This window comes from Hyaena hyaena, unplaced genomic scaffold (genome assembly GCF_003009895.1).
Source record: "Hyaena hyaena isolate Hyena2069 unplaced genomic scaffold, ASM300989v1 scaffold_249, whole genome shotgun sequence".
Lineage (NCBI taxonomy): Eukaryota > Metazoa > Chordata > Mammalia > Carnivora > Hyaenidae > Hyaena > Hyaena hyaena.
The window spans coordinates 1,634,165-1,922,522 of NW_024080880.1; the positions used below are offsets into that span (position 1 = coordinate 1,634,165).

General features: G+C 34.3%; 1 long non-coding RNA gene across 1 annotated transcript; it reads right to left on the bottom strand.

Moving 5' to 3' along the window:
* Positions 1-44,675: 44,675 nt before the first annotated feature.
* LOC120240074 lies at positions 44,676-236,201 on the bottom strand. Its single transcript, XR_005530578.1, has 3 exons — positions 236,046-236,201; positions 45,527-45,569; positions 44,676-44,739 (listed from the first exon to the last, which is right to left on the bottom strand). It is a non-coding gene; the product is annotated as an uncharacterized LOC120240074 (long non-coding RNA).
* Positions 236,202-288,358: the final 52,157 nt, after the last annotated feature.

Genomic DNA, 288,358 nt, shown 5'->3' on the forward strand with positions numbered 1-288,358 from the left:
ATGTCGGAGAATATGTAGTTTATGGCCTTTCTTCTGCCACAGTGAGTCAGTTCTCAAAATGTGCTCTTAAAATCACAAATGTATACTAATCAATTCCATAGATACAACAGACTATACTGACAGAAGAATAATTTTGCAGAAGTGTGTAATCTGAAATCTTCCAAGGACTGGGAGTAAAAGTCATCACCTAAAAGATATTTTAATAAATATGGAGTTTGAGACTAAAAGATGTTTTTATGTTTTCTTTGGATACTTAGAAAGTATCATAAACTTTGAATTATTGATGAATGATAATTCCTTTATTGGGAAATTAGTAGATGCTTATTAGTACTTCTCTATGCATATTGAATATATTAGTTCTCACAAAAACATTAAGATACAGGTACTATGATTATTACTATTTTCCAGGTGACAAAAATGAAGGGAAAGATGTTACCTGCATAATATGCCCAGAGCATATTTTAGTGTCCTTATTTTGCTAAGAGAGTAGTGGCACACCAATGGTCACACTGGCAGAAAAGCTCTCCCGACCTCTGCATTGGCTTTACACAGCATCATTGAACCCTAAGCTCATACAATATAGTCTCTGACAAAATAAACCACATTTTCTCCATCCTTTCTCCTTTGTTGTGCTGAATCTCAATCTTGATATTCTCTAGGAAATAAATAACACAGTTTGTAGACAATGGTGACTCATTCACCATTTTCTCTCAAATGGGAATTCTATGTGTCAGATCCAATTTGAAGCATGAATAGCATATGCAGTAGGCAACATCAGTGCGCAGCATTCTTTCTCTCCCATGAAATGAAGCAGACAGATTGTGACTAAGAGCTTCAAGTACTACAAAATAGAATGTTTTTATTTGTAAGTTTATGTATTTATTTTGACAGAGAGAGAGAGAGAGAAAGAGAGGGGAGAGAGAGAGGGAGAGAGAGAGAGAACATCAAGCAGGCTCCTCACTGTCAGTGCAAAGTCCACTGCAGGGCTCGAAGTCACAAATTGAAAGATCATGACCTGAGCTACAATCAAGGTTTGGAAATTGAACCGACTGGCCACCCAGGTGCCCCAAGAATGTTTTTGTTTTGAATTTCTTTGTAAAAGGTAAACCCACCTAAGATTCTCTGAGGTTTGGCTTTAGTTTCACCTACTTACCGTGAATCTTCCTGGTACCTGCATGCCACCCTTCTAATATCCAGCAATAACCTCTGATTATCACCACCATCACAAAACTGAATTATATCCATTTATTTTTGTGCCTACCTTTCTCATTGAATTTATATTTAAAAAATGATATTATGTTAAAACTCTGTTGCCTAAGACAACACTTAATATTTGGTAAATGTACAAGTTTGTTAATAAATTAAATTTGTAAACTTATCTGTTTTGGTAGATTCTTGATTTATCCAGTTGCTTATTTAACATTTACTAAGTAGCTATTACTTTGGAAAGCAAACTGCATGTTTGGAGGTAAAGATGAAGGCGGACTATAAGCTGATTTGGGAAAGATTAATAAAACAACAGAACTGTCCTTGGCGAATGAACTATGGGAATAAACCTATGCAGAACACACTGTTATAAAAGTACGCATTTGAATACATTTTTACATAAAGCCCTCAGTTTTTAAGATGCTAGTACATTTGTAGAAATTTTAGGAAGTAGCTAGATGTTTAAATACATTTTGCCTTTACATAAAAAAACAAACATCTTTTAAGCTTTCTGCATTTCTAGTCCTTTATAACAAGTAAACTGTGTTTATATTTATATGAGCAAATCATAAATAGTTTTGGCAATTGCTTTTATACTTAAATTGCACTATAAATTGATTTATAAGGGTAAGTGGTCTTCAGTGGTCCATTAAGATTGATGACATTCATCAGTGTGTTGCTGGAATGAATAGAGATTTATATTTTTCTTAATAATGAAAAATTACTTAATTTCCAATAGACTTAAAAGATTATGAATTAGGACATGCATGCATATAAAGACACATAATTTGTATAACACTCTTTATGCTTTTCATGTCTCAATATATAAATCCTAACTTCATTCTTTCAGTAACACAAAGGATTCGGGGATGTATAAATTAAGGAAATCATAAAGCCCAAATATTTTACAAAATAGAGTTAATAAACCCAATATTATGTTTTATTGTTAATTTAACTTAAGGTTGATATCTGTTTATTAAATCTCCCAATTTAATTATCTCAATGACGGATCTGAGAAATATTATTTCTCTTTCAGAAATAATTCCTGCTTTCCAACTGTTTGAATAATCTTGCAAATCATTGAAATTCTGCATCTTTAAGTTCTCTAAAATAAATAGAAAATTGCTATTACTTTTTGATCCCCTTACCAATTTCCTTAAAAGCAAGAATTATGAACATTTCCCACCATGTTAATTTTTATGTAAACTGTATTCCTGTCAAAGATTCTCATTCAATCCTTAGAGTATATGCTTGTCAATAAGGGTGAATGTGGAAGCTGAAGGTTGAGGCCTGTTGAAATGAGGGTTTAGAGAAGTCTGACTTAAGTTAATTAAGGAAAGTGTTTTTGTCAAGGGGTGTTCTTCTTGGGGGAAAGAAAGAACAAGGTTTAGTAACTTAGTAGCAAAAGTCCAGCTGGTTTCATGAATAGTTTGGCAAAAACAGTTCTCAGAGTAAGAGGGAATCTTTCCTGGGGTTTAGCAGCCATTGGTTGCGCCGGAAAGGAAGAGTCCTAGTGAAAAATGTTTTTCAGAACGTCTCAAGGGGCACTTCCATTAATATTATAAAGCATATAATCAGATTTTTGATGGTAAACTCTAAAGTGTTTTAAAATTACAGTTATAATTATTTAAAGAGCAAATGATAATTGCAAAGTTTGTAAAATAAAAGAGGTTACATCTTGAATATGGACAGAGAAATTTGCTTTAGGGGAATGGTGTGAAGTAAGAGAGAAAAGATGAACAGCATTATGCAGGGGAAGATATGCACACACTCACACAGACAAGGGAATTCATAAAGAGTTATCTATCCTTGTGGGAGGACAAGCAGGAAAGTTGGGTAAAGTTGGGCTTTTGAAGAAAGAAATGAAAATCTGAGTGTTCAGAATAAATACCTTAAAAATTTCATTTTTATATATGTTAGTTTCAAAGTACATAATGCCATGAATTTACATTGTTCATGAAAGATTTTATGTTTTAATAGTTTTGCTTATCATTTCAAGTCCTCTGTATACACTACTCATGATACTCTAAATCACACAGTGATTTAACACAGTGCAAATAAATATATCTTTAAAACCAACCTGGCTTTAAAAATATTCAATCTTCCTTTTGTGTGTCATAGGGGCACTTGTGTAGACACTGTAGCAATTACTGACGGACAGAAAAAAAAATCATCAAATTCTATTTTTCTATGCATAAAGGTAAATGATTTAGCTATCTGCCGTTTGAAATCAATATTCTGTACTCTTAAAAAAAGGCTATATTATTTTGCATTTAAATGGCAAGATGCAATTCTCTTACATGATAATGATGCAGTAGTAAAGGTCATTTTAAATAGATCTGATATTAATAGTAGATATACTCAAATATAGTACTTGACTAGAAAATAGCTCTTTAAAATTAAAAGTGTTGCTCAAAAATAGTCCAGCATCTATTATCCAATTTACAGTTTGTAAAGTGTCCAAAATTCAGGATAGCAAACTTTTCTGGGGCCCAGGAGTTATATTTTGATGTATTTTATTTCAAAATTATCTAAGATTTACAATCAGTGACAGCTTAGAGAGGTGATTCCAACAAATTATTTAAATATATTCTGAGCAGGAGCTTCACCTCCTCAATCACTGACCTCAGTGACTACACAGAACGTTTTCTATCCACTATAACAACTTACTGTGTCATTTAATTTTGGTTTTAGTTTTCTTAAAAATATTTATGTGGCAATATCCTATTGATAAAATAGCTAAATTAATTAAAGCAAATAATAAGTGATTTCAGGTGCATAATTTGAATACGCCATTATGTATCTTTTTGGAAGTTGTTTCAATTTAAGTAATAAAGAACAAAGAAAAAATATATTTATTTGGCTTACAAAAGTACAAGCCCAGAAGTTACACAAGTGAATGTAAGAACACATTTGTTTGTTTCTTATGATTTATTATTTTGAAACAAGGAACAAAAAGTAAATTCATATTTTAAAAAAACTGCACAGACAAGATGAAAAGACAGAAGTTGAATATGTTCTAACATCACTGCAATCCATGTCCACATACGCCTTTAACTGAGTATCAATTGAATGAGCTAATGTATTTATGGTTCTTAACACTGTTTCTTCTCATATTAGGCTCCTAGTAAATCTCCCTGTAGACATGTTTTTCCCCTCGGCAGGATATAAAGCAAAAGGTAATGTACGCTTAAATAAATTAAATGCAAGTGGTGACAAATAAATGGACTTGAAAAATAGCTTAGATAATTTAGATTAATACCTGCTATTTTCTAAGATGCATTTTTTTATACAGTAATTTTAGGTACTAGGTCCTGCAGGTAGAAGATTAGAACATAGCTGTAAGTAACTAAAGTGATAAGGAGAGACCAGATGGACAACTCATGATGGGTAGACTTAAGTTACAGAATGTAGGGTGAAGCCCCTTACCCACAAATAAAAGAAGTACAAAATCTAAGAGTTCTTTGCATTATAAATTATCTGTAAAAAAACATATATTGTCCTGATCACTTTTTTGTTATACAGATTTACTGAGTGAATTTTTAAATTTTTCCTAAATTACTATCAAATACAAAACAGAATTGGACATAGCTGTTTAAAATCCAGCCTTCAGATCTTAGTCAGATTATTTTATAAAGGCAATAAAGTAATTTCAGTATAATTTAGCCAAAAGGCTAAAGTATGATTTTTTTTCTTAACGGCCATGACTAAATTTTGCCTTTGGTTTTGTGACCTAAGGCAAAGCTTTCATTTCTCATATTCACCATAAGGTTGATGGATGAACAGATGGGTTGAGTACACCACTGGGTGTCCTATCAGCTGTCTGCAGTTCTCTGAATGGTGATGGATAATAAAGTGATGTGAATAAACATGTTTCATGAAAATGGAAATGTTGGAGCTTTGTGCATCCAAGCCAAACAATGCCTTATTCTACATCTTTAGGAGTTCACTTTATGCAGTCCTATTGCAAATTTTTATACTTCAGTATATTAGAAAATATATCATTTGCTTTCTTTTTTATCTAATCAGGTACAGATCAAAGCATCTCAGAATGACTCAAATGTCATATGAATGTATGCCAGCTATTTATTTAAATAGTTTTAAATGTCTGCATAGAAGGTTGACATTGAATGACTTAATTATCTTAATTATTGATTTCAATCTTTAAAACATCACAGCAATCAGCAATAAGAAACTGAGACTACTTATTGCTCTTAATCTATTCACCTGTTATTAAGATGTTGATTAGGCAAAATGAATCATCAACAGAACTAACTTTTAACTTTTGTTATACCCAGAATTAATAGTCCCACATCTCCCTCCATCATTAGTCATATATAATTAATGCCAAGGCCAGTCTTTGCTTTCAGAACTAAAATTGCAGATAAGCAAACTTATAAAACAACTTCCAGGGACTACTTTCATGGTGGAGAACACACAAAATATCACTTTTATGTATTATGTAATAGAGGTCTTAGTCCCCATATCAGGTATTTATTTCCATACTTTCTTCCAACATGTATCAGTTTTTCTTATATATCATCTCATCATTCATATTGAACATATAATACTTATGACAAACACATTGTAAATATATCATCTGGTCACTTTTGTACATAATCTTGTATAGATCACATACTACATGGTAGAATGAATGAACAATAATCATGGTCTTTCAAAATAAGGTTAGAAATTTACAAAGAGTAAGTACTGGGCCTAAAAAGACATGAGTTCCATATTGGTTCTGCTGCTTAATAATTCAAGGACCTTAAGCAAGCCACTAGACACCTATGCACTATATTTCCTCATCAATAGAGATCATTTTATAATTATACAATATTATCAACTTATTTGGGTCATTGAGAAATTTTAAAGAGATGATTCATGCAAAATACTATTCAGTCAATAAATAGACTGCATTTCTTTTCTTTTTTCTTTATTTTTTATGTCTTATTTTAGTTTGAGAGACAAAGACAGAGAGCAAGTGGGAGAGGGGCAGAGAGAAAGGGAGACAGAATCTGAAGTAGGCTCCAGGCTGTGGGCACAGAGCCCAACACGGGGCTCGAACCTACAGACTGTGAGATCATATCCTGAGCTGAAGTTGGACACTTAACCAACTGAGCCACCCAGGTGACCCTGTTTTCTTTTTTAGAGGACAATAAAGGAAGAAATTACTGAGGTTTATGGTTAACAGTCCTCTAATAATATAACATGAGGAAAATTGAATTGTCTTTTAAGTATTGAACCATAAAAATCAGTGTATGTTTTGCCAACAAAGAGATAGCAAAGTTATCTAAAAGAAACAAAAATGTAATGCTATTTAATTGAATGTGTTAGCTCAGTTAAAAGAAGAATCTTGAGGCAAAAGGGATAGACACAGGAGTCTCAGAAGAAGCAACAGTGTCCATTCTAGCTGTCTCTGAGAGGGAACTTTCACATATAGGCTTAATCTTCCTAGCCACTGTCTTTTGGATCTATTATCAAATAATATCAGGAGACTAGGTAGATAAATAGAATTCCCTTAGACAGTTGGTTTGTTTCCAAGTTCATGCTCATCCAGAATTTGCTTCATTGTTATAATCTAGCTTCCTTCCCACTTAATTGTCTTCATAGAATGAATGAACATGTTATTTACACAGGCACTGAGAATCATTATTATTTTTATGAGTTTTTTTTACTATAACTCAATATATTGGTGTAAAAATACTTGCATTGTAAGAAATGGTAGTTTTGTAGTTACAGATATGATATAGACAGAAATAGAGATATGTCAATACAACCTTCTCTGTGGACTTATATTCTACTCATTTATTTGGGATCATAGTGTTTGTAGCTCTGACCTTACCAGGTGCATTATATAAATTTGCCTGGAAACTGCCTGTCCTAACACTATTCTTCATTCACATGTTTGACCAGAAGGCTTAGACACTTTCAGGAATCAGACTGTCAAAAAATAAAATAGTTGCTCAAACAAGTAAATGACTTGTCCTTTTCTATACCCTTCCCATCACTAGGACCAAAGGTGGGTGTATTCATTGCTTGATCTTCCTAATTGGCTAATTCTGCAGAGGGGAGTAGGAAGCACCTATTTTTAAAATGCTTATGTATTATTTTGAGAGAGAGAGTGAGGGATCAGGAGAGGGGCAGAGAAAGAGGGAGACAGAAGCCCAAGCAGGCTCCACACTGTCAGTGTAGAGCCAGACACAGGGCTCCAACACACAAACTGTGAGATCATGAGCTGAGCTGAAACCAAGAGTTGGACACTCAACCAACTGAACCATCCAGGTGTCCTAGATAAGGAAGTACCTATTACCTACTAAGAACTGGCCTTGCTCTATTGTGCCTCATATAGTCCTCTCGGGAAACTTTCATTAACAGACTTCATTCCTCCAAAACAAGGGGACTTGATTATTCATATGACCTGTGGAGTAGTCTTGAATGCGAAATCTGATTTTGTTATCTAGAAATTTTGTTGATGTGAAAAGAAGTTTGCTTCTCTTACCATCATGGAAAGATATTGCCTTTGCTATTTCCATTTTCTAATTTATTCTGGGAGGAACTCTTTGGTTCTTTCTGTTTCTGCAAGGCAGAACAGGGGATCCGGATATGGGTAGGGTAGCCAGCCCTGGAAATACACGTGAGAATCAGAGGTTCAACTGTGTGTGTGTGTGTGTATGTTTGTGTGTGTGTGTGTGTGTGTGTGAGAGAGAGAGAGAAAGAGAGACAGAGAGGCATAGACAGAGAGAGACAAATTCTGACAAATTAGAAAAGTATCTCTGGGAAACGTGAAGGTGAGCTTGTACTAGTAAACAGAGTAAAAATGATGGACTAAGAAGTTTTGATGTTTATCATAAAATCAGAGATAAATCAGAGAAGCACTTTAAGCAGTATATCCCTGATTAGATTAACATCTTCTGTTAACTCTGGTATCAGCAAGGACAATTGATTGGAAAGAGGGATGGGAGGTGTGCAGGCTATGGGGTGATACTATATAAAAAAGTTTTAGAGTAATACCTAGGTGACAGTAAGAAAAATGAGAAAAAATGAAGCTAGGAGCTATTTTTTCTCATTTAAAATTTTTCTGTGGTTCATTTTCATAATGAAAGAAGGAGCAACACACTCTCAACACTCCAAGATGGAGCTTTTCTGTGTGCCAGTGTTTCTAGCTCTGGGTTATGCACCCATTTGATGCTTCCTGATGTTGCCTCTATGCTGTATTAAACTATGATTTTCTTTACTCTTTACTGCACACTATATTTTATACAACAATTCCTTTGTAGAGCAGTTAGAATCTCAGCTTTCAGTTTTCAATTTTAGATGGATAAAGCTAACCTTTTGGTCATGTATTCTGACAGTCCCAAAGGGCTTACTCCATCATCTTCATTTTGATGCCATCTGTAATTAACTGTAGTTGGTGCTAGACCACTCTGACTCTTGTGCACCCAGGTCAACAATACTGAACTCTTACTCAGCTATAACCCATGCGTCTCCTAATAATTCCCACTTCCTACTGACCTCTCCAAATATAATTTTCTCTAAATTCTATCTCTTCTTCTATTTGATCATACTGTCATCAGCTGAACTGTTATCTATACTCCATGTCTCTACTGCATATTGAGTGTGTTTGTGTGTGTGTGTGTGTGTGAGTGCGCGTACATGCACACACACCCCCCCCCAGACATTGACTGGATGGAGAGCCTCGCACAAAGTTCAGAAGGTAAAAAATATTTTTATAATAATATAAAGATATTATTTTTTCTTTACTCACTACTTCATGAATATAAAGTAAAGCCTTCCATAGACTATATGGCATACTCACTTGTGTGAGGCCAGATTTTCTCTATGCATTTCAAACAAAACATTATATTGCAGCACAGGCAAAAATGAAAATTAGCTTTTTTCTTAAGCAAGACACTAAAGGCGGTTCTAAAACTATAAAGCGATGTGACTTAAATATTTTGAAAAAATTGTTATTTCTCATAAAATATTTATGGCAACTTATAGTGGGTTTCTGCAGTAATTTTTAAATGACTCAGTATAGAAGTATTTAAACTACTAACTAGCCTTATTGTGATGATAATTTCATGATATTTACAGATATATAATGATTATGCTGTACATCTGAAACTAATGCTGTTACATGTCAAAACATTAAATCAACCAATTATAAAAATATTTAATTTCTAATACAGTAAATATTAATAGATATAATATACATAATCAAACTCTCTCTAGGTTCCTCAATAATTTTTAAAAGTATTAAAGGTTTGAGAAGGCTGGTTTGAAGATCAGTTAGAACCCTAAGAAGAATTTAATATCCTTGTTACAGACACTGATATCTTCAAAGTACATAATGGAATGTCCCAGGAAAAAGTTATTGTAAAATATGATAGAGCTCAAACTTTCTCCCATCACCTGCTATTGTTTTAACTATGTAACGTATCTTTTCTACAGGATGTCAACAAACTAATCATATCAGAAAACATCATAATAATTGTTAGACAGAAAAGCAGGCCAATATGTGATTCTTATAATTTACACAGCAACTTTGAGATACAGTTTTTTTAAATATTTTATTTATTTCTGAGAGAGAGAGAGAGGAGAGAGAGAGAGAGAGACAGCGCGAGCAGCAGAGGGTCAGAGAGTGAGGGAGACACAGAATCTGAAACAGGCTCCAGGCTCTGAGCTAGCTGTCAGCACAGAGCGCGACACCTGGCTAGAACCCACGAACTGTGAGATCATGACCTGAGCCAAAGTCGGATGCTTGACCAACTGAGCCACCCAGGCATCCCGAGATACAGTTTTTAAGTCTGAAAGATCCTTAAGTGTGGTTTGGGAACACCAGCCAATGGCAATTAGGGATTTCAGACTGAGTTAGTGCAACCTCTGTTTTAACATACATATTTGCTAAGAACAAATAGCAAATAAGCTCTCAAGATAAAGTTATCAAGAAATTATAAAATAGGAAGAAAATAGTCTTTGCATGAGAAAACCCAAACCAAGGTAATTAAAAAAATCTCCATAATGAATACTTAACATGACAAGCACTGAGTAATGTATAAAATTGTTGAATCACCATATCATATATCTAAAGCAAACATAATGCTCTTTGTTAATTACACTGCAATTTTTAAAAAATAAGAAAACTCTTAGTTGCACAGCACAGTTTAATAAACTAACCTAGTCATATTCATAGAACTAAAAAAAAAATCCCTTAACAAAAGGACCCTTTTTTTATACCCTGGCTCCTATAATTATTTTCCTTGATTTCAAAATCCACTTAAATATCAGGGCAAACTGTTTTCTCAGTTCCTTGACCATACCAGCTTCAGACAACATGTGTTCCATCTTCAGGCAAGCATCCTCATTGGCATGCCAGGTTTATGTTACTATCTTCCACACTACTTCCAAAACATAATTTCAACTGTCCTAATAAGTCAATGAATATTACATTAGGAGTCTAATTACAAGAGTAGCTGAATGATTATCTTAAGTCCCCTTGATATTTTCTACACCCTCTAAGTCATATCAAGGTAATGTCTTCTAATTACATAATGTCTTTAGTCTATCAACCTTGTTTCTATAGCAAATATATTTTTTAAAAGCTTTATCAGTCTGTTCATACTCTTGGTCTCTGAAAATTGTATTGAGTTACTACTCAACTGAATGTCACATGTTTTCAAAATCTCTGTCTCTAAAAATGTTGCCTCTTCTTTTTTTCACACTATATGAAGAAAATCCTTCTAAATTCTTAGGAAGCTGAAAGTCATATTCTTAACTATAGAGAACAAACTGATGGTTACCAGCGAGGATGCCAATGGTGGGGGCGGGGGGATGGCTAAAATAGGTGATGAGGATTAAAGCATATGCTTACACAAGGAGCACTCTTGCTCAATAGAATTGTTGAATCACTATATTATAAACCTGAAACTAATACAAGACTGTATGTTAACTCTATTAGAATTAAAATTAAAAAATGTAATTAAAAAAGGCTATGTCTTAATTGTGCTTACTCATCTCACTCTCATTATAGGTTGTTGTTGTTGTTGCTTTTCCTTCTTAAATGGTGTGATTGTCAGAATGGGTTACTTTCAACGATTACCAACATTATGCATTCCTTACATATGTTTTTGCCTTTATTTTTCAGTGCTGTATTTGATCTATGAGTATCCCTGTATTCATATTTTCTCTACGTGTTGTTACCATTGACTTGGCATTCACCCAATACCTGCCCTTCCCGTTTCCTTCACTGTTCTCTCTTCTTTTTGTGCCTTCAATGACAATAAAATTCTCCTCTCTATATGCATTTGTTAGTTGTACTATATCTACATTTAAATCTATAGTCCTCTATCTACCTAACTATATATTTATCCATGTATAATCTGTTTTTTTTAATACAGTCAGTCTGAATTCTCTCTCAACTTCTGATCTCATCAGCAGGTGCTTGAAGATTTCTTTGTGTTTTCCTCATTTCAGCGTATTTTAAGCTCCCTTATTCACTGTCTCCTTATACATCGTATTGGGCCATTTTCCCTTCTATTTCAGAAGTGAAAAGAGGAGGTAAGTAGCACAGTACTACAGTAAGTAGTTGAAACTTCGCTTTACTTCATTTTCAAATATTCCTTTCAACTTTTGTCCCTATTCTCTTTTCATTCTTTACCCAGAGTATGAGGAATCCTTTTTCCATTTATCCTGGTGATATATTATATGTACATTTTTTTCTTTAGACCATCAAAACATACTTATCTTTAGAAGTTTGTAAAAACAAAGGCATTTTAAAAAATAAAATGAAGAGTCATTTTGACCAACCCAGGAATATTGGTATTTACATATTTATCCATTTCTTCTCAGGGCTTACTAAAATACTTGTTTAAATATTACATTTACTCATGTTATATAATTATAATGTTTTAAAGATTTAATTATAAATCTATAAGTTTTTGCCTCCTGTTATTGTCATTTAAGATAACAACCTTATGTTCTAGAGACCATTCACTCTGCCCAGACTTGCTCTAATCATATATACATTTATTCTTATGTTATTTAATCTTCACAAGAACCTTTTGGGTTACTATTATAGATGAGTATCTTGAGGCAGAGAGAGAAAATTACTTGCCTAATGTAACAGAATTACTAAGAATTCCTAAGTAGCTGAGCTAGCGTTCAAATCTTTGTTCTCCATACTAGTTAGTGCTCTTCCTATTGTACTATACACAGCCAAAACCAAAGAAGGAGGTGAAAAAAGAAATAAGAGGCCCATAAACCAGGAAATCATGGGGAGATAAAAGCTCGCTAAAAAGCCGAGCTGGAGAAGCAATGCCTGACACCAATGACACGAAGTATGACACTGGAAACAGAATGAAACATTGACAATTTAATATACCAAAGCTGATTGAGTGAAATAAATTATATTTTTGTAGTACCTTATGGAATTGTGTGTGTCTGTGTGTGTGTGTATTCCATCATGTGGCAAGTGCCACCTGCCAGTCTGAGTCAACAATCAGAAATACATGGTGCTACTTGTGGGGATGAGCACTGGGTGTTATATAGAAACCAACTTGACAATAAACTATTCATAAAAAAAAAGAAAAAAAGAAATACATGGTGCTAGATCAAGTGATTATATATGAAAACAAGTAGCAAAAACTCTGACAGAGAAACAACTTCACTCACCAACCTTTTAATACAATTCCTGGTTCTCTCTCTCTCTCTCTTCCTCCATCCTAATCCTTGTCCTGGAATGTAACACTTTATTTTCTCTCTTTATTGCATGTTTTTGGTATATTTATAACATGTTAACTGTATGTATACATATGTGAAAACTTCATAATTTAAGCTTCAAGATTTCATATAACTTTTGCAAAATTTATTATTGCTAAATCCAAAGCATTCAGACAGAAATTACAGTTTTTATTTTCTAAATCGAGTCCATGGTTTCAGGTAAAAGACAGCCTCAGAACTTGAGCAGATGGTAGTTTGCAATTAATATGAATTTTAAAAGCTGAATGTTGAGTGTATAATAGCATTTGCTTTGCTTATTATTAGATATTGAATTTTACTCATGTACTGCTTTAAAAAATTACCCTACACTCTGCCACTTTGACCTTACAGGAGATTAGGAAATGAGAAGTTATTGAGTGAGGAGATCTAACAAAATTACAATTACAAAAATCTCTGAATGCTGTATGTAATTGAATTTATCCACAAGCCAAAAATCAATGCAGTCATCCAGAAACACACCAAATGTGACTTTTGGCTTTTTCGGCCTTATCAAGCCTAATTGATGTTAGAGGAAATAAATGAGAGAAATAGTTATTCTTATAGTAGGAGTCTCTAAGGATATATCAAATAGCCATTCAGAAGAGTGAAGGATAATTCATATTTCTGAATGCCCATTGAGGACAGCAGCAGTTGAGACTGACTCCTTTCCTATCTAGGCTCCAGTTCCTGCAATCTCTCCTTGCATTCCTATGGGGAGTAGTTAAAAATGAGATATCTACTTAGTGGTCAGGTATTGACATATAATGGCTTTTGAGTCTGCTTTGAGACTAAAAGTCAAAACGTGATAGCTAATTGAATAAAATAAGAGTTTTTATATATTTTTTGAACATTTACATAAATTTTGACATCTGTGTTGGAGTAAAATAACGCTATATTTTTTAAAAATCTGGGAATAATGTCAGACCTCACAACATCTACTTTTGTGTTTTGTTAATTTAATACTTTTGTTCATTTCCCACCCAAATAAACTATCACTACTTACACAGATATCTAAACATGTATACATATTCATACATTTGCACATTGTATCAATACTAATGGACCCTGTACCTTCACTGTGCCGGATGGATGTGGATGTCTCCTACCTACTAACTACATTAGCAATTGTTTCTATACAAGACATATTTCATTTTTATCCACATGACCAGAAATAGTGCTACTCAGAGTGTATTCTATAGCCTGGTGATGGTCTGCAAATTATTAGATGGCAACAAATTAAGAGCATAAATTGAAAGTAAATATTTAGAAAATCTATGACTCTTTGGCAAATATTTATGTCTATCAGTTACATAAAAAATTGGGACCTGCACTTTGCATGCATTTTTTATCTTTAATTTTCTAGTAATTCATTTTAATTGCAGTAAAAATTATTCAATATAGATTTTTTTTTCAAAAAAGATCATCACAAATGGTGTTTTGGAGCACTTGTCTAGAAGAGGAGAGCTCAATAATCTTTTTTATTTTTATTGTCTGATAATCAAAAATTTTAGGGAGATCTCCTGATTTTAATAATAGTTTCCTTAATATCTTAGAATCAAGTTAGGGTAGTCTTCTCGCTTTCTTTACATTCCATAAATATCCATTATTGCAATATATAATACCATATGTATAAAATGTATATGTTGTATCCTATGTTTTTAAAATTTAGAGTATAAAATACCTACCGTCCAGTCATAAAAAGCAGACTCTCAATGTCTGAACTAGAAAATTTTGTTTCTCTTTTAAAAAAGAATTCTAGGGGCGCCCAGGTGGCGTAGTCGGTTAAGCGTCCGACTTTCGCTCGGGTCATGATCTCGCGGTTCGTGGGTTCGAGCCCCGCGTCGGGCTCTGTGCTGACTGCCAGCTCAGAGCCTGGAGCCTGTTTCAGTCTGTGACTCCCTCTCTCTCTGACCCTCCCCTGCTCACGCTGTCTCTCTCTCTCTCCTAGAAATAAATAAAACATTTAAAAAAAAAATTAAAAAAGAATTCTAAATGAGTCTGATTCAGACTATCATCTAAATGTTGCTTCTTTATAGTTACATGTTTGCCACCTTAGATCTCCCACTTGGATTAAGTTCCTAAAGGGAAAGCAAATGTATCTCCTTTATTGTTTATTTATTGTTGTATTACTATATCCTGAATATTTATTTAAAAAATTACTCATCAACCAAAAAGTATATAAAAACTTCATTTTTATCACTGATTATTTAGGTATGGAAATAATGGTTCATCGCTTGAAATGTGAGCTATTTTTTATTTTTATTAAATAAAATTTCATACATCTGTAACTTGAACCATAGTACAGTGATTGACATTATATTTATTGAAACTCATTAATGGTATATTTAATACTTATATTGCAATGTAAAAATTAAGAAGGCAAAATAATAAATAGTGTATAATTATAAGCTTAATATGATTCCTTATAATTATACCTACATGTTTTTATAAACTGGAACTAAAAACTATACAGGCTTTAAATTCAAGATGGTAAGCTACTCACAGAACATGTGAGAATGCAAAGATGAGTATAGCATTGCTGTAGATAATTCCTTTGAGTTACGAAGTAATTTGAAAGAATCATTTGTTTACATAAATTTAAAGGAAGTGCCAACATGTTATTCTTGAAGAAAACAATGGAGTCAGTTAAACCTGAAGAAAGATATTCAGAAAGAGTATGTTTTCTGCTTTGGTAACATAAATGGTATGGCCATTATTTGAGTTGAAGACACCTCTCTAAAAGCTCTAGCACTTCTCTGGTAGAGAAGTTCCAAATAAAATATCTCTGTGTTACTATACCAAGTCATCTATATGGGATGACTTCCACATCGTTATCTCTACCCCAGACAAATACCATCAATTCCAAACTCTTCTATCCTGCTTCATACTTGGTACCCCCTATTGATTGTTTAATAATAGGCCAAACCAAAAATGGGTGAAGTGTAACTAACTGGTTTTATATCAAACCTGTTTTATTCTCAGTCTTTCACACATCAGTAAATAGAACTATAAGTCACCTAGATATTAGGACCAAAAACCCAAGACAAACCTCTGTTTTTCTTTACTGAGTATTAAATACTCAGCAAGACATTTCAATCTCCAAAATATATCTACCTGAAATCTACCTACTTCATATCCATTACCACCACTCTAGACCAAGCAAAATTTCTTTTCTCCTGAATTACAGCTATTGCCTTCCTAACTTTGCTTCCTTCTTTTTTTGCTTCTTGGCAACCCATTCTCTATCCAAATACAAAAATACTATTTTTCAAAATATAAATAGACCTTCTCATGCTTTAACTGAAATATAACAGTGGATACCACTTAAATATATCATAATGTCTGAACTATATTCCATGATCTACAAGTCATTGCATTACTGAGTCTTGAATATTCTCTAACTACTTTCCTTCATGTTTACTACTTATTTCTATGCTTCAGCTCTATCATCTCAGTATCACCTCTATAAATCACTTTATTTTAATTAATAAAACCAATTCTTAGATTATTAATATTAACATGATGGGTACTCTCTCTAATGGCTCCAAGGATCTCCATTTCCTGATAATCAAGTCCTTGTTTAATTCACTTCTTAAATATGGGCTAGACGCAATGGCTCATTTCCATGAACAGAATATGGAAAAAGTGATGTGATCACACTTTCATAATCAGACTACAAAGAGACTGTGGCTTCCAATTTACGCACTTACTCCCACTCTTTCATGTTTCCTCTGAAGGAAACCAGCTATCATGTGGCACAGTTCTAGGGACAAACCCACAGCTAACTTTTCCAGGGAATATCTAGCAATGACTGGATGTCTCTCCACATAGCTAAATCTCAGGACTACAGTATTCCTCTTTCCTGTCCTTTTAGGACTGGTAGAAATGATGATTCTTGTTACTGGTGATTCCAGGGACCCTACTCTATTTCTTTATAGCTCCTTTAAACCCTGCCATAACATCACAAAAATGCTATGTTGAATTTTTGCAAATTATCCAGTTTGAGTGTACTATGTGTTTTCTGTTGGGACATAAATGCTCATAGGGGAGAATAAGCAATTGGCAATTTTGTTAGATAGTCAATGCTCACAGAGAAACATGACCAAAAAAAGAAAAACATGGACATTATCACAGCTAGTAATATAAAATTCAGTGATCAGAATTCTTGATTATATATTTTAATTTCCAAAAGAGATGTGTGTGTTTGTGCAAGCACACACACATGAACACGTGCACACAGTATTGTGTAAGTTGGGAATGATCCCAGCTGCAATTAAAAGAATACCTGGCAAAATGTTGCTTAAACTAAGAATATTTATTAATTTTAGGGGCACCTGGGTTGCTCACTCAATTAAGCATCTGACTTCAGCTCAGGCCATGATTGTGTGGTTCACAAGTTCAAACCTCACATTGGGCTCTGTGCTGATAGCTCAGAGCCTGGAATCTGCTTCAGATTCTGTGTCTCATGTCTCTCTGCCTCTCCCCCACTCATTCATTCATTCATTCTCTCTCTCTCTCAAAAATAAACATTAATTTTTTAAAGAATACTTATTAATTTTACAGGGAAAATGCTGAGATGGGTAATCTTAAGAGTTTTTTGTTTGTTTTGTTTTTTTAGCAACTCAGTGATTTCAGTAAAGCCCCAGGATTTTTACAGCTTTATGAGCAACTATTCTTCAAATGGGTTTTTGTTTTTGGTTTTGCTCTTTTATTGTACCAGTTCCCTGATAGTTATGTTATCTAAAGAAGTTCTGGGCATCACAACTATATTCTAAAATAAAAAGCAAAGAGAGAGTTAAGGAAACAGTGACACGAAGGGGCCTTAATTTGTGTACTTCTTTTTCTGTGTACATTTTTTTGAATGTTTTATTTATTTATTTTGAGAGGGGAAGAGAGAGAGAGAAAGAGAGAGAATCCAAGCAGGCACCACAGTATCAGTGTGGAGCCTGACACAGGACTTGAACTCATGAACTGTCAGATCATGATCTGAGCTGAAATCAAGAGTTGGCTGCCTAACCTACTGAGGCACCCAGGTGCCTCTGTGTATTTCTTTCATATTTTATAAACATAATTTTTTCAGGAATCTTAAATCAAATTCTTTTCTTTCCTTCACTAGAATTTGTCATAAGGTCACCTTGAGCCTCAAAGGAGATCGGGAAGGCAAATAACCAACAAAATACAGAGTGGTTAACATAGTTATTATTCATCCTTAGAGATGGAGGAAGAGTCCATCTGAGGTTTTCAGATGAAAAACTTTCTCTACAATGTGAACAAGTCCCAGAGATTTTAAACAGGGAATAAAATGGAAAAAGCCTATCAGTAGCCAACTAACATTTTCTACAACAAGCACTGTCGTAACATAGTGTGATCACTTATGTACATTTCATTAATTCTACAGGTAAATGATGTATTTCTAGTCCCAATCCCAGACGCTTGTACAGTTTAGTTACTTAGCAAACATTTATTGAGTTAAAGAACAAAGAAATCCTGGCAGACACAGGACAAATGGAATTTATTTGAAATTTCTTGCTAATATCTAATTAGTAGGTCCACTAATTGACTTTTATTTATTTATTTTTTTCACTAATTGACACTTAACTGCTTAATATCAAGAATGAGTGAAATAAATCTAGTACAACCTTATATGCATCTCATCCAGAGAGACAATAATTCACCCTCTACTTAAAAATTCATAATGGGAATGATAATGCCCAATTTCATTTTGAAACAGTGCTAATAATTAGAAAATGCCTATATTAGCATTTGCTGGAACCACAATGAAATCATGCCCACAAACTTTCTTCTGTATCCCTGTTCAAAACTTGGTCTTCTTTATGTTCAAATTATGTACACTTTTTTTTCACTGTATTGTTATTTCAGTTATGTATCATCATTTCAAAGACCTCTTAAGTTCTGGGGCTAAACATTCTGGGGCACTTGGGTAGTTCAGATAGTTAAGCCTCTGACTCTTGATTTCGGCTCAGCTCATGCTCTCACAAGCATGGGATTAAGTACTGCGTCATCTGGCTCCATGCTGCCTGAGCAGTCTGCTTAAGATCGTCTCTCCTTCTTTCCCTCCCACTCTCTCTTTCAAAAAAAAAAAAAAAAATTCTAAACAATATTTCAGATATGGGTTTTTCACCACTAACTACATTGTTCCTTTTGACTGATTAAAAAAAAAAAAGGCTATCTTCATCATATCTTTGCAAGTTGATCTTTTACTTCATACCTATGTTATAATGCCTAAGGTAAAACCATTTGCTTGTGGTGTTATATGTACATATCTGTTTTCCAAGTTGTATTATAGACCCCTTAAGGCCAGGAACCATTTCCTAGTTTATTTTATATCCCCATGGAATCTAAAAGTTCCCTAAGAAATAAGGCAGTGACACTTTTTAGTAAAAGGAAAAGATTTGTTATCTCAAAATAAGTACATTCTATGGAAAATTTTTTTCACTTTAATTTCCCTTACCTTTAAAATGCAACTATTAAGAATCTGATACCAAGACTTGTGTCAAGTAGCACCTGGGTGGCTCTGTCAGTTAAGCCTCTTGGTTATGGCCCAGGTCATGATCTCAGTTTTGTGGGTTTGAGCCCTGCATGGGCCTCTGTGCTCGCTGGTGATGCAGAGTCTGCTTGGAATTCTCTCCATGTCCCTCACTCTCTCCCTCCCCGTCTTGCCCTGTCTCTGTCTCTTTCAAAAATAAACTTAAAAAAAGCACATTTTAAAAATTGTGTTAAAAAAAGCTTTGATGACTTTTATACTTCTAAATTATAAAGATTATGCATATAATAAGAATATTATCATATGCTATAGATGTTTGTCAAATACTTAATTACTTCACTTTAAGTTTCACATTATATATTGATATAGATATTTTTAATCCACAGTACATATAGTTAAGTATTTGGGTTTAATTTCAAAATTCCGTGAAGGTATTATATATTCATTGACACTAACCAAATTGTGAATAAGTTTTATCTTGTTGAAACACGTTGTTTCCATATCTTTTTACGTTAGCTCTAACCCAATCAGCAGTTATTTTATTCCCATTTTACTAATTCCTGACATAGCATAGGTACCGACAAGTTATCATGTTAATTCTTCTCAGAATTTCATGTAATATGATTTTGTATAATAAAATGTAAAGATCATAGTAAACATGTTATAATCATATCTTATACTTGCCAAGTAACTATAATACTGAAAAAAAATTATAAAGCCAGCAGTAAATTTGCTGAGGTGAAAATTAGAGTGGGAAACAATACTTTATATGCTTGTTTTTGATAAATAAAGTTTGCTCCAAAGTAATTTTCTCATTTATTATTATCTAAATCATTTTTATTTGCTTTTATAATTTTCTGAGTTGGAATATGCTAGAAGCCACAAATTTCAAGTTTTCTTTGTATTTTATGGCAGAGCAATGGTTATTCAGATTCAGCTTTAAGCAAGATTGGGTCAGTCAACCCCAAGTTAATATTTAAAAAAATAATTTATTGTAACTAATTCAACTTTTAAATCTACATACTGGTTCTAATTCTGGTCCATAGAAATACACCAAAATAATGCTCAGTTTTTTTCACAGAATGACACAAATACATGCATGTACACAAGCACACACATATGCACACATTTTTAAAATTTTTCTCTGATACTGAGGAGCTCACAAAAAGTGGGTTTCTTTTTCTCTCCCTAGCTTCTATGCAGCAAGCACAAAGGATAACTTGCCCTGTGAAAAGTTCTGCAGATGCCTAGCTTCTTTTCCTGAGACTAATCTATCATAGATAGAGGCTGTAGGAAGTCTATCTAGGGTCCAACAACAGCTTTATTTCAAACCTTTAGTCTTCCAGGTTATAAAGCCATTCAACTAGAAATAATACTCAAAAGGTAGAGTTAATTTTATTTTCTAGCGTTTATTTCTTATATTTTTATTCATTTTGTTCTTTATTAGTATGTATTACTATTATGTCTAGTCAATGTGAAAAGAAAATCTACCAAATAAAATACCAATGCCTATCTTGAAAGAAAAACACAGAATTATGCATCATATGCATGTATGTGTGGACACACATACACACACAGTTTATTTTAAACCCAAATTCTGTGTGCTTTTATTCCTCTGCTTTTAGTTATTGTTATTTTTTTGAAAGAGGTCAAGAAAATTCTAAGTAAGAGAAAGCAGTCTACCTTATTAAAAAACAAACAAACTAAAGCAATAAAAGGAGAATGAAAAATCCCACAGAGGGCCATTTAAAGAAATAATGAAAACTAATTACCAAGAAATTCTCTATCCTAAGAAAAAAGGAAAGCATCCAAAAAGCAACTGAGAGAAATAAAAGCAGAAATTACAAAGTAAAAAGATTTTCATGTGAAAGATTTTGAAATAGACAAAAAGGCTTTATAAAAGAAGATAACAAAACATGATGCTTAAAATAAATGCCAGCAACTAGTAAATGATAATGAGATTTCAAAATCCAGCATTTGAAGTGTGAAAGTATACCATATGTGTAGCGATTCTAGGGATTACTCCTGTAGTCCATATTAAAGGAATAATCCCAGTTAAGAAAGACGCCAGCTTGGGGTGCTTGGATGGCTCAGTTGGTTAGGTGTCTAACTTGATTTTGGCTCAGGTAATGATCTTACAGCTTGTGAGACTGAGCTCTGCATCAGGCTCTGTACTGAAAACATGAAGCCTGGTTGGGATTCTCTCTCTACCTCTCTGTCTGAGCCTCCATCCCCCCACCCATGCTCACTCTCTTGCTTTCAAAATAAGTAAATAGCCATAATAGAAAAAGAAAAAAAAGACATTGGTTTAATTTTTAGATGAGGTGTTCTGGAGAGATTCCTCAGTCTCTCGGAGCATAGATGTAAAAGACATAATCAGATCTCTTTGCAAAGATTGCTTTTTATATCAATTTTATCTTTTATCTCAAAATTTCCCAGAAATTTTAATAACATATAAGATCAACTTTATAGAGAAAATTCATATATATCAATAGAAGTAGACTGAGAGACTTCTTGAGGCAAAAACCTGCTACATTATTATTTATAAATTTTATAATGCATTTGGATGAAGTAAGACTACAAAATTACTAACTTCAGGGATAAAATCCTTGCATATTGATGATATCTATTGTGGTCACAACCCCAAAGATTCTTTCTTGAGATAACCAATATTCCCACAAGTTCTCTCTCTAGGACTTTGGAATATGAAGCTGTAATGTTGAGAAGTGTGCTCTTAAGGAATCTTTAGCTGGAACTGGACAGAAAGATGAACACATTTAAATGATAACTTTCTAGAACATATGGAATGTGAACAGTAGTTCCTAAGACCTACTCTTTCAGCTTTCTAAGATGAATAAGGCTGTAGGAGCACCGATCATCCTACCACTGTTACATGCATACACAGTGTTAGAATTTAGACATACATTATTTTGGAGCTAGAGTTCAGTCCACTACAATGTGGAAATATCAAGCATTCTCACTGTAAAGCGATGGATAACACTGGGTATGCCATTTACTTGTAACCCTATGTTGGTTTATTTAAAAGAAAGAATTATATTGAACAATAAGGTAAAGATTATCTTTATAAAAATAATCACTAAATTTATGTTTATTTAAGATATATATGTTGGTTTTTAAAAAATGGTACCCAGGCAATAAATCCTATTTTTTTATACTTTGAATTGTTTTTAAAATGACTTTACTTTTTAGAGCAGTTTTAGATTCATAGCAAAATTGAGAAGGAAGTACAGAGTTCTCACATACCCACTGGCCCCTCAGATTTTCCATTCTGCTCCACTGATTAATTTGTCTATTCTTTCACCAATATCAAAATTCCTTGGTTACTTCAGCTTGGTAGTATCATTCCTCCAACTGGTTTCTCCTTCAATACTGTATTAGCTATTCTGTTATTCTGGTTTTTTTTTTTTTTTTTTTTTTTTTTTTAATTTTTTTTTTCTTTCACCAATATCAAAATTCCTTGGTTACTTCAGCTTGGTAGTATCATTCCTCCAACTGGTTTCTCCTTCAATACTGTATTAGCTATTCTGTTATTCTTGTTCTTTTTTTTTTTTTTTTTTTTGGTCTTTCCATATATATTTTAATATCAGTTTCTCATATCTATAAAATACATTTTTGGAATTTTTACTGGGAATGCATTGATTCTATAGATCATGTTGGAAAAAATGAACATCTTGACAATGTTTAGTCTTTCTATGTATCATCGAGGAATATTTGTTTACCTTGTTTTTTCATTTCATTAATCAGAATTTTATAGTTTTCTTCATATAGATCTTGTGCATTTATTTTATTAGGTTTATGCCTAAGTATTTCATTTATTTGGGTGCTAATGTAAATAATTTTGTGTCTTTCACTTCAAATTCCATTTCTTCATTGTAGCATATGGGAAAGTAAGTGAATTTTGTATATTAGCTTTGTAGTCAACAAAAATTCGTTCAGAACATTCCACTCCAAACCATCAGAATGCACATTCTTTTCTAGTGCATGAATGTGAGGGTGATCTGTCTGCAACATCTGTCACCCCATTGATCACCAGGGTTGTGTCAGCTGATCTGGCCAGCTAGGCGGGTGTCTCCTTCCTCCCTCACCATTCCATGCGCATGCCTCCTGAATTTGCATGCTTGGTCGAAGAGGACGACCTTCCCCATTAGAGGAGGATGGTTCTTTGGTCAAGGGTATACAAGTGGCTGTGCTCCCCTGGGAGAACCTCCAAACAAGCTCTCAAGTGCACATGGAACATTTTCCAAAATAGATAACATGTTAGCAACAAAACAAGTATCAACAAATTTAATGGGGTGCCTGAGTGGCTCAGTCAGTTAAGCATCTGACTTCAGCTCAGGTCATGATCTCATGGTTCAGAGCCTGGAGCCTGCTTTGGATTCTGTGTCTCCCTCTCTTTCTAACCTTCATGACTCATATTCTATGTCTCCAAAAAATAAACATTAAAAAAATTTTAATGCAAAAAAATTTCAAAGAGACTGAAATCATACTATCCATCTTTTCCAACCTAAATACTATGAAACTAGAAGTCAATCACAAGAAAAAATCTGGAAGGAATGTAATACATGAAATACATGAAAGTCAATTAACATGACTGGATCAACCAAGAAATTAAAGAGGAAATAAAGAAAACACATGGACCTGAATGAAAATTAAGACACAATAGTCAAAAATCTTTGGGATGCAGTAATAACTGTTATAAGAGGTAAGTGCATAGCAATACAGGTCTGCCTCAAAAAGCAAGAATAATCACAAATAAACAAATACACTTTATATCTAAAGGAGCTAGGAAAAGAACAAATAAAACTCCAAACCAGTAGAAGAGGGAAATAATAAAAATTAGAATAGAAATAAATTAAATAGAAACTAAAGGAAATAAACAAATGAAGAAAAACTCAAAGAACAGATCAATAAAACCAGAAGATGGTTCTTTGAAAAGATCCACAAAATTGATAAACCTATAGCAAGACTCATCAACAAAAAGAGATTCAAATATACAAAATCATAAATAAAAGGGAAATAACAACTGACACAACAGAAATACAAGGGATGATTAGAGAATACTATGAAAAAATTATATGCCAACAACTGGGCAACCTAGAAAAAAATGGATAAATTCCTAGAAACATAGAACCTTCCAAATCTGTGTCAGAAAGAAATGGAAAACTTGAACACACTGGTCACCAGCAATGAAGCTGAAACAGTAATAAAAAAAACTCCCAACAAACAAAAGTCCAGGACCAGATGGCTTCACATGTGAATTCTGCCAAACATTTAAAGAAGACTTACACCTATTCTACTCAAACTATTCCAAAAAATAGAAGCAAAACTTGCAAATTCATTCTATGAGGCCAGTATCACCCCAAATCAAAACCAGATAAAGATACTACAAAAAAATAGAAACCTACATGCCAATGTTTCTGATGAGCATAGATGCAAAAATCCTTAACAAAATATTAGCAAACTGAATCCAATAACATATGAAAAATACATCATTCATCATGATCAAGTGCCCTTCAATATTTGCAAATCAATCAATGTGATATATCACATCAATAAAAGAAAGAATAAAAACCACATGATCATATCAATAGATACAGAAGAAGCTATTGACAATGTACAATGTCCATTCATGAAAAAAAAAATTCTAAATAAAGTAGGTTTACAAAGATACAACAATATAATAAAGGCCATATATGAAAAACCCACAGCATCATCATACTCAATGTGGAAAAAATGGGAGCCTTCCCCTAAGGTCAGGAACAAGACAAGGATGTCCACTCTAACCACTTATATTCAACATAGTACTGGAAGTCCTAGTCTCAGCAATCAGACAACAAAAAGAAATAAAAGGCATCCAAATTGGTAAGGAAGAAATAAAACTTTCACTATTTGCAGATGACATCATACTATATATAGGAAAGCCTAAGGTCTCCACCAAAAACTACTAGAACTGATAAATGAATTCAGTAAGACCACAAGATACAAAATCAATATACAGAAACCCACTTCATTTCTATTCACTAATTATGAAATAGCAGAAAGAGAAATTAAGAAAACAGTTCCATTAACAATTGCACCAAAAATAATAAACCTAGGAATAAACTTAGCCAAGAAAGTGAAAGACCTATACTCGATCTATAAAAAACTGATGAAGGAAACTGAATATGACACAAACAAATGGGAAGATATTTCATGTTCATGGAATGGTAGAACAAATATTGTTAAAATGTCCATACTATCGAAAGCAATCTACAGATGTAAAGCAATCACTATCAAAACACCATCAGCATTTTTCACAAAACCAGAACAAATAACCCAAAAGTTTGTTTGGAACCACAAAAGACCCCTAATAGCCAAAGCAATCGTGAAACAGAAAAAAAAAAAAAGAAAAAGAAAAAAGAAAAAAAGAAAAAAACCCTGAAGGTATCACAATCCCAGATTTCAAGATATACGACAAAGCTATTGTAATCAAAACAGTATTGTATTGGCACAAAAATAGACACATAGATCAATGGAACAGGACAGAAAAGCCAGAAAAAAACCCCACAATTATATAGTTAACTAACCTTTGACAAAGCAGGCAAAAATACCCAATGGGAAAAAAACAGTCTCGGGCACCTGGATGGTTCAGTCAGTTGAGCATCTGACTCCTAATCTCAGCTTGGATCTTGGTCTCAGGGGTCATGGGTTCAGGCCCCACAGTGGGCTCCAAACTGGGTGTGAAGCCTAAGAAAGAGGAGAGGAGATGGGAGGAAAAGAGAGGAGAGGAGGGGGGAGGGGGGAGAGGAGAAGAGGGGGAGGGGAGGNAAAGAAAGAAAGAAAGAAAGAAAGAAAGAAAGAAAGAAAGAAAGAAAGAAAGAAAGAAAGAGAGAGAGAGAGAAAGAGAGAGAGAAAGAGAGAGAGAGAGGAAGGAAGGAAGGAAGGAAGGACGGAAGGAAGGAAGGAAGGTAGGAAGGAAGGAAGGAAGGTAGGAAGGAAGGAAGGAAGGAAGGGACAGTCTCTTCAACAAATGATGTTAGGAAAATTGGACAACTATATGCAAAATAAAAAGAAAATGGACCACTTTCTTAAACCATACACAAAAATAAACTCAAAATGGATGAAGGACCTAAATGTGAAACCTGAAACCATAAAAATCCTTCTAGAGAGCACACACTGTAACATTTTTGACATTAGCTGTAGCAACGTTTTTCTAAATATGTCTTCTGAAGCAAGGGAAACAGAAACAAAAGTAAACCTTTGGGACTACATCAAAATAAAAATCTTCTGCACAACAAAGGAAACTAACAAAATTAAAACAAAATTAAAAGACAACCTACTGAATAGGGCAAGATATTTGCAAATGACATATCTGATAAAGGGCTAGTATCAAAAATATATAAACAACTTATACAACTCAAGAACAAAACTACTGCAAATAATACAATTGAAAAATGGGCAGAAGATATGAACAGACTTTTTTCCAGAGAAGACATATGGATGGCCAAAAGACACATGTTAAGGTGCTCAACATCACTCATCAGGGAAATCCAAATCAAAACAATGAGATATCACTTCCCACCTGCCAGAAGTTTCTTCATATGATCCAATAATTCCACTACTGGGTATTTATTCAAAGAATATAGAGAATGCACCTCAAGTGTCCATCAATAGGTGAATGGAAAATATTCACATTTTCACACACACACACACACAAACACACACACACACACACACACTGCAATAATACTCAGCCATTAAAAAGAAGGAATTCTTGCCATTTGCAACAATATGGATGGATCTAGAGAGTATTATGCTAAGTGAAATAAGTCAATCAGAGAAAGATAAATATCATATTATTTCACTCAGATGTGGAAATTAAGAAACAAAACAAATCAACAACAACAACAAAAAAAGACAAGCCAGAGAATAGACTCTTAACTTGAGAGAACAAACTGATAGTTACTAGAGGGGAGGTGAGTGGGAAATGGATAAAAAAAAGTGAAGGAGATTAAGATTACACTAAGAATCCTGGAAAAAAAATAAATGATAAATAAAATAAATAGAGACTGAAAGTGAGGAAGTCTTGAAAGGCCCACTCTCCAGGTGAGTGTGTTGCTCAAAAATTAAAGGTTAGTGACTCCAGAAATAGACCACTCATATATGGTTGAATGATATTTGACCAAGGTGCCAAGTCAGTCCAATGGGGAAAGAAAAGTGTTTTTAACAAATGATTACTGAAAAGCAGATATGCATATTGAAAAAATGAACCTCAACTTCCACCTCACCCTACAAATACAAATAAAAATTTGTGTTGAATTATAGACCTAGATATAATATCCAAAACCATATGCTTCTGGAGGAAAATAAAGGACTCTGTCTTTAAGAAATTGTGATAGGCAAAGATTCCTCGTGTAGATCCCAATAACCACTAATCATTACAGCCAAAATAGATAACTTAAGACACTATAAAATTAAAAATTTCTGCTCAATAACACTGCCAAAAAAAAAAAAAAAAAAGATGAGCCTGTTCAGGATGGGAAAAAAAATGTGTAGCACAAATAACTGACAATGAACTTGAACCCAGAATATACAAAGTACTTACAAATCAACAGTAAAGAGATGAACATCCCAGTTTTAAAATGAGCAAAAACTTGAACAGAAGCTTTCCAAAGGAAGATATACTAATGGCCATCAAGACAGATTCAAGAACAAGTCACATTTCCTTCTGTCTGAGAGAACAGATTGCTGGTGTGAACTTGCTGATAGAACAGAGAAGTCAAAAGTATAGGTCTTTGAATCCTCATTATGTTTGGGATGGGGAGAAGCATGAAGTCACACATTCCATTGGCACATACTCCTCTGTACCACAGCTATCTTTAGATAGGCTGAATATCTTTAGATGTGGGTATTCTCCACACCATTCCAATCTTCCACATCAGTCAGGATACACAGAGAGGAGAGAATGCAGCCAGTAGCCTCCTTCCTCCTCTGAGTCAGGGTCCTCGCTGGCCTTACAGCTTCCCCCACATTTTTGATAGTGAGCTGATACATGTGTGGTCCCATGTTCCTCCCAACCAAAGAAAGCTGTCTCCAAGGAATATCTGGTGATTGCCACCATGCTAAGCTCTGCAGTGAGTATCAGAGGTATAAGAGTTTGCAGTCATTTGCATCTTCTTTGCCCTTCTCCCCATCTTCAGACAATGAGCCCTAACCTATGCAAGGTAATCTCCCAGGGAGTAAACCTCAATAAGTAAGCTCCCTCCTGGGCTGTCCTCAAAGAGTTTGCTGTTTACTGAGGGACAAAGAGCAAGGTAACACAACCATTTAGTAGAAACAACTTATATGGGGTGGATGTCACTGGGTTGCTGAAGCTCTGACCTGGTTTTCAAAGAAAGATAATGAATAGTGCATATGGGACAGAGGAAATCAGTTGGGACAGAAGAAGAACCCATGTGTGGGCTGAGAGGCAGAGAGAGAGAGAGAGAGAGAGAAAGGCAGAGAGAGAATGAATGTACAAAGCAATGTGGGGTGAGCAAGGCACCAAGGACCTTGCCAAAAATGCCTTATTTGCCCAGAATACCAGTTCTCTTGAATGTTAAGTATGAGTGTTAACATAAAATATATATATTTGTACATTTAAAAAATAAGTTGGACATCCTTAAAGAACAGATAAAGATAAGACACTTAAGTACTGATGATGTCAAAAAGTAGGTGAATAGCATGGAAATTGTGCTACTGGGGCCATGTGAAAATGGAAGTGTCCATCAGCCCAGATCTGAGGTATGGAGGAACCCAGATCCTGCAAGGAAAGCAGAAAGAAATACACTGATTTCTTTCTCTTCCTCCTCTTTAATCTCCGTGTGCTGCCTTCCAGTGGCTAAACCCCACCGGTATCCTCCTCACAACAGATGGTTCAGGTGATTCATCTCAAAGGGGCAGAAATCAGAACAGGGAAAGGCTGGTAATGGATCTGCAGTGGGGGTAGAGGATAATTGGCACAATTATTCTGCTACTGGAGAGATTCAATCTATAAAAGTGTATGAGTGTCTGAAAAGTGATCCATGAACTGAAAAAGCACTTAGGAATTAAGTGGAAACACAAAATGTAACTGAGAATGATGTCACAGCATTGCAAACTGAAAAAATAAAAACAATAACAAAAAAACAAAAAACAAAAAACCCAAAAAAACTCCAATCCTAGATGGTACTGACACAAAGTAGCATGAAACCATAAGAGTTTTCATTTATTTTCTAAAAATAATACTGATTTCTCAGAGTAACCAATGGAGTCCTTATACAACTTCAAAGTAATGCTTTAAACTATGAAGTAGATAAGTTTTGTAGATCAAGATTGAGAAGAGAACAAAAATATAAATGCTTCTTTCAACACTAATGGGGCCTTCACAGTATAAACAGGAAATCACAATTTTATATAAAATTATGAAATCACTGTGAATTTAGTGGTGATCATATTGTAAGGTATTTTACCTATACTTCCATCTGGAAAGACCATTCCACATGTATATCACTGCTCCATAAAACATTAGAGCCATTATGATCATAATAATTGACATCCCTTGCTGTACATTTTAGGAAGTGTTTAATGTACCACATTGAAACAATGCTCATTGCATGCACTAAATACATTTATGTGAGAGAAGAGCAAGACTATTTCTTATCTTCACTAATAATTTATACAACAGCAAAATTTATGTTTTTATTTAGTTAATGATTATGCTATAGGTCATGATATAAACTGGGAAATGCACTAGTATCAGTTTTGATGATGCTTTGACTTGTGTGTGCTACAAGGAAAGTCATTGGAATACAATGAAATAAGATTTTATGTGCATTCCAATAATACCTTGTCTTATTTTCAGAGAAAAATAAATCATAGTGCATCCTCCTTCTTCATAAGTCTTGGGGAATAAAAACCAATGCTGTAAATGGATTTAATTCTTGGTCACTGAGTATACATTTTTTCAGCCTTCTGAGCAAAAATATGGTCTATGGGTATATTTTTTGCTACTAACTGCTTTTTTTCCAGTAATTTTCTTAGAAATTCAATGAGATTTGAATTTGAAGAATGAGATAGAGCAATCTCTTCATGACATGGATAGTGTCACTAAAACTCATTTCTATGAGTTTAAATGTTGCTTGAGTGGCAAAATCTCAATGATACTTTCATATATCCTCATTTGCCTGAACTCTCAGGCCTGAAATGTCACAATTTCTTAATGTTGAAGATAGCAAGATAATATCTTTAAAAGATGGAATTGAGTTCTAAATAGGTTGATAGCCAACTATTTTCTTCTTTTCCAACATATTTTCTCTTATTGGCAAAAAGACACTGATAAATTATTGAGTATATTTTAAAATCACTCCTAATTCTGCAGCAGACCATGAAGAAATATTCTGTAGAAGTCTGAGCAAATGGAATGGACTGGAAACAATAATTGTGTCTGCCAAGTTAAAAATTTTAAATTCTACCTTTTATATGAAATTCATCACTTTTGAGTCTGTTGGAAACAAATAATAGTATTTAAAAAGAAAACATAATTTTTTTATCGTGTTATTTGAATATATCTAAATATCTGACACATTCACCCAAATCCTGGACGCTATTTTCAATGACCTCTAACTGTAGTGACATTTAGCAGTGAGACACCTTTAGGAGAAGAAACAGATGGCAGAATCTGACCACACCTCATGGTCTTTAGAAACCACTCTGAATTCCTAACTTTGTTAAAGTTATAAAATACAAATTTACTTACGTGATATAATTACTATATATAAAATATTAATTTAATATTCTTAGATAAGATTAGTGATAACATTATTTTCAAACACTTGGTAATGTAAAAAGTAGTCAAAAGATGAAATATTTGAGTAAGTTTCCTATAAAGAACATAACCTGAAATTTTTAAATGACACCAAAAAATATAGGTGGAAATTTGAGGAAATTATTATTGCATGGATTATTAGTTTGATTACTTGATCTATAAAGCATGTAAGTGTATGAAATCTAGATCTGTATATTTTAAAATGTGCTCCAGAGAACTCTAGATCACTTGTTTGGTATATCACTGATTTCCTTCTAAAGTAGTTTAAAAGTATATGATTTAAAACAAAGTAGACTACATAAGTCAGTCTTTCAGACACCATGGCAATAATTATTAGTTCATTAAATACTAGCATTTATTTGTCAATCTATGCACCTTCTTAATTCAATTTGCTTAGTAAAGAAGTTGGCTTAATAAAACTAAACTATTCATTAGAACGTAACTATTCACCATGTTTGTCTTTTAACATTTAAAATACCGTCCTTTACCTTCCCTGTCATTGCTTCCTGAAGTGCAATCACATTTCATCCTCTAGGCTTCTAGTAATGCTTTCATAAGGGTAGAAAACATCCTTATTAAAAATATCATGCAAGTTGAAAAGAAAAATTTATTTCACCTTAATTATTTCCCCTCCCTATAATTAGCAGCTAATCTTATCCACACATAGCTGCAGGCTCAGAACCAGTAAATGCCTGACTGTTGGAATGATTGGGGAACTTTACTTTCTGATAATTACAAGATATAATTACTTTGAAGCTTTCAAAGACCTTTCAGTGATTAGGGAAGCTTTTTTAATTCAGTCATAACATTTGTATTACTAATAAACTAAGAAGTCCTACACTTTAATAGCTGACAAATTTGAAAGAAACACCAATTCTAAAAATGGTATTGCAGGCTTCAGGGGAAATCATTTAAGTACTGAGAAGCATTACATTTTTCAGAATCCAACTTCATACTTTTTCTTTTATAAATATGTAATAAATTTGGATGTTTTAAGTCAATGTAATGGGCATCTTTTTGGGACACTATATCTAGGAGTAAAGAATAATTAATAGGAAAACATTTAAAATTTTAGAAAAAAATGTTTCCTTTTTCAGCTGCACTCAGTATGCTGAACAAACCAAAAGAGAGGAGTGTTAGGAAACTGATTGCCAGGATTACTCACACAAGAGGCTGTCACTAAGGATTTGAATACTTTAAGAAGGTAGGAACAATTTTAATTTTCTGTATGACAGTGAATATGACAAGAAAATTGTTGTTGAATTATAATCTAAATATAGGAAAAACCAGAAGTGGAAAACTCAGGCTTCAAAGTTGAGGAAAAGTAAGTAATTTGCTGAAATTTTAATTCTGGTCTTACTTTATGATAAAGAAAAGTTTTTGTTTGTTTCTTTAAGTTTTTGCTGTCACTCTGACTAAACTGTAGCGTATCAATGACAGTGAGATGGGGTATGCTACAGTAAAGACAGACATGTGGGAGAACAATTTACTTTAATAAGCTGAAATACATGTTAGTGTCCTTTCTTATAGAGGCATGAGATAAAAATTGCCATGTATGTTTACATGTACAATATGCTTATAAGAACCTCAGCTAAATTATATTGAAGAATTTTCCTAGAGAGGCACTGAGAAACTTGAAATAAAAAGTAGGATTTATACAAAGATGTAAAGAACTTCTCATGATATCCTCAGATGAGAAGTCCTTTAACTATATTACTGGATATTGTATGGTCCTTAATTTCTGTGATTAATACTGTTTTTGGATTAATTCGAACATACGTGTCTAAATCTGTTTTCAATGGCTATTGTAAAAGGAGAAATTAGTTTGAGAATTAAATATCTCCAAAAATACTTAGTGAAACAATCTTTGGGCCTCAATTCTAAATCCTTCAGGTTTTACCCACCTTTTACTCAGTTAGGAGTTACATGACCTTATTATCTAAATATACTAACTGTACATAAAGTACGATTCTCTACCCTTCATAAGAATTGTCGTTCTAGATGTTATCCTCATTTTATAAATAGTGAAGTCGAGGTTAAAGAAGTTTAAATAATTGCCCAGGCTCACACCGCTAGTAAACAGCAGGAACAGGGCTCAAATATATATTTAACCCGTTCCAAAGGTTGACTCTTTAAAATGAAATCAATCCTTGAGCTTCAGATGTATTAATTGCATTGTTTAAATTAAGTTGGTTGCATTTCATAGTTAAATTTTTAATCTCTCTCATTTCTAAAATTAAATTTCTTAATCCCTCTGAATTTTTATTTCTTTAATTCAAAAAGGAGGTAAACCACATTCATTATCTAGTTGTTGGATTAATTAAAAAGAATAAAAGGTGAATATATTTTGTAAGTCAAGTTGTTAAACAGACATCTTATTTTTCTCCTTCCAATCTTATGTATTTTAACCAGAAATAATATTTGGATTTCATCAGTTTCCAAAAAAAATAACACTGGGAGTGTGTAATAGTAGTTTTATTGCCTAAAAGAAAACTTTGTAAAAATTAGTATATTGTAAATTTGAACTGAAACAAGTGTTATTTATTATTTAATTATAAAATACAAGATGACATTCTTAAAGATTACCAATTTTGAATTTAACTACATTCAAAAATATTCCTAAAAATATTATTTGACGTAAACCAATACTACCCTGAAAATGTTCATTTTTTAACAAAAGTCATTTCAATGGAAATCCTTGACTATATTCATAATGATAAAATTCCATATTCTCACATCACTAGGCATAGTCAATCCTGTGTCCTCAATACAAATAAGTGAAGCAATAGCATAAAATAGCATCTAATTCTTTCTTACACTTCGATGTTGTAAAATTGACATTTATATTCCTGTTTTAATAGTTCTATAAACTTTAAGTTATAAAAAATCTAAAATGTAATACAAAGAAAATACAGAAGCTAAAGCAACTATTACTGAAATTTCTGTTTGAAGCAAAAATTGAAATAAAGAGCAATGTTTAATAGAAGTTCAGTACAATGAGCCACTCTTTGCACTTCTGAAATATGAGCTGTAATGTCCCATTACTTACAGAGAGAGCAAGGGCATGAGCCTGGCAATCACAGATAGGATTTCAATCCTGCCTTTGTCATTTATTAGCTGGGAAATCTTAATTCTGAATAAATTTAGTACTTAACTCCTAGGTTTACTGTGAAGGAAATGAGTTTATTTAGAAGGAGTCTTGAACAACGTTTCAGAAAGATATTAAGTACTAATAATGTATAAAATTTCGAGTCACTTAGAAAATCTAAATACAACTTATATTCATGGGAATACATTTTTTCTAAATTGCAAATTGTGACTTATTATGTGACTATGAGCTTGTTTTATACTTTCACAAGATATTGGAAAATCTATAAAATGTATCTTATTGATATGCTAATCATATAAGTATTGATAGAATATGCCCTCTTCATTTTTACATAAAATGACCAAATATAGCACCAAGAGTATTAAACTTCTGGATATTGTTTTAATACAGCTTTTGAAATACTGTTCCACAGGCTAACCCTAAAAAGAATTGGGGTCAATTGACTCACCTACCTAAGTCACTTTCAGGAAATTTCCTGAATCTTCTATTAAATGTACAAATCTCTTTCAGAAGATATATACATTTGTTCAATTTCATCAAATATGGATTAATACTCTGACTTTGGATTTCATTCTAAGTAGACTAGGAAGCTATTAGGATAAAGCACTGCACTATATTGTTTATGGTATAACAGGTCTAATCTGGCTGCCAAAATGGAGAAGGATTTGAGAGAGGCAAAAGTGGAAGTATAAGAAATAGATCAGGGGCAATTGTGGTAACAGAGGCAAGAAACTTAAATGGTGGTATAGACTTTTTTTTTTTTTTTTTTGGTAGTGTGGATATTTACAGGTAAGCAGTAATATAAGTAGTTTACTTTAGTAGTATAGGTAGTTACAGGTAGTCAGATTTATATGTAGTGAAAAATGTGTAACCAAAAAAGTGCAGCCTGAATGTTCCCTGCAAGAAATAAGCATTGTCCTCACCCACTAACTCAGAACACAACAGTAAGAAATTACAAAATTCAAATACCATCACTGCCTGATTAAAACTTTACGGTGACTGACAATAACGCCTTAGCATGACTGTAGACATGCTGTGGTGCTCCACCTAAATTTTCCTTCAGGAATGAAGGATTTATTTAGCCAGCTGCTTAGAGATCTGACAGAAGACAACTTAGCTGTCCATTCTCTGCTAAAGAAAATTATCATGTGCAAGATCACAATGCCCTCCAGGGTAGCCTGCATCTAATAACGGATCAATATAGGGAATATAAAGGCATCGTCCCCTCTCCTTAACTCACATTTTTTTTCTTTTTTTAAAAGTTTATTTGATGCTTATTTATTTTTGACAGAGATATAGAGACAGACAGACAGACAGACAGACTGCAAATGGGGGAGGGCAGAGAGAGAGGGAGACACAGAATCTGAAGCAGGCTCCAGTCTCTGAGCTGCAGTACAGAGCCAGACAATGGGCCCTCAGGAACCCAAGCAAGGTCATGTACTGAGCCCAATTCTACGTATGCCTAACTGACTGAGCAACCCAAGCACCCCAACTCACAATCGTTTTGAAGGGCTATCTTAAATCTGAAAGTCCCTGTGATGTTGACTGAGGCATTCATTGAGAATGCACTATAGCTCAACCACCAAATCTTGCTTCTTTCTCTTCCCTTCCACAAGTGCTAATCCCAAGAGCACTTTTTAACATGTTCTGAACATTAAATGGCTTTGGTTTAGTTTCCCAGCCTCACCTCTGACTTGCTTCATACATAATCTGTCATGCTTATTTGTTCTTTTCAGGACTTCTAATGTTTTTTATAATTTTGAAGAATTTAAGGACTCTGATGCTTCTGTTTAGAAAATCCTTATCACTATTGTTCATTCAGTGTTTGTTGACTCACATTTTGGCTCAATTCTGGGTCATTTCTCAGAGATTTTGCACAAACCCTTCACCCTAAATTAAAAGCTTTGGTTTGATCTCTCCTAGTACTGCTTAGACATTAGCCCTGTTACTACTTTATGTCACAGAAAGAGTATTACTTTTCTTATTTATCATTCAGTGGAGAATAAAACCTTTGAGGGAAGAGAATCTCAATTTTCTTCTGGTTTCTACAATGTGCTGCACACTGCTGAAAAAAATTGGTTTTTAATAGATACCTGCCAATTGAATAAACTGAGGAAGAAGCTTATGAAAGCATGAAATAATAAAGCTGAGAGAAAGCGATTCAAAGCCACTGGAGCTTTATATCAGAACATTTTCTGTCATTTTTTGTGCAGTTTATCAAATGTTAATTCTAATAGTAATAATAATGATAATAATAAATGGAGCCAATAGGAATATTATTAATATCTAACACTAATTAAGCCCTAACCATCATGAGTTAATGCTAAGTGAGTTAAATGGTTTATAGCATTTTATTCCAATACTACTGCTGTGTTACCACTATCATCCTCAACTTCATTTTATAGTCAAGAAAGATAAGGAGGTTAAGAAATTTGTCCTGGGTTTCAAAGAAAAAGAAAGAGAAGCTAAATTTATCTACCTTTAAGTGCATACAGCTAAAAGAAGGCGTTTCCAGTATACAGTTCATTACTGCATTTAATTTATTATATTTACAAAAGAAAAAATAGAGGAAAAAATCAGGGACTAAGAATCAGATTTTAGAGTAACTGGATAAATGTCTGCACAAATAGTAAAACTTCTCAGATTCTCATTTTCCAGATCTACAAAAATTCAAAACCACTAAACTAAGAGAGGGCGGCACAATTAAATGAGACACTTCAGGTATACATAGTAAATAGCCTCTTCCCTATTGTCCTGATCTTGTCCCGTCCTTTCACTCCATTATGACATTTATCCTCATCATAAGATATTAATTTGGAACCATATTTTAGCTTTGAGGCTAAAGCAATAGACAGATGACTAGTTGTATCCTTCTTTGATTTAAATCGTCATGCTCGGCCCCTGATAAATATTAATTAAAATTAAAAGTTAAAGATAACTTTAAACTTCATCTAAATTTGTCTTTTAGAATATTTTTAAATATTTTTGTAAGCAATTCAAAAGCAAACCTCAAATCTAAACAGAACCATGAAGATTCAAAAAAAAAAAAAAAAGAGAGTGAAAGTAAAAACAAAATTAGAGTTGACACACAGAACAAATTCTTCTGTGTAATGAGCCTAGAAGATCAAAGAGTCTTCTATTTTTTTCTTTACTGCCAAAAATAAGGAAAATTCACAGGGAAAGTTCAGTTGAAATTGTTCAGGTCATGGGTCACAAGTAACTTTTGAGAAAGGTTTCATATTGACCCATTAGGAAGAAACATCAAGGAGGCCATAAAAAAGCATTCTAAAAGTTGCTCTGGGACATATCTTCAAACCGTTCATTATCACATTACCTTCAAATGTCACCACTGATAAATAGCTTTTGTGATAGAACTTCTTAGGCCAATATCCTCACCACAACTGTTCCAAAGTTTACTTTTAAGCAGATGGCTATTCTCTTGGCCAACAATATTTTAGGATCTGGACCATTCCTGGTATTACCATTCTGATACTCGATACACCTGTTGTATGGGGAGTGAGCAGAGATGGACTGTGAATACACATTCTGACTTAAAATTCCATATTATATCACTGGTCTGTTAGGAAAGTAAGAGAAACTATATGAAATCAGTTCCACGTCTATGGCCATACCACCCTGAACGCTCCCAATCTCGTCTAAAATCAGTTCCACAAAAATGAGAATTTTATAGATGTAATATAGATTTTAAAATAATGAAAAATAATATAATTCCACAACCATAACCTTGGACTAAGTACAGTTAATGATTATTATAGCTAACTTCATGAAGAGAGATATTATTTCTAAACTCTGGAATGATAATATGGTGATCATAACACTCAATAAGAAAAGCTCAAAACATCGGCTCTATATTAGAAAATAAAATTTTGCAGAACCTTTCATAACTTTGCTTTATAATTTCACATAATATTAAATGTTTAGGTTTCAGTGTTTGAGAAAAGAGATAATTTTTAAGACTTTAAAACTGTTATTTCATCAAGGTATATAGGTAACAATATTTTTTTCTATTTAACTTCATATTTTTAATAATCAGAAGGCGATGCTGACAGGTATTGGTTTAATTTATGTATGTATATGTACGTGTGTGCTGCAAAACCAATGCCAATATTACATAATTTTTTCCTAAAGAAAATATATTTTTTTAATTTTTTATTTATTTCTGAGAGAGAGAGAGACAGCATGAGCAGGGGAGGGTCTGAGAGAGAGGGAGATACAGAATCTGAAGCAGGCTCCAGGCTCTGAGCTAGCTGTCTGCACAGAGCCTGACTCCGGGCTCGAACCCATGAACTGTGAGATCATGACCTGAGCTGAAGTCAGATGCTTAACTGACTGAGCTACCCAGGCACCCCAGAAAATATATTTTTCATTGTGGTAAGAATATTGAACATGAGGGCACCTGGGTGGCTCAGTCAGTTAAGCATCTGACTTTGCTCAGGTCATGATCTTGCAGTTCATGAATTCCGGCCCTACATCAGGCTCCATGCTGATCACTCAGAGCCTGGAGCCAGCCTCAGATTCTGGGTCTCTGTCTTTTTCTGCCCCTCTCCGGTTTGCATTCTGCCTCTCTCTGTCTCTCAAAAAATGAATAAATGTTAAAATTTATTTACTCTTTATTGATATTATAACTCACATGTGTTAATATAACAACTGTAGTCAATGTTAGAAATAATTCATTACTTTTTTAAAATGCAAAACGTTTTTACATTTTAAATTGAGGCAGAACCTGTACAAAATTTAATACATAGCAACTCATTATAAACAACTTAAATTCTAAAATATTTTAACCTTTGTACCTGAAGTAGAACTTGATTGTCTATTAATATGCAATACTGTGTTTGACGAATGTAAATTGGTAAAAGAACACTCTAAGACAGAAAAAGTTTCCCATGTACTTCAATATTTTTACAAAAGAATAGGTAATTATACTGCAGATAAGAAAAATACCTATTATACTTAGTTCTTAAGAATTAAGTATAGAAAATAGAAATCCAGAAGACCAAGAAAGGAATATCTACCAAAATATATAGCCACCATGTTGAAAATGATGATGTTAGCTGTGTATATTTGCATAAAATATTTGCTATGAAATAAATGTAGGTAAATAAGGATTATTATCTTGTCTTTGATTCTTTGCTTCATCTTAGCTCTACAAGAAACAGATCATTATAGTGTTCTTTATTTTTCTTCCTATTTAGAATGGCTTTATTTGGCAAACTTTTCAGTAAGTTTTATGTATGAGAAAATTGAGTGACTGAAATTTACAAAGGTTGTGAAAAGCTATGTATCAACTAAGCAGAATTTTTGTAAATATATTTTAAAGCAAATATTATCAACCAAATGTCAGAATTATTCCACTGATATTCATACTACTGCCACATGCTTACTCTAGAAATGAGTAAGCTGTTCACCAGAGATTCAAACTAGAAGCAGAAGTAGAAAAACTTATTTGTACTATGTATTTCCTGATAAACAAAGCAATTGCCAGGAATTCTCTTTTCAAAGAGAATGATACACATTTGATAATAATACTGTTAGAGAAAGACATATACCATATGATTCACTCATATGCAGAATTTATGAAACAAAACAGATGAATATGTTGGAGGGGATAAAAAAAAATAGGAAGGGCAAATCAGAAAGCAAAGTCTTAACTATAGAGAACAAACTGAGGGTTGTTGGAGGGGAGGTGGGCAGGGGAAGGTCTGAAATAGGTGATGGGTGTTAAGAAAGGCACTTGAGTGTTATATGTAAGTGACGAAGCACTAAGTTCTACACCTGAAACTAATATTACACTGTATGTTAACTAAGTGGAATTTAAATAAAAATGAAAAATAATAGTATTGTTAGAATATGAAATGCCTCTAATATAGTCACTTCTCAAAGAAAGAAACACATTAATTGGAAATTTCCATAAATAAATTTCCTTCTTCTCTGACTCTTTCCCGATGCTGCTTTTATCTTTTGTTGTATAGATTTGTAATGCAATTTTCCGAAGACACAATGTGAGGTTTATGAGAACAAGAGAGGGTTGAAGTATTTAGGTGTCTAAAATCATCCACAAATCAAAATAATAGGACCCTGCAGCAGATCTACTCGGTGATAAAACAACAGTAGACTCATTATTTGCATGGCGGGCTTTGAATACATGTTGATGATTTGTAGCTAAGTAGTAGATAGGAAATAATTTCATGTCAAAGAAGGAATGGCAAAATTTATTATTTTTTTATCTTAAGTTATATAAGTAATGACACAGGAAGCCTCTAATGACAGGTTAGGATTTTAGGTTTTTTCATTTAATGTCTGGTAATTATGGTAAAGGAGTTTTAATAAAATTCTGAAATGTAATCCAAATCAAAAAACATTAATTTCAGATATAAATTTATTCTTAAGAATGATTTTTAAACCACTCAAAATGAACATAATAGTTTTGAATATTTCATTAAGTTTAATGTAACAAAAGTCTTTGTGACAATTACAAAAGAGTAACCCATCCAGGCAAATGAGTAACAAAATAATTTTTATTTTATACATGCTTTAGTTCTATTCACATTTATTTATATGACTGGTATATCTGATCATAATTGTGTCCTTATATTTTGTGTTTTTTTGTTATACATTCTATGTTTCTTTCTCTAGAGCATATGGTTATAGTTACATACTAGATATAGTTTCCCTAATGAATTATTACCTGTGACATAGCAGGTAAAACTCTAATACTGTCTTACTCGTTAATATAAAATTTCCATATACTTCTTCAGGACACTGATATAACCACTCATTAATGCAAAAAATAGCATTTAAGATAATGTAAATTATGTACATACAGATAATTGTTAACAGTACCATCTGTCTCTGTATACAATGTCTATGTATATAGACACTGAGCATAAAATATATCTATGGATTGAAAAAATTGTTGTAAAAATATATATTGTTTTTAGAAATGGGTCTATATTTTACTTTCATATTTGCTTACTAGTAACAAATCTTAAATTTTTCATGTTATATTTTTTCTCAGTTATTTTAATTTTCTAAACTCAAGTAACCATATAATACAAAGAACTATTTGTTTTAAATGAAAATTAAAGACACAAGGACTTAAAAATAGATTTTTTTAGTGTATATTCGATTTATTCTAAACCTCTGATTTTAAAAAAATTATACATGCCAAGGGATATTATCAGAATCTATAAAAAAAAAGTCAGAATATAGTAGGTAAAATTTTATCCTAATACATGATTATGAATAGCTTTAATCAGGTCTAAAAAAATTGCATGAAGTCAGTATTACTTCTTCATTAATTTCCTCATATTTAGAACTCTTTAAAAGGCAACTGAAATTGCTCTAAATTACTAAACTTGTTTATTAGACTGGAAAAAATGTCTCTTTCATTTCATAACTTTTGTCCCAAAGCAAATGACAAAATAATTTAATACTTTCATATGATCTTTCATAAAATTAAAGAACATTTGCAGTTAAGCCAAGTCTTTCATATTAAGTTTAATTAGTTATTAAATTGAAATGATCAGCTTTGCTATAACTTCTTTTAAGATGATATATATCACTAAGCTTATTAGCTAATTGAAATATAAAATAATTCTAAATTGCATGTGGCATACATTCCATGATTAAATCCTAAACTTACCATCTACTTTAATGAAATATGTTAGAAATCCCAAAATAATATTTTTTTCCAATTCATATTATAGAAAAAACTACAATCATAATTTATGATTATATATATCTTTCAATGTAACATTGCATTTTGTTCTTTCATGAAAAGTAAATGAATCAGAACCAGATGGCACCATATTATCACTTAATTACTCAATATCCAGCATTACTCCTCAAACAGGGCAATCTCTTTGATCTTAACTTCTAGAATTTTATTTGTAAATTTTTATCAAAGGATAGGAGGCAAAATTTTATAGATTCCTAAATATACTCAACTTATTAAGAGTTACTACTTTCAATCCTTGCTTAAGCTATTATATATTCCATATTATATAGCCTGAGCAGTTTATTCAGAGATGAAATTATAAATTGTGAAATGAAAGCATATATCTTACACCCTTATTTGAAAAATCACTCAAAACAAGAAAACAATCTAGAATCAATAACCAGTTTAGAAGAATTATGCTCACTTGTATGTTAACCTGACAGTGATAATTTCCAAGTTTCTATTTTAATCCACAATGCCATAAGGTAAAAAGAAAAATAACATGGTGTCACTAATTTGAGAAGCAAAAATTGAAGACAGGATTAGAAGAAATATTTCTAGGAACATCTAAAATAAATGAAATAATTGACATTTTTGTTTTAAGAGCTACCTTGAAAGCCAATAAATTCAACACTCTAACCCTACTAATGAAACTGAGGTCCCAAAAAACAATGATTTATCAAAAATCAAAGCTGAAACCAAATCTTGGATAATCACTTACGTAATCTTTCAAATACTATTAATCAAATTCAAAAATGTATTCAAATTTTTACTTCAACAATAGTTAGTAAGCCCTTTATGTACATAAAGTACTCTCCCAGCAGCTGGCCATGTAGAAGTAAGAACATTAAAATGCTCCTATAAACATGCAACTTACTTTTTATAAAATAATTAATCTATTTTCTCATTTAAATGGTGACCAGTTTAGTAAAAAAAAATAATAAATTAAATAATAATGAGTTGCATATTACATCAATAACACCCCATATTAACTCCTCAACAATACTTAACCCCTCAACAGTAGTACCCTCAGATTTTCATAGATTTTAAGCACTGAAGCTAGTAAAGCTTTTGACAGGTACAATGATCATAAAGATAAACAAAACATTAATTCATTATGAAGCCTGATAAATGATACTTCACACTTATATTGTTTATTTATTTATTTTTGTTTTTTTTTAATGTTTTATTTATTTCTAGGAGAGAGAGAGAGAGACAGCGTGAGCAGGGAAGGGTCAGAGAGAGAGGGAGTCACAGACTGAAACAGGCTCCAGGCTCTGAGCTGGCAGTCAGCACAGAGCCTGACGCGGGGCTCAAACCCACGAACCGTGAGATCATGACCTAAGCGAAAGCTGGACGCTTAACCGACTAAGCCACCCAGGAGCCCCACACTTATATTGTTTAGATGACCCAAAAGAAGACCAGATGCACTTCATTTACCAAAATTTTGAGCGTGTGAAAAATGATAAATGCCTATAATGACGTTCTATCACTGTTCAAACGAATTTGGAGGCAATGAATTCTGCTTCCTCTCTGACAGTACATCATAGCATTGGGTAAAATATTCCAAAGACTAATAGCTTGTCAGGGAAAGCTCAAACTGATAAGAATTATCTATAATATTATATATCCCTATGTTTGAAATTATTTCATGCAAAAATGTGAAGAACTGCAGAGGGTGCATATAATATTCTAAATGAATATGGGAAATGTCAATATTTCATTTAAAGCTTTCATGAAGAATGACGGTGGAAAGTTAAAATAGAACTCAAACTCAAGTAACATTTTAAAGATTGCAAGCCAAGTGTAGCAGTTTGGAATCACCACCTGACAAACTGGCATGAAGAATCAAAGGAGATCTTACATAAAGTATGACAACCTCGTAGATAAGTTAAATTAAAATCTATCAATATGTTAAAATGAAGGGAGGAGAAAGATTTTTCTTGACTCTAATGGACACAGCCTGCTGGTGGATTTAGGGAATCAGAAATGTTGAGATAAGCAGAAAAGTCTCAGAAACTGCTATAGAACATTGACCCAAATTGCACAGAATTTGAGAAATTTACCCAGACATTAGAATATTTCATAAGAACGTGAAACATAATAATACTAACTTTATCCACTCCAACTTTACGGAAACAGAAAGACTTTCTGAATATCATTCCTGTCTCATTCTTATAATCTCTTATTGGAAGAAATTTGTGTACATGGAAATACAAACATAAGTGCTGGACTAACAAAGGAATTCAAGAATCTCTAAATTCACAAGCTGTAAAAGAGTGTATGAGATAACCCTAAGTCAAAGAGAACAATCTTCTTACTTAATTATCCTCCAAAGTGGCCTCATAAATGTTTTTCCCCCTTCACTTTGTCAACACCATGATTGCTGCAAGCCCAAAGTTGATACAGAGCAAATAATAATCCAAAATACAATACCAATTGTCTTAGTTTGGGCCACTATAAGAAAATAATATAAGCTATGGGCTGAAATAGTAAAAATGTGTTACTCACAGTTTTGGAGCCTGGGAAGTCCAAGTAAAAGGTGCCAGTAGATCCAGTGTCTGGTGAGCACACTTTTCATGGTTTTCGAAGAAGCATGAGAGAGACAGAGAGACAGAGAGAGAAAGGGAGAAACAGCTCTTTCCTATCTCTTCCTATAAGGGCATTAGTCCCATGATAAAGTCTCCAACCTCATGACCTAATTTTCCCCCAAAGGCCCCATCTCCAAACACCATTGTCTTGGATATTAGAATTTCAGTATATGAATTGGGGGGGGGTTACATAGACATTCAGTCTATAGCACTGATAAATTCATACAAGGTACACCCTCAGTTTTATGCTTTCCATGAAACTGTCTTCTAAGAAAACATGCTTATCTGACCCTCAGAATGAAGTTATAAGAATTATTGAGGGGTGCTTGGAGGGCTCAGTTGTTTAAGTGACCAGCTTTGGCTCAGGTCATGATCTCACAGCTTGTGAGTTCGAGCCCCACATTAGGCTCTTGTGCAGACAGTTCAGAGCCTGGAGCCTGCTTCAGATTCTCTCTAGGTCTCTCTCTGCCCCTTTCCCCATTGCACACTCCCTCTCTTTCTCTCTCTCAAATATAAATAAACATTAAAAAATTTTTTTAAGAATTATTGAAATTGGATTCATATTAAAGCAACATTACAAGAGTCACACATTAACCTATTTGTTGCATAAATAATAAAACCAGCATTTTGGAGCAGCAGCTAGAGTTTATTTGCAAAACAAAATAAGGTATGTATATTTATATATATATATATATATAGAGAGAGAGAGAGAGAGAGAGAGAGACGAAACAGATAGAGTCAGAAATAACATACATAAAGAGGCAAACACCTTCACGTTACCCCAAAGCTTTTATGAGGAATCACGGTTAAGCCTGCAAATGAGACAAAGGTGAAGAAATGTTTTTAAATTGATGACATCACCTGAAAACTGAAGAAACAAATTATTGTGAATGTTGAAAGAGTCTACAACAAATCACATAAGTGAGGGAAAAGGTTACATGATTTCCTGTTCAGGCTATCAAGGAGCAACTTATAGTAAACCACTCACCAAAAATAAATCTTAGGAAGCCAGATAAATTTTTTAAAAAGCCTTACTGGATATCACATTTCTACTTAAAGGTGCAAAGACCTAGAAAGAGTGTCACAATCTTACAACAACAACAAAGAGCCAGGAAAACAACAAGTTCACAATTTTACTTGAAACTATCAAAAAGTTGAGTTGGAAAGACTACTAATCAGTCTTTGAGATATGGAGAGGCAGGCATCTGAAGGGATACACAGAGATTTGAACATTACTTGCAACAGACAGAGCTATGCTGGACTATGAAGATGTCAGATAAGATAACCTGCTGGAGGTTTGGAGTGGATCTTCCATTAGTATTGTCCTAGTATGGATGACTATGGAGATAACGGAGCCCTTCTAGAGGTATCCATAGTTCCTTTTTACCCAATATTGCTACCCAGATGGTGGGGACAAGGAATATCGGTCTGATTAAACCTGTCTTATGCAGGCAATGTATCTCTTAGTCTCAAAGGATTAGGTGTTCTGGCCCTGTTCTTTCTACTTCTCATATCTGGTTCTGGGCTCAGCACTTATCCATACCCTTTCCTTATTAATAGTGGTCTTTTGTTCTTGTATCCTCAGCTTTAATGGCTTTCCACTAGTGTCCTCAGAATTTTTATGAGAAAATGTGGAGCCTTTAGAATGTTACACACATAAGGAGAGTTTGCAAAGTCTTGATGACTTTTTCACAATATAATTCACTAGATACAGAGTATTGGCCAGAGTCCTGAGAAAGTGTCCATCATAGTACACACCTTGAAGTGGAGAATAGCATAGGCTACATGAGGGGCACAAAATTGGCCAGCACCCTTCTGCTTTAGCTCCCCTAGGAAACAAGTCTATATCTTTGGGAAAGGGCAACAAAACCATATTCTGATGGTACAGGTGTAAGTTCAATGCTGCTGGAGAAAGAGAACAGAAAAATATCCTCTACTACATGGGAAGCAATAGGATAATTTCTGGGCCTAGTACTAGAGAGAAGAAAAAGTTCAGCTCCTTGGGAAGTCCAAAATTCTGAGATGCTGGGACACAATGCCTGCCTGTGGTTTAATCAGAATGATCTTAAGCATCAGGGTAGCAAGTATCAGGTAAAAAGTTACAGTATTTCCCTGGGGAGTGTTCCCTTGTTTTTGTAGATAATCCCCATAGAAATGTAACGTAAAAGGAAGACCTAAAGCTGGTAGTGGAGTAGATGGGGAGAAAACTCTTATGCTCCCAACTTAATCACAAATTATGCCTCAAGACATGTGTTGGCTGACATATGTTGAGGTTAATTATAGTGCCCGCCACCACTACCACACACCAGAAAAACATCTGTATAGATTAATCAAAACTACCACACCAAAGGCCTAGAAGAAGAAAAGACAGATACATTTGTATAGAATCAATTTATCTGTCTCTGCTGTCCTAAAAAAGATACCTAGTTTCATAAAAATACTATGAGACATATGCAAAAATAAAATAACAACACACAGCCAAAAGACAAAAAAGAAAAGAAAAAAAAGCAGAATTTTATTTAGATAGAAGACTCAGTTCAACTCAGACATGTGAAGAACTTAAAAGTCGTCTCTTCTACCCTTACTGGAGGAGTGTGGTGAACACTCTAAGAGTTAAAAATTCCAGGGGCCCCAGTCTAGAGGGACCCCCACAATATTGTGAGATTTACCTTGAGCTGATCAACCAGGTTCCCATAGTAAGTCTCACAGGAAAATACCCCTGGGTTTCCAGCAGTTGGAGGAGAAAGGGACCATTTAAGATAGACCAGAGAATGCTATTCTTAACAAGGCATGCTTTCAGGTGAAACTGTTTAGAGCCTAATGTGCTGGGGTGTTATTAGAATCGGACTCACTTGGGGAAGGGAAACCTGACTTCAACTAGCTTTAGCTTTCCATGTAGGGAAGGAAAATACCCAACACTCCAGCCTACACACTCTAGCCATAATGTCCCATGGCTAAGCAGGGAGAATAAAAATAAGAAACATTTGTGAAATCAGCTCAAAGGCCTACAATTACTAAAAGCCTGAGACCTGATCAAAGGGCCATTTCAGATTGCTTACACTCTTCCCACACCTCACCACATAACTAACGGTCTATTTACTGCTGTTCCTTTTTACTTGATACATTATCTCTGACTATCAAGAAAAGAATCACAAGGCATAACAAAAGGCAAAAATCATATTTTTAAAATACAAAGCAAGCATCAAACCAGATGTGGCAGGAATATTAGAATTATTAGACTAAGAATTTAAAATAATGATTAAAATGTTAAGGAGGACTGTAATGGACTCTAATGGATAAGCAGATAGCATATAAGAACAGATGGGCACTATAAACAGAAAGATGGAAATCGTAAGAAAGATCCAAATGTTACAGATAAAAATGCCCACCCAGTGTTACAGATAAAAAACACTAGGGGCTCCTCAGTGGCTGAGTCAGTTAAGCATCTGACTCTTTATTTCGGTTCAGGTCATGATCTCAAGGTTTGTGAAATCAAGCCCCATTTTGGGCCCCGCACTGACAGCACAGAGCCTGATTAGGATCCTCTCTTCTTCTCTCTTTGCCCCTCCCCTGCTTACATAAGCATGTACTCTCTCTCTGAAAAATAAATAAACATTAAGAAAACCCCACTATAACAGGAATGAAAAATGCTGTTGGATAGAATTAATAGTAGACTGGACATGAATCAGAAAAGAATTTCTGAGCTACAGAACATATCAATAAAATCTTTAAAAACTGCAAGGCAGAGAAAACAAGGACAAAAAAAAACAACAGAAAACCAACAAAAAACAAATATACCAGAATATCTAAGGACTGTGGGACAACATCCATGTAATGGATTACCAGAAGACGAAAGGGAGAAAAGTACAGAAGAAATATTTGGAATTATTATGACCCTATTAATTTTGGACACAAAATGACAGATCCAGAAAGCTCATAGAAAGTCAAATATGATAAATGACAAAAAAAAACCCAAAAACAAAATCTATATGCTGGCATACCATTTACTAGTTACAGAAAATAAAAGGCAAAAAAAAAAAAAAGAAAGAAAAAAGAAAAAGAAAATCCTGAAAGAAATGGGACAAAAACCTTAACACATAGAGGAACAAAGATAATAAGCATTACAACTAACTTCTCAAAAACCATGCAAGCCAGAAGGGAGCAGAATGAAATATTTAAAACAATGAGGGGGAAAAATACACCCCTGTACAGAGATCCTGTACCCTACAAGATTATCCACCAAAAGCGAAGGAGAAATAAAGACTTTTTCAGACAAGCAAAAATTGAGGCAATTTGTCGGCAGCAGACCTGCTGCAAGAAATGTTAAAAGTCCTTTAGAAAGAAGGAAAATTATCAGGAGAAACTTGGATCCTCATAAAGAAAGAGCATTAGTGAAGAACATTAAGAGAAGTACTTTAAAAAAAGAGAGAGAGAAGGTGAAATAAAAACTTTTTAAAATTCTTTTCTTTCAAGTGTATTTATTTTAAGAGACAGCGAGAGCGAGCGAGCACATGGGGCAGGGGGCAAAGAGAGAGAGAGGAAGAAAATGCCAAGCAGGCTTCCTGTTGTCAGTACAGAGCTGGACATGGGGCTCGATCTCACCAACTTTGAGTTCAGGACCTGAGACAAAACCAAGAGTCAGAGGCTTGACCAAGTGAGTCACCCAGATGCTCCTATTTTTTTTTTATTCTTAACTGAACTAACAGATAATTGTTCAAATAAAAATAGCAACAATGTATTCAGTTATGTTTGGCTTATGTACATTTATTTATAAATAAGACAATAAATTTAAAAATTTTATCAGTCAGAAAGAATTCTATTCAAAGAGTTATGCTGAAATTTAAAATAATCTAGTCTTAAAAAATGATATAATAAGAGTTAATTCATAAATTACAAAAGTTAAATAATTAATTTCATGCATAAAAAATTGTAACATGGTGCCCTCACAATAAATGCATCCTCCTTTGAAAATAAATAGAATCATATTTATGTATGAAAAACCAATTATTATATGATAAGATCTATTCCATTGATATTATAGCTAAAGAAATGATTTCGTGGTGCACCTGGGTGGATCAGTCGGTTGAGAGTCAAACTTGGACTCAAGTCATGATCTCCCAGTTGGTGGGTTTGAGCCTTGCATCAGGCTCTGTGCTGACAGCTCAGAGCCTGGAGCATGCTTCGAATTCTGTGTCTCCCTCTCTCTCTGCCCCTCCCCTGTGCATGTTCTGTCTCTCTAAAAATTAATAAACTTTAAATAAATTTAAAAATATGACTTTGTGTGTTCACTTATTCTACAAATATTCATATTACCTTTTTTAGACATTTCCCTAAATTTTTATTCATACCCATAGACTGTTAAAAAAAAAAAGGAACATAATTCAAACCAACTTAACAAATATTCTTACCAAAATAGCTTACATTTTACTGTCCCACCAGAAAAAATTACATAATTCCCTAATAAAAAATTAAGTAATTTTATTAGTGTGTGGAAAGTGTAAGGGCAATTCTTTTCATCTTAACTTCTATAAGTGGGATAACATATACACTCATTAAAAACTTATATTTTGGAATCAATTTTCAAACTCGTATGTCCCACTGTGGATATCAGATGTGAAAGGAGAGAAGTGTTTTATTCACATGGCCATTCCATTTAATCTCCTCTCTGTGGCTATATTTGCCTATGATATGCTGTCCTTTATTTTTATTTTTTATTTTTCTTTGGTCATGGAGGGTTTATATAGTATTTTTTCCTGTTAAAGGCATTTTATCTAAAAATATAATAGCCACAAAATAAATGGAAGACAAGTATGCAATATTGCAGTGAATTGGGAAACCGCTCATCTTTCCCTGTAGAAAGAATTTAATACCTGTCAAAATTTCTATTTCCCTAGATATCCTACCCTAAAAATATTAGCAAATAAACTCCATGTACTGTTACATCTTTTTTTTTTAATTCCCATATGCACTTTTCAAAATTATCTAGGATCACCTTCATCTTTAAACATTTTGTTTTGTGCTTTTCACATATCTTTTATTTGAAGAGAGCGAAAAACAGATGGTTAGAAACTAAGGTTTCTTTAAAATAAGAAAACATACTGTAGGCAGCTAGGTGGCTCAGTGGTAAGTGTCTGACTTTTTTTAAAAATTTTTTTAAATGTTTTTATTTATTTCTGAGAGAGAGAGAGACAGAGAGACAGAGAGAGAGGAAGAGAGAGAGAGAGAGACAGCGTGCACAAGGGAGGGTCAGAGAGAGAGCAAGATACAGAACGTGAAGCAGGCTCCAGGCTCTGAGCTAGCTGTCAACACAGAGACCAACGAGGGGCTCGAAACCACGAACCGTGAGATCATGAGCTGGAGATCATGAGCTGAGCCGAGGTAGGACGCTTCACCGACTGAGCCACCCAGCCGCCCCAAAGCGTCTGACTCTTAATCTTGGCTCAGATCAAGATTTCATGGTCCTGAGGCAGAGTCCTGCTTCAGGCTCAGGGCAGAGTGCAAAGTCTGCTGGGGATTCTCTCTCTCTCCCCCTATCTCTGTCCCTCCTCCCCCATGCTTTATAAACAAACAAACTCAAAAAAAAAGAAAGAAAGAAAGAAAGAAAGAAAGAAAGAAAGAAAGAAAGAAAGAAAGAAAGAAAGAAAACATACTAATTTAAGTAGCTCAGATTTTTATGCCCTGTGGACATAAAAATGAAAAAGTAATTTTTTAAATGTGATACCCCAGGTATAAATATCTGGCTCTATTGTTTTTGTTTTTTGCATTATTGGCTCAAAGTAAAAATTATCAGAGTCTTCCACTGCCTTTATACCTCCCACACACTAATGAAATGACTTAATGTTTTATTAGGGAATTATATAATTCCTTTTATAAGTGTATTCTTAACACATTTCTATATATAATCATTTTCATGGAATAATTCTAGATTGCCATATCCATCTTTCTCACCTCTCCTTACACAGACATGACCCCATCCCTGCAGCTGGTATACTTCTGAATATATGAAATACAGGCCATGTACTTTGTCCCTTAACTATGAAAATTAATTCAGTGAATAATAAACACAATTAAAGGGGCACCTGGGTGGCTCAGTTAGTTAAGTGTTCAAGTTTGGCTCATGATTTCATGGTTCATGATTCAAGTTCTCCATCAGGCTCTGTACTGACAGCTCAGAGCCTGGATCCTGCTTTGGATTCTGTGTCTCCCTCTCTCTCTGCCCCTCCCCTGCCCACGCACTGTCTTTCTCTGTCTCAAAAATAAGTAAAATATTAAAACAAACAAACACAATTAAATCTGTAGTTAGTTTATGAAGCTTATAAGAAGCCTCAATTTCTCCCTGGCATGAAAGGTTGAACTTTTGAGTGTATTTCAGTAGCATATGGGGCTTACCATTGTGGACTTTTTCATGCTGTGAAAGGATTCTTTGTCAAACTTTGATCCCAAGTTTGGCCCACATTCTCTCTCTGAGATGCTGGCTACTTCAAATGCTTGCTCCCTGTGTCATTTATTGTAAAATCCCCACTGTCACACCACCCAATAATGTCCCAGTGAGGGAGGGAATGAAATAACTTCCTTTTGCTGGTAGTTGACACCTTATCCTTTTCTGAATTTTAAAGGTATCTACTATGTCCAGGCTCCCTGCATTTTCAGAGAGAGCCTTTAGAGCTTGAACACAGAGCAGCCGCTTTCACCAAAGGCACCCATAAGCAGGCATGGTATGGGTTTTGTTTACTCAATCAAATGAGTACTACGTTTACAAATTAAAACATACTTATGATTTTCTCAAATTTCCACTCATTATCACATTGTCACAGTGTTGTATAAACTAACTGATGTTTTTTTCTCCCAAATTTTTACCATCTTAACCAAATAAACACTACTGTTATAATTTCAGCAAGATTATTACATTTCTACCCTATCCTATTTATATAGCGGTGTAGCGTTAATGTTTATGTCCAGTTTTTCTTGGTACATGTTTATTATTATATTAGTATGATATATGAGAGATTTAAATTCCAATTTTAAAAAACCTTGTTTTTAAAAACCTAAATATATTTTAAAATTCAACAATGTTCAGATTTTGGGAATACAATGCAAGTAGTACAATGCAAGGATACAGTATAATCTTCTTAATATATAACATCCAGGGATGTTTGGGTCAGCACCACAGCCAAGCATATTAAAATCTCTATATTAGTATCTTCTGAATATTTAGTAGAGTGAATAAAAATTATAAAAGAATATGTTAAGACTCTTAACTTCAGAGAATAAACTGATAGTATCAGAAGGGAGGTGGGGGGGGATAGGTTAAATAGGTGATGAGGATTAAAGAATACATTTGTTGTGATGAGCACTGGATATTATATGGAAGTGTTGAATCACTATATTGCATACCTGAAACTAATATCACACTGTATGTTAACTAACTGGAATTTAAATAAAAGCTTAAAAAATGTTGATTAAGGTGGGATTTTGGTTTTTGCCAAACAAAATAAATACAGCTTTTTTAAATTTCTGAATTGTAAAATGAAACACTTTATATTAAACCATACATCATGTTTTGTCAAGCATACCATACTGTTTTGTATTTTATTTTTTTGCAAATATTTCCCCTCTGTCTAAAAATCTGTGCTCTCAGATGTACAGTTATCCCAAAACAAAACACGTTTTCCTCCAAGAGTTTAAAATTCAGTTCAAGAAATCACTTTCCAAGTCTCTAGAAAAATTAATTATATACGCAACAAATGATGCAATCAACAATGCCCATATATTGTACTTTATTAAGAAAACATATTATCTCTCCCCAAGATTCTAACATTTTAAAAGTGATCCACTTCTGCAAAGCATTTAAGTTTAAATATGTTAATATTTAACATAGTAAATTATAGTTGTTGAATATTTACATAGAGAAAGAATCAATATATTTCACTAAAGATTCTAAATAAGGATTTAGAATTTTCCAAACACTTAAAAAAATATAATCTTTTTAAAGTTTATTTATTTATTTTGAGAGGGAGAGAGGGAGAAAGAGAATGAGTGGGAGAGGGGCAGAGAGAGAGGGAGAGAGAGAAGCCCAAGCAGGGTCTGTGCTGTCTGCCCGGAGCCCAGTTCGGGGCTCGATCCCGTGAACTGTGAGATCATGACCTGGGCTAAAACTGAGAGTAGGACATTTAACCAACTGAGCTACCCAGGTGCCTTGAGAAAATACTAACTAATATGTTTGATATCACATGAGTAAAAATAGCAGATAGATATTAGATAGATTTAGATTTATAATGCAATCTTCCAATTAAACAGACCATTACAATTCAATTAGTAACATTTCTACATAATTGCACAGACCTTTCTGAAGAAGAAAATAGTAGTATATATGTACATTTTTTAAAAGTCTATTTATTTATTTTGAAAGAGAGTATGAGAAAGCACATGTAGGGGAAGGACAGAGAGAGAGGGAGAAAGAATCCCAAAGTGGCTCTGTGCCATTAGCATGGAGAACAAAGCAGGGCTTGATCTCACAAACCACAACATCACGACCTGAGCTGAAATCAAGAGTGAGACGTTAACTGACTGAGCCACCCAGGTGTCCCGATGTACATTTTTTATTGAACACTTTATGTTATTTGACAAAGTAACATTTTTAATTTTTTCTTAGAAGTTTGAAATATAAGTAACATCCACAAGCCCTTAATTCCTTTTATATTAAATATGCAGAAATATATTAATAGCATGGAAATTATAGCATGGAATGAAATATGAGATACTGTGTTAAAATATATTTAAAGTATTATTTTCTTTTTTAATAAAAAAGAAAGTATTGTTTTCTTTATAAATAATCTAAGTAGCTTCGAAACATTTCCCAAGCATAAATCTCACTTTTTAAAAAAAGCTAAACCTAGAAGTTTGAGGAGATAGATGTCTCAAAATACGAATAAGGCTATTTTAAAATTCACACAAGTTTTAATATGAGAAAAATGTAACTTTGATCAGTTGTAAACCCACATTTTTAAAAAATGTTTTTAATGTTTTATTTATTTCTAGGAGAGAGAGAGAGACAGCGTGAGCAGGGGAGGGTCAGAGAGAGAGGGAGTCACAGACAAAAAAAGAAACAAGCTCTGAGCTGGCAGTCAGCACAGAGCCCGACGCAGGGCTCGAACCCACCAACCGCGAGATCATGACCTAAGAGAAAGTTGGACGCTTAACTGACTAAGCCACCCAGGCGCCCCGTAAACCCACATTCTTTTTATAGTGTTATTTGGAGACTGCATTTAACACTGTCTTAAACAATGCTTCTTTACTTCACTTGGTGAAGACTATAATGAAAATTTAGAAGATTTGTTTTTAAAACCTGGTCCAAAAAATATTTATATTTCAATTCATATACATATGATTCCCATTTAAAAGTTACCTAAAGATAAACACACACACACACACATTTCAAATGATAAAGGTAACCAAATTCAATTCAAATCAATGTAATATCAAGTTATTCTTCTAATATAAATATATTAGAATTAAAATACAAAGAAAGATTAATAAATGGAAGTGTTTGTCTTAGATCATTCATATGCTTTCTTTTTTCGTTGAAAATAAATTAATGTTAATTTTGTGTGACTCTAATTATAAAACCAACATGCATTTGGAAGAATTTTGTGAATAACACAATCAGACAATGCAAATAAAGAACAGTTTTATGCACAAAGATATTAGGTATAATATTGAAAATAATAAGTTTCAAATGACAGAAAGATATTCATATTTGAATTAAAAGGTACAAAGAATATTTTGTTATTTATAGCCATAGAGTAATAATCAAAGATATATTAGTGGAAGTCACCCCTAATGGAGAGACTATATAAAAGAAAGCTTGAAAGTACTAACAGTCTCCAAATTTTGCTCAGCTGATGACTAGATAGTAACTAGAGAGGAGTAGTTTGCATGGTCCAAAATGGAAATGATGTAAAGTTAAGAAAAAGGGAATATAACTCTACTATTCCTTCAAAAAGAATAACACACCTAAGAATAAATTTAACCAAGGAGGTGAAAAACCTGTGTATTGAAAACTGAAGACATTAATAAAATAAATTGAAGATGATATAAATAAATGACAAGATATAACATGCTCATTGATTAGAAAAATGAATAATTTTGTTAAAACGCCTATACTACCCAAAGCAATTTACATATTCAATGCAATTACTATAAAAAATCCAATATCATTTTTAACAGAATAGAACAAATAATCTTAAAATTTGCATAGAACCCCAAAAGATCCTAAATAGCCAAAGCAATCTTGAGAAAGAAGAACAAAGTTTATGACATCTTTCTCCCTGATTTCAAGCTATATTACAAAGCTATAGTTATTAAAACAATGATGACATTGGCCTAAAAACAGACAAACAGATCAATGGAACAGAATAGATCACCCAGAAATAAGCCCACACATATTTGGTCAATTAATTTACAACAAAGGAGACAAGAATATAAAATAGAGAAAGGACAGTGGTGGGAAAACTGGGTAGCCACATGCAAAAGAATCACAATTGCTTATACCATATACAAAAGTAACTGCTGAAAAGAACTGTTATTCTGATTTGTTCTGTAGTTCGTTATAAGCATCGATACTTAGAAAACAATATACAACATTTATCCAGCAGTTCACAATAAAAGATTGCCAGCTAAGCTTTACAAAATTTATGTCAATTTATCATACATATTTAAGTCTACATGGGGCTGTTGTTGTATTGACATTCTTAACTTTTATAAAAAAAAAAAAAAGTCTCACTTTATTTTGGACTGAGCCCACAAATTCTGTTAGCTGGGTCCTGGATTAATAAATCATACCTCCTAACTCTAATGATAAAATTAATAAAAATAAAAAATATCAGGTCACCTGGGTGGCCCAGTTGGTGAAGCATCAGACTTCAGCTCAGGGCATTATCTCACAGTCTGTGAAGTTGAGCCCACAGTGGGCTCTGTGCTGACAGCTCAGAACCTGAAGCCTGCTTCCAATTCTGTGTCTCCCTCCTTCTCTGCCCCTCCTCTACTCAAGCTCTCTCTCTCGCTCACTTGCTTGCTCACTCTCGCTCTCACTCTAGCTCTCAAAAAATAAACATTTCTTTAATTTTAAAAAGAAAATACCAACATAATGAAAAAGGTGGTATCATTATATATGTGTGCCCACTTGTCTTCTGAAGCCTGGCATTCCTAAGGATACATGAAAAGAGATTTTTGCAAAATCCAATTCAAGCTGGAAAGAAACAGACATCAATTAAAATAGAATCATACAATCTCTAAAATTTCTCTCACATTTTAATATCAACAATAGTCTTTATATAATCTTAGGAAAGTATTCAGGAATAAATCTGGAAACAGATGAAGCCTCAGTTTTTCTCCTTATTTTTAGTGAAAGACCTTAAGCCCGACATAGGGGATTTAATATAAAAGCAAAAACCATTAATGGGAAACAGCCCCATGTCCCTGTTGCCAACTCCTAAATGAACAATATAAAACAGACTTAGAACAAAAGCAGAAAAGGGGCGCCTGGGTGGCTTAGTCGGTTAAGCGTCCGACTTTCGCTTAGGTCATGATCTCGCGGTTCGTGGGTTCGAGCCCCGCGTCGGGCTCTGTGCTGACTGCCAANCGCTGTAACCTATTTTAGAAACAACAGCCTTAGAAACAATAAGAGTTTGGATATCTGCCCATGAACATTCCTAAAATAAAGCCATACTTAAAAGACATTGTAAATTCAAGGTTTTTTTTTATTTAAAAAAAAAATAATACTCTGTTAGCTAGTTATAAGAAACACAGGGGCGCATGGGTGGCTTAGTCGGTTAAGCATCCGACTTTCGCTTAGGTCATGATCTCGCGGTTCGTGGGTTCGAGCCCCGCGTCGGGCTCTGTGCTGACTGCCAACTCAGAGCCTGGAGCCTGTTTCAGTCTGTGACTCCCTCTCTCTCTGACCCTCCCCTGCTCACGCTGTCTCTCTCTCCTAGAAATAAAAAACAAAAACAAAAAACAAACAAAAAAAAACATTAAAAAAAAAATAGAAAAAGCCTTACAGATAAAACAGGTGGATGTTCCTACACCCGAGTCTCTTGAAAATGGCACTTGCAGACCAAATGTAGTAAAAACATGTAAACATTTTGCCTTTACATTTGATGAATGAGTCTGCATCAATTGAATAACTAACGAAAACAAAGGAGGATGGGCAATAAAAGTACTTCCAGTAGAAAAGAAGCACTCACATTCAAACTCCCAAGGAGAAATTTCTCAATATAAAAAGGTTTGACATTTTTGATCAATAAGTCCTACAATATCTGCTTTAAACTCTGCCACATATGAAACTGATCCCATAGAGTCAATGTACAACTCAGGCAGAATTAATATTCTATCCTCCAGTGTGGATTAATAAATGACCAAAATTAGTGTTCCAGATTGAGACCAGCTAAGTGTGATGCACATGTTAGGGACTAAGACCATTTGTGTCAACTTGACAATGAATTGGTTTAGAATTTTAGTTTAGTTTAGTTTTGGCAGGAAGAGAGGCCTATGGAGCAAAACAACCACAACTACCACAACGGCAACTGTATTATATCCTTAGGAAATATTATCAAACCAATGCAGTTTTTGTATCAAAATATGAGCTTGCTCACTTAAGCAAAAGCTCATTTTTCAAATTAAATTTTGTTTTCCAACATTCACTTCGAATTATTTTGCCAAATGATATCTACAAAACCTAAATTATTATTTCACAAACTGGAGCCTGCCCCATGTCTGTGTTGGCTCTTTTTGGAATAATTTATTTTGATTGCAGATTCTCAAAATCATTTTAAGGGCGTGTTAAAGCAAAAATTGTTGTTCTTGGTCCTCAAATATCTGAGTTACTATGTCCATGGTGGGACTAGAAAATCTGCATCTTTACAAGTTCCTTAGTGATGCTAATGCTGCTGTTCTGGGGACCATATTTTGGGAACTATTGCTTTATTATAAAGCCAGTTTGAATCAAGGCTTGTCTATTCTTGCATCCAAAAATCTCCTAAATGATCACATTTGGAAATTCCACTGTTGTGAAAGAAAGATTTTATTGAAGCAGAATTGAAGTTTTTGAGGCAGTATAAATCCCAGTTGAGACTGATGTTTCCATAATGGTTATAGATGATACGTAATGTAAAAAATAGAAAGTTTCATTTCAATTCATTCTCCTAAACCAATAGCTACTACAAATTTAAACAGGTACTTGTGATTCACAGCTTCCCCAGGGAGGCAGAAATTGATATATTAGAAGACACAGAATGAATAGTTTAAACATATAATAAAATAACTAAAAAAGAATACAATTAACCATTTAGTCTAATACCATAGCTTTAAACAGCTAGCTACCAAAATTCCAAGGTTTCATTTGTAACACAAATCACTCTAAAATTTTTCCAGGAGTAATAAAAAAAGAGTTAGGGTAGAGAAAATATAATGATTATTAGAAAAATACTTAGATGATACAAATTAGTTTTATTGAAAATGTGATCATTTGATAACCTAAATCAATGAACAGCTAGATGCATGCTGGATCCATTCCATTACTGGCAGGGAACTAAGAATTTACGTTGCTTAAGTCCAATCCATCAATATCTGCCCCAAGGCATACAAATATTTGACTCTTCTGACTACTTGTTTTTGATAAAACAAACAATGGGAACGACACAGCTCATATTTTGCCATGGCTTAGTCTTTGAATATGAAATAACAGAGTGAATAGTGAATCATGGATTGGAGAATTTCAGCTAATAATAATTCCATAATTCTGAATAAAGTTTGAAAGGAATCCTTTTTTTTTAAAATTATTTAACACTTATTTATTTTTGAGAGAGAGACAGAGTATGAGCAGGGGAGGTGCAGAGACAGAAAGAGACACAGAATCAGAAGCAGGCTCCAGGCTCTGAGCTGTCAGCACAGAGCCTGATGTGGGGCTCATACTTAGGAACTGAGAGATCATGATCTGAGCCAAAGATTGACGCTCAACCAACTGAGCCACCCAGGCGCCTCTAGGAATCCTTGACTAGGGCACCTGGGTGGCTCAGTCGGTTAAGCCTCAGGTCTTTGGCTCAGGTCATGATCTCATGGTTGATGAGTTTGAGCCCCGTGTAGGGCTCTGTGCTGACAGCACGGAGCCTGGAGCCTGCTTCAGATTCTCTCTCCCTCTCTCTCTGACCCTCCCCTGCTCACACGCTCTGTCCTTCAAAATTAAATAAAAATAAATTAAAAAAGGAGTTGAACTTTTTAGAACAAACCTATGGGATTATTTTAAATACATTTATAGTTTTATAACTATTGTACTTCAAATTTTATCTTTGATGTCCTCTTAAAATTAAGCACTGAACTACCTTTTGTAAGTATAGTTTTGTGTTTTCTGGAATTTCCTACAAAAGAACTTATACCAAATATAGCCTTTAGTATCTAAATTTATTTAATTTAATATACTGTTTTTGAGATTCATTTACATTGTTGGGATTTATTATTCCTTTGCACTGATAGATGGTTTTCTATTTAATGTATATACCACAGATGTGTTTATCCAATATTTGGAAGTCTGCAGCTATTTTCATAAAGCTATAGTGGGTATTCATGTATAGGTCTCTACATGTTTCTTTTCTCTTAGATAAATGTCTATGAGTTGGCTTGCTCATTCATACGCTTGTCATTTTGATTTCAGCAAAAATGAAAAGCTGATCTCTTAAGACTACTATACTGGATGGAACTTCTGCAGCAGTAGGTAAAGTTTTCATGTCATCATCAATACTTAGTATTGTCAATCTTTTTATAAAACTAGTGAGTGTATGCTAGATTTTGTATTTTGGTTTTAGTGAGCATTTTTATGATGATTCATGATTTTGAACATTTTATATGTGCTTTTTTGAAATGTGTATTAATTCTTTGTTAAAGTGTCCATTCAAGTTTTCTTCTCATTTTTCCCCCAAATTGTTTATCTTCTTAATACTGAGTTTAGTTTTTTAAATGTTTATTTATTTATGTCGAGAGAAACAGTGTGTGAGTGATCAGGGGAGGGGCAGAGTGAGAATTCTAAGCTGACAGTGCAGAGGCTGATGTGGGGCTTGAACTTACAAACTGTGAGGTCATGACCTGAGCCAAAATCAAAAGCCAGACATTTAACTGACTGAGCCACCCAGGCACTGAGATTAAAGAGGTTTATATATACATTATGAATACAAGTCCTTTTCATGCATGTATTATAAATACTGACTACCAGTCTAACATTTGCCTTTCCATTTTCAGAAAAAATATCTAAATAAATAATCATGTAAGTTCCATTTAAAAAATGAATATCTACTAAAGGCCAGTGATAAAGTTGGAAATGTAAAGATAAATGTTTGCCACTGTCAGTATTTATAGTCTAGGGAGTCAATATCATATATCCTAAAGAAATGTTTTAATGTAATGCAAACAAGTGTTATTTTAGAGCTATGTTCTTAGAGTACTGAGGAAGGAGGTATAATTTAAGGTGAGCTGACCCCAAACAAACAAACAAAAAAGGATTGAGAAAACTTAGTACAGATAAAGAAGAACAGAAAGGGCATGCTAAGGAAAATTAAGAGTATGAGTAAACACATATATGGTTTAAGAGGTGAGTGAATTTTAAGTCAGATCTTCATAATTGTGGGTCTTGAGTGCCATTCACTTGAACAGGACTATACAAAGAGCACTGGGTAGACACTGACGAAATTTAAACATATGAGTTCTGTAGCCAGATTTTTCTGAGATGGCTCATATTGAAAGTATGAGTATGATATGAATTAGGGACAAGACTGAAATCAGAGAAAACACATAAAATCAGAGACAGCACAGAGATGTCCACTGAAGAGACTGATGAGTACATATGTGCTCAGTAAGTACTCAGTGAGGTTAGAAAGAAATATCTGAATCAAGACATACATAGGGATTAATATCTATCAGATTTTATGATAGATTGAGTGATAATACTGATATAGAGAAGGAGGCAAAAAAAAAAAAAAAAAGAAAGAGGTAATTCTAGGAAAATCCAGGGTTCTAATTTCTGTTTTGGATAATATGTGGTATATCTCCTTCTACACGCATAGTAGGAGGACACTATGAGATATAATCTCAATCTGACTTTCAGTGTTTTGGGAGGTTATCTTTTACCTTTTTCTCCTTTCCACTTACTTTTTAAAACTCTCTAGGGGAGGTGGGGTGACTGGATGGCTCAGTTGCTTAAGCAACCAACTTTGGCTCAGGTCAGGATCTCGTGGTTTATGGTTCCATCTCCAAGATGGACTCTGTGCTGATAGCTCAGAGCCTGGAGCCTGCTTCAGATTCTGTGTGTGTGTCTCTCTCTCTGCCCCTCCACTGCTCATACTCTGTCTGTCTCTTGTAAAAAATAAACATTTCAAAAAAATTTTTAAATCACTAGTGGGAATCTACACCCTGGACAATGATGTATTCTCCCTGTTCATAACCTCATGTTTTGACCGTCCATTTGATTGCCAACCATATTTTCACTCTCTTCAATATTGTCTTCTTTTATACCATTACTCTACAGCTCTCTGTGGGTCTGCTCACACTTTTCCCATCCAGCCCAGGAACTCAAACTTCAAACTCTGGGTTAATTGAGAAAGAGATTTATACATGAAGTAAAAGTGATTTTATGTCCATAAATACATAAATGGATAAATAGATAAATGGATATCTATCTATCTATCTATCTATCATCTGTCTATCTATACATTGTGAGAGATAGAGGTGCCTGGGTGGCTCAGTCCATTAAGCATCCGACTTTGGCTCAGGTCACAATCTCACAGTTTGTGGGTTCGAGCCACACGTCAGGCTCTGTGCTGACAGCTCGGAGCTTGGAGCCTACTTTGGATTCTGTGTCTCCCTCTCTCTCTGCTCCTCCCCTGCTCACAGTCTGTCTCTCTGTCTCTCAAAAATAAACAAATAATAAAAAATATAAAAAACATAAGTTGTGAGAGATAGGTATATATATACTCAGCCATAAAAAAGAATGAAATCTTGCCATCATGACAACATGGATGGATGGACCCTATGGACTCTTACAATAATTGAAATAAATAAAAAAGAAATACCATATTATTTCACTCATATTTAAAAACTAAACAAACAAAATAAAAAATTCATAAGTACAGAGAACAAACACGATTGTCAGAAGGGAGGCAGGTTGGGGGTAGGCAAAATAGATCAAGAGGATTAAGAGGTACACTCTCCCAGTCATAAGAATATCATAAGTATCCTTACATTCATAAATATGAAAAATACAGCATAGGGAATGTAGTCAATGATATTTCAATAACTTTATGAGGACAGATAGTAGCTACTTATAGTGAACATTTCATAATGTATGCAAATGTCAAATCACTATTGTAATCCTGAAACTAATATAATATTTCATATCAACTATACTTCAATTAAAAAGAAAAAAAAGAGGGGCGCCTGGGTGGCTCAGTTGGTTGGGCGGCTGACTTCAGCTCAGGTCATTATCTCACAGTGCATGGGTTCGAGCCCCATGTCAGGGTCTGTGCTGACAGCCAGCTCAGAGCCTGGTGCCTGCTTCAGATTCTGTGTCTCCCTCTCTCTCTGCCCCTCTCTTGCATGTGCTCTGTCTCTCTGTCTCTCAAAAATAAACAAATGTTAAAAAAATAAAATATAATAAAATATGTGCCATTATTATGACTTTTAAATGAACATCATATCCAGTTAATTAATCTGTCATAACTTGCTAGAATATGCTCCCCAAAATGCCATTTTAATCCTAATATATGTATTAGGAAAAAATATATATCAATTAAATGATCATAAGAAAAGCCAGTTTAGTGAAATGACTGATGGCCAAAAAGATATATCCATCTCCTAATCTCTGAAATGTATGAAAATTATCTTATTGGATAAAAGAGTATTGACAGATTTAATCCAGTTTACGATTTTGAGAGGGGAGATCATCCTGGATTATCTGGTGGGCCCTAAATTCAATGTCAAATGTCTCGTAAGAAATGTCAAGTGTCCTATAAGAGACACAGAGCAGAGATACAAGGAGAAGAGAGGGAAGCAATGTGACTACAAAGTCAGAGATTGGAGTGATTCAGCGTAAGCTCAGGAACGCTGACAGCCCCCAGAACCTGGGAAAGGCAGGGAATAATGTCTCTCTGAGTTAGGGAGACTGCCGGCCGCCTTGTCAATACCTGCATTTCACACTTTTTGCCTACAGAACTGAGAGAATGAATGTGTGATTTTTTCAGCCACACAGTTTGAAGTCATATGTTACAGCAGCCATAAGAAACAAATAATACAACAGTCATTAGATTTATAAAGAATACGAATGATAAATGATTAAGAACTTTAAAGAGGTCTTTTATTTTTTTTAATTTTTTAATGTTTTATTTATTTCTGAGAGAGAGAGTGAGAGAGACAGCGTGGGGGAGGGGGAGGGTCAGAGAGAGAGGGAGACACAGAATCTGAAACAGGCTCCAGGGTCTAAGCTAGCTGTCAGCACAGAGCCTGATGCAGGGCTCGAACCCACCAACCGGGAGATCATGACCTAGGCCGAAGTTGGATGCTTAACGACTGAGCCACCCAGATGCCCCAAGAGTTCTTTTAAATACACAGATTATGATAAAGTTCTCCTTAACAAATCAGAAAAAAATTGCGTATGTTCTATACTACCAAGAAGTTGAAGTAAAGCAGTAGTCATATCGATGTTATTTTGTAATGACTAAACACTAGGTAAGTCAATAAATAAAATAAAAAATAAATTAAAATAAAATAAACCTCTAATATCTAAGATTTTAATTCTCATACAAAATACTGTGTTTCTCTTAGAAATATTTAAGCAAGTAATAGTGAGAATTATATTTGGAATTTATAGAATAAGAGAAATGGATATGAACAGTCATATAATGAGATCCTTATTTGATATTGATGTGTTTTCATTTCCTCTTACATGTTGCAAGTGTTAATACAGGCACCCTTTTCTGCTTTCAACACCACTACTACATCAGCTTGTCACCTAAATAACTGTAATTAAGCATTCTCTCTAGTTGCTGATTACAGTATGCTGATGAACATTCCCACTGGAGTTAACAGCCTCTTTTATAACATCTACAGTAATCATCGCATATTATAATGTCTTTTTTGCTGAAGACTTCTTAAATAATCTAAAATTTAAATTGAACAAGTCTTTGATTATTGCAATCTAAAGTTCAACAGGTGCTTAATCAGAAAGGTATAAGTATCATATCATTGACATCTAGTAAGCAATAGGATAATATATATCCTGGGAAATAAATACTTAAACTTGTTGGTCATTGATTCATGTCACTTTAAAAATTAACATCAGTATATAACCCATATACAATTTTCCTAAACAGTAGCAAGCTACCAAGTTGTGATATTTTTGAACTTAGCATTTACAACATCCAAATGATTCATTTCAGAGGACTTTACATGCATATAGTTAATGTGCAGAACACTAAAATTTGAATCAACTACTAATTCAATAACTCCATAATAAAGTTATTATTTAATTAGGTCATTATTATTCATAGATACAAAAACAGCATATTTCAAACCCAGATTTCCAAGATATGTGTAGATATTTTCAAGACTGTCTTTGGACCTAGGCAAGGGGACCTGCTCCATGAGCCCCTTCCATGATTTGTAAGGTTGTTATAATCACATACACATACACATGCAAACCCACAGCGCACCAAAAAATGGATATGCACCTCTGCCACTTGAGATCCAGAGTAGAGACAGCTAGCATGATCCTAAATTCAAAAATCACTTCTTATGACTCACACCTGTCTTCACAGAAATGCCCTATGGACCTGAATCAAAAGGCAGCTGAGTTCTCATGCTATAATGGGTTGGAGTTTTCCACTGCCCATAGAAAACACAAATATATATCGGTCAGGTGAAAACAAGAAAGTTAGCTAAATAAATATATGCCAATATGTGAATTATGCATCTCATTATTTTATTTACTAAATCCATATTTCTGGCTCATCATTTCTTTGAGCTACTCCATAAGAACATGGTTCAATACACATGACAAACTATATCAAGCAAACTTAGAGTAGGTTGTTGGATCAATTTAAAATTTCTGTAAATATAAAATTTGTACATTTTTTATGTTAGGTGAAATCTACTATTCTCTTAAAAAATAATTGTATTTTAGCATATATATGAAAGGCTATATAGATATATAGATATCTATATATTACTATATAGATGGTAATATTACTATAAAGGCTATATTACTATATAGATAGTGATCTATTTGATTGAGAAGTATATGGATTAGATAACAGCCTTTACTTAATTAGCAAAATATGATATTTCTTACTTTCATATACTTGGCAACATACTATCTATTTTTCATAGATATACAATATGAAAGTGCATAGAAGTAAGCACGTTTAACATAGTATTCTACATTTTGCTCTCATTGATAATAAGTATTATATACTTTGGAAATTTTTCCCTTTAAGGACTATTACAATTAGTTTATATTTACTAGCTGCAAATCATTTCTTTCTATTGATGTAACATTTATTTAAACAGTTCTATATAAATGAAATTGAATATTGTTTCTGCTAATCAAAATATATTCAAATGAACATCTCAAGACATATATATGACAACATACTTTGCAAGTACATACAAATGTTATATTTCTAGTAATTAAAATTCTGTATTAAAGAACATATATATTCTTCAGTTTGATTGAGAGATATTACTAAATTTACTTTCATAAAAAAGCTGTAACAATTTAGACTTTCACCAAAAATTAATTGAATTTTGGGGTGCCTGAGTGGCTAAGTTGGTTAACCTTCTGACTTTGGCTCAGGTCATGATCTCACAGTTTGGGAGTTTGAGCCCTGCATCAGGCTCTGTGCTGACAGCTCAGAGCCTGGAGCCTGCTTCAGATTCTGTGTCTCCCTAGCTCTCTGCACCTCCCCTGCTCATGCTGTTTCTTTCTCTGTCTCTCAAAAATGAATAAATGTAAATTTTTTCAATTAACTGAATTTTAATGACACTTGAGGTAGTATAAATCCATTATTCTCCATCTTATCTATGTTAAATTTTCCTTGCATTGGTTAAATGTTGGAGTTATTACTGAGGATGACAAGATGATACACATTGCTTAGATAGCTAAAACATAATGGAGATTTCTGGTGTGCTGCATGTGGTTAAGCTTGGGAGGGACATGGGTCTCTTGGAATGCTGGAGGCCTGCCCTTAACTGCCCTGACTGCAGAATGCTGGCCCTCCCAGGCATTTCAGCAGTCCTTGGGGAACTCCATTATCTATATGTTGTACACAGTAAGTCAACTGAGATTTGTGATTATCCTGACACTGCAATAAATGAGAGTACGAGTGAGGCGAATGGAGCCTTCATCTGAGAACATTGACCCCCAAGCCTTCTCCTCTCTTTCTTAGCAAAGTGTGGAGTACTCTTTCACCCATTGGCGCAGGGTTTGCTGGTCATTCCTGGCAATTAAATACACTACCTCTTTTATGTTGGATTTTCCTTATTATATACAAATATTTGATCAAAAGCTTACAAATAATAGAATACAGGGGACATTTAGAATCATTCTATGTAGCCAGTATTACCCTGATACCAAAGCAGCATAAAAATAATACAAGAACAAAAACAACAAAAAAAGTCTAGTTTGTCCAGTATAAGTATTGCTCCTCTGGCTTTCTTTTGGCATTCATTTGCATGATAAATGTTTCTCCATCCCCTCACTTTCAATCTGAAGAGATGTTGCAGGATTTTTTTATGACAATACCTCAGATTTGTTGTCTTGGCACTTCAAAGAATGAAGAGGTGGACACAAAATGAGCAACAGGCAAAAGTTTATTAGTGTATAAGATTAGAAAGAAAGAGGGGCTCCTGAGTGGCTCAGTCGGTTGAGCGTCAGACTTCAGCTCAGTTCATGATCTCGCGGTTTGTGGGTTTGAGCCCCACATCGTGCTCTGTGTTGACAGCTCAGAGCCTGAAGCCCGCTTCAGATTCTGTGTCTCCTTCTTTCTCTGCCCCTCCCCCGTTCATGCTCTGTCTCTCTCCGCCTCTCAATAATAAATAAATGTAAAAAAAAAATTTTTTTAAAGAAAGAAAAAATAGTAGGAAAGCTCTCTTTACAGAGAGGGGATATTTGAAAGTGAATGTCCGAGGACTATAGGCAAAGGTCTCACTAATGTCTTCTCATCTCAAGCCTTGTGAGTATCTATATGATTGTTGCTTCAAATCTTCCATCAGACACGTCACTCCTATCTGTTTTGCTTACATCTCTGGCCATGGCCTTATCTTTTTCTTTTATTTGGGATAAATTCTTCCATCTTGGCATTTTGTTATTATTTTTTTTAAATATTTAGTACAATTCTCCAATGAAATCATATAGTCTTGGGCTATGTTGGGAGATTTTTATTCCTAATTCAACTTTCATTTTGTTATTGAGCTAAGAAAATTTCCTATTTCTTGGGTTCAAGATTCATGATTCGATCTTGATAGTATACATTTTTAGGAATTATCTGGGTTTTTTTCTTTTAAGTTATCTTATTTGTTAGTATATCATTGTTTATAGGAATCTGTTCCACATTTTGTATTTCTGTGGCATTTGTTGTATTGTCTTTTCTTCCATTTCTCATTTTGGTTTTGAATCTTCTCTCTCTCTCCCTCCTTGGTTAATGTAGTTAAAGCATTGCTATTTTTGTTTTTTCTGAAAAACCAGGCATTAGTTTCAAGGTTATGTTATTGTTTATTCTACTCTCTATTTTATTTATTTCTGATTTTCTTTGTTATTTCCTTCCTCTACTAAATTTCAGCTAAGTTTTTTCACTTTCTAGTCCCTTGTGGTGTAATGTTGTTTATTTGAACTTTTTTTCTTGATTCAAGAAATTATAGCATAAATTTCCTCTAATATCTGCTTTTGCTGTATCCCATAAGTTTTGGAAAACTCGGTTTTCTTTTTACTTTGTTTTGAGACTAATTTTGATTTGCCATTTGATTTCTTATGTGGCCCATTGCTTGTACTGTAGTGTGTTGTCTAATATTTACATATTTAACAACATTGGGTGAGGAGTTAAGATGAGGGGTAGTAGGCCCCTATGTTTGCCTTGTCACTCAAACACATCTATGTAATTATCAAATCATTCTGCAAACCGATTTGAGGACTGAGAGAACAAACTGCACAACTAGAAGAAAAACACTGTGAGAGGTAGGAGGTGCAGAGACATGCTTTGGGGAGAAAAAAATTATGGGTTCTATGTAAGAGAGGGAACTCTGATCATGGAGAGAGGAGACAGAGAGAGATAAAGCAGCATGCAGAGTATTGCACAAGAAAAGCACTTCCCCAAAACCATTGACTGGGAAAATGAGAGAGGTTAATTACTGCAACTTTTTACAAGTAGCAGAATGTGAAGCTTTAGGAGTCCACACCATCGCTGGGGTCATGCTGATTGTCATTGTGCTCCTGTGGAGAAGGAGGTCAAAAGCCCAGGAGCAGACAACATGCTCTTAGGATCCCTGGGGTCACACTGGGAGAGTCATTTCCCTTTCTTAGATTGCATTTGGGTGAGGCAGCACTGCCTCTCAGAGGACAAAAGAGTCTGTAGGCACCATTGCACTGGCTCATTCATTGGGATATGAGCCTGGTTAGGGGGATATAAATTTTATTTCTTTCAAAAACACCAGCTCTTAGATTGATTGATCTGTTGTACTGGGTTTTTTGTCTGTTTTTTTTTCTATATAATTTATTTCTTTTCTAATATTTATTTAATTTCCCATTTTCTGCTGGCTTTAGACTTTATTTGCTCTTCCTTTTCTAGCTCCTAGTAAGCTAAACTAGTAAGATTAGTTTGTGTATTTGAGAATTTTTTTATTTCTTGATGTAGACTCGTATTGCTATATACGAAAATTTGAACAGATCCATTATAGCAGCGAAATGGAATCAATTTTCAAAAATCTCCCAACAAACAAAAGTCCAGAGCCAGATGACTGACTGGCTTCCAAGGGAAATTCTACAAGACATTAAAAGAAGATTTAATACCTATTCTTCTCAAACTGTTCCAAAAAATAGAAATGGAAGGAAAACTTCCAAGCTCATTCTATGAGGCCAGCATTACCTTAATTGCAAAACCAAAGACCCCACTAAGAAAGGAGAATTATAGGCCAATATCTCTGATATACATAGATGCAAAAGTTCTCAACAGGATGCCAGCAAATCAAATTCAACAGTACATTAAAAAAATCATTCACCATGCTCAAGTGGGATTTATTCTTGAGGTCCAGACGTTGTTCAACATCCAACAATCAACCAATGTGATACACCATAGTAATTTAAAAAAAGGATAGTAACCAAAAGATCCTTTCAATGTATGCAGAAAATGGACTTGACAAAATAAAGCATCCATTCTTGTCAAAAACCCTAAACAAAGTAGGGATAGAGGGAATATACCTCAACACTATAAAGTGCATATCTGATAGGCCACCCTCAAATATCATCCTCACTGGGGAAAAACTGAGAGCTTTTTCTCTAGAGTCAGGAACCAGACAGGGATGTCCATTCTCACCATTGTTATTTAACATAGTTCTGGAAGTCCTAGAACCAGCAATCAGACAACAAAAATACATAAAAGGCATCCAAATCAGCTAGGAAGGAGTCAAACTTTCATTATTGGCAGGTAACATGATACTCTGTAGAAAACCCAAAAGATGGGCACCTAGATTGCTCAGTGATTAAGCATATGACTATTGATTTCAGCTCTGGTTATGATCTCATAGTTTCATGAGTTTGAGCACCATGTCAGATTCTATGCATTGACTGCATGGAGACTTTCTCCTCTCTGCCTCTCCCCTGTGCATGCTCTCCATGTTTCTCTCAAGATAAATAAACTTTAAAAGAAAACTTATTTTAAAAAAAGAAAACCCAAAATATTACATCAAAAAATTGCTAGAGCTGATACACAAATTCAGCAAAGTCACAAGATATAAAATCAACATGCATAATCTGTTGCATTTCTACATACCAGTAATGAAGCAGCAGAAAAACAGGAATCAATCCTATTTACAATTGCACCAAAACCCACAAGATACTTTGGAATAAACCTAACCAAAGAGGTAAAATATCTGTACTCCAAAAACTATGGAATACTAATGAAAGAAATTGAAGATGAAACACACACAAAAGAATAGAAAAACATTTCATGGTTATTAAGTGGAAGAAGAAATATCTATATTTCCCAAAGTAGTCTACACAATTAATGTAATCGCTATGACATGCTATCAGCATTTTTCACATAACTAGAACAAATAGTCCTAAAATGTGTATGGAACCACAAAAGACCCTGAATAGCCAAAGCAATCTTGAAAAAGCAAAGCAAAGCTGAAGGCATCACAATTATGGACTTGAAGCAATATCACAAAGCTTTAGTCATCAAGACAGAATGGTACTGGCACAAAAACAGACACATAGGTTACAGGAACCAAACAGAAAACCAAGAAACGTACCCACAAATATATGGTCAACTCATCTTCAACAAAGCAAGAAAGAATATCGAACGGAAGAAAGACAGTCTGCAACAAACGGTGCTGGGAAAACTGAACAGTGACATGCAGAAGATTGAATCTGGACCACTTTCTTACACCATACACAAAAATAAATTCAAAATTTATGAATGATCTAAATGTGAGATAGAGAACTATCAAAATCCTACAAGAGAACATAGGTGGCAACCTGTTTGACTTCGGCCACAGCACCTTCTTACTAGACACATCTCTAGAGGCAGGAGATACAAAGCAAAAATGACCTACTGGGATTTCATCAAGAAGAAAGCAATCAACAAAACTAAAAGGCAGCCTATGGAATGGGAGAAGATATTTGCAAATGACGTATCTGATAAAAGGTTAGTATTCAAAATCTATAAATAATATATTAAACTTGACACCTAAAAAAACCCCTAATAATTCAGTTAAGAAATGGGCAGAAAATATGAATGGATGCCTTTCCAAAGGAGACATCTGGATGGCTAATAGACACATGGAGAGACGCTAAACATCAGTCATCATCAGGGAAATACAAATCAAAACAATGATGAGATACCACCTCACATCTGTCAGAATTGCTAAAATTAACAGCATAGGAAAATAACAGATGTTGACAAGGATGCGGACAAAAGGAAACACTCTTACACTATTGGTAGGAATGCAAACTTGTATAGCCACTCTAGAAAACACTATGGAGGTTCCTCAAAAAGCCAAAAAAATACTATCCTATGACCCAGCAACTGTACTATGAAGTATTTACCCAAAGGATACAAAAATACTGATTCAAAGGGATACATGCACCAAATATTTATACCAGCATTACCAATAATAATCAAATTATGAAAAAAGTCCAAGAATTCCAAACATTCCATAAAGTGATGAATGACTAAAGAAGATGTGATATGTGTGTATACACACACACACACACACACACACACACACACACACACTATGGAATATTATTCAGCCATCAAAAAGAAAGAAATCTTGCCATTTGCAATGACATGGATAGAGATAGACTGCATTCCACTAAACCACTAAATGAAATAAGTCACTTAGAGAAAGACCAATACCATGATTTCACTCATATGTGGAATTTAAGAAAGAAAATAGATGAACATAGGGGAAGGGGGGGAAAGAGAGGGAAGCAAACTGTAAGAGAGTCTTAAGTATAGAAAACAAACTGAGGGTTGACGGAGGTAGGTGAACAGGGGATGGGCTAAATGGGTGATGGGTATTAAGGAGGGCACTTGTGTTGAGCACTGGGTGCTATATGTAAGTGATGAAATACTAAATTCTACTCCTGAAACCAATTACACTATATGTTAACTGACTAGAATTTAAATAAAAATTAGAGAAAAAATGTTTTACTTACATGAAAAAAAATTATCAGTACTTGTAGAACAAGAATCATGAGAACAAAAATAATTTTTCATTATCTGAAAAACAAGGATCCAGCCCAGATGAAAACAGAGGCTATTCTCTTAATAACCTTGCAGATTCTGAACCCTACTGCAGACTTTCATATAAGCTAAAGAGATGATGTGTAAAAATATACAGCTTAACAATATATTTAATCAACTTGAATATTTCCAAGGAAATCATATATGGCCTTAAATCATTAAATTGAAATAAACTCCTAATTATAATAAGAAAATTAACTATGATGTGTCAGTATCCAAATACTGGTTAAAACTCAGAATGAAGTGGCTCTTTGTAACTGGGCTACTCATGTATCTGTTGGGAGGGGTGAAGAGAGTGTTGGGTGGGATGGTATAATGCAATGTCTCTTCCATAGCTGGCATTCAATAAATGTTATCTATAGAAAAATATTTGCATATGATGGGGCGCCTGGGTGGCTTAGTCGGTTAAGCGTCCGACTTTTGCTTAGGTCATGATCTCACGGTTTGTGGGTTCCAGCCCCGCGTCGGGCTCTGTGCTGACTGCCAGCTCAGAGTCTGGAGCCTGTTTCACAGTCTGTGTCTCCCTCTCTCTCTGACCCTCCCCTGTTCACGCTGTCTCTCTCTCTCTCCTAGAAATAAATAAAAATATTTAATAAAAAAATATTTGCATATGAAATATTTAATATTTGGATGGTATATTTTCCAGTTTTGTTTTATTGTTGATCTTTAGTTTTGTACAATTGTGGTTAGAATATATATTTGGTATGATTTCAGTCTTCTTAAATTGATAATATCCATTATATCTCTTTAACTTAAGTAGGGGGTTCTTCTGTCTATTCTTCTGGAGGAAAATGTGTATTCTATATTTCTTGGTTGGAAGGTTTTATGTGTATATATATATATACATATATATATACTCATATATGTATATATGAAGTATGCTTCAGGTAAAAAGTTGTTCTTGTTGATTTTGGATCTGGATAATGAAATTTGTTGAGATTTTTTAAAATATTAAAAATAAAATAAAAAGTCTAAAAAATAAAAAAGGATATTTTAATATACAAAGTATACATAATATACATATACAATATACATTAAATATATAAATATAATTTAATAAAATATTTTAATACATATTTTAATATATGACTGGACTATTGTGCAGCCCTAAAAAGGGATGAGACCTAGCCATTTACAAAAACAATAGACCTAGAAAGTATTATACTAAGTAAAATAAAACACAGAGAAGAAGACAAATACTGTATAATATCATTCATACATGGACTCTAAAAAAACAAAACAAATAAATACACAAACAAAAAGCTTAATAAGACCTATAAATACAGAGAAAAATCTGTCACCAGAAAGAAGGGTAGTAGGAGAATTAGCAAAATGGATAAAGGGGAGTGGTAGAAACAGGCACCCACTCATGAAATAAATGAGTCACTGGAATAAAAGGTACATCATAGAGAAGATAGTCAATGACCCTGTAATATCATTGTATGGTGACAGATAGCAGCTACATTTCTGGTGAGTATAGTATGATGTATAGACATGTTGAATCACTAAGTTTTACCCCGGAAAGTAATGTACTGTTATATGTCATACATGCAAATAAAGATATACTAAATATATTTAATCCCCTGATTTCCTTTAAGATTTTCATACTCTACAGTGATGATGGGTAGATTTTGATTTTAATTTTGGATGCATCTTACCCAGCGAGAGTCTGGGAGTAGGTTCATGATATCTCACGCAACAAAGAAAATCCATTTTGATTTTGAAATCATTTTTAAAAAGTATTCATGAGGGTTGCTTGGGTGGCTCAGTTGGTTGAGCATCCAGCTTCGGCTCAGGTCATGATCTCACGGTTCGTGGGTTCAAGCCCTGCCTCAGGCTCTGACAGCTCAGAGCCTGGAGCCTGCTCCAGATTCTGTGTCTCCCTCTCTCTCTGTCCTTCCCTTATTCATGCTCTGTCTCTCTCTGTCTCAAAAATAAATAAACTATAAAAAAAATTAAAAAAATAAAAAAAGTATTCATGAAACACCTGTCTTCTACACAGACTTTAAAATTTTGATAATTCCTTCAACTTAAACTGATGTGCTATTTCTAAACTTTCTACTGACCTTTAAGACCCAGAGATAACATAGGTTTTACCTTTTGTCGGTCTGACCACATGAGTGACTATGGGGTTGTAAAGGACTCAGTTCATTTCAGCCCTTTAATTTCCCATAATACAACAGAAAAGAGCAATGGCAGAAGAAATCAATCCCAACTTATCCCTTGTCGAATATCAGCAAACACAATGTCACAAAACCAATGTGAAGAAATGAAGTATAGATTTTCTGCTGACATTTGTAAAGTGTTTGTGTCAAAGTATTTTTCTAATACAGAAAAGGTTAGAGTTTAACAAATTAGAGCATGTGTTTCTTTTAAACTATTATTTTGTTCATTTGGCTTAATTTTAATAGCTTTTTTCTTATAAAAATGTTTAACTCCATGTGATCAGATGCTCTCCTTTAATTGCTCATCACTTACATACACATTACTTTATCATAAGCACATAGAAATTTTGTAAGAACCTATTTTTCAGATTTTAGATTTACCTATTGTAATTAAAAATAGAATCATGTCTCAAAAATTTAGTTTCTGTCAACTATGTTTGGCTAGTTTTCCTTCTTTATTAATAATGATATACTTCATCTTCTCCTCACAGCTGTTATAGGTATTTCCACATTTAATATATACTTTAAATAATAATTATAAATGATTTCATTTATATATGAGATTATATCAATTTAAAACATAAATGATAATATATTAATAATATAAACATTTTATTTATATGAACCAAACTTTACCCCCAAATAATTGCTTTCCAACACTTTTAGTTCTACTAGTATTTATTGAGGACTTATAATCTATGACACTGAAGTAGCAAAGACCACACATAGCTACAGGATCTAGAAATTCTTGGAAAAAAGTGACTGGTTGCAGAGCTGGGGCAAGTATAATTAAGGCAGTGACTCTGGAATACCTTGTGCAGAAAGTAAGAAAATGCTCCAAGAATGTTGGGACACGTCAAACAGAGATAGGAACTGACTGAAAATGGGAAATTTTGAGCATCAAAGAAATAATACTGAGTGAAGAATCATCTATCACTAAATAAAATGAGGAATTTAGGAGTCCAAACTGACCAAAAAAAGGCAGAAACAAAGAAACAAATATTCTACATGCCAGTAGAATGTCAACTAATAAAATAGAGAAACGACTTAATTAGAAAAGTACCATCAGATAATCACCACGGTAATACTGGATTCATGTAAGAATCAGAATAAATTTTTTGATGTAAAATTATCCCTAAAGTTATTTGACATATATTTTGTGAAAACAGAACATTTATATATGCTCGAACTATCACCCTACAAAAATATTCATAACTAACTTTCAGGTGTGAGGTATTTTATAGACAACACATTAACCAAATAATGAAAATTAATACCATGAGTCATGTGGGACATCCCCATTGAATGCTTCTTGATACATTATATGACAGAGAAGCAGATTGCATCAGTTCTATGGTAGTACTGCTCAAATCCATATCTAGTCTAATCATGGAACACAATATGAGAAATATTCTACAAAGTAACTAGCCTATACTCTTTCAAAGCATCCAAGACAAATACAAGAAAAAACAGGGGAAGATTGAGGAACATTACCGGATTGAAGAAGTTAACTAAAGAGGCATGACACTTAAATGCAACATGTAACTTTGGATTTACTCTTGAACCAGAAATGGATGGAGTATCTTCAGATGGTAGTATACTGTCAGTGTTAATCTTCTGATTTTGGTAGGTGTTATGTAAGGACTTGGTTGATTTTAATGGTTATGAAAGGAGTATCCTTGTTTTCAGGAACCAAATGGGAAGTATTTTAAGGATTATCATGGACTGTGTCTGATTTTTTATATACTTCAGAAAAATGTTAATATGTATAGAGAGAAAGTAAGAGAGAAGTTAAAAGAGAAAGCAACTTCAGTAAAATAATGAAAATCAGGAAGTCTTATAAAGGGCATATGGGAATTTTGTATACTTTCTTGGAACTTTTCTATAAGTATAACGTGATTTCCAAAGTCAAAGTGTGATAAGGAACAATAAAATCACATGGAGGATTTTCATATGCCACTGCAGAACTCCTGAGTCAGAATGTACATTTTTAATAAGTTGTTCTGGTGCGTTTTATATACATTAGTATTTGAGAAACACTGCCTTAAACATGACTTGGCTGGGGAAATAGGGCAAAAAATCAATTATAATTGTGAGTTTTAGATTTTATAATGATATTAATGGAAACATTTGAAAAAGAGGTTTTATTTTCAAGAGATTTTACCAAAATATTTACTCATAAAATGACATAGTGTCTGAAATTTACTTTGAAATATTCTGTAGCAGAGATGAAGTTGATGAGGGCATAGATTAGATTCTGCCTGTGGTGATAATTGTTGCAGCAGGATGATGGGTACATTGAGCTCACGAGACTACTCTTTTTTTTTTTTATATGGTTGAACTCTTGCAAAATAAAAAGTATATACAAAACAAGCAAACATATCTTAATAATAAAGGACACTAGAAAAAAATAAGAGGGAATGATTAATTTCCCTAGAAGGACATCTGAAAACAATGTCCAGGGAAGATGAATTTATTTTTATTTAAATTTGTGTATTTCCTTCTGTAATTTCATATTTTCTTTTTTTAATTAGAAACATTATTGTAATCATAAATTAGCTTCTTGCAATATGCAAGACCAATCAGACTAACAAAAAATTTTAATCCTGCTTCATTTTAAAGTAATAAATTGTTCTATAACAAATGTTCCAATCTATGTTTCATTAGTAAGATGACCATAAGTACTATCATAGAAAGAGAGATAAAATGTTAGAGGCAAATGTATTCTTTAAAAGGTAATTTCACTAGGTTAGGTGAAAGATAATAAGGGCTTGAAAATCTGTCATTACCCTCCATTTTGGCCATATTGGATTTTTATTTCTGGTAATTACATTTATAAAAAGTACATAAATACGGTATCCAACCACTGTTAAGCTGGCTAAAGTCTTTTCGTCATCTAGATTTTGTCTCCTCATGTGTGAAGGATCAACAACAATAATAATAATGTACGTATTTATTTGAGGTTAAAGAAAATAACTGACATGAGAAAGTAAATTTGCAAATTTGCAAATGATATGTAAATAAATAACCTCATGATTTGGTAATTGTTTTTTTCATATTTGATTTGTATACTTTGCAGCATTTTTGAATGATTTCTTCAATCACTACATGGTTTGTACATTGTTTTCTCAGAGTTGTAAGTAAAAAGGAAAATATATATCAGGTACCTATTATCTGTTTTTACTTTATGTTTAAAATTGCATTAACTGATACAAATGTTTCCTGTTGTAAAAAAAAAAATGACCAAATTATCAGTGGTATAAGGAAACTAGTTTATTCCTGTGTCAAGTAACACTCCAAACAAAGGGACAAATGTAATATGACGATTATATGGCTGGAGGCCCAGATTTCTCTTTTGTGCACCTACTCTCTAACTAGAGATTCTATAATAATCTAAGATGATCAACTTCTGCTCTCAATATTTCAATAGAGTGTATCGAAAACACAATTGCTCTCTTTAATGCAATACTCAAAATGGCATACATCTTTTTTTTAAATAATACTGATGACAAATTAGTCATATGACCATATCTAGCTACAAGAAGAGCTAGAAAATATAGTTTTTATTCTGGACGGTCATAGCTAAATTTCGGACAATTTTTTACCAAATCAAATTTAAAAATAATTATTTTAACTGAATAATTCTGTGGGAGTTTTAGAATCTCTATCCTAAAGATTTCAATTAGAAAAAAAGAAAGAAAGAAACCCACCTCTTTGGGAATTTAGCTATATACTGATTGAAACACAAGATTTAAAATATACAGGGGAATTTACTGAATATGTAACCATATATTTTTATCTATAAAGAAAGCATGACTGGAATACTCATATAAATTACACAGAGGAACAGGGTAGTTTTTGGAAAAGCCAAGATAAAAGAAAGTTTTTTAGGTGGCTCAATCGGTTGGGCATCCGACTTCAGCTGAGGTCATGACCTCACGGTTTGTGGGTTCGAGCTCTACATTGAGCTCTGTGCTGACAGCTAGCTCAGAGCCTGGAGCTTGATTTTGGATTCTGTATCTCCCTCTCTCTCTGATCCTCCCCTGCTCACGCTGTCTCTATCTCTCTCTCAGAAATATAAATAAATAAATAAATAAATAAATAAATAAATAAATAAATGTTAAAAAAAGAAAGTTTTTTAGTTTTTAGTCTGTTTTCCAATAAGCCAATTCATATATATTGGAATATATATGAATACATTGTCATATGTTTATATCTAATAAAATCTTAAGACAAACATTGCTAAAATAGATTTGAGGAACTTCAGGAGTAAGTACAAGCCTCATTTGAACTATATGCTTATTCCCTAGGAAATAGGTTTGGTTGGATGAACAAAAGACTAATAAAGAAATAATTGTTTCTTTTACCATTATGTACTGTCTTATGTACTGTCTTAAGCACACTAGATTCATGGAATTTAAATTATACAGGCATTACATAGGGAAATTACATGTAAAATCAAATAGTCTAAGAAATTGGGATGATATCACATAGAATAAAGTATTTTTTGTATTTCTTATTGGAAAATGGTAGTTATTATTTGATTGGATCCAATTAGTAGGCAGCCATACTATATATATTATGACCAGAATCAAAGTTCTACTAGAACATATGAAGCATGGTACTATCATAAACAAAAGGAAAAACTAAGGAAATTCTGTTCCCTATGAAAACAACTAAAAGAGGCTAGATAAAAATACAATTAAAATATAAATGTTCTCTATACATGCACTACTTAGTTGGCTAAAAAGAAAATCAGGGAAAAATAAAAATAATAACAAAAATCTTGGGAGTGAAGCAAGAATGTAATGGATAGTATCTGTGAAAACTTTATAACCCTTAGCCACTATTTCTGGAGTTGTACTGGGCAGAGGGAGAAAGAGGTAAGGCAAAGAATCCATCTGATTTGGAAAGTACTTAAGGATGGAACTCCAAATGCCATCATACTCCCTGTAAGCATGCCTGAGAAATAGCTGTGCTGTGCTAATGAAACAATAAAAAAAAATCTACCTGGCCTTGACATCAAGTACTAGAGAGAAAACAACAGCAACAATCATCTCCCCTAAAAGATGTAATTGCAAACCAGTCAATATATGGTTTGAGATTGATTCATACTCCCCTATAGTATCAAAATTTTAAACAGAGACTTTATTTTGAAGTGATTGTATATTTGTAATGCTCCAGTCACCCAAAGGAGCATAATTTCAACCCAGCTCTCTCAACTACTGAATTGAGCCTCAGTGTTTGTCTCACTAGGGACATAGACAGTTTAGTGTCTGTGCACATTAGTGTCCTCATCTGTGAAGTGAAAATAATAAGAGCTTCTGTCTTACACAGGCTTTACAGAGTTTAAAGAATTTAAACCTTAAAAAAATAAAAGAAGTCAGAAATAGATAAGTCACTCAATAAATATTATGATAATTATTATTATCATTATTAATATAAAATAAGTATTTTAAAAAATATAGACTATATCCAAACTTCCTAGTTCAAAATCTGGTTTGTGGCACAAATATTTTCACTCCTAAAAATTTCATAGGTAGTTCTGGTATTCCTCATATTTTGAAAAATCTTTTCATCTTCAATGCCTCAAATAATATTTAAGCACCTCCATCTTGTTTAATCACTAAAATTGATGTTTCCTTTACTAGAATAGGAAGATAAGGAATAATAAGGAAGCTTCCTTTCATTCCATAATTAACATATTTTACACAAAGAAGATATTTGTTTTTATCAAATGACATTTAAGATGTCAAAATTATGTGATTTTTCTCCTTTGCATAAATGGATGCATTAATAATTTTCTTGAGGTTTGACTGCCTTGTTGACCTAAAATACATCTAACCTGATTTTATTGTGTTCAAACGTTAATACACAATTTGATGTGATTTGTTAGTAAGTTCATTTTTCTTTAGTCTCAGTATATAAAGTTGTTTTTAATAAGTTTTGAAGACATTAGTTCAATAAAGTGTTAATAGGTGTTCTCTAAAAAATTGATTATGTGATTAAACATATTTTGAAAATTCTAGATGAAATTAAAGAACTCTTCTTGATACTGAAATTTGCAGTTAATTCATTAATCTGGATTAGAAATATTCAAATAATAGTTATTGTAGAGAATGTTTCTAAAAAATCTTTAATGTAGAACAGTGTAATACCTTGACTTTCCAGAGTTCTTGCACTTTTTAAAAGCTTAGTATTGCTGGGATCATTTAATTTATTTTGACAGGAAAAAAAAGAAAAACTAGGGCTGGAATCATTAACTCAGAATTGAATCATGTTTTTGAAAAGTAACTAGAACCCTAACAAAAACCTCAATATTAAGGAAGTGCAATCACATCCAATAATATTATTTGATATATTTTAGATGTATTGGTGCTTCTGAATTAAAATTATCTGAAAGATATGCAAGTTTTTACATCTTTTATAAGCAAAAGTAATAAGCATTCCCAAATAGTTATTAATTTTCTAATTCTTACTAACCATTAAAAATTAGTCTTTTCATTGTTGTTGAAAATGTTTTCATGAATACATGTAATTATATACATACACATATATATATGCTTTTAGACAACTAACTGTATTTCATAATTCTAACAGTAAAAGTTTACATTCCATTTCTCAGTAGTCTAAGAATTATGCATTTCAATCTATATGTTCCAATAAGGTTTGGCATACAAATTCTTGTAAGATAACAAAGAACCTAAATATTTTAGAATTTGCCTGATTAGTGCTGCAAAGTCAATAACAGCTATATATATGCCAGTTTTTAGAAGTCAGTGACTAAAGGTAATGAAATAATCTAGATTTAATTTGCATTTAATATAAAAAAGAATTGGCTATCAGCCAGTATTCAGATTTATTAAGAGTCAAAAATGCTGTCACAGCTCATGTGTATATGGAACATTAGTCATTCATTTTGTTAATCTAACATAATATGGAGTATAATTTATCAGGACATCAAAATAATAGCTTTTACTCCATTTCCTCACTTCTATAAGGACATGCACAATAGACTCCACAGCTCTACATGCACTCTATTAGGGCTAATTGAAAATAGATGGTACAATTAACCTGCTTCTTAGTAAAAAGCATTAACACTTAATGTAAAAGTCCAATCACAATAAAAAGAGGCTCACATTGGAAGGAAATGTGAATAATTCAAAATCATCTGATTTTCTCTTACAAAGTAAATTAAAGAAAGAAAAAGTTAATATAACAACACCCAAAGCAACAATTAGATCATTTGCATTTCTAATCTTTGCTTTCTTTCTCAGATATATCTCATTTCAGAAGACTCTATAGATGATTTAACACAATGGTTCAAGGTATTTAGGTGCAACATAGCAGAACTGAGCAGCTGGTCATGGAACAAATAAGCTGTAAAGGCAATCTATTACAATAGAAGGTATGAAAATTAACATGCAAACTTACGTAGTAGGAAAAGTGGTCATGATTACTTTATCTTAACAAATTCTATTAAACACAGATTCTTTTCATAATATCCTGTAATTAAAACCCAATAAGCTCTCTAAAAATATCAAAAATATTTTTATTTTTTCTCTTTTAAAAAGGAGTCATCTACAAATGATGATCATTTCAAAATCTACAACTTTTAGTTGTCTCATAAGATTTTCAAATGCATTTGAACTTCTTTTAATATGTCTCATAATGTAAAATAAAGTTTTTAAATACAATTTAAAGCATATACTAAGAATATTTACTACCTCTTTTATGTTCTATATTTATGGCATATGGCATATGGCTTTAGACTATTTCTTGCTAAGTCTAGTCTTAACTTTAAAATTCTTTATTATAAGAGTTTTGAGGATGCCACTCTTGATTCTTAGGAATTACAGTAATAAAAAGTAATCATCTGACAAGCCCAAAAGAGAGTTTAGGGCTCTCTTTGCTTAGGGCTGAAATAAATTAATAAACATTAATATTTTAATAAAATTCTATTACATCAAATTAAGTATACCAAAATTCACTTCAAAAGAAGATGCATGTTAAATTATGGTAGGGGAATTATTTTGCCGTGACAGAGAAAAATAATATCACTTATTTCAAACTTTTAGGAAATTTTTTCTAAGAGAAGTGAAATTCCAAATGTTATTAGAATTGATGCTGAAAATAAATGCTCTACTAAGATAATAGTAGGGACAGTTTCTATTTTTGGAAAGAATATCGTAAGTTCTGATGACATGACTAGGTTTTTCTCAGAAGACATGATGAAATAGAAGTGAAGGTTAAGTTTGGACAGAATACTAAATGTCTTAAAGGATCCTGAGAATATTGGCATAACCCATCATATGTCATGAAGACACAATAAGGTCTAAAACCATTGGGTGTAATAGATTAACTTATAAGGGAATCAAAGAAAAAAAGCTCTTCAGATATAGAATCTTTATTTCCCTAATTTCCTCCCTCCTCAATGACAGATGAAACTTTTAATCTTAACTAGAAATCCATGTAAATATATGGTAGGATTTACTGGCTGGAATATAAATAAACATACTCTTGGTATAGCTATGTACTGATTTCTTTTCTAAGGAACACTATTAAGTGGATATACCTATGGTGGGTTTTTTGTTTGTTTCTATGTTGTAAATAGACCTATTATATATTTATGAACCTCAAATGTGCTGAAGTATGCACGCTTTTTAGTGATAGCTAATGAAATAGCCCCCCAAAACTATGTAAGTAGATTGACCTGAATCCATCTTTTGCTCTTAACACACTGAACCTAAAACATGTCCTGATGAAAAAAAGCAGGGAGGTTAGGCAGCTGCATGTGATAGATGTGGGACAACCCAGATGTAGAGATGAACATTGAGTATATGGTTACTGCTTCGATCTTGGAGTCTTGGCTAATCACTAGTAAAGCCTTATCCAGGTAAGATTTCTACAATGTGTATATCTATGTTACCATTCAGGTTTTTGAGTCTGCTCGGGATAACATTAATAATTTATTGAGGTTCGCTTTATAAAGGCTGAATCACAGGAGTGGACTTTGCAACTGTTACAGATATTCAAAATGCAGTTTTATTTTGAACACCTATAAAATACTATATGTTTTGGGTACCTGGGTGGCTTAGTCAGTTAAGTGTCTGACTCTTGATTTCAAGATTGTGAGCTCAAGCTCCGTGTTGGGCTTCATGCTCGTCATGGAGCCTACTTTAAAAAATAAAATAAAATACTATATTTTTGAATACCCTGTAGATTTGCAATGGATATTGGTATGTTAGTATCTCAAAGAATCACTGTGTGGATATCAGAGGGAGGGAGATTATAATTTCTCTTAAAACGTGCAGTTCAAACTTAGTTGACAAGAAAATTCATTGGTGCAAATATGAAAAGAATTTTGAAATAAGGAAGAAAAATCATGATGGTCTCAATAAATTGAGAAAAAGTGATAAAACTCAATATATATACCTGAAAAAATTTTAGTCAATTATAGAAATCCCTTAATGTAATAAAATATATTGAGAAAATACTACAACAAAAATCATACTTAATGGTGAAATGTTAAAATTTTTCCTTCTAAAACACACACACACACACACACACACAAATGCCCAATATCCCCAGCCTGAACATTAATGTAATAAAAGTAACAGCAAAAAGTATAAGTACTGGAGAAAAATGAAAAGGCATTATTATCCACAAATTTCATGAATACACGTTGTAGAAAAAATTTTAATTGCACAATAGTATTGGAAATAATCAGAGGAAAATAGTCATTTTGTTGGGTACAAGGTCAATATAGAAAGTCAATTGTGGATCTATATACCAGCAGCAAACAGAAGAAAAAATTTTAACACAAATTCCACTTGAAACAGCCAATACATGTGACACCAAGTTATAAGAAACTTAGAAAATGGCTTTCCATAGAAAATAATAAAACTGGATTAAGAAAATATAAAGACAACCTAAATAAACAGAGGGGTTTATGGTAATCAGTATTTGGAAAACCCAGTACTGTAATGACCCTACATTTCTCCCAATGTTTCTATGCATTCGATGCAGCCTGTAATCAAAATCCCAATGGGAATTTTATGGAAATGCATGAATTAATTCTAAAAACTTTCTGTAAATGCAAGGAACCAAGAATATTTAGGAGAACTTGAAAAGAAAAGCAGAATAGATTTATTCTATTACTATTTATTCTATACTATTAGATAGTATGTCCAATATTAGCGCAAGAATATTCATGGACAGATGGAATAGAATAGAGAGTTCAGAACCAGATATAAGCATTATGATCACAATAACAAACAGGTTGGTTAGTTTACAATCAGGATGCAACCAGCTATTTCTACAGATGAAGTACCAAGCATCAGCAAGAATATATAGAAGTGGGAATTTTTATCTAGTACTTTTGGAATTGTAACTTGGCAGAACCACTTTGGAAAATAGTGTGGCAATATCTACCAAGTTTAACATGCTCATACATAATGGCCCAGTAATTCTATTCCAAGGTATACACCCATCAGAAATGCATTTTGCGTGTGCATGCACAAGAATGTCCTTGTCAACACTATTCATAATAACTCCAACTGGAAAACACCCAAAATGTCCATCTACATGAATGGATAAATCATTTGTAGTACTGTCATGCAATTAAACATTATAAAGTAATTTAAATGAACAAACTACAGCTACATACAAGCACAAATAAGGGCACATATGTGGCTTAGTTGGTTAAGAGTCCAACTTTGGCTTAGGTCATAATCTTGGGGTTCGTGGTGTTGAGCCCAGCATCAGGCTCTGTGTTGACACCTCAGAGCCCAGAGCTTGCTTCAGGTTCTGTCTCTATCTCTCTTTGCCTTTCCCCCACTCATGCTCTGTCTGTCTCTCTCTCAAAAATAAAAACATAAACACACACACATTTTCCATGCATATGTTGACTAAAAGAATCCAGACAAAAAGAAAAGATCATACCATCTGATTTCTTTAAAACAGACACAGTAGCTACAAGTCATACAAGTTATGATGACATTTACTTTTAGAGACAAGTATTGACTGGAAGATACATGGGATGGGGCCCTAAGCTACTGTTAAGGCCCTACTTCTTGTCTTCACTGATGATTAAATGGTTGGGTTTACTTTCTAGGAAACCATCACCTTATATTTGTATGCCTTATATACTTTTATACATATAGTATTTCAATTATAAAATCTACACTTAACAATTCTGTCCAAACACATCATGCCAACAAATGGTCTATCTTTCAATCCTTTCCTTAAAAAAAATTCTCAAGTAGTGCAAACTCTGTGTAGTTTTGAAAGTTTAAAAGCACTGTTAACAGGTCTTCCACGGTGACGCCACACTTCATGGTATAATTTATAATCAGAAATATCTAATTAAATGTGCTATAGTCAATTAAAGAGCTCTCTGTCCCATTTACCTCTCAGAAATAACATGCAAATGATAAGGGAAACAGTTTTTTTTAAATACAGACTTAAAGTAAAAACATGATGGAATATTGCACCTTTTACAATACTTAAAGGTGGACACCAGATGGAGGAGGTATTAACTGCTTTGGCAGAGCAGCAGCAGTATAAACATAACAGGCTACAGATGAAGGGACCTAAGAAAGGCAATCCATTCCATTCTTCAGAAACGTGCCTTTGTTCCAGTGTCGGAGAGCTGGGTATCCTAAGCAGCAGCCTAAGGCCCAATTCTAAAGCAGGAAAGCTTTTCGAAACTCAGGCCCGCATTTTCACCCTTGCAGGAGTGATGGATTTATTCTCTGGGTTGGGTGACACCAGATATAGCTGAAAATAGGATAAAGCACTGGTCTGAAAAAGTAGGATCTGTTAGAAATACTCATTCAGAATTAACACCTTCCTGCACCAATGAAAACCAACAAACTCTTAGAGTATTATGATAGCCAGAAATCTTAAGGAACTATTTCTTTTTTAATTTTTAATGTTTTATTTATTTCTAGGAGAGAGAGAGACAGCGTGAGCAGGGGAGGGTCAGAGAGAGAGAGAGTCACAGACTGAAGCAGGCTCCAGGCTCCGAGCTGGCAGTCAGCACAGAGCCCGACGCGGGACCCGAACCCACGAACCGCGAGATCATGACCTGAGCGAAAGTCAGACGCTCAGCCAACTAAGCCACCCAGGCGCCCCAAGGAACTATTTTTTTTAATATTTATTTTTGAGAGAAAGACAGATTGTGAGCAGGGGAGGGGCAGAGAAAGAGGGAGACAAAGCATCTGAAGCAGGCTCCAGGCTCTGAGCTGTCAGCACAGAGCCCGATGTGGGGCTTGAACCCATGAACCGTGAGATCATGACCTGAGCGAAAGTCGGACACTCAACTGACTGAGCCGCCCAGGTGCTCCTATGAGAGGCAGAAATCTTAAGATGATCCCCAGTGACAGACACCCAGGAACCTCCTTGAGTAGGAACAGACCTGTGAATATGCTATCACTCCCATGATTACATTACAAAGGTGAGAGGAATTTTGCAGATGTAAATAAGGTCCCTAATAGTTGATTTGGGATTATTCACAGGGAGATTATCCAGGATAGGCCTGAGTTTATTAGATGAATTTTATAGAAGAAGGATTAGTCATTCTCTGAAGTTCTGAGATGTGCTTTTGGCTTTAAAGTAAACAGTCCTGGAAAAAGGCAGTCCTGAGAGCTGAGGGCCTCATCAGATCTTCAACTGCAAGGAAGTAAATTCTGCCGGCAATTTGAGTGAACCTGGATGAGAACTTTAATCTCCACATGAGAACTCAGTCTGACCAATATCTTGAAGGTAGTCCTGGAGACTATGAACAGAGGATCCAGAATCTCTCTCCCTAGATTCCTGAGGCACAGAAAATGTGAGATGATAATATGTTTTGTTTAAATCACCACATTTGTGATAATTTTTTATGAAGAAATAGAAAAAAAATGAATCTCTTAGAGGGATGAGGAATTGTTCTCTAGGTGAAGAAAAGTGCTCTAGAGAAATAGAGGTGATACTAAACTTTGAAAATCCACAATGACACAATGGCCTCACTGAATAATTGACTTATGGTAATGTCCATCAGTTGGCATCCCATCTATGTGCACAAAGCATCCAGTTGTCTAAAGCTTCATTCCATAACATACACAGACAGGCATTGAACACAATCAAGCTATACCTACCCTGGAGTATCCAGTCTCACAAACTAGGTTTTAAAGAAAAAAGAAATACCCATTAATTTGCAAACAATCAAAGTTGAAAAATACAAGAGTGTTTGGGAAGATTTAAAATAGTTTAAGAAAGTAATAACAATTAAGTATATTTGAAAGCAAATTTCAGAGAATGATAAAACTACCGGGATACTAGTTACCTAAACAAATTACAGGGTAGGAGAATTGTAATTTTTGTACACTAATTGGCTCTGCTTTGAACCATAACTATATTAGTGTAATAATAGAACATGAGTATTGATCAATAAAAATTTGCTTTATAAGAATATACTGAGGCAACAAAGAGAATAAAGGTGTACAAACACCAGACACTTATTTACTCTAATACAATTTGTTATATGTCAAAACTCAATAAATCAAGAGCTCTCAGAAGTATACCATTTAAAATAATAAAGTAAGTAATAAAAGAAACGTTAAACATCCTGAGGATGCATTGTAGAGTGAGGAAGGGAAAGTGCAAGGCATTGTTGCTACCATTAACATCTTTTCAGCACTATTTAGGTTTGGAAAAGATGTGCAAATATCACCTTGATGAAAATAAAAATTAGATTTACAATATCTAATAGTATGGGTATGACCTCCCTGTCTAAAGTAAATTGTGTGTTTTCCTCAGTGTTACTACTCATTACAGCACACTAAATGGTCCCTGAGGGTTGAAAGAGTTAATGTACCCCTCTTAAGTATCTGAAAACAAGGAAAGGCTGAGTCACTAGGGAGCCACTGGCCCATTAGACAGAAGGAAAGATTACCAAGTAAATACCTAAAAATCAGAAAGATTTTAAAAGAGGAAGGGAGTTTAGATATTCTCAGTGAAATTCATAAATTATATGATGGACCAAACAGGTAACTATACCTTTTGTTATTAAAAATACTGTTTAGAAATTCTGATTTCTACCACAAAGACAGAGATATGCATGATGTCTAGCCTAAACACCATTCTGATTTTCCTGACCTTTTGAATAATCTTTTATTTTCTCTGTTGAAACTTGTAAACAGTTATAAGATTTGTAAATGGGCCAAAATTAGAATAAAAAACAAAGAAAATCCAAGACAATTATAGATAAGAAATGTCCAATTATTGTTTGTTTTATATGATAACCATTATTAAATGTTAAACTTAAAATTTACAAGCAAACTCATTAATTTATATAACAATACTGGGAACTATGCTTAAAATCAATGGGGTTTCAAAAAGAATAAGCACACACACATATGTACATATATATACATATATATATTTATTATTTAACAGTAATATATAGAACAGAAAACATACAATTATGGGACAAATCTGACCTTCTGTTTCCTTGAAATATCAGAAGACAAACCAATAAATTTTAAATACTTCATTTTCTGAAAATAAGAGATATCCTACACAGACTAGGTTTTTATTTTGTCTATCTAACTTGTTTTCAGACCTTAAAAGTAATATAATCTTCTTTCTCATTCAAAATATTCATCTGTTAAGCAAATAGGAGAGAGAAAAACTAGTTTTGACAATGAAATATTAGCACTGAAGGAATTCTTAGATGGGATGTGGTAAGCATGGAGTGGGTAATGGCACTGCTCATTTAGGGTAGGTAGGTCTGCACCTCCCAACCTGACTCTACATTGAAACCAGAGATTGCCAGATAAAAAAGTACATATGACACAAGCCTAATGGGTTAGATTTTTAGGTAACAGCTGATATCTTGGTAAAATGTTCAGGGTAATATAGAAAGTCCTGTCAAGCTCTAACTGATCTCTCTTCTCTGTAAAATGTCATGAAGTTAAACTAAAAGTGATCTTTTCTTTTTGTCTAATGTGCCATTTTATTTGTTTGCATAAAATATTGAAGCTACTAAAAAAGTACAATTAAAAACATTCACTTGGCATTAAATTAATATTATTAATTAATATAAGTAACAATAGCAACAGAAATGGTGGATCACAGATGCAAGTCACAGTATGTGCTATGGACTGTATAGATGTTTGTAGCTTCCCCACACCACCCAATTTATATATTGAATATCTAATCCCCAATGTGATGGATTTGGAGGTGAGGCCTTTGGCAGATATTTAGAGTTAGATTAGGTCAGAAGGGTAGGGCCCACATGATGGGATTAATGTCCTTATAAAAAGAAAAAGAGACACAAGACCTCTGTTTCATACAAGGAAAGGCCTTGTGAGTACACAGTAAGAAAGCAGCCATTTACAAGCCAGGAAAGGGGTTTTTACGAGACCTGAATCAGCTGGTACCTTATTCTTGGACTTTCTAGCCTCCAGAGCTCTAAGAATTTCTGTTTTTCAAGCCACTTGGTCTGTAGTATTTTATTATAGCATCTGAAAGTAAGAGAGTATCCTACATGATTATTTAAGGTCCAAATCTGGCTTCAAATTTTCTAGCACACAGCAAAAGATTCAGTAGCATAAATTGTATTTTCTGTTGCCAAAGAAAAACTGCACCAGATACAGTCAAACAGGAAGGAAGACTTCAGTCAGATTTATTGCAATAGAGAAATTGAACTCAACTCTGCTGAAAAAAAGAGGAAGGATTTTTAGGTATTGGGTTGAGACAGTGGACACATACTGGAGGAAGTCAGTGAGGAGGCCAATGTGATCAGACCATCTATATTTGCTAATTGGCATTAAATGAGATTACATTCCTATACTTCTACAGAGATTGAGAGATAAGGGCACTGTATTTCTTAATGGTTTCAAACATTTGGCATTTCAAAGAGATGGCTCCCAGATTTTTGAGAAAGACATTCTGGGGCTGTAAAACTGACAAGAAACACCATGTATATCAAAGGGCAGAGAAACAATTTGTAACTATTAAGTTTCCTAAAGTAAATGCTATAAGAAAAGGGAGGTCAGGAGCCTATAATCAGGAAAAGTTCTGTCTATAAAGTTTAGTCAAGCTGAGCGGAATTTAAACTTATCTTGGTCACTGCAAACAAAATTAGCATAATTATCCTTAATGGTAAGAGAAAGTTTATAGCAGTATCCATTTCTAAAAAAGTTCCTCATGTAGATTTCAAGGAATCATTGTCACCCACAAAAAGGATATATTTATCTTTATGTCAGAATGGCAAGCGAATAAGAAAATCAATTATAAATATAAACTTTATCCTACAATATTAAACTTACACAGTCTTTAGAGGGAGAACTATGACCTTCCAAAAAAAGATTAACAACTACCAGAATTAGTAAGAGATAAATAGAAAGAATATACTTTTGGTTTGGTGATTCAGTCATTGAAATTGAATAACTGAGAATAACGAATGACACTGCATCATTTCATTGTAGCTCAGTCTCCCTGTCTAAGCCATGTTAATATAAGGAAAGATCTATCCAGTTCCAAAGCCTCTGGTCTCCTATTTATCATCTGTAATTAAAGTCAATTATAATGTATCTAGAAATGTCTTAAAACTATTGATATGTGGCCTTTCATGCTATTTAAAAGTAAATATCCTGGTCTGTTACCATTACTTTACATCGGTAGAACACAGATACTATCCTAATCAATTTTGTGTACACTATTAATATTTTCATCTTCATAGTAACATTTAAAGTGAACAGGGCATGTATCACCATATCCATTTTACTGTCACACATGTAGGATTCAGAGAGATACAAGATCACTTTCAGTGATGTACTGACATTGAAGAGGCAGGATAAGAAAAATTGAAACGAGAGTCCCTAAAACAAAGTTAGGAAGAAAGGTGACGAATATAAAAGTCTCTTTAAGCTCATTAATTCGTTCCTCAGTTGAATTTAATTTATCCATGAGTAAGCCCACCAAAACTATTATTTTTCTCTAGTACTGATTAGTCATTTGTGGTGTTTCCATTTCATTCTTTTCTATAGTTTCCATCTCTCTGATGAAATTACTCACATGACCTTTTCATACTGTTCATCATTTTTTAGTCTTTAATATTTTAAACATTTAAGTTTTCTATCAGCTACTTCCAATGGATGTGTCATTTCTGACTCTAGTTCTGATAACTGTTTTGTCTCTTGGAAACATGTTGTTTTTCTCATCTTTTGTGTGCCTCATGATTTTGTTGTTGCTGTTGAAAACTAGATATATTGAGTGGAACAGTCAATGTTTGATATTCAGTTTTTAGGCTGGAAAAGTGAACATGTTTCCTTCTGTTATGTCTTTAAGTATGTGGATTTGACTTAATTTAATTAGGAGTTAAACTGGGTTGGAGGTTTGTTTAATATGGTAATGCTCGGTGCACCACAGATTTCTAATGCTTCTAGCAATACATTGTGTCAAGATAGGGACTGGTATTGTAATAGGTTTTTGTTTGTTTTTGTTGTTTTCATCCCTTTGATGTTCTACCCTTGGCTTTAGGTCTTTACTTTGCATTGCTCCTCAGAGAGAGTTTCTTTGCATTCTCTTACCCTTTCTCTGTACTTCCCTCCATACTATTTTGCTGTTATTTGTTACTTAAACTTGTTAGTCTAAAGGATAAGGGTAAAGCATTACAGATATCTTCTCTGTTGTATTATTTATTGAGGCTCAATCTTTGGAAGGCACCATGTTCCTGTGTCTCCTTGTGTGGCTTCCTCAGCTTGCCTGCCCCTCTCCCTCCTGTATCTCTAGGTCTAGCACATGTTCCTCCCGCTACCTCAGGTACAGCGTTATTTTCTGTTCTCTTTCACATGTGCAGGTAGGTGTTTACCAGAAAGGGTGACGGTTTCATTTAGTCATTCCCCTATAGATAAAGACTTCTTCCATAAGTGAGACAGGAGGGAAGTATTCTTGTGGAGTTTCATGGCTCTCCCCCATGCCCACTTTCCTACTTCCATAAATCCACACCACACATAAACATTTACTCAAAATTTTCACTACTGTTCCCCAGAGAGCACAGGCTCTGATTTCTGCAACACCCTGGGCTGCACAATCTTTTGTAATGCACAACTGACCTACACAAATTCATCAAGCATTCTTTCTGAATTCTTCTACTGGCCTCTGATTGCATTTGATCTAGGGATCCCATGTAAAGATATGCCTGTTTCTCTTCTATGTGGGCGTAAGTTTCTATTTAGGTTTTAGGCTAGTTGGTTACCCTACCACTTCTGCTTCTGAGTCTAGAAACTTCTTGAACTTATAAGTTATCTAGTGTCCCTTATTCCTTGTAAGAGGCAGAGAAACACAATTCACTAGCACAGAGGACTGAAGATAGTAAAGCATAAATAATCAAGGCAGAGCTCTAGTCCCAAAAGATTATAGAGAGGAATTAATTTTAGCATACTTAAAAAACATATATGATAAAGATGACATTTTTTGTTGCTGTTAAACAATGTTTAAATAAATATATTCAGGAAATTGATCATTATAATAGTTATAATTAAAGGCTGAATTACAATAGTTGTAATTAATGAGTGCCTTTTAGTTGGACTAAATGATAATTTAATATATGTATCTCATTCTTTGTGTTTAAGGATTTTTGACATGTGCTTTATGGTATATTAAATGACTTCTTTATTTGCAATAACTGTCTATATTGCCACAATTTAAGATTTCCGGAAATATTTGAGAAATTAAAACCAAATCAATACTAGTGAAATAAAAAGGAAATATTCTAGTTCCAACAGAAAATAACCTGTTTCTGTTTACATTAATTGCACCTAATTCATTAGTAGAAATATTTTGATTATTAAAAAAATATAAAATACTTAAATCTGCTTTACCTTCAAGCATTACATAAGCCTATCTATAGTAGATATGTCACCTTACATTTTCTCCTCAAATTTCAACAGGAAGATATTTAGTAAAGAAAAATCTCAGGATTTTAATCCCACCACAGTCACATAGTTCTACATGATTAGTAATCTTTGTACTCAATCTATAATCTTATAAATGCTAGTCATAGATAAATGCAAATGTCATTATTTACAACGAAGTCTCTGAGACTACACAGTATCTTTTTTTTTAATTATTTTTAGTTAGAGAGAGAGAGAGACTTAAGAAGACTCCAAGGTCAGCACAGAGCTTGATGCAGGGCTGAGTCTCAGGACCCTGGGATCATGACCTAAGCTGAAATCAAGAGTTGGATGCTTAACTGACTGATCCACCCAGTTACCCTGGGATTGTGTAGTTTCTAATGCATATAAGGATGAAATAACTTTTGGAGTGCCTGGCTGACTCAGTTGGAAGAGCATGCAACTCTTGATCTCAGTGTCCTGAGTTCAAGCCCCGTGTTCGGTCTAGAGATTACTTAAAAATAAAATCTTTAGGAGCATCTGGGTGGCTCAATCAGTTAAGTGTCCAACTTTGGCTCAGCTCATGATCTCATGGTTCGTGGGTTCAAGTCCCACATCTGACTCTGTCCTGACAGCTCAGAGCCTGGAGCCTGCCTCGGATTCTGTGTCTCCTTCTCTCTCTTTCTCTTCCCTGATTGCACTCTGTCTGTCTCTCTCACAGAAACAAAAATAAAATAAACATTACAAAAAAATAACAAAATAAAATAATAAAATCTTTTTAAAGAGATGAAAAAATGAAACTTTTACATACATATGAGTAGGCTTTCATTTCTGATGATTACCTATAAACCAAGATTTTAATTAAATTGTCTGGCTATATACCAATTGTTTTATTAATGAAATAATAAAATTTAAAAAATAAACTATAATCGAATAAAAATATATAGGTGACATGGAAAGACAGTATTGCCTTTCTTAATTTTATAGTAGATAAATTAAGAACATGTTTTGAATGGCTTCTGTTTAATATATGGAACATTTTTGGGTTTTAGAACTTCAATTCATAGGATTCACAAACTCTAACACCCGGTTAGCATTTAAACATGACATAAATACATCCTAAAGAGAACATAAATTAACACTTATTAATTGCATTTCAAAATATACATGATTTCAGCCTATTTGCATTTATATAACTTTGAAGTTAATTTTAAATTATTTTAATACTTTTTCTCAGGAGTTCAGTTTATACAAATAAGATATTGATATTACATAATCTTTTCTATAGACATTTTAGATTATATATCCTAAAAAGAAGGACATTATTTAAATGATTAGTGTGTTAAGAGTATTTATCATCACATGATACAAAATTTTTTAAAAATCACTGTCCAGCACATCCTGAAGTGATCTTTCTATATGTTAACATATTTGATAATATAAACATGCTCATATTCCTAGATTTATCCCAGGAAAGATTTTTTTTCCTTTGATACATTAAAAGCATGTTGTATTCTTTTTAGTGGTGATATTTTAGCATTTTAGGAATTTCAAATAATGCTTTAAAGGGGTGGACAATGCTTCATTTACTCTGAGGAAGTTGGAATCAAAAATATTTTTTTCAAGTTGATTAAAAAATAGTTCATGCTAATTAAAGAAATGCTTTCATTTGGATCTTTTTAAGTCCATGCAACAGAGTTAAATAAAGAAACAATCCATGATTCTGTAGAATATTAATTACTGCAAATGGCAAAACATATAAAAGAAACTGATACTCAAACACACACACATAAATATACTTACATTCATGGAAAAAATAACATTTATGTTGTTACGAAACACTATATGTACTGTATTTTCAAATAAATATTTATTGATCATAATATTATTTGATCAATATTACAAAAGTCCTTTAAGAGGCTATTTCTTTCCTAGTGTGAACTGAAACACTATAAAATTATCAACTATTTTCTATTAATAAATGAATATTCACATGCACGTTTCAATATCACATAGTATGACAAATTTATATCTTTTTTTGGTATCATTTTTCATAGTGCCAGTTACTATAAATACACATACATACATGCACTTTGAGAAAGTCTTACCCAAAGTATTAAAAAGCTATGCGTCAGTGGAGATGCCCCAGAATAAGGGGTAGTGATATATTTAAAATTCATTGGAAACTTTTCAGTTTAAATAACTGAAGACAATGTAACCAAGTTAAGAGCATACTTAGCACTTATGTTCTATATTCAGTAATCTCCCTGCTTTTGACTGTATAAACAATAAAATTTTACATGAACAATCTAATTAGTTAATAATGAATATCAAATTTTCAAGAGTCCCATTTATCAATTTTGAGAATTTTCATAAGTCCAATTTAATAATGTCACATAAAGTTTATAATGCAATTTTCAATTAGATTCTTAGGCAAAAGAGGATCAAATTATGATCTATGTGTAGGATTGTCTTATTTCTTATATTCAGTAATTGCATCTTAATTCTTCTATTCCATTTCTAATTCCCAGTGATTTGGGTCTTATTTGGAAATAATCTTCTACAAATCACTTTTCTTTCTTCCTGCATTTTTAGGCTCCTTCTCCCCCACTCCTAAGCAATTTATTTTGCTCTTAGTAATCCAGGCCCCCTGCAGTGCCATTTGTTCCCCAGCAGTGCCATTTGTTCCAAATGATTTTTAAATTATGAATTTTAACATATTAACTATACGTTCAGGTCATCTTTTCCATGAATAATTTTCTCAATAATGTTGTTTCTCAAAATATATTTCACATATTTTAGTAGAGTCAAGATAGTTGTACTTAAGACTAATTCCAAAAAAAAAAAAAAGTTATCTTCTCAGTTTGAAACTATATTAAGTAAAAAGTGAACCAAGAGAGGGGAAATATAAGCACAAAATTCATTCATTCATTCAGAGTAAAGCATCCCTGAAGGTATCAAGGTATAAGTTAGGAAAGGAAGGGAGACTTACCTGAAGGTAAATCGTTTGTGTGTAGAGATGAAAGGGACCACAAGGTTTGGTGACAGGAGCCCTTGTGTAAATAATCCCTTTCAGCTCAGCAGAGTTAAATACAGACAGAAGCCATTGCAATGCAGAGCAATATGACTCTACTAAGGCAATACAGTTCACCACGGAGTAGGGAACCACGAAGCTAGCTGAATGTATGTATCCTTCATCCACAGGAGATCTCTGCAAACAGCAGAGAATCCAATTGATTCAATGAGCAGTAATAAACATGAATCTGACTCAGCATACGTAAAATGATAGACAGAGAAGTTGATAAAACTATTGATCTATTTCTCTGTGTAAAGAAAAATACAAATGAGGAATATAATAAATAAGATATAATATGACAAAATCAAGGGAAGAAATATGAGCTATTGAAGCTCAAAAAATATTAGAAAAAAGATGAATTATAAATTAACACAAAATAATATACCATTGAGTAAAATACATACGACACAGATATATGAATGAGAAAAACTAACAAAAACAAAGGGAATTGAAGAAATTTTAAATAAAGTTTTGTAAGAGTGGGCAAAATAGTTTCTACACATAAATCATGGATTTCCCAAATAAAGAATAGATAACAATGGAAAAAATATATATATAAGACTTAACTGATGAAGGTTTTTTCTGAAATAAAGAAGGAAAACATGTATTTTGAAAGAACACAGCATGTATTAGAGGAAAATGTAGTTCAGATTGAAATTTATCCCCATGAAGTTACCACACTATAACAGTACTAAAAATATGGGACACTTAGGTGGCCCAGATGGTTGAGCGGCCGACTTCGGCTAAGGTCATGATCACACCCTTAATGAGATTGAGCCTTGCATGGGATGGGGCTCTGTGCTGACAGCTTGGAGCCTGGAGCCTGCTTTGGATTCTGTGTCTCCCTCTCTCTCTTCCCCTCCCCCGCTCCTGCTGTCTCTCTCACTCTCTCTCAAAAATAAATAAATTTAAAAATTTAAATATAATTCTATTATACATAAATATATACTAAATTGATGCTACTTTTATTCAAATAACCTGATTTTGTACAAATAAAGGCCATGGGAATTCAAGGAATTGGATAGCTATAAAATAATGTTATCAGTTTCCTATAGTGATTCTGCTTTAAAATACTGGGTTTCTCAGGAACTGGCCCTGGGAACTCTTCTCTCGCACCACATTCTCTCATTAAGCAATATCATGACTTCTCAGATATTTAAATACTATTTTTACGTAAATGATTTCCAAATTCATATTCTCAGCTAAAACTTCTCTGAGCTCAAAACTTGAATATCCAAATGACTACTTGCTATCTCCAATCAGATGTGTCCCCCAAATCATAATAGAGGTATCACAAGCATAACAAATATAAAACAATAATCTTGATTTTTTTCCCTCCAACCTTTTTCCGTTTTTCCAGCTTCATGTATCACCGATCAAGTTAAATATTATCACTGTCCATTCAAGCAAGAAACCCAACTATTACCCACAAGTCTTAACATTGTCTCACCACATATTCATCAGAATTAAGAGTAATGTTTTGTGTCATGGAGTTTAAATGTATCACAGAGTTTTGTGTCTGACAGTGGAGTGAGGTGAGAAATTAAGGCTTATTTTACGTGTCTCCAGAAGAAAGAATTAAAGATTGGAAGTGATAGTGGATTACTGGCTAATTGAGATTAAAATCTACATAAATCAGCAATGTCAAAAATAGTGTTCTTGTCCTGATTCTATTTTAAAGTATATTTAAGTTCTACCTACTTTTCCTCTTCCCTTTTACTGCCTATTTCATGCAAGACTTTCATCCTGGATCATTACACAAAAAAACCTCTCTCCCAACTTCCACATTTGCTCCCCACTGGTCCAGTATTAGACAGGAATAAATGAACCTTCTCAAATCTCAATCAAGTTACATCACTCTCTATTAGTTCAAAAAAATTTAGTGCCTTCTCATTGCACTTTTACTTAAAGTCAAATAGTATTTCTTATGGCTCATTATAGGGACTTACCACTGCATATTTTCACAAACTTCATTTTGTCCACTCTCAACCTCTCTTACTTCTTAGAAATCATGTTGAACTTCATTAAATATTTTGGACACAGGAAGAATTATGCCAGGAATATGTTCTGTACCCTTTTTATGTAATTAGCTTCTTCTTTTTCTTCAGCGGCAGCTTAAATGTCATTTTCTTGAGATTTCCCTTGACCAACCAATAATATTTTCTCAGCCTCTTTTTTTTTATCTTGGCACTGGTTATAGCTTGCAACTATTTCAGTTGTATGATATATGTTCTATGTTCTTACTTCTACCACTGGAAGATGAGCTTTTTAGTAGAGAACTAATGATATCATGTTCACTTTTGTATCCCTAGCATTTTTGTGGCTGAATAAATCCATGAAGAAGGTTTAAATAGCCATAGATATATATACTGTATTAAAAAAAGGAAAACATCATGTCAGCTAACTTATCACATCTGTAATCAAGATAATTCACTAGTGTTATGTAAGTGGATCATATATGTATATGTAGGATCATTTATGCATATATAAGTGGATAAGGTCATATTAAAACTCTTATTTTAGGTCCACTAAATTAATTTCCTTACTTGTTTCTTGGAAACATTAACTCACTCAATTCTGATTTTCCAGAAATCCCTAATACAGGTAATTGTCTTAAGCATAATCAGAATAGTTGTTACATAGAGGAAATTCATCTACCCTTTGCTCCAGGTGCCTCAGGTCATCAACAATTTCTCTATGCCACTGTCATCAGATCTTTCTTCACCATGCACACCTATTGACTTTCCTTCTCACGTATGAAAATATTTTGGTTTCTAAAGACTGGTTTCTGAAAATGAAAAACAATCCCTTTAGCAATGGTACATTTAGTAATCCTTTTCTCAATTTTTTTAAACAGCCCTCTCCATTGCAAGCATGTAGATAACTTGAGGTTAAAGTAGAAAAAAAAAATTGGACACGGTGGATATAAGAACAATTAATTAGTTACACAGACCAAATGAAACCTGATAAATTCCTTATTCATTTACAGTAAACATTTTTCCTTCTTATCAGCTCCTTTGTCCCACCTTACAAGAGCTGCCATAAAAGGACAGAGGAAGTCCTGTTGGGAGCCATTCTGAGCCCACTAGTGGAGAAAACTCCTGGTGAGGTTAAAGCAAGTTTGCACGGTCTCTTGCCAATCAGATGACGACAGATATCCACCACCACTCAATTATTTCTGCTTGAGCACTGACCCCTAAGGTACCTTGTTGATCAATATCAGGAGTGACTTGTCCCCTTATTCCGGCCCTGGTATGATGATTGCACCTTGTGAAGGAACTTATTGTGGGAACTTCTTCTTTTGATTATGGGAACAGACATCGTGTCTCCAGAAGGTCCTGTTTCCCTCCATACTTTCCTTTGAGCTATGAATAGACTAATGACCCTTACTCGTAAAAGATTGAACTTTACATGTACAATTCTGTTTCTACCGTTGCATTAGTCCAAGATGTTCATACAGCTCAACATGTAAGTCAGCTAACCAAAAATGTCTTTCATGCCCTAGCTACTCAAGAAATCATAAAAGCAGACACATTTCCGAAGAAGCTATTCTATGTATTGGAAATAAGCTAAACTCTTTAAAGATATGGTTGGCTCTCTGGTGCCATAAAGCATATAACTGGAAAATCAAGTCTTGCCTGGAGACAAAGAGCCTAACTTAGAGAGAAGGGCAGAAGATAAGTTAGTACATACACCTTTGCTAACTGATGGTGTATAGCAGCCCCTTCCCCAAGGCCCACATTCCACAAATACCTTCCCTTACCCTGGCAGCTGTGATGAGGATGGATAAGAGTATCTACAAACCTATAACTTAATCTTAGCGTTATTAAAATGTGAACACCTTGTCATTTTCTTAGTTACTCAACCTCACTATAATTGGAGCAGTTCTGCAAGAAGACTTCTGTAAAACCTGTTTCTGTACATTTTCCGAAAACATCTTATCACAAAGAGCTATCCATTGTAAACATTCCATTTCCTGATGCCATATTAACATTTGACCTCTAAATAAAGACACCAAAACCGACAGGACAGAGATGCCTGCCTGGTGATCAGAAAGGATCTCGGGGCTCTCTCACTCTCTTTCACTGACACCGTCCATCCTTCAGGGACCCCTGGACCTGCCCGAGCCGGCCTCCGACAGTCCTGGGACTTGTGACCAGAGTTGTGAGTGGTTTTGAAGGTGGCACTCATAGGATGATTGAAACTGAGAGACAGTAGGAGAAATTGGAGGTTAGCAAAGACATTCTAATGTGCGTGTGTGTGTAGAGAGAGATGAAGAGACATACCTATGTATAGAATTATTTTTATTACACATGCATACACAACACTTGAACAAAAGTTGAAATTAAAACACAACTAGGGGGACACCTGGGTGGCTCAGTCAGTTAAGCATCTGACTCTTAATTTCAGCTCAGGTCATGATCTCACAGTTTGTGAGTTCAGGCTTCACATCAGGTTCTGCACTGACAGTGCAGATCCTTCTTGAAATTCTCTCTCTCTCTCTCTCTCTCTCCCTCCCTCTCTGCCCCTCCCTTTCTCATGTTTGCTTTCTCTTGAAATAAATAAACAAACTTTTTAAAAACACAACTAGGATAGTAAATGATAAACTACAAAACACAACATAGAAGAGAGAGAGAAAGAAAGGGGGACAAAAAGTACTTCAGAAAATATTGGATGATAAATTAAACAACCAAGCACAAAACACATGCATATGGAAAGGGAAACGTAGTTGAACGTGGCCAAAAATATTCATCAGAATAAAACATATTTTCCCTGTACTATGAAATTTAAAAAGAGTTTCATCTTATTTTGTGTGTCTCCAAACAATAGGATCGATGATTGGAAGTTACAGAGAGGCAGGTTTTAGCTCATTTGGATGAAGCCTAGCATAACTCAGCACTGTCCAAAAAAAGGATGAGTGGATGGATACACTAAGCACAGGGTTTATCTTAACTAGAAAAATTCAGTCCTGAAAAGGACACTGCCTTCTTAGCATGAAGAAGGAATTCCTACATTGGGAGAGATATTAGAAATATTAGAATAAATGATGCTTTCCATGTTTTATTGCTCTGTTTCTTAGCTTACCATTTAGCTTTCTTAGTAAATACTATTCCTTCCCTTCAGAAAATAGAGTCAATATCAATAAATTCCTGTCTTTTTTAAATAGAATTAAAAATACAAATAGATATTATATAGAGAAATAAAGCACAAAATCCTGCATGCTATTAACCTAGAAACACTAGAGATATCCATGGTGAATGACAAAATAGTCTTGATTGCCCTTTTCAACACAGGTTGTATGATTTCACAGTCAAGTAATCAAAAAGTGAATTCACTTAATGCCATTGTAGGCAAAAGAAAACCTCATGAAAAGGAAAGATTTTAAATGTTTACAACGGGCAGTAATTTGGATACTTAGTTAAGATAGGAAATACCTTATTTTTGAAATATATCTCTTTTCATTATATTTTTAAATAGAGTTTTAATACTTTATAAACTTTCACTGAGATAGTTTTCACCTAGTACTTATATGTGACATTCAGGAGTACTTTTATTTTGTGTTTCAGGGGAAAGAATATAAGCACATGCCTAATCATGTATTAAAAATCAAAACCTATGACTGTTTTTAAAAAATAAAATATCTGCTTTTATTAAGTAACAAAAATAATCTTAAATAATTGAATGCAATTAAAGAAATCATAGCATAGGTAAGATAGGTTGAGTTAAAGAAAGCATTTAGTCTAGCTCTTTGTCCCTAAGAGGAACTAAAGCAGTTTTATTAATTATAATTTTCTAATTGATCCTGAAAAATTTCTAAGGGACATATTTAAATTATCATATCTGGTTAGCCTGTTCTACTACTATCTGTTATTGGTAAGCTTTGAGGTGTGTACTCAACCTTCAGGACTGCTAAGAAATTTTTAACAGAATTTGGGATCCAAACATGATCACATCACTGCAGAAGCCTCCTGGGTCAAATTATTTTTAGGTAAAGACGTTTAATATGTCCCTCTTGTCATTTCTGCCTAGGCTGTAGCTACATTGGGCATTTTTCAGATCATAGAAATGCCAAGATACTGATATCTCTGAATTTTGGAGCAAATTTCACATTGTGACCAGAAAGAGCTACCATATTCCTCACTCACAGGGCAAACAATGATTTACCTAACAAGATTTAGGTCAAGTCACTTTTTTGATAAAACATATCCTGACATCTGGCTCAACAGAAATTCCCTTCTCTGTTAGCTACAAGTTTTTTAAGAGTTTTTAAGAGTTAAGAGGGACTGATGCAAAACACCAAAAAACACATGCAACGCCAAGAGACATACAGAGTTTCTTTAATGAAGGTAAAAGTTTTTATTCATTTACCCACAGGCACCCACACAGAGTGGGAAGCACAGTTATTTATCTGATTAGGATGCAATCTTCCAGTGCCTACAAATCCCTATTGAGAGGTTAAAATAGAAATTGTCTCACTTCAGGCAGGAATCATGGTGGGGTCTTCAAAAATCTTCCCCTGCCACTCTCAGAGGTATGTTTATCTTCCTGATTCATTTGAAATGTTTAGAAAACTCTGGCCACGTGCCTGCCCTCTCAGCTGGCTGCATGCTGTTATAACCCAAGATATGTAGTGAGACTTGTTGAGCTGATGGGCAATTTCCCAGGAATAACATCCCTTTAACAGACTCTTGTTTCAGTCTTTTCTGAGTTCTATTTCTGAAGTATCTTCCTGCATGACTCACAAAGATTTACTGTCTTACTTATGTAATTTATTGGATTTGTTTATTCATATATTTTTCTCTCCTATTAAATGTCCATTCCCCCAAAGATAAGATAAGATCTTTTTTTTTTGTAACACCAGTATCCATCAAAGTGATTAGCACATAAATAACATTATATTTGTTGCAATAAGCCACAAAAACACATCATTTACTTCTACTTGCATTATTGTAAGACTTGTATGTGTTTGAAGATATGTGATAATTTGCCATCATGTATTTTTACCTTGAATCCACCAGCAAAATAAATCAAAGTGCCCTTTACATATTTTTTGACTCTAGTAATCACTCATCTTTTCTTACAACTCTTTATTCTCTTATTTTCAAAGAATTTGTAATTCCCTTGTTTTCCAATTTTCTATAGCTTTCCCTTAGCTTATCATTCTATAAATATACTTTTCTCTCTTCTTTCTGCATGCACTCTCTCAGCAAAAATTAAAGAAACTACTCTTTGGCTTCTAAAATTACTCTGACAGATGATTTTCAGATTTCAGATTCTAATTTTCAGATTCAGTATCTATTTCCTTTTCATACTTTTGTCCTAAACGTAAGAGCTAGCAAGTATTAACCTCTAGAGTTCCTTACACCATCTAAAATTCAATTACCTAAAATAATACTCTCAAACACCAATTTCTCTATTTCTATTAATAAAATTATAATTCTCAGTCAACCACAACAATTTTACTTTATTCATTGTAACTACATACTAGCAGTTGTTTCTCATATTGTTAAAAAAATCCCTTTCTCTTCCTACTATATGTGTATTTGTGTGTGTGTGTAACGTTTTTTTTTTTTTTTTTTTTGAGAGCGATTGAGAGAGAGTGAGCACACTCATGGGGGAGGGGAAGAGAGAGGGAGGCAAAGCGTCCAAAGCAGGCTCTGCACTGACAGCATAAAGCCTGATGTGGGGCTCAAACTCACGAGCCTTGACCTAAGACTAAGTTAGATATTTAACTGACTGAGCCACCCAGGCACCCTCTACTACTCTATTTTAAGCTCCTAACTTTTGTGGTAAACTGTTAAATGGTGACTCTAATTTGTTATTCCCATAGAATTCATGGTAAAAGAGCCTAGTAAGAGAACATCTTGTATCTGTGGGTCTGTGCCCAAGATAATTCCACTTTTTTTTTTTTATTGATAGCTTATTTCCAAAGGAAAACATGCCTGCAAACAAGGTGAAAACTACATCACTTTTACAACCTAGCCTCAAATATAGCAACATTCATTCTCTTGGTTACAAATAAGTAGCAAGGCTATTCAAGATGTAACAGGACAGGACATAAACTACAGATTGATAGGAAAACTATAAAGGTCACTTAAAAAAAAAAAAAACATGCGGCATGGCAGAATTTGCTTTTACTATCAACGAAAAATACATTTTGCCGTAGTCTGCTTGTTGGCCACAATTCATATCATTTCTTAATTCAAAGTACACCCAGTCTGTCCTCTAAAACCATAAAAATCTCAACTCTTTACATTAGCTCTGAAACTATGTGCCCAAAGTTCAGATACTTCATGATCTCTACCAGGTGGAAAGGTGGAAGAGACTTGTCAAGTGCAGCTCCTTTGGTAAGGCAAAAAGACAGGATATCTACCAGTCTTACAGCCAACAGGTAATGGTGTGACAAGCATAGGATAGCAATCACGGACATTCTGTATTAGACTGCTAGGGCTGCTGTAACACAATGCCACTGACTGGGGTGGCTTAAATAGCAAAAATTTACTCTTTCACAATATGGGAAGCTGGAAGTCCAATATCAAGGGACCAGCAGGGCTGGTTTCTAGTGAGACCTCTCTTGCTGGCTTACAAAATGGCCACCTTCTCTCTGTGTCTTCACATGGCCTTTTTTTCTCTGCATGTACACCTTTGCTGTCTCTTCTTCATCTCATAAGAACATCACCTCTATGGTATTAGGGTCTCATCTTTATGACCTTATGTAACCTTAATTACCTCCTTAAATACCCCATCTCCTAATAGAGTCAGATAAGGGATTAAGGCTTCAAGATACGAATTTTAAAGGGTTACAATTCACTCCATAACACACTCATATTCATAATTCATTTGTCACTAATCCATGGTAATTCTAAAATTTCAGCCAGACTCATGCTCCCCCTTCATTGATTGGGGCTTTTCTGTGCTTTAGCAGAGTTCTCCATGTCTTCTGACTCTGCCTTTTGGGTTCTTGCTTCCACTTTCTGTATAATCCCTTTTTATCTACATAAAGTATCCCAGTCTGAAACAGAGTTAACTTTCTAAGTTGTTTCCTATCTAAAAGACTTCTTTTCATTGCATATTCATTAACACTTTCAGTTCAAAAATGATATAAATTCTTTACAATGTTATGGGCTTGCTATGAATCAAATGACAATCTACTCTGTTAAAAAAAAAAAAAAAAAAGCACACAAGCAAACAAACAAAATCACCCTGATACCTGGTAGCCATTGTGTCAACTTGGAAAAATAAAATATATTCCTCAAATCCAATTTTCTCTACAACCACATGACTTGACCTGACCAGAATGCAGTATAAAAGACTGTGCATGTTCAACCAAACTAAGAGAAATCAATCTACAGGATGACAGAATCCAAATTGATTATTTCAAATACATGTGAATTATGAGAAAAGTTGCATATGCTAGATGCTAGGTCCAAAAGACCGCCCCAGAGTATGGCATGTTAAACCAAAGGCATACACAAGTCAAATTAGTGGTAAGTAGGTATCTCAAGCAATGCATTTAATATGTGAGAAATCCTTTTTTTCTTTGTTTTATTTTATTCTAATATCTGAGTAATTCTATTGCAAAAAGGAGAATATAGAACAGGCTGGAAAGGCAAAGAGAATAAATATATAAATCCAGCACAGATATCTAAATTTTCTAATTTCCATGATCTTGGGCTATTCCACTGCATCTGTATTCCATGATTTTTTTCATATAGACATCATTAACTATCCTTCTATTCTTCACTTTGAGTAATTTTCTATCGCCTTTATAATCTCCAGATAATCTCTAGTGAGAAAAATTTCCCAAACAGGATTAGCAAAAATATTTCAGCATGGCTGGTCATAATGACAAGTTTTAAACTGAATTAAAAAGACTACCAAACACATTATAGGAGTGAAATTCTGAATAAAAATAGCCTTTTAAACTTACATTTAAAGGACTATACTTAAAGGACTTATGATAAATTTATAATGTGGCTCAATCTTGTTTTAATCTACACTCTGTTTATATATTTTGAAATATTTTATTAAAAAATATGAAAAATATGAAACCCTTAAATTTCAAAAATATAATTGGTATATTATTCCAAAACAAAATATTTGGATAGAAAGTTAATTCAGATTTTTCCAAGGTGTTTAGGAGTTATCTAAAATTCCTGATGTATTCAGTTGAAACCCAAAAGCAGATATTAATAATAATTAATAATAATAATTTCATCATTCTTATTCAAATAATCAGATACAAAGACTTTTCTTTTTTCACATAACAAGGATAAGCTAACCAACTATGGATAAGGATGTTAACACTCATCTAATTGGAATACCAAGTAATCATTTCCCCAGGGTACCTTAACTACAGACCTTAAGAATCAAAGTGTTAAGAAAGGAAAGAAAGTTAAGAAACTAAAACTAATTATATTCAAATGTAAAACTAGGTGACAATACTTAAAATTATAACAAACTTGCCAATTCTAAATCTGGGTATGTTCTTTCAACATGCAACATAGCATCCAGAAAGCCTAGGAGTAAACAAAACAATGATTTTCTAGAAAAATAAATCAATTTAGTGTTTCAAAACTGACATAGCACATTTTCAGAACTCTTAAACTCATATTCTTAAAGTAAATAAGTAAAACCTAAATCCATAAATGTACAAGAGATCTCTGCTTTCAAAAATATCATTATTTCTAATTCTGCCAGCTCAATCAACTTTGCTGAAGTGCAAGTAGATTTTAATTAGTCTCTCATCACTATCAGCAATAAAGATACTGAGTCCTGCCTGACTCATAGCATTCTTTGTTTTTCTTTTTCTTTCCTTTCTTCCAGCTTAAATGAGATATAATTGACATATAACATTGTGTAAGTTTAGAGTATACAATCTGTTGATTTGCTACACTTGCATATTGCAAAAGTATTATCACCTCATTTTTTAAAAAAAAAGGAACACAAAAGGAGAGAAAGGGACAAAGGAGAGAAAGAGAATATGCTGGAGGCCGGCTCCATCAGGTCCAGGGGTCCCTGAAGGAAGGACGGTGTCGGTGAGGGAGGGAGGAGAGAGGCCACAAGAATCTTTCTGGTGACCAGGCAGGTATCTCCGCTCTGACTGGGACTCAACTTTATTTTATAATTAAGTGTTTGGGGGATGGCACAGAAGTGGCATTTGCCTTAGACAATGATTTCTGATGACAAACTTCTTTGATATGTAAGAATTTACCAGAACATAGATATGTAGAAGGCTCATGCATAAACTCTATCAATAGTGACTGAGGTAGGGGATTTAGATGCTTATCCTATGGGGAAGGAAGGTATCTTTAGCATATAAGACAATGTTTTTAGCATAAAAAGGGTGAAGTTACTTCTCTGTGAGCAGGGGTCAATAGCTTGTTTGTTTAAGAGGAAGTATTAAGAAAAACAGATCTTTCAGGAAACACAGTGTTTGCTCCCATAATCACAAAATAAGTTCCTCAATAGGTTCCTTCACAGGGTTCAATCAGCATATTCAAGGCCAGAATAAGTCACTCCGAATACTGATCAACAAAGATGCGTTGGGCGTCTGTGCTTCAAGCAGAAACAATTGGGTGGGGGTGGATACAGGTTGCCATCTGACCTGTCAGAGTCCATGCAACTTACCTTAACCTCAAAGGGAGTTCTTTCTCAGCCTATGAGCTCAGAAACGGCTTCCAGCTAGAATCTTAAGCAGGCACCACACTTAGCACAGAGCCCAAAGTAGGGCGGGGTTGGATCCCCTGACCCTGGGATCATGACCTAAGCCAAATTCAAGAGTTGGATGCTCAACTGACTAAGCCACCCATGTGCCCCTATCACCACAGCTTTAACTAATACCTCCATCATCATCTTACATAATTACCATTACTCTTTTGTAGTGAGAACATTTAAGCCTTTTTCTTCCTCTGACTTGGTGATCCTGTCTCTAGAATGTACCTAGATAACATTTTTTTAATTCATATAATAATACAGGAAAGCCACCTGATTCTTATAGGTATGATATGCCCGGCTGTCTGTATATCATGTTAAATCCTGTCTAATTTAAATCATGAGACCAAGTGTAATATATGCTGCAATCAGATATGCTGACATATATTATTATTACTCTAGTAACAAAAGAAATAATCTGGACTTTTAAAATATTTTCTTTAAACTGTATTGAAGAGGTATCCTTGAAGTAACTACTTTAATTGAACTGATAGAAATGAATAATATGAAATAATATGAATAATATGAAAATGAAATTAGAATGTGGCTAACACTCAGTTTATAAAAATATATCATATAAACATAGCCTTGTTTTTATACATGTTTATTATATATTTATGTGAAGCATAGCTATATATCAGAAACTACTTAATTAAATAAAATTAAATATATATCTTTTCAGATTATACTTATATTTTAAAGGAAATTGAGAATATTTTGTTGAGTATGGCTGAAGATAATTCTTTAAACAATGAAGTACATACTCTGCCAAAATGAGAAAGGTACTGTACTTTTAGATAACATAGGTAAATTGATGCATTATAGAAATTCTGCACATCATTTATACATGTCCAAATGTAATAGCATAAAATGCATCATCATAAATATTTCCCTTTCATTATTTAAAGTATAGGAAGGTCACCTCCAAAGTTAAGACAATATTAGCCATTTTATTCATTATGGGATGGAAAATAAAACAAGCAATCTCTTTTAGGACTGCAAGTACATTTTCTTTTTGAATTTTGTTTCTTCTCCCTCTCTTTTATGATATTTGATGTTCGTTTTACCAGAGAAACAAAGCCCATGATAATGTGAAACATAAATTTCCTGAGCTAAATGGAGTCCATTAAGTGAAACATTGAATGAGAAGCTGTTAGATAAGGAATGGCAGGTTACCATAAATTAAGCAATAGCTGTTCAGGAGAGTATGACAGTGGAATTTTAAAAATCTCAGTAACTCATTTATCAACAACTAAGGATATAACCTGTTTACAAAGATAAAATGTTAAATAAAGGATGTTCAACAAAAAAACCTTCAGAAAATCCTTTTATCCGTTGTTGACAATACTGTAACCAGATAGCTGTTGAGTCCATACTGCCTGCTCACAGTATGATTGTACATGGGCCAGGAAATATACATTTTTAAAATTTGTATTACATGAATTGACTCTATTTAAGAATAATTTTGAAGGGCTTGGACTATTGTTAGAAGTCAAGGAGAAAGTTTTTGTGTGCTAATATTAGAAATGAGTGTTTAATTCTCTCATATTGATGATTTAAAAAAGATAGAGATGATAAATAGGCAGAGAGATGGTAACCAGTTCACTCTCTTTTATACAAATATGGCATTTGTACCCCAAAATGTATGTGCATTTGGAACATGAAGGGAGTGACAACATAGATTTAAAAATCTTCATGAGTTACTGTGGAAGGAAAAGTCATACACTCTTAATGTTGATATTAATATTTGGTGATGAATTTCCCCACAAGATTTGTTTGCTTCTCCAAACAAAAGTGAACCCCAAAAAGAAAGGGAATATAGGAACCGAAAACTGGCTGAATAAAGACTATATGGAATTTTCTTTTGAAATTCCTATTAAATCATCATTAGAACTCCTTCCTATTTGAAGAATTAGAAGTTCCTCAATAGCTATAGCTGTTGTTTCCATTATTTGACAGTTACAGTTGAAAGCACTTAACCAGTACCCTAATATATTGCTCAGTGGTTTTAGCACTTGACATCTATTTAATGAGCATAAGCAGATAGGTGAAATAAATATTTTAGGTAACTTTATAAAGAAAGAGTTACCACAATTTTTATATCACAAAAATAGAACATGAAATAACTAAAAATTAGTAGTTATAATTGTTTCATATAACTGGCATGATAAACTGACTATACACTCACCAATGGACCTCTGGTTAGGTGACAAATAGCTTGGACTATACTTCAATTTCATATGGATCAGAATCTTTTCTTACTGTTTACTTCCACCAAATTAGAAAGTATCAACAGCTATAAATCACTAGGATTTAAATTTCATAATTTTGTCAGAGAATTTTAGATATTTCAGAAACAATGAACTCGATATGTTAAAGAGAATTCTCCCTGAAATATCAATTGCTTGGAAAACTGATGTACATATCACACCAAAATTTTGAATGTCAACTGTTTTAACTTAGGAGAAAATGTCATGGAACTGTGTCATAGATTGTAAAATAATCATTACTGCTATGCATTATGTTAATTGATTCCCCCAAATAGCAGACCCGGAGAGAGGATTGAGCACAGGTCATCAGAATGGGATGCAGGAAACAATGGAAGGAGAGAGGGGATGTGATAAAGAAAGTGCAGGTCAATAAGGGGAGTATTATACCAGCTATTGTTGTGGGTAACTGAAGCTTAAACTGTTAGAGGAAATCTTAGAAATGGTATAAAATTATATAGGGGCAAGGGACCTGGAATAGATCCATCAGCAATTGATTGGTTAAGAGTGACACGTAAGCAGATCTCACAGTACATTGGAGAAACACTGAGAGTGTTTGCTGCATTTCTCTTTACCAGAAGAATTCACATTCCATGTCAACACACAATATGTTCATTACAAGCATTTAAAAAGTTATTTTTAGCCACAAATTTTTATTCCTTTTTAATTAACTTATCTTTCAATCATTCACTTTGAAGATACTAATCAACTTCTGTGATTTAGAGATAAATTTTGCAAAGTAATGTTACACACAAGGAAAATCCAAGGAAATGACATGAAAATACATTAACAAAATATATTTCATTTTATTAACTGATTTTTATTTTACATTTTAGTATGTTGACAGAGTATCTAATTTCTTGTGCTACTGGTGAAAGGTACATGAGACTTATTAATTTTACAACTTCTTTGAAAGTTTAAATTTAAATAGTTAATTTTTTTCTTTTTAATGTAGAAGAAAACTGTGTTTTGACAAATGGGATAATAAAAGTAATAAATATGTAATATTATTACCTAATTATTGATCATAATCATATTTAATATATATCACAAAGATATATCATTGTTCAACTCCATTTTAATCTCAACTGACACTTGAAAGACTTTCAGGAAAGGTTCAACTTGAAAAACACAAGGCAGGCTGTGATGCATATTTAAGGTGAAATTGTAGCAGAAGAATGAGATGCTCTGTATTTGCTACTTTCCAGAACTTAAAAAAAAATAAAACTTGATGAACCAAAGATCAGATATAGACTGTTTATAACTGCTATTATTAATTACTTTTTTCCCTAATGACTGAAAAAGATGTGATAATTAAATGACAGAAATGTCATAATTCATGCAGAAGGAATAATATTCTCATAGAACTACTTGTTAGCGAGTGAAAATGAATCTATTGTTCAGAGGACACTATGAAATCTTATTTTATAGACCCTGTTAGCCTAGAAGAACCTCTATTGGCTGGAGTTAGAGTACTGTTGTCTCTAAATCTGATTCTTTGTTGATTACGGGATACCATGGCCCAACTTCTTAACCATCTGACTCCCATGGGGTATTCAAGGGAATGGACTGAAGTATTCTGAGTTCTTACCAAATACAGGGCCTATAAGTGTCTCAACCAAAAATCTCTTTCTTGTGCATCCGTGTATATATAAGAATGACTAAAGCTTTTAATGAGATATCTGAGAAAAAAAAAAAAAAAAGAAAAATGAACTAAAATAACAACACTGCTTATTTTCTCTTGTGAATCACCATAGAAAGAAGAGATGTCATAAAGAAATGCATGAGAATGAAATCTTATGGTAGGTGACCTGTAATTTATATATTGATTGAAAACTTAAGGACACACAGGATTAAATCTATTTACATAATTTACAATATAAAAAATAAAAAGAAACTCCCTAACATTTCCTTATTTAATATAGACATGTCAGTGTGTTTATATGCTGAATTATATGATCAAGCTCATGCAAGCTATAAATCAGTCTTTGACTAGTGCTCTTATTTTTACTGTCACAATACATTTTCTAAATAAGGCATTATGTTTATAGTAGTTGAATATATGAGCCAATAAATAGCTCTTGAAGAAGATGGAATGTCAAAACAAAGCAGAGATGTTTGATACCCACTAAACCATCTGTTTGTAGTACACATCAACATGACGGATGGACAACATGATGGACATCATTATCACAAGTCTAAATTTTCGCACAACAAAAGATCAACAATTCAATGTAGTTTCTGCCAAAGTTCTACTCTTTTCAATCAGTTTGATATTTTGTCAGTGAATAAAATAAGTAAAGCATATTACAGCCAAACTCAGTATAAAACTATTTTCTACTACAAATCTAGATTAGGGAATCAATTCTTTATGTAATATTTAACATTAAAAATTTTCTTGATTTCAGTAAGTGTACCTGTTACATTATTTGCTCTTATTTGAGAACACAGCCTTTCCTTTTGATTTTTTTGTTTTGTTTTGTTTCAAAATTTCATCTGTGAACATTGAGTGACAATTCATCTTTTAAAAACAGGTTAGTATTTTTGTTGTAGTAAATCATCAAATGTGCAAAAATCACTACACAGTAGAAACTGAGGGAAAAAAATGAGTTAGTCTACTGAGGGATCTGGATAACAAGCATGAATTATATAAGAAATAAGCCATCTGAAGCATTTATACAGACATTAAAGGGCAGCTTCATCTATTAGATTCTTAAACTCTCACTGAAAATCACTGTTCAATTTCAACTTTTTCTTTTAAAGAACTAATCTGCCAGTTTAAGAAATATATTTTGTGGGGCGCCTGGGTGGCTTAGTCGGTTAAGCGTCCGACTTTCGCTTAGGTCATGATCTCGCGGTTCGTGGGTTCGAGCCCCGCGTCGGGCTCTGTGCTGACTGCCAGCTTGGAGCCTGGAGCCTGTTTCAGTCTGTGACTCCCTCTCTCTCTGACCCTCCCCTGCTCACGCTGTCTCTCTCTCTCTCTCCTAGAAATAAATAAAACATTTAAAAAAAAAAAGAACTATATTTTGTATGTTTTAACTCTTCCTTTCATGGAACTATTTCTAAAGAAAATTGTGTTTAAAGCTAAGGAAAATGAAAAGATTGAGTAGTATTTTCTCAGGTTAATACTACTAAGTGGTAGTAAATAAGAATGTTTTTAACTATTTTGTAATATCGCTCTCCTTTGTTATGTGTGGAATATAAAATATGTTTCTCATAAATGACTAATGTTATAGGGAAAATGAAAACATGTAAATAATTATGCCACTTACTAATCATGTTCAAGTAAGTCTTTTTAGTTATATGAATCTCTGTATGTTTATCTGAAAAATAGAGATGTTAGTATCTATTCCGTCTCCATTACAGGAGTATTTTAAACTTCAAGTAAAAGCATGACTATTGAAAAACTTTGTAAAATTTAAACCAGCTTATATGTGTAAGAAATACACTTAGTAATTAAAATTTTATTATGTAAAAGAAATTTTATAAGGCCCTTCTTATCATTTACTACGGGCTTGGTGCTCACTCTGTTGTGTAAAGTACCAAGTACCACATCCTGTTTCAGAGTATAGACTTTGGAATCAGATCATTATAGGTTCAGTCTACCATGACCAGCCTTGTCATCTTCCCCATTTACATAGTATCGTAAAGCCATGATTTCCTTATTTACAGAATGAAGATGAAGTTATCTACCTTTTATAAGTTAAAGTAATCATTGCTGTTGTTTATCTGTAGTAGGTCTATGTCTTACAACCTTGAAATTTGAAATCATAAGCCTTTTCTTATGGTTAAGCAATAGGTCAAAAAATATTTTGGCTATGGTTGGAAAATGGGAGATATAAAATGGGCTGGGAAGTGAGAGATATAAAACTAAAGGAGGTGTGTCTGACATCAAAATCTCTGTGCAATTCATAAGATTTGGCCATGGAAACTTTCTGTGAACAAAAATTACAGAGAAGCTAAATGTATCTGGAACGTATTTTATGATGGAACAGCTCTGGATGAAGGTGGTGCTTCTGGGGTTTATAGAAAAGGTGCTCACATAGCTCTACTCACACTATCTATGGCCCTTCCCTGCCAAAATAGCAGTTAACAGAGCAATGCATAACCTCATGAGCCCAGCGGACAGCCTAACATCCATTATATTTTTTTCATTTTTAAAAAAATTATTACTAGAGAAAGAGAGCAAACCAGCAAGTATGAGTCAGGGAGAGGGGCAAAGGGAGAGAGGGAGGGAGAGAATCTCTCCACTGAGCATGGACCCTGATGCGGTACTCCATCCCATGACCCTGGGATCATGACCTGAGCCAAAATCAAGAGTTGAATGCTCAGTTGGGGTGACTGGGTGGCTCAGTGGATTAAGCATCTGACTTCAGCTCAAGTCATGATCTTGTAGTTCGTGGGTTTGAGCCCTGCATCAGGCTCTGTGCTGACAGCTAGCTCAGAGCCTGGAGCCTGTTTTGGATTCTGTGTCTCCCTCTCTCTCTGACCCTCCCCTGCTCTCTCTCTCTCTCTCTTTCTCTCTCTTTCAGAAATAAATAAAAACATTAAATTTTTTTTTTTAAAAAAGAGTTGGACTCTCAAATGACTGAGCCACCCAGGCACTCCTTATAGTCACTATATTTTATTGCAGTGTCCTATAATGACATGCAATGAAATAAGCCAAAGGGAACACACTACAGAAAATTTCTCTAATGTATACAATTTTGAAAATTATTCCAATAATCTGGAAAAATTATCAGTTTACTAAAGCAGCATCAGAAACCCCAAGAACCACATTTGATTGAAGCAAGAACATTATGCCATTTGTGGGTACCCCTGAGCTTCTACATAGTGAAAGGAGAGGCTGGAGAATATAGCACCCTGAACTTCAGCTCTGTAGCCTCTCTTTTTTATCAAAAAGGAATTTGAATACTTCTGAAGAGACTGATAGATGTAGATATTATATAGACATATAGATTCTATGATGCTTATCACAAGTTAGTCACCATCATAAATATTGTTTCATTCAATAAGCTCATTTACCAAAGTAGATTTAGTGAATAAAAAAGTAAAAGCCCAAATGATAAGAAACAAGATGCAGATAAGTCCTTCAAAAATGAAGATAATGAACACGAGCTTTCATTGCTGAGTCTGGCTATAACAGAAAGGAACAAGAAGTTGAAGGAGAAATAGTTTGGGTTCTTTTTGTCTCTCTCTTTTTAAAGTTTAGTTATTTAATCTGAGAAAGTGAGGGAGAGAGTGTGAGCTTGCAAGCACAAGCCGGAGGGGGCAGAGAAAGGAACAGAGACTTCCACACTGGCAATGGAGAGTACAATGTGGGGCTCAAACTCATGAACTTTGAGATAACCACTGGAGCTAAAACTGAGTCAGATGCTTACCTTAACTGACAAGGCTGAACCACCCAGGCGCCCCTTTTTGTCTTAATTGTAACATATTGGAGTCTGCTTATTTTGAGACGAAGAAGCCAATATGAGTGATTAAGTAGCTCTCCAGAAGACACAGGAAAGGCCAGAATGAAATAAAACCAGGTGGATGGCTTAGATTTCAATAGTGGAGGAGCAAATAATCCTCCATCTCAGGGAAAACAGGAAATATCCATGAGATCAAGTGTCCATGAATTTGAAATGGCAGAATGTCAGGGAATTCAGGAAGTTCACATCTAATTGTTTTTATATTAGCTTTTTAAGTAAGAACAAGATTACCTCTGGAAAATGAAGGAGAAAGGGTGGTAAAGGAGACTTCAGGAACACAGTGAAGATTTTTAATAGCCACCAAAGGGAATAATGAAGGTGCTGACTAGTGACCTATAATAGAATTGCCAAAAAGTATTGAACTGGTAGCTGATACTGGGAACCATGAATTTCTAATGACTCCAGCAATTTTCGTTTGCGGTATTTCTTCCGCAACACTCAGAAGTGTGGGTATAGAAACAGAGAATGTCAGATGGTAACTAGACTTATTGTGGTGATTGTTTCACAAGATATACAAATATTGAATCAATATGTTATATACCTGAAACCAATATAATGTTATATGTTAAATATACCTCAAAAAATAAAATAAATTCAGACAAACTGTACAAACTTATTCTTCCAGTGATTTTGCAAAATGGCAAAAAAATGAAACAAGATTTTTTTTAAAGATTAGTAATATAAAAGTGTTTCTAACAAGCTTCTTGCACTCAGGGTTCAGCACAGTGTGGCTTCAGTAAATAGAAGGACTATCCATTTCATAGTGCTTGTAATTAAGTGTTGAAATGACTTGTAATAGAGATGTTTGAAGGGCACCTGGGTGGCTCAGTTGGTTAAGCATCTGACTTGATTTCGACTGAAGTCATGATCTCATGGTCATGAAACTGAGGCCCACAACAGGCTCTGTGCTGAGTATGGAACCTGCTCAAGATTTGCTCTCTCTCCTCCCTATGACCCTCTTCTACTTTTGTTCTCTCTCTCTCTCTCTCTGAAAAAATAAAAATAAAAAGTAATGATATTTGTAACAAGCTATTTGCAGACTGCATTCAACAGTTTTCTTTCAGTGAATGGAATTGATATACACTTTATAATGCATGTAGTAAAGCATTTAACAAGACTTGTAGTAAAGATATTTTTTACAGGCTAGAAAAAAGAAATAGAGAATGTGAATTTGGGATTAATTTATTATTGGCATGTTGCTGCATGGCTCCAGGAAAAGATAAAGTTAACAGAGCAGTTGAACATACAAGGAAGAATATAAACACTGAAGACTTTTAGTTAAGGGAGGAAGGAGAAGAAATGAGGAAATGACTAATTTAGAAAATATATAAAATAATAGAACAATAATGAAGATATGAATAGTATAATTAATGTGAATAGCTAAGAATTACTTTGTAATCATTGTGTGCCAGTAACTGTTCTATTGTTCTTATTTAATTGTAAAGTTGATGATATTATGAACTCATTTTACAGATGAAGTAACTCAAGCACAAAGGATCAAGCAAACAGTTTAAGAACACACAAATTAGCAAGTGGTTAAAACAACCTTAAGAGACTGAATGTCTAAATTTCTTTGAAAATATGGTGAATTAGGAATCCATTATCTATCTATATACATATATATGTGAGATATCTATATCTATATCTATATCTATATCTATATCTATATCTATCTATATCCATATCTATATATCACATATACCCAAGCAATTGTGTTGGTAAAATGGAAAGTATTAATTTATAAGAGGCAAAAATAACTATCCTGAATCCTAAAATTACAAAAACTTTGCAGCATCTGCTAGGAAAAAGATTGTTTTTTAAAAATCTATTTCTTTTCCCTTATCTCTCAGTTCAAACCAGATATTTGAGAGCTTTTTTCCTCCACTTGTTTGGCTTTATAATGGAGCTCTTTATGAGGAGAACATTACCTTCATTTATCCTCACTGTAAGGAAGGGGTGGGGAGAACTCTTATTTAGGTCTAATACAATCGTGAAGTTAACACTATGAATGTCAAGAAATGATGAGTGACAGGTGGAAGAAGGTATGTTTGTTCATATGAGCTAAAGCTTTTTGGAATTTATGTGTGAAAAGAAGATAAGCCACATATTAAAGTCTTCAAATGCAACTTAATGATCAGGGGTCGGATGTCAGTAATCAAGTAGTAAACTGAATGGTAAATAATAAGATAAAGGGATGGAAGCAGCAATGAGGTACTCTGAGAACACTACCTGCATCCAAGAATTTACTACACGCTCCAGCACGCCAAGCAGCCCCAGGGATGCATGGTCCACACAGAAGAACTAGAATTCGGTCAAGGCAAAGAGTAGTAAAAATATTCACCCAAAATGTGAGCATGTGAAGTAATATTGTTTAATGAGTGGATATAGTGTCTTCATAGTACCCAGGGAAAATGAAGGTGGCATTGATAAATATGAAATAGAGTGGACTAAAAACACATAATTGGAGCATCTCAACCAATATAAACATAATGATCTGTGTATTTATGCGATTGTTTTCCAGAAAAGTTTCTTGTCCAATGGGAGTGAGAAAGAAGTCAGATAGGAAAAAAAGAAAAAGAAAAAGAAGAAAGATTTCATTCTTTGGAGCTGACTAAGCATGACAGGAATGAAATATATAAAATTAACCATTACAATGCTTATATTTTAATGATACAATGTTCTTTTGATTGGAATCACTGAAGCCTCTGAGTACTGATGGGGTCACATCTGATTGTTTCAAACACCCACATGCTGTAGGAACGCTGAAAATGGAGTCAGGACATCAGTTTCTAGGAGCTACTAACTACTGCTCTAGTGTAGTAACTAAAGATTTGAAAGATACCAAACACTGGTACAAAGGGGACTAATCTGTGCACAAGAGCATTTTCCATGTATTTTTAAAAATGTCATGTATACTGTGATTAATCATGACAGTAATGATCAAATCAGTACTACACAATTGTTAGGAAGAATTTAGTGAATTAGCCAGACTCAATGAGTGATAGAAAATTTTAGCCTGTCATATGTATACATGACAAACTACAAATCATTTTGTTAAACATAAATCAACAACAGTGTCATTACTATTATGGGCTTAACACCTGAGTTGCACAGACACAGGTTTCTTTTTCTTTTTCTTTTAATTTTTTTTAATGTTTTATTTATTTCTGGGAGAGAGGGAGGGAGAGAGAGAGAGAGAGCATGACCAGGGGAGGGTCAGAAAGACAGGGATATACAGAATCCAAAACAGGCTCCAGGCTCTGAGCTGGCAGTCAGCACAGAGCCCGATCAGGGGCTCAAAACCATGAACCATGAGATCATGACCTGAGCTGAGGTTGGACGCTTAACCAACTGAAACCACCCAGGCACCCCAGGTTTCTTTTTCATTAATGTTTCCTTTCATTAAACAAGATTTATCATGCTACTGATATTTTGAAGGGTCACAATTAAGGATCTGATATGGTTCTACAATAAATGAACCTTTGGATGCCTAGATCTCATCCTGGCTGTAAATAGTTGGCATTGTTTATAGAGCACAGAGTAACTCCTGAGTTTTAATGATATTTATATTACTTGTTAGTTATTTGATCATAGGCTCCTAAACTTCCCTAAGTTATACAGATAATATTAATATGTATTTCATAAATGTAAGATGTCTAACATGGTGTCTGGCACATTGTAAGATAACAAAAAATATTTGATATCATCATTAATGCTACTATTCTTATTTACTATAAGTACGGCTACCAAAGCACGAGAACAACGTTAGCCATGTGACAAGACTCCTGGTGAACTCCATTTGATTTTAGATATTGTTAGATGGACATGAAGGCCCTAGGTGAAAAGTGCTGATTGAAAAAATTCACCAAGGCCAGAAAAAAGTAAGAAGGCCAGTATTTCAGAATATATTGAAAGAAAATTCCAGAAGCTGTTAGAATGCAATATCATATTCGTTCAAAGCAGATTTTTTTCTCTTTTAAAAATTATGTGTAGAGATCTTTGTTTATCTAATTTGGAAAAGTGGAAAGGTTTTATCATTGTTACTAAAAAATATAACGAATATTGATCTTCTGCTTCTTCTAATATATAATACAATACAATAGTGAAGGGTTAGAGTAAATTTCAATGAAGGCAAAATTAGGCCTAGAGAAAAGATTTTTCATGGTTGGTAATAGAATCATCCTTATCAGAGGTTATAAAGTCAAATAATATGATACGGATTCAAAAGCAGCTGCTTAATTAATTACTCTACACAAGCCACATAATTGTGACCTAAGGCAATTTCATAAAGGGTGTAATTGTTAAAAGTAAAATTAATTGCACTAAAATATTACTATATAAGAAATTTTACCTAAATTGCAGAAGTTGCATAATAATGAGAGATATGTGAAAATATTTATGTAAAGTATTATATCTATTTATTCTTGTTTGATACTTAAAGGATAAAAGAAATACTCTGGGGAAAGAGCTATTCACTGTTTCTTTTATTAGGGTTTCCTAGAGTTTTCTTCCTTATTACTGCATTAAGCAGAACAGAATGACTCTTGAAGCTATTACCAAATAAGTGTGTAAAAAAGAGCAATAGAGATTTGAAGGAGAGGTTGGCAGAGAAAGTAAAGTGGGAGAATGCAGCCTTTCTAGATCCAGAACATCAGTTTTAGGTAATTATCTTTCACAGAGCCCTTCAAAAATACATATATTTTAAATTTTATTCCTATGTGCCAATGTTTTTCTAGTTACGGGTGATAAAGTAATAAACAAGACAGAGTTCTTGCCCTCATGAAGCTTCCTTTCTAGTGTGCAAAACTAAAAATAAATCAAACAAAATCAATGAATAAAAATATACCCAAAAGATGATTTTAGTATCTGATAATTCCCAGTCTTACCTAGAGAGTTGAGATAGAGCTACATAGACATGTAAATATAACTTTCATTTGAAGACAATATTCTTCAAACATTACACTTATGGTTCAGAAACTCATACAACACATATCAGATGATAGGCACTTTAGATTCATGTCATTTGCTATTTTATGATCAGGCATTCAATTTGCATAAGAACTTTCCACAAATTAAGAGTAGTTTCTCAAAGGAAAAAAAAAAGTTATCTACTAATATATAAATGTGTGTCTTAAAACATATATGTCCGTCCTGTGGTTGTTCTATGAAAACATGCTATGAGATCCAGACAGCTTCCCAACCTGATTGGATATTCTTGGTTAAAAGAGTCAAAGACAGGAATTACACTGCAGTCTGAACAGCAGGTAAAGCCTTCTTTAATAAGGGCCTAACTGGAAACGGGCAGATTTTGAGGTCATTTAGTAAAGCAGTCCTAGAAATACACTGAAACATGTTATATTTTGCATTAAAATTCCATAAGAAATCTACCAACATCCACCAAAAGGCCTGCATCTCTCTGACTGCTAGTAGATACAAGAAATATTGACTTGTTTTTCACATGATTTTAATCACAGCATTTAAGGAGACTGGGATTTGCTCTTCAGAGCCTGACAACATATCTCTAAAGTCTCCCAGATTTTAATCTCATGTCATATCTATCAACATATCTGATTGGCATTTTACTTTCAGTAGAACAAAATAATCATCCTATCATCTGCAGACTAAATGCAAGCATGAAATCAGAGAATTTGGTAAACTTCTAACATGAAAAAGAGAAAGTATATTTCTATCCTGCCCAAGGCAGGCAAGTATCTGATTATGATATTCTGTGTCTTTTTAAATAAAGAAACAAACATCTTCCTGATAAATTTTCTTCTCCCCTTTTCCCTTTGACTGGAAAGGAAAACTCATTTCTGCTCTTCTGGAAAACTCTTTATATCTCTCAATTCTGAATGATAATGCTGCTGAGTAGATATTCTTGGTTAGAGGATTTTGTTTGTTTCTTTGTTTTTCTTTCAGCATTTTGAATGTATCATGCTACTCTCTTTTGGAATACAAAGTTTCTGCTAAGACATCTGCTCATAGTCTTAATGAGAAGTTTCTTCTAAATAACAAGTTGTTTTCTCTTGCTGCTTTGAAGGTTCTCTCCTTCTCTTCAAATTTTGATATTTTAATTATAATGTGTCTTGCTGTGAAGATCTTTAGGTTCATCATATTTGGACCTCTCCCGACTTCCTGGAATTGGATACTTTTGTTTCTTACCTAGGTTAGGGGTTTTCAACCATTGTTTCATTGAATAGATTTATCCCCCTTTCTCTCTTCTCTGAGATCCCTATAATGTGAATGTTGGCCTGTCTGATGTTGTTCCTGAAGTCTTTTAAGCTATCTTCACTTCTTTCCTTTTTCATTCTTTTTTCTTTTTGCTGCTCTGATTGGGGGATTCCATTGCCTCATCGTAGAGCTAACCAATCCTTTCTTCTTTATCTAATCTGTTACTGAACTACTCAAATGCATTTTTCAGTCCAGTTATTGTATTCTCTACTCTGTGATTTGTACTGGGTACTTTCTTATATTTTCCATTTCTTCTTTGAAGTTCATCCATTCTTCTCCCAGTTCAGGAAGCATACTTATGACTATTACTTTGAACTCTTTATCACATAAATTACTTATTTCTATTAACTAAGCTTCCCTCCTCTCCCTCCTTCCCACCGCCCAAAGTTTTATCTTGCTTTTATATGGAACAGATTCTTGAGTTTCTTCATTTTGCTTAATTCTCTCTGCTGGTTTCTTTACAGTAGATGAAGAAACCACCTCTCCCAGTCTTGAGAAAGTTGCTTCTTTTAGGAGATAAACATTGTTTAACTTTGCTCCAGCTCTTTGTTGTCTCTCAAAACATTGTGCTTCTTCAACCAGTCTATTATATTTTTAATAGCTCCCAATAGTTGAGGATGTGCCAAGACCTGTTAGTGTCCCTAAGGAGAGTATCTCATCATTTAGGTTCAGGCTGATTGGAAGCTAGACCCTTAGGCAGGAACTTTCAAAAGTATGCCAAATATAGAATCCTGTGGGGACCTCAAGCATAACTCTGCTGGCCACCAGAGCCAGGAGATCTGGCAATGTCTTCTATTGAGAGTTGCTAATTAGATGTCTAGACAAGTATCTCTGGGAGATTCTGACAAGCTGAAGCCAAGCAAAGAGATCACTAAGATGCCATCTACAGCCTATGTTTCTCAAGAGTAATTCCACAGGCCACTGCATATACATCAAACCTGAAGCCTGCCTTTTAGGCCAAAGTTCTAGGAAAAGCAAAGAGGCCTCCTTTACCCATAAGGGGGTGCCTCTGTCTGCTGTCTGTGCAGTGCCATCGGGGTGGTAGCCTGTCAACAGCTGTCTCTCTGATTGCCACAGTCCTGAGGAACCCAGTGCCACAAGATCAAAGGCATTCCTGGGGAGCAGCTTGCAAAAACCTAGAGCACCAGACACATGTAGAGTTCCCCTCTAGGAGATACTAGTGCTCTGGAGTGCAACAGAAGAGACTGTGAAGATAGCACCTGCGTTCTGAGGCCTCTGGAAAGGATTACAGTCAGCCTTTAAATGTGTGTTTAATTATTAGCAACTTGTTCTTCAGGCTGCAGCCATGATGATTACCAGATAGGCTCCCTTCTTAGAAAGCTCTGGGTCAGCTGCCTATTGCTGTGCCCTCAGAGTAGTATCTGTTTAAGAAATCCTTCTCTATTGGTTACAGTCCTATGGGACACAAAAACATAAGCCCCACTGGACATCAAAGCCAGGCAATGTAGAGGTTTCTCTGGCAGCAGCTGCAAAAATCAGGGTGCCAGACAGGGGTGTGAGATCCTTTCTGAGGGATACCAATTATTGCAATCAAGTGGGACCATGAACACAAGCTCCTCCAGCCTCCCACACCAAGGGGACAAGAGATGTCTCCTGGATAGCAGCCACAAAATCTGGGGCACCAGATTAAAATATCCCTTCCATTTACCCAAGGGATACAGGAGAGCTGATGCATAGGGGCACATGTACCCCAATGTTCATAGCAGCACTCTCAACAATAGCCAAATCATGGAAAGAGCCTAAGTGTCCATCAACGGATGAATGGCAAGAAGATGTGGTTTATCTATACAATGGAATACTACATGGCAATGAGAAAGAATGAAATCTGGCCATTTGTATGGATAGAACTTGAGGGTGTTATGTTGAGCGAAATGTCAGGCAGAAAAGGCCAGATACCATATGTTTGCACATATAGGTGGATTAGGAGGAACTTAACGGAGGACCATGAGGGAGAAGAAGGGAAAAATAGTTGAGGAGAGGGAGGGAGGCAAACCATGAAAGATTCTTGAATGCTGAGAACAAACGGTGGACTGATGGGAGTGGGGGAAAGGAAAAGGGGGGTGATGGGCATGGAGGAGGGCACTTGTGGGGGTTAGCACTGGGTGTTATATGGAAACCAACTTGACAATAAACTATTTAAGAAAAAATAAATAAATAAAAGATCCCTTCCATGAGATACTGGTGCTCTGATCACAACAAAGGAAAAGCACAAAGATGTCAACTATCAGAAAGAGAATTTGAGAAAACAATCCCATTTATAACTGCATCAAAAAGAATAAAATGCTGAGGTGCCTGGGTGGTTCAGTTGGTTAAACATCCAACTCTTGGTTTTGGCTCAGGTCATGAACTCACCGTTCATAGGTTCAAGACCAGCATCAGGCTCTGTGCTGTCAGCACAAAACATGCTTGGGATTCTATCTCTCTCACCCTCTCTCTCTCTGTTCTTCTTGCCTCTCAAAATAAACAATAAAATAAAACTTAAAAAAAAGAATAACATACTTAGGAATTAATTTAACCGAAGAGGTAAAAGCCTTGGACTCTGAAAGATATAAGGTAGTGATGAAAGAAATTTAAAATGACACAGATAAAGGGAAAGATATTCTGTACTCGGAAGAATCAATATTATTAAAATATCATACCACCCAAAGCAACGTACGTATCCATTGCAATCCCTAAAAAACCCAACAGATTTCACAGAAATAAAACAAATAATCCCTAATTTGTATAGAACCACAAAAACCCTGAATAGTCAAAGTGATCATAAGAAGAAAGAACAAAGCTGGAGGCATCATGCTCCCTGATTTCAAACAACACTACAAAGATACAGTAATTAAAACAATATCATATTGGCATGAAAAAAGACCTATAGATTAATAGAACAAATAAACAGACCAGAAATAAACCCACATACATGTGGTCAATTAATTTATGACAATAGTCTCTTCAATAAGTGGTGTTGGCAAAACTGGACATCCATATGCAAAAGAATGAAACGTAATCATAATCTTATACCGTACACAAAAATCCACTCAGAATGGGGGCGCTTGGGTGGCTCAGTCGGTTAGCATCCGACTTTCGCTTAGGTCATGATCTCACGGTTCGTGGGTTCGGGCCCCGCGTCGGGCTCTGTGCTGGCTGCCAGCTCAGAGCCTGGAGCCTGTTTCAGTCTGTGACTCCCTCTCTCTCTGACCCTCCCCTGCTCACACTGTCTCTCTCTTTCTCTCTCCTAGAAATAATAAATTAAAAAAATTAAAAAAAAATCCACTCAGAATGGATTAAAAACTTGAATGTAAGACCTGAAGCCATAAAACTTCTAGAAGAAAACATAAGTAGTAAGCTCTTTGATACAGGTCTTGGTGACTAGTGTTTTAAATCTGACACCAAAGCGAAAGCAACAAAAGTGAAAATAAACAAGTGAGACTACATCAAACTAAAAAGCTTCTGCACAACAACAACAAAAACAACTGTAAACAAATTGAAAGACAATCTACTGAATGGAAATGGAATGTATTTGCAAATCATATATCCAATAAGAAGCTAATCTCTAAAATATATAATGAACTCATACAACTTAATAGCAAAAAACTAATCCAGTTTAAGAAATTGGCAGATCTGAGTAGACATTTTTCTAAAGACAACATACAGATGGCCAACAGGTACATGAAAAGATACTCAACATCATTAATCATCAAAGAAATGCAGATCAAAACCACAATGAGATATCATCTCACACCTGTTAGAATGACTATTATCAAAAAGACAAAAAATAACAAGTTGGCAAGGATGTCAAGAGAACCACTGTGCACTATTGGTGGGAATGTAAATTGGTGTAGCCACTATGGAAAACAGTACAGAGGTTCCTCAAAATATTAAAAATAGAACTACCATATGATTCAGCAAATTCACTTCTGAATATTTATTAAAGAAAACAAAAACAGTAATTCAAAAAGGTATATGTATGCACCCTCATGTTCACTGCAGCATTACAACAGCCAAGATATGGAAACAACCGAAGTGTTCATTAATGGATGAATGGATAAAGATACTGTGGTATACATCCATATAATGGAATATTATTCAGGTATAAAAAATAAGGAAATCATGTTCCTCAAAAGCATTACACTACATGAAATAAGTCAGAGAAAGACAAATACCATGTGATCGCTGTCTTTTATACATGGAACCTAAAAAATTTTAAAACTAACATAAACAACAAGAAGCTCATAGACACAGAAAACAAATTAGTAGTTATCAGAGGTGGAGACTGGTGGCCAGATAAGATGGGTAAAGGAAATCAAAAGGCAATTAAATATATATATATATATAAATAAATAGCTGTACACCTGGTGACTGTGTTGTTAATTAGCTATAAAGAGATCTCATCAGAACAGCATTAAAATTTTAATCACTAATTAAACAACATGAAGCCTCTAGTAGGAATGACTAGCTTCCCCTAGAACTTCTACCTCCAATATCTGGTTGAGCACCAGGATTAAGATACCCCTTTCTTAGACACCTCTGCCTCCATTATCAAATGTTTGTGAAGAGCAATACAAGTCATCTATGTGCAACACCTCAAGCCTTGCCACCATAATCTGCCCTGAATCCATTTAAATAGGCCCTTTAATCTGTTTATGTTAGTATCAGAGAAAGGCCCAGAGTTCTTAGTCATTTCTCATCTTCTGCTCACTAATGTCCATATGGCACTTTATATTCCTATTGGGTCTCTCATCTACAATTCCTGAAATCCCTCCATCTCTCCTTAATTTCTTAAACACTTCAAGTAGAACCACATTAAGCCTCATTATTTCATTCTTTTATGACTTCTAAAACATTGAAAATTAATAACACATCATCATCTTCATCTTCATCATCACCATCATCATCATCATCATCATCAAACTCTTTTCCAAATAGTTCCTATGCTTTCTTGCTCTAAAGGAAACCTAATTCTTCCCTGAGGACTCTGATTTCTCTGCAGGAATAAGTGTATTTCTCTCACAGCTCTCAGGCCTTCACACATCAGCAGTATGGCTGGCGTTCTCCTTAATTCTCATTGCTTCTTCCACACAATTCTCCCTCCTTCATCCCTAAATTCCCAGTTTTGAATCTCATGTCTTCAAATTGGATCATCAACCTACTGCTTCATAACTGCTCTCATATATATATGCCTCTAACATGTTGGTCCTTATTTCTCAATGATTTTATCTCTTGCTCATATATTCTATATGATTTCTGTTTACATTCTTTGTTATTTCAAAACACATCTACATGGTCTTTTTTTTAAATTTTTTTAAATGTTTTTATTTATTTCTGAGAGAGAGAGAGGGAGGGACAGCATGAACAGGGGAGGGTCAGAGAGAGAGGGAGATATAGAATCCGAACGAAGCAGGCTCCAGGCTCTGAGCTAGCTGTCAGCACAGAGCCCAACGTGGGGCTCGAACCCACAAACTGTGAGATCATGACCTGAGCCAAAGTCGGACGCCCAACTGACTGAGCCACCCAGGCGCCCCTCTACATGGTCTTTCCAATGACCTTGGCCTCTCAGACCTTCGAACTTCTTTCCCACGCCGATCTGGTATTTCTCTGTGTCTCAGCTGCTCATTTCCATAGAAGTACCTTAGACTGTGGCATTGTCAAAAACTGTAGACACTCCGTAATATTATTTCCAAGTATTCAAACTCCAAGTTTTACATCAAGATGACCTCCAATTCATAGATCCTATTAATTTTTCAGTCTCTCTTCCATTTGATGGCCTTTCTTCTGTTTTTATTAATCTTTAATTATATGGTTCTATGAGCTGACTTGTGTCCTCATGAAAATCTATATGCTGAAGCTCAAACCCCCAGAACCCCTAAAATGTGGTTTTGAAGATTGGGCCTTTAAAGAGGTAATTAAGATTAAATGAGACCATATGTGTAGGCCTGCTTCAGGTTCTGTTTCCCTCTCTCTCTGCCCTTCCCTACCTCTCATAACAAACAAACAAACAAACAAATAAAAACGGTGAGGAAATCTGGACACACATACAGACACCAGGAGTCATACAGACACATATGGTCATTCTTGTGACCATATGGGGACAGAGCAAAAGAGTGACCATCTATAAGGCAAGGAGAGAGGTATCAGAGGAAATGAAAGTTGTCAACACCTCGATCTTGGACTTCTAGTCCCCAGAACGATGAGAAAATAAATTTATATTGTTTAAGCCACCTGGTCTGTGGTATTTTTGTTATGGCAGCTCTAGAAAACTAATACATATTTTGGCACACAGAAGTCAATTGTTGCTTTAACAGATTGACTAAAGTATGGAAGTGGCTCTGGAATGGGTACAAGCTGGATGGATTCAAGTTGCATGTCAGAAAAAAACGAGATGACCCTGAAGAAACTTTTGGCAGGTATATGGACATTAGAGGTAATTCTGGTGAACCCTAAGATAGAAATACAAAACATGTTACTGGAAACTGGAGGAAGGGCAAGCGTTGTTATAAGGTAGCAAAGAAGTTAAATAACTCAGCTGAACTGTAAAAGGGGCCTCAGGAGAACCCAAACCTGACAAACCCTTGGTCTTGGACTTCTGGCTTCTCGAACTGTAGGAAAAAGACATTTCTATAGTTTAAGCCACCCAGTCTGTGGTATTTTGTAATGGCATACCTCGCAAACTAATACATCTGGTAATGCATTAAAATTACTCTCTCTCACACATTTCCTTCCCTATACCCCTCACATTTTATCATATTTGCTTTGCAAAACCACAACTCCAGCTACGTCCAATGTCTGTCTATTCTACACATGTAATATACATCTGAGTAAGTCTGGAGGAAAAAAATACTTCATATTAAAACACATTGATTGGTCTTGCTTTAAAATTAAAACCACAGCTGTCAACTAGGCCTTTAATTGCACTGCAATTATCCTAGGCTTTCCTAACACATTGATTTTTCTACTCTCTTAAGAGATTATTTCAAATATTCTCTTCTTCTCTCAAAATTCTAATACTTAAATATCTTCACTACAAAATTAGAACTTTTCTTCTTTTACTAAGAATTTGAAAAAATTGAACATAATCTCTACCATCTCCCTCCCCTATATTTCCTCACCTACCGTCGTATACACCTCAATATACTAATTTCCCACCTGTTACCAAAGATCTCTGCTTTTATCAGAAGATAAGCCCTCCATTTACTTTTGATAGCTTTATCATTGTGTTTACTTTTTCATCCTGGAATAGTAATTTTTACATCAGTTTTAAGTTTCCAGAAAAAATATGGAGTTACAGATTTTATATATACTCTCACCACCTCCCCACATTTTCTCCTGTTATTAACATCTTGCATTAGTGGGTACATTTGTTACAATTGACAAAGCACTATTAACACATTATAATTAACTAAAGTTCGTAGTGGACAATAGCATTCACTCTTTGTATTGTATAGTTCTATGGGTTTTGTCAAATGTATATAATCTTGTGTGCAGTATTATATATAACATTTTGTTTTCTTCTAAGTTTTGGCAAATATGAATAAAGCTCCTGTAAATGTTCTTTGCAGGTTTTTGTGTGTATATGAATTTACACTTCATTTGGATAAAAATCTAGGAGTGCGATTGCGGATCTTATGGTAAACGTCTGCTTAGCTTTATAGAAACTGCTGGCATGTCTTCCACTTGGTATTTCCACCAGCAAAGAGTGAGAATTGTTGTTATTCAATATCCTCACAATTTGGTTTGCTAGTGTTTTAGTTTTTTGTCATTAGAGTAGGTGTGCAGTAGTATCTCTTTGTTGATTTAATTTTCAATTCCCTATGACATATGATGTTGAGCATCTTTTCACATGCTTATTTGTCAACTGTGTATCTTCTTTGGTGAGATGTCTGTTCTGATTTTAATCTTTCACTTTTAAATTAGATCTTATTTGGTTTTGCCAACTCTACAACATGATCCCATTACATCTTAGAATTCTTTAATTTCTCTCTACATAATTACTTCCTCACCAAAAAAGGAAGTAATATTACTTTTTCTATCTTAAAAAACAGCTTAAGTTATCCTACATAGGCCCTCATTTTGCCAAGCTTACAACAATCAAGATTTCGTCCTATCATTTCACTAAAACTACTATTTAGAATTCCGTGTATGATATCAAATCATTCATATCGAATTCTTGTCTTCATCTATCCATATCATTTTGAACAACTGTTTCCTCCCTGCTAATGATTTTTTACTTGCTTCCAATAAATATGATAAATACAGATTTACCACATTAATTGCTCCTTTTTTAAAAAAATGTTTTTATTTACTTGTGAGAGAGAGAGAGAGACAACATTAGCAGGGGAGGGTTAGAGAGAGAGGGAGATACAGAATCTGAAGCAGGCTCCAAGCTCTGAGCTAGCTGTCAGCACAGAGCCCGATGCAGGACTAGAACCCATGAACCATGAGATCATGACCTGAGCCGAAGTGGGACACTTAACCGACTGAGCCACCCAGGCACGCCATTAATTGCTCCTTTTCTCTCTCCTTTGTCATTTTTCCAATCTCCTCTTCTATGTTGGAATGCATTATGCCTCTGTTCTTAGCTGTCGTTTTTTTTTTTTTTCCATCTACATTACATTCTTTGGTGAATGCATGATTCTCGTTATATTGGATACCATCTATTTGCAAATGACTATCAACTTTACATATATGATAAGATATCCTCTCTGAAATTCTATACTCATAAATGTAACTGCCATTTTAATATCATTTCATGGATTTAATACACATTTCAAAATGAGCATTCCCTTCACTGATTACCTAATTTTTCATCTCAAATTGCCCACCACAAAACAATAATAACAGCACCAATAACAACAACGAAAACCTGCCCACCACAGTCTTTACCTAATTATTCAAAGATAAATTCATCTTCCCAACTGTTCAAGGTAAAGACTTTGTGTTGTCAGCCAAACAGAACTTTTGGGATTAAAATTTGCACTACAAATATTAAATCATATATTTAAAAGTATTTCTGACGAACATTATTTATATTGGTGAATGTGTACAATAATTATATCACAGATGTATTTTTTAATGAAAATGACATGAATCTAAAAACATGACAGGGGATATCATAATGGAAAAGTATATTATATATGTATATGTAATATATAATGGACAGTGTGATTACTTTCCTAGTTTGAATGTACAGTGCCATATAAATGCTCTTCTAGTTTGAATCTATAATACCATATCTTGATTCTGTGCCACCATTAAGTGTGTGGGGAAGACAACTTGTATTTGTAATTGAGACATTGCTAAATATGATAAGAAGCACATGCATCTGATGTTTGTCTTCTCTATTAGTATCTTGTCTTCTCTAACAGAGAACCTCAGCTTTACCTGGATACCCAGTGACTGGATAGGACTCAACATTCTCTTCCATTATATGGAGATGAGTGTGTTTAAATGTGAGAGAAGAATACACTGTATCTTTAGAAATCAAAAGAATCAGTAATTAGCTCGCCTGTGTTCCCCCTCCTTCTCAGAATGCAGCTTCCAGTCTCTAAGCACTTAGATATAATCACATGACTGAGTTCTGCTCAATGTAATATATATGGAAATAATGTATATCACTTGCAGGTCTGGCTTCTAAAAATCCCCCAAGATATATTCCAGAGGACCATGGTGTCTTTGAAGCCACACATTGAAAATGGTAGGGCTACAACTTAGAAAGATCTTGGATCTCACTTGGATCTCTCTTTCTATCTATTACAGATAGAAAGAGCCAACCGCTAGCCATAAATAGATATTTGGGATTACAATTCAGTGTGATATAAGCTTCCAAATTTGTACAGAAAATACTAATCTATAAAGCTACAAGTTAGCATAGTGCTTCTCTTTACAGGGGAGTTAGTGATTGGGAAAGACCCAAGTGGGGCTTCTGTGGTGTGGGCAGTGTTTTGCTTCTTGATATATACACTAGTTATCTTCAATTGCCTAAATTTACTATGCTATTGTTTTTATGATTTGTGCATTTAAATATATATATATATTTAACAATATTTGTTTTAAAATATTAGGAGCATTAGTATGAATTCATAACATATTTTATCATTAAAAATCATTTCTACCTCTGTCCATGAAGAAGATTTTTAAAAAAATATGTCAACCAAGAAGCGATGGCAATACCTAGATCCCACTAAATAGAATCAGAGCTCCTTGGAGAAATGGCTTACTTCACATCTGGGCATCATATGTACCAAATAAACTTTGGAAAATGTTTTCATATCAGATGGCAAGGAATTCAAAAAACAAAAAACAAAGACCAAAACAAAGTACCATAGTCACATTAAAAGACTAAGAAGTCAAATTGAAGAGGTTCCCACTGGCCAAAGACAGTACTGTTTGAGCATCAAGAAGAATAATACCTAGTAGACTGAAACACATTAAGTAGATTTGACATTTTTAGTCCATCATAATTCTAAAAACAATGGCCACCAACTGAGTACTGTTGGAGGATTCAGAGAAAATAGCTAATTGTTTTTAAAACTATGAAACAAAAAAATCAAGCATTTAAGAATCTGTTCTTTTAAAAACTGTACAACTAAGTAGCAAAATAGGAGATGGGAAAAATTATCAGTATAGAAATACTTCACCTGATAAATAAAAAAAGAAATGATTGAATTAGAAGAATACAAAATTATGAGCCTAATAAAATAATACATCCAGGCATTTATATCAACAACAGCAAATGACACAAAACATCATGTGCTTCCTGACAAGAGAACACAAAACCTCCCTTGAAGTCCTCTTGTCCCCCAAATTGACCCAATCCATCAAATCTTTAAAATTGAATGTTTAATGAAAATAGCAGCATTGAATAATATATTAAACTACATAATGCTGATTCAACAACAACAGCAAAAACCTGTGCAAGACTCTTACCTATCAAATATTACTATTTCTTACAAATTAATAGTGGAGACCTCTCCTCTTTAATAAAGTAAAAAAGAACAAAGCTACAGTGGGGCCCATTAGATTTTTAAATGATTTAACAGACAATATCAACCAATTGATGTATTATTGTACTGTGAAACACTGAGTATTTTGGTATTGAAGTTTCAAATTAATTATATAAAAAATTATGACATTTGCGATACAATTGGCGAGCTACTCTTAATTTCTAAAATAACAGGGAAATACTGTTCATGCATTTCTAGACCCAGTAACAGTACCAGGTTTGTGGTTTTAAGAAAATAGAGAAACTCTTGTCTTTCAAATGTGCATGCTGAAATATTATAAATAAAATAGTATAATGTCTGGCATACACTACAAAATTATATGAGAAGAGGGGAGGTGAGTGAATGGGTAACAATGAAATAATGTTAGGCTATTAAGCTTCTGTATGCTACCTGATCTATTTTGTGGATGTTCAAAATTCTCCAAAATTAAGTGATGAGAAAAGTGTCATGATAATAGATATAATCTGATGCCATCTATGTTTAAAAAAAAAAAAAGTAAGCCATATACATCAGTAAGTTAAGGCTCTGACTCTTTATTTCAACTCTTGTCATGATCTCATGGTTTGTGAGTTCAAGCCCTACTTCTGGCTCTGTGTGAATATATATATGCCATACAGATACTTGCCATACAGATATATGCTTGAATATGCACAGGAAATTATGGAAGAATATATAAGAAATTGATAACAATGTTCACCTCTGGAGAGGGACCATTGGGGATATCAGAGGAGATTTTATATGAAATATTTGGTTATTACATTATGATAACTTAGTTTGTTTTGTAAGAAAATAACCCATGGTAAAAAAAAAATTCACACTGCTCAAAGTCCAACAAGATATATTTGCAGAGGATTAGTAAAAGTAAACTACACATCATATCTTCTAATACAAAACAAACAAAAAATCAGAGAAAAAAAAGAGAGAAAACAGGAAGTTTATCTTTGGATATCTAAATATGTAGTGATTTTATTTTTATATCCCCATTTTCTATGCATTCTAAACATTCTATGAGGATTTTATATCAATCTTAAATTTTGAAAAATATCTTTTAAATACCACTACATAATATATCCACTCTTTAAAAAAAATCACACACTGGGGCGCCTGGGTGGCTTAGACGGTTAAGCGTCCGACTTTCGCTTAGGTCATGATCTCGCGGTTCGTGGGTTCGAGCCCCGCGTCGGGCTCTGTGCTGACTGCCAGCTCGGAGCCTGGAGCCTGTTTCAGTCTGTGACTCCCTCTCTCTCTGACCCTCCCCTGCTCACGCTGTCTCTCTCTCTCTCCTAGAAATAAATAAAACATTAAAAAAAAAATTTAAAAAAAAAAACACACACCAATCAATCTTTCCCTCAACTCCCCACAGCTGACTCTCCTAATTTTTATTATCTCACCTATTTCTCATTTTTCCACAGCACTTGCTACCTTCTTACATACAAGTTCCTCATTTTTATAACATGGCTTCTTGTCTTTCTTTGCTGTTTCTCTTTATATATCTTAGAAAACTATGACTTGTACCTATATGCCTAATTTATATTGTTGAATTAATAAAAATGTGTTGTCACTCTCCAGAAACTGTTTTCCAAATAAAAAAATTAAAATTAATAAAATGATATACTAAGTGAGACTATGATTGGATCACCAGTGCTGGATTCCTTAAGTTCTTGCTGATTTGCATTATTTCTGGTCTTTTCTCAGAAACATATTATTACACTGGGTTAACCGAGTTGGAAGCCAAGGGAAGCCCAAGGACTCTCAATCCACCCTAACTTAATATCCCTTCTTAGAAAGGTAAGGGAGCCTGGAGACCTGAAAAACAGCTGACACTGTCTTGTTTTGTTTCTTTATTTTATTTTGTGTTTAATTACTGTTTCTGCTCCTCATTTTGATTAATCTGCTCTGAATTCCAGTTACTTTCTTGGGGCCCTGATACCATGCTAGCTTTTAAGAGGCATTTCTCCTAGCAATCTCAACTACATTCCCTGAATTCCACAATTCTAAACCTGCAGTTTTCCTAAAACCAGCCTACACACAATGCCTCACTTTTTATATATTTTTTATTTTTTTAATAAGTTTTGTTTATTTTTGAAACAGAGAGAGACAGAGCATGAGCAGGGGAGGGGCAAAGACAGAGAGAAGGAGGCACAGAATCTGAAACAGGCTCCAGGCTCTGAGCTGCCTGCACAGAACCCGATGTGGAGCTCGAACCCATGAAACGTGAGATCATGACCTGAGCCGAAGCCTAGAGGCTTAACCAACTAAGCCACCCGAGTGCCCCTATGCCTCACTTTTTAAATGATGAGGTAATTCATGAAACCTTAAGGCCATGTCAGAGCTCTTATACCTCTCCTGTATCAGTATCTGCAGATTATCCCTTTGGGGCTTTTTCACTAGCTGTTTCCCATCAGCATGATAGGTACAGTCTAGTCAGCTTCCTCATACTCAATTCAAACCAAACCTTCCCTCCCCTTCCTCCCTAAAAATCAATGTTTTTTTGACATGCTTCACGTTGAAATAAAACCTCTAGTCTCTGTTTAAACCCACTGTAGCTAAAATAAAATAAAAAAATAAAATAAAATACAAAAAAACAAAAACACAGCAAAACAACCATTGCAACCAACTACAAATTATGTTTGTTCACACTTGGAAATAAACTTTCTTTTTTTTTTTTTTAATGTTTTATTTATTTCTAGGAGAGAGAGAGAGAGACAGCGTGAGCAGGAGAGGGTCAGAGAGAGATGGAGTCACAGACTGAAACAGGCTCTAGGCTCTGAGCTGGCAGTCAGCACAGAGCCCGACGCGGGGCCCGAACCCACGCAACTCGAGATCATGACCTAAGTGAAAGTAAGACGCTCAACCGACTAAGCCACCCAGGTGCCCCGGAAATAACTTTTTCAACTAGTGGGGTTTGAAGGTAGGACATTGTTTTTCAGATGCTTATAACTGTCTCTTCCTTGACTATAACTATACAAAGTACTGGTATACTCTTTCTGACTCTTGAATGAGGTTATCTAGATGGTATGTGATAAGTGAACAGGACCTATAGTTAATCTCTGCCATGAGCATGTTACCTGGAGTTGCAGATCTCCTAGATCCAAGAAGTTTCTGTTTTTTGTACAATTGACTCAGGTTGCAGAGTTCACAAAAAGAGCTAAACATAAAGAGAATTACTGATGAAATATTTTGTACAAGTCCCAAGAGAAGTCATTATTTTTAGGCAAGACTTTTCAACATTTGTACTATAACTTATCAATATAAATGATTTTACAGACAAGGTAATACATATTACATGTCTCATATATATAGTAAATAGCATAAATATATTGTAGGATTGGTTTTTCACTTGTGCATACTATTTAAGTTCCAGAAATACTAAACAATAAATAGTTGTAGATAAACCCCTTTTGGTCTCCAGATATTGCATATAGAAGTCTAACTGATTTTAACATATTTAAATGTACTAGTATTGATTTAAAAGCCATTTGGAACCAGGGCATGTTACAGGTACAAAACTTCCATGATATAAACATATGTGGTTTAAAATCATGTCAAATACTTAGTATCATTAGAGTACACATAATCCAGATGTACTCCTATGGTCAGGTTTGCCTCAGGAAAGAATAATTTTTCCTTTTTTTTCTTTTTTTAAAATTTATTTTTAATGTTTATTTATTTTTGAGAAATTTATTTTTTAATGTGTATTTATTTTTGAGAGACAGTGTGAGTGGAAAAGGGGAGAGAGAGGGTGAAACACAGAATCAAAAACAGGATCCAGGTTCTGAGCTGTTAGCACAGATCCTAATGCAGGGGTCGAACTCACAAATGTTGAGATCATGACCTGAGCCGAAGTCTCACACTTAATTGACTGAGCCACCCAGGCCCCCCATGTTTTTTCCTTTTTTGAGATTACTGCTGTTTTGTTTAGACTTATTTTCAGTCAGTATAGAATATATTTACTAGAAGTATTAATACTAGATCAGAATACTGTAGTGCCATGACTTTTCAATAGCATGTTCTCCTTAATGGAGCCTAGTTTTATTTATCAGATAGCTTCATATTTTGTAGCTTTCCAATAGGAATTAATATGATTTTTACCAACAGAATTCGATAACTGATGAGAGATTTTAATAGACAAATTTTAAAATGTAGATAAGAGTCAGCTCCATTTATTAAATGCCTCTGAAGATACTCGATGGGTACAAAAAGCAACATGTAGCCTGTCTTCTATTACATGGAAAGACAAAACATATACACTTAAGAAAGGTTGGCAAACAGATATAGCAGCATAAAATATACAACGTATTATCATGTAACCTGAGTAGAAGCAATGGTTAAAGAGAGTCAGGGTAAAGGATTTAAGCACTCTTTGATCCTGTTAATATAGGCTTTATCCTACAAATCTATTTTGATCAGCAAAAGAAAACCTCTCCTAGTGGCAGAACCACTGATGCATAAATATTTGGTAGTTATCCTGTTGATTCCTAAGCTGGCCCAGTACACAAAGGCAAATGGAAGCAGAAGAAAGAGGCAGATCACTGTAGATTGGTAGGTGGATGGTTTAATAAGCAAGAGAATTTACTTATAAGGCTTATCTTGAGAGACCATAAGATGAGTAGATCTCCAAACCTGCCCACCAGAATCTTAAAAGTTTATATGGAAGTCTTAATTGTATTCATCAATGTGTTCAGTCCAGATGGTCCCAACAACATATTCCTGCAACATATTGCTGTCAAGGCTGTGTACTTGAAAATGGTTCCCACTGTGTACTTGAAAATGGGGTAAGAAGTCTCCTATGGCCAAATCTTGCCTCCAACCGTTGATTATGACCTCACAATGACCTCCTCCAACAATCCTCTATAGGTCCATTCAGATGTTATTTCAGAATATTCATATGTCAAAACTAAGAAGATAAAAAGGGTAAGAAGATTTTTATAGCACCACAAGTAAAAGAAAGTAGTTAATATAGAAAAAAAATATGGGTTAGTGATTTATCTTTCTGATGACTTAGGGTAGGAAAAAGGATTTGAAATGGTTATACATGCAGAATGTATACAATATATTCACATTGTAACACATATCTGGGCAAAAATAAAAGAAATTGTATGTAATAAGACTTGTGCTAAAACTCATTCAAAATGAAAGAAATTCAAGAAGAAGAAAAAGAATTTAGAGATTAAAGGTAAGAGTAGACTTGAACCAGACAGATCTTGTGCAAGATACAGAGAAGAGAATAAAGTATATTTGAAAAGATTTATACCAAAACTCATTCATTATTATACACATTTTTCTCTTCAAATACAAATTCCGAATGAGCATCAAAAGCAGAGCTCTAGACCCTGGCTCTAAGTGCACAGTAGTCCTTCCTCTCTGCAGCTTAAAAGCAAATAATTGACCTTCTGAGGAAATTATCCTCCTCCTGACATATCATGAGAAGCTCAAGAATAGCTAATGCTACATCACAATGCCTGAGTCACTCACCTCCCTCTTTCTCATTCCATAACCATTATGTCACAGCATCACAAGAGGGGTGAGTACAGTACAATAAGATATTTGGAGACAGGAATCATATTCACATTATAATATACTGTTACAACTATTCTATTTTATTATTGTTGTCATGAATTGCTTACTGTGTCTCCTTTATAGATTAAACTTTAGCATAGGTATGTGTATATAGAAAACACACAGTATATATGTTTCAATACTATCCAGTTTGAGGCATTCCCTGGGGCTCTTGGAACATATCCCCTGTAGATAAGGGGTGACAAGTGTATTTCTTTTTTCTTTTTTCTTTTTCTATTTTATTTCTGAGAGAGAGAGAGAGAGAGACAGCGTGAGCAGGGGAGAGTCAGAGAGAGAGGGAAGCAGAATCCGAAACAGCCTCCAGGCTCTCAGCTGGCTGTCAGCACAGAGCCCGACGCGGGCTGGAACCCACGAACCGTGAGATCATGACCTGAGCCGAAGTTGGCCGCCCAACCGACTGAACCATCCAGGGGCCCCTAGTATATTTCTTTTAAACAAAACAAATAATTAATTTTTCAGCTTAGCAAAGCAAGCTATGGATTTAATATAACAAGGATGTTGCCATTCTAATAGGATAGGCGACAAGTGCATTTATTCTGAATTCTTTCTGTTTTAAATGTTTTTAAATTTATTTCTGAGAGAGAGAGAGAGAGAGAGAGAAGAGAGAGAGACCAAGCAGAGGAGGGTCAGAGAGAGAGGGAGACACGGAATCTGAAGCAGGCTCCAGGCTCTGAGCTAGCTGTTAGCACAGCCCCCGATGCGGGGCTCGAACCCATGAATCATAAGATCATGACCTGAGCCCAAGTCTGAGGCTCAACCTACTGAGCCACCCAGGCGCCCCTATTCTGCATTCTTTAAGCTTCTACTTCAGAAGACTAACGTGTGCTATAAAAGTTTCTGATCCAATTTTAGAAATATTTCAAATCCACTGAGATTCTCCATTCTCCACATCTCTGGAACATGATTATTTGAGAACATCTGTACTTTCATATAACTGCCTGCTTCTGTGTTGAGACATAAAAACAGAAGAAAATTGAGCAAGCCAGTTCATGTGGTTCACGTCAAGAAGATAAACAAGGGAAAAAATAATTTTAGAGTGCTAGCTACTCAGTTGAAAGATACAAATTGTCAAAGATGTTAAAATTTTGCTGAAAGCTTATATTTAGCAGTCTCAACTAGATTTCTCATTACACGTCACACAATTTTGGTTTTAAATAAAATCTGAAATGTTAGGGATTATACTCTTAAAACAATGTATTAATTTTAAGTATAAAATATACATATCGTTATTATAAGTATTTTCTCTAATAGAAGACTTAATAAAGGAGAGAGAAATGCTCTTGATCATCTCAAATAATTATATTTTGATGTATTAAACAACAATTTACAGCCTTAAAAACCTTTGTAAAGAGGTGCTATAAAATATCTACACTGTTTCCTCAGAATAATTTAATTGAAATATAAATTATGATCTTTCAGTTTTTGAGATATTCCCCTTTGTTTTCTCTTCTTTCTCATACTTTATATAAATTCTATAAGAAATGACTACTTTGATTTTAAAGGAGATAATTTACTTCACTCATGATAATTTTAGAGCACAGACAGGAATTTATGATTTCATTGGATTTGGTTTAAATAGTACCCAAGAGTCAGATAGCAAAGTCAACCAAGCAAGGTCTAAAAACTTCATAATGAATGTAAGGAAAGCAAAATTAATATGTTTGACAAAATGAAAAATGCTTTAACAATCCTTTTGCACTTCACTTACTATGAAAAGGTCTGGGCTGGTTCTGAGTTGTTCCTGAATTTGTCTCAATTCAAGTATGTGTCACTGGTTCTCTATTTTTAAATTTCTAAGTTTTAGTTTTTCCTTGTTTAGAAAATCAAGAGGGAGGCTAAGGGGACAGAATGTTAATAGGAAGGTGGCATGCCGAGGAAGCAACAGAGATGCAAGGGGAAAGAGTGGGAAGAAACAAAAAGCCAAAATTTTCTCTGGAAAGTGACCTTACTTATCAATTCACCTCACCTCAGTATTTTCTAGAGTTGTAAACTGTGCAATAGTTAATATTCCTCTTGAAGCTATTTAATTACAACATGGACATAAGTAAGTTATTTTGGGAAAGCGTCCATTCTGGTTCACAGGTACAAACTCTGTGTGTGTGTGTGTGTGTGTGTGTGTGTGTGTGTGTGTGTATACCCACATGACTGTGTCTACATGTTTATGGATGTTTTGTGTACATATAGGTATCTATACACACACATATATAAGTATATATACATACACACTTCTAAGTATTTACAGTGTCACTATAGGATTTCTACATCACACCAACATTAAATCCTCAGTCACTTCTCAGATTATTTCCATTGTTTTTCAATGAATGACTTCTCTGATCTTTACTTCTTCTAGGCTTCTTAATAGGTGCACTATTTTTTCTACCAAAATTCATATATATATAGATATAGATATAGATATATATACACATATATATACACTATAGTATGTATATTTATATATATATATAACTACCAAAACTTTTTTAAAAGAAACGTACTACCGCTTAAATGATGGAGCAAAATTAAAGTGTTAGGAAATCTATGTTTGCAGATACTCACATATTTGAGCTGAAGTAAAATAAACATATATTACCAGGATGTTTGATCAGATGTTTCAGTATGCAAGTACACATAGTTTTAAGTTTGATATTTCCAACTCTGAGTGAGTGCTGCTTCTAATCTCAGTTACAGTGTCTCTGTGGACATGCAAAAGTATAAATCAGTTATCAATTTCTATTTTTAAGATGTAATACTGATTTAGCTAACAATATCAGTGCAATGTTTGGACTCCTGAATATATATTTTGAATTTGACTATTCAATTTGGAAGTTTGAAGTCAGATTTTTCAAGTCTACTAGAGATGCTATCTGATAATATTAGAAACTTAGGTTCAATATTTCAGTATGCAGATATTAACTATGAATGACCATTCCTCCTTAATAAATGCTAAATATATTTTTCCTTTCACTGGTGTTTTAATTATACAAATAATACAAAGAAATGTTCTCACTGGGAAGTTTAATCAGTACAGAAATATGTAAAGTGAAAATCTTTTTTTAATAAGGCCCATGTTTACTTCCTTATCTCAGAGTTAGTTTGTCAATAGTTTGTGGTACCTTTCTGGTTCTATTTCTCTACATTGGCATATATATATATATATACATGCATATTTAAATTGATGAATTCATATTGAAGATATTATTCTACAAATCAGAGGATTTTTTTCACCTACTAAAATTTCAGAATTTTGTCCAAGACATTCTTAGAAATATATAATATTCCATTAACAAAAATATATTTTGAAGATGTGCCTTACCTTAGAAAGATTTTTACTCCTTTTAATTTCCAAAACAAATTTCTGATACAAAGCTTTTAGAAAAGTTTAAGTTCCATTAATAGGGAATATAATTCCATTTCAGAAGGGATTCAAACACTACTCATTTAGGTTTTTTTGTTTGTTTGTTTCTATTGTAAGTAAATTTCAAACCATCTGAAGAATCCAGATTTTATTATGTTTTCTAATGACCAGACTAAAAATATATGTAAACAACATTTAAAGAGTTCTCTTTACATTACAAAATATTTTTCTTAAAATTATAAATAATCTATGAATTTGCTATTATTTCTGTGTTACAGGTATGGAAATTGAGGTTTTCAAAATCATATAAAAGTAAATGGCAGAATTTGAAATTAAAGATGCAGATATTGAGACTCAAACAGAGAATGAAAATTTGACTTTTTTCTCTTCAATTTTACTCTGGATTTTTTTCCACATTTGTTTTTTGAATAATAAACATTAAGTGCTTTCTTTGTATTCTAGCATTAGTATTCTAATATTTATACTTCCAAAACCATTAAAAGTAGAATTTACCAAGCATCCTGAATGAAATGTATTGTATTTGGTATTTTAATAAATGTATTTATTTTTCATTTAAGATGAGAAGATTTAAGCTTATGCTATATACACTTTTATTTTTTTTAATGGTTTATTTATTTCTAGGAGAGAGAGAGAGAGAGACAGTGTGAGCAGGGGAGGGTCAGAGAGAGAGGGAGTCACAGACTGAAACAGGCTCCAGGCTCTGAGCTGGCAGTCAGCACAGAGCCCTATACGGGGCTCGAACCCACAAACCACGAGATCATGACCTAAGCGAAAGTCGGACGCTAACCGACTAAGCCACCCAGGCGCCCCACTATATACACTTTTAAAGTATTTGTGGGACACATGAGTGGCTCAGTCAGCTAAGTGTCAGACTCTTGATCTCGACTCAGATCATGATCTCATGGTTTGGTGAGATCAAGCCCCACATGGGGCTCTGGGCTGACAGTGTGGAGTCTACTTGGGATTTTCTCTCTCCCTCACTCTCTGTCCCTCCCCCAATAATGCTCTCATGTGTTCTCTCTCTCAAAATAAATAAAATTAAACTTTTGAAAAAATAACAACCATTTGAAAAAAGATGACAGTGTTTCTGTTTTGTTTCACTTGAAAAAATATTACAATACATACTGAGCACTTACTATATGCAGACATTATATTAATATTTCCATAATTACAGTATTTATACTAAAGCATTCCTGTGATGGATTATTTATATTTTATATTGTACAAGTAAACTATATAATTAAATTAAAAAATCCAGGCAAGATAATATAACTAGTAAATAATAAATCCACAATTCAAGCCACTACTGTCTAATTTTTTTAAATGTGTTCTTAACCTCAAAACTACTATACTGCATGTTTATGTTCACATTAGTGAGTTATCCCAGTGTTTAAACAGAAAAAAAATGTGTATCTTCAAGTCATTTTGAAGAGATCTAGATAATATCCAACCTCATTGAGTTTATTCTCTACAGAGATATTCATCACTTTGCTGAAAGAAATGTTGCTTTTACCTTTATTTTCTTAGCTATAGAGATTTTGGCATTCAGGTCCATGTTAGGGCTTAGAATATAAATTGTATGCCTGTAAAAATTTCCATTTTGTTAATGTCTTTTATGTGGCAAATTCCTCTTGTTCCTTATTATGGTCTATGAGTATAATGAGTGGGTAATGATATCCAATATTCTGAATCATTTTATGTATATACACCATATGCATGCAAATTTGATTTGCTTAATACTCTGATCTTTAATTTGCATTTTCATAGAACTAGTTGAGTATTATGAGGTAAAATTATATTGACTGGTTTCAATATCTTAGAATGTTAAATCATCATTATATGGGAAATGTTCAAAGGCATTAATTATAAATGAATCATGAAAAATATTCTCAAGGCACACATCTTGAGTTATAATGTGATAATAGCTACATGTCCTAAAGATTTATTTTAGAGTTATGGTATATACCCAATGCTTTGATTAAAAAATTAAACTGAGTGATTTCAAAAGGAACATATTTATTTTTTCTCACTTGAAATACCAATGTGAATATGTTTATGTAATTCTAAGCTGGTACAAATTAGATACAAATGGCATGGGTATATAATGGCATAAAAAATCCAGAGATGCCAAGTGCATACTGATATAAATATACTAGATTTTTATTCAATAAAAGTATATTGTAATATTACTGCCAAAAACTTTGTAAAAATACTAATATAGTCTCCTAATCTGAAACATTAGAAACCATGCATGTCCTAGCATGAGACTTTTGCCCTTTATCAGTTTTTAACTGACAGTATTTTCAAACCAAAACGCTCTATCAGGTAATGGAGTTGAAGATAGCCAGAAGTATTAAACCAAAGTCTTGCTAAATTTGCCCAGGTTTCTGATTTTGAGGAATCCAGGCAAAAGAAACATGATGAACACGTATCCTGACACATAAAAGAGCATGGTGAAGGTGGAAGTATATGTGCATTTGGTTTTATTTTACCTGTCTTTCTCATTCCTACCTGGGCATCAACACCAGAATTTAAAATCATAAATCTTCTTAAATATACATACTAACTAAGTTGATATACTTAGTTATATATAAGTTATATCTAATATAACTTATTAGATATACTAATAAGTTAGTATATTTACTAACTTAAATATACAATAACTAAGTTGAACATCAGTGTTACTGAACCAAAATCCTCAGAAATATCAAGAATTTATATTTTTCAAAAGGTTTCAAACATGATTCCTTGATTAAGGCCCAATTCTACCAAAAAAAAAAAATGAATAAGGCAGTAAATAAAGGAACAGGTGAAATATACTTAGGGGAGAGCTCTGAGTCAGACATGTGTACCAAGAAAATTAAGAAAAAATATAGTTTCACAAAGAGAAGAATTTTTATAGAGGGAAATATTAAGTAAAAGAAGAACTAAATAGTTTCATTCTAATTTGGTAACTAGCAAATAAGTGCTGTTTTCAAAAAAAAAAAAAGCAGTTATAGTAATAGAGTTGCACATTGCAGAATGTATTGAAGGATACAACAAGAATTCTACATGAGGTGAATCAAAGATGAGTTGAGGAAAAAAGGAGAAAAAGAAAGAGAGAGCATGACAAGTATGAGTCTGCATTTTGGATATTTGGATAAGCTGAGTGGAATAAAATATTACATTTAAACATATTTGACCTGTTTATTTTCACATGTCTGAGTGTGTCTACTAGAAAACTTCTCATTATATATGTAACTGTCATTCTATTGGACAATACTGTCCTAGAGCTTATCTACATCCTGAGTAAGGTCTTGGGTTTTCTTGAGCACAAACATCGGGAAAGGCTCAAGCCCAGTTCAGTGTTTAATACCACTCCCCTACCATAAGCTCTAAGTTCAAACACCCTTGCTACTTATTTTGATGGAGACAGAGAGCCAAATTAGAGAATTAAAAGCTTTAATTTGATTACTACTTTTTGTCCAACATCCTGTAATAAATGAGATTGGACTTAACTATCTGAGCACTTAGTGCATTAGTGTGAGGGGGCTATTTTTGAAATAATACTCTCCATTTTTTCTTTCCTTCTGTACCTCACTCCCCTCCCTACTCTGCATTTTCCAGGTATGGTTGTCTGAATTTATTGGCTCTGGTGAGACAGTGACAATTAAGTAGAGACACAAAAGCAGGAAACGCCTAAGGACCTGTGACCTTACACAGAGAAAAAGAACTTGTTTAGAAGGTACAGAGTGAGTTTTTAAAAGGTTGTTGGACCATCAAGAAAAAAAATCATGCACCCTGCTCTCTGAACTAAGCCTGGGGAGTAGAAAATAATAATAATAATAATTAACAAACATACTCAAAACAATACAAATAAAAATAAAGTTTTCAGCTTTGAATAGAGGTGACTCCAATAGGTCTCAAATGGATGTCTGCTTTGTTGGAAAGGTCAAGAACCAGAATCTAGTTTTCTTCTTCCAACACACTAACTGAGTGACTATGTTGAATAAATTTATGTATCCCTTTAGGGAGACAAATTAATTGAGAATAAGTGCCTACCATCATTGTAGAAATACTTTAAATTAAGAATTACTTTCCAAACACACATATAAAATATTAGAACCAATTATCGAATTCAGCAAAGTTTCAGGATACAAAATCAAAATACAAAAATCAGTTTGTTTCTATATATTCACAATAAACCCCAAAAAGGAAATTAAGAAAGAAATTCCATTTATAATAGTATCAAAGACAACAAAATCCTTAGGAATAAAAACCAAAAGGAAAGGTTTGAAAACGATAAAATGTTGCTGAAAACAATTGAAGATACTAATAAGTGGAAATATATTCAATATGCATGGATTGAAAGGCGGCATTGTTAAGATGTTGACATAACCCAAAACATTTTATAGAATTAATGTAATCCCTATCAAAACCCCAATGTTTTATTTTTGCCAAAATAGAAAATTCTATTAAAAATTCATGTGGTATTTCAAAGGCTCCAAATAGTGAAAGCAATCTTGAAAAGAACAAAGATGGAAGTCTTACACTTTCTGATTTCTGAACTTACTACAAAGGTACAGAAATCAAACAGCATAGGGACGCTTGGATGGTTCAGCCGGTTAAGCGTCCGACTTTGGCTCAGGTCATGATCGCACGGTTCATGGGTTCGAGCCCCAGAGTCGGGCTCTGTGCTGATGGCTAGCCTGGAGGCTGTTTCAGATTCTGTATCTTCCTCTCTCTCTGACCCTTCCCTGCTCGTGTGCTCTCGTGCTCTCTCTCTCTCTCTCTCTCTCTCAGAAATAAATAAAAAACATTTTAAAAAATCAAACAGCATAATACCAGCATAAAAATAGACTTGTAAACCAATGAAATGCAATATAGAGCCCAGAAATAAACCTTTGCATATATAGTCACATATTTTTGGCAATGCTGCCAGAATCATTCAGTTAGAAGGACAGCTTTTTCAACAAATATTGCTGGAAACACTGGATATCCACAAGCAGAAAGACAGAAAGAAAGTAAGATAGAGGGAAGGAGGGAAGGAAGGAAGGAGGAGAGGGAAAGGGGAGGGAGGAAGCAGGGAAGGAAGGAATGAAGGAAGGAAGGAAGGAAGGAAGGAAGGAAGGAAGGAAGGAAGGAAGGAAGGAAGGAAGGATGAGAGAGACAGAAGGAGGAAGAAAGGAAGGCAGGCAGGCAAAGGAATGTTTCTAAACGTAAGAGGTAAAACTATAAAGCTATTGAAAGAAAACATGGGGGAAAAGTTCAATTAATTTAGCAATGATTTCTTAGATATGTCAACAAAATCACTGTCAACAAAGAAAAATAGATAAATTGGACTACATTAGAATTTTTTTTAAGTCAAAAGACACTATAAACAGAGTGAAAAGCAGCCCATGAAATGGAAGAAAATATTTCTAAATTATACATCTGGTGAGTTTGATATTCAGAATGTACAAAGAACTCATAAAACTCAATAGAACAACAAAAACTCTGATTAAAAATGGGAAGAGGACTTGAATAGACATTTCTCAAAAAAGATAAACACATGGTGAGAAAACATATGAAAAGATGCTCAATAGCACTAATCATTAGAAAAATGCAAATCAAAATCACAATGAGATACCACTTTCATACTCACCAGGATGACTATTATCAACAATGGCAAAAACAGAAAATAAAAAGAGTTGGTATATGTGTAAAAATAATTGGAACATTTTTGTTTTTCTAGTGGGAATGTAAACATGTTAAATGGTGCAGCCACTGCGGAAAATGGTAAGACAGTTACTAAAAATTAAACATAGAATTGCTATATGACTGAGCAATTCCATTTAAGGCTAGATAATCAAAAGAATTGAAAGTAGGCATTCAAAGTAATCTGTACATCCATGTTCACAGCACCGCTATTCACAATAGCAGAAGATGAGAAGCAGGTCAAGCATCTATAAACAGATGAATAAACACAATATGATATATACATACAATGATATATTATTGAGCTTTAAACAGGATGAAAATTCTGCACATGCTCCATGAGTGAGCCTTGAAGACATTATACTTAGTGAAATAGGCCAGTGACAAAAAGACCAATACTATATTCTATCCATTATATGAGGTACCTAGAATAGTGAAATTCATAGAGAAAGTATGTAAAATGGTAATCACCAGGGGCTGAGGGGAGGGAAAAATCATAAATCCTTGTTGAATGGTATAGAGTTTCAGTTTCTAAAGATGAAGACATTCTGGAGACTGATGTTGGTGATGGTTGCATAACAATGTGAAAGTTCTTAATGTCATTGAACTGTCAACTTAATAACTGTTATAATGGTAAGTTTTATTTATGCATATCTTACCACGATTAATAAAAATAGAAAAACAAAAACAGTTTTATTTGCTGTGAAATAATACAATGACATTAAATACCACTAAAACTTTTAATGAGATTGAATACTCAAAATTTTGGGATCGAGTTATAAACTAGTTTCCTTCGGAATGTGTCTGAGAACTAGGATATCTTACAGAGACCCAAAAGTTTCAGCCCTGCATTCAACAATGGCAAATGACTAGAAGTGCCCTTGGCTTTCAGAAATTATTGCTTCTGTTATATAAAGTTCTGTATCTAATCATACTCTATAGTTGAAGCTCGAATAGGATATTAACACCTGCAATTTTTAGTCATTTTTGCCATTATCCTCAGGGGCATACACTATTGTTTTGCAGGTATTTGTTTTCTCTACCTCACATACTCAAAATTAATGACTAAAAAGGGTAGTGTCTGTTTAAGTTTGTGATAATTATAATAATCATGATATAGAAGTCTGAATGGTAATGAAAACTACTCCATTCTTCCATGGAAAATTGCATAAGAATAGAGCCCTATCATTGGCTACCACCCTCTGGGTGTAGCTAAGGGACTTAGCAGTTGGCATTACTGCCCAGAAGTTTGGTTTCACAGTTGTATTTCCTTGTAGCTCCAAATGTTCAAGGATAGCAAGGGCAAATACACTGCATACCTCTTATGATAGGCAGAATTCTAAATCTATCCTACCAACATTCCTCTCCTCTGGTTATTTAATTACACATTAATCTGTATACTTCTGTGAAAGGATTTTTTTTTTATTAAGTCCTTCTCACTCTGTCACTTTAACTACAGATATAACTATATATATACCTGGAGGAGAGGAACCAGTTATATCACTTAATTGGTTCCTCACTGGTTCCTCTTCTCCAGGTGTTAGAAGACCAATTCAAGGTCTGCTAGACCTGTGTTACTTTCTGAAAGCTCAGAGGATGAATCTCCTTCTAGTTCATTCAGTTGGTTAGCCAAATTCAGTAGTTTGGGACTTTAGGAATGAGTTCCCACTTCCTTACTGATTGGTGGTAGTAGGTTGTCCTCAGATCCCAGCGGCAGTCTTCATGCCCTAGTCTGTGGCTTCTTTCATCCCCTTCACCAGCAAGGGAGAGCTGAGTCCTTCTCACTCTGTGACCTTAACTATATCTATCTATATCTATATCTATATCTATATCTATATCTACTATATCTATATCTATCTACAAAATTGTGTGAGACTATATGTTTTATTAATTGATGTGGGGAAATACATAGTACAATGTTAGAATTTTGGTCTTGTTTTAGTCACTGCTCAATTCACAGCATCTAGAATAGTGCCTGTCACTTAAAAAATGCCCAATATATTATTTGTAATGAATTGCCAACTCATCATTTCTAAACAGGTACTAAAATCCATATTGTCCAAATGCCAATTTGTGTGTCTGGGTGATGGAATTTCTTTGAGGATAAGAAAGGGAGTGTTGCTTATCCAATCTTTATCCCCATAGTAAAAATTTATTTATTAGACTAATTTATAAACTATTAATTAGAAGTTATGACATCTTAATACACGTATAACAGTAACTTATTGCTCCCTAGAAATGAGCCACTGAACACTGAGAGTTTACTGTCATGTCACACTCCCTCACTGCAAAACATTTCCAAAAGAAAATATCACACATGATCTTATCTATGATTACCTCTCCTTCTTCATCACCTATTCCTGCTCATGAGGCACCAATATCACTGTTTTTAAGGACTTTCACATGGCATTTACTCTCCCTAGAGCCCTGTTTGTACAGGTCTTCACATGGCTAATTCTTCACTCTTTAGGTCTCAGCTTAAATGGCAGTGCGTTAGGTATATTCCTTCTACATGTCCTATCTTGATATTAGCATCCTTTACATTGACTTTATAAACACTTATCAGAATCTGGAATTCATCCTATTAATTCATTTATTTATATCATCTTTCTTTTAAAATGTAAGGTTTTTAAGGGTAATGGCCTTTGTGCAATGTAGTACCCTTAGTACTTAGCACACGAGTTCCCATGGAGAAGGCACATGGCAAAGTATAAATTACTTAATTGCTGGTAAACATTCAAAATCACACTAATAGGAAGATAAATTTCGTTAAAATTGAGGTTTTATTTACCCCAGCAGGTACCACATGTTGTAAGGGTTTGTATTTGAATCTTAGTTTGAGAAGCAGGAAAATCATAGAATGGACTGCATAATTTCAAAATTCCCTTTGAATACTGTATATATTGTCTTTTTAGCTATTAAAAAAAGAAAACTTCTGGATTTAAAAAACATGAAAGTGGTGGAAAGACTACATTTCCCTTCTATTTGAATTCAAATATAAAATGTAGGCTTAGTGGCTTGTGAAGGATACTTGTAAATTATTGGCCTATTTTTATCATACAAGTACCAAAATTGAATTGTTATGTAGAAATTATTTCCTTACATTTGGTATCTATATTAGAACTGTATTTTCCTTCTCTACTAAAAATGGCTCATAATGAGCACATTCCATTTGCACTGTGGATGCAGTCAGTGATACTTGCTCTTTTTTCTTTTAAAAGCAATATCAATTCTCTCAGAATAAATTCTAGAGTAGTACTTAATACTGGAAAACCCCAGTAAGACTAAGTTCTTGTTCCATTTGCTATTGTTAAAATCAGGGAAGAAAATTATTTTAAAATATGAATTCATCATTTAAAATGACATTCAGAAATGGAGGTCACATATTTTTGACTAACATTTGACAACCCTTAACAGCTAAAAAATATAATCTAAGATTCTTCCTTTTGAAAGTATAATAGTTGGTCAAGATAATTTTTTAAAGATAGTGAAAAGAGAACTTAAAATAGCTTTGGAAGTAGTTTAAGTACAATGGTTCTCATGTTAGTATTTTCTTGACATGGAACTGAATTTTTCAAAATCTATATGCACATTCTTTTTTGAATCCTTACATTGAAAGGCATGATAATTGGGCTCCTAAACAGAATGAAGCATGTACTGTTACTTTATGCATGTCTTTGCTAAAACCAGTATTTTATGAAAGAATAAGTATTATGATTATAGTTTTATAAACGAGTTGCAGTTCAGAATATAACTTCCTGCCTATTCTGTCTTCAAAACTATAATTTTCAAGTAGAATATTTTGTTTTCCTTTACGTGTCCCAAGCCACATAAAATTAAATGGGACGTATTTTACCTGAGTTTTTCAGTGGAGTTGTACTAGTCAACAGAGATAAAGTAACCAGTACAATAGCCCAGTAAATAAACAGCCCAGGGTGGTGTCCTTAATTGAGATTTGCAAACATCTTTCTTTTCATATTATAAATTGTCACTGTTCCAAATAATGAAACAGGGTTTTTCCTTCTTTTTTTAAAATGTTTGTTTTAATTGTATAATATGTCCTTCCTGTTAAAGGCCAGATTGAAACATAAAAGAAGTATATAAAATAGAAAATATATGATCGATTATTTTCCTTCACTGTCCCCCTACCAAACAACATCCAGTTCAGGGCATTCTAACTCAGACATTTGTGTTAAGCCTAACTTTATCTAAAAAGAACTAAACTGCTTATATATTTAGCAGCTACTTTCATTAACACTTTTGAATCTTTTATTGTAATATAAAACACAAAGAAGCAAAAAGTTCATATACAAACTAATAAACTATTATAAATGGAATGATCTTAAATCCATGACCTTGGAACTTTAGGAGCCCCCCCAGCCACCCAGTAGCCTCTGTATTTTCCCATATTAACCATGGCTCTTCTCCCTTCAAAAGCACCTGCTATCTTGACTTTTATAATAACTTCCTCACTTTTTATTATGATTTTATCACCCAAAAGTATATGCCCCCTTTATAAAACTTTATAATACTTTTAAGACTCTTTTACCCCACAGGTTTCTCTCTCCTTTCTTTTCTTTTTATTATGGTAAATCTCTTGAAGAACCTGGGGAACTGAACCTAGAGAGTTTTTCACAACTCACTATATTTATCTGTCATCTACATTTCCTACAAAATGGCAAGTAGATCCAGATGCTTGATCAGACTTAGGTTTAATATCCTTGCCAAGATGATAGTGGTGGTATCTTCTTTCATCAAGAAGTATATAATAAATCTCTGCTTTACACTATGTTTGTTTAATTTACTCATTTATGGTGTTAGTATCCACTGATGCACACCACCTAGATCCATTAAATCATCAGGGGTTCTAAAATGTTAATATTCAAATTCTCTCATTTTGTTTTCACTAAGTAGCTGGAATAAATTTGAATGGAGATGATTTCTCCAGTCTAGTATTTGGTTTCTAATGGTATGATTAATAGAGAAGTCAGGAGAAATGCTTGACTGTTTAATTTAACTAGTTGTTGATATAATGAATTTATTACCTATCAGCCTGAGAAAGTTACCAATGATTAATCTTTTTGCAGTTTCTTATGAACTCATGGATTTAAGTACATTTGATGGGCTTAGGTTCACTACCATTTCTACTTTTACTGTAGCCTCCTTTGATATAACCCTGTTAAGTTTCAGATAGACCTTCCTGTCTGGCATGCCAAACTATTCCTGCCTCAGTTCTATAATCAGCCACTTTTTAGGAAGCTCTGGATTTTCATTGAGGAGTTATTATTTCAAGTCCACAATATTGGTACCAGAGACATTTTTTTGGGAATTGTTTCTAGAATTCTTCAATGGACTAAATTAAATACCTTGTAAGATCATACTAAAACTTCTAAATTCAAGACTAAAGGGTTTCAACACAACCTCTTATATATTACAATTGTATTTTCTTTCTTCCACACAGTGAATTCTTATTCTTAAGAGTGGGCAGCAATATTGAAATATTTAATAACTAGTTTATTTGCTATACAACAGTCTCAGAATAACAAAATTAATATTACCCCAACCAATTATGATTACTAGAAATAGATTTAAATTCATTGGGGGTACCTGGGTGGCTCAATCAGTTAAGCGTCTGACTTCAGCTCAGATCATGATCTCAGGTTTGTGGGTTCGAGCCCCACATCACGCTCTGTGCTGACAGCTAGCTCAGAGCCTGGAGCCTATCTTCGGATTCTGTATATCCCCCTCTCTCTGACTCTCCCTGCTTACACTGCCTCTTTCTCTCTCAAAAATAAATAAAACATTAAATATTTTTAAGAAAATAAATTTATTTCTTCATGAGTTATGCCCACTTTCTTCCCATTGTCAGATCGTATAGTCATTATCTGCTATAATCTTTCCTTTTCAAAGTTCATTTTGTCTTGGTTCTAAAATTATATATTTATTCCTCTCCAGCCCTAATTACATTGTCATTTTCATTATCCGACTCTTGTTTCTAGTAAATTTGATACAAAGGGTTCGTGAGAAAAATATTCGTCAAGATTTTGTGTATTAATAAGTTTGTATATGCCTTTTCACTTGAATGTCAACTTTTTCAGATATAAAATCATTGCTTCACATTTTCTTTTCTCAAGTATTTTCAATATTTTATTTCATATTTTGGGGGTATATGGTGCTGCTACCAAAGGGTTTGATGATCTAATTTTATTTCCTTTGTAAGTCATATACCCTTGGGTCAGATGCTCAGATTTGGGGGTGGGGGCTTGAGTTGGGCTTTGGTTTTTTTTTGTTGTTGTTGTTGTTTTGATTGTTGTGTTTGGTTCTTATATTTTTGTGTTGGTTGTTCTGGGTAGATACTCTCAAATGTAATCTGTATTCATTCAATATGTATTTACAATCTTTTTTTATTTAAAAAAAATTTTAATGTTTATTTATCTTTTTGAGAGGAGAGAGACAGAGAACATGAGTGGGGGAAGGGCAGAAAGAAAAGGAGACACAGAATCCAAAGTAGGCTCCAGACTCTGAGCTGTCAGCACAGAGCCTGACCCGGGGCTCAAATCCACAAACTGTGAGAACATGACCGGAGCTGAAGTAAAACGCTTAGCCGACTGAGCCACCCAAGCACCTCCAAATCTCTTTGTATAAGTGTTAATTTTAAAATGTTTTTCCTTCCTACCTTTTTCTGTTAAAGCTTTATTAGTTGTGTTGAGTTGCTCTTTTGGTTCTTCTCATTTAGTCTTCATGTGTAAAATGATTTGCTCTTTTATTTCAAATTATTTTATATCACATCATTCCTGATTGTTTTCCTACTTCTGATATATTTTGTTCATTTATGTCTTATATCATTTTCTTAATATCTTTCAGTTTGTTTTGAAATATGTGTGGAAATATTAGAGTTTTGATTTACTTCAGAAGATTAGGCTCGCTGTGATGTCATTATGCTTTGCAATCTTTTTTCCTATGGAATATTGTATGAGATTTGACACTAATACTTTGTCACTCATTTTAAAAGGATGCTTGGCTCAGAGAGCTCCTACTACCTCAGAAAAACCCACTTTTTTATTGTTTTTGTGTAGTATTTTAAAATATGGCATCTTGCTGGGGTGCTTGGGTGACTCAGTTGAGGGACTGACTTTTGATTTCATCTTAAGTCATAATCTCACAGTTTTATGGGTTCCAGCCTGTCTATAGTGCAGAGCCTGCTTGACATTATCTTCCCCTCACTTTTCCCCTCCCCCACTCATGCTTATTTTGTCTCTCTCAAAATAAATAAATATTAAAATAAATTTAAATATGGCATCTTGCTTTCTGAGTTCTCCTTGTTCTATTCTTTTTTTTATTTTTTAAGTGTTTTATTTATATCTGAGAGAGAGAGAGAGACAGCATGAACAGGAGAGGGTCAGAGAGAGACACAGAATCTGAAGCAGGTTCCAGGCTCTGAGCTGTCAGCACAAAGCCTGACACAGGGCTCGAACCCACGAACCATGAGATCATGACCTGAGCTGAAGTCGAACGCTTAACCGACTGAGCCACCCAGGCGCCCCTGTTCTAGTACTCTTCTATTTCCTTCCAGTAGTTTCTCCTTAGTGTAGAGGACTTTGTTTAGAAAAGACCACTGGTAAATCAATTTTGAATATTCATTGAAGCTAGATTACTTCAGCCCTTTTGGTTCTTACCATAGGCCTTTGCTCTCCTCCACTGTCAGAATGAGCAACTCTCCATATAGATGTAGCCAGTATTCTCAAATTGTCTCATGAATAACTTTGATGAATAACTTTTGACTATTTTGGTGATCTCCTTTCTCAATGTCTACCATTTATCCCTTTGTTTCTCTCTGTCTTCTATTGTCCCTATACTGATGTATTTGTTGCTATAGCTGCTGGTATTGTGAAGTTCATAGGGATATCTAGTCATTGATGTTTATATGAATGTTGTCCATTAGGATTTTGTTGTTTTGGTTTTTTGTTTTGTTTGCTATCTCACTGCTTTGTATGGTTTTATGTAAGGATTTGGGAAGAACCAAAAACTATGCTGCCACTGTTAACACTAACACCCCAGAATCTTTGCATTAAGTTTTTAAGTAGATGATTTTCAGTTTAATTTATTGATATAAAATGGTTCTCCTTGGTGCACCTGGGTGGCTTTGTTGGTTAAGCATCTGACTCTTAACTTGGCTCAGTTCATGATCTTGCCATTGGAGAGTTAGAACCCTGCATCTATCAGACTGTATGCTGACGATGCAGAGCCTGGTTGGATTTCTGTCACCTCTCTCTACTTCTCCTGCACTGGCTTTCTATCGCTCTTTCTCAAAACAAATAAAAATAAAAATAAACTTTTAAAAAGACTCTCCTTAAATATGTATTTAATCTACTTTTTCACTCATTTTAAATAGCCATAATTTTCTTTAGGCTAATAGAAGCTTCTCAGCTTAAATCTATGTAAAATATTCAGATTTGAGCACACACATAAAATACATAAGAAGAATATCAGGCACAAGGTTCAGGAAGAAGCATGAAATCACACTTTTCCTATTTTGATCTTAGTGAGCTTATAAAAGCAGCAATGCCTTTGCAACCAATAGTTTTTCTTCCAGAGGAGACCTATGGTAAAAAAATCATAACCGTTGAGTCTCTGCTTCTCTTATTGCTCCAGGAAATGACAATCTGGCTCTTACCCTGAGTGCTTGGCAAACTGAACTTGAATAGTAGACATAAACCTTTCCAATCCAAAGAACAAAGGGGAAAAGTGGTTTGCAAATATCTCCCCACTATTCCTATTCCTAATTATCCTCAAGGATAAAGGATTGAACTCTGGTGCAACAGACAGTATTGTGTAAAAATGACCCTGGAAAATAAATCACTTTTTGCTGAGCAAAAAGCTCTCTGAGGTGGATGAATGTCCTCCCTTCTTGGCACTGGAGGGATTCTACACTAATTGGGCATTTGGCATGTTCAAAGATCCTTACGTCTGGGCATTCGCTTTTCACAAAAGTCTTTATTAAAACCATCACAAGCAAATCTGGACAACCTGTACCAAGCAGATTATTTATTCTCCTGTTGTAAGGTTGCTTTCATGTTTGCCTTAGAAAAATAAAGAAACATAGAGATAAGATCTTTCCCCCTAACATATATAGGTAAGGCATATCCAGCAAAAATACACTAAACCTAGCACATGGATCTCCGCTTCTGCATATAAATTTTAGAACCAATTTGTTAATATCAACCAAATAATTTGGTTGAATTTTAAATGGAATGTCACTGAGTCTACAGAGTATCTAGAATAAAAAATGATATCTTAACAATATTAAGACTTCCTATCCATAAACATAGAGTGTTTCTCCATTTATTTAGTTCCTATTTATATTTTTATTAGAGTTTTGTCATTTTCCTCATATAGATATTCCATGTGTTTTGTTTGATTTATATACAAGTATTTCAGTTTGGGAAATGGTAATGTAAATGGTGTTTTTTTTATTTCAAATTTTACTTGTTTATTGGTGGAGTATCTGTATTCTACAAATTTGTTATAATTTGCTATAACCGTTCCAGGAGATTTTTGTTGTTTATGATGTTTATTCTTTTGGATTTCTATGTAAATATTCGTGTCATCTGTCAACACAGAGTTTTATGTCCTCCTCTCCAGTCTCTTTACCTTGTCTCTCCTTTTCTTGTCTTACTGCATTAGACAGGATTTCTAGTACACGTTTAAAAGGAGTAGTGAGAGCAGACATCCTTGCTTTGCTCCTGATCTTAGCAGGAAAGCTTCTAGTTTTGTTACCAGTATTGGCTAGAGGTTTTTTTGTATGTATTCTTTATCAAGTTGACGAAGTTTCCTTCTATTCCAAGTTTGCTGAGAGTTTCTAATCATGAGGGAGTGTTGGATTTTGTCAGATGCTCTTTCTGAACATACTGATATAATCGTGTGATTTGTCCTCTTTAGTCTGTTGATATAGAAGATTAAATTGATTTTTAAATACTGAACCAGATTACATCCTTGGAATAAATCCCATTTGATCTAGTATAAAAACCTTAAATACTGTTTGATTTTATATGCTAGTATTTTGTTGACAATTTTTGCATCTATGTTCATAAGCAACATCAATCTGTAGTTATTTCAAGTAATGCCTTTGGTTTGAGAATTAGGGCATTTCTGCCCCCCTAGATTGAGTTAGGAAGTAGTCTCACTGCCTCTTTCCTCTGGAGGAGATTTTGGAAAAATGATATACTTTTTTCTTTAAATATTAGGTAGAATTCATCATTGAGTGCATGTGGTCTTCCCACCCTTTTTTTGGGAAAGTTAGTAATTATTGACTCTGTTTCTTTCAGTGTCTATTTCTTGAGTAAATTTTGATAGATTGTATCTTTCAATGAATTGGCTTATTTCATTTAGGTTTTCAAAGTTTTGGGCATAGAATTGTCCATGGTATGTACTTATTATTCTTCTAATGTCCATGAGGTCTGTCATAATGTCCTCTCATTTATGGTATTAGTGATTTGTGTTTTCTCTCTTTTTTTTTCTTAGCTAGCTTCTTATTTTAAAAAACATAATCCAACATCCTTGATGGTAATATCTCATTACCCCCTTCCTTCTCACCTACAACAGAGAAGGAATTTTCCTTTCGTATTAAGGGACTTGCCTAAAAATATGATCTACAATTACAAAGCACATACTTGAATCTATTTTTTTTTTATGCTGAATCAAAATGTCATTTTATAACAATACAACTTCCTTTCATGACTTAGGATGTTAGGTATTTTTACCTAAGCATTTAAAAAAGGTTTTCTATGAACATATGAACTTAGACAGTGGCTCATCCATTCATTCACTTAGTCATAAATAACTGAGCAACTTGAGGCAGACATTCTGCTGATTTCTGTAATATAATAATCAAGACACCATTCCCAACCAACCTATATAACAGTGAAGAAATAGAGAGTTAAATATACTATATCATTTCACCACAGGCAACTTCAGTATTATAAAAAACACAGATGTTGTCCACTTTGCTGATGGAGGCATCAGAGCTAAAACTTAAGTAAAAAATTCGGCAAAATGGAATGATGTATCCTTTGATCAGATTTTATCTTCTGTCACGAGATTTTATATTGTCTTGTCTTGTGTTCCTTTTCTCTCACTGTGGCTCTTCATAGCTGGCATTAATTTTGTTCCTCAGATATACCACATCATTTCCACTTCAGACTCTGTTCTCTCTGTCAAGAACTCTATTTTTCATGATATTTTTTTTAAATGTTTTATTTATTTCTAGGAGAGAGAGAGACAGCGTGAGCAGGGGAGGGTCAGAGAGAGAGGGAGTCACAGACTGAAACAGGCTCCAGGCTCTGAGCTGGCAGTCAGCACAGAGCCCGACGCGGGGCTCGAACCCACAAACCGCGAGATCATGACCTAAGCGAAAGTCGGACGCTCAACCGACTAAGCCACCCAGGTGCCCCTATTTTTCATGATATTTTATTGACCATTTGGTTTCAAGTCAAAAACTGTCCTCTCTAAGAATTCTTTCTTGAAACCCTTGCCAAAAGCACTCTCTGCTCTAGTCCCTAAGTCACTCTCTATCCCAGTGTTAAACTTTTACACTTTTTCATATGTCAAATTTCTATTTATTTAATATTTTTACCTGTTTATCATCAAGTGTTCCCAACATCGTGAAAGCTCCATGAAGGCAAATGTCAAATCTCTTCACCACTATAACTGGCACTAAAGCTGTTTCTAGCTCACAAAGTTCAATATATATTTCTTGCATAACTAAACTGCAGCGAGGAGGAAAAAATCACACAGCGTAGAACAATTTTGATATATTGTCTTATTAATTTATATGTAATTTCTGATTAAGAAGGTTGCATCTCTCTTTTACAAGCCTATTATTTCTCTAATTAGGGTTCTATTCTATTCTATTCTACTCTATTCTATTCTATTCTATTCTATTCTATTCTATTCTATTCTATTCTATCCTTGTCTGTCTTTCTAGTCTTATTCTCACCAGCCATCAACTCAAAGTTTTATATTAATTTATTTCTAGTCTAAACACATTTATATTCCTGCAATTTTTATGTTGAACCTGTTACTCAAAAGTTGATAGTTTCTGAAAGTATATAATAATGGGTCACTCATATTAGCACTATTTAATAATCTTTGTCATCCTGAAAAAGGCAAACCACTGATATTTGTGTATTGTAAGTAGGAAAATAATCCATGTAGATAGATCTTATTTTTCCATAGTCAGAAAGACATTTTAAGTAATCAATATGGTCAATTATCTCCCTTGGAATTTCACAAGTTTGGCCGAAGGAATAACTCAGTACAGTTTGCAAATAGCTATTAGTCTCAGTCCTCATCTGCAGCCCCTCAACCATACAATCTTGATTCTGTAGGTGATTATTTTGAAATAAATACATATTGACTTAGAACTTAGATACTTAGGTACTATTATTATATATAATGTAAATAAATTAACTGAAGTTCAATTTGGTTAAGAAACCTCTTCCTTCCCACCTCAGAGTGGTGCTCTCAAAGGCTAATGAAATTACATTAATGAATCATTTACTTTAACCTCCCATATCTTCCCATTTAATTTATCATTAAATCTAAGCTCCAAAAACCTAAAAGCCACTGCAGGCTGAACCAAGCTAGAAAGAGCCAGAAACACAAATCCATACTTTTCCTAAGCCCCCAAAGCATTTCAAAAAAAAAAAAAAAAAAAAATGAAACCAAAAAAAAAAAAAAAAAAAAAAAGTAAAAACAAGGCTAAGTTTGGGAATTTATTTCAAACCTTGGCTTTGGCTAGGAATGTTTTGAAATTACTGGTATAATGAAATGAACAGTAGGATGTGAGTCAATATATTTTAATTCTAGTCCTGAAGAGGGTCTAATTTATTATCTCTATGACATTAGGCAAGTTACTTTATTTTGCTGGGGCCAAATTTGTTCATGTGTAAAATGAAAGTTTGTCTCTGGAGTAATTTCTAGCATTGCAATAGCTAAAAATGTATTATCATGGAAAATGATCTTTTAGAACTAAACTTTTACAGTAGGAAAGCCTTAGGGTATCTATGAGCTATGATGCCGTAGCAGCTGAAAAGAGGTTAGTAACAGCATTAAATTTAAGAACTGCCCATAAGCTGCAAACATATTAGGGAAAGAATAACACCATGTGAAAAATTTTCAACAATGCCCTCTCTTTATGAGCCAATGAAATTAGTTGCCTTGAACAAAACAAATTTCTTCACCTTCCAGAAGAAGGCAGACTGATGATATTATTTGTATAGAAAAATAGAAATTTCTGATTTTTAACATATATGAGATAAAATTTTTCCAAAGTTCCCATAAATGCATAGGTGATCTATGCCAATGATCCTTATACCTATCATATACTTTGGTGGAATTCAAAATGTAGAAAAATGAAAATATCATATGGAATACGAAAACTGCAAAATTACACTTATGCTTTTGGGTTGAAAATATGAAGTAGTCTCTATGATCATGTAACCTGATTTTTTAAGAATATGTTTTATCTTCCCATTCAAAAAATAAATGATTCAGATTAATTAAGAAGAATTGAGTTTGAGAGAGATGGATTTTTTTATCATCCAGTGAGAATTACACTACTGAGATGTCATTACTGAGGAGGATCATAATTCTCAAGAAGAGTAATTTTTTATATAGTATTATTAGATTATAAAAGAAATTTCTATTTATTGAAGGAATTGGAAGTCACCTTTCAATGTTAAACAATTATTATTTGATTTGGGAAAATAAGGTTTGCTATCAGATAAAATAATTTCACATGTTAAAAAGTGGATTGAAGGAAAGACGTGTATATAAGAATATTTTTGAATAATAAAGGATTACAATAGATGGTTAAAAACAGTAGGACATGGTTTATAATGGAATAGAGAAACATAATTATTCCTTCTAAGATGTTCACCAGAATATGACAAAGAAACAGAATCTGAAATTGATTTGCAACATGAAACTGAACCCTAAGTGGGAGCTCATATCCCCAAAACATGTTCATCATGCTTTAGCCATTGAAACAAAATCATCTGCTTCCCCTTTGTGCTCTTCCCTTAAAATGCCTTGTTCGGAAGTGTGGGTTTGAAAACAAAAGATAAAAAAAGTTTATTTACTACTCTCTTCTGTTATGTTGAAGTTTTCCAAGGTCAACATTACCTTGCCTTCTTTGGATCAATGATGGTAATTGTGAAACTATGCACATAAACAATGCCCAATAAATAGCTGATGATGATAATTTTCACTTGTTCTCTTACAACCTAGATTCATTTTCTTCTCTTTCTGTGAGAAGATAAAAATGAGTTCAATATCTCATGTTAGAGACCACATTATATTTCAACTATTCTTTCTACATTCTGTATTTTACTACATAGCTTATTTGTAAAATAGGTTACTCTTCTACACTATTTTATTAACCTGATACATTTCTCAGTTTTGCTGTCTTCTTTTAAGTTCATTGTTTTTCACTAGTCATTGAATTTTACTTGTCTTTGTAGGAAGCATATAACGATAGGATTAACATTCCAATTATTTGAATAGAAGGGGGTTTAGTGTGTGTGTGTGTGTGTGTGTGTGTGTGTGTGAATGTTTTTTTGCATACTCTAAAATAGATACATCCCCGTCTTCTACATAATTTGAAATAATTATTGAAAGGAAATCAAATGCAAGATAACTGCCTAATTGGATCAGAAAGTCAAAGAAAAAAATGATTAGAGTATTTTCAGAGGTTATTTACTACTAGCAAAGAGCAATCTTGATTTGCTCTTCTCAGAGGTAGCAAAAAGGAAGAAAGAACACTGCCTTACATCCATTATTACAGTAGGAATTTTTAGTTTAAGAACTACCTAGTGGAAACAAGAAGAATGGGAAGGCTACAGAGTATAAATATTTCTCATAAACAATTTATGCTGATTGTATACAACTGTACTTTAGAGAGGTTCTGTAGAGATAAACTTACACTTTCAATTATCTAGTATGTTTACAGAATTCTACCATTGTTTAGTGGATTGCCATTCTTAAGTTTTTATATGTGAATCCTTTGCTAAGTATCTTGCTAGCTCTATAACTTACCACCTTTAATGCATCAATAAGAACAATAGTATACTGGGTATGAACCGTAATATTTTGGTAAAAGTTTGCATTCCTTTATCATACATTCTTATGCCCAGCTAATATAAAACATGTCAGTGTGAAAGGTATTTGGAAGTTGTTAAAACTCTGTTAACATGTTCATTAAAAAATGAGCAAATTATTATTCCATTTACCCTCAAATGATGATTCAAGTCCCATACATACTGGGATTTCTTTTAACATTGTATAACTTGTATACTTGACAGATTCTAGGAAATTAACTATAGTATGCTAACACTTTAGCCAACAATGCAAAATTTATTTTATATACAATAATCTTGATCATTTTATATATTTTATATATATGAGAGTTTGGAATTTTAAGAATCCCTTCAGTTATTCTGTAGTATGTCAAGAATAAGTGGCTTAATTTCATTGCCTATTTGTGTGTGTGTATGCATATTTTGTATATTTTTTTGTCAGCTTGGTTTCTATTATTGAGTTTCTATGGAGATTTATATTAAAGTTAACACAATTTTTTTCTTCCTCTTTTTTTTCCTGTTCTAGTGTCACTCAAACACAGCCCTACTCAATCAAGATGAAATAGCTGGTAGAATAAGTTCATTCAGTTAACACAGGCAAGCAAGTAAATATTATTTCCACTCCAAAGTCGGATATACTACACATTTAAAAGGACAGCTTAAAGGAACACATTAAAAAATAATTTGTTCTTGGGATATGTCTGCTGAAAGGGCATTTTGTTTTCAAGGTAATTTTTAAATATTTGTATTATTAAAGCAAAACGTGTTTCTTACAGAGATATCGAAGAAGATAGGCAAGCAGAAGAAGAAGTAACAAACAGAAGTCTACATTTTTTTACCACACGTCACTGAAAACCATATATGTATTGAAATTTTATGTGTGAATTATATCATAGAACACTTTTATCATTTTTATTTTAAAGATATACTTGAGAACATCTCCATGCCAACAGATAAACTTCTGTAACAGAACTTCTAATGGTTTTATAGCAGTTCATTGTTTAACAGCTCAGATATTTTAGTAAGTTTCTATTTGATATAATTCTGAACTTAGAGAAGAATTGCAGGAATAGTGTAAGGAATCCTCTTATGCCCTTTACCCATATTAGCAATTGTTCAAATTTCTCTCTATTTCTCTCTCTCCTCCTTCCTCCTTCTATCTGTTCCTGTCACCTTTCCTCTTCCCTACTACAAATTAGTGTGTGTACATATATATATATATATACACTTACTGAGAATAAGTTGAATAAACTATACCCCTTTGTTTCTAAAAGTACTTAGTGTAAGGGTGACTGGGTGGCTCAGTCAGTTAAGCATCTGACTTCGGGTCAGGTCATGATCTTGATACTCATGAGTTTGAGCCACATGTCAGGCAGGCTCTGTGCTGACAGCCCAGAGCCTGGAGCCTGCTTCAGATTTTTGTCTTCCTCTCTCTCTGTTCCTCCCTCACCCTCAAAAATAAGCACTGAAAAAATATTAATATTTATTGTATTTCTTAAGAATAAACATATTATTTTATAAACAAAATGCAGCTTTAAAAATCAAACAAATTTCAATAATACATAATCATTGTCTAAATCATATTCCATATTTAATGTTATGGATAATAACATTATCCATAAGGTTCCAATAATTTATTTTATGGCTATCTTTTCCTGAACCAGGATCAAATTCAGAACCAACTTTCAATTTAGTTCTCACATAGCTTTTTAGTTTCCTCTATTCTGGAACATGTTCTCAGCATTTTCATGTTGTATTTCATTGGTACTTTTGAGGAACAATTTGTTTATAGAATATCCCTCAACTTCGATTTGCCTCGTTGCTTGTGATTAAATTTAGACTTTATATTGTTGGTAGGAATAATGCAGAAATTACATGTATTTCTATGTGCATTTGTAAAACAGTACTTGATGTTATTTTGTTCTGACATTCATGTTTTATTTGATGGCTTTTTTTCAGCAGTGTCCTCCAGGTTTCTACACTATAAAGGACTATTTTCTATCTGTAATTAATAAGTAATTTAGGAAGAGATCATATAAGTAGCTAGTTCCTTAGAAAAATTTCATCCATGTGTTTTAGCATCCATATTTCCTATATTTATTAGATGGCATTCTACTGTAAAAAGAAACTTTTCCTATACTTCCATTTTATATGAAACATACATTCCATGCTAGATATTCTCTAAATAACCCTAGTATTTGTGATTTCATAAATGCCTTATGTAAGTTCACAAATGTTCAAATTGAAGTATTGTTGAAAATGGTATTAGAAAAAGACATCTATGCTTCAACATAAAATATACCATGAGACTAAAAAAAAAATCTCAGGTATAGCCTAAGTGAAAGTATCATTAAATTTAGCAATGATATTCCCTTAATCCTTTCTTGTGTCAATATGGAATATAGCCATATTTTTCCTTTTTTTATATTTCATCTCAATTCTTTCCATTTCATTATTTCCAGTACAGTTAACATACAGTGTTATATTAGTTTCAGGTATACAATATAGTCATTGGTAGCCATCAGTTGGTTCTCAGTATTTAAGAATCTGTTTCTTGGCCTGTCTTTCTCTCTCTCTTTTTTTCTCTTGTCCATTTGTTTTGTTTCTTCAATTCCACATGTGAGTGAAGTCACATGGTATTTGTCTTCCTCTGACCAACTTATTTCACGTGACAATATATTTTCCAGCTCCATGTACCTCTTTTCAAGAAATGGTCATATTTTTTTATGAGATTTGATTATTATTGTAATTATTTTTGATTCTGATATTGTCCTCAATTTGGTCAGTGGGGATCCCTTAAAGATGTTTCCTGTGTCTTTTTGAAATGCTCTCATGATGTTTTAATTCATATTTTCAATGAGATCATTGTTGAATCACATGTAGTTATGAAATAACATGGAAAGATTCCATGCACACTTTACCAGGTTTTACCAGTGCTAGCATCTTGCAAAACTATGGGATAGTATCACAACCAGGATACTAACATTAACATAATCAATTTTGTATGGATTTCCCAGTTTTATTTGTGTTCATCCGTATGAGTATTTAGGTCTGTACCATTTTGTCACATGTATATGTTTGTGTACCACAAACACCACAGTAAAGACAAAAAAAGTCCCATTAGCACAACGACTCCTTGAGTTTACCTTTCATAAGTACCTCTACCTCTCTCCATTTTACCCTGTCCCTAAACCTGGCTAACACTAATCTCCTTTCCATTTCTAAAATTTTGTCCCTTCAAAACTGTTACAGAAATAGAACCCTATATTATGTAAACTTGAAGGATTGGGGTTTTTTTCACTTAGCATATTTCCTTGGGAATTCATTCAAATTGCTTCATATCTCAATAGTGTGTTCCTTTTTATTACCAATTCATATTCCATGATGTGTATGTAACAGTTTGTTCAACCATTCATTTGTTTAAAAGTATATGGACTATTTCTAGTTGTTAGCTATTACAAATAAAGCTACAGTGAACATTCATATACAGATTTTTATATGAACACAAGTTTCATTTCTCTGGGATAAATATGTGAGGTTGTAAATGGTAGATTGTATGGGAACTGCTTGTTTAGTTTTATAAGAAACTGCCAAACAGTTTTCCAGAGTGTCTGTACCATTTTACATTTCTGCTGCAACATATGATTGAGTCACTTTCTACACATCATTGTTATGATTTGGTTTCATTACTATTTTTCTTTATTTTAGCTATTCTAATAAGTAAAGAGCAATGTCTCATTTTGGTTTTAACTCACATTTTTCTGATGGTTAGTAATTTTAAACATCTCTTCAAGTGTTCTTTTTGCCCTCCATATATATGTTGTGTTGAAATATCTGTTCATGTCTTTTGCCCATTTTCTTTTCCTTGTTTTTTAAATGTTTATTTATTTTTGAGAGAGACAGAGTGTGAGTGGAGGAGGGGCAGAGAGAGAGGGAGACAGAGGATCCCAAGTGGGCTCTGCACTGTCAATGACCAATGTGGGGCTTGAACTCACCAACTGTGAGATCATGAATGGAGCTGAAGACAGAAGCTAACCAGTTAAGCCACCCAGGCACCCCTTTTGCCCATTTTCTAATTGGATTGGTTGATTTTTTTTTTTTTTTTATTGTTGAGTTTTAAAAGTTCCTTTTGTATTCTGGACACTGGTATTTGGTCAAATATGTGGTTTGCAAATGTTTTCTCCCTGTCTGTAGCTTTACACGCCTTTCACATTGGCTTTAAAAGAGTAGTAATTTTCTATTTTTGCTGGGTTCAATTTGTCAGTGCTTACGTTCATGAATAATACTTGGGCATCAAGTCAAAGGCTCTTTACCCAGTCCTAGATACTGAATACTTTCTCATGGCTTTTTCTAGAAGTTTTATATTTTATATATATGATACATTTTGAGTTACATTTTGTGTTAATACAAGGTTTAGGACCATTTTATTTATTTATTTTTTTGATGCCCAGCTACTCCAGTATCATTTATTGAAAAGGTTAAACTTTTTCCATTGAGCTGCTTTTATATCTTTGTAAAAGCACTGGTTGAGGATATTTGTATGGGTCAAATTTTGGGCTCTCTATTTTGTTCCATTCATGTATATGTCTATGCTTCCATAAATATCACACTACAATGTCTTGATTAGCTATACAGTAATCTGAATTATTGAGTAGAGTAATTTTTTCCATTTTATTCTTTTTTTGTAAAGACTGATGTATCTCTTCAATAGCCTGTGCAAATTCATTTAAATTTTACAATAACTGCATCTATGTTTACACAGAATCTTGTTAAGCTTCTGGTAGAAAACACATTAAAACTATAGGTCAGTTTGAGGAGACTTGGCATATTTATTATATTGATTCTTCCAATCCATAAATACATATCTCTCCATTTATTTAAGTCTTTTCTTTCATAAATAATTTTTAATTTTCAGTATACAGATTCTATGTTTTGATACATGAATACCTAAATATTTAATTTTCTTGAAGAAATTGCAAATGGTAATGTAGTGTTTTGCAATGTTTATTTTGAGAGAGAAAGTGCACACAAGGAAACAAGCCAGACAGACCAGAGGTAGAGAGAGAATCTCAAGTAGGCTCTGGGGCCCAAAGTGGGGCTTGATCTCAAGAACCATGAGATCATGACCTGAGCCAAAATCAAGACTTGGGTGCTCAACCAACTGAGCCACCCAGGCACCCATTATTATGTTTTTAATTTCATTTCCTTCATATTCATTGTCAGTATAAATAAATTTGAATAATTTTTGTTTATTGATCTTTATTCTGCAAACTTGCTGAACTCATGTATTAGTTGTAAGGGGCATTTTTGTTTTGTTTTGTTTTGTTTTGTTTTTGGTTTTTGTTTTATTTTGTTTAGTTTTAAGAGTATTTTTGTAGATACTTTGGGATTTCCATTTGGCAATCATACCATCTATAACAGAGGACTTTTTATTTCCTCCTTTCCAAATGGCATGCCCTTTATTTTATCTATTGCTGCCTATTAGAATAACTTGAGATTCCAGTGTTATGTTGACTAAGAGTGGTATGTGTAGGCATTCTTGCTTTGTTCCTTATCTTAGAGTCTGTCCAGGTTGCAGAATTAAACACTGGGTCGACTGATATGTTGTGTCATAAATTAAACTTGTTTTAGAAATTTTGATAGTTATTCTAAATTAAAGTTTGTGTCAAATTATACTCTTACTAATAGGGCATGAAAGTGTGCATTTCCATATAGCTTTATCATTAAGTGTTGTTAAGTTTTGAAATCTCTACTAAGTTGTACAAGTAAAAATGGTATTTAACATATTTAATTTGCATATATGCAATTATTACTATGGTTGAATAATTTACATATTTTATTAGTGTTATATACTTATTATTTTATAAGTTCCTATGCATTGGCATTTTTCTATGTAAGTGTCCATCATTTTCTTATTGATTTGTAAGAGCTCTTCATATATTTAAACTTTAGGGGAGCCTGGGTGGCTCAGCTGGTTGAGTGTCGGACTTCGGCTCAGGTCATGATCTCACAGTTTGTGGGTTTGAGCCCTGCATTGGGCTCTGTGGTGACAGCTCAGAGCCTAGAGCCTGCTTCAGATTCTGTGACTCCCTCTCTTTCTCTGCTTCTCCTCTGCTCATGCTCTCTCTCTCTCAAAAATGAATAAACATTTAAAAAAATAAAATAAAAAACCCAAACCTTTATCATGCATTAAATTCCTATTTGTTTTTCATCTGTTTCAGACTTTTCTATTGTGTTTGTCAATACCTATGCCAGTAAATATCTACTTTAATTTCTAAAATTGTGTATTTTGACATGTGGATTAAAAGTCTTTTATTCATCGTTGAACCAAATAATAATAAAAGTGCATAAGCAAAATATGCTACATTCTTAAGAGCTTCTGAGACTCAACATACACAAATTAAAGCCTTCATTTTTTTATGATTCACTTAAAGCTAAATCATTCCATCATAATGGCATAATCCACCTTCCACATAAAATAGGCAGATAATCCAACTGCCTACTGAATGTACTATTTAGGTGTAGCATCTAATATCGCAACATTAGAAATATTAAAGATCACATAGTGTTACCTAAAATTTTCTTACCCTGGGTGAGTTTTGGTTCTAGAATCCATTCTGGTTTGGGACCACATTTTGTTTCCAGGTAAAGCCAGTTATGGGGAGAATATAATCACAGAGGATGAGAATAATCTCAGTGGATTTTATCTGAATCATCAAAAACATGAAACAAAATACATGCAGAATGATCATCTCTATTACTATTATTCACTGTTATTTACCCCGAGAGTTCATCTTTAGTAGGAATTAGAATATGTAACTACAAGCAAATTGTAACTCAATACCTGAACATAAGTCCTTTGTCAAACATCTGGGTAGAGGTAGATGAAGTTGTAACAATCAACTGGGAAGATACTCTCGAATGACAACAGCAGAATGTTTATAAACTTCACATTTAGAACATCTGATACTCTATTTCCCAAATATTCTTGGATTGAAATAAAGAAAACAGTAACTCTTCTATGACCATTGTAACTGCTAAATTGAAATTATCTAGCTCAAATGTACCAACACACAGTGTCTTGGAAATAAATCCCAGAATCCTCCCATTTGCTTATCATAATGTTTCTTTGTTCTTGCTGTTCAACAGATGTTAGTTATTCTAGCAAAAGTTATTGTTTAATCTTAGTAATTCTAACTTGTTTTCCTTTTTACATTCTGTTCATGCAGAAAAACTAATATGGAGCTCAAATTTCATTTTTGGCACTTACTTTGGAAAGAGTTTATTTTCTCTGTGCTTCAAATTTGTTATAAGAAAAATACAAATATATAAATTTGTTGTGAAGATTAAATGAAGTAACACATGGCAGGTGCCTAGAATAGTGGTTGGCATATGCTGAGTGCACCCAAATGTTGGCATCTGGTGCAGTTCACATTTTATAGATATTATTTTGTATAGAGACAAAGCCAATTCCACCCCCCAAAAAATTATTGATCCATTCCAAACCCATTCCCTGAAACCAAACTGAGCTCAAAGAACTTGGAGCTCCTAAAGAGGTTTCCAGAGCCATTCAGTATATAGTAAATTGCCTCCATTTTTTATTCTCTTGGGCTACAATGATTGAAAAAAAAGTGACAGAAAATACTAAGTCAAAAGTTATTTATTTAGTTCTATTGATATTTTAAGTGATTGTTAATTATTACATTTCATTACAAGTAACAAAAACTATACAATGGAGGAGAACCAGGAGCTGCTAGACAGCATATTCAGAAAAATAGAGAACCCATTTCCACCCAAATGTCAGCTTTGTTTAAAATATAGCTTGAGGGGTGCTTGGGTGGTTCAGTCAGTTGAGCGTCTGACTTCGGCTCAGATCATGATCTCACCACTCGTAGGTTCGAGCCCCGAATTGGGCTCTTTGCTGATGGCTCAGAGCCTGGAGCCTGCTTGGGATCCTGTGTCTCCCCTGCTCTCTGCCCCTCCCATGCTCATGCTCTGGCTCTGTCTCTCTCTCTCTCTGTTTCTCAATAATAAATAAGTGTTAAATTTTTTTAAATAAAATAAAATATAGCTTGAACAAGAAACAGAGGATAGAAAAAGGGGCAGGGATAGAAATATTTACACACCTTATTGTCAACTAAAGACACATCATAAGGGGTAAAATTTATATGCTTTAGAAATTCTAAGCGTCCCACCAGAATGAACATAGGGTCCTCAACATGCAAGGTAGCTCAATCTTATTACCTCCAGCATCTTACCGTCAGCTATTATTGGAGTTACCCAGGTGTGGACAAGGATTACTGAACTGTTGATACAGCTCTGCTATTTAATTACTGTTTGCCCTCCACTTGTCTTTTTGGGAGCTGATAGCTAGACCAAGCAGTTGCTATCCATGGCCCATTAGAGCTCAAAATGCCCTAATTGTTGATTTAGCTCAGTCACAGTTTGTGGGAATTAGATAGGCTCTGACTGGGGATCTACTTATTGATTGCTCTTATGGGGCTTTAAATTTTCATTTTTATTTAGACAATTAAAAGAGATAAAAGATATTGGGTTAATATTTTTGAGTGAGACTGTCTCCCTGTCTAGTTGGTGAGGATATGATCCAAAGCAAAAACAGATATGGTCCTGACAGTGAGATGTTTACAGTTTTGTTGAGGAGAAATATGAGAATAAAAAATTGAAAAAAGAAACTCCAGCCCGGATATGTCCTTGAAAATAGCAGCACTTGATGTTATAAAACTTCATAATAAAGATTTTTCCCTTGTCACAGAGTAGGTTTCCCTGAGGAACACTTACTTGAGTTGGAATCTGAAGGATAAACACAAGTTCAGTAGGTGAGGAAGGGATAAAGGGGGAAGGTGTTACATGCAGAGAGAGGACATGTGAAAGGGCTCTCATATGGAAGGGAGCTTAGCACTTTATGATGTTCTATGATGTACTAAGAGGACAGGCTAGGAGTGGGGGTGAGTTAAGATGTGAGAAGAGAGGTAATTGGGCCAGGGTGTCATTCAGTCATCCATGCATTTTCTCATTCCTTAAGTGAGTACACACTGAGCACTAACTGGGTTCATTTTAAACACTGGGACTACAGCAGTGAACAAAACTGAAAACTTATCTGAGCAAGGCAATGTCGGGTGATACAAACGACTTTTCAGAGAATTAAATCAGGCTGAAATGATGGATACAACAAGTTGCTTTTTTTTTTTCCTAGTAAAATAGAATGCTCAAGGGGAAAAAAAAACTTTCCTGAAGAAGGTGATAGTTAATGGGGGGAAAAAAGTAAGAAAGAGCTATTCATAGTGAGAACAAGGGGAAGAGCATTTCATGCAGGGAAACAGCTTGTGAATGACCTTAGGAAAGTAACAAGCTTCAGTTACAAAGAACAGAGGAAAGACCAATGTGATTAAAGCATAATGAGCATGAGAGAAAGTGAACTGATGTGACACTGTAGAAAGAGGCAGGAGCTAGATCACACAGGGATGTATAGGCTGGGTTAAAGAACTTAGTTCTATTCTCAAAGTGATAGAAAGCCTTTGAAGAGTGTGTGTTGATGGTAGGAGTGGGGGTAGGAACAGGGAATAGACAGGTAGATCACCTATTTTTATTTTTAGAACATCAGCCTGACTTCTGGATATAAAACGAATCTTGTAGGGGCAAGATCAGAAGATTAGATACCAGGATGGTAAAGCAGTGTAGCTGGGAAATGAAGATTGTTTAGACTATAGTTTAGATGAACACAAGAAGATTGATCTCAGGTTGATAGGTATTCAGGGAGATGTGCTCATACACCCAGCTAAAATTAAAAAAAATAAATAAGGATGATCCCAAGCATGATGTTAGTGCTTTTGGCTGATGTGTAAAAATAAAAGAGAAACATTGAAGAAAACAGTTGAAGTTCAAGATTTCTATTTTGGACAATTACGTTTGGAATGTCCCTTAGACATTCAAGCAAAGATGTCACGTATGTAGCTTGATAAATCTAAAGTTCCAGGAAAAGGTCAGGGCTAAACCTATAATCTTGAGGGTCATAAGCTATAAATGGTACAAGATGAAAGTCTCTGGTGTGAAATGGAGATATTTAAGGTAAGAGAACTCAGTATTAAGCCCTGGGTCAGGCCTAGGTCAAATTTAAGCTTCACACACTTGAAATAAGATTACGCTTCCCCTAAACCTTTCACTTGAATTGTTTAAGGTTAAGCAGGGTATCCACATGTAGCTTTCCTCATGCTAACTTGAGTGAACATAGACATCTACAATTCCCACTCGTCAACAATCGGTCTGAGTACCCTTCTCAGCCTTGAATCCACCAGGGAAAAAATATTATTATGCCTTTTTTTTCCATTATACATTCACCACAAGAAGCTCCAGTCATCCAGATAACCTGCTTCTCCCATACACACTAAACTACATAAAGCTCTGAACATCTCCTGTTCTACATCCTTATCACATCTCTCATGTCCAGAATTCTTCAATTATATCCTATTCAATTATATCCTATGGAATTCAAAGACCATCAGCAGCAAAACATTCTATTTTTTAATCTCTTGTCTGAACATTTCTATTATTTTATCATTCCAAGAAAATACCTGGCTTCTCCCTAAAGACTGTGTTCCTGGCGGTCTTCCCAGGGAGTTAGAAGGTCATGTTGCCACCATTGGGCTGGGCAGCATGGTAGTGGTCCTTTTGTTCCTCTTTGCTGTCTTTATAAAACCCTACAATCTCCCTAAAATACTCAATTTTAATCTCACATCTGTGGATTATGTCACCTACTATTCTTCATATATTTCTGTCATTTTCAGATCCCAGTTTTTCAGCCTGGCTTCCAGAGAGGTCTGTTCCTGGCTCGCTATCCGCTATTTCCACATTACTCCAGTCATAATTCTTGGTGATTTCAGTATAAATGTACTTCATCCTGACAATTCCCAGGCTCCTTGTTTATGTAATTTACCTCATCTTGCCCTCAGCTAGACCTTAGCCACCCACTCACATGATCTTATCCTGGGACTCATTATTATCAATAAAGGCAACATCCATAATAACAATTATACACATTTCATTCTTTGATCATCACTTTTTTTTTTTTTTTTTAGTGTAGTTGACACGCAAATGCTACATTACTTTCAGGTGTACAACCCAGTGATTTGACAAGTCTCCACATTATGCTATGTTCACCAGAAATGCAGTTACCATCTGTCTTGTTACATCACTATTAAAATACCATTGACTGTATCCCTTTTTCTTTTAATTTTTTAACTGTTTGTTTATTTTTGACAGAGAAAGAGAGAAAGAAAGAGCATGAGTGAGGGAGAGGCAGAGAGAGAGCGAGACAGAATCCAAAGCAGAATCCAGGCTCTGAGCTGTCAGCACGGAGCCCATTGCAAGGCTAGAATTCACAGACCATGAAATAATGAGCTGAGCTAAAGTCTGATGCTTAACCAACTGAGTCACCCAGGTGCCCCTTATTGACTGTATACCTTATGCTGTGCCTTTTATTCCTGTGATTTATTCATTCCATAACTTGAAATCTGTGTCTCCTTTCTCCTTCACTGACTTTGCCCAACCACCCCACCCTCTCCCCTCTGGCAGCCTTCACTTTGTTTTCTGTATTTATAGTTCTGATTCTGCTCTTTGTTGGTTTGTTTATTTATTTCTTTTCTTTTTCATTTAGATTCCACTAATGAGTGGAATCATATGGTGTTTTTTCTTTCTCAGTCCAGTTTATTTCACTTAACATAACACCCTCTAGGTCCATCTATGTTGTCTTAAATGACTTAATCTGGTCCTTATTTATGGCTGTGTAATATTCCTGTGTGTGTGTGTGTGTGTGTGTGTGTGTGTGTGTGTGTGTAGGGCTTCCTCATCCATTTGTCTACTGAAGGACATTTAGGTTGCTTCCATATCTTAGCTATTCTAAATAATGCTGCAGTAAACATATGGATGCATATATGGTTTTGAGGTTGTGTTTTTGTTTTGTTTGGGTAAAGAATCAAAGTGGAATTATTGGATCATATGTTTTTCTTCTATTTTTAATATTTTAACAAACCTACATACTAGTTTCCACCGTGGCTATAAACAATTCACATTTCCACTTGATCTTTTCAATGCACTTTCTCTGTCACTTCACTAGTTGAATCTTTAACTCTACTAATTTTCCCTTGTCATTCAGACTTTTGGTATTTTCTCCCTGCTCTTAAACTAGCTCAAATGCCACTGTCAATTACAATCCTTTTTGCATACATACCTTACTTCCTGGTCTGTCTCTAATTTTGTTATACTCACCTAGTAAAATCATACACCTGTTTAATTCAACTTTTTAAAATCCAACTTTCTGCCTTCCCTACACCTGAAATTGGTACAACATGAATAAAAATGAAGAATATTCAACTACATGGACTGCTTCACTATAAATTTATAATGATAACCCTAAGATAACATTAATGCTTCCTGGTAGTCACATTATACTTCCATACATGTGTCTGTTTTCCTGCCATCCAAAACACAATTTCATAGTTTCTAATCTCTCCCAACTTTTAGTACCATGTGTTCCATCATCATTCTTAACAGATGACCTTCATTTCTACTTCCTGAGAAAAAGTGGAAGTAACCTGAGAACCTCCACACATTCCTAACCACACATCTACTTAGCTATCCTCATCCAAACTCAGATAGTCTGCCTTCCATATTCATATGTAAAGCCATTCTTCTTCTTGTTTAGTGACCGTACAAAAGCACTTAACTAACTGTTCTATGACAGCTATTTTCCTCATTCCTATATCATAATTTAACCTGTCTACTAAATTGTTCTCAGTAAATATTCATATGTCATCCATATTTTTAAAATTGTTGATTTTACTGTCCTAACAAAATACCATGTCATTTCTTTGTTTTTCTTTGCAATAAAACTTCTCTCTTTACAATCCCTTTTCTCCCATCCTGAACAAACCCACACGAATCAGGCCGTTATCCACAGTATTCCACCAGTACTGCTCTTATCAGTGCCATCAATAATGGCTACACAACTAAGCATGAATTTAAGTTTTCAGTCTTAACTTCACTTACCATACGAGCAGCATTTGACATAGATGTTGATGGTCAATCTGTGTATACTAATCCATGTATACACACATCATAAATATTTTATCTGTATTTATATTAATCTAATCCTGAGTTCATAGCGATATTTCCAAGTCTAATATCCATTAACAAATGGATCATTCTAGGTTCTTTTCCACGCATATTTGTAAGCTCCCATTCTAACAAAGAAAAACCTGGCTCCCATCACCTACCATAGATTTACTCAATTTTTCAATTGCCATTTACATTTCTAGCAATATTCATAATATTAATAACCCATCTGAAATAATCAGCTGGAGTACAGTAATACACAGTTTCCTTATTCTTATAGAATTGTTATAGATTCTGCTCAGCTCCAAAGTTATTTAGGTCATCATCATTTTCTCCTACATTGTAAGTGAGGTAATTTCATATATTTTTAATACAGTTAGATCATTTTATCACACTTTGCATTCCATCCTAGCTAGGATCCCTTGACCTCCAAATTGATTCTTTAAAATTTTCATACATTAAGGTTAAATCTTTCTTCTATGCAGTTCTGTGGATTTTCACAATGAATACTATCATATACCCACCATTACATCATCATACGAAATATTTTCAACACTTTATCCACTGTGCTTCATATGTCCAATTCTCACCTTCTCCTAAAACCCCTGACATCCACTGTATTTCATATAATTAGAATTATACAATTTATAGCCCTTCCATATTGGCTTATTTTATTTAGGAATATGCATTTATGTTTCATTCATGTCTTTCGATAGTCATTTGTTTTAATCACTGAATAATATTCCAGTGTATGGAGGTACTACAATTTATGTATCCATTCACCTACTGAAGGTCATCTTGGATGCTTCTAGTTTTTTACGATGGTAAATAAAAGCACTACAAACTTTCATATATAAGTTTTTGTGTGGACAGAATTTTCAAATCAATTGGATAAATATGTAGAACAATTGCTACATTGTATGGTAAAATCATGTTTAAAGGTGCAACACAATCTTTCAAAAATTTTGTACCATTTTGGATTCTCAGAAGCAATAGATAGGAATTCCTCCTCCTCCACACCCTCATCAATGGATTTTTTTCACTTTACCAATCCTACTATGTGGGTAGTGGTATCTCATTGTTGTTTTAATTTGCAATTCTCTACAAAGAAAGTAGGTTGAACAACTTTTTATATTTTATTTATATAATTTTATTTTATATAACATTTATGACTCTTAACACACTATGAAATTTGTAATTTTGATTATTTTTCTCATGAAGCTTGTGTGCTATAATGTAAGCCCCAGATGATTTTCAACTATTTTTTTCACTGAAATATAAGCTCAAACTTGACATAAATTTCTTAAATGACTACAGAATGAACAAATTCTGAAGTTCATTTAAGGAAAAGAATAATGTGTACTAATGAAGAACTGCATCCAGTGACATAGAAGAAAAATAAGGAATGTCTATGCTATTATAGAAGCAAGAGAAAAAGTCAACAATTATTTAGCAGCAGAAGAGGTCAATAAGATAAAGACAATGATTAGCCCATTAGATCTGAAAGTTGGGATGCCATTAGTGGTTGTAGTAAGTTTCTCACTGGAAATATGGGTATGAAATTATTGTTTAAAGTAGAAAAAAGTAGGAAAGTGAGGGGTTTGAGATGGAACAAAAACAGCTCATTCAAAGATTTTGTGTCTATGCTGAAAAGAGAAATAGAGCAGTAATTGGGAACAATAAAGGCTCAAGAAAAGATATTTATCACACATTACAAACACTATGCATGCTTCTCAGATGATAGGAGTAACCAGGAAATAGAAATTGGTGGTATAGGAAAGGAAAAATTATAGGTGCAAGTATGTAGGAAAGTAAAAATACAGAACAAAAGTGGAAAGATTTTGCTTTCACAAGTGTAAGGATTCTTTATCTGTTTAAAAAAAAAAAAAAAAGGACAAATAAAAAAAAAGGGTCCAGACAGATGTAGATAGAGTGGAAGATTTGCTGTTGGGACATCAATGAAACTCATTTCTACATTTATTAATTATTTTATACAAAGGACATCAACGTATAGTGAGCAATGAAGATGACAGCAGCATAGAGATATGTAGACGACTGGAGAGAGGGAACAAAAGTGGTAACTAATTGTTTCATAGAATGGAAAGGTGAACATATGGGACACAGACAGTAATATTGTCAGTAATATTAAGTTTCCATGTGGAATAAAGGATTGTGAATATGAAGAATTAAAAGTCAGTACAATTGTGACATTATCAATCTATAAGAACTGAGGCAGACAGGAATAAAGCAATCAAAGTTATAATTTTAAGAAATTAGAATGATGATGATTGGTATGCAATTTTTATGAAAAATATTGTACTAGGATATAACAAGGAATCTAATGTGTATAAGAGATAATGACAATATAAGGAAGATGATAACTAGTGATAACATTGGATTCGATAGATGTCTCCATTTAGTTGTATAATTTCTCTGCTGGAATTTACTAGAGAAAATTGACAAGTGGAACAGGAGTTTACGATCATAAATTTTGGAAGGAAAGAAATTATTAGTGTTTCAATCATGGTTATAGATGGCTGAGGAGTGGTAGAATAAAAGATCATTATAGTTCCGGTGTAAGAACTAAGTGACGAAACTGTTGGTATTTCAATTATCAGTAATGGTGACAGGTTTCAAGCAAAAATAAAAAGAGTAAGACAAGTACAAAAATGATTAAGTAATCAATGAAGAGGTATGACTAGTTAGGTGGTTGGCAGCGACAGAGATGAAAAAGTGTAACTGTATGAACTCCAAAGGAGACCGGGCATTTAAAGGAGGAGGAAGGAGAATAGTTTGGAAATAATACTAGGAAACAATGAGAATATATACAATTAAAGAAATAATAGGTTCTATTCTAGCTTCCTAAACTGTTCAGGGTATGACCACTCTTCGGTGTCCAGGAGGACCAGGAGCTTGGATCTTGTCTACGTGTAGTAAGATGATGTGTCCCTTGATGAGGTATGTCACCTGGAGTAGCAGGCTTAGTGCTGATTCTCTGACTTACAGCTTGGTGACCTTAGGAAGCAGATGAGGAGAAAGATATAAAATAATCCTTATCTTCTCTAGAAAAGATAGGTGAAATTTACAGATCCATTTAGAGAGTTTATCTTTACCAAAAAACAGCAAGCAACAGTTGAATAATTTTTTTAAATGTTTATTTATTTATTTTGAGAATGTAAGTGGAGGAGGGGTAGAAGAGAGGGAGAGATAGAATCCCGAGCAGGCTCGTTGCTGTCAGCACAAAGCCTGACATGGGGCTCAAACCCATGAACCGTGATATCATGACTTGAGCTGAAATCAAGAGTTGGACACTTGACTGAGCCATCCAGGCACCCCTCAGTTGAATAATTTGAAACAGAATGGGACGTAAAAAGAATTAAATTAAAAATACCACAAATCTTAAAATCACCCTAGTTAATATGTTGGTTATTTATGGAAAAACAGTTAGAGTTACTGCAAGAAAATTAATTAGAAGGCTCCTACTAAACTTTGAGGGGAGATGGCAGTCAACTAGATCAGTGTGGTGCTTTTGGAGAAAAGAGGCAGACCGCTACCAGCCATAGATTTAGAGGAATTGAGCCATATATTTTTAAATTTCAAATATTGCAGGAGCCTTCCCAGAGAATTAAAGAAAATTAGATAAAGTTATACATCTTTGTGTGTATAACTATATATACAATCACAAATGTGTTGCGGACGAAATGACACAAAGGACAAGACACACACAAAAGACAGACACAGACACAACTCTGGCAAGAGGAACAATTCTCTGCAAGCCCCTCTTGCGGTTTTTTTTATACCCCGGTAACTGGATACAAACTGAAATCTACAAGATGCATTCCTTTACCAATTAAGGGCAAGTAGCCAAACACATTTCAAGGACGGGGGGGTGGGGAGCAAAGGGAGGAAGCGACCACAACATGTTTACTAAGAGGCCTGCTCACAATTCCAGCCTTCTCCTTACTTCTAAGGAGGGCATGTTCCCTCATTTGCAAGCGGACCATTAAACTTGGATACTGTGTGCAGGCCTCCTGGCAGAGCATCCTGTTTGCAGGCATGCTTTGCCCAGGCAGGGAGCCCCGTGTGCAGGCACATCCCTGCGTCCCTAACCACGCTTTCTTGAGGTCACTGTCGGGCTCCCACACAAATGCAATCTTAGATATGTATAACATTTTTAATATATCAAAATATTATAGATGAGCAAATTTTATTGTTAATAAGATACTCAGTCTACTTGCCTTTCTTGTTTAATTTTTGTGTTAATTAATCTTATTTCATAATATTATATGTAAGTAGCCATTTAAACCACTAATTAAACCAGACTAGACTAATTTGAAATGTATAAAGGGAGTTCAATTGTAAATGAAGAAAATATTGATAATTCAATTTAAGTTCTCAGCAATTTCTATCCGAACAAAATACATGGTATAAGACCCTATTATCATAGGAAAGTTATAATTCCTGTAAAATATGGAAATAGATTATTGTCAAGATGGTTGTGACTTTGTGTCCTAAAATAAAAGAACACAACCAGCATTAGAAGTTATTTTCCTCAGAGCTGAGAATTTTTAGTGAATATATTTCTTTCCCAGAAGTACAAGGGCAAATATGAGGACACTCTTGATTAGCAATGGCAAAAAGCCCATCAGACAAAAGGAGCAACTGAAATTGCCAAAGCAACAAAGAAATGGAAAATAAAACAGTGTTTGTTTGAAGATATTACTTAAATCAGTTGAGGCATGCCCGGTCTATACTACAAAGACACAACATGCACAATATTTCGATGGAGCAGTTTTGTTATGAAATGCTATATAGGCTTTAAATTTGGTTGTAAAAGATATAAATATTTTGATATAAATTGATAAGTGAGAAACAGCAAATTTCAGGAAAGGCTATGTAGTATAACATTTTTTAAAAAATGAAGACAAGGTCACATACAATTTACTATATGTCAGTATATAATTTATTACCTCTCCATTCCAGAGACACTCATTATTGACCTCATTGTCACAATGGAGCTGGATGTTTAAATATCTTTCCATTGCCAATAGAGGTGCTGAGGGACCCTGCAGGATAACAGGCATCCTCATGCTAATTCTAGTGCATTTCTTCTGTTTTCTCCCATGAGACTCAGTAGCCAGAAGCTCACAGGACCTTCAGTGGTGCTCACCTTCCAGTAGTGTACAACTCTCATGGTCGACCATCTGGGGACCAGCTCAATTCCAGGATAACTGACCAACATTTCTTCACCGTTGAGTAGACTGCAGCCTTACCTTCTCCAATGGAGTTTGAATCCCTCCTTAGAAAGGGTGGCATGGGAGGGGGCCAGGCACTTTCAAGTTTATGCCTTCCTTGGTTACATTCCATCAGCTCTAGTCTCTTCTTTAGAGTTATCTTTTATTCCCTCTTTGAAGCTAATCTCCTATAAATATTTAATATTTATCGTAGGCCTTCCCTGTTCAGGTTGGCGTGTGGTTTCTCTCTTCTAACTGGATCATTGTTCATACACACACACACACACACACACACGATTACAAAATTATATTTAAAACTATTAGCAGTGATTATGGATGCTTGGCTTTGGATGCCCTTTATTCTCTTCTGGATATTTTATGTATTGTATAAATTCTCTACAGCAAATACACATTACTTTTGAAATATGAAAGTATACCACACATTTAAGAAAGCATTAGTAAACTCACTTAAGCTAAAGAAATAAAAATATATCCAGTATATTTAAATATTGGGAATCTAAACTAAGAAAGAAAAAGAAACTTCAGTTGGGAGATTTTTTTAAATCATCCCAGTTTTATACTGTATTCTCTAAAAGGCTTAAAATGAAGTTAGAAAGGAGATACACAATGAAATGAATTCAACGAAAAATGTCAGACACTTATTATATCACAACTGTTATTATAAACTAATTGCTATTGCAGACAAGAAAAAAAGGTGGAATTACTTTTGCAAACTTGTCCTAGATAAAAATTGCTCTATTCAGTGCCCTTTAAATGGGAAGTGACAGAGTATAAACCGACCAGACAGTACAGTGGATGCATTATCAGCGTGCTGACGTGGCCTCCTTTGCCTGTTCTCTCTGATTTAATGTCATCAGACACAAGGTGATTTAGAACATTCTTAGTAATAATGGAGAGGCTGAAAGCAGATGTGTAGATACTTTTAATGCCTTTTTCCTCCCCTAAGGTTTGTTCTCTAGTTAGGGTTATACTGTGGAGACAATCAGTATGTTGCACAATGTAATGAAAATGAATATCAAGAGCAGGTTGCATTGACGGAGAACAAAATCTTTATTCTTTCAAAAATGGATTATCACTCCTCAATAAAAGTAAAAACAGTATGTGTGTATGTGTATGCTTTTTCTATCAGAATTTTTAAAAACTGACAACTTCTAATGTGCCACTGAAATTAAAAAAAAATAATGACTGAGTTATCAGAGAACCAGGCAACTCATATTTCAGTTTCTAATAAGATGTTTAAAAAATGGTGCTTAGGAAAACTATGGAAATTATTAATTCATAACTTTCTTTAATGGTATGCCAAGCAAAAATTAAAATGTTCTAAATACTAGAGATTATTATAAGATTCAGTTAAGTAACATTAGGTCATCTGTTTAAGTCCATGTCCTCAAGGGTCTTCACATATAAAACAAAGTTGACATTTTTCTCAATGGCCATGATCAGATTTTAAAACTCGACCTAAAATTTCTTAAGGCTTGTATGGACGACAAGCTAACACAGCTAAAGATTTATTTAAATTTACTTTTAAAACAGCATATATGATTGTACCTCTTTATCAATCTGTGATAGCTTAACCTTTCCCTTCTTATCTGAGCAAATTCAGAGTATCACTAAACACTGAATCACACCTGGTCACCCATAGGTTTACAAATGAGACATGTGATTGTGAAACAAAATTGCCTCTTTGAGGGAATGATGATATACTACTTGTGTATCTATGTTTCCCAAGGATTTCTGTCAGAGGAGTTTGCCTTTAGCTGTATCACAGCCCCCTCACTTACATGGCTCCTTGAGTTGCACCCTAGTAAGTGCACCAACTTGAAACACACATGAATTTCTATTTTGGATTATCCTTGAATAGCCAGGCAAGGCACAACCCCAGGAGGGACTGAAGGAGTCCTAGACAACACAGGAAGGACATTAAAAAACAAAACAAAACAAAACAAAACAAAACAAAAGAAAACAAAACACAGTCCTGTTGCTTCTTTCTGGTGTGGTCTCCAATTAATCTTTCACTCTTAGCATGATAACCTAAATTCCTGAAGCCAGAGCAAGCCTACCTCTTGAATTCCTCATCCTCTTGGGAAGTTTGCTTTTTAAATTCTTTATCTTATTGCATACCAGTGGCTGGACCTGTTAACTTATCAGAAAGAGTAAGATTGGGATCGAATTCTTCCTTCAGCTTCAATGATTTAAGCTCCACTTAACCCCCTCCAACATTCTAAATCACCCATCTTCCAAAGGGGGAGAGGTGCCTACAGCTATCTTAAATAGATTTTTCATTTTACAACTTATAGTCTGCTTTATTATTTGCAGATAATCATTATCAAAGACTTTTTCATACTCTGACACTTCAGTCTTTTACTGCATAACTTTCTAGATTTCCTTTTTCCCTTTTCAGAGAAGTCTAAATCTACAGGGTCTGAATAACCTTTTACATCCATGGTTTTGAACTTGCTTACATATGCTTATTAAATCCAATTTATTTTTAGTTCTTTTACTTGAAAACCTTGAAATATCCATTATTATACATCTTCTATCAATTATCTCTAAATCATTACTTCTGCTTCAATCATTTACCTTTTATGATTCACCATTTATGGCTCATTTATTCATGATGAAGTCTAAAACTTTCTTCTTTGGAAACTTTTCTTACCTCTGAAAGTTCTGTGATGTTCCCTGATGCATACTTAATCACATGTGTAGTAAACACTGTTAAATTCTCGACATAATGCTAAGGCAGGGTTTCTCAAACTTGGCTATGCATTAGAAACAGTTGTAAATGGAACACAATTTTTGTGCCTGAGACACATATCAAGAGATTTTCATTTAACTAATTGGGGTGGAGTCCAGGTGTAGGTGATTTTAATACTGCACCCCCCCATCCTTCTCCCCCAAATATGATTCTAATGTAAAGTCAGGGAGGAGAATTACTTGGCTAGATCATGTCAGATAGAGATAAAATGTGAGAAGTATAGCTTCTTCTTAGTGACCGTATAACATAAAGAGACACGACTAACAAACACAAGACAATTAGAGCACAATTAAATGTAAGTTGTTCTGAACTTTACGTAAAAATCTAGAGGGTAGAAAAAATTAAAATAACAATTATTATCAGAAAAAAAAACCCTGCGTAAATAAGAGTACCCAGCAAAGGCTTCATAGAATATACACAACTTAAGTTGAATGGTGTGAATTTGGGTAAATTTAGAAAAGGGTAAAGGAGATATTAAAAATTAAGGGGATAGTAATGACAAAAGTACTGAATCATACTTAGCTTATTGTTACAGGAAAGAAGTAGATCTGTTTGATTAGAGTATGTGTGTTTGGAAATTATGAGAAAAAGAGTAAATAAAGTGGAAAAACCAGAGAGGAATCTATGTGCCTTCTTGTCTATTCCCCCATACCACCACCCTCACTTTGACAATTCCTAACAAAACAAACATCAGAGAGTCAATGGATTAAAATAGTAATATGAAAACTGATGTCTTACTCTGCCATTGAGAGATACCCATGAAATGATCACATAAGCATACAAATAGGGACATATTTTCATGAACATAGGAAATGAATATTCCCATCTGTATGACTAAAACATTAATTATTTTGGGTTAGAATACATAGAGGGTCATATTAGAAGAGGCATAAGATAAACTCTCAATTTTTTTCACTACAGTGAAAGAATGCCTGTAAAATAAAGGATGGGCACCTTGATAAAATCATAATCTGAACCCTTATTTGGAACTGTGACCACAGACCCTTGGTGCACAGGATAAGAAGCAGCAACCAGCAAGTGGTGTCGGGAAGGTTTCTTTCAATAAGTAACCATACTAAACAGAAAGCCTGCAGGGCAAGGTTCCTCTGAGAGTAGATGACTAAAAAACAAACAACTAAGTCATAGAAAGCCACCCCAACCTCCACCCCTGCTCACCCTATAGTCAGGCCTCACACCCTACAGGCAAACTATTAGACCACCTATTTCAGAGCACGCAATGAGGCAATTTGAGATTCAAGTACAAACTTTGTTTACAAAGACAGTAACTTAGGCAGTTTAACTTAACTTTTAAACTCAGTTTTCTTAGCTGTACATTGGAATCACTAGAAAAGTATGTACCTGATGTGTATGTTGTATAGAACAAGCAAACAGCAAAAAGCAGTTAAAGCAATTAGCTCTTTTTTTTTTTTTTTATCCTGGAAAGTACAGTTACAGTCACCAGAAACATGGATGTAGTAGAAGAGCTTCCTTACAGAGTTATGACATCCATAAGATAGAAAGTCAAGGGTGCATGTCTTATTCCCAGAGGAGGAGACAACTAAGACTGGAAAGGCCTCGTGGCAAGTAATCTGTACCTCTGAGATTCATGTGACAATCAGAACCTGCAATAAGTACATTCCAGCTCAGGAAATAGTCTCCTGCAGTGGGTCCCCAAGAAGGGGGCTACCTAAAAGAATCTCAGTAACTCCCATTCTAAAAAATATACATTTACTACAAACTAAAGATATTTTAGAACACCATTCAATAAAGGTGTTGTGTTGATGGACTACTAAAACTTGAGAAGTGGAAGGAAATTCACTTAGAACTCAAAAGGGACATAAAAGCTTTTAAGAACAAGTAGAAAATATGATGGGCAAGGTTTTATAGTCAAGCTGTAAATCTATTTAAGAAAGGACTCCCTAAAAGAGATACTATAGGAGACACTGTAACTGAATTAATAAACAGAAGTAATAATAAATGGAAGAAGTTACAGTGAGAATAGAAATAATTGTATAAAATAAAAAATATTTAGCAAATACATATTTGAGTAGATTAGACACACATGTATTTCAAAACTGGAAAGTAAATTCCAAACTCAGCAACAAGTTATTACCTTTTGGGATAGGACTGAACACAGAAAGGGATACTAGTGGTTTTTATTATAAAATATTTAGGACTATTTAACTTTTCAAACTATTTGTATAAAATACTGTGGAAAGTAACAAAATTAATTTAGAATGTAATTACCCAACAAAATAAAACTATGGAATCTATGTGAAAATTCTGAATAAATTAAAAGGCAATGATGCAACTGGAGGAGAACAAAGAAATCACTTGGGAGACCGTGTATTCAAGGGAGAGAAGGGTAAAAAGAGGAGAAGTTTTGGAAAATCTAATATAGACTATACAAGAGTCCTTTCAAGAGACTGGGGAGGGGAGAAGGATCATTCACTCAGAGAAATGAAGATAATGATACCTGAAATAATTGATGAGAAAACTAAAATAGCAGTATTTAATGGATATCAGAAGCAGATAGTGCATTACAGTAAATAGAGACATTGAGCTGCATAACAGTTGTGCCAAACTTACACAAAATTCAGAGAGAAAAGACAAACAGGATGAGAATGAAAAATGATATCAACTACTGTCAGGAAGAAGTTAAAGCTTCTGGTCTGGGATTCAGTCACTTCTTTTATAAGTGATGCCCTCAGGGGAGAAAATAAGCAGATAACCTGGTGTAATCATTTTGTCAACTGGACCTCTGGGAAAATAAACTAATGCTATTTTCTAGGAGGAAAAAACTTTTATCTCTGAATTGCCCTTAACAAGATCTTCCAAAGAATTCCCTATAATAAATAGTGCTGAGAATCTGTAAGGCATGTTTCCCTGGGGAGCTGCACAACTCTGAGGTTAAAAATGGAGATAATTCAAAATGGAAATGCTCCCACTGTGGGACATGAAACTATAAGCCTTACCTGTGGATCCTGTCTGTTACTCTGGAACAAAGGTGCATGTCCGATACAGGAATACAGCCTCTGAGAAGCTACCCTTGATGTCCCAGAACTCTGCTTTGAGCCTTTTGATTTCTCCTATCCTTGACAGTAGTTATTAAAGCTTAATGTTGGGTGAGATCTCTGATCCATGTGAGCCTGATTTTATAATAATATCTATGTGTTAGCTCAGCTATGAATGACCTAAAATAGAGAAAAGTAGTTGAATTTCAAGGTAGTCATACTTCAAGATGATAACTGAACATATGGCAGAAAATAAATTTATATTTCATGACACTTCTGAAAATAAAGCTAGAATCTACAAAGAAAAAAGCTCCATTGTGTTCCACTACATATGTTTATATATATTATCCCATTTCTGTGTCTACGCACATGTACACACACAAACACACTCAAACCCACAAACCCTATCAGGTATATAGAGATGATAAAGATACAGATATTGATATAGAGTTGTAGATATATGGAGCATCTTACATGTTGAGATGACACGAAGAGAAAACGAAACTCAAATGTTCAGGTTACTTGAACTACATTTGCCTCATTTGAACTGAAAAAGTAATCTGAGCTTCCAGTTTAAAGATTCAGGTGTAGAAGATTCAGACTTACAAGATTCAGTTTAGAAGATTCAGTTACGACATACTCTAGTTTTCACTTTCCATTGGTTGACTTAAAGGATCTAAATAGTTTGGGGTTTTGAGTAATCATTTATTAATTCTGGACATAGAGAATAAAATAAATGAAGATCTAAACCACTCTTGATTCTTAAGTTTTTAAAGAATAAATTAAAAAATAATGTTTATTTATTTTTGAGAGAGAAAGGCAGAGTACGAGTGCAGAAGGGCAGAGAGGGAGACACAGAATTGGAAGAAGGTTCTGAGCTGTCAGCACAGAGCCCGACATGGGGCTCGAATTCATGAACTGCAAGATCATGACCTGAGCTGAAGTTAGAAACTTAACCAACTGAGCCACCCAGGATCCCAAGTTTTTAAAAAGTAAATTAAAAATATAATAAACTATCAAAGGTTTTTTGTTTTTTGGGTTTTAAGGATGATACTGTAAAAGAACACTTCCCAGGACAAAGGGAATTAATGCAGGTAAACATATCACCCCTAATGCTTCTTCACAGTCAGTCATAGAATATGGATGATTATGGTTTTGTGTTAGAGGTAGAGTAAAGTTAGAAAGAGATAGGGCACATTTTGGCTTATAGATATGAGAAATAGTTTTTAGTTCTGCTATTGCTGGCACTAAGCAAATCCCTAGACTATGCAAAATATCTTATAACTAATGAAATATAAAATTCTGTCCTTATAATGTTTTCTTTATTACTTTAGGACTCCAAAACCACTACAATCATTTGGAGAATGGGACCTAACAGCCCTGACAGCTAAATTGTCAAAAACCATAAAATTATTAATTACAGGAGCCATCATATATATTATCAGTTTCATTATAAATAAAAGAGAAATGAAGCTAACAGGAATTAAATAATTGCTATGATATATAGAAATGAAGATATTATTTCAACCAGAAATACTTGATTCAAAAGTCATTATTGTACATATCTTCCCACATCCCTCCCCACAATACATACTCCTTGATTTAGTAAGTTACATTTTGAGAGGTCTTGGGGTAAAAAATAAGCACAATACTATGCTAATCAGGGCAGTGTCTGCAACTTCACAATTGTCATCGTTACTTTCATGGGTACATGCAAGTTTCAGTCTGAGAGCTTAATTCCCAATACAGAATATTTTGTACAAGCTAATCATTTGTTAACATAGATATGCTAAGTGATTTGCTAGATTTTAAATCAACTAAGCTAAATATTCTATTCTATTAACAAGTCCTTACTGGGAACTTTCTTTCATATGATAGCTACTCAGATAAGTTTCTTAAATTCTACTCTCTAAACTCTAGAAACCATATGAATCTTGAAACGATTTCATGGGACTTATGATTACTGGGCTGTTACTTATTTTGTATGTTTACCATTTCCATAAATAGTAGAGAATTGATCCTATTACACATATTAAAATATAACAAACTAGAGATGAATTATATTTAATTCTGTAGTTATTTTATGTGGCTCTGCAAAAAGTTCAAAAACACACTGATTTTCCTGGATGGAATATATCACCTACTTTGCGTGGCCAACTCTTACTAATTTTTCAAGTCTTAGCCTAAATGTCAATTCCTCCATGATGTTTATCATTGTAAATATCACTTCTTATTCTATATCAAAACCTCTTGTTATTCAATCTCTGTGTGTTCCTTTACAACATTTATCACACTGTAATTATATATTTTTTGTGTGTTTATGAGTTCATTTTCTATTTTTTTCCAATTGACATATCATCCATGGGAGCAGGGACTTTACTTCTCCTGTTAACTATTTTCTGAGACATCTCTTAGCTTAGGACAAAATACCCATTCTGTTATATGTGGTGAAGAATTGAATAATTTGCAATCTTTCTGAAGCACAATCTTGAATTTTATATACTGAGAGGCTAGTAAGTGGGTTGTCTCTAGTTGTCTCTTCAGGGTTCAGATTTTAATTTGGCTTCGCCACTTAAATTTCATGTATGATTAAATTGAATCCAATTTAATGAATCAAACAAGCCTATAAGGGAAATATCACTTTTTTAGAATTGAGCATACTAAAGAATATATATCCTATAGTTGTATGCATAAAGTTCAGATTTCACCAAGGTTATTCAAGAGCTCCCTTAGAATGTAAAGGATGTATTTGTACTTCAAAAATGTGTCCTCTGTTGAGTATATCTGTTATTGTTCAGTAAAATGATCTAAATTGTTAGACCTTTGATGTTCTTGACTAGAGAGGTTTTCTCTTTCCACATGAGCATGTGCAAACACATACACAAACACACATGTGCATACACATATTTCTTACATAGAGTTGTCATTATCTTTTGAATGCTTATTTCTCTTCTGAATTTTCCAGAAAGAACATTTCATTTCCTATAAATCTCAGACAAAAAGCCATTTTTATTAGCTTACACTAGTTTAAGTTAGTTCAACTAACATATTTCCATAACAAAAATGAAACACTTATTTTTTTCAATTTTGTTTGTTTGTTTTATTTCTGAGAGAGAGAGACAGACAGACAGTATGAACAGGGCAGGGTCAGAGAGAGAGGGAGACACGAAATCTGAAATAGGCACCAGGATCTGAGCTAGCTGTCAGCACAGAGCCCGAGGTGGGGGCTCAAACCCACAAACTGTCAGATCATGACCTGAGCCGAAGTCAGACGCTTAACCAACTGAGCCACCAAGGCGCTCAAAAATGAAACACTTTTTGATCCTGATGAAATACACAATTTATTTTCTGTTTACCCCAAATTAACAACTTCCACTCAGGCAGACTATGACAAATGTTCTGATTTAGGTACAACAATTTATGTATTTTGTTTACCAAATTGTGTTCATATGCTGAAATTTAGCATGGGAACAATAGGCAGTTTCTTTTTGTTTTGTTCCCCTTCCTCCCTTTTTCCTTCCTTCCTTCCTTCTTTTTTTTTTTTTCCAGTTAAGAAGAGGTAAAAAAAGATTAGACTGTGATGATCTGTGACAGTCATATTATAAAAAAGTTACAAATAGCATTGTGGAGTTTAAATATTACTAAAGTTTATCAAATATTTCCTAAACACCATGTACTAAACACTATTCTGTACAATGATAAGTAGTTTTTGTCCATGTCTTCTTAGAGCATGTCATCAAATGTAGTAGTAAATAGATGAATAAATCATGCTTTAACTGATAAATATATATTTAAGGAGCAGTAATCCAGGATATGAAATAGTAAATTTTGTCAAGAGGAGAGGAGGTTAGAAGGTAAGAGAAGGCTTTACAAAGTGATTGACCCCCTAATATTGATTTAAGTTATTAACCAAGGTTTGCCACCAGAATGAGAGTTCCCAGAAAAAAAAAAAAAACAAAAAAACATAATAATAAGAGATGAGTTGAGATTAACTGTCATTGTCTTGGCTAACAAGTAATGTGGAAATAGAGGTTTCTTCTTGTGGTTTTAAGAAACTTACTGAAGTACAAAATGAACTTGGCTAGGATGTTTCTGACTCTAGTGACTAAAAGGTAGTACTTGAATTCTTATGAGAAAAAAGGATATAATGATATAACTCACATTTCAAAATGTCTGCTATAATTTATGCAGCATTTGAAATATTTCACACTTATTAACTCATTCAATTCTCACAACAACTTTGCTGACACCTCCCTTACTGATTAGGAGACTAAAGCCCAGAGACATAAGCAATGTGCACGGTATCATACAACGAGGCATTGGAGAATGAGTAATACAGTCCCAGGTACTATGGCTCTGGGCTTGTGCTCTAATATATGGAGGCCAGGCCTTAGGAAAGGTAAATTTTAAAAGTAAAATAAGGAGTTACATTTTGAATATGTTGATTTTGAGATACCATTAGGGTAAACACATGTGGAACTGTTACTTCTTTGGGATTTTGTGTTTGTAAAGATTAAGATATTTAAGGCCTAGAAATATAGATTTTGAAGTCATCAAATGAGAACGATAGCTGGTATACTCTAAAGAATTCATACAGTCTAAGATAAATTCAAAATGTTAGAATGCTGAGAAATACTTTCTTTTAAGGAGACATGAGTGAAGGAGAGATAATTAAAAAGGGTCACAAAGCTAGAAAAATAGGCAGTGTACACTGTCATGAGTAAGAAGGTAAGTGTTAAAAAGAGTACAGTTTGTCATGGTTTAATTAAAACCTTTAAAACTTTTTATACATGGACTATATATAATAGATTCTTAAACATTTAAATAAAATTTTATCGTGTTTTTTGACTATACACTAATAGATGTTACAAATGAAATGCTGACCTTCATCTCTATAAGTAATAATAATGGGTGGGTTTGTAACCATGTTTAATAGCTCTTACCTCAATGTTTCATTTGTCCTTTTATTTAATATTATTAAACTTTATGAACTCTCGCAAAAATGAAGTAATTAATCTTTATAACATCCTCTGCAGGTAGTTAGATAGCTTCATTATGATAAAAGGAAGAGAGAACATAACATATATTGGTTAAATGAATATTGCAGTATCAGCATCTTAGCATTTCTGATAATCTTTTCAACCCACAAGGATAATTATGCTTTTCTTTTTATAGTCTCCTTTAAATATCTGAATGATCCATATATTCTTACTTTTATTTATTCTCTTTTTAGTATTCTGAATGTTGTTAGAAGAATCTACAAGTATAAAAGACATTTATTTTTTATCTCTTTTAAAATAATTTAAATTAGATTTAATAACTTTATAACTTAATTCTTCATTTAAAATATTTCTATTTCCTCATAACTTACATCTTATCTTTAAATATAATATAGAACATTATAAAATATGCATACCCAAAAAAATTGTAAAAAATATTTTTATTGGACTTTAAAATCATCTATGGGTGGCTCTTATTTTTTTTTCATTTTTTTAAAATTTTTTTATACAAATAGTTTATTGTCAAATTAATTTCCACATAACACCCAGTGCTCATCCCCACAAGTGCCCTCCTCCATGCCCATCCCCCCACCCCCCCACATCCATCAGTACTCAGTTTTTGTCAGCATTCAAGAGTCTCTCATGGTTTGCCTCTCTCCCTTTCCCTTATAATTTTCCCCCTCCTTCTCCCCCATGGTCCTCCGTTAAGTTTCTCCTAATCCTCCTATACGTGCAGACATATGGTATTTGTCCTTCTCTGCCTGACTTATTTCACTCAGCATAACACCCTCAAGGTCCATCCATGTTGTTACACATGGCCAGATTTCATTGTTTCTCATTGCCATGTAGTATTCCATCGTATAGATAAACCACATCTTCTTGATCCATTCATCCGTTGATGGACACTTAGGCTCTTTCCATGTTTTAGCTATTGTGGAGAGTGCTGCTATGACCATTGGGGTACATGTGTGCCTATGCATCAGCATTTCTGAATCCCTTGGGTAAATTCCTAGCAGTGCTATTGCTGGGTCATAGGGGAGTTCTGTTGTTAGTTTCTCTTATTTTCATTTTATGTGTTGCAACATCTACATTATTAACTTTAGAACTTTAGGCAAAAGTTAAAGTAAAATGAGCTATAGTGTTGCCTTATTAATTTGCAATTTTGTTCTTGATTGCTGTTTTCTAATATAAGGGAAATTATTAAATATCTTCTAGTTGTGAGGGCTTATTGTTTAAAATTGTTTAAAAAATAATTTCTCATTCATTTCATCAAATTCAATTCATTGAACTTTTGTATAGTCACAAATCCACGTATTTGTACTTCAATTCCAAAATAACACCATTAGTCATTCTCTCCAGATAATTAGAGATTGATATGCACAATATGCCAGCCGCCTTTGAATATATAGAAACTCTAAATTATCATTCCTCATTTTATCTCCAAGAATATTGTGTATGCCTTTGGCAAATGGCTTAGTAAAATATAGATACAAATTGCTTGTACTACTTTCCACATCTGTAAGTGTGGTAACCTTATCAGAAAAGCAGATGAGTTTAGACTGACTGGGTTTCTTCTTGAGTGTCCATGTTAACTTCCAACATCCAGCTCCAACCCAAGATTACCTTTATGGGTGCTTTATGATCTTTCTATTTATAAATCTTCCTTTGGATTTCTTTTTATTTAATTTTTTAAAATTTTATTTTTTTAAATAGTTTATTGTCAAGTTGGTTTCCATATAACACCCAGTGCTCATCCCCACAAGTGCCTTCTTCCTCCATGCCCATCACCCCCTTTCCCCTCCCCCATCCCCTCAGTTTGTTCTCGGAATTCAAGAGTCTCTCATGGTTTGCCTCCCTCCATCTCCTCCACTATTTTTCCCCTTCTTCTCCCTCACGGTCCTTCATTAAGTTCCTCCTAATCCTCCTGTATGTGCAAACATATGGTATTTGTCCTTCTCTGCCTGACTTATTTCGCTCAGCATAACATCCTCAAGTTCCATCCATGTTGCTACACATGGCCAGATCTCATTCCATTTGGATTTCTTAAAATTCATAGTATGCTTACAATATTTTACAATAAAACATTTTAGCTTATGGTTAAAGAATGGATGTTTCCTCTAAAAATATGCACAATTATTAATATTTCCCTTCTCTCCTGTCAACATAGGAGACAACTGCTTTCTTTGACAAGTCTAGTAGAATGAATTCCAAAAGGGCCATGTAGGGAGCTTATTATATGTTCCCCAGAATCTGAAGCTGCAATTGACTGAAGTCTGACCCAAGCCTGGGAGTCAGTGACCATTTGACTGAGACAGTTGATCCAAGAGAAGGAGATATCTGAGAGCACACTACTCTGATGACAAGCAAGGACACCCACTGAAAGTCATCTCATAAAAGATCTTGCCCAAGAGGCCTACTTAGGGGCCTCTGGGGTTCCAATAGAGAAAGCCTATGTTAGCAGACCTCACACAGTCAAGTACAAACAAGAATAGTTATGTTCTACCTCACAATTTGTAGCTCTCAATATCAGAGGGCCAGCATTATGAGCCACCCAGGATATACCACAAGAATGGCTCATGAATATTTCCTGGGGAAGTCTTTAAGAAAATGTAAAAAGTGTTCTACAACACATTGAACTTTAACCATCTTCCAAGCACTGGCACCTAAACATGACAGCAGTGATAAAATAAATGGGCATATGTCTTTTTCTTAATCTTCTCACCTAGCATGAACCCTAGACAGGTCAGACACCAAAGGAAACTAGAGGAGAAGAAATACTAAAGCATGATGGAGAAATAGAGCCAAAGTCTCCCATGATCCCTTAGGGCAAGCATCACAGTCTTCCCAGAGTAAATCAGGAAGAGGGAAAGAAAAAACATATGACTTGTAACAAACATGTTTTGCATGTTGATAATTAAACTGGGCAGTAAGAGCATTCTTAGATAGAAAGAATGCTCTTTTTTTTATTATCCAAGAATGATGAGAAAAGCTATGGTACGTGCCTAACATTTTATTCAAGAGGAAAGAAAAGAGTTCTTCACAGAGCAGTTTTAAAGAGACAGTGGGAAGAAATAATAGCAACTTTTTTGTTTGAACTTTTGTTTGTATACCATTTTGAGTATAGCTCAGACCATTAAAATGGTTAATTTTTTTAAAAAATATTTTCCCTTTTATTATTTAAAGTGGGCCAAATAATGAGTAGAGTAGTAAGTGAGAGTCATCTGGATAAAGATTTACAAGAAGTCCAATTCATGTTTGGAGGTTATGTCTCCAAGTTCCTAGGGGTCAGAAGCCTATATCATCACAATTTAAGAATCTACAAGGCAGAGAAAAAGTAAAGTCACTGATCAAGTACACCCTGTTATCCCTGTTATTGTTCAGAATTAATCTGCAGAACATATCTGAGCCCTGATGGAAACTTACAGACAAGGTATTCTGACTCAGGTAATTGTCAGTTCCATCCTGAGTGTCCCAGAAGTCAGGATTTAGCACTAACAACCACCAAGCTAACATGCTAACATGAGCATATGGAGCAAGTGACAGTGGCACAGGGCAAGGGCACTCCTACCCAAGAAAAGAGATCTGAACTTTGAAGGCTTCTCTTATCCAACAGGGGAAAAAACCCAACGCTTTTCTTAGTAACATGAACTTATTTTCTGGAGTCAAAGTATTTCTCTCACACACATGTACATACATGCAAACACACACACACACACACACACACACACACACACACACACACACAGCTAAAGCATCACATTACCTAAACTAGAAGTCAAAGAAATCCATTGTGATTATCATGTAAAAATCATGTTGCAAGAGGTTGACAATTTTTTTTCACATCATAATTGCATTTGAGCTCGGCAAGCAACGATCTGCATCTTATATACTTTTACTGCATTTGACTCCTCATCTGAGTACCTGCGTGTGACAAGGGCTCACCATAAGATATTGTTTTGTAAATGAGAAATGTTGCAGAGTTTAAGAGGAGGGTGTAGCACCTGTGTTTCTCTGTTCCCATTGTATAAGAACATGTTTATACAAACAACAGAAATATTCTTTTATTTTCAATCAACTCTTAAGAAAAATAGCAGACATACTAAAGCTTTTCAGGTTATTGAAGGTTTAAGTAATATGTAAAAACCATTTAGATAGATCATTTTAAATTAAAATAAATAAGATTCTAATTCAGGGGTTCTCATGTGAGTGTTATGGTTCTTTTCTCTACCAATGTATTTTATAATATTCCTCCTTTCTGCCTGCTCCAGAGAAAAAAAACACACCTATCTTCTTAACCTTCCTTTCTAGAGTTTTCATGGTCAGTTTCCTCTCTGTGCCTCCAAAGAAAATTACATCAGCTCCCTTGTAAAGCCATCCTTGATTATCCAACAAATTCCTAGGTAGAATTTGTGTCCTATGCTATAGGTTCTGTCCTAAGCGTTTCCTGCTTTGTCCAAGGGTCTGAAGGGGTTTTGGCTGAATATAAAGACTGAAAGAGGACATGTTTCTCTTGTGAAATACTCCTTACATGCAGCATATCATTATTATACAAATCATAAACTATACAACCATTTTTTTAAAAATCAAAGTATAGAATATATGCCAGTATAATATGATCTAATGCATGGGCCTCAAGAACGTAACTCTGTATATTCTGGAGATAAATAGTACATCAGATTTCATTTAAGCTGGTTGAACACTTGTTACTGAGAAGCTAGTTGTTCAATCCTAACATGATATATATGCTCTTCTGGACCAGATCTATTGCATCCATGAAGCTTTTATTTGAAGATCAACAACTTGGGAATAAATTATTGATATCTTGAAATTATTTTAATTTCTGGTTTCTCTAATTCAGACTTTCTCAGAAATCAACAATGGATCTCCTGCTTCCCTTCAAAGGTCACAGAAAAGTGAGCCTTGTTGCAGCTCACCAGTTTCTAAAAGTAAGATTCCAGCATCTAAATTATTTCTGGCAAGAAATTTAAAGGTTCCTTTCTGTGTCTTATGCAAACTCACAGGCAAACTAGTGCATAATTATAAACTCCCAATAGAAGAGGATTGGTTAATTTTATCCTCAAGCTATAATCTAAAAGAAAATTCTATTCTGTAGCAGCTGGAAGGACTTTTGAAAGTATACGAAGTCATCCTTAGTCTCCGTGCAGCTGCAATGGGTTCAGGCGCTGCCCTCAGCCTTGCAGACCCCAAACTCACCCAGAGGTGGTCAGGAAAAGACTCCGTATCTTTTTGAGAATTCTGCATAAGGGGCTAATTCAAAACAAAAATCCATATATACTTACGAATATGTAAAATAAACTTAATATATTCTACTCAAATTTTACTTGATATTTTACGGCTTTGTATATGAAACAGAGTTTATAATTGACACTAATATGGCATCCAGTGACCAGGATTCCCCCTAGATTCCATTTTATGTTTTCAGCTCCATCTCCAGCTCAACATTTCAGCCAAGAGTCAGCTCAGTCTGTGACAGAGGCTGCATAAATAACAACTATCAACAAAATCAGTTCCTCTGCTATACCTTGAAGGCTTTTTATAATAATTTATTAATGCAGGGTTTTTCAAACTCTTGATGGTGAAGATAGAAGATTTTTTTGTTTGTTTAATGTAATTTCTTTTTAATTTTTTAAGTGTTTGTTAGTTTTGAGAGAAAGAGAGAGAGTGTGTGTGAGTGGGGGAGGGACAGAGAGAGGTAGACAGAATCCGAAGCAGGCTCCAGTCTATGAGCTGTCAGCACAGAGCCTGACGTGGGGCTGGAACTCACGAGCTGCAAGATCATAACCTGAGCTGAAGCCAGATGCTTAACCGACTGAGCTACCCAGGTGCCCCTATTCATCTTAATTTCTAATCTACAGCAAACAATAAATGAACTATTAGAAAAAAGCAAAAGGACAAAGAAACATAAGGTCACTTTTTTCACCTAAAATCACTCCATCAAATTGTATTCAAATTTTACATGCTCACTCTCAATTTCTATACTCGTTAGAGACCAACAGCAGGTTTTAAATGAATATCCTTCCTCAGACCACCCTATGAATAGTGCTATAACTATTACTTATAGAAGCAAATTAAGTAAATTAATGTTACTATGCATAACATTGAGGAACTCTAATGTCACATATTCACAGTAACATAAAAAAAAAGGCATGTAATACTTACTTTTGCTAGACAGTCTTATCTCATTTCCCTGGATCCACTGAAACTTATTTTATATGGGAAATGGAGATCATTTTATATGGAAACTATTTCCTACTTTTGGAATTAAAGAAATTAAAAGCAAGCTTATTATATGAGATTTTACTTACTCATAAAATGCTATGTTATGTATGCCTTTGCTTCACCTACTCTTGCTGCCTGGAATTCCTTTTCTTCAATTCACACTGCAAATTTAAAACTGTAAAACCCTATAAAATCTAATTCAATACTAATGTCTTCATGAAACTGTCCCAGATTCCAGGAGCCGGAAATGGTCTTTCTCTGCTTCCAAAGCTCTCTCCCCAGTCTTCTTTCATGGTACACACTCAGTCATGTCATGTATGTGGTATTTTCCCTTCTGAAAACATGTCTTCCATTCAGGGGAAATCTCTACCTTATCCAGGCACCTATTTATTATGCTTTTCTTTTCCTCACAATTCCTTATTCTTTTGATTCTCTACACTCACATATTTACTAATTTAATGTTTGGATTATTATTATGTTCTTATCTGTGTGCTCTAATAAAGAATAAACTTTGTGACATCAAGAATCTTACCTAACTTCTTTAGCACTCCATTTCTAGCAAACTTAACAATAATAATGCTACTTATATTAGGAATTATTCTAGGTCATTTAGTCCAACATTGCAATGAGGAAGTATTATTATTATCCCCATTTACTGAGGGGGAAACTAAAGCACCCCTTTTAAAGAATTTACCCAAGGAAAAATGGTACTTTACTAATTAAGAGGCTAGGAGTGATTGACACTTTAGTAGTATATTTTCAGAAAGTATAATATTTATTAACCCTGTATCTTATATACTTCTTTTTTTAAATTTGTTAATGTTTATTTATTTTTGAGAAAGAGAGAAAGAGAGAGACAGAGTGTGAGTACGGGAGGGGTTGAGAGAGGGAGACAGAATGTGAAGTAGGCTCCAGGCTCTGAGCTGTCAGTACAGAGCTGGACATGGGGCTCAAACTCACCAACCATGAGATCATGACCTGAGCCAAAGTTGAAAGCTTAACCAACTGAGTCACCCAGGCACCCCTAATGACTGGCCTACAATAGGTGATCAATACATATTTATGAATAAATGAATCATTTCCAAGAAAGTAATTGTTACCTTCTAATTAAGAAACTTGTAATTCCAGGGGCACCTGGGTAGCTCAGTAGGTTGAGCATCTGACCTTGGCTCAGGTCATGATCCTGTGGTACTGGTTTGAACCCTGCGTCGGACTCTGTGCTGACAGCCTTGAGCCTGCTTCAGATTCTGTGTCTCCCTCTCTCTCTGCCCCTCCCCTGTTTGTGTTCACTGGCTCTCTCTCTCTCTCTCTCTCTCTCTCTCTCTCAGAAATAAAAACATTAAAAATTTTGAAAAAAGAAACTTGTAATTCCAAAGACAAGGACTTTTTCTCAGGACACAAATTACAATATAGTATTTTGTTTAAAAAAATTAATATTATTGCATTTTCAGAAAAACAAATCAGCTATTGCTAATATATACTTTTAATATATTTAACAAGCAACATTTTGTGGTTTATAAAGAACTAAAAGGTTAAAAAAGCTGCTTATCAATTTGTAGTGAAGTAGTAACAATATAATAAGATTTTATAAATGGATCTTGTTGGTTATTTAATTGAATAGATCAGTTAAATTGACATTGTAAGGAAAACTTCTGAAAAATAGCAACAATCAGTGAACAAAGTATAGTTTAAGAACCTCTGACATTGTATAATAATTAATGTCATAGAAGGGTAATTTAATAAGGTGTTTATGAGCAAAATAGCACTTAACAAAGGCTTTAAAAACAAGACATGAACTATCTAAATATACTTTAATGTTGTACATCATTCAGTATATTTGAAATAGAACTTAATTTTTTATTAATAAATGAGAGCCAATTGCTATCAATTCCTTAAGCAAAAAAAAAAAAAAAAAATGACATTTTTCTCCAATAGCAATTACCCAATAGTAATAGAAAGTTTGCTCAGATGTCTTTCAAAAAAATGTAGACAGTGTTTCCAGAAAGAACAATGAACTTGAAATCCAGAGATGTTCATTGCCATTTCAGGTTCAGATTGAAGGTTTATACTCTAGGGTCCTTTATATGTTTCCAGAGAGAAAGGCAGGAGAGTCAAGAACAATTGAAATAGATGTGATATTATCATTACTATGAGCGAGATTAATGTTGAAAAGATCGTCAGCAGTTTCTTCCGCTGTTCAGAATGGTGCAGATTGGATTTTCAAGAGAGTGAAGGGCAAAGAGGACAAAAATAATGGTTATTTAGGAGAAAAAAAGGGAGGCAATAGATCAAGCCTTCCAATATAAGTGTAATCTCACATGATACAAAATGTGACTGAGTAAATTGTGAAGATAATATTTGTAAAAGCTTATAGCTTTGTCCTAGGGTTATCAAGAAAACACACACACACACACACACAAGGCAGTCGGGATGCTATTCTGTTTTCTTCTCTTTAGTTTCTCTTTAGAATATTTATCTAAAAGTAGAAAACATAATAATTGGGAAACTAAACAATAAAACCTAATTTTGTAAATTAAGTAATTATTGTTTCATTTTTATTGACTGTGGCCTTAAGGAAATGAAAAAGAATTGTAAAGGAATTGATATTATGTATATACTTCTGAAAACATCACTTTTAATAAAATTATATAATCTTCATTTTTATTAACATATTACAACAAATTCCTCTGTGATCAGGGAATTTATAATGGGTACTTCCACTTTACCCAGGACTTATTCCCCTACTGATGGAGTTAGTAAGCAATAAATAACAATGGACTTTGGAGTAAAGGCCAAGTCACAAATACTATAATAATATAAATAAAACATAAACATCAATATAAATTAACTCATAACAGTAAAGTTTACTATCTATATGACATTAAATACTATACTGATTATATAAAACCTAGAGTGCTTGTTAATTTATAAATCAATGTTCTTTAAATAAAAGATATATAAACTTGGATTTAAATCAGGACTTTCAAAGGAGTAGATGGGTAGGACTTTTAAGCAAGCCACCTTATAGGTCTTCAAGTTACAAATGTATTCCTTTCTAAAACTGATCTCCAGCAAATGATGTTGGGAAACCTGGACAGCAACATGCAGAAGAATGAACCTGGACCACTTTCTTACACCATACACAAAAATAAACTGAAAATAGATGAAAGACCTAAATGTAAGACAGGAAACCATCAAAATCCTAGAGGACAAGACAGTCAACAACCTCTTTGACCTCAGCCACAGCATCTTCTTACTAGACGTGTCTCCAGAGGCAAGGGAAACAAAAGCAAAAGTGAACTATTAGGACCTCATCAAGGTAAAAATCTTCTGCACAGTGAAGGAAAACATCAATAAAACTAAAAGGCAAGTGACAGAATGAGAGAAGATTTGCAAGTTACATGTCTGATGAAAGTTTAGTATCCAAAATCTATAAAGAACTTATCAAACTCAACACCCAAAAAACAAATAATCCAAATAATCCAGTGGAGAAATGGGCAGAAGACATGAACAGACACTTTTCCATAGAAGACATCTAGATGGATAATAGACACATGAAAAAATGCTTAACATCACGCATCATCAGGGAAATACAAAATTAAAACCATGATGAGATAACACCTCACTTCTGTCAGAATGGCTAAAATTAAAAACTCAGGAAACAACAAATACTGGCGAGGATGCAGAGAAAAAGGAACACTTTTTGCGCTGTTGGTGTAAATACAAACTGGTGTAGCCACTCTGGAAAACAGTATGGAGGTTCCTCAAAAAATTAAAAATAGAACTACCCTTCAACTCAGCAAGTGAACTACCTGGTATTTATCCAAAGGACATAAGAATGCTGATTCAAAGGGGCACATGCACCCCAATGTTTACAGCAACACTATCTGCAATAGGTAAATTACAGAAATAGCCCAAATGTCCATCAATGGATGAATGGATAAAGAAGATGTGGAATATATATACGATGGGATACTATTCAGTGATCAAAAAGAATGAAATCTTGCCATTTGCAACAATGTGGATAGAACCAGAGTATATCTTGCTAAATGAAATAAGTCGGAGAAAGATAAATATATGATTTCACTCATATGTGAAATTTAAGAAACAAAAAAGATGAACATAGGGCCAGGGAAGGAAAAATAACATAAAAAGAGAGAGGCAGCCATAAAAGACTCCTAAACACAGAGACCAAACTGAGGGTTGCTGGAGGAGTGTTAGGTGGGGGGTATGGGCTAAAGGGGTGATGGGCATTAAGGAGGGCACTTGTTGGGATGAGAACTTGGTGTTTTGTATGTAAGTGATGACTCACTAAATTCTATTCCTGAAATCATTATTACATTATCTGTTAACTAACTTGGACATACATTCAAAAAAATAAATAATAAATAAATAAATAGATAAATAAAAAGAAAACAAAAAGGGAAACACGATAAAGATTTTGAAAAAATAAATTATATATAGTAAGTTATATACATATATTTTAAATTATATGTAGACTTATATCATTTCTTTAAATCTTACAATTCAATAAGAGCACAACTAAGTTTAAATACACAAATGTTTTGAACCGATACTTGATAAAAAATATGTTTTAGCTAATATATTTATGAAAAAACTCAATATTTTAGTCGTAGGCAAATGCAGATTAAATTTGTCAAAGAATGAATGACATCTAAGGATAAGTCATTTGAAATAAAACCAAACAAAACATTCTAAGACACAGTAAAGATACAGGGGTCTCCATGCTTCATCTTTTTACCTCAGCATTCAGAGGTTAGATGTGGGGGTATATGACTGAAATGCATATTAACATGCTACATAGAATTGACAAACAAAGTCAGATTTTTATTTCTAATGGAATGACTTGGCTGATACATTTGATAATAAGGACTGGTTTTCTCTGGTCATTTCCATGAACTAAATGTTCTAAATTTCCAGCTTCAACGTTATGACAAAAATATATTAAAGTAGGTATTATAATGAACACTGTTTTAAAATACTGCATTAGTCATGCTCTATTATAATTAGCAATATTTTCATTTCTTCAATCTTTTCTATGAATATTGGATATGACAAGGCACTTCTAAATAAGAGACCGGAAACATAATTAACATTCATTTTATTAAAGAGTACAAAGACTGTGCATATATGTGTGTATAAACATATATTTTTTGCTTCAGAAAAACATAAAAAGAAACAGTAGATTTTTGTTCTATGAAAAATGTAATATAGCCCATTGTTATATTTTTTTCTGAAAAGAATAAATATACCTAAAGAACATTGAGAGGATAAGGGAAATAAATTCAGGAAGGTGGCAGATTGTGATTACTTTTTAAATATATAGGATTGTAACACTCCTTATTCTTTTTTATTTAAAACCTTCTTTTTAAACCATTTTTATTTATTTTTGAGAGACAGAGCAGGAATGGAGGAGGGGCAGAGAGAAAGACACAGAATCCAAAACAGGCTCCAGGATCTGAGCTGTCAGCACAGAGCCTGAGGCAGGGCTCGAACTCACAAACCGTGAGATCATGACCTGAGCCGCAGTTGGACGCTTAACTGACTGAGCCACTCAGGCGCCCCTACATTTGCTTATTTTATATTCCTTGGTTTGGCATAGAGGTTTTTACATTGAGTTTTTGCATTTAGAAAGCTGTTTCAGGTATTACTATGTTTAAAAAAAAAAAAAAAAAAAACCCAAAAACAACAACGAAAAAACTACCCATAAACTTAAAGCCTTAAAATAACAGCCATTCTAAATTATCTCCCAGATTCTGTAGGTCATGAATTTGGGCTGACCTCAGTTGAGCAATTCTGTTCCTTATGGCAGGGACTGAGACTACTCATTGGTATTCAGTAGGCTGATGGGCTGGTCTAAACAATCCAAGAGGACTTCACTCACATGTCTAGAGACAGATAGAAGGCTGTGCTTGTCTGGTTTGCTGACTAGCATGCTGTCTTAGGATAAAAGGGCTTTGTACATGGCAGCTGACTTTCCCTAAGGTGAGAGCCCTGAGTAAATTGGCTGGGAGCTGTATGGCCTTTTATTTTTATTTTTTAATTTTTTCTATAGCCTTTTTTGATCTAACCTCAGAAGTTTTATAGCATTAAACCTGCCATACTCTATTAGCTAAAGCATTCACAAACTCCCCTAGTTTTGAAGAGAAATAGACCTTATAAATCAATGGGGAGAATCCAGAATGCCTTTTAAAAACCAGTATTGTTCTAGTAAAAAATTATATGCATATCAATAATCTTTCTCAATTCAGTTTATTTTTCCTTTTCAAACTGAATACAAATAAAACTGATAGTTTATATTCTTTAGAAACCTTTAATTACTGTATATTATTGCCATAATTGTATAAAAATATTTTATCCAAATATCTGTACTTCAATTGGCCTATGAACATTGAGAAATGTCTAGAATTTATCCAAACAAGAAGAAATACTGCCTCTGATAAGCCTAATCCTCTGAAATAAAAATAATATTCATCAATATCCTCTTTGTCTACCTATTAGGTACACTGTGGGAGGTGCTCTAGGCTATATAAAGGCAGAAAAGTAATCTTTTTTTTCTATAAACTTACTTTCAGATGAGAGGTGTACCCTAGCCTAAACTTCAATCTAAAAGCAATTGACTGTAAATCTGGGTTTATGGAGAAGGAATAACAGGTAAGCTCTACCTTAGGATTTTAAGATCACTTAAAAATGTGGGCTTTTTTGTGTTAGTCTGTTTTAGGCAACAGAAGCTTTTACCCAAAAATCAGTAAAAAAGTTAAAACGGTGAATACTGAAAGAGAAAAATAATTGTTCTATAATAATGCTCACTCCTCCTGCACCATTTTGGGGAAAGATTTTGAAGTATCTGAGGCACAGTTTGCCTACAGAGAAAGAAAAATATACAGAAAGGAGAATAGGATCTCAGACAGCTTTTGGGAACTCATAATTTTGCCTGGAGCTTTGAACAAGAAAGCATGTAATGAGGTGATAATTTTATGTTTCAGGCAAAAGTTACAAAAGGAACTTTTGAAGGGAAATCAGTGTGAATCAAATCATCAGGGAAAAATTAGTTCTTTTACATAAACATCTCCCAGCATTGCCTCAAAAATTAGTAGACAGGTCAAGAGGAACAAAATTGTTTGATTTCTGTAAAAAAAAATTCTCTAGAAAATATGTATCTCAAAACTAAGGATAAGAACAATAAATTTTTTTCATGTTTGCCCTATTATAGGATATGCATCAAAATGAAAAACCTTTCATGCTTATATTTTAATAATTTGTGTCTTACAATTAAGAAAAAGCTGAGATGATCAGTTATGACTACATTTGACAGATTCTCAGATAAATATCTAAGCAGTGTATATTTTCATATTTTGATTAATAAGCCAAAGTATTATTCATTATTCAACCCATGTCATTTATTCCTACAGATAAAAAGTAGCCAATGCAAATTGAAGAGAAAGCCACATTCCCTATAAAAATCATATAATACTTTTAAAGGTTACTTAATAAATTATTAATTTTAACCTCTTAGGCCAATTTCTTATCTTAAATATATACATATACATATATTACTGAAAAAGAGAATCCCAACTATAACCCAGCTCTTTATTTTGTGGAACACATTAAATTACATGCAGGCATAATTTCAGATGTCAGAATTTAATCAAAATTTGGCTCTATAATGTATGTAACTCTACACAAAGATGTGTGCATACATTTTTCTCAAATATGTATATTATGTCATAAAATATATATGAATGATTCTATATGTTTTATTATCTGGTAGAGAAATTATAAAGCAGAGTCACAGCGTCAATTGTCATTAACTTCCCTGTTATCTAATACTCACTTTTTAAAAAGAGATTAGTATTGTGCTTAATTATCTTTGCATTTAGAAAAGAAATTGTGACTTTAAAATATTCATATCCTCTGATCCATCCTGTTTTTTTATTGGATTTATTCTAAAACACAAATTCATTTAAAAGATTTTCAATCATGCATTATATCTAATAGTGTGAAGCTTAACTCCAATAATCACTGAATTGTTAAATTAGTGTTATATCCACAAAATGCTTAAAGAATATTTTAAAACATGACAAATATCTCTAGAACATAGTGAGAAATTTAAAAATAATACAAATATATAAAAATGATGCCCTTTTATATAAATTTAAGTCATTTTCCCCCCACAAATATGTCCTGAGCACTTTATATTGTTGTGATTCTATGAGATACCTCTATAAACCAAAGATCTCTGCCTTTGTGGAACTTATATTTTGGTGGGTAGAAAAACATAAATAATAGAATTATATGAACTCTGTATTACATTAAAAAGTCCTAATACTGTGGGGTACAAAGAAAAAGTAGATGGAAAAGGCTACCGATTTAAGAAGTTATCACTGGGGGCACCTGGGTGGATTAGTCCGTTAAGCATCCGACTTTCACTTAGGTCATGATGTTGCAGTTCGTGGGTTCGAGCCCTACATCGAGCTCTGTGCTGACTGCCAGCTCAGAGCCAGGAGACTGTTTCAGAGTCTGTGACTCCCTCTCTCTCTGACCCTCCGCTGCTCATGCTCTCTCTCTCTCTCTCTCTCTCTCTCCTAGAAATAAATAAAACATTAAAAAAAAAAAAGTTATCATTGAAGCCCACAATGAGAAGTGAGATTAAAGCAAAGCTTTGATCAAGTGAAGATGTTAACTGGTTTACTGGGGAAAGTTTTAGGGGATGAGACAATAGCTACAGTAAAGATTTGCTTGTCTGGCCTGTTTGAGGAGTAATCAATGAAGCCCATGAGGCAAGATGTCAGTACAAAAAGATGATATGGAGAAATACCAGCGCACCAGATATTATCAGTCTTTGATCCTGAGTAACATGGCTTCAACTCTGAGTAAGATGAGAACATTTGCATAGGTTAGAACTGAGGAGTGATGTGATCTTATCTTTTGAACTTGGGTAGGCTAAAAAGGGTGATTCTTTTATTGATCCTAAATGGCTCCACTCATGAGGGTACAGTCAGCTCCTAGCCCAGCTAGAGTGGTGAAGGTGGTGATACACTGCTCAGCTGAAGTGGCATATTTGTGTTCCTCATGTTCTATAATTCATATTGTTCATGTGTCATCCTATGGTCCAATGAAGCAGCAAGAGGAAGGTCCAAGGCCTCTTAAGGCATAGGTTCAGAACTCACACAACTTAATTTTCTACCATGTTCTGTTAATCAAATCACACTAGTCACAATGCCAATACAAATTCAAAGGGTGACTCCACCTTTTGTTGAGCTGGGATGCAAACTGTGACAATGTTTGTAATCTAACATTATGATCTCAGACCACACAATTTACAATCTCCTCAGAAAAAAAATAACCTCACTCTTATTTCAAGACCCTGGAAATCTCGTTCAATAATGGCGTCAGACTTGACATGCAGGATCTTGTGATCTAAATTGGATACAGATGCAGCTTTATCCCCTCTTTACCCAGAAACAGAAATACACACACACAAACACACACACACACTTATATATATATTCACAACACACACACACCCCACACACATCTAAATACAATGCTAATACAAGAAAGGGTAACTGCAATAAATATTCTACTAATTTTTACCAGATTTAAATTGAAAGTTCAGTTGTAAAGAATGAATCTAAGTTGGAAATCTATATATACTTATATAGGTGAATTTTGAGCCAGATGTGGAAAGTACCAGAGGTGAGAATTTAATGTGCTAGAATCATGTAAGGGGAAAATGGCAAGAAATGTAAGAAAGTACTAGATTACTGAATAAAAACTTAAAAAGAAGTTGCATAGAGAGTTGCTATAAGGTGTAGATCATAAAAATGACATGAACTGAGTTGTGTTTAAGAAGATAACTATGATGGGGCACTTGGGAGGCTCAGTCAGTTAAGTGTCTGACTCTTGATTTTGGCTCAGGTCATGATCTCATGGTTCGTGAGTTTGAGCCCCACGTCAAATCCCCCCCGTCAGGCTCTACACTGACAGTGTGGAGCCAGCTAGAGATTCTCTCTCTCTCTCTCTCTCTCTCTCTCTCTGACACTGTGGAGCCAGCTAGAGATTCTCTCTCTCTCTCTCTCTCTCTCTCTCCTCCTCCTCCTCCTCCTCCTCCTCTCCTGCTTGTGCTCTCTCTCTCTCTCTCTGTCTCTCTCTCTCTGTCTCTCTCTCTCTCAAAAACACACAAAAACACACACACACACACACAAGAAAGAAAGAAATAAAAAGGAGTTAATTATGATTACAGAGCAAAAATCCATGAAGATTTGCAAGAGGCAGTAAAATCATTAAGGTGTTTATAATGTTAACCTGAATAAAGGTTTAGATGATTAGCCTCAACTAACAAAGTGTTGATAAGAATGGAGTACGAGTAGATATAATCGACTCAAAGACATGTTAGGTGGAAGACTGATATAAATGGGTGATTGATTAAATATTGTGGATAAGATTGAATATGGAGAATTTTCTCTTTCAGATTTTTAACTTGAATCAAATTAGAAGTACTGTTCATTGATGTAGGAATACATGACAAAGAATCTTCTGGGAGAACAGTGACAAATTTAATATTGGATATGTTGAGCTTTAAGATGCCTGGAAGAGACATAGGGAGATGTGTCTAGGATATAATCAGATACTTAATTGAGTAAAGACACTGGGGCTATACCCAGGCTATGGCCATATCTCTAGTTTAGAGACACACCTGGAGCCAGGAAATCATGTGAATGTAATGGGCAGAATGTGGGTAAAGTGAAAAAATATTAACAAACTTTGAAGACTCCTGATATTTAAAGGGTTGGGAAAGGCAAAAAGGAATAATAATTATGGCTATAAACAAGCAACTATAACTGATGAAGTTAAACCACAAACATGTGGATCTTGCCATTATCTCACTCCTAGAAAATAGAAGCCTGTCTGTCTCAAAGGCCCATGCTCTTTCCAAACCATCACATGGATTTTCACAAGTTGTGTCCTTTATAGAATAAGAAAATTTAAGAAAACCTTACTACCATTTGTAGCACCCCAGAGAACTCATGCTTTTTTTCTTTACTCTCAACCATTTAAAATACTGGAGAAAACAGTATAGATCACTAATCTTGCCCAATGTCATATAAAAATAATTCAACTGCTAAGAATCATTTATATATAAAATATTTCTATTGTTAATTATCTGACAACCTAAAAATTTCTAAAATTTTTGCTTAGTATTAAATATTAATACAAGTTTCCACTGTACCCTGTCCACCACTCCCCTGGCTTCTTGTTGAATTCTAACTCAAAGAACTTGGGTATGTATAAAGCTCCAGTATCTGAAAAAGGATTTGCTAGAGATAAAATGACTACAAATAAGTGTGCATTTTTTAGTACAGTGAACTTATTTTCAGAAGCGTCACTCATATATACTATGGTCAGCTTTTATATTTGAATAAGCTCTTTAATTTTCTTAATGTGATTATGTTAAAATGATCTTTTCTTTATACCAAAAGTAAGAACTACTGATTTTCCCACCTAGAGAAGTGATCAAGATGATATAGTGGCCACTGATGTGCGTCTTTAGACTAAACTTTAAGAGCTTTGATTGGAATTTTCTCCTAAAATAGAACATTATCTCACAGATTATATTTCTCCCAATTGAGTCAACAAACCCAGGGCTTAATGTGGTCATCTGAAGTCTGATGAGGGCGACTAACTCTTATCAAAGAAATTTCTATAACTGAGGAATTTAAAATACCCTTGCCATGGACTTTTCCCTAGAAATTTGGATTACTTGTTCTATGGTTGTTTTATTTTCTTCAGTATTTTTTCAAAAACACTCCGAGTGATCTTAAGTTGTAACCACATTTGACTACCACCATCTTAACTGATCCACAGTAAGTTTTAGACGATGTTACTTACTGTTTTTATTTTTTAAAAGGAAATGTTTGCTAGTAAGTTATATAAAACACTTATTGTATGCTGCCCTATAAATTTATTCACAAAATAATTTTATTTCTTTAGATAAGGCCTTTGAAAAAGCTCTTGAGCAACTGTAAAATAGCAAAATTATTTCAATCAAGGGTACTTTGAAAAAATTAATCCTTCAAAGAGATTTTCAGCTATTTTAAATAATGCCTAATTTTACTTTTAAAACTGATCAGAAACTCACTGGAATGAAACTCAGGAATGACACCCCAGGCTATCATTCCTTTTGTGAGATACAAAGACCTGAACATTTGCTGCCAGCAGTAGTGAGAAGTGACATCTTCAATAATCATTAAAATTCACCAAACATCCTAGGTGATATTTGGTGAAGCAGAATGTTCATTACGGTGTTTGTCATCATTTTTCTTTTTTTATTTCAATATACATAGAACAAAAGATTTTTAGTATATACATGTCAGAAACCGGATAGTGGACATAAAACCCACCAGTTGGCCTGTCTAAAAAGATTCTAAAGCAAAGTCCTCTGAAGTTAAAACTGTCAATTTGCTCACCACATTTTTAATAAGGAAACAGTTCCCTGTAAGTTTCCATATCTTTTAGGAAATCTTTAAAGATTCACAAGGAACAGATCTCAGACAAGAGACAAATGGACTTTCTGAACACTAAGTTTAATTGTGTAAAATACATCTGTTCTATTTTCATAACATATACTATAAAAAGTTAGAGAAGCAAAACTTGTCTAAGAAACCCTTACTCTGGTTGGATTTGTATAGAGTTCTCTAGATTTTTCATAGCATTTTGTCTATATGACACTATCACAGCAATAGAACATAAGAACCTTGAGGTGAGGGATGATCTTTTATATTAATTTCTGTCTCACCAGGACTTGGTCTGTCACAAATGCTAAATATCTATTTACTTACCCAGTGGGTAAACAGAATAATGTTTCTTGGCTTCCACTACATTAATAATAGAAGTGACGAATTAACACTTTTTAAAAGTAACATTTGAGGCTATTTTAAATGTGGGTGGATCAGAAATATTATAAATAAAATTAGTTGACTTACTCTAAGAGAGTATAATGACAAATGACAACAATCATGCAGGAATTCAACATCAACAACAAATAATTAAACATTGAATGAACCTGACAGAAGACCTTTAAAATGTTGCCAAACTCTATTTGGATAAACTGAATGTTTACAACAAGCCTAATGATTTCATCAGTCTTAATTATAATTGTGGTTTAGTAAAAGACTCACATCCACTAAAAGCAATGAAGAATGTGTCAAATGTGTGAAGATAAACAATTAACCACTGCCCACATGGTTATTGTTTTGAAAATAATCAGAAACTGGGGAAAATGATGGTAATTGCAAGAGAAAGTCTATTGTCTGTGAGACACCACAGTGATTCTCTTACACAGCAGTTCAGTGTGATGAATTCTTAGGATTTATACCCTGCTTCCACTTCTTTCCATGAAACTGTATGCAATTAAAAATTGTTTCTTAATATTTCAAAATAACAAATTTGAAAAAGGGAATTGTTATTTAAATATTCACGTCCTTTTGTTTAAAATATTTTGTAACAAAATTTGAAAATTTGTTTTAAAAAAGTTTGTTTCTGTATACACACTTCTTATATTAAAACTAGTAGAAAATAATACCCAGTTTTACTATTAGGAAACTATGTAAACTGATGGACCTTTTGAATACTCACAATGGATTTATTTATTTTTAAAATTTAATTCAAACATTATAATTTACATATATATTAATTTACACATATATAAATGACTTAACATCATTGGGTCTATAATACTTAGTGTTTTGTATTAATTAGCATTTCATATAAACATTTCCATATTTTGAGATGAGATAAACAATTAACATTTTAAACATACACAGCATTCCATTATATTAATCTTGTATACTTTGCATAGAAATAATATTTTTGTTGGATATTTAGGTCATTTCCAACTTTCATAAAAGTGATATGGAGGCCATAAATGTTTTGCTTAATTTACCTTAAAATTTCTTCTGGAGGAATACTTTTCTGGGAGCATATTCCTAAAGGGAAAATATAATTTTAAAGTATACAGAGAGTTCTGTTGGTTCCATTTTTTTAACTGTGAAATTTAACTCTAGAAAGAAGATCATACTAAATTTTAAGTATCATAAGAAACATATAAATTGCATAAACTCAACAAGTCGATATGTGGTGTTTACTTTCATTTTGCCAGCTTCATAGGAATATAAATGTATCCAAAATTGTTTTAATTTGCATCTATTTGCTACTAAAAATATATTTTTCTATAAAGTGCTAAGCTGCCGTTATTCTTTATGTAATAAATGTCATAAATTTTAGGTACTAAATACAGATTTTGATTGTTACATAGATTTGGTACTAATTTTATTACTTGATATTTATATTTTATGGGTATTTATTGATTCTATCAGTTAATAAATCTGTCGAAGACTTTCATTTCAAGATAGTTATATGAGTCTGAGCATCTATCTCAATTACCTACAAAATTTGCATTGCAAGTAAGATATAAAAATGAGCTTTTACACAAGTAATAATGCTAGAAAACAAGGTAGGATACCTTAAACCAGGCAGAAATCTTTGAGCAATGTTGATATATATGGTGTACATAGGATTAAAAAACTATTAATTTCTCCTGTCTCAATTTAAGTAAATAATCATTTACAACAAATGGTATTTCCCAGTACCTAACTCTAAATACAAAGCAATAGACCAGGGAATAGACTCATCAAAACATAAGAGGCAGGGAATAAAACTACTGGCTTAAAAATTGTACCCATTATCTCATAATTATCAGGCGAACTATATTCAACACAATGCCATCCCGTCATCATAGGTGATTGAAAAATAAAAATAACTAGACCTAGAGAAACACATATGTAATAGTTCTTTTCAAAGAACCTATAACGGGCAGCAGAAAACTGTGTTCTTTGAGAGGAGAAACAAATGAGCTAAGCCCTATAATTTTGCCCGCATGTGGCCTAAAGAAACGTATTGGACTGTGGTGAGAGAAGGAGCACCCCGGCAGAGCATGGCAGTCTCACTGAGTGGACCTAGTTGAGACGGGAGCTCAAGGAGCTCAGGTACATGCAATCTGCATGGCAGAGAACAGGAGAGAAGGGCACTGGACAGAAAAAGAACTGGAGAAATGTGCAGGGGGTGTCCACCGATTCAGTTAATGATGAGTAACTGCCACATACACAGAGTGCAACTGCATGCTGCTGGGCACAGGGCAGTTGAAGAACTGGAGGATCAACAATTAGAAGAGTTCACCCAGACATGGAGCATTTTCAGTTTCTTTCTTTCTTTTTTTAAATTTTTTAAATGTTTCATTTATTTTTGAGAGAGAGAGAGACTGAGTGAGCAGGGGAGGGTCAGAGAGAGGAGACACAGAATCCGAAGACAGGCTCCAGGCTCTGAGCTGGCAGTCAGCACAGAGCCCGACGCGGGGCTCGAACCCACGAACCATGAGATCGTGACCCGAGCCGAAGTCAGACGTTTAACCGACTGAGCCACCCAGGCGCCCCTTTCAGTTTCTTTCAACAACAGTATCAAATAATTCCAGACAATTAGGACAGCCAATGGAGACCCCAATATGAGCTCACCACAATACTGTGGGCTAATCATAACTAGACCTGCTCCAACAGAACTTAACCAAACAGAAGGATCTGGCTACTCAACAACAGCCTGAAAGAAAAAAAGTTAAACATTCTTTGAAGAAGGAAAGCAAAATCCAGCACTTAATAATGTAAAACTCATAATGCCCAGATGTCAAATTACTAGACATGCAAAGAAGCAGGGGACGTTTAATTTGTAATTAGAAAGAAAATCAGTAAAGAGAAAAAGACCATGAAATTAAATAAATCATGGAATTAGCAAATAAGGTCTGTTTATGTGTTAAATAAAACAAATTTTAAAGAAAATCAAGGAAATGAAGAGAATATAAATGAAATATGAAAAAAGAGAAAATATAACATCTAAAGCCATAAAACACAGTATCAACCATTTTTTTGAAAGACTGAAAAAAATAAACAGAACATTGGACTATATTGTCCAAACTGGACATATAATGAAATTTTTGTTAAAGGGATACAAAGGGGTTAATTTATATATATATATATATATATATATGTGCAACATATTACATATTATATATATAATATTTTTTGAAAGTTAAAGTTAAAAGAACTCCACAGACAAGAAAGTAAATAAAATCCTAATAGGATAAACAAATATGACTGGATATTTCAACATTTATCTGTCAGTAATTGAAAAATCAGGAACACAGAAAATTAGTAAGGTTATAAAATACTTAAACAACACTGTCAAACAAATTGACTTAATTGATTTACAGAATACTCCCACCACCAACAGCAGAATACATTTTCTTTTCAAGTATACGTGGAATAATCACAAAGACAGATCATATACTGGGCCATTAAATATGTCTCAATACATATAAAAGTTTGAAATCTAAAATCAATGATCTAAGTTCAATATAAATTTCGTATCTGAGTATGGTTCTTTTCATTATTTTGTGTTTTACATTTTGTTGTTTTTCATTTTGCTTCTTTTTCTGTCATGTGATTGTGTGTTTCTTGTTGTTTTTGCTGTTCCTGTTGAAAGCCAGGCATAAGGTTTAGGAAAGAAGACAGACTGAAGTAATAGCATTCATGCCTGGAAATCAGTGGAATTTTTCTTTTACTAGCCCTTTAGCAAGGGAAGACTGATTTACCACAGATATGAATATACCAGGGTTTGGCTTTCACAATTGTTATGGTTGCTCCTAGAGAATGCACAGGCCTCAAAATCCACATGTATTACTGCGTAGTTAGGATGGGACCATAATGCGGTGAGAGGAGAAGGAGGTTCCATTTTCTCATCAACCTGTACAGTATCTGCCATCTCTCTCTGGTAAGCAAATGTTAACATCCCATATTACTGCCTTCTCTGTTTCCTGTGATTTCAGGTTATTCATTGCCCTAAACACTAAGCTTTTTGATAAGTTCAAGGAAATTTGTAATTTTGTAGTTTATTTAGCTATGTTGATGATTTTGTAAGTGTGGGAGAAACAACCATTACGGCTTTCTGCATTCTTAGCAGAACATTCACTGTTGTTTTATTTGCATTGTTCTGGTAATTAGAGATATTGAACATCTTTGCATGTGCTTATCTGTCTTATACATATCTTCCTTGTGAGGTGTCTATTCAAATATTTGTTTATTATTGTGTACAGGTGTTCATTATGTGTTTTGGATACACGTGCTTTGTCAGATTTATTTTGCAACATTTTTCTTCCACTATGGTTTGACCTTTTGCTTACTGAATTATGTCTTATGACAAGGAATTGTGTTTATTCTTAGTGTTGATCTGGTATCCCTGTAGCTGCAAATTTCTATTTTTCATTAAATTTAGGAAATTTGGAGGCACTATTCCTTCAAATATTTTTTCCGACTCATTTTCTTTTTTCTCCTTCTTCTAATTAAGTACACATATACTAGCCCACTTTATATCAACTAACACATGCTTGAGTCTTAGCACCTATGCGCTGCCTGAAGAGTAGGAGCACATAAGGGAAGAGAGTGGCTAATAAATTGTATCCCTGGATATCTAGGCTTTGTTTTGTCTCCTGAGATATTTATTTAAGAATTTATACTGGGATATACTCCATCCAGAGAAGGTATTTCTCATTCATACCATTTGGCTTTAACTCTTTCCTCAAATTTAGTGCAGTTTCCTGTAATGTGACAAACTTTAATGGCCTTTTTTATCTCTCCTCAGGCTTTCTAAAGGTATTTAGTTTGTTTCTGTTTTTGAAATGTTTCTCTTAACTTCTGTTTGCCTTCCTACCCATTAACATTGGAGAGAATTCTGATTCTGTTGAAATAACTCAGTTCCCTAGACAATTTTGAGAAGGATAACAAAAGGCTGAGATTTCTAGTCCTGATACTGATCTCAGATGGGTTTCCTGTTTTCAAAGTTATGACACGAAATTAAAGTTCTTTTTAATTTTTTTAAATTGTTTGCAGTCTTTAGAAATATTTTCTACCATTTCTATATTCCATTTAGGGGCATTTTTCCAACTTTTTTTTTTCTTTATATTGCATTAGGGGTGGAAGTCCCTGAGATTCAGGTATATTCTGTCAAATTTTCCATGAAATCTAGACTACTGATATTACTTTAAACACTTTAATATTAATAGAATATTTCTGGTGAACTTATGTCACTTTTATAATTCAGAATCTTAACTACAAAGGAAAATCGGTTTATACTTGTAAGTTTTTGCCCATATAAGAAAAATAAAAACTGTCTAGTGAACAGTGGAATTTTAAAAAACTAAACAGAAAAATCATTCCAAAAAAATGGACAATTATATATGGAAATAGGTTCACCATCATTTGTTATCAAATATAAAATATAAATATTTAATAAATATATTAAAATGAGATGTTAAGTTTTACCTCCTAGATTCATAAAAATTTCTAAAAATGTAATGTAAAATCAAAGATATAAAAATCACCATATACTAGTTGATACCCTTTTCTTATAGGAATTGGCTACGTACACTAAATACCTCAAAAATATGTCTAATTTTAAAATGTGTCCTAAAATTAATTAGAAAAATGCTATGTACAGGGAGAGTACACATATGTATATGAGCAAGAATGTGTAAACAAACAAACAAACAAGAAACATGTGGTATAGTATCATTTATAACAACATCCAACTTGCCTAAATGCACAAAGGCAAGTTAGTAAATGACTATGAAAATCCTATTAAAATGGAATAATATATAGGCATTTAAAATCTTATTTGAGAAATATTTTATGTACATAAAAATAATTATGTTGATATAGGAAAAGCAAGTTATATATAATATTTTTTTTCATTAAAGAGACCACATACATTACAATAAATCATAAACTTGCAATTACCCTAACCTTAACTGTGTATAGAGATTATTGGTATTGGAAGAAACTAGAAGTAATTTTAGATTGTGTTTTGTGGATGTGTATGTCTGCATTTCTTTAATTTTCAAGAACTCTGCATTAAGCATGTATTATTTTTTATAAGTCATGTATTATTTTTATAAGTAGAAAATTATTTAAAATATTTTTATATTAAAAAAAAACTAAGAATAACTACTGTGTTTGGAATGTGGGAAGAAGTGCATAACCAGAAGGGAAAACACAGCTAAAACTCTTGAGAAGTTATAGACACATTGCAGGAACATTACTATTGTGAAGAATGCAAAATCAGAGAAGAAAATACGAAGTTTCAAATGAGACTAACAGTAAACAGTGACAAAGTAAGCAGACAAGTTAAGAAAACAGAGCATTTAATACCTCTATCCATTTCTTAAACTGTCTTCTTAAATGCTAAAAGCAGGTTTAATTACCCTGGTGGTACTATTAGAGGCTTTAGTTCTGTCAGAGAATGTATTTCCTGTTTCTTTTAAATTATTATTTATTCATAGCCGTATGACTTAAAACACCTCCAGTGGGAGGTATCATGCAGAACTTGGCCATAGAATTTACTCCACCAGCTCTCTTGCTCTTTCCCTTTCCTAAGAAAATAGGATGTCCTTCAAGCTAGTTGCTGTCTACCTTAAGAAGCTAAAAGGGAAGAAAAAATTAGATTTGAGACAAATAAAAAGATGTATTAGTGACAAAAATAAAAATCAATGAAACAAAATATGGACAAACAAAAAAGAAAATCAGTAGGATCGAAATCTCCTACTTTGAGAAATTCAATATAAGTTATAAATCTTTGGAAAATGAATTAGGAAAAAAATAATTTTGGGGGGCCTAGGTGGCTCACTTGGTTCAGTTTCTGACTCTCTATTTTGGCCTAGGTCATGATCTCACAGTTCAAGGGATTGAGCCCTGCATGGGGTTGTACACTAACAGAATGGGACCTGCCTGGGATTCTCTCTCTCTCTCTCTCTCTCTCTCAAAATAAATAAATATATAAACATTGGGGAAAAAATAAATAACTTAGCAAAATCAGGAATGAGGAAGGAAACTTTGGTATGGAGCTTATACAGATGTATATATTTTTTAATTTTCTATTTCTTCTTGGTCAATTTTCTAATTTCTGTTATTCAAGGAATTTATCTATTTCACCAAAATTGCAAAATTTGTTGGCATAAAATTAGAGGTTACCCTTATTATCTATTTAGTGTGAGTGAAATTTTTAAGTATGTCTTCACTTTTGTTCTCAACATCATTATTTCTTTTCATTTTCTGCTTCTCTTTATTCTTGGTAAATCTAGTTACAGATACACGAATTTAATCTTCCCCAAGAACCAATTTCCAAATTCATAAATTTTTTTCTATTGTTTATCTTTGTCCTGTTTCATTGATAACTGCTCACATCTTTAACATCTCCCTGCTCGTGTTTCTGTGATGGATAGTCTCTAAAATAGCCCCAATTATCTTTGTACCTGTTATCCACATCCTTGTGTAATCTTATCCTCTGGATTATGTACTGTAGCTAATGACATACACCTAATAGAATAGACAAAAATAATAGGATATTACTTCAGAGATTAGAATAATAAGAGACTAACTTGGGGCTTGCTACCATGTGTGTATTCTCTCTCCCTCTCTATCTCCCTCTCTTAATTCTTGACCCCATTCTCTGCTAGTAAGAAATGAAGGATGTAAATCCGATAACCTATAAGGAACCAAATCCTGCCAACAACCTCTCGAAGAACTCATTAAACTTTCAGATGAGATCGCAGCCTAAGTTGACACCTTATTTGCAATTTTATTCAAGACTTTAAGACAGAAGCACACAACTAAGCCATATTCAGACTCTTGCCTTACTGAAATTGTGAGATAATGTTTATTGTTGTAAGCTACTAAATTTGAGAGAAACGTGCTATGTAGCTGGAAGGATACCTAAAATATGTTGGATGAAATTCAGCTTCCAGTTTCCATTCAGACTACAGAGAGCTGTAAAAAGCGTCACTCCTGCCTTTACAATTAGAAAAACATCATATAAGCTTGTGGTGGTTAACTTTGTGTGTCACCTGGACTGGGCTAAATTGATAGCTGGCAAAACATTATTTATGAGTGTCTATGAGGATATTAGCATTTGAATTAGCAGACTGAGTGAAGAAAATAGCCTTCACTAATATAGGTGGGAATCATCCAATTCACTGAGACTCTGGATAGAACAAAAGGCAAAAGAAGGGTGAATTTGCTATTTGCCTGAGTGGAACATCAACATTCTCCTGTCCACAATATCAGTGCTCCTTGTTCTCAGGCCTTCAGACTGGCACTGAAGAACAGCTTTCCTCTTCTCCAGCTTGTAGACAGCAAATCATAGAATTTCTTGGCCTCCATAAACTCATGAGTGAATTCCTATAATACATCTTCTCACATACGTATGTATCTATGTATATGTATATATATATATACATATATATATATATATATATATATCTTTATCCTGTTGATTATGTTTCTCTGAAACCCTAATACAAACTGCAAATTAACAGCTTTCATCAAACTTATAAAAGAGCTGAGGTCCCAAGTAAATAATTTACCAGAAATCTGAATACAGATGGGTACCCACAGGAAGAATCAGGACTGGAGCATTTGCTCACTGGGGACAGATGTTGCTATATATCATATATTTCAATAAGAAGAGTCAACTAGTAATTAACAACTGATCCCTAAAGGCCAATTATGGGCTAATATGAGAATGCTAAGTCCCTGTAGGTGGCAGACAAATGAATTTACACATTTTCTCTACAGGAATGCCACTAGGCTTTCACAGGGAAGATATGTGAAAATAAAAAAAAGCTTCATAGTAATGTTGGCTGTAGGAAAGAAAAATAGCAGGCACTACTAAAACTCCATCTAGAATCATCTCCCCTGTCACTAGTATCCTTTTTCTGTAAGGTGAAGGGCAACAAAAGCTGTAGCCTGTGATTACTGGTGGAACTCCACTGCATCTGGGGAGGTGGCACCCCACATGTACTGAAATTCCATCAAGAGTCACCTTCCCATATTTCCCAAGGCAAAGGCCTTGAAATACAGGAATAAATGCAGGGAAACCTAAGCACCTGAGGGAAAAGGGGGAAATCCACTGGAGATGGGAAAGAAATACAGGGAGAAAAAATCTACACTAGGGCTGAGGCAGGAAAAAAATTGATAGAGCCAGTATTATATCTAGATGAAGATAAGAGAGAACTGTGAAGCCTATGATCCCAAGACTCAGCTTCAAAGTACCTGCTTACAACTGAGAGTTTACCAGAACAACAAAGAATGACCCCAGTCACTTACTGCCACCATGCTAATAAGAATCAAGGAAAAATTAACAGTGAGATACAAGTGGAAAGCTGCTTTCTGGGAAACAGCACCAATGAAAAACCCAAAGTCGAGCATGGAACCAACATTAAGAAAACACTCTGGAAATTTTATCCCCACTATAAATAAGAGGTATGATGAGAAAGACTTGAAGCCTGACATACTTAACATGATCACAGCCAACACACTTCAAGCCTAGCTCAACTTTTAATAAGATCAACATAAACTGCCAGAATAAAGATCTAGCAGAGGGGCACCTGGTGGCTCAGTTGGTTGGCATCTGACTCTTGATTTCTGCTCAGGTCATGATCTCATGGTTTGTGGGATCCAGCCCCAGTGAGGCTCTGTGTCAGGCTCTGAACTGACAGCATGGAGCCAACTTGGGATTCTCTTCTCCCTCTCTCTCTCTGCCTCTCCCCCACTCATGCACATGTACCTGTGCACACACATTCTTTCTCTCTCAAAATAAATAAATATTAAAAAAAATAAAGACCTAGGAGAAAGAAAGGTATGCCACCTATAAGTATTGACATTATTTATCTCAGTTTCTGCTGTACTATACAAATCCAGCTTTTAGGGGGAAAAAAAACGTTTTTTTCTTCTCTCCAATGGCTTTCAAGATTTCTCTTTATGACTGTTTTTCACCAATATAATTATATATACTATATGTTGGTAAGGTTTTTATCATATGCACTCTTTTTGGGTCTCACTAACCTTTCTAGATCAATGACTTACAGTTTCCTTCAAAATTTGGAAATATTTTCAACTCATATCTTCAAATATTTTTTACTGTACCCCCTCATTTCTTGTAATTCTATAATATCTATGCCATAGAGCTTGGTATATTCCAACAGGTCTCTGAATCTCTTTTATTTTTCAGTCTTTCTTTTTCTCTTCATGTTTTAATTTGGATATTATTATTATTATTATTTTGAGTTTGAGAAAGAGAGTGTGAGTGGGGGAGAGGGAAGGTGAAGAAAGAGAATCTCAAGCAGGCTCCACACTCAGAACACAGCCTGATGTGGGCTCAATCCCATAACCCTGGGACCATGACCTGAACCAAAACTAAGAGTCAGACATGTAACCCACTAAGCCACCCAGGTGCCCCTTAGTTTGGATAATTTATATTGCAATGTCTTCATTGTCTTTTTTAATGCATCTTCTATCTTTTTAAACCCATACAACGAATTTTTCATCTCAGATTGTGTTTTTTAGCTCTGTCATTACCATTTGATTCTCTATATTTTCCATTCTTCCTATTTTCATTGTCTTTTAACTATTGAGCACATTTTCAATAACTCTTTTGAAGTTATTTTATACTAATTTTGTCATCTGTCTTTCCCTACGATTTGATGTTCTTATCTATGTCACATCTTCCTTCTTCTTTGTATGTCTGCCACTATTTGATTTGATACTGAACATAGAGTATATTAAATTTATTAAATTACTGACTGTATTTTGTTGTCATCATTTAAAGACTGAATTGTATGTTTTTTAAGGCATGTAAGTGGCTTTCAGATCAATTTGATCCAATAGAGGCATATTTTTTTACCTTTGTTAGAGCTGACATTACTCTCAAGCACTTTTGAGGTTTCTCCTGAATTAATAATGTAGTGAGCAATGTTTCTCCCTTCCAAGTTAAAACTCATGAATCTCTTAGCCCTGCATGAGCCCTGGAACTTTTCAGCTGATAGCCCCCCATAGCTGTCGATCCTTACTATATGTCTCTTTTGGGGGGGGGAGGCTGGCTTTGTACATTTCACCACATGCACTATCAGATTTTTGTTTACCCAATCATTCAAGCTAACTCCTTTGTGGATTTACAGAGCTCTCCATCTGTGTAACTTCCTCCTGTCTGATATTCTTTTCCACAAAATTCAGCAACCTCGGCCATGCAGATCTACAGTCTCAGTCTCTTTTTGTTAGTACTACAGTATTGTTTTTCTGCTTGTGTCACCCTCTTTGACACCTAGTCTGAAAAATGCCTGCAGGAAAAATATGAGGATAATTCATGCCAATTAATTCCTTCTCTTAGGAAAGTCAGGCTTGTGCTATTTTAAGATTAGTATCTGGAAATAATTTTGTCCAGTTCTGTAGTTATTATTTTCAGAAGGCATGTCTAGTACCAACTATCATTGGAAGTAGAAGTTTCTCCATGGAATTTTTAATGTCTATATTACTTTCTGTTTCTAAACATTCAGTTATGTTCAGACTATTATTATATTTTGTTCCCTTTTCTCCATAGAAATTTTCAAAGTTGACTTTTTTTTTCAAATGCACTGATCTATGTTGGTTTATAATTTGTGATAATATCCATGACATTTTTATGAATTAATAAATTACGAGTTGATAATTATGAATTGATAAAGTATGCTTTCTTCATGTTTATGATGACTTATAACCTTACAGAATTAGTGACTTCTGGCTGTGTCCTGCTCATTTTACTTAGAGCATAATTTCTGGATATTTCTGTACCCTAGAATATACGTGCAATTTTCCGGAAAGGATTTGTGCTTGTGGCTAATAGGGATGGAAGGAACTATTGGCTCAAGATCACTCTAAATTAAATTTAAAGCGTGAGGTTTTATTATCCAACAGCTGATGTGAATTATGTACACAAGATGAGAGGACCATCTTAGAAGTATAACTCGCTGGGAACTTTTTTAACGCTTGCATAACTCAACATCAAGGCAATTTCTTTGTATAATATTGGATGTGTGTAGGAAAACTCAGATTTATTTCTGGACCACCTTACGTCCCAAATTGGATCTTGTTTTTGTTCTTTCTTCCTGGTCGCTTGAGATCACATAAAAGTTAGTTCAAGTTTCACAGACTTTGCAAATATGTTCAGGGTTAAAACTACCTCAACTCTGATTTCTTCTGTGTTCCTTGCTTTCCTGGACATTTTTAATGGGAATTAGGTTACCAACTGGTATTGAGAGCCTTTTAAAATATTTAAAATATTAAATATTAATCTTAATTAATATTAAATTAATTTCACCATTAACATTAAATATTTTTAAAACTTAGCTTTTTCTCTGAGAAGGGTTAGTCCAATTTCCTAGATCCTTATCCAATATAATAAACTGAAGTCCCACCTCATTCTCTAAAGATATATTCAGAAAATATAGGGGCGCCTGGCTGGCTTAGTTAAGTGTCCGACTTTCGCTTAGGTCATGATCTCGCGGTTCGTGGGTTCCAGCCCCGTGTCGGGCTCTGTGCTGACTGCCAGCTCAGAGCCTGGAGCCTGTTTCAGTCTGTGACTCCCTTTCTCTCTGACCCTCCCCTGCTCACGCTGTCTCCCTCTCTCTCTCAGAAATAAATAAAGCATTTTAAAAAATAGCTGTATATGTACACACACACATGCACACGCACACACACCAAACATTAAAAGTGATCATCTTGTAACTTGGTTAAAATTGCTATGTGTTAATTTATTTCATTTTAAAAATTATTATGCAAGGGAATATAATTGAATTTATTACTTCTATAAGCTTTTTTTCAATTTGCTTATTACAGCTATTATTCAGGAAATTTGAGTTAAGACATAGATGAATAAATGTGTACATATATGCATGCACATGTATGCCCAGAGGTTACTGTTTGGTAAGCGAGAAAGGTTTTTTTAATTTTTTTAAATTTTATTTCTGAGAGAGAGAGAGAGAGCAGGGGAGGATCAGAGAGAAAGGGAGACACAGAATCTAAAGCAGGCTCCAGGCTCTGAGCTCGCTGTCAGCACAGAGCCTCACATGGGGGGCCCGAACCCATGAACTGTGAAATCATGACCTGAGCTGAAGTCAGACGCTCAACCAACTGAGCCACCCATGTGCTCTGGTAAGCGAGAAATGTTGAGTGGAATGAAATTTGAAAATCCATTTGGTTTAAGTATAGGCTGAACCTACTTCCTGTTCCAGGAGTGTAAGTGAACTGACCCAATCAATAGTGTTTAAATCTTTTACAACAAAAACGTATTTCTCACAGAAGCAAATGGATACTTCTCAGAAATTCTGTCTATTCTACCCTTGGAATATTATCCTTCGTTGGCTTTCCTGATAACACTCTCATCCTTTTCTAATCTTTTCACTCCTATTTTAAAATCTGTGGTGCCCTCAGGGTTCTGTTGTCATGGGTCTTTTCACATTGCATAAGAAATTACCTTTAGTTCCTTGAATTCAACTGCCAATACATGCTTATATATTCCAGTCATCAACCTCTAGTCTCAGCACCCACTTTATTGCTTCCATTTATTATTTGCTAAGATACTGAATTCCATGTATGAAATTGACATCATGATCTCACCTCTGAGCATTTTCTGTGCTCTTCTTATTATCTTAATGAAGTACATCCCAATCCGCTCTACTGCAAGTCAAAACTACATGGGAGAACCCACATTTAATCAATCATCAGATTCTTTGGGTTTGATTCTATCCCTTCTAGATCTCTTTATTCCAGTTTATTATTTATTATTTATTTTTGGTGCAACAGTTTATAGTATATCATTTCTAGTAAACTGAAGTACTAAATTCCTAAACTGGTTTCCATGGTTTCTAATAAAAAAAATCAAATGTTAATATTTTTGAGGATCTCCTGTATATGATGAGTCATTTCTCTCTTGCTGCTTTGAGGATTTTCTTGGTCTCTGGCTTTCAACAGTTTTATTATAATGTGTTTCAGTGTGATGTCTTTGGGTTAATCTGAACTGGGAATTCTCAAATATGTAGATTCATATGTAGTTCATCAAATGATAAAGTTTTTATCATAATTTCTTCAAATATTTCTTATACTTCTTTACTTCCCTCCTCTCCTCTGGGTTCTCTTATTATCCATGCCTGGGTATACTTGAAGGTGTCTCACAGGTTTCTTAGGCTTTGTTTATTTTTCATAATTATATTTTCTTCTTTTTTTTTTTATTTTTGAGAGAGAGATAGAGAGAATGAATCTTAAGCAGGCTCCAGTAAGACACAGGGCTTATCTCACAACTGTGAGATCATGACCTGAGCCAAAATCAAGAGTCAAACACTTAACCAACTGAGCCACCCATACACCCCCTCAGCTTTTTATACTGTGTAATTTTGTTTACTAATGTTCTCTATTTAGTGTGACATGGTTCTCATTGTTTCATTTAGTTCTTTGCACATCATGATTTCCTTTAGGTCTCTGAGCATATATAAAATAGTTGGTTTAAAATATTTTTATACTAAATCCAAGGCCTAGAATTTCTCAGCTTAGTTTCTATTCATATATTTTTGTTTTCTGACAGTTTTTGCCATTTTGTTCATTGCTTTTCTGGAAGGATGCCTTGGATCCTATTCCACCATTTCTACTGATGTATCCCCTATATTTTACTTTAAAATAACTTATTTTTTCCTAGTTTCTATTCATCCTCCTTTTTATAAATGTAAAAACTTACTTTGATTTTCCTCTTCTGGTCATCCTGTGGTACTCATTAACTTTCTTTGCCAAATACCTCTCACCCTAAGTATACGGTAGGTTTTGCATTTTCTCTCCCTTCTTACAGTTATATGTTACAGCTAAATTTAGTCATTTGACATGACAGAAACGGTTTTAATTTGGGGTCAAGCACTGTAATACCTGATGAGACTTTATATATCTCTATCTTTCTCCCCTTCTCCCCACCCCCAGTCTATCAGAGAACAGTAATTGAGATGGTGGTTATTCCATAACATGGACTTCTTATTGACTGCAATAATCTGCTTGCCTATAGATACCAAAGAATGTAAGTGAGAAATGCATATTCATTGTGTTAAGCCACCAAGATTTTGGAAACTGTTACTATATCATTGGTTCTCAAATTTTAGGGTCATAGGAACCTATCATACTCTTTGGGTGTTACTGATGACCCCAAGAGGTTTGTGTATGTGGATCATATCTGTTATGATATTAGAAATTAAAATAGAGAAGACTTTAAAATATTAATTGAAATAGCAGTTATAAACCTTTTTCTTTTTTACATTATAAAATAAATAACATTATGCTATATTTTTAAAAATCACTTTTATGTTTGACTTCATAGAAAATTACTGCGTTCAACATAGTATGATACAACATGTTATTAAAACATATAACTCTATGTACCTTTGAAAAAGAATCAGAGTGAAAGAGACAACACTTTACTATTATTATAATTTTTTTTTACCTTATAAACCCAGGGAAAATTTCTGGGGGATGCGCAGAGGTAACCTACAGCATGTTTTGAGTTAGTCCAACAAACAATCTCAATTGTCAACTCACTGACATTGGTTCAAGAATGAGCATTTGTACCCATCAAACTAAATCAGAACTACAATGTGAAAGAATGTAAGATTTGCAGTTACTATCACTTTACATTTACCATATAGAGCCCAAGAAAGAAAGAAATACAACAAAAACCTAAACTGTGAGATCAAAGCCTACTGAGCAAAAGATTTTAACCTTGAACCCAATCATGACTAGTATTATACATGCCTAGATTTCAGTCATGTTATACAATGATGTATCTTTTTTACTTTTAAATATTTGGGCTAAAATTTCTCTGAAACTGGTAATCAAGAATTACAACTAAGGTGCACCTGAATTATAACTGAGGGGCACCTGAGCTGGTTGATTTCAGCTAACTCTTGATTTCAGCTCAGGCCATGATACCAGGGTCGTGGATGGGATCAAGCCTTCCATCAGGCTCCACACTGAGTGGGGACCCAGCTTAAGGTTCTCTTTCTCTCTCTCTCTCTCTTTCTCTGACCCCCCAAGCCCTCTCCCTCACTCATGTGCTTTCTCTCTCTCTCACTCAAATAAAAATAAAAATAATAACAAAAAGAATTATAACTGATACATATACTCTTTCACAACAATAGATAAACCAAACTACAGAATTACCCATGGGTTCTCACTAATCTCAAGATAAAGTCCAAATGTATAAAGCCTCTTAATATTTGTCCCCTGTTTACTTTTTCAGCCCCATCTATTTCTTCACCATTCCTTTTCTATGACAGAATCATGAATTAATTTTAGTAACTGAGAGTGCCATTGTCATTTTCAACCTTGCTGACTTGCACTTGTCTCTGTAATCATCTCCCCAATTCCCTAGCAAATTAATCATCCTTTAACCCTCAGCTTAAAATTCACTTCCTCAGGTAATATTTCTCTGATGCTTCAAAATTATTTTTGGATTACTTTACCTATTCTTTTCACAAAACTAATCATACTATATTGCAATTATCTGTTTGCTGGACAATTAACTCCTGAACATTGAGATAAGTCATGGATTTACTTCTTTACTCATTTATTATACAAATGTTTGTTAATTACCTATCATGCTCGATTATAGGCAAATATTGGAGGGCAGGACAGACATAGCTTTTGTCCTTAGGAAAAATATTTGTATATTTGGTATTTGGTATTTTCTTTAGGAGATTTCTCCAAAAAAATAAATAAGGAGTAGTTCTATTTCTCCAAATTCTGCATCTAGCGTGGCATGTCAAACCTACATCACCACTGGGTAGTGGAAAATCTTAATGAGAGTACAATTCTCTTCTATAGATTTTCACCATTTTCAATCATTAGAACAGTCTGATTTTTGTTTTGAGACCCAACTGTGTTCATTATTCAAATACAAACTAATTTCCTGCTCAAGTGTCTTTTTCTCCATGATTATCACCCTCTTCAAGGTGAACCTTCTGTATTGCATAGAAGCTTGAAGGGGAGGCAAGAGTATTTTTCAAATATCTCCCCCTCTAGAGGAGTTGAAGAAAGAGAACTTTGTCTCTTTATTTGAATGAGCGTAACTTTTGTTCCAGCATGGTGTCTGAGGACTAGAAGTGTCTGAGGCCTAGAAGTGGACACACATCGCTCCCATCATGCCCCCACAGATGAGGTCACCCTTATAAGGTGACTTCTTTGGCATGTGTGTTTGCCTAATGAACTTTGACTTCATGTTTTGGTACAGCTCCAAGGGGCTTAATATGTTATTTCTCTGTTGAACACTCTTCCCCACTATGATGAGGCAATGTTTTTTTTCCCAATAATTTAAAATTCTCCTATTTTTATACAGGCTTTTTGATACATAGGGCTCCATTTAAAATGCCTACAGGGGGGCAAGTACTGGGAGTGGTTGGCAGTCTGTGCTCCTGCTCTATCAGCCTCCCACCATACTTTCTCTCCCAATTATTTTGTTCCTGTTCTGGCAGCACAGGGGCATGTTACTAAATGTGCTAACTAACTTTATATCTAACCAGAGAATCCTAGACTTCCATTCTTGCACTGAGTATTTGTAAATTATTTCCTTTGGTTCCCACTCTTACATTTTTAACTTAGTTTTAAGTTTTATTAATGAAATTTTCAATCAAAAAAATAAAGACAATAGAATAATGAATTTTCATGTATATTTTAACAGTGACTTAAATAATTATTAACTTAGAGCCAGTCTTGAAGACCTTGCCCTCAACTTTACAACTAGGAGGTGCCCCTCTCTCCTTTCCATGTCCCATAGACTCTCACTACAAACTCTGAATTTCTGAAGTACCTTCCTCAGCTCTCTCCCTAATTATTTTTTTATATTGACTGGGAAGTAAGCTGTAGGGATTGGGTGTTAGGAAGAGTTTTCTGAACTTGTATCTCACCCTAAAGCTTGTGGGTAATGGTTGACCCAAACAGCGAAGACTCTTCTGAACTTAGAAATAGAGAATATGGAGTTCTTTTTCGTATGAGTCACATGCTTAAAACCATTATATAGTTTCTATTACACATATTTTTCAATAAAGCATGATAGGCATTAGGGAGTGTCAAGTTAGGGTGCTATGTAAACACATGTCACGACTTCTAATATTTGCTAAAAAAAAAAAAAAAGACCTCTTGAACTGGCATTTAGGTCTAGAAAGATGTATATGTTTTTTTCTCTGTATATGTGATCAAAGGTGTAGGAATTGCATTACCATAGAATGGAAACCAAGGACTAGTAAAAGAGATCATGGCTTTTGAGGGACTAAAGGGAGTTCAGAATGTTTGAAATATGAAGTGTTGGGCAATGACACCATCCTATAAACCAAAATTGCTAGCTGTAAAAATGTTTTAAACCAAGCAGAGGTACAATATTTAGGATAAAACTGAGCTCACTCAGTTTACAATTAAGCTATATGAGATAAACTTCAGTAATAAAAAGGAGGGTAACCACAAATGTACTGAAACAGCAAAGTTAAAAACAAAAAGGGCAGAAAATCCAGTTAATGTACATGAAAATAAAAGGATAGGTGGGAATATTAATATTAGATAAGTGTAATATAGAGCCAAAAATTTAAATGAAACATTTAATTCATAGAAGACATGATTTAAAGTAAATACTATAATCCTTTTAAAAATGTGAGGAACAAATAAAGGTAAGAGGAGAGTTTAGTTACAGCCTTGTCAAAATGTCTGCCGAGTGATCAAGTTAGAGTCCAGGACACATACTTACAGAAAGTGAGAAGAAGTATTTAATAACTTTTATAATAATTTGACATTATTGTAAAAATTTTATTTTATCTTATAAACATATTGATCTTCAATGATTGGAATTTTTTAGTTATTGAGAGAGATAAAGACAGCATGAGTGGGGAATGGGCGCAGAGAGAGACAGAGAGAAATAGACAGAGAGAATCCTAAGAAGGCTCCATGCTGCCAGTGCAGAGCTTGACCCAAGGTTTAAACTCACAAAATTGCAGAGAGCATGACCTGAGCTGAAACCGAGAGGTGGACATTTAACTGACTGAGCCACCCAGGTGCCCCCTGGAATTTGTTAATAGTCTTTTGATAGAAGTACTTTGTGAAATACTAGTTTAGAATAAAATTACAATCACACTTCCTACCACTGACTACAGAGGGATGCAGTATGATTTGAGGCTTTTTGGCAACTCTAATTATCCATTCAAATCTTTTCAATTCCACCTGGAATTACTAATGTTGTCATGGTGCATAGGATAAGAACAGCTTTCTTTCAAGGCTGTGCCCCTTCTAATTTATAGAAGTTATTAGACATAGCTCCTGCAGGAATCGAATATATACTGGGCAAAAAATAAAATAAAAATAAAAATAAAAATAAATAAAATAAAATAAAATAAAATAAAATAAAATAAAATAAAATAAAATAAAAAAGACAGGAGTGTGGATCCAAAGACCAGATGGGGCAAGCCTGACTGGGCACTAAGCTGAAGTGTTACAGGAACTAAGAGACATTTGTCTGAGAACTGAAAGAATGAAAGTAGGAGTGACTGTGACTTTTGTGACTTGCTGTGACAGAAGAACAATGTGCAAAGAAAAGAAAGAAAGAAGGAAGCTGAGCTGATACATGTCTTTGCTTTGTTTGGGGCTGTCACAAATCTCTAACCCGAGATCTAGACTCAAAGTTAGATTCTTAGCTATCCTTGGATCACCATTATCAAACTCTATCCAGCTACTAATGAACAAAAAGAAAACCTCAGTGAACTTTGCTGAAATGTTCAGCCAAGAAAAGTCTTCAGTGAAAAGAAAAAAATATTCTCTGATTTTTATTCTATTTGAGTCTAGCTTAATTCATACTCTTATTTGTGGGAGGAAAAAAAAAAGAGCTGATATTTCTGTTCTTGTAGTTAACAGTGATCTGGTGCAAGTACTGACTACAAACATGACAATACAGCCCCTAGTGGAAATTGGGGTAGACAAAAATAAGTGGCTAGCAAGTGATGCATCAATTTTGCCACTGTTACATTTCCATGGAAGCAGCTATTATTACATGATTACTTACATGAGCTAGCGCCTTCTACTCTGAATGGATGAGGCTTTCTTCTAAGAGGAAAATTTGGAAAACTTACAGAGATCCAGTTTCCTTAACTTCATAGTTCTAAATGAGCACCATGAAATATTCTAGAAGAATGAGGAAATCAAATATGGTTAACAACAACATTAGCAAGTTTGTTTTGTTATGTAATTTCAGTACTTGAGTAACATCATGGTTCAGGACCCTGTTTACCTGAAAGAGCCAAGTCTTTATTAAAGAGGTATGAAAATCACATGTATTTCTGCTGAATAAGGATTTCAGAAAACAGACCTTTAAAATTACTACATATAACTTCCTAGTAATTAAATTACCAAATATCAATGTTGTCAAAACTTTTACATTTAAAAAATTTTTCTAGATATGCCAAAAAGTGTATTCAATTGAAAGAAATGAAAAACTATATAATTTATAAAATTATGACATGAAGTTTTGAAGAACAATATATATGTCTATTGGTATTAATCAATTTCTTTGGACTACAAATGTTGTTACTGGAAGTCAAGTTTTTATTCTTATTCGTCATTAAAAAAAAATTTAGGGACTCCTGGGTGGTTTAGTCAGTTGAGCATACAACTCTTGAGTTTGCCTCAGGTCATGATCCCGCAGTTCATGGGTTCGAACCCCATGTCAGGCTCTGTGCTGACAGTGTGGAACCTGCTTGTGATTCTCTTTCCCTCTGTCTCTGCCCTTCCCCACTCTCCCTTTCTCTCTCTGTCTGTCTCTGTCTCTTTTTCTCAAAGTAAATAAACAAAATTTTTAAAAGCATATTTAACATAAAAGTGCATTCATTTTTATGTAAAATACAATAGAAGAGCCTCTTCTGTGGTTATAAATATAACCATAACTAGTTGGAGGTGGCAAAATGTCCAAAGACTCTATTTCCCAAAAAAGTAAGAAATGGCCATATGATGATAAATCCTAGCCCTGGCCATTAACACTAATGGGGATTATAGGAATGGATTTTAGGGAATACCCTAAAATTACTTGAACCAGTTCACAAATAATTTTGTACCTCTTTCTCCTCTTCTTCCCACCTAGAAACCATTCATTATGATTAGAACTGCTTGGAACATTTCAAAGCAGGATGCAAAACTAAGAACATGAATCAGGATTAAAAAATGGTAAGAGATGAAAATTAGGACCCTGAGGCAATGGTTATGTTATGAAGCCACCACAGTAGCCCTGAACTGATAAAATATGAACTTCTTTTATGAGAAAGGAAGATAAAACTATATGTTGCTTAAGCCATTTCTGAGAAGGCAAGTGTATCTCTATAACTTATAGCCAAATAAAATCCTGATATACTATTAAGTTTGAAAATAAATATTTTTCAATTAAAAATTAACTCTACATAAATATTTATTTCAATTTATTTCTTACTCACTAACATTTATTGAGCACATATTAAATGCCAAGATTATTCTAGATATCAGGGATTCAATAGTGAAAAAAACCCACAAAATCCCCTGCTTTATTAGTACATTTATTCTAATGAATATAGACTAAAATTAAGCCAAAATACATGTAAAATTTAGGTGTTAATAAGTGCCGTGGTGGAAAAAAATAATGATAGGAGGAAGGAAATGATGGCATAGAGATGTCCTTCTACTTTAAGTTATTCTGGATGTTTTTTAAATAAGGTGACAACTGAGCAAAGTCTTAAAGTAGAAGACATAGTAAGCTATATAGATACATAAAAAATGTTCTAGATGTGCAAACAGTGACAACAAAGGATCTGGGCCCAGTGCATATTTGCAGAATTAGAGAAACAAGTCTAAATGAAGGAGAGAGTGAGTCAAGTGACATTGTAGTTATATTCTTAGATCAGCTCTTCTCTACATTTAATATACATACCAACCAGAATTCTGAATTTCCAATAAACCCTTCAGGGAGATCCACCAAAAAACAACAAGGTCTTAAGTGAATTATTGACCCCATTCTTCTTTCCTTCTTGTGTTCATAGTCTTTGCAATGTAATTTTGTGGTTCCTTTCACTAAAGAGATAGAGTATATTTCTCTGCCCCTTCATTTGGATACAGATATATGAACTTAATTTGGATAATAAATCAGGTAGAGGTGATTGTGTGCCCATATTGAGGCTAGACCTTAAGAGTCTTGATGTGCTTTGGGGCACCTGGGTGGCCCAGTCAGTTAAGTAGGGACTTTTGCTTAGGTCATGACCTCATGGTTCAAAGCCCCACATCAGGCTTTGTGCTGACAGCTCAGAGCCTGGAACTTGCTTCCAATTCTATGTCTCCCTCTCTCTGCCCTCTCCCTCTCTCTGCCCTCCCTCAAAAAAAACATTTAAAGAAAAGTCTTGATGTGTTTTTGCTTCCCCCTTAACTATGTCATTGTTCTGTGAAGAGAGTCATAGGGAACCCAGCCTAGCCCAGCCAGCCTACATCACTGATCTCTGACAAAATCACAGATGTGTGAGAAATCCAATCTCAAATTATCAGAGCTGCCCAGCCCAATACATCACTCAGTCTACCAGTAACAGATCCACAGTCACATGAACCTTAATTAGTCATCTAGAATTAAATCACTGAGTTTTATCTGTACAATACATACATTTAAAGGAATTACCATAGGGAAATTTAAACACTGAACCACTATTTATTTTGGAAGGATACTCATTATTTAATGTATGTTTATAGTCTACTTAGAAGTGTGAAATACAGTCAACCAAGTATGATCCAATCACAAGTTCTATTGGGGTTGTTCATCTTTAGAATCATACTTATTAAACAGGATTAAGCAGGCTATAATTTCTATCATATTTGTAAAATATAAAGTACTTGCTTCTTTTGAGCAAGAAAGATACGGATGTGTTTTTTGGGTTTGTTTGTTTTTTTTTTTTTTGATAGAAAATAATAGTTGAATAAGCTGTACTCTTTTTGTTGCTGTTGTTTATTTGAGAGAGAGTGGGACAGAGCCAGGGAAGGGCAGAGAGAGAAAGGGAAAGAGAGGATCCCAAGGAAGCTTCATACTGTCAGTGCAGAGCCTGACGCAGGGGGTGATCTCATGAACAAGGAGATCCTGACCTGAGCCAAAACCAAGAACCGGCTTCTTAATCAATTGAGCCCCCCAGGTACTTCTTCAATAAAGTATACTCCTATAAGCTATGATCATCTTAAAATGTAAAAGCAAAAAATCATGCTACTTTAAGATTACACATTTATAGCAATTAATCAACTCAGATTTCTATCTTGATCTTTGCACAGTTTCTTACTATTATTTAGCCAAAGTATAAAACACAACAATCTAGGAGATTAAGTATGGTGTTGAATGAGAATATAGGTATTTGTGTAAATACAGGAATATATATGTGTTCATATATTTATATTTATCTGTTTATACCTTTTTTGCATGTTCTCTGAAAGGCCCTAGAAATATATGCACCCAAGTACCAGCGAACACAATTAATCTGAGATACTCTCCACCTGAAGGAATAAAGCATCCTTGGAAAATGGCTAAGACATTACAAAAGTATGAGAGAAACATAACAAAAGGACACAGGATCCAGCTTCAAGGGCCTCCCATTGGCCAAACCTGCAAAATTTGAACATCAAACTAAGGAAGAGAGCAACAGGATATTCACTGAATAAAATAGGACTATTTGATTGCTTATTTAAATTCAATGCCTTCCAGCATTGTCTAATACGTAATTCCTATGCCCCTTTGAATTAGTAAGTAATTTGAAGGGAGCATAATATTCATTCATTTATTTATCTTTGTCCCTAAAATTAATTACAAAAGGGTCAATAGAAAGTGTGCAGCATTTTATTCCATGAATATTATTTTACTCTCTTAATTATTTTAATGTACAAAATTTCTCAGATTTGGTCAGTGAAAACCCATTCAGAGTTATTTTGATGTGTAATTTATGCAGGAAATTGGCTTATGCAATTGCACAGCTCTGGCTGGCTAAATGATCTCTTTAAGGTCATGTTTCAGAACTAAAGGCTGGTGTTTGAAACCGGTAGGGCATGAGACAAGAAGAGAAGATCATGAGCAGGAAAGAATCCCAAGAATACAAGCTCGAACTTCATGAGGATGAACTAAACCCATGTCCATTCTAATGGTCTTTGTCCTTGGTGATAGGGCATTCTGTAAATTCTAGTGTCTTTTGATCATGGAGCTAAGCACACATACCTGTCTCAGGAGTCAGAGTCACTGAAGAGGTATTCAGGAAAAGGTGGAATGACTGCAGACCAAAATATGTTCCATGCCAACAAGGTAAGTCAGGAGATTGGTAGCTGTAGCTGTGTCAGATACAAGAAGTCATCTTTCTTCCCAAAACCATCCACATCTCACAAGAATCTCCCTTCTGGCCCATCCTAAACAAAAATGTATAAGGAAAAGAAATTTAGCAGAAGTTTTTGAAACAGCCTTAGATTTGGAGACAGAATAGATCATAGCAAAGACTGTATTGTGAGAGTTCACATTAATAGTCAGAAGGGAACCACTGAGCTCTGAATCCTGAAGTTCTGCCCCTTACATAGGAATCTAGAGGTCCAAGGCACCCATCTAACTACCATAAGTAACAAGAAAAGAGTATGAACTAACCTCTGCAAACATGACATAAAAACCAAAATTAGCCAACAAAAAAGGCAGGCCAGAAAAATGTGGCCATGATGGAGATAAAAATTGTAACCCTCTATCTCAAAATAGTTAAAAGAAACCAATTGAAATACAAACTTTCAAAGAATGATATAAATACAATGCAGCCCATCTCAGAAAAGAGATGGTGGGAAAAGCAGAGAAGGTAAAAAGAGAATTAAAAAACAAAACAAAAAAAAAACAAAAACAGGAGCACTGGGCAACCAGTTGAGCATCTAACTCTTGATTTCAGCTCAGGTCATGATCGCAGGGGATCAAGTTTCAGGTTTAAAACTTCAGCAAAGAAGTTATAACAGAAAATGTGTGTGTGTGTGTGTGTGTGTGTGTGTGTGTTTATATAAAATAAAGGATAAAAATTATAATAATGAGGGAAAGAAGAAAAGTGAGGAATAAGAGAATTTGAACATTAATGTAAATAATTATATTTTAGACTAATATTCATAGAATAACATAAATATAATAAGTCTATACTAAAATATAGGATCACCTGAATAAATGGTTGGGGTGGAAGGGACAGAAATATTTCATTTTTAAAATGTTGAGAGAGAAAAAAATGGAAAGCAGGCCAGCCCCATGGTATTATGTGTAGTAAGCTACATCCAAGGATGAGTGCTACAATAGATTGAATGTGTGTGTCCCCTATAAAATTCATATGGGGAAATGTTAATGCCCAATGTGATGGTATTAGGGGATGAAGACTTTGGGAGGTGCTTAGACATAAGAGTGGAAGCTTCATGGGTGGAATTAGTGCTCTTATAAAGGAGACCCAACAGAGCACCCCGATTCCCTCACAGTGTGAGGATGCAGTGAGAAGTGGGCATTCTGCAACGCAGAAATGAGCCTTCACCAGAATGTAACCATGCTGGCACTTTGATCTTGGACTTGCAGCCTTTAAAACCATGAGAAATAAAGTTCAGTTGTTTGTAAGCCACCATTCTGTGGTATTTCTGTTATAGCACCTAAAAGAAAGGTGCTAATATTAATAAGTGGATGTTTGAGGAGGGGGATCATATTTCCATGGCTTCAAAGTATCTCCCCCAATTATTAATTCCAAAGAGAAAATAGTAACTTCATCGGTGAGAAACTTGGCTGACACTATCTTAAATAACCTGATAAAAATTAACATCAGTAAGAAGACTATCAACATCAATTCCTTTCAGATACAATACACAGAGAAGGGTACATTTCAGTGGTATTTTTGCCAAAACACACACCCTCAATATAATCATCAGTAAGAATACATAAGGGAAAGGAAGGGAAAGAAAAATCAAATCAAAACAAAGAGGGAGGCAAACCATAACAGACTCATAACTCATAACTATGGAGGACAAACTGAGGATTGCTGGAGGGATGGGTGGAGGGATGGGCCATATGGGTGATGGGCATTAAGGAGAGCACTTGTTGGGATGAGCACAGGGTGTTATATGTAAGTAATGAATCACTAAATTCTATTTCTGAAACCAATATTACACTATATGTTAACTAACTTGAATTTAAATAAAACCTTGGAGGAAAAAAATATAAAAAGATAATCCATAAGAAAATAAATGCACATGGAATGTTAACCTATTGCAAAATGCTTATTCTTACTCATAATATTGGAAATGTAAATAAAACTATATTTAGACCACCAATGACAGACTAAGAAATTAAGACTGACCTTCAAACTGTGAGTTAACAGAAATAATTAAAAGACAGTGCAGAACTAAGGGGCTAATACTCAGGGAAGGAAGAAAATTCAGGCAGGTATGCCTGGCTCAAAGGCTTCTGCCAATTCTTTAAAAGAAAAAAAATGTATTCAGGATCTGATAAGAAGGGGCAAATTCATAAATAACTATGTTCTGAGCAAGAACCATAAAAGGTTATATTATCAGAAAAAATATGAATTGTAAATGAACCTGAACATACAGGGTGGGAAGTCTAGTGGTACATGATCCAAATCCCCAGCGCGATTTTGTTAAATGTTTATTTGAGAGAGAGAGAGCACACGCACAAGCAGGGTAGGGGCAGGGAGAGAAGCAGGCAGAGGGTCCAAGGACAGAGGATCTGTGCTGACAGCGGAGAGCCCAGTGCAGGACTTGAACTCATGCACCATGAGATCATGGCCTGAACCAAACAAAGTCAGATGCCATCCATGTGCCCCAAAATCCCCAGTAAGATTAAGCTGTTCTAGATCTATTACTTTCTCTGTCTCCTCGAGAGAACTAATTTAATATATTTTTGAATAAGATATCATCATCCTAAGCCTCAAGTCCCTTCTAACTTATAAATATATACTGTTTGGAACCCATCAAAAAAGAATGGGTTCTACAATAAGACAAGATGACACAACGAACAAAAATCAAGAGAAATAGACTGAAGAGTCACCACTTATGAATTTAACACTAACTGTGTTGTATTCAAAGAAATAGTTAGAAGACTGATAATTTTTAAGAGCACAGGAACAAATGGGCATCCTAGAATAATGATAATAATAAGTGATATTGTTCTAACAATATCTTATTTTTAGGTGTTTGGCGGTTACTCTAAATTTTAGCTCCACTCTCAGCTTTAGGTTTTCCCTTTTTGCACTGCACCTCAGAGTCTGTGTCCTGCCCATCCCACAGCTGTATTCCATTGTAACTTTTCCCCAGAACTTGTTATCCTGGTGAGGGGATGGGAAGGCCAAAGCAGGTGTGCATTTTCTTTCAGTGGGTCTTGGCGGTATGGCCTTTACAGGCGTCCACACCTGTAGTTCTGTGCCTGGCAGGTATTACTCTCTCTCCCTCAGGGTTAGATTTTACTTTTAAAACTCCCATTGCCCCTGCTGCAATGGGTTTTCATCAGTCATAATTGGAGACATTAACATATCCCTCTCAATTTCTGATAGAACACCCAGGAAAAAAAAGAAATAAGTAAAGATGAAGACCTGAACAACCCAATAAGGAAACTTGACCTAACTGGAATAGACAGAACACTTCCAACAACAACATAATACTTTTTTTTTTTTCAAGTACGCATGGAGCATTTACCAATATAAAACCTGATGTGGGTCATAAGAAAGACAACCAATTTCAAAGGATTGGAATCATGTGAAGAACTAGGTAAATTGCAAATAAATTTAAAAAGTATATTTAGTTAGAGGACCTTAGGTGGATTAGTCGGTAAGCATCCAGGTCATGATCTCGTGTTCCATGAGTTCGAGTCCCACTTTGGGCTCTGCTGACAGCTCCGAGTCTAGAGCTGCTTTGGATTCTGTCATTGCCCCTCCCCTGAGTGCGCTCACTCTCTCTCACTCTCTCACTCTCTCTCTCTCTCTCTCTCTCTCTCTCTCTCTCAAAAATAAATACACATTAAAAATTTTTTTCTAAGGGTATTTAGTTAAAAAGACTCATAATTTGGAAGATGTTACTTACAAGGTTTTTATATGAAAAAACTAAAATCTAGTAAGTATCCAAATACATGAAAGATCATCCTCTACCTATATGATAACATGGTTTACATACCGTAATGCAAAAGAGTTATCTCTGTTTTTGTTCTACCATCTAAAACAAATCTTGATACACTGTCTTCACTATGAACTATTGCACATTTTAATAGAACAAAAGGAAAAACCAAAGTTGGCCACACCGTGAAACTGGTCAATCTTTTCTATTTAGCAGTCATACCTTCCTCAATTGTTGGTCCACTATCCCACACCATAATATTGCATTAGGAAATCAGTCAAAAGGCTATTACTTATGGCAAAATAGGCATATTACATCAAAATTATTATTGAGAATGTCATTTCATTATACAAGAGAAAAAATATTCTAGATCAAGCAAGAAGACAATTGTTTTCACTCTGAAGGAGAACTCCCTATTTTAAATGAAAAAAAAAAGATCATTAACTCTAGCCCTTTCCTAATTATAAGATTGAAGTGGGGGGGGAGGGGCAAGATGGCGGAGAAGTAGGGAGCTCCGTACCTGCACTCGCGCCCAGGAATCACACGGAAAAGATCTGAAGCCATCAGAAACCGTACCACACCCAAGAGATTGGGAAAGAAAGGACACAGACTCCACTGAGAAAGCCTTCTAACGTGAGTGCGAACTGGGGAAGTAAAAATCAGGCCTGGATTGGAGACTGGAGAGACGGGCCACCCCCTCTGTGGGGACTGAGAGGGGAAAAAGAGAGTCTGAAACAGAAAAACCTCCGCTTGGGGCGTAGAAAATCTTTGCGCACAAAATACCTGCTCGTCAGGCCCCTCCACGCTCCAAGTCGCCCAGGAGGGGCTGCGCTCCGATTTGCTTCTTTGTGCTGGCCCCTGGTTGGCTGGGAGAGGCTGCGCGCCTGCAGCCATTACCCTGAAGGTGGGCCTGGAGCCCTGAGGAGGCGCACAGGCACCGACGTCCATGCTCCTAGCTGGCTGGAACTCTAGAGGGAAGGCAAGGCGCTAAAAACTGGCAGATGTGACCTCGAGTTCGTGTTTTGGGTGATCGAGACACAGAGGGAACTTAATTTCCTCACTCCAGCGGGCTCAGCGTGCCGGCAGACAAAGCCCCCCGCCCCGCCCAGGCCCCCCAGCCCCACCCGGAGGACAAAGGAGCAGAGGCTTCTGGCTCCACCCCCAGAGCTAGCCTGGAAGATTGGAATCGCCCTGAGGCGAAAGCCAGGGGATCTCCTGTGGCAATTTCAGCGGGGTGCTTGGCCTAGGATTTAGAGTCTGGGATTGGCCTGGGTTGAAAAGATCAACAAACTTTGAGCCCCTGGCTCAGGAAGTTTACACGCCTATAAAAGCGAGGTGGAGCGCAGCCACTCTCCTCCCTACAGCCTCCAGGCAGAACTGCCGCCTGACTCATTGGATCACACCACGCCCATCCCTGCTTGAGAGCTGCCCTCCTCCCTTCCCCCCCCTTTTTTTGTGTGTGTTGTTTGTTTTTTTGTTTTTGTTTTTGTTTTTGTTTTCTTTTTTTCCGCAGAACACTGACCTGATTACCTCTGGTCACCAGCATACTTAATCAAATTTAGTCCATTCTGTAGATGTAAATTCTACACCTCCCGACCTTTTCATCTCTTTCTCTCAGGAGTAATTAGACTATATAGTTTCTCTGGATAATAGCATTCTTCTCTCACCTATCCAACCATATTCTACCCTTTACCTCTTTGAAAAAAGCTTCGTATCCCTTCTGCCTGTTCATTCTATTTCCAATTGTACCTCATCCCACCCGATCTTCTCTCTCCTTCTCTATGCTCTTCAACCAGCACTGCATACACACGGCTATTTAACTGTAGCTAGAAAATCCGGTTATATGCTTTAAACCGTTCTTTGTCCATCAGTTTTCTTCTTTTTTCCTTTTCTATTCTCTTTTTTGACCCTTTTATGTATTTTATACTCCCTATTATTCGCCTTCCCTTCTCCGTCTTTTCTCTTAACTTTTTCGTTTTCCCTCTCACTTTGCATGTTAGTTGAATTAGCCTGTGCGTTTGTGTGCTCCTGCTCCCTGTGTGTTTGTCTGTTTTCTTTTCCAGGGCTACCTCAAGAAACAAGCCAGAGTACACAGGCTGGAGAGTCCCAAATATCACTACGAATAGGAAAATAAAATAACCAAGGTCCCAACAAGAGATACCATTCAAAAAACACTCACTGAAAGGATAGGCTCTGGACAGTCAAAGAGTCTTCTTGGATATAGCAGCACTCATAGATACAGAGAGATAACAGGTCTTTAAAACCGACAAGAGCCGGAAAGCTAACTAAAATGATGAAATGAAAGAGCTCTCCTCAAAAGCAACTCCAAGAAGAAATGACAGCTAATGAACTGCTCAAAACAGATATCAGCAGCATAACTGAACAAGATTTTAGAATAATAATGGTAAAATTAATAGCTGGGCTTGAAAAAAACATAGGCGACATCAAAGAAACTATGGCTACAGACAGAATGGAAAATAAAAATAGGCATGAAGAATTAAAAAATGCGATAAATGAGATACATAATAAATTAGAGGCCTCCAATGCACGGATTGAAGAGGCAGAAAGGAGAATAAGTGATTTAGAAGACACCATTATAGAAAAACAAGAAGCTGACAAAAAAAGAGACAAACTGATCCAGGAACAGGAAAGAAGAATTCGAGAGCTCAGCGATACGGTCAAACGCAACAATATCCGTATCATAGGAATCCCAGAAGAGGAAGAGAGAGGGAAAGGTGCTGAAGGAGTCCTGGAACAAATTATAGCAGAGAACTTCCCCGACCTGGGGAAGGAAGTAAATGTGGAAATACAAGAGGCTCAGAGGACTCCCCTCAGACGTAACTTGAATCGATCTTCTGCACGACATATCATAGTAAAAATGGCCAAATACAAGGACAAAGAGAGAATTTTGAAAGCAGCTAGGGAGAAAAGGGCCCTAACATACAAAGGGAAACCTATCAGAGTGGTGACAGACCTATCTACTGAAACTTGGCAGGCTAGAAAGGAATGGCAGGAAATCTTCAATGTGATGAACAGTAAAAATATGCAGCCAAGAATCCTCTATCCAGCAAGCCTGTCATTCAAAATAGAAGGAGAGATAAAAACCTTTCCAAATAAACAGAAATTGAAAGAATTTGTCACCACGAAGCCAGCCCTACAAGAAATCCTGAGGGGGATGCTCTGAAGGAAAGGTTGCAAGGAACAAAGATACCAGAGACACCACCACAAACATGAACCCTACAAAAGATACAAAGACTCTAAACCCACATATTTCAATAATAACACTGAATGTAAATGGGCTGAATGCTCCAATCAAAAGACATAGGGTAGCAGAATGGATTAAAAAACAAAATCCATCAATATGCTGTCTACAAGAAACTCATTTTAGACGGGAAGATACCTTCAGATTAAAAGTAAGGGGATGGAGAAATATATATCATGCTACAGGAAATCAAAAGAAAGCCGGAGTAGCGATACTTATATCAGACAAACTGGACTTTAAATTAAAGACAATCACAAGAGATGAAGAAGGGCACTACATAATAATTACAGGGTCCATCCATCAGGAAGAACTAACAATCATAAATGTCTACGCACCGAATATGGGAGCACCTAAATATCTAAAACAATTAATCACAAACAGAAACAAGCTTATAGATAAGAATGTGCTAATAGCAGGGGACTTTAATACTCCGCTTACAGCAATGGATAGGTCAACCAGACAGAAAATCACTAAAGAAATAATGGACTTGAAAGACACATTGGACCAGATGGATCTGACGGATATATTTAGAACTTTACATCCTGAGGCCAGGGAATTTACTTTCTTCTCAAGTGCGCATGGCACATTCTCCAAGATAGATCACATACTGGGACATAAAGCAGCCCTCAATAAATATAAAAGAATAGAGATCATACCATGCACACTGTCAGATCACAATGCTTTGAAACTTGAAATCAATTACAGGAAGAAGTCTGGAAAACCGCCAAAAACATGGAGGTTAAAGAACACCCTTCTAAAGAATGAATGGGCCAATCAGGCAATTAGAGAGGAAATTAAAAAATATATGGAAACAAATGAAAATGAAAACACAACAATTCAAAATCTATGGGATGCGGCCAAGGCAGTCCTAAGAGGAAAGTACATTGCTCTCCAGGCCTATTTCAAGAGATTAGAAAAAGCACAAGTCCAAAATCTAACAGCTCACCTAAAGGAGCTAGAGGCAGAGCAACAAGAACGCCCTAAACCCAGTAGAAGAAGAGAAATAGTAAAAATTAGAGCAGAAATAAACAACATAGAGACCAAAGAAACAATTGAACAGATCAATGAAACCAAGAGTTGGTTTTTTGAAAAAGTAAACAAAATTGACAAACCTCTAGCCAGGCTTATCAAAAAGAAAAGAGAGAGCACCCAAATAGACAAAATTATGAATGAAAATGGACTTATTACAACCAACCCCTCAGAAATACAAGCAATTATCAGGGAATACTATGAAAAATTATATGCCAACAAATTGGACAACTTAGAAGAAATGGACAAATTCCTAAACACACACTCACTACCAAAATTCACACGGGAAGAAATAGAAAACCTGAACAGACCCATAACGAGTGAAGAAATCGAATCAGTGATCAAAAATCTCCCAACAAATAAGAGCCCTGGACCTGATGGTTTCCCTGGGGAATTCTACCAGACATTTAAAACAGAATTAATCCCAATTCTTCTCAAGCTATTCCAAAAAATAGAAGTCGAAGGAAAACTCCCGGACTCATTTTATGAAGCCAGCATCACTCTGATTCCCAAGCCAGACAGAGATCCAGCAAAAAAAGAGAACTATAGGCCAATATCCTTGATGAATACGGATGCAAAAATTCTCAACAAGATCCTTGCAAATCGAATCCAGCAGCATATCAAAAGAATCATCCACCAAGATCAAGTGGGATTCATTCCTGGGTTACAGGGCTGGTTCAACATTCGCAAATCAATCAATGTGATCCATCATATCAATAAAAGAAAAGATAAAAACCATATGATCCTGTCAATAGATGCAGAAAAAGCATTTGACAAAATACAGCATCCCTTCTTAATAAAGACTCTCGAGAAAGTTGGGATAGAAGGAACCTACTTAAACATCATCAAAGCCATCTATGAGAAGCCTTCAGCTAACATCATCCTCAACGGGGAAAAACTGAGAGCTTTCCCCCTGAGATCAGGAACACGACAGGGATGTCCACTCTCACCACTGTTGTTTAACATAGTGCTGGAAGTCCTAGCATCAGCCATCAGACAACAAAAGGAAATCAAAGGCATCAGAATTGGCAAAGAGGAAGTCAAACTTTCACTCTTCGCAGATGACATGATACTCTACATAGAAAACCCGACAGACTCCACCAGAAGCCTACTAGAACTGATCCAAGAATTCAGCCAAGTTGCAGGGTACAAAATCAACGTACAGAAATCGGTTGCATTTTTATACACCAATGATGAAGCAACAGAAAGAGAAATCAAGAAACTGATCCCATTCACAATTGCACAAAAAACCATAAAATACCTCGGAATAAACCTAACCAAGGATACAAGAGATCTGTATGATGAAAACTATAGAAAACTTATGAAGGAAATTGAAGAAGACACAAAGAAATGGAAAAACATTCCATGCTCATGGATAGGAAGAATAAATATAGTTAAGATGTCATTACTACCTAAAGCACTCTACACATTCAATGCAATTCCAATCAAAATTGCACCAGCATACTTCTCAAAACTAGAACAAACTATCCAAAAATTTGTATGGAACCACAAAAGACCCCGAATAGCCAAAGTAATACTGAAAAATAAAACCAAAACGGGAGGTATCACCATCCCAGACTTCAGCCTCTACTACAAAGCTGTCATCCTCAAGACAGTATGGTATTGGCACAAAAACAGACACATAGACCAATGGAACAGAATTGAGAACTCAGAAGTGGACCCAAAAGTATACAGCCAACTGATCTTTGACAAAGCAGGAAAGAATATCCAATGGAAAAAAGACAGCCTTTTTAACAGATGGTGTTGGGAGAACTGGACAGCAACATGCAGAAGAATGAAACTAGATCATTTTCTCACACCATGCACAAAAATCAACTCAAAATGGATAAAGGACCTGAACGTGAGACAGGAAACTATCAACACCCTAGAGGAGAAAGCAGGAAACAACCTCCTTGACCTCCACCGCAGCAACTTCTTACTTGACACATCCCCAAAAGCAAGGGAATCAAGAGCAAAAATAAACTGTTGGGACCTCATCAAGATTAAAAGCTTCTGCACAGCCAAGGAAACAACCCAGAAAATTAATAGGCAACCAACGGAATGGGAAAAGATAGTTGCAAATGACATATCAGATAAAGGGTTAATATCCAGAATCTATAAGGAACTCACCAAACTACACGCCCGAAAAACAAACAACCCAGTGAAGAAATGGGCAGAAGACATGAACAGACACTTCTCCAAAGAGGACATCCAGATGGCCAACAGACACATGAAACGATGCTCAGCATCCCTCCTCATCAGGGAAATACAAATCAAAACCACACTGAGATACCACCTCACGCCAGTCAGAGTGGCTAAAATGAGCAAATCAGAGAACTCTAGATGCTGGCGAGGATGTGGAGAAACGGGCACCCTCCTACACTGTTGGTGGGAATGTAAACTGGTACAGCCCCTCTGGAAAACAGTGTGGAGGTTCCTCAGGAAACTAACAATAGAACTCCCTTATGACCCAGCAATAGCACTGCTAGGAATTTACCCAAGGGATACAGAAATGCTGAGGCATAGGAGCACATGTACCCCAATGTTCATAGCAGCACTCTCCACAATAGCTAAAACATGGAAAGAGCCTAAGTGTCCATCAACAGATGAATGGATCAAGAAGATGTGGTTTATCTATACCATGGAATACTACATGGCAATGAGAAACAATGAAATCTGGCCATGTGTAGCAACATGGATGGACCTTGAGGGTGTTATGCTGAGCGAAATAAGTCAGGCAGAGAAGGACAAATATCATATGTTTGCACGTATAGGAGGATTAGGAGGAACTTGACGGAGGAACAAGGGGGAGAAGAAGGGCGGAAATGGTGGGGGAAAGGGAGAGAGGCAAACCATGAGAGACTCTTGAATGCTGACAAAAACTGAGGACTGATGGATGTGGGGGGGAGGGGGGATGGGCATGGAGGAGGGCACTTGTGGGGATGAGCACTGGGTGTTATGTGGAAACTAATTTGACAATAAACTATTTGTAAAAAAAAAAATAGGCAGTAGATAATTTTTCCATATCCACATAAAAATCAATTTTGAGCTTTGCCATAGGGTTGTAGGGACTTCCTGTGACATTTGGATGTCTTTAAGTAGTCAGAAAGAGATCCATATTTGAGTGCCAAAAAACAAAACAAAACAAAACAAAAAACCTTAAGCCTACTTTATTTCTAGTTTATATGAAGCAACAAAGACTTTTTGAGAGCTGTATTTCTAATATCATAATATTTGGCAAAGATTGCCAAAGATATGCTTGTAAATAAGTCTTCACTCATTTGAAAGTGTAACATCTAAATTTAACTCCTTATCAGAACAACCTATCAAAAAAACTCTGTGATATACATCTCTAATGCTGGTTTGATTGAGCTGGCTGTCACAGCAGGACTTTTTTTATTAAAAATTTGAGCACTTTTTTTTCCCTCTTTGGTGAAGAATGTATTCACAGTAATCTAACAGAAACAGCAGCAGTGACTTTCTAATCAATAGGCAAATAGATTTCTTCCTCTAACCCCACCTGCCTGCTTTTAAACCAATATACAATAGAGATGGAATTGCTCCTTTTTTATTTTCAGAGGATATACACAACTTATTGACACCTATTTTGGAAATTATTCCAATTACTTAAAAAATATTTTTAGACTATACAATGTAATGGGAATAATAAGGAAGCCTAAGGCTTTCTAACACTTCCAGGTGGGACCATAAGTTATATTAATTCTCTTATTCTTATCTTCCTCAGTAAAATTGTTATTATTATAGAGTTATTACAGCCCAATGAAATACAATAAGTCTTCTAGCATATTGCCTTCTAAACATTGGGTAATAAATGGCAGTTTCCTTACCATTATTTTCTTCTGGATTACAATGTAGGATATTAAGGTAGGAGGAGCATTAGCATACTCTATTTTTCAAATAATAGGTGACAATCCAGTCTAATGCAGAATGGCCAATATTCTTCCAGTCATTAAAAACACTTACATATATTTTTTGAGCTCCTTCGATATTCCAGGCACTGTTCTAGGATCATGGAGATAATCGTGAACAATATTTAAGAAAAAGTAGTGCTCTCATGGAGCTTACCATCTAGCAGGGCAGAGAAGCAATGAATAATAGCTATAAGAAATAAGTTAATCATATGGCATGATAGACTATCCCCTGGGCTATGGGAAAGAAAAATAGAAAAGGTATGGGTGCTTAAGAATGACAAGTAACATGTGAAACTGCAATAACGTCGTTGAGAACTAGAATGTGAAAGATGTGAGGTGTTAGTCAATTAAGTACCTGAGGGAAGAGTTTTCCAGGCAGAAGATGTAGTCCAAAAACCCTAAAGCAGAAGCATCACTGGTGTATTCAAGAAGCTAGTGTGGCGGCAACAGCTTGAGCAAGTATGTGTACAATATGAAACTGGGATGCCAAAAGGGAAGAAAAGTGGAATACCAGAATATATAGGGTCCTTGTACCTCAGCCAAAACTATGCATCAGACATTCAACCAAGTCAGCAAGACACCCCAATGAGTTTAATTTTTTAAATGGGCTTAGTAAAACACCAAATTTTGTTACAATAATTAATTCATTTTTCATTCATTCTTAGTTTATTATAGATCTCCAGGCATTATGGAAATTAAGAAATATAAAATAGTGCCTGTTTTCAAGGAACTAACTTTCTGATGTGCAACTGATACAAAGAATACAAGCTATTGGTACAATTATTATACGTGGGTTATCAGACAAATTATCATACAGGTGTTTTTGGAAATACAGAGGGAATTGGTTAACTCTGCTTAGGAGGGTGATATATAATTCAACAAAAAACTATATTTGAGTTGGGTTTTGACATATGAGTATCATTTCAAGAGTCAAAGAGTCAGGAAAATCAGTATATTGTCACATCAGAAATTGCCTCTGGTTTCTGGAAATATATCAGACCATTCATTATTTTTTTAAAAAGATGAAAAATTCACAGTATAAGCTATGCCACAGTCCAAACCTAAATAAGTACAATACATCACTGTTTGGAGAGGTATTCTAAGTGGTGCAAAATTAACTGCTATTTAAAGCATAAGACTCTCTTCTTTAGCAGTACATTTATGCAAAGACGATACCTTCTGAAGGGAGCATCCAAAGAAAAAAATGGATAGAAGAATTTTCTTAACTTTGATACCAAAATTCCTAGAATTTATGTTCAGGTAACTACAGTTTAAGCATTTCGGTACAATTTTTTCAAAGGAATGTTGCAGACATATATTTCGCAAACAATTTGAAATGAAAGGAAAATTGGTTAATCTGATTCTTTCAAGGAAGAATATGTAGTCTTCTACAATAGAAGTAGGACAGAAAAAACAGAAGAAATGGAGAGGGAGCAGTGGAAATAGAATTACTCAGAATGACTTTGGACTTGTCCTTGTAAATCTAGAATACTTAAGTTCCGTCTTGTCTCTGTACTTGAGCTCCTTATATTTTATCTCTCTTTCTTAGCTGATTACCCTTCTAGAAAGGCCTTGTATTTGATTTTTAAGTCTATTGACCTGGCTGTCAAAGATTCTTGATAAAAAGCTTTGAGCTGTAAAACAAGCAGGCTTGTGCAAATCATGTGCTTACTTTCCTATGCTCCCTGAATGAAGGATGACATTCATCCCTAAAGTTGTTATAAAACCAAAACCAAACAAGCACTATGTGTGAGTGGATAAAATCATTGGGAAATGATTGGAAATTCCTTAAGACAAATAAGGTAGCCATTTCATGATACTTGACTCAGTACAAAATTGTTCTTAGGAATAGGTTATATTGACAATATGTTGTATTTGCAGACTAAAGAGGACACAACAAACATGGTAAAGATATAACAATGCAATCCAACCTAACTTATCTATGAAGGCAGGAACAAGGCCAATGCAAATAGGTGGGGAAAAAGAAGTTTTTAGAACAAAATGAACACGAGAAGAAAAACAGTGTCAGATACTAGCACCTTGCCGGCTCAGTCAGTAGAGCATGTGACTTTTGATCTCAATGTCATAAGTTCAAGCCCTGTAGAGCTTAAAAAAATGTGGCAGGTAATTACTGTGATTTCTATTTCTGTGTTTACAGGAAAATTCTCCTCAAAGGAGACTGTAGAGAGGTCAGGTGTCTAATGAAAGCTGGCAAGGGTACTTGGGTTTCCTTCCTAAGATAATAGAAAGAAGGACAAGAGAAAATGGATTTAACTTTTCTTCCCCAATTCCAATTTTAGACTTGAATTCCTGAGAACTTCACCCTTCGACAATTTTTTTAGTGACAAGCACAAAAAAGTTGAAAAGTTTGCTGTGTGGGTAGTAGTGAATTTCCCTTTCTAAGGATGACTCTACTTCAGGTTCTTTCACAAACCATAATAATTTTTAAAATGTTAATATTTATTTCTGGTCACATAGAGGAATTTCACCAAATACTCTAATCCCCGGAGAGCTGATCATAAGCAGAGAGGTCAAATTCTATACCTTCTTAGTGGTAAGAAATACTACATATATCCAAAGTTTAAAGATCCAGACAGGAAATAATTCATATTTTCTTTCGATGAATGCTTGCACGCTAAACACTTCATTTGAAGTGGATATGAGTAATATTTTCCATGGATTCAGATTAGTAGAAGATAAAGATAGTTAAACACTGTTTATAACTCAGTATACTAAGTACTTACATTTGTTTATAAACAACAGTTTACTACTAAGTACTGTTAGAATGAAAGCATAATAAGAATTTAAGTCATCTCAAAAGATGAGGAAATCAAATATCTATTTCTGAAGGGGTATGTAGAGGTCTTATTTGTTAAATTATGAACTTTTAGAAACTAGGTTTAAATGAAGAATAATATTAATGTGAAATCTCTATAAAATTATCTTCAATGGTATGGTGTTAAATATTAGAGGACTTTTTCCTTTTAAAGTAGTTCATTTAAACCATTATATTAAGCATTAGTTTGGGAATTTTAAAAAATAAAATAAAGACAAATAACTAAAACTCAACAAATTAAATGTTAAATACATAGTAGGAACATTTTACCTCTTTATATTTTTACAGATACAAGGTATTCCGAAGAAGCTCAACAGCTTACAAGATAAATATGAAACTAACCAGTAGCACCAAGGGTTGGCTGAGTACAAAATAAATAAAGACTTAGCAATACATTTCATATAGAAGATTATCAGACATTTAGGAAATATATTTTAAAAGGATTTTATTCACAATTACATCAAAACAATTACAGATCTAAGAAAAAGAAACTTGAAAATAATTCTCTACACCCATGTAAAGAGATTTCACAATCTATATAGGAATATAAAATACCAATTCCTTAAAAGTAGGAATATAACAGCCTCACAGGTAGAGTGACTTTATATGAGAAATATTAATTTTATTCTATCTAAATTAAATTCAATAATATAACACAGTTACAAAACCCTTAAATTTTATTTTTTAAGAATAAAAATTCAACTTCATCCTAGAAAATAAATCCATAAAGGGATAAATATTGAGTTAGTGTAGGAATATGCAGAAAAATTGCTCTAAAAGACATTAATACAGTGTCACATTACAGCAATTCAAGAATGTACTATTCTGGTCTGTCATAGCATGGTTTCTGCCACTCTTCAAATTTGAAGCTAGCTAGTCACCGCTCACTTCTGACCACTAGTTTTTCAATTCCCCATACGCTACTGGTATGTTTCAACATGCAAATTTTTATACCTTGAACAATATTAATATCACAAGTAGCATGATTGGCAGCTTCTTCTCCACTGGGCTTTATCTTTAATGCAGACTTCCAAGAGGCTCAAACATCCAATTTTGTCTTCACCTGCATTGTCCGTGTTTTGTTCTTACCATATTTTTATGTTGCTTCAACATTACAAGTCTCTCCTAGGCCACAGGAACATCATAGTCACAGTATTTGAAAAACCAAAAGAAAATTTTTGTTTGCCTCAGTAGTATTTAGGTAACCCAAGGGCTCAATAAATCTTCCTCATTCCACAGGCCACTTCTATTCCTGAATCAATGGTCCTATTTATTCCCCTTTGAATTATGACACATGAGATAGGGATTTTAATAACTTAGGAAATAAGACTCCAGAGAGGCCCATAGCTCAACTTCTATTTCTTTCCATTTCTGTTTTCCATTTCCCATTGGTAAGATCTAAATCTAATCTGAGAAATAGTGTGGACTCAGAAATTTTCCTAAAAGTTCCCATCTTACAGTTAGAAAAAAAAAATTATATGTTTAACTAAAACCATTTTAGGGTACCTGGGTGGCTCAGTCAGTCAAGCATCTGACTTCAGCTCAAGTCATGATCTCACAGTTTGTGAGTTAAAGCCCTGCATAAGGCTTTGCACAGACAGTGTGAAGACTGCTTGGGATTTTCTCTCTCTGTCCCATTCCACTTGCTCGCTCTTTCTCTCTCTCTCAAAATAAATAAATAAATTCAAAAAATTGTTGTCTTTGCTTAATGCTCTTATCTTTAGAATGTCTCTTAGGAAAGTCATTGTCGTTAGTATGGAAGTACAATAAATTCAATTAAGCATGCATACAGAAGCTGGGGAAACACTACTTTTGATAGTTGTATTTCCTGACTACACATTTTCCTGTTTACCAGTGTATCATTCTATACTGTAAGTTCCTTGAAGATGAAATTTGATCTACCCTTTTGCCTTCATCTTCTTGGGGCCTAAGAAAATAGATAGCATGCAATAGGTGAGGTGTACAATAATATGTGAGACAGTAGAAGTTATTTAATAAGAAGTCTTATCACTTGAAAAATAAATAAAATCATACTTAATATATTTTAAAAAGCATTATTTCTATATAAGATAACAGATACATAAATAAGTACGTAAGTAGGTAGGTAGATAGTAAATGCTAGATAAATAGAAACTTAGATGATAGAAGGATGGATGGAGAGATAATAGATGGTAGATAGATAGGTAGATAGATACATAAATAGATAGATAGATGGATAGATAGATAGATGATAGATAGATAGATGATAGATAGATAGAATGTATATATAATGAAACTAAATCTTCTTCCTAAAAAATCTTTATTTTTTATTTATTTTTATTATATATAGATGTATGTATATAATATTAGGAGAGAGAATGTCTACATAAAATGAAAACAAAAATAAGACCCTTTAGGAATAATAGATAGGCTTACATAAACTATATTTCTGCATATCAAAAACACTACAAACAAAATTTAAAGCAAATATAATGCATTAAATGTAATAGATATCATGGATAGAGGGTAAATATCCTTATTAAATAAAAGAAATTCTTGCAAATCAAGAGGATTTAATTTCTACTTCAAGCTTTAAGTATTTAGCCTTTAAGTTATTCTCCTCTCAAAATGCTAACAAAACTAAGGAAGAAAAATTTAAAAACAAAATCAAGATCAAAAGAGAAAATGGTCCAATCAGCTGAATGATAAAAACTGGGGGATACAGAGCAAATATTATCTTTTATCTCCTTTTGCTTTGTTTTGTTTAGGTTTGTTCTCATTTTCACCCTAGATTGATTGAAGTATAATTTACAAATGAAAACTGTACATATTTAATGTGTACAATGCAACGTTACATTGTAAAATGATTATCATAATCAAGCTAAAACACATTCACCATCACACATAGTGACCACCTTTTTGTGTATGGCAAAAACACTTAATATCTACTCTATTGGCAAATTTTAAGTACACAATACAGTAGTATTAACTATGGTCACTATGCCATTCACTAGATCACCAAAACTTATTCATCCTAAGTGAAACTTTCTGACTTTTGACCAACATATCTCCATTTATCCTATGCCTAGCTTCTGGCAACCACCTTTCTACTCTTCTATAAGTGTGACTTTTTAAGATTCCACATATTAAGTAAGACTATACAGTATCTGTCTTTCTGTGCCTGGCTTATTTTACTTAACATAATGTCCTCTAGTTTCACAGATGTAGTTACAAATGACAAGATTTCCTTCTTAAGGCTGAAATCATGTTGTGTATACACACATCAGATTTTCTTTACCCATCCTTCCATTAACAGACATTTAAGTTGTCCATATTTTGGCTATTGATATGTATGGAGCAGTGGAATTGCTGGATCATATGATAGTTGGACTTTTAATTTTTTGAGCAACCTCTATACCGTTTTCCATACTGTCTATACCAATTTCAATAATTTCTTGTTTTACTGAAAAAATCCCAATTTCAATCATTTCTGATTAATGGAAAAATTAGGTAGAGCTCAGAAACCCCTATCTCTGAGACACTGGAGGGAAATGAAAATAATCAAATATACAGATGTTACCAACAGAGCTGGGGAAGAAAGTCCACACCAAGAAAAACCAGGGTTATAATATCAAATCCTCCATAAGTATTGTTGAACGTCTTCAGTTTTTCCAGATCAGAAGGGCTCATTGTGAGATAAGAATATTGACAGAAGAAACAAAATCATAAGCATCACTACTAAAATGTTTAGTACTGAAATGATGGAAATTTTGCAGGTTTCCAGAGAGAAAAATCAAGTATCTTATGAAGTAAAGAGTGAGAATTCTCAGTGCCAAATATTAGGGAACTGTGGAGTAATTTCTAAGCATTTTGAAAGAAGATAATTTTAAATATAGAAATTATACTCAAATTATCATTTAAGTGACTATGCATGTATACATTCAGGTAGAGATTTAATTAAAGCAATTTATTTTTGAGATCTATTATTTGGGGTGTTAAAAAAGATGAATAAGCTGTATAAACTTATAAAATCAAATGAAAGATCAATAAAAATACAGAGAAATATGAGGCAAATGAGAATTTTAAAAATTATGACAAATGATACGAATATACTTTCAACACTTTTACAACATATGTCACTAAGAATATGAAAATGAGCAAACTTAACCTAAGTTAAAAGGTAAAAATTTTCATGAGTTAATGTCTGTGTGATACATTACATATATGATCAAAGATCTGTCCAGCCAAAGGTGTTAGATTTTATATCTTACACCAGACCTTCAAAAAGTGATTGCCTATATCTTTGATTTTAAGGAGTGATTTCAGAAGGTATTATTGATTTGGCTAACTTCTTTGAAAAGCAGAGAAATTAAGAAACTATGCATTAAATTACACCTTTATTGTAAGTGTCCTGTTGATTTAAGAAATATTAAAATGTAGGTTAAACATGGCAATTTATCTTTTTACACCTACCCAAAGCCTAGAAAAGAGATGGAAATCTTCAAAATTTTTTATGAGCTGCCATAATTTAGATACCAAAATGAACAAGAATAACAGATTAACATACACATACCAAGAAATATCTTGGTAGTATTTATGACTATCTTTGAAAAAAATTCAATAAATTTTTACTAATCATAAAGGATGTTATAATGAGGTTGAGCTTTATTGCTGACATGAACACAACACATCTAATTAGGTAAGGCTCTGCTATAACACCACAAGAGGAGCCTTATAATGTCCAATTATACAAAACACCAAGTCACATAATTTCAAGCTACTGAAATGACTAGGAAGACCCTGCTTTGTCCCCAACCCAAGAGTTCCAGAATCCTACTGCATGAGCCAGCCAGTTCCTTGTTGGTAGCAGCTACTGTTGGTAGTTGTCCTTTTCAGGTTAAATTTCAAATGGGGTAATTCTAGGTTTTCTAGCTAAGAATTCTCTCACTATTCTGGAACTAGTTTCATTGGCCCAGTCCAGGGACATTTGGACCACAATATTATTGGGAAACTAACCCATCATTTACCTCCCAACTTTCCAAGTCTGAGTTACTTCCTATTTCTCTGTTCAGCTTCATTTTCTCCTCTGTACATCTCTTGCCCACCCTGAAAACATGAAATGTTAGCTTTTTCCCAATTAAGAACTGAAGACAGGCAGGGGGTGGGCACAAACTGCCAATTGTTTCATATCCAAATCTGATCATTGGGCATATTACTTAATAATCAATGAACCTCATTGTAAAATTATATTCAAATATATAGCATAATACCATATTTGTAAAAGAATGACATTTAGATCATAAAAAGAAAGCTAGCTAGCTGGAGGGATTGACAGTGAAAGAGAGTGAAAGCTGGGAAACAAAAGGACCCAAAACAATCGCTTCCTGGTGAGCACACTTGTAACTACGTGAGTGGTTTTCTCTTGGAAAAGAATTAAAGTGGCGACTTTCATGTTTTCATTTTTCCTTCTTTTTTTATGAAGTTTTCTTTAAATGTTTATTTATTCATTTATTTATTTATTTATTATTTATTTTTGAGACAGAGAAAAAGAGCACAAGCAGGGGGTGGGGACAGAGAGAGTCTCCAGCAGGCTCTGAACCGTCAGCACTGAGCCCAACCTGAGGATCTAACTCATGAACTGTGAAATCATGACCTGAGCCGAAATCAAGAGTTGGACACTTAACCAGCTAAGCCACCCAGGTGCCCCTCATTTTTTATTTTTTAATATTGTTTATTCTTCTCATGAGTCCATACTTTTAAGATTCAAAAACAAAACCAATGAAGATATTACAAATGAGAAGGAACAAATGAAAATAAAATATTTAAATCCCTTCAAAAAGTTTACAGTTCACATTTATTATTGTTTCTTTTATTAACCATAAATCTTTGACTATTTCCAAATTTTTATATATGTTTGTATTTTCAGGTGATACATTTCTTTTATTGAAAGTACATGTTATAAAGATGAATAAATATATTTTTCAATCTGTTTAAGTAGAGTAATAGCGAGAAGCACAGGAAAGCCCAATAGTCCCAAGAAAAATAGGAGTGATACAAAGACTTAGAAGGACTGATTACTATGGAATATCAGACATAATAATTCGCTATAAAAAGGGCCTAAGAATGTGCTGCAGAAGTAAAGTTTTACCAATACCACAGAAGGAGAATTTCTTTTTTAAAATTTAAACCAAATTAGTTAACATATAGGATAATAATGATTTCAGGAACAGAATTTAGTAACTGATCACTTACATATAACACCCCGTGCTCATCACAACAAGTTCCCTCCTTAATGCCCATCATGCATTTAGCCCATCCCTCCATCCACCTCCCCTCCAACAACACTCAGTTTGTTCTCTATATTTAAGAGTCTCTTATGATTTGTCTCCCTCTCTATTTTTATCTTATCTTTCCTTCCCTTCCTCTATGTTCATCTGTTGTGTTTCTTAAATTTCACATATGAGCAAAATCATATTTGTCTTTCTCTGACTTATTTCACTTAGCATAATACACTCTAGCTCCATCCATGTTGCTGCAAATGGTAAGATTTCATTCATTTTGATTGATGAGAAGTATTCCATTATGTATATATATGTACATATATATATACACACGTATATATGTGTGTGTATATATATATATGTACCACATCTTCTTTATCCATTCGTTAGTCAATGAAGATTTGGGCTCTTTCCATAACTAGCTATTGTTGATAGAGCTACTATCAACAGTACTATTTGAAGGGTGTATGTGCCTCTTCAAATCAGTTTTGTATCCTTTGAATAAATACCTAGCAGTGAAATTGCTGAGTTGTAGGGTAGTTACGTTTTTAATTTTTTGAGGAACCTCCATACTGTTCTCTATAAAGAAGTTCTTTACAGATTTTGGATCTAACCTTTTATCAGATATGTCGTTTGCAAATATCTTCTCCTGTTGGGAGCCATTCTGAGCCCACTAGTCGAGAAAACTCCTGGTGAGGTTAAAGCAAGTTTGCACGGTCTCTCGCCAATCAGATGACGACCGATATCCACCCCCACTCAATTATTTCTGCTTGAGCACTGACCCCTAGGGTACCTTGTTGATCAATATCAGGAGTGACTTGTCCCCTTATTCCGGCCCTGGTATGATGATTGCACCTTGTGAAGGAACTTATTGTGAGAACTTCTTCTTTTGATTATGGGAACAGACATCGTGTCTCCAGAAGCTCCTGTTTCCCTCCATACTTTCCCTTGAGCTATGAACAGGCTAATGACCCTTACTCATAAAAGATTGACCTTTACATGTACAATTCTGTTTCTACCATTGCGTTAGTCCAAGATGTTCATACAGCTCAACATGCAAATCAACTAACCAAAAATGTCTCTCATGCCCTAGCTATTCAAGAAATCATAAAAGCAGACACAAAGGTAAATGCACTCAAAGAGGCAATTCTATGTATTGGAAATGAGCTAAACTCTTTAAAGATATGGTTGGCTCTCTGGTGCAGTAAAGCATATAACTGGAAAACCAAGTCTTGCCTGGAGACAAAGAGCCTAACTTAGAGAGAAGGAACAGATAATGGCAGAAGATAAGTTAGTACATACACCTTTGCTAAAAAAAAGAAAAAAAAAAACCCTTCCCTAAGGCCTACTTTCCACAAACACCTTCCCTTACCCTGACAGCTGTGATGAGGATGGATAAGAGTATCTACAAACCTATGACTTAATCTTAGTGTTATTATGTGAACACCTTGTTATTTTCTTAGTTACTCAACCTCACTATAATTGGGACAGTTCTGCAAGAAGACTTCTGTAAAACCTGTTTCTGTACATTTTCCAAAAACACCTGATCACAAAGAGCTATCCTTGTAAAAATTCCATTTCCTGATGCCATATTAACATTTGACCTATAAATAAAGACACCAAAACCGACAGGACAGAGATGCCTGCCTGGTGATCAGAAAGGATCTCGGGGCTCTCTCACTCTCTTTCACCGACACCGTCCATCCTTCAGGGACCCCTGGACCTGTCGGAGCCGGCGCGGCCTCCGACATTCTCCCATTCTGTTGGTTGCCTTTTAGTTTTGTTGATTGTTTCCTTTGCTATAAAGAAGCTTTTTATCTTGATAAGGTCCCAATAGTTCATTTTTGCTTTTGTTTTCCTTGCCTCCCAAGACATGTCTAATAAGAAATTGCTGTGGTCAAGGTCAAAGAGGTTGCTATCTGTTTTCTCTTGGAGGATTTTGATGTTGTTGTTGTTGTTTGTTTGTTTTTTATCTTGCATTTCAGTATTTCACCCATTTTGAGTTTATTTTTATGTATGGTGTAAGAAAGTGCTCAGTTTCGTTCTGTATGTTGCTGTCCAGTTTTCCCAACACCATTTGCTGAATATGTTTTTTTCCATTGGATATTCTTTCCTGCTTTGTCAAAGATTAGTTGGCCATACATTTGTGGGTCTGTTTCTGGGTTCTCTGTTTTGTTCCATTGATCTATGTGTCTATTTTTGTGCCAGTACCATAGTGTCTTAATGATTACAGCTTTGTAATATAGTTTGAAGTCCAGAATTATGATGCCTTCAACTTTGGTTTTCTTTTCAACATTACTTTGGCTATTCAGTGTCAAAAGGATAATTTATATAATTGTCTTAATTCTCCATCTTCTGAAAAATTAAGTCTCTGATAATTCTCCATCTTCTGAAAAATTAAGTCTCTGAAATGCCTTGCTGCTTAACAATGTATCCAATTAGAACCACAATTAATAAAAAATAAAGATGGGCCATCCTAAGACAAACAATTGATGAACATAAGAAACAAAAGAATAAACCACCATGTATGGAGTTGAAGGTGAGGAAATAGAAGTCTGAAGACAGTACATCTGTGCTGTGTATAAGCCCATACCCTCCTGGGTAATGAATGTTGATTTTGGATTATTCTAGACATTTACTGGAGGTGATTTGAATAAGCCCTTTGGTATATTTTATGTCTTGCTACTGTTCTTGTGGTTAGAGGTTTACTATCTAGCACCATATATTGGAGCAATACTCTTCATATTATTTAACTTCTATTCAAGGTGAAAAAAAACAAGATATTGCAAAATTTCTTATCTAGCTCTAGCATGAGCTCACAGAGGTTGTTTATTATTGGAGCTGGGATAAAAAGCTCCAAATAATTAGGTTCCTTCTTTCCTCTTATATCCAATCTTTTGAGGTGCAGTGTGTGTGTGTGTGTGTGTGTGTGTCTATGCGTGTGTGTGCATGTGTGTGCATGCTCCTGTGTATTTTGAAGTCCAGAATTTTTTACAACTGTTTTTCACAACACCACTCTGCTCAGAGTGTAGTTGTGTGTGCATTCTCTTTATCTTCATTTACTTTGAGGGCAATTTGTATCTTATTTTGCATAAAATTTTGACATAAAGTTGTGACATATAGGTTATAATGACATATCATAATCACCCAAAGTCCATAGTTTACTTCAAGTGTCACGCTTGGTTTCTATATTCTATGGGTTTGAACAAACACGTAAAAATATATATCCATCATTTTAATATGATACAGAATATTCTTCACTGTCATAAAAATTCTCTGTGCTCTGCCTATTCATCCCTCTCCTGCCCACCACCCCTGGCAGCCATTGATTTTATTGTCTCTGGAGTTTTGACTTTACATTTCAAATATTTTTTTATGTTAAAAGGAAATCCATTTTTAAGTGACAGTTGTAAATAGTTCTGTGATGACTAACATAGAACAAAAGTTATAACAGTGATTGCAACTCTGTAAAAAATGCACACATTTTGAATAAATACAAATTCGTCTACATAATATATCAAGTCACTAACAGTCTATAAAAGGTCAAAGTTTCATACCTAAATAATGTGGAATACTCATAAAATATAATTAACTATAGTTAAAATCATGTTTTTGCTCAAATTTCAAAATTGCATTTTTCTCTAAGACTGCAGAGAAGTTTTAAGTAAAGTAACAAAAAATAGAGAAACCAGACCTAACTTGGGAAAAACATATCCTGTGGAAGTTACATTCTAACTGTCTGAATGAAGCCTAGGAGCTTTTACCAGACAGTCTCTACTGGTCAGTGAATGAATATATATTGCAGCTTGGATAAATGAGTGGGTCAAAGAAATATATTACACACCTCCAGCCTTATGAAATGGCACAGAGAGAGAAAGATATTGATATGGAACATGGATGAATAGACAAAAGTAGTTGCATCTGAAGCAACTAGCCCATGCAATGAATATGAAGAGCTCACTTCCAAAATCCAAATTTACTGTGTCTCATAAAGGTAAAATATAAAAATGGGGCCCCTGGGTGGCACAGTCGATTAAACTCTGACTTCGGCTCAGGTCATGATCTCACGGTTCATGAGTTCGAGCCCCGCATGGGGCTCTGTGCTGATAGCTAGGCTCAGAGCCTGGAGCCTGCTTCGGATTCTGTGTCTCCCTCTCTCTCTGACCCTTCCCCTGCTCACACTGTCTCTCTCTCTCAGAAATAAATAGAACATTAAAATTTTTTTAAAAAACAGGTAAAGTGTAAAAATAATATAGAAAAAAATAATATAGAAAAAATATATAACACACTGTTCTTATTATCTAGTTATGCATTAAGCCATATATATGCATGCAACTTTTAAATGAAAATTAAGTAACAATACTAAGTAAAATGTATTTAAATTAAGAGTAAGTGCTAAGTAAATGGCTTATAAATAATAAATAATGAGTCAGGAAAAGGACATATCACATTAAAGTCTAAATTGGTTTCAGAAAATCGTTGTAGGTTTTCTACAGTCGAGGGAAGAGCCTACTCAGGATTAAAGCACATTGGGAACAGAAAGGAGAAAGAAAGGGAAGGACATTTTCTGATTATCTGAACACCCAAATGCGTAATCCAAAAACAGGAATATCAGCATAGTTCAAAAACCAAGGAAATCAGGGAAATAAGCAAATTTAAGTATATAGAGTAGTCTATTAGATATCCCACATATGCACATGAGTAATTTATTAGAATACTAGAAAAAAATCAACCATATGCATTGAAATGAATGGATTATATGATAAATGCTAGAATTTAATTCAAGAATTTTGAGATGGCTTATAAGGCCTTATAATCAAGAAGCTCCTGTGTTTGGATTTTTCCAAAGTATAATCTATGCATTTTAATTTATGTAAAATAAGATGAAAAAAGAAATGAGTATTATTCTGCTGCCCACCTCCCCAAGCCAATCAGTTTTGAATGTTTTGCCAAGTCATGCCTTTATTGTTTTTCTTAAAGTCATATACAATTCAAACATCCACTCTTTCCATGAATAGAGGCACAGCAAAGACTTTCATATAGAAATATTATAAGACAAAACAGAATTTTTCACAACATTAAAAAAAAAGGCTTTTTCTCCAGTGCCTGCTAAACACTTCAGAGTAGTCTGTAGAAGTTCCAGTGGATCTTGTTTTCCCTGTTTGAATTATTTTAGAACTGAGAACTATGAATGCAGCCTCACATGAGACAGAGAGAGAGAAATAATGCACATTTATGCTTTCAGTATTTTACATCTAGTACATCTTCCTTATCTTCTTTATTCTTTTCCTACCTCAAAATCAGAGCAAGATGCATCCAAAATATTGTATCGGCAAATATTCATTCCTTGGAAATCAAAGAGCTCTATCTAATACAATGACAACATTAGAATCAATAATAGGTAATGTTTTTCCCCTCTGACCTAGGTTAGGGATGTGTCTCTTGGCTTCTCTCGTCTTTAATTTTCTCATGTGGAAATGGAGAAATAAAGGCACGTGTCCAGTCTTTCTTAGGGATTGCCGTCAAAATCATGTAAGAGAATATTTGAGAGGAAAATTTAAATTCCAAGTTGCTGAAGAAATTTAATATATCTAAAAATCACTAATAGTGGGAAAAAAATAGTGAACTGCTACCTCCTGGTCATGTGGTAATGTGACTGATTCTAGCAAGTCTCATCCTGTAGGTGAATCCTAATACTTTGTAATTGTATTCTATCTCTCCTTTCTTAAAGATATTCAGCAGTCTATGCGATTATACAAACTAAATTGCTGGGCAAGAACAGAACTTTTTAAAAATTCCACACATAAAAATACACAAGCCTTTCAAATCTCACACAGAAATTAGGTTTGGACCGCAGGTCTGAGACCTATTACTCAATATTTATTGAGATAGACATGTGATTTAAACTAAGATGAGGAAAGAAAATGCAATCATTATCCATCTATTTGGCATGTCTGTGAAAAGCCATTATGACCTATTTCATTATACCTTTTCATTATGCTATTTACTATGTTAATTGAAACTTTATAATGTTGAAGGTATATAAAAAATTATTTAAGCCTATATAGCATATACCAGAATAAATCCTCTAAGACAGTACATTTTAGAACTCATATTTATGTTATGGCATAGAAAGACCCATGAAACTCATGAGTAAAGGCAAATGATTGTCATTTAAGGAGAATGGAGGTGATAATCATGGCTCTTTTATAAATTTGATTCTTTAGTTAACAAGTTATCAATCAGGTCAGAATCGACCCTCAGAACCAAAGCCCTCAGCTTAGAGAATGGTAACGAAGTCCCCAAGTCCCCACTTGAGTCAGAGCCAGGTCCTCAGGCCTGCCATACTTGCTTGACATCAGAAAAAAATGTTTTTCAGAGATAAAGCCTTTGATTTTACAATTTAAGGCTCAAAATGCAAATATTTTATTTCTTCCCTAAAAAATACATCTGTGAATACATTTGAGTGAATTCATCATAATAAATTCAAAACTTCAAAAATAAAACAGTAAGAATATTTCTAATTTGTGCTGTTGGAACAAGACAAGAGCTTTTTTTAGGTGAACATTTAATGTGTACAAGTGATGCTGACAAATGTATTTCTTCCTTAAAAGTTAGATTTCATGGTAATGGATTTTTAAATAGGTGACTAATGTTTTTGACAAGCCTGAAATTTCTGGAAATGTTCTCTCATTCATTGGAACAAAAATGATTTAGCATGAATCTCTGGGTCATGAAATTCATAAGTCTTTAGAAAAAAAATCAGAGAGTAAGTTTTCCAACTGTTATTTTTAAATGAAGTAAGTATATTTAGGATAAGTTTAACTAGCTATGTTCTCTGTTCTACAGAATGAGTTAAATATCATTTGTGAATTTAACTATTAAAGGATTTTAATGGTTTACAAAATCTTGTACTTTTTCCAAAAATCCAGGAACATAAAATGGTATTTAATTGCTCCTCAAAACATGAAACACATATTTTCTGTTTGAAAATATTGAGAGTCATGTGGTTAGCCTCTGTATGGTCTGCTGTCACTACTCCATCTTTACTGACAGTCACTACAAATCTTTTATCCATTTCCCCAGTGCTTCCTTATCTTGACCACTAAATTTTGGGTTTAAATTAGCCAATATGACTAGGATATCCATGCTTCTTTTCCATAAAATTCACATTTTCTTACATCAAATACAATTCACGATTTTAATTTCACTCTATTTCTCCACTTTCTGTTGTTGATATATCAATGGCTTCCCTTTCTAACTTTGTGCTCTTATGGACTACACAACAATAAACACAGCAGAACTCATCCCTTCTTCCTCATGACCCTGCTTTGTATCTTCTTTTCCTCTTTCAACTCTCTGCTTCTCCCTCTGCTCCCCACTTTTCTTACCACTACAGCATACATGGCATCTGCCAACTGCTCTCCACAGGGCTGCCTAAGCACTTCACATATTTTCTTATCTTTTAATAAATATTCTTCTTCCCATTTTAGAGATGAAGCAACTCATATCTGGATAGTTAATTTTTTCTTAATTAGTAAACTCTTTGTTCTAAACTATGCATTTTTTTTTAATGTTTCTTCATTTTGAAAGACAGAGACAGAGTGTGAGCTGGGGAAGGGCAGAGAGGGAGGGAGACACAGAATCTGAAGCAGGCTCCAGACTCTGAGCTGTCAGCACAGCTCACAGGGGTTCCATGAACCTCGAGATCATGCCCTAAGCCAAAGTCAGATGCTTAACCCACTGAACCACCAAGGCACCCTAAACTATATTTTATTATTTAATCCATATCCAACTACCTAAACTTACAGAACAATGGCTGATTTTTAGGTCTTATCATCATTTTATCACTAAGACAAAATTAATAGGAAATAAGACATACCTCATTTTTATCAGGCTGCCATAACCAAAAACATATAAAGAAGAATTCCATCTTTTTTCTACTTCAACCTTATTCATATAGAATGAATTATGGAAATTCTCCTTTTAACCCATGTAAACTTTTTTTTTCCGTTACTGATTCCAAACTTTACAACATGTCTTCTCAGCCTTCCTTTCAAGGCACCCAGCCATCAACAACATAAGAATTCTCATATCCAAAAACATCATTCAAAATTTAAACATGAATGTAAATATCCACAATAGAATCTTGCTTATTTTTTTGCTTATCTCTGATAAGGATGGGTGAGTTTATGTCATTGTATTACATCTGCTTCATTAATGTATTTTGAAAAGCACAAACTTCTAGAGAGTTCTTTCTTACTTTGGTTTAAACACTGTCTACTGAAGACTAGAATAGGTATAATTTAAGGTTAAGAAAACACATAAATAAAGCAATAGCTTATTTCCTTATTAGAAAATCATAAGCAAAATTCTCATTTAAAATTTATAAAGCTCAGGGGCATGGGTGGCTCAGTTAAGCATCCAACTCTTGATTTCAACTCAGGTCATGATCTCACTGTTCCTGGGTTTGAGCCCCATATCAGGTTCTGTGCTGGCAGAATGGGATGTTCTCTCTCTCCCTGTCTTTCTGCCTCTCCCATGTGTGCTCTATCTCTCTGTTTCTCTCTCTCACTCTGTCTCTCTCTCTCTCAGAATGAATAAAATGTAAAAAAAATAATATAATTCATTAAAATTCACCTGCAAAATATATTATGAAGTAATAGTTGGCTGTATTAAAGTTAAATATAACAGCAGCAAAACTAATATAAAAAAATTTTTTTTAATTTATGAGAGAGAGAGAGAGAGAGAGAGAGCATGAGCAGGGGAGGGTAAGAGAGAGAGGGAGACACAGAATCCAAAACAGGCTCCAGGCTCTGAGCCAGATGCAGGGATTGAACCCGCAAACTGTGAGATCATGACCTGAGCTGAAGTCGGATGCTTAATCGACTGAGCCACCCAGGAACCCCTAGAAAAACTAATATAAAAACCATAAATTTGAAACCAATGCTTCACTTTCAAAAGATTTTCATTTATTTGCATTTCCTACTGTTCCCATAAATATCTTACATAACAAATAGGGTTTTTAAAAATTTTTTATATGTTTATTTGTTTTTGAGAGAGAGACAGAGACAGAGTGAGACTGGGGGAGAAGCAGTGAGAGAGGGAGGCAATCCAAAGCAGGCTCCAGGCTCTGAGCTAGCTGTCAGCACAGATCCCTATGCGGGGCTCAAACCCAGAAACAGTGAGATCATGACCTGAGCTGAAGTCGGACGCTTAACTGACTGAGCCACCCAGAATAGTTTTTTTCTTAAATGTTTATTCATTTTGAGAGAGAGAGAGACAGCGCGTGAGTGGGGGAGGGGTAGAGAAAGGGAAGGAGACACAGAATCTCAAACAGGCTCCAGGCTCTGAGTTATCAGCATAGAGCCCTGCACAGGACTCAAACTCTGGAAGGGCAAGATCTGAGGAAGGCTGAAGTCGGATGCTTAACCAGTTGGGCCACCCAGGAACCCCCATATCAATAATTTTTGACCCAAACAGCACATTTTTCAGATACCTTAACGTATTTCACCAACTATCACATTTTATTCAAGGATCATTCACAAAGATTCTTACCATTTACCTTCATATGCTGGAAGTAGAAGCACATAAAATTACCATCCAAAGATAATTTAAATTGAAAGAGATTATGTCACTTGACCAATGTCTCGAAGTGGTAGAACCAAGAGTAGAAACTGTTATGCTGACTTTGGAAGAAGATGCCCTAAACTGATAAATCACTGATGGATAATTTCACAAAATTTTTGCAAATGTTTGAGTGGCTCACAATTTCCCTTGCCATCCTCAGTCACATCAATATAGTAATTTTATTTGGCTGCCATTTTAAATATGTAAATTTTGATGAGATTTTTCTCACAAATACAGTTCTATATGCACAATTAAAATTGTGATCAAGTGCTGATTCTGTATGTAAATGGCCATGAAAAAGCTTAAGGGTCCTCCAAAAAAATTATGAAGTGCATCTGGTTTATATGTATATAAAATTGTCTACTGTAATTCATATATGTTCCTTTTCCCAGGTTAGATCAGTTATTTGTCCTATAATTGATTGGAGTGATCAAACTGTGACATGTATGACAAACAAAGGAAGACAATTTATTTTTCATGATTATATGCAGTATATTTTCATTAAGAAATCCCACATTAGTAGTTAAGACTTTTCACAATTTTTTTGCCAAATTAGCACATTATAAAGATTAAATATCAACATCTTTGCATGCAGACACATTTATTTTCTTGAAGTAAATGTTTCATGTGGAACTGATACAGAAAATGTTTGAAAATATCCCAAATATTCCTTTTCAAAACCTTAAGATAGTTACATAAATGTTTCAAGGATTAATTTTCTAGCCTTTTAACCAGGAAGCTCAAGTCATATGATTATAGTGGCCAATTAGATTTTGTTAATATGTAAAGTGGGCTAGCACATATCAAATATGTGGCAAAAATTAACAAGAGAGTGTATATACCATGAAGACCAAGGCTGTGTGTTTCAGGGCCTGTGGGCCACCAGTTTATGGCTTCTATTGAAGACAATCTGAAAGCAAAGATCTAGCACTCATTTCTGTCTACCTATCTAGCTTAAAAACCCCTTGAGGGATGTCAGGGAAGTAATCTTACATTATTCTAGCAGATTCACATTTTTTAACCAGATATAGATATACCACAAAATTGTAGGCAGCCTTATAAAACTAAAAGTGGCTTGAATCACACAGGTTTATTCTCTCACATAACAAAAACCCAGAAAGCAGTAAATCTGGGATTCATTAATTCATACACTCACTAATGTCAGGGATGGAGATCAGCTGTTCTGCAAGACACTTGATTTCCCCAGTGTTTGCAAGATCGATGATGTCACTGCTGCAAACAATACCTTTTCCAAGGTAAAAAGGAGAAAGGGGAAATTTCTTTAAATCTCTTATCAGTTCCCTAGCAGAATTCCCTGACTTCTCAGTAAGCTGAACTGGATCAGAAGTCCTATTTTAAACCACTCTCTGAAAAAGAAGAAAGAGACTTCTATGGTTGATTTAAGGACAAAAAACCCTAGAGTTTGTGGTTGACCCCACCTTTCTGTAGCACACCCATGCCAATTCCTTAACAGAATCAGGTTATACTAGCCAGAAAATAGGAGGAAATCTCTGTTTGAGATAAAACTAAGAAAATGAACTAATATAAAAAAAAAAAATCTATCCCTCACGACTTATTTACAAGCTTTTTCCTTCAAATTTCTTCAGTATTATTCCCTATTTTAATGTAAACTTTGCATCTCCTGGTGAACAGTTCTTCTAAAACTTCTCATTTATTCCCATTTCTATTAACAGAGAATAGCTCTTTTCCTTAGAAATCAACCTATTTTGGCCCACTATCTGAAACCCAAAGTACCAAGAAGTCCAGGAACATTTACAAATTATGTCAAACCTAGGGTTCAAATATCCCACAGCTAAATGAAGAGGCAGTATCTAAAAGGATGAAGATCTAAATAAGGTCATATTCACAAATAGAAAGAACACTTGAAACTCACTATTGGACCTCCTCAAGGTTCAGAACCATGCCAGAACATCCAGAAATCAGAGTCAAACAAAAATTACAAAAATTCTCCATGATAGTCTCCTACATGTATGTCCAGAAGAAACTAAAGTACCAGTGAGATTCTAGCACTGAGCAAATCTTTAAATATAAACAAAATCAACTTCAGGCAGAAAGATGCCAGACAGCTACCATTTTTTCCCCAAACTACCAGAGCACTGAATATGCTGGTACTATATCTATTCTCAAATGAAGAGTCAAGCTTCAACAGGGAACAATTTTATGTCTACATTAAAAATTTAAAGACATCATCTAACATAATATGATAGTGTTTTCTTAGTTAGGAAAAGGAAAAGATGAAAGAAAAAGAAAGTACTAAATTCAACACAAAGTCATATCACTGGCTCAAGACTGGGATCATATACAAAAACTCCTTATACCAGATATAGTAAACGAGACAGGATTTTACATGATAGTGAAATAAATATAGTGATGCCTTCACATTTTTCACATTTTTTCTTATTAAGATAGTTGGTGGTTTTACAAATAAATCTTATGAGTTACTTCAAAAAGAAAGCCAACTTTGCAATTCTTCTTCATTAAACTTTAGAAAGTACAGGGCAGGGCGCCTGGGTGGCTCAGTCAGTTAAGCGTCCAACTTTGGCTCAGGTCATGATCTCACGGTCCATGGGTTCGAGCCCCGGGTTGGGTTCTGTGCTGACAGCTCACAGCCTGGAGCCTGCTTCAGATTCTGTGTTTCTCTCTGCCTCTCTCCTACTCATGCTCATGCCCTGTCTCTTTCTCACAAAAATAAACAAACATTAAGAAAACGAAAGTATAATTATGTAAAAATTACATTGTCCATGCATTGGTAGCACCTAGTTGGAAGATTTAATAATGGTGTGTGATACTTTCTATGCTATAACTCCACATTGTGAACTATTGATCATTACCTAAGTTTACAGCATATTGTGTTTCTCACTTCAATGGAAAGTATGTCGTTTTAAAATGCTGGTTTATGAGTATGTTGAGTTTGAAAAAAACATTATTTAAGTTTAAAAGATATTGATGATTATTTCAATGAAGTCAATTTTTGATAAAACATACTTCATACTTGCTATATTCTCAATTCTTCTTCAACCTTAAATCATGCTTAAGGAATATGCCAATTGATAAGTTTTGTAGATCAACTGACATATACTGATAAAAACAGCAAGGTTATACACATACAATAACCCAGAATTATTGAAATTTATAAACATAATATTCATACTTAAGATGAGGAGGAGCTAATCCATAGAGCTACATGTCACGAAGAAGAGGAATTAAACATTAATATCAAAGGAAGACAGAAAGGAGGAAGGGCACCAATTCAGGCAAAGTCAAAAAGGATGATCCTAATGAAAAGGGAAATATTAGGTAGCAATTAGTCACTGTTTTATAAGGATATGCACTTTAAGCAAAGAAAAAATCTTGTACTGTGTATTATTCTAATTTATAACATTTATCATTTGAGTATACCAGATTATTTTTTGTTATAATAACACTTCAATTCTATAACCTAATTTATTAATAAAAGAGAATTTCAATGTGAAACCTTTAGTTTGGGGGCAATATTTTTAACTAAGTAAGACTAAAACAGTTGATAGAAATGGAGATAGAGGTGAAGAATTTTTTGGTATGGTAAAGGTATGATTCTTCCTCTTTCTTAAAAAAATCTTAAATATCATTTGCTAGAATATTATATGATATTTTCACATATCTGATAAGTTAACATAGCTGGTATATATGCTTTATCAGATAAGATATATATGAAGTACTGTGAAAACAGACTCTTGTATGCAAAAATATACTTGTTGACAGTGGAGTAAAGGTGTGAACAGAGTAGTAAGGAGACACCCTCCATATTGAAAACACACAGAAATTAGTGTTTTAAAAAAGGTAATCCATATTTAGTACTCAGCGTCACCATTAGGCATCTGGGAATTAAGAGAAGAGACTATGTATAAACTTTCATTTCATGTGTCTCAACCTCAAGAAAATATATACACATGGAAAGTTGATTCATGATAACATAGAATTAAGTATAAAATAAATGGCTTATATAATAATTGCTGTAGAATGAGAATGTTTCTCAACTGATCCACAGAAAATTTACTAGCCCTGTATTACACTGGAAATTTGTTTGATATTAAACACAGCTATGAAATTTGCCATCTTACACTTCACTCTTAAAGCCCATAGCTCAAATTAACACGCTATATTTCTCAATCTCAAATTCATATATTAACCAAGCCTATTTCATTTTAACAGAATATTTTATAAATTGATTTGATCATAGAACACCTAATATCTATAAACATTTTATATAAATGATTTTTATTTCCTACACATTTTAAAAGAGATGCCCCTAGAGAAGCTGAAAAGAAAAACAGAACTCTTTTAGATTAGTTTTGATTAGGCATCATTGTGGAGATAGAAAGTCAGCTGAGGATTTTTTTGTTTACATAAAGTCAAGGCAAATTAGGAGAATTACAGGCAGATAGAAAAGAAAGCTAACATTTCAATCTGGAGTTTCAAAGGTGCCCCAGAGGTCTTTCTAGTAATGGAATCGCTCTTCAGATTCCAATCCTCTACTTGGACACTTCTGGTAGCTGGAAAATCTCTACTTTGTTCTGCAAGCAACATTGGGCTTGTTGTCATATGTCTGTAATCAAGAATTAAAGGAATCTAACTAATTATTGCTTCCTTTGTCAGAATTTCCCTGGTGCTCCTTGGACACAGTACTAGGTATTTGGTTTTAAAAACCAAATCTGCTCAAAATTTTTCAGTAGATTTCCATTATCACATTTGTTCTTCACTTCAGCTATCTTCCTCGTCATCATATCCCTTGGTATTTTGACCACCTGGTGAGTACAACGAGGTGAACTTCTCTAAAGAAATCCAAAATCTAATCTTCACAAATATATTACTCTATTGAGTAAAAGAAACCCATATAAGCTATATCTTAATTCTCTAACTTTCATCCATTGATAACAGTGCATGAAATATCAGGCTGTTTGTCAAGATGGAGAATATAACTGAGGATGTCTGGAAGTTTCCTAAGGTGGGATAGTAAGGAAGAAACATGAACAGATGTGCCCCAGAGTTACCAACTTAAAAAGAGAACCATGAAACAGACATCCAATACTTTTGACTGTCATCCAGAACAAAAGTAATTGATAGGCATATGTACTCCTATTCCATTTCTTAGGGTAGTTTACAGATCATCTCACTAGGCAACAACACAGGCATAGCAGTATGAGACTTATGGATGTGAGAACCTATGGCTATAGTGATTATGAAACAGTACCTTCTAGGGGCGCCTGGGTGGCTCAGTCAGTTAAGCGTCCGACTTTCGCTTAGGTCATGATCTCGCGGTTCGTGGGTTCGAGCCCTGCATCGGGCTCTGTGCTGACTGCCAGCTCAGAGCCTGGAGCCTGTTTCAGTCTGTGACTCCCTCTCTCTCTGACCCTCCCCTGCTCACGCTGTCTCTCTCTCTCTCTCTCTCTCTCCTAGAAATAAATTAAAAACATTAAAAAAAAAAAAAAGAAACAGTACCTTCTAATTTGTTTGGATCTAAGAGTGAATATTCAATTATCTATGAGGTAAATCATATGCCAGAATCATTGGCTTCTATGAGTTTATGTAATCATCAATCAACAGATCAATTTAGAGGTGATAAATTAACTGAAGTACATGGAGGAAACGTTTCAAATCATCAAGTGAACTAAGGGCCTTGATACAAAGTGATTCAGTTACTGTGAAAAAATATATCTTATGTATATTTAGAGAGACTTGGTCATGATAGAATTATCTTATTACTGATGAATGGAGGCTTAAATTTTTGTATTGACTTTTTTAGGATATTACCATGCTGTTCACATGCTGACACAGATATGACAATATCCATAGCCACCATGATTCGTGATTTCTGAGGAGTGGGTGACTGCTAAGATAAGAGACAACTCTATGGGGTCCAAATCAAGTTGTTAATCCAAGGTCATACTAAAAACTACTTTTTCATATTATGTGTCTTTACTGATATGAACTCACCCAAAGGCTCATATCATCAAAGGAATCTCAAACTTAGAGCCAAATTCTCTGGAGTGCAGGATATTTAAGAGAAGTTGGGCATAGGTATACTTAATTAAGACACATGCAGTAGATCTATAATAAAATAAGAATGTAATTTGCTAAGAGTCACGGTGTTTGCTTTATCTGATCTCTGATAAGATGATCTCTGAGGGCTGGGGCCCTCAGCTGCCAGGGGCTCCCCCTGGAAGGTTATGTGTAGCTTGGGTATACATGCCTTGACCCACCAGTTCAGCAGCCTTTCCTACCTACCAAAGTCCAAACTCCAGCACCTCTTTCTGGCCTATAACACCAACTGACCCCCAATGACAGTATAGACCATATGAGGAGGGTTTTCTGGCCTCAGCAGATATTTTGTTTTCCCACCTCCCTGATGCCCTGTCAGAGGCAGTGTCCACGCTCCCAGGCCTGCATCCAAAATGGCTTCTTTAGCTGGTGTCTTAGTAGAACTCAAGTCTTCTCCTCAGGGATGGAGAAAGCCTAGTTGATGTAATGTAACCGTTGCCTACATAGAGTAAAACCTCTATTTCCAAGCAGCCTCATTCACCCCATCCCAAAAATCACTCATAGTGTCCAAATGAGAGTATGTGATCATCTAGGGTAGGAATAACAATATTTAGATTTTTTAAATTGAAAGTCAAATTAAAGCAGCTTTTAAAAAAAAAAAAGGATCTTTAAGATGTAACATAGCTTGTCAAGATTCTGTTGGCCATTCAGTTTTCCTAAGCTGTTACAAGAAACAATGGTGAACTAGAGAGCCATTTTCAAAGGGACAGCTGACCTGTCATTGCTTGGCATATTTAAAAAAAAAAAAAAGGCAACTTTTGCTGAATTTTGTACCTGATTTAGCTTAAGACTTGTGTTTATGCAAGATTTTTTGATAGCTAATCTTCAAGTAGCAATTAAATGATCTCCCTTTGGGTTTTCTCAAGGCTGAAAATAATGTGGAAAAAATTTTTGTTTCTTCAAAAAATAATGCAGTTTTTGGAAGTTTAAAAAATATATGTTCATCTTTGTGGACTTGATTTTTCATGAATAATCTGTCCTATTTAAGAACACCTCAAGTCCTTGGGGCAATCACTTTCGAATACCCCCCTCTGTAAAGAGAGCTTTCTTATTATTCTTCCTTTCTAATCGTTTATTAATATTCTAATAAACTTTTACCTGATGGTAAAAAAAAAAAAAATACCTTAAGTCCACTCACACTTTGTTGGTATTTTTTGGAGAGGGAATTGTATGCATCATCTTTCATATATAGCCTACATACTTGATTGCAGTCCCAGGCCAAAAGATAAAGCCAATCTGTCCACTATTGTTTATAAAAACAGTTTTTAGGTGTCTTCTGGTGTACTTCTGCATTACTAAGGCAAACTGTTAACTGTTTGACTACTTTTGGAAATCAATGTAATTAAATACTTGTTTTCTCCTGGTGCTTTCTGTAAAAGCTTTAAAACTTATTGACCTCCGTATGATACATTGCTAATATGTGATGTATTGCATCTCCTCAAGCTCTGGGTTCTAATAATTACCTGAGGTTTCAAACTCAGGCTCCTCCATCAAATATAGTAATGCCTGTACAAAATTATATAAATTATCCTCACAATTCCTGCTAAAATATTCAAAACTGGTTCACTCATCTCTCCCCACCTCATTCATTGAACCTGCTCATGGGATGCTTTCAAATATTAAGTAATTACAGTTCATTTTCAGAAAATTATGAATGCCTCAATATCTGCTGTGTCCTTTGGAGAAACTTTTGAGAAGACTGCCAGGAGACTGATATAATCCCCATTCATTTTCCCCATTCATTTTCTGCAATTCATGATAAGAACACCAAATACCATTAATGAGATATCCATTGCAGTTCCTGGCATGCACTTAACATCTTCAGAATGTAAAGTCTCTTGGTTCCTACACTACAACAGCTCAAGTTCATTTGAAATACTGTCTACATCAAGTCAATATTAGATTGACTTATTAGGTTGACTGCATTTCAGGATAACTATCAGCAGTTTAGTCCAACTCCTAGATTTGGGGTGGGAGAAGGAAAGGGTAATTCATGCTATTTTATTTGTTTTCTCCTAAATCTATTTTTATCTTCTTTTCTCTCAGCTTTTTATATTTGACTACTTCTACCAGTACATGATCTCTGGCATCTGATCCACTGAAAAAATATCTCATTTTTCAATCAGGTATACATTTTATTATTAGTGACAGTACCTAAGTATTTGTTGATAATGAATCTGAGGCTTCTACCTTGAAGGTCCTATGGGATAATATATACTTAGACATGCAATATGTATATATATCTTTTCCTGAAACATGTCTGATCTTCCCTATATATTTTCTTTATGAAGTGTGTCTCCGGAAAATAAAAGAGCAGAGAAAGTATGGAAAAAGAGAAGCTAAGAAACTAGAGGAGTCATTCATACAAATTGACATTCCAAATTGGAAATAAATATGAGGTCTGCCTGGGTGTCTCAGTTGGCTGACAATGAGACTCTTGAATTTCAGCTCAGGTCATGATCTCATGGTTCATAGGATCATGCTTCATGGCTCTGTACTGACAGCAGGGAGCCTGCTTAGAATTCTCTCTCCCCTCTCTCTCTCTAACTCCCTCCCAGTAATTCTCTCCCCCCCCACTCACTCAAAATAAATAAATATTAAAAAAGCAAATAAATATGAAACAAACCCCTTATGTATCTTTTGTATATCTTAGGGAATATGTGTGTACACTTTAAGCTTCACCAAAGTTCCATTTTGCTTGGTTTAAGGAATGATGTTCAGTGAAGAAAGGCTAATGAAATGTTTCCCCCTTTGTTTCATATTCACCCCAGCAATGCAGTGTTATCAACAGAATTATCTAACATCAGTCACAAGTATATAGGTTATATGTTTTTCTTCCAAACAAATAAATTTTTTTGCTATTTATTTATTTTTTCTCATGCAATTTATCATCTCCACCACAAAATATACTATGATGCCAATTTCAGGAATAAACATGCATCATATTAAACTATTGATCCTCACTCATTCTTCTTAGTACTTACTTCTCTAGTTTAGAAGATTCTAAGAAATGATATTACTTTGTAATACATTTGGGATATTTCTAAATAGTTCATATTATTCAGCTGCATTGTCTTCATGATGGACAAATAGATAATTAGAAAAACTGGAAAGGCTGACACAAATGTCAAAGAGAATATGTCCAACATCGACATCTCTAGACATAAATATTTGTCAACTCGCTTGCTTGTCAGATAGCAGCTGCACAACTTGCGGCAATTTATTTCTTAACCCTCCCTTTCCTTATCTCTAGTACTACTTATCTGTATTATAAATGAATGAGTCTTAGAGATCTGTATTTTTATTAAGCTTTCGAGTATTTCCTATGTAGCTGAATCTGGTTCATAAATAGGCGCTGGAAACTATTGCCCAAAACCAACCCTGTTTCTTCACATTTTTATATAAAGTGTATATGTTGATTATAGAACTAAATATTAAATAATAAGTCAATGAACAAAGCTGTATGGAGAAAAATTCCTAAATAAAAACACCTCAAGAAAAGTAAAATCATTTAAATCTGATTTTGGGGTATAGCTTAATGATAACGATTACTCTATTTGGATTTTTTATTTTTTGTCTTCCCACCTGTACCTTCCTTTCCTTGTTATTTTTGATGATGTCTACTTTTTTGGCTTGAGGACATATATTTAGTACCCAAAATATTTGTACAAAGCTTTCTCTCATACATCCTTGTACAAGGAAAATGGTGAATAAGGTTTGAGGAATGTCTCAGATGGAGTTTTCATTCAGATGCATCCTTATTAATGGATAGTGTCTTCTTCTAAAGCATTGAAAAAGAGTGAAACTTCTGATTTCTGTAATATGGTAAGATGGCAAACTAGATATCCTAAAAAAGCAAACCAAATACAACATCTAAAACAAACTAAAACATATATTAAAATGAATGTGTTTGAAATTATTAATGAAATGACAAGGAATTTAGAGAAATCTCTCATAGAAGAAGAAGAAAGGGGAGAAAAGGAGGGAAAGGGAAAAGGAGAGAAAGGAAGAAGAAGGAGATGGAGGAGGCAGAGAAAGAAATGGAGTATTAAATCAAACAAGTGAGTAGCTTTTGGAGAAACTGACAATCCAGAAATCTATGTGTTATAGATTTTTAGTTTTAAATTCTATCTGGTGGGGAGTTGCTTCAAGGAACTCATACACAAAGCTATGACCACTGAAAGATTACCCGGATTAAAAGAGACAGCCAGGTGTATTTCCACATCCACAGTGGAAACAAGGTCACTTGTCTATCCCTTCCTTGGTGGGGGTGGGAAAAGCAGTGAGATTCTCCTCTGACAGTTTTTAAGACCAAGGAAGATTGGAAACTAGCTGTGACTCAAAAATACAAAAAGCATTTATAAATAATAAACTGGGGGCACCTGGGTGGCTCAGTCAGTTAAGCGTCCGACTTCGACTCAGGTCATGATCTCACAGTTTGTGGGTTCAAGCCCCGTGTCGGGCTCTGTGCTGACAGCCAGCTCAGAGCCTGGAACCTGCTTCATATTCTGTGTCTCCCTCTCAATCTGACCCTCCCCTGCTCACGCTGTCTCTCTCTCTCTCTCTCTCTCAGAAATAAATAAAACATAAAAAAATTTTCTAAAAATAAAATAAAAATAATAAATTGCATACTTTTCAAAAGCTCTTGGAAGATGTCATAGGAAAATACCAAAAGATAAATGATAAAGCAGAAAAATTATTAGCCAATAATAATAAATATGCAAGGACAATTACCATAATGAATGATGAGCTCTTTTAAAAAGAACAAGGCAAAAAGACAAAAAATCTGAAACAAAAATGGGCAAAAATATTAATAGAGAATTCTCAAAATTATGATATAAAACAGTTCTTAAATATATGAAAGTATTTTTAATCTCCTTCAAAATAAGTACAAATTAAAATTACACTGAAATAGGAGCACCTGGGTGGCTCAGTCAGTTAAGCATCCAACTTGGGCTCAGGTCATGATCTCACGGTGTGTGGGTTCAAGCCCCACGTCAGGCTCTGTGCTGACTGCCAGCTCAGAGCCTGGAGCCTGTTTCGGATTCTGTGTCTTCCTCTCTCTCTGACCTTCCCCTGCTCCCGTTCTCTCTCCCTCTCTCTCTCTCTCTCCCCCCTTCCCTCCCTCCCTCCCTCTCTCTCAGAAATAAATAAAACATTAAAAAATACACTGAAATATTGAAATATTACATATCATCTACAAAACTGGCAAAATTTAAAAGTTGTCAACACTTCTGTTGATAAAGTTGTAGAAAAATAGGAACTCATATAATACAGATGGAAATACATAATAGTGTAGCCTTGTCAAGAAGCTGGTGATATTACAGACCTGCATCTTCATTTACCCTTTAACCTGGAAATCTCACTTTTAATTAATTTACCCTTAAGTTACACCTCAAATAACTAAAACTGCATGTGCAAAAGCTTACTAAATATGGCATTAATTGCAATTACAAAATTTTGGAAATAATCTCAATACACATCCGCAGGAGGTTAGTTGAGTAACCTATGGTATTTAATGTAATGGAGTACTATAAGACTAAAAGAAGAATGAGAAAGTTATTTTGAATAGATAGGAAGTGATTTACAGAATTATACTGTTAGAGAAAATACACAAAAAACACACAATTTCACAAAAAAACACAATTATATGTAAGGAAAGGAAATGATTTATGTCCGTGTAAACTCATCTATATACACATGTGTTTAAATGGAACACGAATAGACACAGCTGAATCTAACTTTATTTCAAATATATTACAAAACCACACAGAAACTAAGGGTATAATTTTAATTATGTTCTATATCTTAACAGTTAAATATGCATTGTAGTATTATTATTATTCCATGTATCTACCATAAATGATATCCATATTAATTTGGATATGTGGAATGTTTCGTAATCTAAAAAAGAGCTTCTTCAAGTGCCAGAGAGACACTTGTAAGTATTCAGGGAATATTTTAAGAACATAGGCTCTGCAATCATATGGCATCTGTTCAAATTCTGTTATCCTATGCAAATGACTTAACACTCTATGCCTCAGTTCTTTATCTATGAATGAGATTATAAAAGTATCTATTCAGTAATGCCGCTGTGAAGATTAAATGATTATTAGACATAAACTCTTTAAAACAGTATTAAGCACATAATTAGAGATCAATAGACATTAGCTGGTAATACTAGCGTAGAAGCTACTTCTCTAGGACTCAGAGTTGAGGATCATTAATTTGTATCTAAATTCTAGTGAGCACTGAAAACAGTATTTTAGTAACTATATTCTATAATGGCAGTAACAGTGATTCTCAACTGTTGAGGGTGCACATCAGCATCATTGCTGATCTCTTTAAAATCATAATAAATAAATAAATAATAAATAAATAAATAAATAAATAAAACACAGGGAATCTACATCACCAAAAACACTGAATAAAGTTTTAGACATTAAGTCCAACTCTAAGCTCAAAAATGTCTTAAGGTGTTATCAATAAGTATTCCTTATTAAGATCCACTATGACAGGAAATTTGAGGGAGTACTATAGTGAAAATGCAACAATTCTATCACCTTAGAGAGAGAATTGAGCCTCAGTTTTTCTTCTATAAAATTAGACTAATGATTCCTTGCAAGGAATTCCTTACAAGCAGAGTTGGTGTGACAATTAATGGAGATAATATGTAGAAAATACCTAGTTCATTATTAGTACTCAATGAACAATGTCTATTACATTCTGTTCTTGTAGAATGTTGAGAAACATAAAAAGAAATGGTGTATTTATAAAAGATCACTGGTAATGTAATTTAGTATCATATTTTAATAAGATCTGTAATTTGGGTAGAATTTTAAGCTCTATTTTAAGACCATTAGAGCAAATCCTATAAAATACAAAAATACCTATTTTCACAAAGGTAATTGAAGGTCTTAGCAAAATCTCAAATAATGGATTTATGCTGCTGACTTGCACACATAAATGAGTGCCCTTGTGAATTGAAAGATATTCAAGCATGTTTATCATAGTCAGAGTCTGCCATGCATACTGATCAATGCCCCTCACTCATTAACATACAGGACTCTTTGCTTGAGCTTTCATTTGCATCCTCTTCTAAAATCTCCTTTTTCCCCTCACTATTCAAACAGCCAATGACCTTTGTAATCAACAAGAAAATTAGAAGCAGGTGGGAGCTTATTTTTAATGATGTTGAGACCAAACTGTTTAACTTAAATCTGAACTTTTTTCTTCCATTCCTTTTTAATGCCTGACAAATATTAATTATGTGAAGTTAGAGAGAGACTCTGACTTTCTCATCTCTGATCAAGCTCTGTAACTAACCCTTGGCTTTTATATTTAATTAAAATGAGGAAAACATTTCTCATCTATCAGTATTTTACTTTTTCCTGAAGCCCCCAGTACAAACATGGTAAGATTGGGATTTAGCTAAAGTTCTAGCAATCTTTACAAATTTACCTAGATTATTATAAGTGAAACTAATTGAGGACATTTCCTACAGGATTATAATCATTCATTTTAATGTGTGCATATTAGTGGACGGGGAATAAAGTTTCAACATCATAAATGGCAAATACTGGCCTTGTTTTCTCTTTTACTTTGGAATATTTTTAATCATATTTACTCTAAAATACTCATTTCCCTAAAGTCTCTCAGGAGAAGCACCGAACAATTTTTGTTTTAGCTTTTATATATTTCAAGTGCATAATGAATTAAGTTATAAAGATTGCCAACTGCAGTCATATCTAGATTATCTTCAAAAAATTGTGTGCCTTGTGAAGCCAAAGTAAATTTAATCTCAGGCCAGTTTCTCTATACTATTTAACATAAGTCTACTCTACAATGTCCTACTACCCAAGAAAAATAGTTCAAAGAGACCAATATGATCTCAAAATACATCATCCAAATCTCTTGAAATAGAGTTTTGGATATGTCACAGCTTTCTTTTGTTACTTTTAAGCAATTTAGTATTCACTATACTTTATACCTCAATTTATTCAGCTATCTCTGTTATGATTACCATTAGCATTTTTAAAAAGCATTATTATTATTATCATTTAATATTATTATCATCCTACAGCAAATTAAACATTTATTTACCTAAACTGTAAAACAATATAGTTTTGGGGGGAAACTATGAAATGTTTTACCTTTCACTTAAAATAAATTAAAATGACCTGCCCTGAAAGGGTTGACACTATTTTTTAACACTATTTTAACTATTAATGTTTTGGCAAAAGGACTGCTTCTTTTTTTTATTTTTTTAAAATTTATTTCTGAGAGAGAGAGAGAAAGTGTGAGCAGGTGAGTGTCAGAGAGAGAGGTAAACACAGAATCTGAAGCAGGCTCCAGGCTCTGAGCTGGCAGTCAGCACAGCAGGGCTCGAACCCATGAACTGTAAGATCATGACCTGAGCCGAAGTTGGACGCTTAACCCACTGAGTCATCCAGGTGCCCCCAAAAGGACTGATTCTTTTCAGTTATTCACACACTATTCAGTGTTGCTTTAAATATTTATACCTATAGGAGCACCTAGGTGGCTCAGTCGGTTAGGTATCAGACTTCGGCTCAAGTAATGATTTCACAGTTTGTGAGTTCAAGCCCTGGGTTGAGCTCTGTGCTGACAGCTCAGAGCCTGGAGCCTGCTCTGAATTCTGTGTTTCCCTCTCTGTCTGCCCCTCCCCAACTTGTATTCTGTCTCTTTCTGTCTCTCAAAAATAAATAAATGTTAAAATATTTTTAAATAAACAAATAAATATTTATAACTATATATATATTTAAAACACATACACAAATCCAAAGTCTTTTACTGGTAGCAAATAATTACAAACAATCAAGTAGAAACCTGTTTAATAACAAATTGACTTTTTAAACAAAAAATCAAATCTAGGAATCTTGTTTATCTTTATTTTTTGTGTTATATTTATATATTGGATAATTACCAATTATCTAATTAATTTTAAGCTAGAAGACATTAAAATATCATTTTTAACTGCAACAGAAAATTAAGATCATAGGAAAAAGTTAAGAAAATCTGATTACCAAAAGGGCTGCAACTATGCTTTTCACAGAGTTCCAAATATAACTATGAGCTTTATGACATCTAGAAGAAAAGTAAAAGGAATATAATAAACAGCATAGTTCTCATACTGGAACAACTAAATAAATGAGGAAACTAAAATTAGAAACTATATTTAAGATAATCAACATCAAACCATTATACCATTAAACTCAAAATTCAGCTGAAGATTTGAATGCCTGCTTTAAGTTCAAAGTTTCCTATGTCAGTAAAGCCTGTAGGAATGCCATATACTGTTAATGTCATATAGTGTCATATACTAGTACTTTGGAAATGTCAGGGGAGACAGAATATAAACTAAAAGACAATAAGCCTAAGTAAAGTGGAAAGTAAGGTTTAAGTAGTCTTTCTATGGTCTTTGCCTTTATGGCCTCAGGGAGGCTAGAGGATTTGACATTTAATTAATTTTCTCTGTAATATTAACTCAAATAATGTATGGGTAGACATGACATCAGATCCAAAATAACTGAGAATTCAACCCAAGACTGTAGAAAAAGACAACCGCTTGTGCTTTATTGTTGAGAATGTTTATCAAAAAATGAGTTGTCAGTAAAATTGAGATACACCATCAGGGGAGGATAGTAGATGTATTGTGGTAATCATTTTGCAATATATGCAAATACCAAAATATTATGTTTTACAGCTGAAACTGATATAATGTTGTATGTCCATTGTATCTCAAAATAAAAAAATGCTCAGTTAAAACCCCAAAAACAAGAAAAAGGCTGGAAGACAAAAATAAGAACACTAGACAGGCAATAAATAGAAAGCAGTAACAAATATGGGAGATATTAATCCAGTTACACCAAAAAGCACTTTGAGTATCAATGGTACAAATGTACCAAAGAAAAGACAGAGATTGTCAGAATGGATCAAAAAACAAGATGAAAATATATGTTTTCTATAAGAAGCCCATTAGAAATTTATAGTCATATGTAGATTGAAATGGATAGGGGAAAATATACCATACTAACAATAATTAAAACAAAGCTGGAGTAGCCATATATATATATATATATATATATATATATATATATATATTTGTTTACATATATATTTTAGAATAGCTATGTGAATATCAGACAAAGCAGACTTCAAAGCAGGCTATCAAGGATAAAGAAGGACACAATAATAAAGAAGTCAATTCTCCATGAATGCTTAACAATCCTTAATGTGGGAGCACCTACATAGCTTAGTCAGTTAAACATCTGAGTCTTTGTTTTGGCTCAGGTCATAATCTCTTGGTTTCATGAGTTTGAGTCCTGCATCGGGCTCCATGCTGACACTATGGGGCCTGCTTGGGATTCTCTCTCCCTCTCTCTGCCCCTCTCCCACTCACACTATCTCTGCCTCTCTCAAAATAAATAAATAAGCTTTAAAAAATCCTTATTGTGCATTTGTCTAACAATAGATCTATGTGAAGTGAACTATGTGTGGCAAAAACTAAATGAATTACAAAAAAGAAATAGATAAATCCACTATCACAGTTGGAGACTTTAACACCCATCTATCAGAAATGGGAATATCCAGCAGACAGAAAATCCGGAAGGACATAATTGAACTCAACACCACCATCAATCAATTGGTTCTTATTGACATCTATAGACTACTTCATCCAAGAACTGCAGAACACATATTCTTCTCAAGTTCGCATGGAACCACCACCAAAACAGAGCATATACTGGGCCACAAAAACATCTTAACAAGTTTAAAACATAGAAATAATATAATGCCTATTCTCACATCACAGTGGAATTACATGAAATATTAATAACAAGAAGTAAACAAAAATCAAAAAATCACAGAGATGAAACAACACTCTTGTAAACATTGGTAAAGAAGTTAGACCCTTACCTTCCCACAGAGGCAGAGAAAAGGGAGCCTCATCTCTCTTGATACATTTCAAAGGAATGGCACCTAGGTCTTTTGTAAAGACATGCTTAGGTTATAAAAGATACATCTTAAAGGGGCAGAAATGGATTTACATCTGTAAGTTTTCTAAATTAATGCCTCTAACAGGAGGTCAAGTTCAAGAGAACGTCAAGGGACTTTAGTCAGGTTTGAGCAGAATGTACAGTAAATTCTTTCAGCACCACTGAGGTTTCTCAGGCAGACATTTTAAACGGTCTGGGTTGTCATCCCAGTAGCTGAGAGAAAGGATGCTATTGTTTGTTCCAGTCTCTTAATGGTAGAGGTTGAATGAAATCACTTGTGCCATAAGTTTGCAGTTCTTACAGGCCAAAGTTGAGGCCTCTCTGAGAAGAGGGTGCACTAGAAGAGTGTTTGGTAGAGGAAGGAGTCTTTGTCACCATATATAAAGGTGAGAACTACTTTATTTTTGTAAATAGATAATTGTTCTGAGAATTACAGTTATTAGTACATTGTTTATAGCATAGATAGCTTTTTCTTTACTGGGAAAATTCTTGGCGTTCTAAAAGTCTATGTTACAGTATTTCACTTTAATAGTGTATGCATGTACTTTTCTTAATAGAAACGAAAAAAATGTTAAATTAAAGTAGCATTATACTAGCTTAAGTTTATTTTGTTGGCATCTTTTTTGATACCAAATTATCTGTAGGTGATATTCAATGCTAAAGATAATTTTAATTAGGTTATATTTAACACATTAAAGCTACTTTTAGGATCAGTCACATTTGGTGTTGTATTTTTTATGTTACCTTAACAAAAATGAAAATTAAAATGCATGCGTATTGAGCACTATAAAAATTCCAGATAGAGTGCATGCCACACACACACATACATACACACAAAACTAATGTGTTTTGTAGTAGGAGGAAGATTACCACATTATAAATATACACTTTTAGGAAAATAAATGGGTAGGCAGTTAGTCACAGTAAATGCTTAATGGAAGCTTGAACCATTTTCTAACTCCTCCATATGGCTTGTTTAGGAGTACCCTTAAAAAGAGAACAACGTAGCAAACACTGGTGGAACATTAAACTATATAATATTCCTGTTAAACAATATGAAACAAGAAAGCAACTTTCCTAATTTAGTTTTCTAAGCCATAATTGCATACCTCATGCTAACAAATTAAGAAGCAAACAAGTCTATTTACATTCAGATAATGTGATCGGGCACTATATGTCAAGCACTTCCCCTAGAACATTCCTTGATTTGCAACCACATGTATCAGCTCATAGGGTAAAATACAATAGGTAAGCATGACAGGAGGCCAGTGCATGAATGTTTATATTTGCATCAAGATCTTCCACAATTATGATAATTATTCAAGACAGATCTGTTTGTTTTTTTTAAAGGTCTTCATTTAGGCAACTTATATCATAGTAGACTTCATAATGTACAAAGAAAGAGAGTAAATATGGGGCCCAATATGAATATAGGGAGAAAACAACTGCAAAGCACATATCTAATAAAAAACATACTACTACTACTACTAGTACTACTACTACTACTACTACTACTAAGCCTGAGTGGCTTAATTCATCTGACTTCAGCTCAGGTCATGATCTCATAGTTTGTGAGTTTGAGACCTGCATCAAGCTCTGCACTGACAGTGTGGAGGCTGCCTGAGATTCTCTCTCTTACCCTCTCTCTTTGCATCCTCCTTTCTTTCAATAAATAAACAAACTTAAAAATTTTTTTAAAGATAACCTAATAAAATGGGCAAAAGATGTGAATATTTACAAAAGAAGATATAATAATAGCTAACACATGAAAAGATGCTCAAAATCATTAATCATCAGGGAAATACAAATTAAAGCCAAAATGAGATAGCATTCCATATCTACTAAGATGGCTACAATAAATAAGGCAGACAATATCAAAAGTTGGCAAGAATGTTGAGTAATGAAACTATTCATAAACTGTTGGTAGGTATGTAAAATAATACAGTCCCATTGGAAAACAGTTTGGCAGTTCTGAAAAGGTTAAACATAAAACTACTATATAAGCCTAGTGATTCCACAGTAGGTAAGTATCCAAGATAAATGAAAACAAACACCCACACAAAAACTTGCATACAAATTAGGTTACATGTAAAGTTCATAGCAGTAGTAGCCATAATAGCCAAAAATTGGAAACAACCTAATCGTGGATGAAATAAAGTAGGAACTGCAAATGGGCATGAGGCATCTTACATAGGAGGGTATGAAAATGTCTTGAAATGGATTTATGGTAACGGTTGGGCTACTTGGTAAAGTTACTAAAAGTCATTGAATCGTACATTAAAAATGGATGACTCTCTTTTATATGTAAAATATACCTCAATAATTTTGTTGAGAGCATTAAGTTCTTTCTTATCTGTATGTCTATCTACCTAGATTTTGAATTCAGATGTGAAACAAATATTGGGGACATGTAATAAGATTTTTTAAGTTTATTAATTTTTGAGAGAAAAAGACAGCATGAGTGAGGGAGGGGCAGAAAGAGAAGGAGACACATAATCTGAAGCAAACTCCAGGCTCTGAGCTGTCAGCACAGAGCCCAACATGGGGCTCAAACCCACAAACCACAAGATCATGACCTGAGCCAAAGTCAGACACTTAACCAACTGAGCCACCCAGGCACCCCATCAAAAGTTTTTGAATAAAAATATATGCAAAGATGTTTGTCCCAACAGTGAGTAAGTTTGATCTGACAATCTGCCTCACTAGTTTGACAATAAAGAGTGGCATTTCACGTAAGGTCATATGGAAGGTAGTTTTCATAAACTGGATGGGTAAATCTGCAGTTTTGATGAAAACTTTGATGAAAACGTAAGATATCAGTGCAAGATATAAATGTTTTCCAGCCCCTTCTGTGTAAAAGAAGGTGCCTCTAAATGAAAGAATAGTAAGTAAAATTAATATTTTATTAAGCCCTGGTAAAAAAATATTTTGGCTATGCTTTCTAGAGATAGAGAAAATAATAGACTCTAATGCATGTGTATTAAAACTTTTCTACTATTTAAGTGTTTCTAAATCTGTTTGTTCACCACAACGAATGGGAAAAATTTCAAATTATCTGGTGTCATAACGCTACCATTGTTTTTTTGCATATGATTATGTACTTTGGGGTATATAACTCAGAAAGAATTCAAAGTACTGAGTGACATTATTATACCAGAATTATTATGTTACCACCCACTTGTCTTATGTGAAAAAATTATTCTGTCCTTATAACTACCCACACATAAAATAGTATATAAAAGATGCTAAAACCTACCGCAGACGTGTATGAGCCCATGGATACACAAACTAATTGGAAATAGCCCTCATTCTTAGTAGGAAGAGAACCAAGGCAGACAATCTTGACAAAGACCTACTGCAGCTGGAGCCAAGCATTTAGATAATAAATGGACTATACAAGGTTAATTACTAGGTTTTAAACCAAGAAGAGCTAGAGAAAGAGAGAGAGAGAGAACTCATTTGGAGCATTTAAGCCCCAAAGCTGAGGAAAACAGGGGTGGTGCTAATATCAGGAGTGAAGAGCTGAACACAAGAGCTCCTTAGCAGAGAGCTATAATTTCACAACACCTTAGCTTCATTTTCAGACCCGGTGGCAAGATGCTATAAATAAAAGTCAAAGATAAGCCAAAACAAGATGTGAAAGGAGTGCTAGAGGTAGGAGTCTTCTATGTGTGACAGTTTAAACTATAATCACAGATAAGCTTTCCAAGGCTGTGACACTGAGAGACACAGAAGACAATAATTAAATCCAGGTGCATAGAACCATAAATGAGTGGCCATAAGAAGAGAGACCAGAGAGTAAGATAACAGATTGGGACAAGGAGAAAATAAATATGAAGATAAATACAAATCAGATGAAACTGAACGTCATATATTCAAAGCAAATAGTACTTTAATTCATGATAGTATTTCACAATCTACATTTTTTGTTTGTTGGAAACATCATAATTATTTTGGCATACAAATTTCAGTAGTGCTGACAAATTGTGTGAAAAGGTAAGCCCCAAATAATAAACCTTAGATCCATGACTTTAGGCAAGTTTCCTAATTTATACAGACTCAATTTCATAGTGTCATCATGAGCATTAAATGAAATAAAGAATGTAAAGCTTTTACTATTAGATCAGGTTCTCCTGATTTTGGTCGTAATTAGTATTTGTATTGTTCAATTGTTTTGGGTATAGAGGCAAATAACACTGATCTTGCATGCAATTGAAAATGGTATATAAACATTTTCACTGGCATTTTAAAATCTAAACTTGATTTAAATTCACAGAGGAACCAAATTCAAAGCGGGCAAGGGGTGCTTTGAGGTTTGAGTCAAACATTTACACTTGTTCTGTGAAGGCATCACAGA